This window comes from Leptosomus discolor, chromosome 12 (assembly GCF_034619465.1).
Source record: "Leptosomus discolor isolate bLepDis1 chromosome 12, bLepDis1.hap2, whole genome shotgun sequence".
Lineage (NCBI taxonomy): Eukaryota > Metazoa > Chordata > Aves > Leptosomiformes > Leptosomidae > Leptosomus > Leptosomus discolor.
In genome coordinates this window covers 10,158,459-10,446,816 of record NC_141402.1, presented here as the reverse complement: position 1 = coordinate 10,446,816, position 288,358 = coordinate 10,158,459, and the positions used below count along the sequence as shown (strand labels likewise).

At 44.2% G+C, this 288,358-nt stretch overlaps 2 protein-coding genes and 1 pseudogene across 5 annotated transcripts; all 3 read left to right on the top strand.

The window, feature by feature from the left end:
• The first annotated feature begins 30,299 nt into the window (after positions 1-30,299).
• C12H11orf24 (chromosome 12 C11orf24 homolog) lies at positions 30,300-38,090 on the top strand. 2 transcript variants are annotated; one of them, XM_086472234.1, is made up of 4 exons: positions 30,300-30,500; positions 34,960-35,076; positions 35,393-35,400; positions 36,270-38,090. In XM_086472234.1, exons 1-4 carry the CDS (start codon positions 30,344-30,346, stop codon positions 37,440-37,442), a joined length of 1,455 nt encoding a protein of 484 aa, XP_086328360.1. In that variant the 5' UTR covers positions 30,300-30,343; the 3' UTR covers positions 37,443-38,090. The 2 variants fall into 2 exon arrangements, with proteins under 2 accessions (XP_086328360.1, XP_009960530.2); XM_009962228.2 differs by lacking the exon at positions 35,393-35,400 and having other exon boundaries at positions 36,238-38,090.
• A 31,968-nt stretch (positions 38,091-70,058) lies between these two features.
• On the top strand, positions 70,059-71,268 carry LOC147414612 (uncharacterized; annotated as a pseudogene).
• Positions 71,269-87,966: 16,698 nt separating this feature from the next.
• LRP5 (LDL receptor related protein 5) lies at positions 87,967-262,195 on the top strand. Of its 3 annotated transcripts, XM_086472458.1 has the most exons (23): positions 87,967-88,057; positions 123,473-123,869; positions 140,562-140,759; positions 145,403-145,599; positions 147,571-147,702; positions 167,145-167,541; positions 168,013-168,184; positions 218,208-218,424; positions 219,932-220,221; positions 222,273-222,499; positions 222,813-222,997; positions 225,784-226,107; positions 228,223-228,425; positions 230,749-230,960; positions 232,647-232,837; positions 238,070-238,279; positions 239,958-240,083; positions 243,007-243,243; positions 252,786-252,896; positions 255,796-256,032; positions 258,344-258,483; positions 261,209-261,306; positions 261,934-262,195. In XM_086472458.1, exons 1-23 carry the CDS (start codon positions 87,967-87,969, stop codon positions 262,193-262,195), a joined length of 4,854 nt encoding a protein of 1,617 aa, XP_086328584.1. The 3 variants fall into 3 exon arrangements, with proteins under 3 accessions (XP_086328584.1, XP_086328586.1, XP_086328585.1); XM_086472460.1 differs by lacking the exons at positions 87,967-88,057; positions 123,473-123,869 and adding an exon at positions 255,644-255,657 and having other exon boundaries at positions 252,786-252,885; positions 255,811-256,032; XM_086472459.1 differs by lacking the exons at positions 87,967-88,057; positions 123,473-123,869 and having other exon boundaries at positions 255,796-256,041.
• The last annotated feature ends 26,163 nt before the right edge of the window (positions 262,196-288,358 follow it).

The following is a 288,358-nucleotide window of genomic DNA, read 5'->3' as shown; positions in this document are numbered from 1 at the left end:
AGGGTCTTGTGGGGTTTGTTGGTGATGGTGTGGGATGGTGGGCATGGAGTGGTGAGATGTTGGATATTGCACGGAAGGGCAGATCGTGGCCATGGTGTGTGGGGTGACATTGCGGACAGGGTGGCAGCCAGGGTGTTGTGGGATGGTCGACATGATGTGAGCTGCGGCTGAGGGGGACCATGGTTTCGGGTTATCACCCTAGAAGGAAGAGGTCCTCAGGGGGGCCTTTGGGAGGGGCCTCCAAGAGTGGTGCATTGGTGGGGTGCTTGTCTGGGGTCCCAGGTGGGTTTCCTGGACCATGCGGTCCTGAGTGGGGTGTGGGGTCCTGGGTAGGGGAGGTTTCCTAGGTTAGTTTTTTGGGGTCCTGAGTGGGGGCATCCTGAGTGGTGGGTCCCGCTTAAGTCCACAGGTGGGTAACCCTGGAGGTGAGCACCCCCCACGGAGGGGATGGGCACCCCCAAGGCCAGGCATCCTCTGGGAATGGGCCCCCCCCAGAGACACACAGCCCAGAGAGGGGCACCCTCTATGAACTGGCACCCTCTGGTCAGGGCACCTTTTAGGAATTGGTACCCCCGGGGATGCGCACCCCCAGGGACAGATGTCCCCAGACACGGGCACCTCTAGGCGTTGGCACCACCCAACCTGTGCCAAGTGTCCCCTGTTCCCGCAGAGGACCGGTGGCTGCTGCAGGCAGAGGTGGACACACTGGTAGCAGTGCAGGCAGCCACACTGGAGCGGCTGCAGCAGGATCTGGAGCTGTTGCAGGCAGTGGCGGTGAACAAGATTCCCCAGCTGCAGGAGGAGTTGGCCAGGCTGCGGGCAGAGCTGCGGCGCAGGGAGGAGCTCTGTGCCCGGTACCCGCTGGAGGCCACCGTGCTGCGGGACCAGGTCCATCAGAGGGAGGAGCAGTGCCAGGGTGCCAGCGCTGAGGTGGCACGGCTTGGAGGTACCGAGACATGGCAGGGGGGAGGCCATGGCATGGTGGGGTGGTGGCCATGGTGGGATGGTGGCCATGCTGTTGCTGGATAGCGGGCATAGCATTGTTGGACGGTGGCATGGTGGGCTGGTCTGCAGTGCATGGCAGGGTGGTGGCTGTGGTGGGATGGGGTAAGGTTGCGGCACAGGGTGTGGTTTGGTGGCAGGGGCCAGTGCTGTGGGGCACAGTGCTTTGGGGCACGGTGCCGTGGGGCTGAGGTGGGGGTGTTGTGCAGAGAAGCGGGCCAGGCGGCGGGCGCAGGAGGCGCTGAGCAAGGAGCGCTGGGCACTGCAGCACCGTTGGTACCACCACCTGTTCCGGCACCTCCGTTGGACCCGCTGCCACCGGTACCGCCCCATGGCACGTACAGGACCCACGCTCCCCTGCCTATAACACCCTTGGCACCCCGGGGACTCCCTGGGACCTCCATGTCCCTGCTCTTCTGCCCTCCTGGATGTGGCCTCATACGTGTCCCCGCTGCCCCCCAGCCATGGCCCCTGGCCCATGGCCCCTGGCCCGTGTCCCCTGTGTCCTCATGGCCCTCTTGTCCCTACAGTCATGTCCCCCATGTCACACAGATATGTCCCCTGTACCCTCTGGCCATGTCCCTCTTGGTCCCCAGCCATATCTTCCTGTCCCCATGTCCCTTGTGCCCTTGGCTGTGTCCCTGGTGCCCCCTGGCCAAGTCCGCTGTGCCCCCCTGACCCATATACCTGTTGTCACCATGGACTTGTCCCCTTGATCATGTCTTCTGGTGCCCCCTGTTCCCCTGGCCATAACCAGAGTGTCCCCCTGTCCCCTTGGCCATGTCCCCCAGCTGTGCCCCTGTCACTGTCACCTCCTGCAGGTGTCCTGAGGAGCCAGAGGACACAGAGAGTGCCCTCCCAGTGTCCTCCCACTCCAGGGACCATGAGGATGCCCAGTCCCAGTGCCCGGCGGGGGACACCCCGAGCCAGGTATGGTGAGGGCAGGTTGGGGGGGCGGGGGGACACAGTGCTCAGGGTGCCACTGTGGTGGGGGTGGCCCTGACTCCCGTCCCCTCCCCAGCAGACCACCGGCAGCCTCGTGCCTTTTGGCCTCTTTGTCATGGCCTCAACGATCCTCTTCAGTTACGCCTGCCTGAAGAAGAGCTGAGGCACCCAGCGGAGCACCCTCACCTCTCCTGGAGCACCCCAACACCCCCCCCAGCAATAAACTAAATGCCCCCTGCAGGGTTGCTGTTGCTTTGAGAGACCCTGGGGTGATGGTGCCACCCATGGGTGCACAGTGCTCTGGGTGTCACCCACGTGCCACATGAGTCCGTCACCCCCCTAAGTGGGCCGTGACACTCTATCCCCTCCCCCTCCTCAGGTATTTTGGGGTGCTGGGTGCTGGTGCAGGCACCTGGGCCACTCTGTGTCTACCCCCCGCCACCTGCTGTCCACCTGGGGTGCTCCCCACACCCCCCACTCACTGGACTGTACCTGAGTGGGTGGCCAGCGGTGACACAGTGACGGTGACTCCAGACACTGGAACTGGGGGAACCTGATACCCGCCCCCCCCTCCCCCAATACCCCTCTCAATGGACCTAGGTCTGGAGCACCAAGCGTCCACCCCCCTGCCCCCCCAGCCTTGGCCCAAGGGTGTTGAAGAGGACCCCTCCCAGCATGGCAGGCATGGGGGGGTCAGCAGTGATGGTAGGGGACAGCGGGGTCCAGGGGTCACCGAGGGGGCCACCCCTGAAAACGGATGAGCCCTGACCCCGCCTTCCATGTGCCACCCCAATGGGGAAACTGAGGCACGGCCTAGGGGCACTATGGCTTAGGGTGGTCACCCAGGAATGGTGGGGCCTGGGGAGGGGTCCCAAGGTGGAGGGGGTCTGATGGGGGGTTTTGGGTGAGGGGGGGCTCTGGGGGGAATTCCCACGGCAGGCGGTTGTCATGGGGTTGGTGCTTGTGTAGGGGCCTGTGAAGGGGTCCTGGGGGGTGGTCCTGGTGTTTTCCTGGACGATGGGGTCCTGAGGGGTGTTCACAGGGTCTTGGTTGTGGTCCTGAGGAAGGTGGGTTCTTAGGGGACTTTTTGGGGGGTTCTGAGTGGAAGGGTCCTGAGTGGGGGGGGTCCCGGCTAAGACCACAGATGGGTAACCCCAGAGATGAGCACCCCCCATGGAGGGGATGGGCACCCCCAGGGCCAGGCATCCTCTGGGGATGGGTACCCCCAGAGACACACAGCGCAGGCAGGGGCACCCTCTATGAACTGGCAGTCCCTGAGCTGGGCACCCTTTAGGAAATGTTAACCCCGGGGACGCGCACCCCCAGGGACAGGCACCATCAGAGAGTTCAGTGTGACGACTATTATTCATATTCGTTTCTTCCCTCTCTATCCTCTCCCTTCTTATGAAAAAAAAAAATAGATTTATTCTGAGTACCACAATGTACCCAGGAGACCTGGTGGGCTTTGGAGCAAGAAAATTTCTTAGGGACCCATTCAACAGCTCCTGCTTAAACTTTTCTTTCCCCTCTCCTCCCATAATGGAACATTCTTACTTCTCCCTTTGGTGGTTTCCCTCTCTCCTCTAGCAAATACCCTTTGAGCAATCCAGTTGGCATTGCTGAAGAGCCAGCCTGGATCAAAGGAGTTTCCACATTTCTGATTTAGGAAATAGAGACTGCAAAAAGCATCAGCCCAGAGCAACCCAAGGAGGGTTTAGCTGCTGGCTAGATCAGTGGTCTGCAAAGTGGAATGCATGCACCCCACGGGGTGTGCAACACAATCCACTGGGGCGCAGGAAGAAAATACTCCATAGTACATGTATAGACTGCACATCTACTGGGGATGTGTGCTCAACACTTTTTACTGATAGGGGTATGCAACTAAAACAAGTTTGGAGACCACTTATCTCTATTACCACAACACATCTCTTCTTCCAGGCTGGGCTACCTGGAGGGTCTCTGCTCTGCATTTGCAGTCCAAGGAGCCAAAAGGACCAGCCATTGCACGTGTACTTTCAACTTGGCTATGAACAGAAAGACCTCAGAGACAGGAGGGCCACATGAAAAAGAGGTGACCAGGGAGAGACTTCTGGTGATCTGTTTTTTGTATATATACAAGCTAGAGGCTATTATTTGCCCTGTGGACAAGCAGAACTCCAAGGGTCAGCATGGACCTTCTGTCTTGAAGGTGATCCTCTGAAGTCCTGAACATGGACGCCAACTGGAGGTGATCTCTGGTACACTGAATGTAAGACTGTTTTCCAGTATAAGAACATATATTTTAGTACCATCTAGAAAGCAAAACTTAGGCTGTATATGAAGGGCAACAGATATTTTGCCCCATGAATATGGACACTCACATACTCGCAGTTTGCTGTTGTGTTAGCAGTGCTTCTGCATACACATTCTGTCTGTCATCTTAATGAAGATAAAGCATGTGAAGCCAAAGAAAGCAAATATTTGTCCACCGATGATTTAGGGACATGGATGCATTTTTGTGTGTATGTTTTTTGGAGGCACTACTATTTTTTCTGCCATGATCTAGGTGTGTGGTTACAGGGTAAGAGAAGTGTCCTTTCAGGTTTGAGCAGCTGGGTGCCACCTCCAAAAAACTGGCATTTTAAAGTGATTATCATTAGGTTTCAGAGTTAAATGACCTAATTGTAAGGACAGAGGCAGTGCACACCTTCTGCCAGTCTGAAAGAAGCAGAAGAGACACTGCTATGATCAGAGATCGTAGTGCAGCTGTAAGATCAAGTACTTTGAAGAGCACTTTGAAGCTCATTGAAAAGCACTTCGCTAGTTCTGAAGGCCTCACCATGGAGCAAAGGGGCAGAAGGATGTACCAGAGCTGAAGGTAACGTAATGGATACAACCAGCAGCTGGCGACAGTCTGCTATTCTGCACTGTTTGTGTGGAGCAGTCTTCGGGGATGTAGATATCAAAGGAGGCCCATTTGCCATGACACCAGCAGGCTGGGGAAACTTGCAAACAGCCCAGGTTGCAGAATGAAACTCAGACCGCTTTGAAACCGTGTTGCAGACGGGGGGCAGGACATGTACAAAACATCCCAGCTTGCCTCAGAAATGTGCAACAGTTTGCTGGGCGAGGAACAAGGCTCCCCTGCCAGCATCCTCCCACGTTCGGCTGTCCCCTCGGACAGCCTCGTGTTTATTGGCAGCTGCTTTGCCGGGATGAGCAGGACACCTGGTGCAGCGGGAGGAGGTGGTGGTGGTGCCGTGGAGTCCCTCTCCACGCCCTGCGCTCCTCATTTCTGCCTGCATCCAGTGCACACCTTCCCGCCAGCGGGCACGTGCGTGAGCGTGTGCACGTGTTTGGGAGGCTCAGCCCCAGCGTGGAGCACAGGGAGTGCTGCAGCTCTACTGCCTAGCAATGGGGCACGTTCCCCATCAGCGGATGCTGGTGCAAAGGCAAACGCTCCTCAGCCAGCCCCTGAGCGTCCCTGTGGAGCACGGGGTGGCACGTGCATGACTGGAACGTGGTTGCTCTGCTTCTGGGATGGGGTCAAGTCCAGAAGAGAAGGTCAAAGAGAGCCTCAAGGGATCTGGCTGAGTGCTGGTCATGGGGCTTCATGCTCTCTTCCCAAAGTGGTGTGAGGGTGGGCTTACATCAAAGACATTAATTTCGGCTGACAGGTTGGCAATAGGTTAATCAAGCAGAAAAAGCACTAAGAAGAAGCTTTAACCCTTCTCTGCTTCCTCACAGACTCTGGAAAGGGGAGTCAGTCCCCAAGCCGCCCTTGGACATGTGCATGCACCTCCTTGTCTAGCCTGTTTTCCAGTCAGGTCAACTCCCCGCTGGTGTTCAGGCAATCTCCTTCCACCTCCCCACCCCTTCTTTGAGGCTTTTGGCAGTCCTGGGGTTTCCTGCGTGGAGGCTGGGAATCCCACAGTGTCCTGGGCAGGCTGGAGAGGAAACTCTCATATGGCACCTGGAGTGTCCCCCCCTGTAACTGCTGCCTCCTGCTGCCCCCTGCCAGCCTGGGGGAGTTTCTGAATCCCTTGGCTGGAATATGCCCCTGGCTCGGAAAGGGAAAAAATCCATTATCAGCTCAGTTAATGTTAAAATGGGTTGTTATCCAGGAAACTAAGCGCCAGAAAGTCTGTTACCAGTTAACTGCCCTCTCTTGCCCTGATCTCAGGAGGAGAATGGCACCACACATTGCTGTCCTCCAGCCTCTGTGGACACTGCAGGGACCTCTGTTTAAAAAGATGTCAGTGTTCAAGCGCATGCTGTACAATTAGAGCAGCGGCCCTGTTCTTCCATCAGTGCTTCCACTTTTCAGACTGCTGTGTGATCTGTTTGGGTTGATTTTTCTTTTTAAAAAAAAAAAAATTTGCAAGTGCAGAGAGTGATGGCTTGTTAATAACACAGTGCCTCTTTCTGCACAGGGATACCTCTGAACTTGTCCGAATCTGGTCAAAAGGCTTTATTTTTAAATAACTAGGGTTTTTTCTTGTAGCACAACAAACCAAAACCACATATGCTCCCTGCTGAATTAATTTGCGCAGGTTTCTGTGCACCTCACATTTTAATATCAACGCTATAAATCCTGGAGCGGAAAGGCGGTGGGCAGAATGGCGTCTTGCAGAAATGCCACCAGACATGAGGCTGACACCAACACTGCCAGGCACTGCTCTAACAATCTTTGTTTCTTTGAGTTATGCAAGAAGCTACAGCCCCTTCCTTCTGCGCCTGTCTAAGGCCAGAAGGCTGATGGTTCAATGGATGCTACTGTTAAGGCAGTGAGTAGAGAGAAAACAATGCAAAATTCATTGGCAAATCCATCGCTCGCACACACAGGGGCTGGAAAAAGCAAAGAATCAACAGCAACATTGGCAGAGCTTTCAGTCAGCTCCGGCTTCAGCTGCACGTCACCTTCAGGTGTTCTTGGCATAGGAGCAAGGTCCTGGTTTGTGGTGCAAGGAGGGAGGGAGAAGGAGGACTGAAGCAGGAAGCCCTGGATTTGACTTGAATACGTTGCACTCAAGACCAGGTGTGGTGCAAAGTCTGCCGCCTATTCGACTAGGAAAGCAGCATTTGAGCTTGATTCTGCACCGTATTGTGCCTGATCTCTTTGAGCCGGACAAACCCAGCTTTCAGCATAAAAGACACAGGCTCAAGTTCCAGGTTATTATTTTTAAGCACTCTTAATCCCTCCAGTCAAAAATCCTCCCAGCATAGCTCTAGGCAAAGATGGGATTTGGCGACTACTCTCATGACTTTTTTTTTCTTTTCTGAACGGCAGCTCCCTGTTCTCTGCCACCCCACTCAGCAACCCACTTTTCCCACTTTTTTTTTTGGATTCTTGCTTACATTGCTTTTCCAGCTTCACTTTCTGAAGGGAGTGTCTCTTGTTCCCAAATACATCAGCTTGGGCTGTCCTTCAAAAAGGGAAGCAGCCAGTGCAAAGCATTCCGGTGTGAGTCAGAAATCCTTATGGACGAGCTAAACAGAGCAGAGCAGAAACCAGGCCAACAGCAGCTCTCATGAGAATTCAGCTCTCTCCCTCACACTGCATTTCTGATCTGTCTCTCTCTCAGCCCTTCTACTTCCCTGGGTGGCCACACCTATGCCAGAGGGACAGGTGCGCTTAAAATCTTCATGTGGACAAGGCAGGCTGTATTGACCGGTCCAAGCACGTTTCGCTTTCCCTTAGGAAAAACCCATCAGTTAATGCACTGGAGACACATCCCTTCTCCTTTTCCATCCCCACCAGTTAAGACAAAGCCTGTCTGCTCTGCTCTTCTTCAGGATGGCGTTTTAGGAGTGAGGACCAGCTCTTGTGGTGTGTGTCTGCAGTCCCCATCAGACACGTTCTACGTCTGTTCAGCAAGAACGTTACAAACCAGAAGCAGAAAACACCACATGCTCCTCCCTTGTGGTGATGCTGAAGTCGATGCATCATGAGTAATCCAAATGCCAGAACAGCCGAGAAGCTCGAATTTGGACCCCTGGGAATTGGAATGAATGTACATTGTAAGCTTCAGTTCTGGTTTTATTACATATCGCCATGGCATATGATGGCACCGTTGCCTACCGCAGCGTACACCGGGCCACATCAGTGGAGCGTAGCTGCCAACCACAGCCTAGGGAAGAGCTACAACAGCACTCCCACCCAGTCTTCACACAGCCCAACGTCTGCCATGGATGAACCACACATTTGTACTCGCCTAAGAGGTTTTCCAGGTCGCAGAGCAGTGTAACATGGTGGGACTATGGCTAGAAACTTCTCGAGAGCTGCTTTCTCCCTGCGCCATGGCCCAAAGGCAATTTTAACAGTTTGCTGGCACCCTCCTTCTGCCCCACCTCTTGCACAGTCTGTGGCTCTCTTTGGTCCCAGGTTCCCTCCGCCGGTACCTTCTCTTCCATGCCATCAAGGACGATGAGCCTAGCAGGGAGCTGCACCAGGAGGCAAGGCTAGCCAGTAAGCAGACAGACAGTTAACTTCAGGACGTTGCAACACTTTGTGCCATGATGTCAGGTACAATCCATGTCTGATAATGCATGGCTAGAAATTATCTTTCATGCTGCTTCTTAGCTGTGAGGAGTTAATGTATGTTTTAATTTCAGACATTCCCACAGCTTCAGAGAGGCAGGATTTCTGGCAGAGTGTGATATCCATTTTTCATGATGAAGCTGCAGTAACATGATGCCAGGGGGACAGCTCTAGGAGTTTGAACATAACTGGAGCATCCGGATGGGTCCTGAGTAATATCATATCCGTGGCTGTAATGTTCTGCAAATGCACAGAGAAGAGAAGTTTTAGCTGTTTTCATGTATTTAATTCTTCATAATAATTCAAAAGGCAGTCAATTTGATGGTCCATCCCTGTGACCAGTTCTTTAATTTGGTGCACATTGCTACCACTCTATTACATGAGACTCCTGGCTTTAAAATGAGCTTATAGAGAGCATGCGGAATTTTAATTGTGAAATTTGACTTTTAAGTGACTGGGAACCCCTGTGCCCAAATCTGAGGAGTCCAGCTCACTGAAACCAAGACATGCTTATCCACGTTTCCACTTTCAGGGGCACTTGGTTCACATTTCCAGAACATTTTCTCACATACACCAAAGCCATTTCAAAATGACAGTCAAGATTCTCCTGCAGTACCTTGACTGAGGAAGCTAGAAAAGACTCAAAATTACAAGAGCTGGCCAGACTCATGATTTGGTGGGACTGAATTCAGGGCTGGGAGAGATTCAAGACCAGAAAGGAATTGTGGTCAAATCCCTTCAAGACCGTCATGCCTAAGCGAGCCATTGGACAGTTGGCTGCAGGTACCAGTCCTGCTGGAGCAGGAGGAGTCTCCTTCGCCAACTCAAAGCCAGCTGAGGGCTCCTTGCTAGGAAAACCAGCACTCCTGCAGCACATGCTGCCTCAGTTGCACAGCGCCCTAGCGCCTATTCCAGCATTGAAATTTTGGAGAGAATGTAATTCCCAAGGACTGTATTTCCATATCACACCGTTGTCTTTAATAAAATAGCTCTGAAGAATCAGCATGGACTACTTTTTTCACAATGTGATTTTTATTAGCAATTTAGTCTGCCTAGCAGATGCCAGCATGCAAACTATGCAAAGAGCAAACCTCTTCCTCCAAGGGTAAATATTTACAGATCATATTCAATGGTATTTAGTACTCTGCAAACATATTGTCAACAGTTCTATCCAGACTCTTCCCTAATCGCAGCCTGAGAGTTGGCACATCCTCTGGGAAAAGATGGTTACAGAAAAAAAGGAGAGCAGGATAAGTAGGTTCTTGGCTTAATTAGGCTGGAGTTACACCTAGAATCTCCCTTCCCGCACCTCCAGCCCAATCCCCTTTGACAGCATTTCATTACATCCCCTAATCTCTGCTCTCCTGATGATCTGAAATAAACACAAACCCACTGAAAGCTCAAGGCTGGCTTAGCCCTCATTTCTACTGTACGAAAATCTGCTATTGGAAGCACGTCTTGGCACCCCAGCTTTTCACATGAGGCATGTGAAGTTGCAAAGATCTCTAAATGCTTCTGAATTATGTCCTCTGGGATTCTGAAAGGAAGCAGCCTGACCGCCTGACAGTCCCCAGGCATCACAGGGAGAGAGGTGAGCGAGGGTGCCTTCATGACAGCCCGTTCTCTGTGTTTGCCTGATCACAGCTTTTTGTCAGCGCCTGGATTTTCCCATTCCACATCTGGGCTTGCCCACAGGCATTTTTTTTTCCTCCTGAGCGTTTTTCCCAGAAATGTGCTTGTTCCCCACTACACCAACCCTAAGGGCCATGTGCCGTCCTGCCATGCTCAACAGCTTCACGTTATTTCCTCCATCATTGTGCTTGGTCCTGTCAGATAATCTGTTCTGCAGCAGATAGTCCTCCTCCCCCTTCCAACTGTCTCTCCTTAAACTGCAGAGCTTCCTTTTCCCTTCCTCCTTCTCTGGAAAGGAGGGGAGGGAACATTTCAGTAGATGTCAGTACCCACACACCCGATGGAATGATGTACCTATATAATATATACAGCCAGACATGCTTTAAACTGAGTTCCTAACTTGGAGTGCTGGCCAGCTCTGCATTTTGTCTACTTTTAATCAACTGATGGACCAGGCTATCAGCTCCTACTCCTCCTGGCTCATTTCAAAACGCAAATAGGTCTGTTCTAAAATCACACTGGGATGTGTGAATTATTTCAGCATTGCTTTCATCTATGGCCAGACTAGCAGTAGCAGCTGAAATCCTTACACGAACCGAGGTGGCGAGGGCGCCTTCCTCACCCGTTTGACGCCACAACCACCATGTAAAAATTTGCACACCACGGGCTGCACCGGTGTGTGCACAAGGCTGTTTTCTGCACTTTTTTTTGGATGTCTCCTCTTCTTTATGTGATCTGGAAATGACCCAAAGGAGCTGAACTCGGGAGACAGCGTGCTTGCTTGAAAATGGCGTAAAGGAGGTCCTGCACCATCTGCCATTTCACGGAGCCAGCTCCAGGCTTCAGAACATATATTGTGTATATGTCTGTAGATACACGTATGCAACACAGTATAGAAAAGCTTCAAAGATCTGCTGCTGCAGGGTTTGCCCCAAGCAGCTGCGGGCTGCTGCTGTGCCAACTTTTGGCATAGGTGGCAGCACCAAAAATAGCAAAACAAGCAACAGGGAGCCCATTTCTGCTATTTGAGTCAATATTTAATTCAGCAGCATTCTCTGCTTAAACAATGCTGTCACCAGTGGACTATCACACCTAGTAAACCAGAGCCTTGCGTAGTTCAGGGATTAGGCAAGAAGTCATGCCTAGATTATGGTAGAAAAATTGTGTTTTTCATAGACCAGTGTAGGAAAAAGCTGTTTGCCTACGCATTTTTCTGATTTTTCCACATCCTGTGACGTTTGCTGCCAGAAAACACGGGCAAAACGCGCTGGTATTAAAATGAGCTTTCTTCAAAAAGACACTCCTGCTGCCGCGCCACAGCTCGCAGAAGATGGTGGATGCCAGAGCTCGTGTTGCAAAAATTCAGAAGGAAAATACCTCATCTGAAAATACCTCATCTGACTGCAGCTCCTCACCGGGTATCCTCGACCAAGCTCTAAAACATGCGGACCTCAAGCCGTGGGGCGCGTCTCGGGCAAATTACACTCAGCGACGGCATCCGGGGCCCCCCGCGGCTTGGGGTCACGGCAGACAAGCGGCGGCGCTGCCGCTCGGAGCCACGCGAGGGGCCGGCGTGTCCGCGGCGAGGGCGGCGACGGCAGCGACGCTCTCCCCGAGAAGGCGGGGTCGCTACGGGCCGCCCGGGCCGGGGCTGGGGCAGGCGGCGGCCCGCAAGCCGGCAGGCGCAGAGGCGGTGGGGCCGAGCTCGCATTCCCGCCAGGCGCGGCCCACGGCCCGGCTCCAGCCGCCACACGAGCTCTGCGTTCGCACCGCGGAGGCGCGGGGCGGGGCGGCGCGGGGCGGGGCGGGGCGGGGCGGCGCGGCGCGGCGCGGCACGGCACGGCACGGCACGGCACCCCACCCTACCCGCCCGCCGCTGGCACCGGCGCCGCCGTGCCGCTTCCAGCCCCTCTGCCCCAGCCCAAGCCCCGCCCCCGTGTCACGTCACTTCCGCGGCCAGATAGCCAGCGCCAGCGCCTCGGAGTTTCCGGGGTAAACAGCCCTGCCGGCGCACGGGGACGCCCCGCCCCCGGCACGGGCGGAGGGGGCGGGCGGGGCGGGGCGATAGGCGGGCGGGCCAATGAGCGGAGGAGGGGGGGTGTGTCTGGGGCGGGGCGGGGCGGGGCGCGGCTGCGGCATGTGGCGGGGCGCTGGGCGGCCTCGCTCCGCTGCTTCCCCGCGGGGCCGCGCCAGCACCGGGGCTGCGGCCGCCTCTGCCGGGGTAAGTACCGCTTCCGCTCCGCGGCCGGGCCCCGCCGCGCCGGGAGGGAGCGAGCGAGGGCGGTGGCTCGGCCTCGATCTGCGGGAGCGCGGACGGCGGGGACGGGACGCCTTGCCGGGGGAGCTGCGGGGGTGGGGGTCTCTGGGGGGCGGGGCAGGGGGGTTAGAACGGGACCACGGGTGGGCCGGGCCGGGACCGGGCCGAGCGGGGGGCGCAGGGGCTCGGCAGCCGTTGCCATGAACTGCCCCACAAGTCGCGGATAAATTCGCAGGCACGGGGAGCCCTGCGCCCGCCTGGCGCTCCCCCGCGGCTCTCGGCGGGAGCGGGGGGCATGGGGCTTCCTTGCGGGGAAGGGAGCCGATTGACCCGGCAAGTCGTTCGCTGCCCGAAGTGCCACGGGTTTAGGTCCTATGGGCCACCTCAGACATCGGGTGGCTGGAGCAGATCACCCTCACCGATAGATAAAAGTCTCTCGTGTCGGAATAAATAATGCCCAGGGTATACAGCGGGGATTAATTCTGTGAATAGAATCCCGTGGTGGCGGGCTGACATCTTTTTTTGCCTTATCGAACCTTAGGCAGAGGTTTAACGTGCCCTGGGCGGCGTTAGCGAGGTGTCAGTGGGAAGATTAAATGCTGTTCTTTGACCGAGCTCTCAAGTACGGTGCCCCGTTGGGGATACCCTGTCGGGGTGGATCTTGTTCTGGTGCGAATTCCTTAAGTTTTCCCTCTGCTGTCTCCCAAACGTTGTCTTCTAGGCTTGGTAAAGAAAAATCCCGTCTCAGGAGCCCCAGCAAGGAAGGTGCCTTGGTGTCCTACATGTTAGCTGACTGAATCCCTGCCAGGCTCGGTCATGCAACAGCACTCCTGTTTCCTGATCAGGTGAGGTAACTGCTTACAGGAGGAGCAAACCCATGGAAATACTAATCCTCCCCACCTTGAGCTCAGTTGCAGCTTTGCTGAGCAAGGTAAACTCACTAATAATGAGCATTTGGTGCCCTCAGAGGGTTTGTGGCTGACAGGGAGCTTTGAAAATGGGGCTATGAGCTGCATGGTGGTGTGGTGTCTCTCTCAAAAGTGTGTGTGTTTCTGTATTCACCTTGCTCTTCTATCCTGATCATCCATTGCTAGACACTCTAAAGCAGTCCATGACATGGTAATGGGTAGTTTAGAAGGAATCTATCCATTTTTAGTAGCTTTCGCGTCTGTGGTAGATTGACGCACTTGCTCTGCATGTTTGCTGCTTGGTTCTAGTTTTTATATATAATGTATTTATACACACAGGTATTGTTTTAGTACTTTTCTGGGGGAAATTCCAGACTACATGCCTTCCAACATATTGGTGCAGACATCTTTATTTTAATTGTGAATTCCCTGCTGGATTTATAAACCCATCTGCCCAAAAATAGACTTTGCTATTGAAATGCCAATTGGCACACAACCTGCAGCCTCTGCCTTCTGAGGGAAGTCTCCTGGCACAGATTTTCAAAGGCAACGGGAGTAATTTGCAAGCAAAATTTCAAGCTTCAGTGATGAAAAACATCCATGCTGAAGGCCTGATAATGTATTTAAAATGTCTGGCTGCACACGCTGGATTACAGGGTTAGGTAATGGTAGCTACTTTTAAATGTGGTAGCTAACTTTTTCAGTTATGTGTGACTGACTAAGTTTTCAAGGGAAAATGTCACAGGGACGTTGAGGAATGGAGATGTTTGTTTAAAGCTGTGTGTGCTGGAAATGCCCAAAACTTTGTCTGAAGGAACCGTGAAGAATCAATTTGCTTGGGTAGAGGTTCTTGCCCACTTTCTTTTTTTTTAAAGGCACAGATAAAACTCTTCTCCGTGAAGCTTTTGGTATACAGTTCTGCTGATGTCTCCCTGTGCTCTGACACACAGTGTTAACCGAGCGTGTGTTCTGTATGTCATCATCCAGGCTTGAACACAGCTTTCTAAACTGAAAGCGACGTAAAGCAGGTCCAGCATGTTTGCAGTGAAAAATGACAGGAGACCTGAATGCAGGAGGAAGGAACTTGTTGCTCCACTGCTTCCTTGCAAAGCAGGTGGAGCGCAGCGGCTGCTTCGTCCTGGCTGATGGGCGTGTTTGGAGTGATGCTGGGCTTATGTCTCAGAGCAGGCGTGCGGGTGGCTGGCTGGGCGTCACACATGTGCACTTCCTTGCGGCCCCCGTCTCCGTGCGGAGTCTTCTGCATTCCCTGCCTGTGTCTGCTGAACAGCCATGCTCGGGTCCATCCGCTCTGACCTGTTTCTGCTCTTGTTGCTGGATCCCACCTAGAAGCATGTTCAGGCGCTGTTAATGTCTGGTTTAGATTTATCCTTGCCCTTTGATTGTTGCTTTGTGTCTGAGACAAACTTCTATGCGCAAGAGCAGTTACGCACTGGGGAAGCCAGAGGAGAAAGCAGTCAATTCAGCGGCACTTGCGTGTAGATCCTCAGCTGCTGTGAGCAGTGACAATCCATACCAGCTGGCCGTTTGAAGTGTTTGAATGGGGAGTGGACGCCTTTCTGAAGAAGGTGCTCATCCCTACAAGCACAGCACTGGTACAAAGTTCATTCGTGCGGTAGATGAGATACCCTTCCCACCTCCCCCCAGCTCAGTAATTGCTGGATGACTCCATGGCTTATGCACCAGGAGCCAGACTAGATCTTTGTGGCTTTTTTTTTTCCTCCTGCCCTTAAAAGGACTGGGAGGGCCATATCCCTACTGCGAGCGCTGTTGCTGGGTGCCATCTGACGCTGTGCACTCTGGCTCAGCAAGGTTGCTTCCCTTCCTGGCTTCCAGCCTGTCCTGCAGGTGTAACCCTTCGTTAGACCCCACCTCTCAATGATACCCAGCCCGTTTCGGTCTGGGAAGGACTCCCAAAGGGCCGTTGACTTTGTTGACTGGGAAGCCAAGAAGACCTGTGAAGTAAACTGCAATTGAACCCTTCCTTTATGGATGGTAGTAAGCACTCATCACGTTCGTTCCTCCTATCAGTTCTGCTCCCTTGGACTGAAGTTGTGTTCCCTTTCTGCAACTTAAGACTTGGAGGAGTCAGTGGGGCTTGTGAGCTGGCAGCGGGGGTGTAAGGATCCTGCCAGTGCTGCAGGGACGGTAGTGATGCTGAAAGTGATTGCAGGCAGGAGCTGGTTGTGCGCTTTGGAAACGTTCTTTGCAGCTTCTCCAGCTGTTGACTGCTGGCAATCCAAGGAGGTCACCGTGCAGGTGAGGCACTCAGGGTGCCCGTGGTACAGCAATTCATCCAGAAAAGGACAACATATCTCTGGTGTGGTATGGGGAACCCCTTCTTGAACATATGCCCGTGAACAACATATCTTCAAATGCACTTTGTAGAGTGTGGGATCTCTGGAATGACAGTGTGTGAGCCTGGATTTTCCATCATGTCCTTTCCTCACATGATGGCTTGTCAACCATTTGGAAAGCACACTGGGCACTTGTTTGTTTGTTTTTTCTTGTAGGACAATGTGGTATGAAGAAAGGAACAGAGGGCAGAGAGCCAGGGATATGAGTACTTGTTTATTTACAGCCAGCTGGATTGTCCCCCAGTGCATGGGGCAGGACCCACAGTCCCTCTGTGCATCTTGCACCCGTGTGAGGAACCTGCTGGGTCCTCCCTTTGAGCAGCAAATTAGGTCTGCGCGGTCGGTACAGGCTGCAGGTGCACATCCCGATTATCTCTGTACAGCTCCACGGCTCCTGTCACCTTTTTTTGGTGGAGTCTCAGCTGAGCTGTGTCCCCTAAAGGACCACTAAATTGTGCTCTGCAGGCGTGGCTGTGGAGCATGCAGGGCCCCATAGCTACTGCCGTTATTCCATAAATACACAGAGAGGGAAGGGGAGACTGCCTGTCTACAAGGGCCGTTTTTTTTATGGAGACATTCAACAAGTCCTCTTCACAACCATCATTGCTTCTGCTAACCACGACCCTCTTGCCTCTAGCTGTCCAAGAGGGCATTGGGATTGCCTTCCCTGGGCTCCAGCCGACTTGGTGCCAGGCCTGGAGAGCTGCTTATGCCGTAGCTCGGCAAAGCACTTGAGTGCATACTTCAGATGGTGAAGGTGCACTGGTTTTAGATTTGTTTTGTAAAAAAAAAAAAAAGGAGGGGAGAAAAAAAGTGATTTGATGACATTTGCATTGAATTTTGCATGTATATTTGTGCTGGATTTGTATTTGTTTGGCTTGGGGAGACTTTGCAGCACTGCAACTAAATCTGGGTTTAAATCCACTTAAGTTAAACTCCCAGCACAACTTATGTGTGGAGACCGGGATGAAATTTCATTAATTTTAATAGGATTAAGCATGTTCTTTTGCTGAGTAGTCTTCTCTCTCTGTCTTTGTTTGGCTTCTCTGTGTTAAAAAGCAGGATAAACCTTCCCACTCTTCCAGCTCTTTGTGAAAATGCTTTGACAGTCTCAGAGAAGTGGCCCTCTGGTTGCATACAATATTTTACATGGTTTTGTTCCTTTTTTTTTTTCCTATGCTTTCAGCTGTGGTCCTACTGTATCCAGGCTTTTATTGGCTTTTGCTTCCCCTAAAGGCACAGTAACTCCTGACTACAAGAAAACAGTTACAAGTGTTTGCCTGGTAAGTTGATATGTTCAAAACTATTTTATTGTTTTTCTTTTGCTCCCTCTGGACAGATTTGAAACTGCTGTGAAATAAGTCCATTAGTAGAGGGAGATTTTGTAGAAGTGAGCAGGAACTGAGCATGTGTGGATGGGTAAGGGCAAAATTCATCCCTATTCATGAACCAAGAATAAATTGAAGAACAAGGAATAAAGGTGGAAGTGTTATGGCTGCAAACTGGTTGAAGGGAAATATTTGGGATCCATTTAAGATCAAGCATTGATTGGAGAGGAGGCTACTTCACGTGTTTGTGCTACCTCTTCACTCCCTCATTTCTCGATGTACGTCATCCCCTGAATCTTACTATCAATTATTTTTGGCTTGTATGTGATTTATGTTATAGGAACACTCCTCTTCCCCCTCTCCTTCATGAAACACAAACCCCACAGCAGGTATTTCTGGATGTTCCTGAGATGCTCTTAATGATGCTCTTACTAAATACCTGCTTTCCTAGGAGAAGTAGACTGTCTTGTAGCTCATGCACTGAGCTGGATTTAGAGAGACTCGATTTTCATTTCCAGCTCTGACCAGTCCCTCCTATAGCTACACACAAATGGCTTGGTGTTGCCATGCCTCTTTTTCCACCCTGTGCGATAAGGGAGAGGTGGTCTAGCTTACCTATGCTCTGTTTTTTTGAACTGATGCCCTGTTGTACTAGGGACTGACCCATGCTACAAAGATCAGGCTGGTGTATTTGTGTCTGCAAAGCTCCTTTCAATCATCATCCTTTTGATGAAACTTTACATCATCAGTGTATCTTTTTGCTGGCAGTAGCATCTGGACTCCAGTTCCCATCTGTACTTAGAAAAGGAGAGCATGGTGGAAAAGAAGCTCTCTGGTTTCTTTGCTGTAAGATAAACTTTTATACAAATCCACGTGTAATGAATAGCCTCGAAGATTTTTAGGTATGAGAGGTAGTTTCCTGCTCCAAAGGCTGTGTTGACTCTTCCTGAAGCCACGAAGCAAAGTGGTAATTGGCACGAATATCTTCCTCAATGACGGTGTTTTTCTTGTAGATCTGGCAGGATCCATTCTTGTAGATTTGCCTTGTAGATATGGCAGGATCCATGTGTTCTGGCTGCAGTGACTGTCTCTGAGATGGCTGAAGTAGGCACATGCTGTGGCTGAAGTGTGTCACTGACGACAGCTGGGGTATACCTGGCTCTAGTGGGCACATTTTGGGCAGTGAACCCAGCAGGGGAATGCAATGTCATGAGCCTGCCAATGGTTACATGACTTAATTTTATGCAGGTCACAGGTTCCACCAGTTCTGCTAGACTTCCTCTCAGGTATAGAGTTAAACACGTGGTTTGTGTGTTGGAAGAATTGCTGCCCAAGGCAGATATACTAACATGGCAACAGCTGAGAACGTTCTTCAGGGACACTTGCTGCTTGAGTCTGAGAAGCACGTGGCTTGGATGGAGCTGTAATGCAGATGGCTTTTGTTACCAGCGGACTTGAAAAGCAAAAGCACAGGAGTTGGGTTTGTTTTCTGCTTAGCAAACAGCTTTTGACTGGCTCCAGTGTATTGATAGATTCCCCTTTGTTGCTTTTCTGTCTGTTGCAGAGGGAGCAAGGATTTCTAGGTTTTGGATGCCTTGTAGTGTCTAGAAGCTGGGTACGTGTTGGTGCAATGAAATACATTCAGTGAATAAACAGCTGTAACAGAAGTGGATTTCCAGTGCTGATGACCCATCCTCATAAGGAATACCTGAATGAATGAGAGTTTTAGAATAAAATACAACCAGAAAATGCTGGTGAGGTGGAGGAGTTGTGAGTTTTGTTTGCTTCCCCCCCCACCCCTCTTGCAGGTTCTGAAAATATTAACAAGCAGTTCTTTCTGGGTGGTATTTCTCCACTTGGTCTGTGACCCCTCTGAAAGTGGAAACCGATGTAATGCAAATTGTGGAGTGGGCAAGCTGTCCCCTGGGAGTTGACCGAAAACTGCAAACCCTTCTGCTAAATGAGCTCTTAGGTTATTGCATGCCTTGGGACAAATTTCTGTGCAGAACCATTTTGAAATGGATAAGATTACACTTGCAAAGATTCCTTCTGGAGTTAAAATACATGCTCCAAAATTGTGATTCATTAGGTATGAAGGGGAAAACCTGGCATCAGTTGGATTCTTCCTTCATATTGCCTTGCCAGGGCACCTTGTGCCCAGTCATGCTTTAAGGCTAAGGGGACAAACTTTCTCTGCGTCTTTAATTTTTGGCCTTTTGGAAATGAGAGTAGGCATTAGATTTACCAGAAACAACTTGGGAAGTTGCTCTTCTAGCTTCTTACTGAGATGGCCACAGCCTTCCACAAAGGACCCTTCTCCTTCAAGTCCTGAGAAAATGCTGCTTCTCCACTGAACTGACCCAGAATAGAGGGGGAACTTGAAGAGAAGAGGAGACTGCTGGTCCTCCAAGCCATGCGATCACTTAAAAGATGGCTCTGGAATTTTCTCTAATCTCCTTTGGAAGCTTTCAGGTTTCTGGCTGATTTTAAGAAGCAAATGCACTTCCTAGTAGTTGACAGTTATGATGCCAGAGCATGCATTATGTCACTCTGAGGTTCCTGTCCTTCTGTACGGATGACTCTGCTGCTTATGAGGCAGTTCTTGGTTTACTACAAATTGCAGCTTTCAAGGAAAGCAGAATTGGTGCCAGTTCACCTTGGGTACCTGGTGCTAAACTGATGCAGTTTACTGGTGTGATTTACAGCTGCTTTGTGAGTAGTTGAACAGTCTGTAATGGGAGCAAGAGCAGCTGAGAGGGTGGGGGTGGGTTTATGGGTGGGAGGCCCCTTACAACCAGCCGATGGGACTCTCTGGCCTGTAGGTTGGACTTGTTTGACTGATGTCTAGTTCTGAGGAGCCTAAACTTGCTTTAAAGGATGAGGCTGAAGAAGAGTTGTACCTCGGTGCAGGCCACCTGGGTACTCGCTCTTGGTCATTTATAGCCTTTTCTCATCCCAGGCTTGCAGAGACTCTAGCAGCAAACTGAAGTGAAAGGTGGGGTTTGGTAGGCAGGATATTCATGTTAATTCAAGTGTGAATTATTTAATTCTTGGCATGTCTTTTGTTTTGTATCTGATTTCACTCAGTCACAGCCTGTTCCTGTAACGGTGTTCTGGTGTGATCTGATGGTATCAGACAGGTTCGTATTGGGTTACATTGGAGCTGAAGTCTTCAAAACACCATTCCGTATATTGAAGTGAGCTGCTTGGAGTGGGGCTTTCCCATGTCTGTCCTCATCCTTGTTTTTGTTGTCCGTGCTTGGACAACCCTCCCTCAGGCAGTCTCTTGACCTAGATAATTAGCGTATGCTGAGCTCATCTTTGGACCAGGGTGGGCAGGTATTTTGGCTTTTCTAGTTCACTGTTCCCCTTGTTACAGGATCAGAGCATCTTTGGCATAAAATCAGTAGCCAGCAGTTTCTAATGGGTTCAGTCTGTGCTGCTGCTTTTAGGAGGGGTAAGAATAACCTCTTACTTCTGTTTTGAGTTCAGGTGTCACAAGTTCAGAGAGAGAGGTTTCAACTTTTTGATTTTTTTAATATTCTGTTGCCGTACTGCTGAGCGAAAATTAAAGACTTAGGATGAGCACAGAGGCTTCCAAGACCGCTTCAGAAAATATCTGTATTCGGCCCTATCTGTCCAGTAAAATACAGAACACGAGAGAGATTGTGGGGAAACACGCAGTTTTTCACTTCCATGCCTTTAGTGTAAGTTCAACTGATGTTTGTGGTAGTTGTAATCTCTCTTGGTGACCTGCTGTGCTGTCTGTCTGTAGGTGCCCATGGTGTTCAGGTAACCCTATGGAATAGTTCTGGAGTCCTTGTTAGCAGTGTCAGCAGCAGTCAGTCAGATAGACAGACCTTCCATATTGAGCTCAGAAGGGCTCAGAAGGATTCAGAACGCACTACTGCCTGTGCAGCTCCTCTTCCATGAATAATGGGCTCTTTGTACAGAGCCATTTTTGCTGGAAAGGCTTTGAGGAGCTCAAACCAAGCTTATTTTACTTTAACCTATTAATCAGTTAGCATCAGGACTCCAAACTTAAATGAGTCCTCTGAAACTGAAAAGAGGGAACCTAGAACGAGGTAGGAGAGCACAGCTCCTGCCCTTTTGCCGCATAGGAGGCGAAAGACCCAAGAGCTGGACTGAAGCACATCTAGAGATGCTGCCTTGGCAGCCGTGGACATCCATGAGAGTAAGGAGAGAGAAGGATGTTTTTCCTCTACGTTCTCATGACCTGTGGGTTTAAATTCAGGTTAGTGCATGACTTGAAGACTTTCTGGTTATGAAGAACCTACCTCAGGGAAGGCCAGCAAGGATGAGGAGAGCTGCTGCTGCATTTGATTCTCTCTTTGTTGGAAAAAATAGACTTGGCTAAGCTTCTGCACCCACCTTGCCCTGTGATTTCCATGTCTTTCCAGCTGTCAAAATCACAAAGGAGGGAGACATGTGCCAGCAACCTTCACTGGGTATTGCTATAAATATCTCCCTGGCTTGGAGAGTTTGGGAAGAATATTTTGATTTGTGTTAACAAATATATTGTGTTAACAAATATATGGTGAAAAGTTCCCCAGTATCATACTCTGTTGTGATGAGCTGGAATGACTTTTTGCTGCATCTCACCTGAGAGACCTTCCATATAAAGCTACCTTTGTTTTTTAACCAAAGTTTTTAACTAATAAAGAGAAACCTTCTATAATGTGAGAGCCTTCAGGCTGTTTTGTTTGTGAGGATAACCAGAGGTGGAGGCATGTATCTTTTGATATTTTTTTTCTTTCCTTTTTTTTTTTTATTCTCTGTATTTCAGGATATGCACAAAGATCCTACTTCTTTGCAGAAGGGAAAAGGAGCCAAAAATGCTTTCCTTTCTTCGAGTTCTTTGAGTGCTGAGCAGAAGTTCCCCTTCAGTCATTGCACTAGGACCATGTTTTGGCTGTTTCCAGGGTGTCTGAACTTCCTTCTCCATTTCTGAGCTCTCCACAGGATTGCCTGATGCTTTTGTAACATAGGGTGCCATCGCTGCTGCGCGTAACCCTGCTGAAAACCATGCAAAGGCTTAAATTCCAGAGCAAACTGTCAGAACCTTGTGTTCTGGATAGAGACGTGTCCTCTGTTTCTACACACCTAAAATGAGTATTACAGCTATGTGACCCTATAGAGGAGCGTAATGATTTCTCAAAAATATCTGGAGTGAAAGACAGCATTGGAACTATCAACTTCAGTGAAATTTAACTTGATCGGTATTGCCAGGAAATTGCTGACTGCGGTAAAATTCTGCAAGGCAGGAGGTGGGTGGGTGACCAGACTTTAACACATTGGCAGTTTTATTTGCTCCAAAAGTAACGCTTGGTTAATTGTACCTTAAGGCTGAAGTCGCTGCTTGTTTAAGTCTCCCTTAGCTCCAGACTTGGTGGTTTTGAATTTAATAGCACCTCAGACTTGGCGGTTTTGAATTTAATAGCACCTCAGACACCATTTATTCCTGTGCAAGTACACTGTGCTAGTTCTAGCTTCTAATGCCACCTCTCAGCAAGCATGGATCAACCATGCTGCAGAGTACCTGCTTCTGCAAGTGCTCAGAGAAACCAAAATCATGAGCTTACCTTTTACCCTTCTTGATCCCCTTTGCTTGCTGGTAGCTCGATGGCTGCAGAGATCACATGGGAGCCGACTGGGATGGTTCCTTTGAGGGTCTTGTTGAAAGCAGTTTAATTTGAAACACGTGGTGTGAAATGCCCTGTATATGATCTCCTGTTCCCATAAGACAACAGTACGTCTGAAAATTTGCTAGCTGCTTCGGGTGCGGATCAGAACAGGGAGGGTTGCAGTTGAGCCATAGTGCACATTTTTATTGCTTGGAGGTATTTTTGTTGACAGATTTATTGTCCAGTCACAGCTTTACGCAGTTAGTCTTTGGCAGTTCATTTTTCTTTGTATTAAAACTGGATTGTTTCAGATATTCCAGAACAAGCCACATTTTCATAAGTGAAATAGCTGTCTGGTCATTTTTCACAGGAAAAGTGTCCTGCTGAGTAGTACTTCTCACCATCTGAACTGCAGAACATGGCACTAATATGGGTGAGAAAGGATGATGGATGGGTGATGCTCATTTTGGGGGTTTAGGCGTTAACATTTGTTTTATCAAAGTGTGATGGACATGAAGCCTCCATGGTGCCAGCGTGGGCTGCCCTCGTTAGGGGGGTAACACGCATAAGCTGTCTGCCTTGTGCCCCAAGAGAGGAATACAGGTGGGGAACTGGAGCATGGAAAGATGGGGGTGGGTAAAGCTGGTAACAGTCAAAGCAAAACTAACAAAAAAGAAAAACCCACCCACAAAAACTGCTGTGGCTAAATGTGCCAAAGATTGTGAATCCCTAGCCCTGCATCACTTCCAAAGGAAGCTGAAACAGGGGGGAAGGAGCCTGAGCGCAGGTTGTGTCACCATCAGACATGGGCTGTAGCCACTGAAACCTCCTCTGGGTTCCTGATAGGGAGAGGAAGATGGAGCAAGTTGCTGAAAATGTTGAACCTGAAGGATACAGTGCTTTAGTGTCTGCGTGAATGAGGTCTGCTGTTCAGAGCCTGCAGTTAGTCCACCTCTTGCATGGAAATGGCTTTCCATGCCTTTTGTGGGAGCGTGGTGGTGGTGGCCTTGCAGAGATGCTGTTCCTCCTGAGCTCTGCACGGCCTCGGCTCTGTGTAGTGTCACGTGCCTTTGTCAGCATGGAGCCTGAGGGCTTTAAACTTGGGAAAGTTTCGCATGTCAGCCAAGTCCAAGTGTGATCGCAGAGTTTCTCAGCAAAACTTGGCATTCCACCTCTTTGAAAGAGACTCTAAGGTATGTGTTCTATTCACACAGAGCATCTTGAAAGTCCTGATCTATTATGTTTGGCCATTCATGAGCAGAAGAATGGATTTTCTTGCAGAGAGTAATATGTGGCAGCTGGAGAAATACTTTAGCTGCTGCGGATTTTTTTAAAAAGCACCGTTTCCCACACCAGTCTTCCAAAGGATCCAGCAGCCTTCTCAGAGGCTGTCTGCTCAGTGACATTGGATTATTCTTTGCTCTCCAGCTTAACTCCCATCTAAGTTGGTCAAATGTGAATCTAGAGGGCGTGTTGGGTATGCTGAGCAAGGATGCTGTCTCTGTTCTGTTGGGTGCATCGTTTGCAGCTGTTGGCATCTTTTGGCTTATTCCCTGAAGCTTGCAGATGCCACTGCAGGCACTGTGGTCACCTTTCCTGTGGGATGTGTGTTGTGCAGATTGATGGGAGATTCAGCCATAGGTGGGGATGAACTGAAGGAGGTGGTTCATATTTAGGGGAGGAGAAGATGTATAATTTATAGCTGCCTAATTCAAATGTTCTTGCTTATTGGGCTGTTCTTAACAGATTCCAGTGCGATGCAGTCTGTGTGGGCTTTCTGGCTTTGCAGGATTTTTTTATATTTTTTTTTTGTCTATGTGTATCGGGAGAAACATCAGAAAAGACAGCAGCAGACCAAACCAATGTCCATCCAATACTGCCTGCTGCAGTGAGGAGTGTGCCTGCTGATGCGGAGGGGTGTGCCAGCTCCTCTGACTCCACAGCCAGCCAGGCAGTGTTATGCTCTGAAGAAGTTGTGTGGTAGGAGAAGGAATATAAGTGATGATCTTCCAGACCTGGACTGGCAGTGTTTCCTCTCTGAATCCAGAGAATGTGTAGTAACTTGCATCCTACTGTTGTGGCAGATCAGTCTTGAATGTTCTGCTGGCCTCCTGTCAGCCTCACGTGCGTATCAGATCCAGCTTGTTGGTCACCATCCTAGCCTGGCTGATGTATCACAATCAGTGATTTCTAGGCACATTTTCCTTCAAAACTCCCTCTGAAAGTATGGAACTGTGCATGTCCCACCTCAGTCATCCTCCCAGAGGAGCAAATACTGGGGGCACCGGAGAGCCTGTATTGGGGCAGCAAATAGAACTTTGACCTTTGTCTCCTCAGTTTTCTAAGGAAGTGTGGATGCTTCATGCTGTGCAGGCATCTTGGGAAGTCAAAGGAACTGTGTCCAGACCAGGGACCTAGCAATGTGTTTCCTCCCCTGTAATCTCTGATGCTTCTCTGCTTCACCATCTCTGTTCAGTTCATCCTTCATTGTTGATGGCTTGAGACATTTTGTAGAAACAGCTTTGTAACTTGTCATTAACTTGCTTTGGGAGCCAAAGGAGTGTAATGGCTCTAGAGCTGGTGTCCAGAGAATGATGTAACTTCTTCTGGTCGTGCTCAGCTGGTCAGCCTCGTGTGTCTTGGTGCTGCCTCTTCTGCCTCCAGACCTATCTATGTGTGCATCTTCAGCCTTGGAGATAAGCTTGGGGAGCCAAATGCTTCCCAAGACTGCAGCACAGATTCCCTGCCTCCTGCGCTCTAGCCTCAGTTCACAAAATGAGATGTGCTTGTCTTCCCTGAGCAGAATCTGCTCTCTTTCTGAAGAGTGAAATATAGCGCTTGTTTTGAGAGCTGACAACACATAATGTGTTTAGCAGCAATTGCAAGTTGAAACCAGGCCTTATGTCTTCTCAGTTTGATGGGAGAGAAGCATCATTGTCTGCAAATGTATTCCACCCTTGTTTTACCTGCTTCGTCGTTATACTGAAGGTAGAAGATTCCTTTGCAGCTCTTTGACCTTGTTTCGTGCCTAGTCAGTGCATGCTTAGCAGTATGAATTTTGAGGCAGAGTCTGCTGGCTCTTTGACAGCTCAAAAGAGTGTGCGTTGCCCTAAATGATTTGCTTTGCTCACTTTGTGCCTGTGATCTCTAGCACACACACTCCCTCTTTCTGTGCTTTTTTTGTCTAGTTCTAAATCTCTCCTTTGGCTTTGGTGCAGTTGCTTAACCAGGAGCAACTGAGGCTGGGTGGGAGGGCATGGAGACAAGGGGTTTATATTCCAAAGGCTTCACCCTGCTTTTGCAATATCATTCCAAACATCATCCCAATCAATGTTTGAAATAATACTTTGCTTTTTTTTTTTTCTTTCCACAAATTCCTTGGCTCGAACACAGGAAGATCAGCAAGAAGGGAGGAATGCTTCTGAAACCCAGCAGGCAATGCCCTCTGGATGTGTGTACATTGCAAAGTCATCAGTCATTCAGTTGTTGACTCAAAGTTATTCTGGTTTTCCAGTGTGCTTGTTCACTGCTGAGTTGTAGCCACAGATGGTGAAAGTAAACTTTGCACTTTTCAGAGTGTAGTCCTTTCCCAGATTTTATTTGTCTGCCTTTTGCGGTTTGGTTTGACTTTTAATTTCCTTGGGGATTCTCTACAGATGGAGAAGGTAATGCTCAAAGAGTGAATTTTGCCCTGATTTCCCAGAATTGCTTCTGGTGGGAACAGTAGCATTCATGTCTTCCTTTGTGTTGTCTCTGACAGCCAGAGGATGGTTTCTTCTGGGAAGCAACACGATCTGGAGAGAAGATTTAGCTGGTGCTTTTCTGGGATGTGGGGGTGTGGGGTGGATGCCCAGTGAGGTCTCTGAGTACAAATGGAGCCATGTGGTACTGGCTAGAAGTATAGTGGGAAAGCAGAAATAAAGCTTATTGCTTGTAATTATAAAAGGCAGTTGTTAAGTCAGGAAAAGTGATCTGCAATTAATTGCAACTCTTGTTCTGGATGTATGGGATTGTGCTAAGGTGGAAGAGGCCAAAAAAACCCCAATGCCTAGCTGGAGGTTCTGATGTTTAATACAGCATCCCAAGCATCATCTGGACTGAATTAAGGTATGACTCCATCTGGTTATCACTTGGCTTTACTGGGAAATGAGCTGTGTGTTTGTCTGCTGTACTTCAGGTCTGGGTGCTGTGTTTGTCTGCTTCACACGCTCACTCTGCAATTTGCAAAGGGTTTTTTGTAATTGGCTGAAGAACACTGAAAACTATTTTAAGCTTGTAAATTTGTATTGAGCACCTTGACAGAGGGATTATCAGTTGGTCCCTAAGGAGACCGTGTTTAGTGAGAGGGAAAGGGGAGACAAACCTCTTGTGTCTGAGCTCGGCGTGTCCTTAACCGGTGCTGGCCTCATCCAGAAAGGCTGACGGGTGCTTTGGAAGAGGTGAGAGGCATTTCCTGGGATCTTGTGTCCCTCTGGAGCCATTGCAGTCAAGTGGGACCAAAGTCAGCCATGATGGGAAGGACTTCTAGTGGGTTGATGTGGCTGGGGATACACAGCGTCTCTGCACATAGGGGACAGATGGCTGTGTCAGTGCAACAGCTTCTAGGCACTGAGTGTGATCAACATTTGGTCTTACAAATATATGTAGTTCTTGAGTCAGTTGAGATTAATTAAGATTATTTTATTTGTCCTAAAAGACTGAATTTTAACTGTAATAATAACTATTATAGTATTTATACATAGATACAATGCTGCTATATTTGCATTTCCAAAATGTGATGAAAGATGCTTATTGTTTGAGGGTCGGTTCATATAACTACAAAGGTATTAGTAAAGGTAGGGAAAAAAACCTTATAATAAGAGTGCTCTGTGTTTGTATTCATTGCTGTTATTCTTTACTATGTTCTTTAAAACAGTAAATGCAAACATTATTGCACAGCCAATTCATTCTCAGGGTCACTTCTTAGGCTATAAAATGTTGCTTCTTATAAGCCTTTTACCTTGAAAAGGGACAGCAAACATAAGCTGGACTCTTTAAAATGTAACATTTACCCTTAATAATGGTTTGGTGTTTTTCTTTTTTGTTCTGTGGTCAGATACTGCTTGCTGAATCTCTGCCTGTGACTTGTCAACTTTACAAGAAGTGCACTTATTTCTGCGTGACATGGTGGGAGGGCAGGCTGGCAAGCATCTCTGAGTGTCTTGGTGAGGTACCTATCGTGTCTGTGAGGGAACCCAAATCTCTTGCTTTAAGTTGAAGGGTTTGGGGGTTAAAGCAAACTTTTGCTGTCTGTCAGCAATAAAGATCTGTCTGCTCTAGGAAGATCTCCTGTGGGCAGAGCATTTCACATCTTCCCTTGCTTACAGTCTTGTCAGCTGGAGTTTTCAATGATTAAACTGCAGCACGTGCTAAGAGTGACAGCAAGAGTGTGCTAAGGCTGAGGCAACCTCGTGGCAATGCCTTGTCATTCAGAACAGCAGGAAAAGTGTGGAAGTTGTCTTGGCTGATAACACAAATTCATATTAACAATTCCTTGCTGAAATGATGGGGCTGCTTTCCTGAGCAGCCAACGCTCGTGCACCGTGTTGCGGGGGCGGCAGCTGTGTGTCGCACAGGTCATCCCCTCTCCTCATCCTTTCCACTCCCGCTACGGTGCACTTAGAAGAGCAATCCATGAGAAGGAAGGAGCGAAGCCGGTCTGCCCTGTGCATGTGTGGTGCGAGGCGAGAGCAAGACCCCGGGGAAGCTGGTGCTCGCTGAAGGCCAGGCGCAGCCTCTGTTAGGCAGGACTCGGTGGGGCTGGTGAGCTGCCTTTCCCCACCAAGACTTCTGTTGTCAGGTCAAGCTTAGAAATGTTTCCAGCTGCCAGGTGGGGTGACCCGGGTGTGAACTTCTGGCTGCAGGGAGAAACCTGCTCGCGCAAAAGGAGCGCGATGCTGCGCGCTCTTCCTCCAGGGAGAGCTGCAGAGGAGAGCACGAGCTAAGGTCAGTGGTGCGAGTATGTCATGGTCCGGTCCTTTGGGGCTCCCCTGCTGTCTGGGAGAGCAGAGGATGTAGAAATTGCTCCATGTGTTTTCAACAGGCAAAATAATTATTTTCCCTAGAATCCATGAAAGGACAGGAAGGAGGCTTTGGGTTGCTTAGCGAGCTTGTAGGGTGACTGGGGCTGCTGAGTTTGAGGCACTGCATTTTAGTATCAACTTTTGTCTCCATCTTTGGCTCTTTGATAGTCCAGTGTGGACCTGTATGTTGTGTGCCCTCTGCAAAGCTTGGGATAGCTGTTTATATTTCACCCTTTTTCAGGCAGGGTGGTTTTGAGGCTAAAGCGCTGTTATCCTGTTTGGGGCTTTAAGACACAGAGGCAGGAGGAAAGTTTGGAAACGAAAGTTTCATGGTATGAAGCATCAAAATGTTGCAATCTGGGAGTCAAAGCAGATAAACATTATCTTGGGCTTTCTTGGAGGAAAAAAAAAGGCTCTTACTCAGATTCTTAAATTCACAAGTGTGGCTAGGACTGGAGTTGAGAGCTCAGGGCAGAACTTTTTGCACAGATGGCTAAATCAGGGTCTTAAATGCGTTACTGTGACCATTGGATGTTTTTCACTCTATTTATACCATCCACACATGCTGCTGATTCTGTGTGGTGAACTGCCTTTGCGTCTTCAACTGCAGTAGTCACATACACCTCTGGGATGTCACACAAAGTTCAATCTTGGCACTCTTTGAAGGCCGTGACATGAAGACTAAAGTTTGCTTCAGTGGTGAGGAAGAGAGTTGCCCTTAAAAACTACTTAGGGAGGAGACTTACGATTGGTCTGGTTCAGGCTGGACTGTTTGGAAGCTCATATAAAGCTTTAATAAGTCTTGCAAACAACAGAGTAAATCCAGGTAGAAGCTGATGATCTGCTCTGAAGTCAACGGGAGCTGCTCCAGTGACTTCAAGGATGACAGCAGATCTATTGGGACAGTGTCTTGTGTGTGCATTGGTAATGAAGAAAAGACATTGCCTATTTATTTTTTTTAGGTGGGGAAATGAAGGCTTACAGTGGGTGTGAATCTTCTTCAGTAACAGCTGATGTGTCTGTGTAAGACCTTGGAAGACCTGAAATATTGGCTTTTACTTATTTTCAATCGAAGTTTCTTTTAGCTTTTTGCAGTGAGAAGGAAAATCAAAACAGGAATCAGCTAAGGCTGATGCTTGGTTTTGACTGACTTGATGTAAAGGCAGAGCCAGGACTATATCTCCCGGTATTGTCAGTGTGCTCAAGCTGGTGCAAACCCTTCTGCTGAGCCTGGAATCAACGTTAAGGGTCTCAGAGAGAGTCAAAAGGTGTCATGTCTGTGTTGCTGTACACCTGTGGGCTTTGAGTTGGGCTTTGTACACATGGCTTTTGACTTGAGCTGTTCTCTGTTGGGGCCTGAGTGAAGCAGAGTAAAGTACCTTTTCCAAAGAAAGAGCCTCTCCATGAATTTGGGAATGGTCTTTTCTTTTCCTGCCTCTGCATCGTTGCTTGTATGTTGTGTATAATGATACTTGCCTGCCTTTTGTACGTTTTATTTCCATTGCTGCTGATAGGAGGACTGTGTTTAGTAGAACACTCTCTTGATATAAATTGAGTGTTTTCTTTTTGTTGTTGTTGTTTAAATAGGTATATTGCAGTGGATCTGAAAGTGATATAAGAAAGAATTGCCCCTGGGAAGAGAAGCCTCGCTGCAAGGCCGACCTTGAAGATGTGGACTACCATTACATTCTTCCTGCTGATCTCCTTCTGTATATCTGAACACAGGTTGTCTGTCCTGAAAGGGAGAGGAGTCTGTGTAGTGGACATAAACAGGCTTACAACTGAGAAGCAGTGCAGGCAGGCCTGTCAAAGCCTGGGTGCTTCAGGTGAGCTTCTTGTCCCTTAGAAAACCCAGCTGGAATTCCAGCTGTTCCTAAAAGGTCTCCTCTGCTCCCCTGACAACTATCTTTCTTAATTCCAGTTGTTTACAGGCATTTACTGTTACGGCTTCTCTGTGCAGTCCTGTGGTGCTAAATAACTTCTGGCAGTTTTGGTTAAATTGAATCCAGAACAACCATTTCCCAGGGCCCTTCTGGCTTCCATAAGACACTGTGCATGTGCACTCGGTGTGCACTGGTAGCGTGCAAACAGCGTTAGGTCATTGACTTCAAGAATGATTATTCCATGTTGCCAGATCTTTGCAAGTGAACAGTGCTGATGTAGAGAGCTGCACTGGAATGAGTAGTCTTTGCTCCCTGGTATTTATGTGTAGTTTTTCTGCCTCAGAAGAAACCAGTTGTATCCTGCAACCAAGCACAGGGTTAAACAAGTCTGGGGAGATGAGAGCCTCCTGCTCTCTGTCTCTGAGGTGTCTTTATAAAGCATTAAAATTCCAAATGAATCTTTCACAGTTGTCCTTATGAAAGACCCCGTCTTGTCTGGCCATACATGAAAGCTTGTAGCACCTACAAGCATCTAGTGATGCTGTGGTGAGGATGAATGGCTGACAATCAGATGGATAGGAACATCACAAAGATGCCTTTTTTAATGCCCGATGGTTTCAAACCTTCATTTTAAACATGAGACATCCCTTCACAGTGGAGAGAAAACACCTTTATAAACTAAGCATTTTATTTAGGGGGTAAAATACAAATGAGTTTCTCCCAGGCATCAGAGCTGTGAAAACTTCAACTGCTGCTTTTGAAGGTGGTAAACCCTAGAGAGATGACACATTCATGCTGACTGTGCTGACACTTAGGGTCTGTAGCACTGCATGTTTGTCTGTTCCACCTAAGAATCTCTAAACACTGTGCACATGTCATCTTAACCTCCTGATATCTTGAGAAGGATAGAAAGGGTGCTATCAGCTGCCTCTTCCAGAGGAGGAATATAAGGAATTTAGTTCGTCTGTGGTCTGGGCTGGGAGATGATCTGAGTGCATGCTTCGCCCTGCTGCTGACTTCAACCACTTTTTTTTGTACCCTTCACGTTGTTCTCTCCTGACATGTTTGGTCCAGAGTAAGTCCAGTTGAGTGTTAGCTTTGTTGGGCAGAGGCGGTTGAGCCTCTAGAATTAGGTGATGCGCTCCATCTTCAGGAAACTACTCAAAACTAAACCCAGAAGCATAAACCTTTTCAGGTTTTAGGTTCTGTATTAAACCCACTGAAGCAATTTAATTCCTATTTGTTACTTGATGGCCGGTCTGTTGTACTACCTGGTGTCAAGATATCAGGAAAAGATACAAACTCTTGACATCAATGTATAGCCATGTGCAGAGAGATCATCTGGAGAGAAGGACCTGAAATGTCTTTTTTTTATGATTAGCTTTAGGGTTTAAGATCAGCTTTAGTGCTCTTGTTCTTCATTCCTACCTTCCCCAAGTGTATGTATTTTTGTGCTTTCTTTCACTACAGACATGAGGCCTGAGGCTTAGATGTCAGAATAGTTACACCTATGTGGCTGTCAGTAAAGGAGCAGTGGTTGTTATTTTTTAAGGTTTTATAGTGTTAAGTTACAGGTCAAGCTTGCATGGGGAGATGTCTTCATAGCTACATTGCTTGAAGAAGTGGAAAAATAACATGCTTACCTGGTTAGGCTCTCCTCTGCAGATGTAATCTCTGCCCTTGCTGACATAACATCACTAACTTAGGGAAGTAGTGCAACTGTCACAAAAAGAACCACTTTTGCCAGTACGTTCACATCTCTGATGTGCTCTGCAGCAAAGGCAATGGTTGCTGGTCTGGCTATTCCAGCATCGCCTTCGAATATCCACACCAGAGGCCAGGATATGTAGTTGGCAAACTAACATATCACAAAATGATTGTACCAATATCATGAGGCAGCTTGACACTTCAATTGCATGCTTGTAAAAGCAGCAAAACTCTCTAGGGCTGACAGCGTAGTAGTAACTTTAACCTCCATATGTTTTCTAATGCAATGGGTTCAAGTCTCCAGATGCCACTAGGGTAAGTGATATACCTGATGGAGAAAGTGCCCATCTTAGCAAAGATCTGGCAATCTAGGATTCCCAGATGCCTGGTGAGCATAGTGAACCTGTGTTGGGAGGTAGGATAAGCTTGTGCTCTTCCTTTTGCATCCCCAGCCATATTCAGAGCTCTCCCAAGTTTCTTGTCCAGAGCTGGAGGGGAACATCTTGGCCATCTGAGCAGTCTGGCTCTGAGAATGCAGCCACTTGGCCATACTTTGGGGCTATGTTGCATGCTCTGGGGAAAATAAAGGGGCAATATGACATGGCTGCAAGAGCAAATATTCCTGTTCCCTGCTTCCATGATACATCTGCTTACTTGGCTTCTGCTTGCCTTTGGGCATCTGCGCTTTCTTCCCAGTAACAGCAGGCTTAAAAATGAAATAAACCAGTTTGGTGAAATAAAGCAGACCTTGGTGTCTGCCTACGTGGTTTCCTTTCAAAATAGCTCTGACGAGCTTTTGAGGTCCTACTTTTTTTTTTTTCTTTTTTCCTACTGTCTCCTAATTGGAAGTGAGCAAAAAGGAGCCACTGGGCTGCATATATCTTGCAGTGGACACATCAGCTGGAGACTCAGTGTGGAGTTGCAGCACAGGGAGTACTAATCAGTCCAGCTCAAAGCTATCTGGTTGTCCTGGGGAAGTCATGAGCAGCTGGATACCATCCTGATGGCAGCAGAAACCAGGGTGCTTTAACCATGCTGACCCCATTAGTCTCTTGACCTTTCTGAACTGACTGACTCAGATATGCAGCCAATGCAAGATATGTGGCTGGCTTTTTGTTTTCCCCTTCTCAAGAAGTACAAAAGGGCATGGTTTACAGTAGTAGATGGTCTGTGTTTCTCCGCTAGCATGGCTTAGTGAGCAAGGGACAGGAAGGGGGACTGGGAATCAGGGCACATCCAAACATACTTTCATTTCTGAGGAGTGGATTTTAATTTCTTGAAAGGCTGCTGCTCTATCTCCTGCTCTGTGTGATTGTTGAAAGTTTTCGTTTTGTTGCTTTTTAAGTACCTTTTTTTAAAGGCTTTGAATGGTTTCAGTCACTTTCTTAATGTTTTATTGAAGCCAGTAAAGTTCCACCTTTGCTAGTTTTTCTAGGTCTGTCAAAACAGACAGAGATTTCTCCAAGTTCATAAATTTTCCACGAGCCCTTTTAATAACTGTGGTAAAGCAAATGTATTTTTTTATGAAAAGTTCAAGCTTCCCCTAGCTGTAGACCTGAGTGAGGGTAACTCTCTTTGTAGGTAAGAGCTTTAAATATAGCCATATATACCCCATAGGCATGTTCTTCGCTCTTTTTCACACTCCTAACAAAACACAGAAATTAATTTCTCCTACCATACACTTAAGTTCCCTTTCATCCACTGATGGGTGGTCAGTTGCACACACATCTGCTTCATCCCAGACTGAGCACTGTGTTATCTTCTGTGGGGCTTTTATTATTCTGTGTCCCAGAAATTAATTGCCTGCTACTGTGATACTACATAAAATCATAGCATAATTTAGGCAGGAAGGGACCTTTTGAAGGTGTCTCGTCTGAACCTGACTTAGATCTAGCTGTTCAAGACCATATGGAGTGTGTACCACCTCTCTGGCCCCCAGCCCAGTGTTTGAGTGCCCTCGTGGTGGAAACTAATTCTTTCCCTTGATGTTGAGTTGAGATTTTCTGTAAATCAATCTGCTTCAGCCTCTCAAACATTCTAGTAGTCTCGCTTAGACTCGCTCCAGTATGTCAATACTGCTCTTATATGCTGGGGACCCCAAAACTGGGCACAGTGTTTGAGATGTCTTCTTAGTGCTGGTTAGAGGAGGTTCATTCCTTCCCTCAAAGCTTGGATACGTGTATGTAGATGTGCCCAGAAAGAAATTGGTGAATTCGAAGGGATGCCAGGAGAGAGAGTTCCTGCTGTGACGAGTTTATTTAGCTTGTGTTGGGATTTGAATTACTAAAAGACCATTTCTGTGATGGCTCCCATGGCTAATGGTATCTTTGTTCAGCAAATGAAGAGTAACTTTCTATGTAACTCCAAGCACTGAGATGAGAGCTGTCTCCTGCAGTGATGAAATGGGTGGCTTCTCAGTTCTGGCTCGCTTTTTTTTTTTTTCCTCATTAAGACATCTAGATGAATGCTACCATTTAGGTCTGAACTGTAGCCTGCTCTGTTTGTCCCTGTCTGGGTGAGTGAATTACTGCTGTTAGGACATATTGGTACCAGAAGACAGCAGGTAGGTAGGCTGCAGCTGCTATATTGATTTCATTGGCTTTCCAGTTATTTTCGCTACGGCTGAGTCAGGATCCTTTAAGGCCAGACTGTCTAGTGTACTGTGTAGCAACCCATTTTTCTCTGCTGTTTTCAGGTAACCATCGCTGTAATTGGTCTGTGCCCTACCAGAGTCACTGCATCCTCTTGCTGTGTCACCAGCTGAGCGTGTGCCAGAATGCCAGAGAACAAGACATCAAAGATCTGCTTGGAGGTAACGCCATGCCTAAGGCTCCTGCTAAACCCAGGATCCTGGTCCTTTTGCTTTAAATGCCTGCATTTAGACCTTGACTGGCTTTCAGAGATGGGTTGTGAAATGCCTGCAGGACGATTCCATAGGTAAAGTTGGTTCACTGGAAAAACTGTTCCAGGAGCCTGGTAAGGGCTCTGGCACTTACATGTGCTTGATGTGGCTTTGAGTAACTTCTGTAACTGTTACCGGGTGACAGTTTGTCTCCACATTGATGACCTCATTCATTCAAGCCATTTGTACTCCACATGCTGTCCTTTGGATAATAAAGGCGTAACAGGTATATTTGTATTTTTTAAGAGAAAGGAAAATGTCTTGGCATTGTTTTTTCTGAGATGGCCAGGATTTTGTGCCAGAGGCAGCAGGCTCCTTCTATAATCAGAGCAGCCTTAGCAGCAATTGCTCATGGTGACTTTCCAGTGCCAGGGTCTTCAACTTTAATTGACCTAATAACAAAACAGAGCTTGTTGATAATTGGAGAATCAGTCTTCTAAAGTATGTTTCAAGAGTTGGCTATACCAGAGTTTAAAAAAAAAAAGTTTGTTCATGGTTCTTTTGGGTTGCCAGAGATTCCTTTGCAATGTAGCAACTGGAGCTTTGATAAGCAGATGGGATTTATGTCACTATAAATCTAGATCACTAGTTGTGAAGGAAATTCTCCCAAAGTATGAAGGCGTAAGTGGAAATTTCCACTCAGTTTTGTGAGGTAAAAGTCCTGAATCTAAGCAAGAAGGCTTTGTTGATGCTGTGTAACTTCAAAACCACGAGTTGTTTTCTCAGGAGCTGGCATTCGTAACACTACTTCTGTTGATAATGTGCTTCTGTGTTGTAGCTCTGCACTTCATTACCCCTCTCTTGTGGAATTAATTCCCTGGTTGGGCAAATGCCAGAGGTCTGTGGAAAAACAAACAACAAACAACAAAAAAAACCACCCTGAAGGGATTATGTGCAATAAAGGCAGGGGTCTGAGTTTTCATGTTCTTGCTGACTTGAGGACTGATATATTCCGCTTGTACTACATGTACTGCAGAATACGTGTTCTGGTTTGCATGTTGGTGGTATGAGGTCAGATTTGAGCTTGCGAGTTTTGTTCTTATGAAACTCATTGGTTTTGTCTTTTTGAAGAAATTATCAGTGGGAAAAGGGAAACAGCCCAGTTCCACCATCAAAGCTCTCCGCAGAGAAAGAAGAGGATGGTGAATGCACTGGTTGACCGACACAACATGGAAAACCTGTTTTCCTCAACTGCTCAGACTCGCAAGGTTCACTTGCGGTATTTGCCTGGGTTTGAGAGTGAAAACGTAACAACAAACACAAGCAAACCAATCGCAAACAATGCTGCCACCACCGCCGTGACCACCGCCACTGCCACAGCCCCAACAGCCAATGTTACAAATGCAACTGTCCTCACTACAGCTCATGAAACAATTGCCAGAGCCTCAAACGAAACAACTGCCAGTGCCTCAAACGCCCCTGGAGGTTCTAGTCTCCTTGCTGAAGCCATGCCATCCACTGCCTCTTCTCCCACGCCTGGTAACGTCCCTGCTTCTGCTGCCAGCCATGTCTCCAAGCTTGTGACCACGACCAAAAAATCGGGAAATAGTAGCTCTGTCTCAGTATTGTCCCCCACTTCTACTTCTGCGCCTCTCACTGTCACTTCTGAAGCAGATACTCAAATGCCTCAACCAGTGGAGTTTAACACAGCCACTCCTGCACCCAGCGCTCCCAGCTCTAGTAGCTCAACCACTGTTGGAGCTGGTCTGAAGAGACTGAGCGCAACGTTGACCACACTTATTGCGCAGGATGCAGGAAAATCTTCCACTGCTTCTACTCATGCCATGGCACTCACCACTTTGGAGAGTTCACACTCTACAAATTCACTGCCTGTTGTTACATTGCTACATCTAGAGCCAGAAGCAAGTACAGCCACAACGTTCTTGAGTAAATCCACTTCTTTTCTGGGCTCTACAAGAGGTGCCACGGCTTTAGCTACTGCCTCTATAGAGGAAACTATGACTGGGCATGGGATAAAGCCAACATCTCACATTTTTTCAACAACCACAGTTCTAGAAAATGCACCCAAAACAACAGCTTCAGGCCTTGCAGAAACTCAGGACACGGACAATGGTTATCTTCTCATTGCTGCCGAGCCCCTGACTCAGTACTTGGTGGATAAAAGTTCACTTCTCACAGTGCTTTTAGTTGGTACGTTTTTTTTCATAACTGTGATAGTTCTCTTCCTTATGCAGGCATATGAGAGCTACAAGAAGAAGGACTACACGCAAGTGGATTACCTGATCAATGGAATGTATGTGGACTCGGAGTTGTGAAAGGGTGGGGATAAAACAGTGGGCAGAGAGATGGAAAGGAGATTGAAAGCCTGCCTGACTTGTTTTTCTTTCCTATTTGCCTATAAAAAACTGAAAGTGCTTCCAAATTTACTTCTAGTGCAATTGAGGAGAAATGCCATGTACTGTATTAAGGAAAAAAAAAATTTATTCCACCGTGCAATAGGTTGCTGTAAAAAAAAAAAAGTAGTCATTTTTAAAACTTCCATGATGCACAACAGCTTTGGCCATTATTTTTCATTGCAAAAAAAAAAAAAAAACACCCCACAACACCCAACAAGGTGTAAGCCATTGTCCTCAGAAAATGCTGTGGCACTTTTTCAACTGTTTACAGTGCAAGTTCCTTGTGTTTCAGTTGTTTCACATGTGCTCCTCTGAAAATAGAGCAAAGGGTGCATTTGTACCTTTTGCGAAGTGCTCTGAAATGATGAGAAGTGTGGAGTATTGCTGCATCAAGGAACTTTTAATCCAATGTGTGTCATGTTTCAGTATGCTTCTTGCTTGCAAAGCGGTCTGTTTACCCAAGATATCTTTTCACCATGGGGCGGATTACTGTTCCTCTGCACTTAAATGATCTTATTTTTATATTCACTCAATAAACGGGGCCCTGGAAGGGCGTATCTTGTTGCATTTCTGTTTTCATTCCTGTCACTGCCAGCTCAGAAGCAAGCAAGTGGGCTTTTGGGGCTGAAGCAAATTAGCTCTACTTCGGTGTTCTGAGTATGGGGGCTTTGAAGACCTCACTGGAAGTATGGACATGTTGCAGAAGGTGCTGATCATCTTCCAGGGTACTGCTGCTGTAATTTGAGCAGTGTGCTGCCAGTCCCCCAGGTATGCTTTGCTGCTTATTATCTTTCATGCATAGAGCATCAGGCTCTGATTTGGTTTTTGATTTGCATTTAGGACCAGCTTGGAGTTACTAGTAGTCTGGAAACCTTATTGCACCTCTGCAGTTGCAGATCACCTCCTAAGACCTGCAGCTGAGAGAGTGACTAGGAAACACTTGATTTTCAGAAAGTATTCTTCAGTGATCAATGCGTCTTACTTGAATGACGTGTACATACCAATAGCAAAATGCTGGATTGAGGTGCATTGTGGGGTTGTTTTAACCAGATCGTTAGCTTGTCTCTCACTTCGAATTAGTTGGCTCTTCTTTAATGCTGCTTGCATGTAGTCTTGAGGGTGATAATAGGCAAACCTCAGAACTTGAGCTGTTTGGTTTGGGTTATTTTTCCAAATTCTTTGGCTGTTTAGATTTTGGAGAGAGTGTTTACCCTGGAAGAGGTTACTTTGCAGACTTCTTGTTCATCATGGAACTGAAAGCACTGTGAAAACAGTTGCAAATAGCAGGAGCAGCAGCAGAGGTAAGGGGTTGTTTGAAAGAAATGGGTGGCAGGTAATTTCTTGAATCTTACCCAATACAAATTTTGAGGACAAAATTTCAGCAAGTAGAGTATGTTGAGGGAAGGAAAGAGATTGCTTTGGCAGTGAGATGACTCGGTTGTCAGTGCTAGGATGCATTTTGCTGTGCTTTTGCATGGACCGCATCTGCATGCTGGTAGGTTAGAGCATTTCTCAAGGTAAAAGCATAGTGTGGTTGGGGTCTCCCTCCTTGGAAGGCTTGAAGTATAAGCCACGAAATTCACACAACGGTTCCTGTAGCGGGGGGGAAATTTGAGGGATTGAATTTGATTGTATTTTAAGGTTATTTTTAATTGGCAGCTTCTCAGCAGAGGGGAACTGAACCCTGATTTCTGCCATATTCCAGGAGCTGCCTGTGCGCAGTATCTGTGCAACGAGGTGCTGGGAACATCCCCCAGCATGGCAGGGAAATTTCACCCCATTGAGGTGCTTGGGACTGTTCACCTCTCAGCATGACTGTTCCGAGCTGTTGGCAGATGTCGGGCAGATGCTGCTCTACCACCAGAAGGCCAGGCACTTATCTCCACATGGGGATATTGGGTTTCACCTTAATTGCAGATGAGTCACTAACCACAGACCTAAGCATGTGATCTTCAAGCTCTGCTCTAGATACTGAGATAAGAGCTGTCTCCTGGACTCAGGGCCGTCTTCCAAGTAAGGAGATGGGTCTTACCTCAGATGCAGCTCACTTCTCTTTCTCCTCGCTTAGACATCTCAGGTACATGTTTGCACTTCGATAGGGTGAATCCAGGCAATAGTGCTCTTCCTTGTAGTTTATCCCTGCCTGTGTGAGCGAGTTCCTGCCTGGAGAAACTGCCTTCCTGTATAAAGTGTCAGTGTCGTTTGTAGCTGCTCTGCTAGTGCTCTGCAGTGGTTTTTTTAAATTTTTTTTTTTTTTAAGTTGCCTGAGCCATTTCCACAAAGGCAAACTATGATCCCCAGACTTGTAATTGCATATCCTGGAAATGGGGAAAATTTTGTATGGATTTTGCACTAACTGTGGCCTTGTTTCTTTCGGTCTCTGTGGATCTCTTCATAGACCCAAAGTTGGGTACCAGCTTCTGTGGAGTGGAAGCTTGTGAAGTTGCATTGTTTTTTGTTCTCTTCTTTGAAGAGATACTAGACTCCTGTACTGATTTCTTGGAGGGAGTAGGAAGGGAAGGGAGAGGAAGGGGGCATTACTTAAACAAAACTCTGAAAGAGTTTTCTTTTCTAAAAACAGATACTTTCTAAGATTGGTTTATTAAAAACAAATAAAACCCTTCGGGGATAATTCAAGTGGGTATGATATAAGAGTTGGAATTGGGTTACAACTCTATTTACAAGAATCTTAGGGAGTTTCTCATGGACACAGTGAGAATATTACAACTACATCACGGCTAAAAGAAACCACCACTATAAAAATCTTTGTGGCTTCTTAACAAGTTCTTACAGGAAGGTGAGTACTCATCAGAAGCTTGTTGCCGTTCCCACAACCCTGGTATGTTTACATCCAGGTCTCCTCTTCAGCCTGTCTTTTTTGTTCTTATTTGAGTTATTGCACTTTCAGCTGTGAATTACTTTCTCAGCAGAAACTGAGCTTTTTAGTGTAAGGCTGAGGACCAGAGCAAGTCTTGCTCAGTGCATTTCTGCACACACAGTAGAGATTCTCATGCTTACCATAGAAACATACAGTGGTTTGGGTCAGAAGGGACCTTTAAAGGCCGTCTAGTCCGACCCCCCCTGCAGTGAGCAGGGACATCTTCAACCAGATCAGGTTGCTCAGAGCCCCTGTTTCCAGGAGTGGGGCATGTACCACCTCTCTGGGCAGCCTGTGCCAGTGTTTCACCACCCTCATCGTAAAAAATTTCTTCTTTATATCTAGTCTGAAACTACCCTCTTTAAACTAAAACCATTACCCCTTGTCCTATCACAATGGTGTTCAAACTGCAGTGCCAGCCGGAGAAATGTCAGGTAGGTTTTTGCTTGCATCTCAATGGTTTTGTCTTGTACTAGCTCAGCTTAGGCATTAAAATACACAAATAGTGCACTGGAGCCTGGACTCTGAAGTCAAGGTGTATTTTCTGGCTTGTACATTGAAACCTGATTGTAAAGATTTGGCAACTTTGCTGGTTGTGTTTTGCATCTAGCCACTCGTGAGCATTGAAGGAAGAGAGCAGTGGGAACTGTGGAAGGTGGATAGCATGTGCAGCTCTCCAAAGGGCTCTTCTGCAGTGGTGGCTTGATATGCAAGTCTGAAGCAATTGGGATTTCTTCACTTCTGTCTCTTTTTCCGTTGGAGGTCACCATCAGCAAACATTCACTTGGGGTTTTTTTCTGCCTCCAATCCATTGTTTGTGTTTGGGCTAAAGCCAGCCTCCTAGAATGGCTGCACTTGTTTTGCTTTTGAAGCCGCAAATGGTGGCAAATCTGTTGCATTTTACGGTATAATGTTGCAATGGTTAATAGCGAGTATGTTAGACGAGGAAATGCAACACCTTTGGAAGTTTTCTTGCGGAACTCACAATATAACAACAGATGGGGTCCTACCAAGTTATCTAGAAGACTTCTGCCAAGGAACTGCCAAAAACAACATTCCACTGCTGTGAAGCATAGCATATCTGACGCACATTGGGTTTCAACCTGTTGCATAGCCGCTTTCTCAATAAAACACAGGAACATCCTGGAATTAAATTTAGATTAGATTAATTCTAAATGCCACCTCCCTCTTATTTAATTGCCTAATTGTATTAGAAGGATGTTGTGCTAGACAGCAGAGAAGAAAGGAAATAATGGAATATTAAAACACTTAAATGAATAATAGGAATGAAGAACTTTCCGACTGCAAAGTAAGTTTGCAATATGCCATGTGGTGTCCAGAGAATTGGGGAGCATATGCAGAACTCTGAAGCATGACCTTTAAAACAGCTAATGCATGTAGTCGGAAAACACCCAGGGAGCTCTGGAAATAGAGGTGTCATGGAATTGGTTTCTCTGGATTTGTCCAGTGGCTGCTCATTTCTGGCATCAAAACTAGAAGCCTGACCCCTGCCCTACTGAACCATTTCTGAGGGCTCTTTCCACTGTATGTTCTCTGGTATGCAGTGAGGGCAAGTTCCTATTGCAGCATCTCCCCTGACCAGGGCAACACTAGTTGTCTCCTTTTTATGGCCTCTAAGTCTCATGAAACTTAATTACCTTTGTTGCATTTGGCTGAAGTTGGCCCGTGCATTCAAAAGCAAATATTTTTATCTTGCACAGAGTAAAGGCTCATAAGTTTGTGCTTTTCTAGAAGAAACCAGGCCTAAACAACAGCAAAGCCTAGAGCTGTGATGAGTCCCGTCTGCTAGAAGGCCTGAGTAGTTCAGGGTTAGGACTCTGCTTTGGCTTTTTGAACTTGCTGGGTAACTAGTTATTGTAGGCAAAGCTGGTCTTTGCTCCACAGCATTTTGGGTCGACTTCCTTGTAGTTTCATGTCTTTGGACCTTGTCTTTCTGTGCTGCTGCTAGGCTGGATAATTATTTAGAGCAGTCCTGCCTTGGCTGAGAGATGCCAGCAGGTTGTGCTGCGGGGCAGCTCTTCTGAAGTCTGCGTGTTCAGCCTCCCTCTGTCAGGGAAACCCCAAAGGGTCTGGGGAAAAAAAAAAGTCTCTGCCTGATCTGGGACTTCCTGATTAGCCCTGGGTGATATTCAATTTGCGCCTTGGCTGGAGTTGTGTTTGAATGATGAAGTATGTTTGAAGGAGAGGTCCTTTGCTAGCACGCAGCCTGACATCCTGCTGGTCCCAATTAAGCCTAAAGCTGTTTGTATGGGATTGTACAAGCTGTTTGTATGGGATTGTACAATCTGTTTGAAAAAGCAAACAAATAACTCGTCTTTGTGAGAAGTGGCTAACTATTTTAACCTCTTCAAGCTGGGAGAGGTGAAACCAATTACACTGGTTTGAAGGTCATGGACTTATGCAAGTGGTTCCCATTCTTTACTGCCTGCGGATGAAATTGTAGAGCCCAAGCTTGTGAGAGTAAACACTGTTAAATCTTCCCACATAACTCTTATAATGCTAAGGAATGGAGAGGAAAGGAGAAGGGATTTATTTAGCTTGAAAATGCTCATGTTTAGAACTGAAGTAGATTATCTTGGAGCTAGATGATCTTTAAGGCCCTTTCTAACCCAAACCATTCTATGATTCTATGATGTCTATTCATGGCTAGTTAACAAAAAAAAAAGTCAAGATTTAACTAAATTCTAGAGTTAGATTAATTATAAACTCAGCTCTAAGGTCATGAGATTTCAGCCCCTGCTGCAGATTGGCAGGTGAGAATTTTCAAAAGTATCCAAACAGGGACATAAAATCCCAGAGTTATGTTGTGATTTCTCACGTGTGCCCCACCCCTGCTGTAGGCTTGTTTTTAAACAACTTTGCTTATCCTTGGTCAATGCAGCTAATCCGAAGTCGGTAGCTGAACAATGATTAACATAAGCCTTACGTTGGGAAACCAAGACACCTTTTACCGCAGTAGGGGAATGGGGAGGTGCACAGTGGCTGCCAGCTAGTCCTGCAGCTTTGTAGCACCAGGCAATAACAAGAATATCCTTGGTACGGCATGGTACCTTGTGTGATCCAGGTGCAAATGAGCCTGTGAAATGCCAGAAAAGAGAGTTTGCTCAGGGAGGAAGCTTTGCTGCTATCAGTGCAGAGAGCAGTACTGTTGGGGAGCAGCTGAAATCCTTGCTGGTGGCTTTAATCAGAACTAGGTAAAGTCTGTTATGTAGGTGTGTGCTAATATGGCTCTTCAGGGTGCACAGGGTAAGTGGAAAAGGTGTAATGGGATGAATGTAAAGGGATGAATATGCTGGGGGCTTCTGATCAGCTCAGTTACGGGGACCTGTTGCTGGTAGAAGATGTCTCTAAACTGATTCCTCCTGTGTGCACCCTGGTGAATATTCCCAACAGTGAGAATCAGCAGAAGCACTGTGTGCTGCTAGCCAACATCTGCAGGTTCCAGGCAGAAAGGCTGTCTGATCTGTAGGATAAAAGCCAGCTCTTCTGTCTCATTCTCCTGTTTGATGGGTCAAAGTGCTGAAGGCAATTTATTTTTTCTGTTTTATTGATTTTTACATATTCCTCTGTGTCTTCAGTATGTAGACTGTGCTTAGTATTGGGCTAAAGATCTTCAGAAAAAATGAGTTTCCCTGGACCCACTGGAGTGGGTCAGTTTTCACTGGAGCTTTCCCCAAGGCCCAGCCCCCAGCGTCTCCCAGAGGGTCAGGCAGGTTCCTGTGGTCCAGAACTACCTTGGGAATTTCTGTGGAAAACTTTGCACTTTCTTTTCTACTTCAGTCTGCAAGGAGAAGTAGAGAAGCTCTTCTGCAGGAGGGAGCAGTCTCATCCCACAGCAGTTTGTGACATGCAGTGAGCATCCCATTTTGAAGGAAATGGTGAGCCTGATTAACGTGGCCTCCATGCCTCTCCTGGATCACACGAAGCCCTGGGGTCTGTTTGTAGCCAAACATAAAGCATTTTCAAAAGATGTTCTCACCATGTGAAAACCACATGCATATGAACCAAAGCAGGAAGGGGAGCAGTGGCTGAAAGGGATGGAGGGCTCCACATGGGCAGCAGATGCACGTGGATTGCACTGGGACAACCCGTGTGTTTTTTCCAGCTGCGAGCCTTGGTTCTGCGATCAGCAAGCGTGGGGCTTGGTAGAGTGTCCTTTTCTTTGAATGTTTGCAGTTGTGTTAGCCAGCAGGGAATTCTGGAAAATGTTAGTGAGAGCTGTCAGACTGTGTAATGATCTCCCATGGGAAGGGTTAGCAGCCCTGCAGGACTTCAAAACCTTGCAGGCTAACGTAGCACAGGAAAAATCCTGGGGATGAATGGGAAGACTTGAGAACTCTTCTGTGAAGAGATAATGAATGATGGAAGAAATCAGATCAGCTGGAGAGAACTGTGTGCATGCTACAGCAAAAGAAAGACCAGGCATTCCTGTGGAGAATAGTCCTTTCTTAACTGGACTGGGCTGTTAGTCTTCATGCTTCTGAGTGGATATGATTGCTGGCCAGGTGAAAGTGAAATACACCTCTGCATGCAGTTGTACAGAACTGTCTGCAGAGGGAATTAAAAGCCAGAACAGAAGCATTCTTTGAGGTACCTGATGTTAGTGCTGAAGAGATGTTAACCCCTTCACTTGAGCTGCTAGCTGAAAACATGTGGCAGGGTCCTGAAGCCACAGTCTGACCACAGGGCTGTGTGAAGGTTTGCTTCCTTACCTTGTCCTTTTCCTAGCTCGGCTTTAAAATGCTTTCTGATTGCCTCTCACGAGGGAGAAAGCACTGCAGCAGCAAGGTGAGACTGCCTTCATCTCTCTAGCAGGGTGTGTGGATACCCACTGTGGCTGCTTTTTCCCACCCCACAACATGTGTGTGTTCGTGTGTGCATGTGCTGGTCTAGGAACTGTTGTCCCACAACAGCTTTGAAGTAGACAGACTTCACCCATTGCTGACACAGATGTCACTGCTCTTTTCAAAAGAAACTGCAAGACTTCTCCTGTAAAAAAAAAAAAAAAAAAAAGGCATGTATGAGAGGTCTCTTCCACATCTCTGAATCTGTTTGGTTTCAGCCCTGAAGCATGAGGTTTAATATTCCTTCATATCTTGCCATTTCCTGCCAAAAATGACCAGCAAGGTGCTGCAAGGAGGCTAATTCTTATTCTGAAATTTATTACACCACAAACACCCCTTCACCACTGCTAATTAAAAGTAAACTCCACTTATCGAATGACCATGAACATTTTGCAGGGCTGCCATCTGTTTGTTCTCTCTCTATGGGTTTCCTGGTCATTCCAGTGCATTCAGGAGGTTGTAATGTAGATGAGACTAATAATAAACCTGCACCAAAAGCAGCTGCATTGTGGAGGAACTTTAAACCCAAAAGAAAAAGCAGGCAGGGACAGTTTTAACCGCAATGTGCTCCTTAATTGAAACCTGGGCTGGAGACCTGCCTCCCTTGCGATACTGTGTGGGTTGGGTGGGGATGCAGTCTGCATTGTTAACCTACTGCTATAATATTTACACAGATGATTTTAGCCTCTGACAACAGGAAAATTATTTTCTGTGCAACCTTTTGGCTTGGGCCACCCACATGCCATGGGAGACAGGAGGTCACAGGAGCGCTGGCATCAGTCCTGCAAGGTTCTCTCACTCCCGGCAGGTAAACAGTCCCTGGGCAGGAGACAGGAGTACCTCCAGGGAAGGTGGTTTCTAAATCACCTACCCTTGTCTTTTGTTCATCCCCTAGCTATAACAGCCTTGTTGAAGGCTTTTTCCAGCACGGATCCCCTCTCATGTGCTTCACAAGAGGCCCTTGCCTCTAACAGCTGGCTTTGAATTACACTGGTGGAGCTGGGTAAGGGTGTGGGACAGATGAAGCAACCTGTGCTGCAAGTCGAGTTGGGGCTGAGGTGCCAAGGCAGGCCACTGGAAGGCTGAGACTGCCTTTTTTTTTTTTCTTCAAGTTTTCCAAAGTGCCTGGCCAATACCTTTTAGCTCCTGTTGTCATGTGTTGGGGATGAGCTGCAGCATTACCTATTTGAGCCAGCAGAACCTAGAGAAAAAGGAGTGCCTTAAGAGAAAGGCCATGCTAGTGAGGTCTCTGGGCTGATTTGCTGAGACAGCTTGGGCAAACAAAGACTTGGGGTGCTGATTTCATTGGGACCTCCTGAAGTGCCTCCTTGTTCACTGGGAACCTGGACCACAAGCTAAAGCAGGAGGTTTCCTGAGCACAGCTGCTGTTCAGCCCCGAGCAGGGGTGAGCCATGCTGCCCCAGTGAAGCAGCAGCTGGTTTGTGTTACTGGGGCCTGATAACAACTTCCTCTTCCCCGTGTGTGCACCAGTGGCTTGGCGCTTGTGGGGCCGTAGCTGCTGCCTGCCCTTGGCGCTGCTCTCTGGGTGATGTGTGTGTGCAGGCAGCAGCAGGGAAAGCGAAACGCTGATTTGTCTAGCTTTGGTGTCATGGCAGGGTTTCTCCTGTGCACTCACAACAGAAGGCGCTAGGAGAACTGAAAATGAGCCAAGGGGGCTGCTGCTGCTGCTTGCTTTTGGGCCATTTGTTCTTGCTCTGTGGCTCTCACATCTGTGTTCACCAGAGTCAGGGAAGGGCAGAAAATGGGAGTGTTCAGCAAGCTGCAGTAAAAGCAGAGAGTGGGAGGAAGGAGAGACCGGTCCTTGAAGTTTCTTATCAAGCACCCTGTCTGCTGAACTTTGGCTACCCGCTCAGGAGGAGTGGTCCTACCATGGGCAGGCTGCTGAAGAGCACCAGGTTCTCCTCTTGCTTTTAGGACTGGCTGGAGGCATGAGCCTGGTCAGCTGGCAAAGCAGCGGCTGTGAGATGGATGAGAGCATGGAGGGGAGAGTGGCTGCACCTTTTTCCTCCCAGAGACAGTGCAGTGTGATCAAACACTCTGGTGAACCTCGCTTCCTGATGGTGCGTTTGCCAGTTTGTGGTGCTTACAGCAGAGGAGATTTAGGTGTGCCTGGAATTTTCATGCGTGAGCTGTGCCATATGTCATGATACTGCTGTTGAGAATGCTGCTGATCACTTGAAGCCAGAGGAGATGACCCCATTGGCTTGGTGGGGTTGGAGCCAGGGCCAGAGAGCCGCGTAGGCTGTGTAGTCTTCTCACATGCTGTGTTAGTGGCATTGACAGTTTCCTGTAGTGCGAGTGCCTGGAAATGGGTGACAAGTGAATTCAAGTGACAAGAGCCTTGCTGCTCGTGCTCTGGAACACCTTACTGGTGGGGTCCATTCTCCATCGTTCTGTGGCTGTCACCCAAACGCCAGAGGTACTTTTAGATCTTGGCACAGAAGAGGAAGAGCTGCTTCCTTAATGTTGTGTTCTCCAGAGTAGCTGATACAGGAATGTGCTACAAAGAATATAGCCTTCAAGTGCATGAACGGAAGAGATGACCAGCCCCTCCTATGCAATATGGCTTTTATTAGTTGATATTTAATTACTTAAAATATTTTCGTCATGCTCTCTGTTGCATTAGGCTGGAAGCAGACCTATATTGAGATGCTGCCTGTGGCTTGAAGAGCTTGGAGCCTGTACAGACTAAGCATCTTTGGGGTAGAAAAGAGAATGAATTCAGAGAAGTGGCAACTAACTTCGGGTGGCAGAGGAGTGGTGAAGTCAAGAGAAGTGGCTGGGCCCCTGGTTTCCACTTTATTGCTTCCCGCCCCATCCCTGACAATACAGCTCCTGCTGTTTTTATACAAGAAGAAGGATCTGTTGCAAGGGGGGAAGGAAACAGAAGCTGTCCTGCTCTAGAGGTAGTGTCAATTCTCCTTTGAAGCTTTCCATGAGGCATCGGCTCACCATCAGAAATGTCAGCTCCAAATAAAACTATTCCAGGACATTTCCTCAGCATGCTGCGCTGCAGCAGCCCGCACTGGCTGTAACGCTGAGCAGACGCTCTGGGCGGTTTGGAAAAGCAACAAACTGCCTGCCAGGAAACACGCCTTCATTTTGTGGCAGGCCAGGAGAAAATGTGTGCAGGGCTGCAGTTGTTTTGCCTGTAAGAAACACTGGGTATCTCAAATTGCAGGAGAGGGAACAAGGTATCAAGGCTCTGTATGCCTTGAAAGGAGCAGAGATGGGCTGCTCAGTACAAGGTCCTAAAATACATGGATTTTCATAAAAATCTGTTCTAGCCTTGTCTGGGATGTGGATACCCATGGCAAAAAAAAATAGGGACTTTTAGTTTTCGAGTACCTGCTCTCCTTCTATCAGCTGGATAAGAGACTTGTGTTGAACCTGTGGCTTCATGCTGCTGTTCTGTCAGCTACAGACCCCATTTGAGGTGTCACTTTGTCAGGCATTTGTTCCCCAGGGGCTGCTACATCTTCTGTGATACTGACTCAGCTGTTTCTGCTGCTCTGCTCTGTACTGAATGAATAGCATGACTTGTTAGGGGTGGCAGGGTGTTGCTTGCTTTTTTGCTTTTTTTCCTTTTTCAACAAAAAAATAAGGAACAGGTTGTTCTCTGGCACCATCTTCCTCTCTTTGGATATTAGATGCAGCCTTTCATTTAAACCACCTTCCTTTGACCTGAAGAACAGGCTCTGCAAAATGTCTTTTCTAGCGTTCAAGGGCCATGACCTCTATCACCATTGCTGCTATGGAGTGGTTATTGCCCAAGAGACTCATCTCTGGATTTGTTCCTGGATTTTAAGTAGTGGATTCTGGGTAGGCTAGCTCAGTAGGCATTGATGTGATTCAGCTAATCTGAGATGTGTCTTCACTGGAAAACTAACAAATGCATGTCTGAGCCAACTCTAAAAGTTCACTTTTCTTGGTGAAGTGTGGGATTGCTTAAGATGAGGTGACAGAATATTTATTTTAACTTTTAAATCATGGCAACAGTTGTATTTTTCCCTGCCTACTCACTGCCTTAAAACTGAAAAACAGCTGAACCAAACTTTCCAAAAATGTTAGGCAGAAAACAGAAGGGAAAAATTCCACCTGAAAAGGTTACAATTTAATGAAGTTGCATACAACTCAAAAAAGCCATTTGAGAATAATGAATTGTCCATATGTGCTTCTCTTCTAATGTTAATAGTAATAAGAGTGCTAGATGGCCAAGGAGCTTTTCATAGGTATTTCAGGTACCTAAGAAGATGCCAGAAGTCTGCCATGTCGACAGGTCTTGCACAAGAACTCTTCAGAAGTGGAGAAAACTGGTTCCTGGTGAAAACTGAAGTAAGTAAAGGGAACTGTAATTAGTCCAGCTGGAGTATGGCCTGGCCAGTATGACTTCTAAAACTTTGCCTGCTGTGAGCTGTTTCAAAAGTGGTTGGTTCTCCTCCACTTTGCATCTCATGCAGAAAAGGAACCTCTGAGAGCAAAGATTAGCAAAGGCACAGAGCTCAACCTGGGAAGGGAATTATCTAGTAAAGTTCAAATGCCACCTCTGGCAGCACAAGGTATTTTATTGGCAGCTGTTTATTCAAGTGTTGACTCAGACTAGCTTTTGAGATCTGACGAGATCGAGAGCCCTAAAGGGCTATGGCCATGGGCATTAATAAAGCAATCTTGTTAAGAGATAATTAAGTCACATTTATTAAATTCCTAATTAAGCAGCCAACTGTAACTTTGTTAGGTAAGGAATGCTCGGTTGGGATTATTCACTTTCCACACCCTAGCAAAAGGTTAAAACGAGGGGGAAAAAACCCAAAAAATCCCCCACCTCCTGGAATATAATTTATTTTATAGGTGTGGTGCCTGTGGAGGAAGCAAAGACTAACACCTCTGCCCTGCTGACATGGAGGGAGAGGATTTCCAGAAAGTTAGCCTCCTTCTTCGGGGAGTAATTGCACAGTGGGAATGGATGGTACCGCAGCAGGAGCTCTGCATAGGTGCTGCTCCTTGGGAACAAGAGAAATGCAAATCTGAACATGGGAAGGGACCTCTGTTTGCCTCCCTTGGTGTCTTGAGTAGCTTGGGTTAAACTCAGCTCTGCTGTGAATCCATGGCCTCAAGTCTTAATGAAGACCACAGCCAGACCTGAACTGCAGGCTATATGATCTGGCCAGACAAGAGAGATGTGGAGAAATGAGATATTTTGCTGCCCCTGTTTAACAGATGGGGGAAAAATAGGACCTAAGAGGAGCTGATGACATACCTAAGATGACCTAGGGAGATCATAATTGAAAACTCAGTTGAAGGCTTCTGAGCAACCTCCCTGAAACAGCATATTCTCCCTCCATACTGTGAAGGCTAGCTTGCCCTCTGTATAGGGCACTGGGTTCCTCAAAACAGTTCTCTGCTCTTACTTTCTATTAGCTTCAGCTCTTCTTTGCAGAGTCCCAAACAGGTTAGTTTTTCTCTGCATAAAATGAACAGCAACAAAAAAACCACCCTACTGAATTGTTATTTACCAGCTTGGGAACATGGGAATCCAGAAGGAAAATGTGCCAGTATTATCTTGGGTTTTTTCATTTGATGATGCAGAGAGGAGGATGATGGGAAAGGGCTCCACTGCTGCCCATGAACCTTGCACAGAGCTGGCGAGGGAGCGGTGATACCAAGGGCGCGGCGATACCGACAGGTTTGGCCACACCTAGGGGAGTGGATGGTAGTTTGGCCTGGGGCTCTGGGGCAGACTTCTACGTGGAGCCTAATAACCTTCTGTTCCTGCTCCTCCTAGCTACTGACAGCAGTCCTGGAAGCTGTGCTGGGTTTGCCTCCCCAACTGTGCTCCTTTCCCGAAAACTTTTGGAGCCTATCGCTGAGATCAATGTCTTGCCACAGGATTTACCTTCCCTCTCTCCTTTGTATTGGAAGGGATGGACACACTCCTAGCTGCAGACAGCTTGTTTGGACTGGTCACAGGCATCTCTGATATTTAATTTCTATGGTTATCTGTCTGGTTCAAGCTCCTCTGTTTTCCAGAAGAAGATGACAAAAATGCTGATGGAGTTATTGGAATGGTTAATGGTCTGGGGCACTGGCTGATGTCCAGGTTTAGCAACTGCTGAACTGGCTCAGGGCAGTGAATTCTAGTCCAAGCTATTTAAACACCTGGCCTGGCTGGGAGCTGTTGTTTCTTTCCGCAGTCCCAGAGTGGCAGTTGGAGTCAGGAATATGAGATTTCCAGATCAAATAAGGGTTATTTTCCTTTCACCTTTAGACTGTGGCTGGAGGTCACATCCAGGGCTATCATGGATCGGAATTGTGACTGAGGGATAAAAGTGGTAGGCATGTATGTACACAGTGATAAGCAGTTTGTGAACAGTTTGCACTCCCGTTTTGTCCCTTCAGCCTTTCCTGGTGCCTCTGTCTTTGCCTCCTATTCCCCTATGGGTTCCTCAGTCCATAACTGGACCTATAGCATTAATGACATTTTCAGCCAGAGCTGAGTCTGCTCCTTGCTGTCCTGAGTCCAATAAACTACTGTTATCAAGTTTCAGGCTTTCTTTGGCTTGCATAATTTTGAGAGGCCCCTTGCTTCTTATGGGCTGACGTTTAAGGTGGGCAGTAAGCTCAAGGTGCTCCAAGGCTCTTAAACTCCTGACACAGCTCACAAAAGAGCTAGTAGTGTGGATGGGCTTGTATAAAGCAGGCTGAAGCTCAGAAACATAGGGCTTTAGATCAAGTTTCCAGCTAGTTTTGTCATTTTCCGTATTTTTTACCCTTCATCATTGTGTAGAGCATGCAGGTCAAAGGGGAATGGTCATGCTGCTTTGTTTTACCTTGCCCAGCTCAGGCAGTCTTAACGAAGATCTAGGTTATGAGATGAGCTGTGAAGATTAAATTCTGATGGTGGAGCAGAGGCACTGTGGCATGGGGCAGTTTATGCTGCTTCATCACTTGCATCTAGTCCAGCTCTGGATTCACCTTCAGACCTTTAAGGAAAGCAGGTCTGGTCAGATAAGCTGGGTGAGGGATAGGACCTGGAACTAGAAGGTAAGACTATGCATAACAGTTTCTGAAAGGCTTTTGTTGCATGGTGGCTGCAGCTGGAGCCACGTGGTGCCAGCTGGCACCCATTTAGGGTGACAGAGCTGGCATGTGACATGCAGAGCTGGACCATGCCTTAAAGCCGTTCACTTCAAATCACTTCAGGTGTTAGCATCATTACAAGGTGGATGAATGTAGACGAGGAGGATGTTTTCTTTTGACCTCTCCTTTTTTCCCATTCAAGCAGCAGGACCATCTCTTAGAGCAGTATTTTCTGGGGTATACTGTACCCAGATCACATTAGTACCCCTCGTCCCTATTTTCATTTCAGCCAAGCAGGAAAGCAGTTTTGCAAAGTGCCTGCAAAATGATCTATCAGGCTTGCCTTCCTGTTGATCTATGTCCATGGTTTGTTAGGAAGGGATGGTCTTGGGCAGCAGGCAGGGCCGTCTTTGGCACACCAAGAACACTAGCCAAAACTGAAGCCTCGCTTCGTATGGACTTGAATTTGCTGATCTGAATTTGCACTGGTAGAAGCTGAGGGATGCTTGTCACCTATGTGGATTTATATTCACAAACACATATTCACTTCTACATACTAATACTTTTTTTCCCCTTTCTTTTCTTTCTGTTAGGTTTGCTTTCTCTATGTGAATTCTGATTTACAGTGATGCTCTTTCTGGTTATTAAGACTCCTTTTCTCTACACCCTTCCTCTTGCCTCTTTCATAGCGTAAGCCAAAAATATTTGTCTACCACAAGCGATCAATGCCAGATTTGTTGTGTGGGCAGGACTAACAGTGAGTAAGAGATAACAAAGCAGAGAAAATTGATGCTTCACTAAAAATAGACCTGCTGCAGAAGGTAGAAACTGGTTCCTCATGTCGAAGCTAAAGGATAATTAATTGAGCAATTGGGATGAATTTGGAAAATGATTCTTGGTGAACCACATCCTTCCTGTGCTCAGTGAGGAGGCAGAGGATGATGCAGTATTGAAGCAAGCACAGCAGTGGTAAGAGGGGCTGTGTTAGCAGCTGTGGGTGACTAAAGCTGCCTATCGTGTGGCTTTGTTGTACGAGGTTAGAGCATTATTGCCAAGGGTACATGCTGGCAATTTTTGAGATCTTCCTTTCTGAATGAGCAGGAGTCCATGTGGAGCTCAGCCTCAACTGGAGTAGACAAACTTTGCAGAGTAGGGACACATGACAAGGTTTCTTTCTTGCTTGCTGGTCTGTTTTCCCCCCGTACTTTGCCTGTCATGCCCACAGTTTGGCCATGGCCTCAGGCAGTGGCCAAACATTGATTTTTAGTGAGGGCATCCATACTCTAAGGTAGCAAATACTACTGACCTGGTCCAGTGCTGCTGAAGGTAATTTAGACTTAGTTCAGTGTTTTGCTCTCTGGATCAAGCCCTGAAACATAACCCAGCTATGTTACTGCACCTGCTGAAGATCATGCCATAATTTAATCTGTTGTCCTGTAACCCACGGTCTCTGCACCATCTGACTCAAATGATGTTTTTGTCGTTTCACTACAACAGATTATAGCAGCTGACTCCCAAGGCAGCACCTGCTGTTTAATTACAGCTAATAGATCATTAGCTACAAGCACCATGGTTGCCCACATGGGGAAGAAACCTGTGCCAGAAACGAGCTGTCCCTGATGCTGGGGAACTGGAGGCTGCTGGAGGATAGGGAGGCTGCCCAGCTGGTGCACTCTTCTTTGAAGGTGATGCATGGTGACAGCAAGGGGAGAAGTGACCTCAAATGTCCTGGGATAGGGTTAGAAGCGTGTACTCCATTGCTAGTTAGGATTTCTCTGTGTGACCACTTGAGCTTATTCTATCTTTGTCAGTGGTAATGGAAGACCCTCTATTTTGAAATGTAGGTGCATCTAAACTCTTGTCAAATCATCCCTCAACCTTCCATTCAACAGGCTAGAGGAAAGACACGTTCACCCACTGATTTCAGCGGGACCAGTCACTACTCAAATCATTTACTTCCTATGACAACGCCTACGATGTTCACTGATGACAAACTAGGCAGAAGGCTCGCCATCATGATAGTAGTGAAGTGCCTATAAATTCAGTGAAACCCGTGGGTAAGCAGAAGAGAGGAGCACAGATTGGTGCCCTAACTGGGGAAGAGACCAGCAGAACTCAGCTGTGACACTGTTCCAGTATGTTTTGCCAAACCAGCATGATGTGGGCTGGCCAGCTCATACATGTGCTAGGCAGCTGGTCAGCCTATGCAGAGCTCTTGACTAGCAGCAAAGCATTGTTTTTCTGCCTGATGGACATGAAACAGGGGAGCTGCAGGGTTTTTAAACTGTGGAGGTCTCACACTGAACATGGGGGACACATCGCTGGAAAGAGTTGTATCAATTCTGCTTTTTCCAGAGCAACTTACTATACTCAAATGCAGCTTTTCCTCCTCTTTTGCTGCTGCTTTCTAAAGTGGGCTATAACAGTTGTTTTGCACATTCTCACAAGGCTTTAGAAATACCAACTTGGTCAAATTTATAATTTTCTAGGGGCAACTCTGACTCCCCTTGTCTATTGTGTGGTCTGCACTTTGTGTTCTTTAGTCTTCACTAATTTTGTTCTTGGCATCTTGAATCCATGGGAGTCCTAGCCATGCAGGCTGGAAAAGACTCGATAAAAATCATGCAATTCTTCCTGTGAACAGAGGTAGCATCAAGCATACCTAGGCCATACCAAGACATCTTGGCAATGATTTGTCTATAACTGTTCTCGAAGATCCTACATGAATTCTACAATCTCAGTTGTCTACTATAATGCTTAACTAACTTCATAATTATGAAGCTTTATTGCAATGATTAACTGAAATCTTACTTATTATAAATTTAGTCTTTTATACTTATTATAAATTTAGTCTTTTATATTCTTTTCCATGTGGAGAACAATTTGAACAATGTTCTTCAGTTTAAAAAGTTTATGTATTTAAGGTGTTTCGCCATATATTCCTCATTTTTTTCCTGCGAGGCAAAACAAGTGTGTTCTTTCTAACTTTTTTCTTGATTGTAATTCCTAAACTACCATTATTATTCATTTTCCTTTAACTAGATCACATTTTGGGTAAGAGAGAATTGGAAGAGTTTAAAACTCTGCTAAGGGAGAGATCTGTAGTTGTAGAAAAACACTTTACTACCAACTCATACAAAACAGTTCAGCCCCATGTCCGGTGTCTCATATGGCCAGTAATGAATAGGGAAATATAGAAATCAGGGTATGCTTACTGCATGAGGCGCTCCCAGCTTTCAGCAATCAGTGGTTTAAAAACTTCCTGAACTGGAGGTTACATCTATATCATCACATTTAATAGACCTGATGGACTAATTCAATTGGCTGAAATAGAGGTTAGACAAATTTTATGGTTAATCTTCAAAGCATCTGGTGACATTGAATACCTCAATTTATGAGCTATCCATACAAAAAACATATTTCCCACAGCTTGTCTCAGATGTGTTTGTCTGGCAATCTAACCATTGCTCCCACCCTGCGTTATCCCCCTTTAGCTCTTGCATTGTGAGAAATAGTGAGTGTTCTCCATGTCAGTCATGTCTGCATAGGCCAGTGGCAGCACGTTTGTGGTTTTTTTTTTTTCTAGTATTAAATATATAGCACTCCTAAAGTCCTAGAATAAGATTGACCTTCTCTACAGAAATTATGGCAATTGGTCTGCACTCCTGGCTCTAGTTTAGTTTGTGGTTTAGTCCAGGTCCCATGGCCCATCCCTGGAAGTGCCCAAGGCCAGGTTGGATGGTACTTTGGGCAACCTGGTTTAGTGGAAGGTGTCCCTGCCCATGGCAGGGGGGGGCGGAACTAGATGGTCTTTAAGGACCCATCCAGCCCAAACCATTCTGCAATTCTATAATGTCCTGACCCTTTTCTTCAGTGCCTTGCCTAGTCAGTTACCCCCCTTTTTGGTGTGTTTGATTTATTATTTTCCCCCTCCCTCTTTAGGGTAGCCCCTCACGCTTTTTTTCACTGAACTTTGCTTTTTGCAATGCAGGCACTTGTCTTGCAGGTGGAGACCCCTGGAAGCAGTACTATGCATCTTCAACGGCAGAGCCGTGTGCCTCAGCACCAGAACTCTGTCTCACACAAGATATGTGTACCAAACAGTTTGCTTTGGAGTCGTCTGCTTCTAAAACATGTTTGTGTGCAGGAACAGAAGGAGAAGTCTTCATGAAGAACATGAACTGAGTCATTTTGTCTGTGCCAGGGAATTAGAGCATGCTTACGGACAATTACTGCAGGTTAGGTGTCACATGGGCCATGAACTTTGCAAATTTAGGATTATTTGCTCTACTAGACTAGACGAAGAACCTCTTTCCTCCACTTTGATTGCTGGTTCCACAAGAGAAAGTAAATATTAAATGCCTGGTCCTGGCCCAATTAGTCTGCCAATTCCTGCATCATGTGTGGTATTTCACCTTAACAGTTCCATCCAGCTAAACAAATAAGATGATTGCTTAAGGATCAAAGCTTTCACCTGAAAGCTTAAGGATGAGTAGATGTGCTGGGAAATGTGACCCCTAATGACGATTTAAAAAAAAAAAAAAATCAATGGAAATGAATGATTTCTTGAAAGCTTAGGGAGGAGGTAATGCAGAAATTTGATTTGAGTAAATTGCATGTAAATCACTTAATTCCTTGTTTGCAAGGACTTGCGACCAGGAGCCAGTGACTGCCACTTCGACACCTGAGCTGTTGGGTTCCGGCAGTTGTCTGTGAGGTTTGGACAGTTTGATGGTAATCTGCTTCCTGGTACCAACCTCAGCCTTGGTGTCCCCATGCTACGCTGTACCACCAGAGAAAGATGGAGGGCAAACTTCTAGGTAGATGTGGTATGGGTTCTCCAGCTTCTCTGCAAGCTTTCCAGGGTGCTGCTGTCGCTGAGGCCTGCCCCCGTGTGCTGCCCCAAGGATGGACAGGTTCTGATGCAGGTGTTGCATGTGTGTGTGCGCACCTGTACATGTCAAGTTATAAAACTAGATGACCTATTACAGCTGCGAAAGATCCCCAACAGAGGTTAGCATGATCTCTTACCTCTCTTCCAACCATGACCTGATTTAATGGCACTGGTTGGGACCAAATAGCCTCTAGCACTTTGCAGAAGGAAGTTCTTGCAGCTGAACAAAGTGGCATAGGAGTCATTCAGAGAAAGGTAACAATTTCTTCTTTTTCCCCTTTCCTTCCTGGAAATGGTGGCCCTTTCCTATTCCTTCTGTGTGTTTTATCATTCACCCTTACTCGCGTGTATTTTAATATATCTATTTTTCAAAACCAGCAGAACTGCAGGATCTGACCCAAATGTTAGCAGGGATGGCTCTGCAGGGTTGGGGCTGGGCTGAAGTGACCTGCAGGTTTAGCGCTGCTCTGGAGGACTGAAGTGCTAGCATTCTGTGCCAGGACAAGCCCTGCTTCATAGACTGTTGGAAGAACAGGATAAATATTTTTTATGGGATTTTATGAAGCTTTAGGAAATAGGTTGTGCATTGGTTACTTTTGAAGGGTAATAAAATATGAAGCAGCCCGCTATGACGACAGTTTGAAGTCACCAAACTTTTATCATTTATATTTTGGTCTTGACTATTCCTTGACCCATTCTAAAACTTCTTTCCTGCAGAGAAGTGTCCTGCACCCTTTCCTCCCAAAATGGAGCAGCAGCTGCTCCTGCTTTTCTGCAACCCGACAAATCTCCTGCTGAAATAGGAGGTGAGATGCAGCAGTTTCCTGCACAAATTAATCACAGACGGTTCAGCTGCTGAAGGAATTGCCTGTGGGAAGGGACAGCATGTAATCTGAGCAAGGGTTTTGCCTCCCCTACTGTGTAGAGTAGAAACTTGCTTGGCCCATATGCCTGGTGCTGGGAACTCAGGAGGGCTGCACCCTGCACTCTGTAACCTCCACATGTTCACATCATCCTTACACAGATCTGCTTGCTCCTCACTTCATTCACCTCAGTCATGTTACTGAGGATGCTGCTGTCCTAGACCTTTATTCTGAGCTGTTTACAGTCCCTGATCTGTTTCACTAACGTTATGGGTCTGGGTCAGTAAAAAAGAATGGCTGTACAGATGTCTCTATAAATATCATGAAGAGGTTTTGCTCCTCTTACTACTTATTCTACGTATCTGATGTCAGGAAAGTTACCAGGAATCTTCCAGAGAGCATGGCTGGGCGATGGAGATGATATGTGCAGGGAGATGTAAAAAACCATACAGCGGCCCTGCCTTTTTATTAAAGGGTCATATAGTTGTGTGTAACGCAGGAAATCACAGGCCAAGTATTGACCACCGCATCCTATGTAGATTTTGCTGAGATTGGCTTTGCCAGCTGGTGGCCAGAAACTCTGACTCAATCATTCCCTGAGGCCACCCACCTGCTGGCTCAGAGGCACTGGAGTAGGCAGATTGCTTGTGGCCGCAGCGGTGCTCTAGTCAGCAGTCAAGTGAGCAGCTCCTGCCGATGCAGAATGGGCTGTCCTGATCCCTCCTTGTTGGTGTAGGTTCGTATTAGGTAAGAAATTAGGTAAGATCCGTGTGCTGTGGTACTAAAATGCCATATATCATAGAATCACAGACTGGTTTGGGTTGGAAGGGACCTTAAGGATCATCCAGTTCCAACCCCCTGCCATGGGCAGGGACACCTCCCACCAGACCAGGTTGCTCCCAGCTCCATCCAGCCTGGCCTTGAGCACTGCCAGGGAGCGGGCAGCCACAGCTTCTCTGGGCATCCTGTGCCAGGGCCTCACACCCCCTTCTACTGGAAGAGTGCAAGTATCAGGATTTGACAGTAGTTTGTGAAAATCTGTTTGGAGATCAAGTAGGAGGAAGTATTTCCAAACCAACCTTCTGGGGCCTTCTGTTAACAGACTCATCCGCTCACTGCAGCAAATTGGCCAAGAACCTCAGTGGGAGGTGAACTTTGAGATGCTTGTGGATGGGGCTGAGATTGCCTTACTTAAGAAAAATATAGCTGCATGTACAAGCTGTGGTGAGTCCCATGAAGACTGGTGTTTGCTACTTATGGCCTCTAGGCACCCTGATGAAACTGACCTTCCTGGGGTGTCTGAGTGATTTCCTGATGGTCTGGAGTAGGGAGGAAGTGTCAGGGCAACGATCGTTTCATGGCTCGTGACCTAATATGCTGCCTACGTAGCAAACCTACTGGGCTGAGAAGGAGAACTAGGTAGGATTTAAAAGGCAGGAAAGCTTGTTCTTTGGCTGTCAGGCTGACAGAAGCCTTGCCTTTCTAAGCCTCAAGAATTACGGAAATTAGTGCCTGAAGATAGCTCACAGGAAAGCAAACCTTGAGGTAGTCTTAATACATCCTGGCTATTCAAGAAATAGTGTCCTCAACAAAGGTCTTTTGGGAGAAGAGGCTGCTTTTTGACCTTCCTTTGCTTGGCTTTGCTTTCAGACTTTCTCTCACTTGTTTGTATAACATTGGAACAAACTTTGATAATTTAAATTGCTGGCGTGGAGCTCAGACGACTGGTGAAAAATGGTCAGGAAAGAAATTACAGTGCTACTGCTTTCCCCTGCCCGGTGACCACTCCTCCGCCCCATCACTGAGGCTGTGGGTAGCTCAGGTTGCCATTGTTCTTGTAACAAATATTGCTGGATAGGAGGAAAATTGAGCAGCAAAAAGGCAGACAAGACCTCAGCTTTGCAGGGGCACGTTTTAAGGCTCAGTCTAGACTAAGGGGTGAGCACAGCCTGCATAGGAAACCTTCTCTGCAAAAAGCTGCATGAACCTTGCCAAATATACAGCCCTATGCTCCCCTCACCATTTCCAGACTGCAGTCTGTGGCTGGTGGAGTTGAATCCTCCTCATGGGAGGCTTCTGCTGAGCTCCATCACCTACCTCATCCTTGACGGTGACTGAGAAGAGCCTTACACTTCTGCTGGTACCAGTTGCTGCTGAGGGTGAGGAAGAGGAGTGGCATAGTAGTGGTGGGTGCCAGTTATCAGCTATGAGAAGAGGTACAAATCACCCCGTTGGGTGCCCTAGAACCTATCTGAAGCCCCTGTGTGGTAGCTGGGGGCTGTGTGAGATTCAAGCTTGTTCATTCAGGGATCACTCTAGTACTTACAAGTCACCACATTGCAGCAGGACACACTGACATGTACTGCTGGGGCCTGAACTCATCCTGTATGTCTTGGCTGTGTCAATGGCTTGCAAATGTTTGGGTGTTTGGTTTTTTGTTTTTTTTTTTTCCTTTTGTGAACAGCAAAAATTACAGATGATAACTCTCTGGGTTCATGGAGTTGTTCAGATCAACGCATGTTGTCCCTGGGTTTCTCAGAGCACAGTCTACAAAAATCAATTTAATTGCTTTTGTGCCAGCACAGGCCCAGTTCAAGACTTGGCTTTCACAGCTGAACTGAAGGGGTAAAATGCTTATTGGTCTTCTGTTCACAGTAGGCACCTATCAGCCTGCTTTGTACTGAAACCTAAACTGAATCACCGAGGCATTTTCAGTTTGCAGAACTTGTCTTGGAATAGCCCAAGCCCAGGCTTTGCCTCTGAATTTTGCCATTGTAGTCTCTGAGCAAAACTGCCAGAAAATAGAATGCAAAGTGAAAGGCAAGTGAGAGAGGAGAAGTGTTCACCACCTGCCTGATTTTAAACAGGGGTCCACCTGTTGAGAAGATTTAGTACAGTTCAGACAGATTCTTGTTGCACCACAGTGATTTTCCTATCTCTACTTTTTTCCTACGTCTACTTCAAACCACCCTCTGTGGTCTTTTTCAGAGAAGGAAGAATGTGCTATTCTGCTCCACAGAAGCTACTTATAGCAGTGTTCATGGTGCTGGAGGGCTGTCAGCTTTGCTAAGTGGTGGGGCAGGGGAGAAGCAGGGACTTGAGATAAGAATAGTACGTGAAATCTTAAATTTGATGGGCCTGACAAGCAGGAAATTACAGCTTGGAGGAGGAAAAGCGGTTGTGTTTTGAATTTTCTGTAGTAAATATAAAGTCTGGGGGTTTTGGCGGTGAGGAGGCAGTTCCACCAGGAATGTGTAAGGCTTTGTTTGGGACATGCCTGCCACAGCTGGTTTTCATTATAAGAGAGCAAGAGGAGGACTTGGTGACAAGGAACTGTTGTATACTATGGTAGAGCTGGTGTAAAAGATGCAGGAAGGCAGGCAGGGATCAGTATAGAGGGAGAGGGAATAGAGCCTGGAGGACACTGGAAATCACTGAAACACCCCAGGTGGTACCTGAATGAATTTGGCATAGGGTTGCCTTTTCCTCCCCATCTCCACTGAAACACCAAATTGCTGACCTCACCTGGCAGTGACTGCAGCGTAGTTCCCGGCTCTGCCAGGGGCTGGGCGCTTGTCTCTTTATGGTCTGTGTTTAAGAGTATGTTGCTTGCTTTTTAAATTATATTTTAAATTCTGCTCTGAGGCCAGCTTGAACTTGTGCTGTGGAAGAAGCGCTAGTATTTATGGCTGCTCTGCTGAGTTGCTGCAAAGATTTCTGCCAGTGGGAGTGGAAGGTAGAAGAGGAGCTGAGGGACATGCAGAAGTGCTCTGCATGTCCAATCTAGAAACGTGCTGGCACGCACCATCACCTGCTGTTCACAGGAGGCAGAAAGGTGAAATAACACGTCCAGGGCCACGCAACAGGCTGCTGTCAAAGCACAAGCAGTGCTGCCATGTCTCAGCCCTTCCTGTTGGACTCTGCACTTCTCTGGCTAAGCAGTCCTAGCCACCCCTGGTCCTCTGTGTGACGCTTCAGCTGCTTCTTCTGCAGGATATGTCCAAGTAAGCTGAATGCAATCTGGAATGAAAATAGAAGAGATACACCTTCATCCTTTTCTTCCCAACCAGGCTACTGAGATGTCTGCTGCTGTACTGGTAATGCCAAACGCGAAGGGAGGATCTGGGGCACCAAGAGTGACAGGACTGCAGACCAAAGATGTTCTGGCCTCACCTTTGAGGCAGACTCTCAGTGCATCGTCCTAGTGTTAGAACAAAGTTGTCCAGCAGGGCTGACACGGAGACACTCCGTAACGGTGTGCTGTGCTGTACAGTCCCTGGATGGGACCCCTCTTTGCCACCTGCCAGTTGTCCACCTGCTTCACTGGAGTTCAGGCTGCGACCTGTCTGTGAGCCATCCTCACCTCAGCAGGCTTGGGCTGGCTTAGGCTGTTGGAAGGACCTTCCCCAAGGAAGGAGGGGATGTTTCCAAATAGTGCACTTGGTAGTGGAGTGGGGCCAGCCATCCTAATGCTGTGAACACCCAGCAGCTGGGCTTGTGTTTCTCCAGCGTGACCCCCAGGACCAGTCTATCCGGACTTAGTGCACTGAGATGTAAAGAAATCCAACACTTTACTTCAATGTTTATCTGACTGCCAGTCTAATTTAAATACCTGGTCTCAAGAAGTGAATGCTGAAGCACTTCCAAAAGCCGCTCTTTCAACAAGTCACTCAGATCGCTATTTTAGTATGGCTGTCAGACTGTGGTTTATAGGAGATCTAGCACATACTTGCCCGGACAGAGGTGAGAACGAAGCTGTCCTTCTGTGGATCTGTCTTTTACAAGTGGAATCTTCAGTGTCCCAAAACAGCGCTTCTGTTTTCTTAAAAATTACTTAGACATGGGACTCCCATCATGGGTCTTGTCCTGTACAGATTCTCTGGTGTCTAAGAAGAGTTCAGGTCCTGCCACTCCCTTCTTTTTTTATGGGAATATTAGTATAGTTTCTGTCTTCAACTAGCCATCTATTTCTATGACATTTGTGCAAACTCGGTATCTGAGCCCTCTTTTCTTCTGTCAAGACTGACAAACAGATTTAAAAGATTTCAGGAGGAAAGAGAAAATGATGACTAGCAGACAGGCACAGGTAAAGCACTGTCACATAAACTGAACATACAGTTCTGTTTCTGACCACTTACGGCCATTTAAGAGGGCCATAATTCTCCTCAGATTTTGTGTATAAGATATCAGGATGTCTCACTTTGCTCTTTCTAATCGACCTCCCATTTTAAGGGAGGGGGTGAATGATTTTTGCTTCTTCTGTGGTTAAGACTCTTAGTTATAATATCCCACCATACAGGAATACCAAGTTACTGATGAACTTGGTCTTTGGATTCAAGGCTCTTTGTTCCCACCTCTTCCAGAGTGGATTATGCCCACAATTTGTAAATTCTTTCAAAGTCCTTTTGGATGCTTTCTTACAGTTAGAGAGCAAAGAAAGGAGAGTTCCTAGAGCAGACAGCAGGGAAATAAGAAGGCTAGAGCCAAAAGCTGGCCTGCTCCCTCTGGACATGTTGGAGCGATAATGGGGAGCTGGGTAACTGATGACTAACCCAGGGCAGTGCCAGAAAGCCAGCTTGATGACCACTGCTCCTACCAGGGGTCTAGTGTTGGCTTCTTGTGGTGACATCATGGTGCCAAGAGCCTGGGCCAGGAGCAGTCATGGAGCCAAAGTAAATATTTAAGCAAAGGCTAATGAGCACAGACTGCCTCTCTAACACCATGGGTTTCTCAGAAATTTGAGTGCTAAGAACTTGAGTTTTTTAATTTCTGCCATAACAACAAAGTCAACTGCTCAGATGACCTGCTTCTTCCCTCCCTCTTTTCCCTCATCCCTCCTCTTCCAACTGTTTTTTCCCTAAGACCCAAATCACCATTGATCACTTATAAGGACTAAAAATAAAAGGGAGAAATGGGAACAAGTATTCTGCTTCTCACATACGGATAGTTTGAGCTGGAGCACAAGGTAAGCAGGGGACTTTTTGTCCTCACTCCTGGCAAAGACAGGGCAGAGAGGATGTGCTAGTCATGTTGCCAGAGAAGAGAGTGGTGATAAGGCATTGCTGAATTTCAGGGGGATAGCTTGAGACTCTGGTAGTTGTTTCCTTAGGTCTTTTTTCCTTTTGGCTCCCCAAACAGGTTGCAATACTTTAGAACATGAGTGGGTCTGGCTCCTGCTTTCCAATCAGCTGAAATGCCACAGGATGTGGCTTCTCTGTTTTTCCTCTCTAGTACTCTGGGGACAAAACCTTCATATTCCAAATACAGCCACTTTGGAGAGGAGGCACTGGCAGATTTCCCCACACTCGCCTCTCTGAGCTGAGTGACTTCCATCGTCTCCCTTCGACCAAGCAGGAGGACACTGAGTCCTTTCCACAGCTTCTTGCTAAAGTTAACGGCCATAGATTTAGCTATCACTCACCATCTTTTAATGTCAAATTATTCACAGACTAAGACATACCTTTTAGTTAAAAAATGAGGAGTCTTGATATTTTAAACTAAGTAGGCTTGTGGTCATATTTCAGCCTGCAGTTTTTAAAGGCTTGGAAATAAACTGTTTATTTCTCAAAGCCAAGCTGTTTAATAACCTGTTACAGCCTATGCCTACTAATGCTCTCAGACACAGAGCTATTGCCCCTTTATAGATTTTTTTTTTTTTTTTTTCCCCCCCGGCATGTCTTCTTGAGGTTGGTTTTTTTTTCAGTCTTGGCAGATAAAGTGCAAGCTCTTTGTTTGCGAGTAGCCACTTTAAACTTTCCACTTTGGCTTGTTATTGCCCAGTTGCTAAGAATCCTTCATTTCCGTTGTGTTTTCCCTTTATTTTCCATTTGGTTTTGGGTAGTTCCTGAATTATGGAGTCTTCTCACAATAATAATGTGAGACGTCAGCACAGCTTCTCTGGTGGTATAGACTGCATAAAGCAAACCAGTATTGCCCACTGTGCCCATTCATATGAGCTGGCAGTGTATCCCAAAAGTCCTTTAGTGCATAAAAGAAGGTAAACACAGATTGTGATTTTAATGTGAGTGAGCTTTTGCCTGCCTCGCTACTGAACAGATGGAACTAGTGTGTAGCTGTTATGTAGTGTGCTTTACCGGTGGACTTGAAAGCATTTCAGAGGAAAGCAAGATTAATTCTCACCCTTTTATAGGTGGGAAAAACAAAGCATGTGGAAAAGTTACTCAGCAGATCAGCTGCTGAGCTGAGACTACAACCAGGATACAAGTCTCCAACCTCTCAGACCATGCCCTACTCATCAGGTGATGCTGCCTCTGTTTTCGTTCCCTTTCTGTCCAAACTTGCCTGCTGATATCGGGTCTCCTGTTACGTGACCATTACGTGGGCTAGCAGGACCTCCCTGGCATTTCCCAGAACAGCCCTCCCGCAAGGCATACTGGGAGGTCTCACTGGTTTAGGCATTGGCCCAAACTTGCCTCCTGTCCAAGATGAGTACAAATCCACAATTAGACATGTGTGATTCCAGGGCAGCATTGGAGACTGTCCTGCTGAGGCTGTACTGCTGGTCGGATAGAGTTTGAAGAGCAGTGGTGGAGGAAGGGGGAGAAGACCTAGTGTACAGACAATGACCAGCTTTGGGGGATAGGAAGCCTGAAATCACAGGGTATTAGAGACATCGTCTCACCTCATGAACACACAGAGCCATGCCAGCCCTTTGGAGCACAGCAAAGCCCCTCCTAACCCTGTGGCTTCTCCCTCCCCTGTGTGGAGAGGGTTTATGGCATTAAAAATGCCAAAAAGCTGTGCCTTAGCTAGGTTATTGCCTTCATAGCAGCCAATGTTGACATCTGCTGATTTTTTCCAAGGCTTACACAGCAAATGGGGAGAAAAATCCAGAACTATAGAAACGATTGGAATGTGATTGCAAAGTTAGAGCAGTGATGATGGATCAGGGCAACTGTGTAATATAAGTAGAAATCTTTTTGAAGGGGAAAAGAGGCTTAAGAACTGCTCAGATGAGGGAGCATGATGAATCACTCAAGAGGTTGCATGGGATTACTTGCAGGGGGTAGAAGATCTGTCATAGAAAAAGAAGAAATGCTGGGCAGATTTGTGGAGCATGGGGAACCCTAGGTCAAGCACTGCAGATCTTGCTCTCTCTCAGAGTCCTGGACCCATCAGGTGAGAAAAGATGGAGGGGGAAAAAGCCAGCACCAGGTCACTTCTGGCAAGTCCTAGGTCACTCAGGAGAGGAGAAGGGAGGCTCTCTGGTCATGGCTTGGGTACTTGTGTGTCGCTATTCTGGGGCGCTTACAAGAAAGAAAGATGCGTTGGACTTCCAGATCATTCACAGAAATGGAGGAGAGAAATTATGGGAAGTTTGGGGAGTCTTGTTTTTTCTCACCCCTTCCCTTCCTCCCGTGAACTTCCACTGTCCTCTAAATGAAAGAGAGAGCTTCTGAAATCACTGAAAACTCCTCTTTTTCTTACAAGACTTTTAAAGAGATTGTATCAGTTGTTGATGTTGCCCTCTCTAAAAATGTTTGGGTTTTTCTTTTTAGTGATGTCTGATATTACAAAAATCAGGTGGTTCACAGCTTTACTTCCTTTATCTTATTTTTTTTCTTGGTGATTTTAATGTTTTCAACCTGCGCAGGAGAGAGAAGCTGGTCAATTTGTACTCCTGCTCATTAGCATAGATTTACCTCTCTACAATACTGGACATCCTAGAAAACTGATGTAATTCTTCTGTAAAGCAGTGTTAAGATGAAGGTAAACAAGAGAGATAAGGGACCTCGAGGTCAGCTGCCCCACGCCCCAGCCTCAGGACAGAACTGACTGCATATGATAAATCAGAGAGGTGTTTGTCTTCCTTGACCTCCTAAAATCTCTGGCAGGGCTGATTCCTCAGTCTCCATTACTATCTATTCCAGCTAGCCGTATCATTGGCATGTTTTTCCTCATATCTAACCTGGACCACCTCCCTCTTGCTGTGATTTGATCCCTGTACTTCTTGTGCTGTTTACCAAGGGCATGGATGGTTGGTTATTCCTTTTCTCTTTACAGAAGCTAACAGTGTTCTCACCTCGCCTCTCCTCTCAGTCCTCCTTCTTTTAGACTGCCAATCCTGATGAATATCGTGGCTACTGATGCAGTTTTACAATGAATATTGCAGTTACTCAGTGATATTTTCTTCCAGACCATGTTTTTCCTAGTTCGTTTTTGCCAAGGTCACATGAAACAGTGTTAAAGCTCCCAGCAGAGTCAGTGTAAGCAGTTCCTTGTGCTTGTCTTGTCTTTCCACAAGGTCTTTCTCACAAAACCAAATTTCAACATGCTTCATTGGATCTGTTTGTGATAGGTGTGGGTTGGATGTTACCTACCTCCAGATTACCTGGTAGGAGCTCTCAAATGGTTTGTTAGTTTTGTTTTTCCTTGGTATCGAAGTTAAATGAAGCAAATCAGAATTCTTACTCCTCCCTTTGTCCTTTTCAAAGACTGACACTGTCTTTACAACTCTTCTAGAACCATGTTAGTCCTGCACAAGCTGTCAAATACTACTGCTGATGGCTCTGAGTGTTCTTCTAAATTTCCCTGGATTAATTTAATCCAGCTAAAAACTATGTAGCTCATCTATTCTGTTCTCTCTGAATTCTAGCCCAAGGACAGTCCTAGTATTGCTGATGTTAATTCTGTTGACTGCCTGATCCGCAGTGACATTTTAATAGACACTGAAGCAAAAAATTCATTAAATACTGCCTGCTTGGTGATGTCTAATAAGAGCTTCTACTGTCTCTTAATAGATCAGTTTCTCACCTTTTACTAATATTGTACCAATGCAAGCTTTGTCACATTTTTACTCTGTGCTAGTTGTATTTTACTTTCTGCCATGTCCTCTCTGATTTTTATCTCTATACACCTGTACTATCATTCTTGTAATTTTTATCGCTTTTCCCACAATCTACACGCTTCCTCTCTATGGGTGAGGTTGCTGAAGAACCTCATGATTTAATGTCTTTCTCCCTGCCACTTCTACATTAGTGTAACGGGTCTGCGTGGCAAGGTTTTGGTAGCGGGGGGGTTACAGGGGTGGCTTCTGTATGAAGTTGCTCGAAGTTTCCCTATGTCAGATACAGCCATTGCCAGCTGGCTTTAAGACAGACCCACTGCTGGCCAAGGCCGAGCCCATCAGCTTCAGCATTTTTTGCCTCTGTGATAACGTATTTAAGAGAGTGAAAAAGTTGTTGCGCAGCAGGAATTGCAGCGAGTGAGAGGAGTGAGAATATGCGAGAGAAACATCCTGCAAACACCAAGGTCAGTGAAGAAGGGGGGGGAGGAGATGCTCCAGGCGCCAGAGCAGCGATTCCCCTGCGGCCTGCGGTGAAGACCACGGTGAGGCAGGTTGTCCCCCTGCAGCCCATGGGTGGTGGAGCAGATGACTGCCTACACCCCATGGAGGGCCTCCATGCCGGAGTAGGGGGATAGCTGAAGAAGGCTGTGACCCCGTGGGAAGCCTGCACTGGAGCAGGCTCCTGGCAGGACCTGTGGCCCGTGGAGAGAGAGAAGCCCACACTGGAGCAGGTTTGCTGGTGGTGACCCCGTGAGGGGGGCTCACGCTGGAGCAGTCGGTTCCTGAAGGACTGCACCCCATGGAGGAGACCCACACTGGAGCAGTTCATGAAGAACTGAACCCATGGGAAGACTCATGTTGGAGAAGTCACAGAGGACTTTCTCCCGTGAGGGGGACCCCACATTGGAGCAGGGGAAACATGTGAGGAGTCCTCCCTCTGAGGAGGAAGAAGCGGCAGAAAACAACAGTGTGATGAACTGACCCCAACCCCTATTCCCTGATTTCCCCCCTGTGCCACTGCGGGGGATGAGGGAGGAAAAAAATCAGGATCAAAGTTATGCCCGGGAAAGGAGGGAGGGGTGGGAGAAGGTGTTTTAAGATTTGGTTTTGTTTCTCATTACTCCTCTCTGAGTTAAGTGGTAATAAATTACATTTCCTTTCAGTCAAGTCTGTTTTGCCCGTGACGGTAAATGTTGAGTGATCTCCCTGTTCTTATCTCAACCCCACAAGCCTGTTGTTATTTTTTTTCCTCTCCTTTCTCCTGTCCAGTTACGGAGGGGGAATGATAGAGTGGCTTTGGTAGGCACCTGGCATTTTTCCCAGGGTCAACCCACCACAGTCTTTTCGGCACCCAACGTGGGGCACAATAACGACAGTTTTGCATTAAGTGTGCTGTAGCTGTAATAGCTATTAAGTGGCAAAACTCCTGTGCAGGTCACGGAGTTTGTTAGTTGCAGTGCTTATCTCTTTATTTTGCTCTGCTTGGGAACATGCTAGTACAAACAGTTGCTATGTACTTTGGTATCATATTGATAGCTTTAGTGTGCTGGGGAAGCTATTGTGTGTGGAGGATGAAGGAGCTTGGGAGCATGCTAGCTCAAATAATAGCTATGTGCTCTTGCCTGGTAGTGATGGCCTTGTTGTGCTTCAGGAGCTATGTTGTGGAGAAGATGAAAGAATCCATCTCCCTCTCCCTACCTGAAATTGATGTAGATGATTTTGTTATGCAGGCTCCCAAGGTTCTCATTCACCCTTATGTGAGTTGTGTAATATTACTCATTAATACTTTCGGCATGGTCTGGGTTCTGTGGAATCTGGCATCATCCTGGTATAAGAGAAGACAGCTTTTGGGTCAGGCAATACTGAAAAGTGCCCTGAGGCGGCCGGTCCCTGGGTGGCAGGGTGTGTGGAAGGATTTGGGCAGATTCTTAGGTCCCATAACCTGGGACTTCACACCTGAACAGGCAAGCGGTCCTGGCAAACTAATGCACCACCTGATAGAAGGGTGCCTTACCTACCCCAATGAAAACCAGCAGCTTCTAGCCCTGTACTGGGGCCTGGCCTGTGCCTATCGAGCCACAGTTCAATACTCTCAGGACTGTGGCTGAGGCAGGGACCCATCTGAGAACACCATGGCTGAGATAGGAACCCAAACAACAACGACTACAGTAATTGCCCCAGTAGTGAAGAAGAAACAGTGGATAAGAAAAGCAACAGTCCATATCCTCGATTAACAAGGGAGGAAGAAGTATCCGATCAAGAAGCCGGTCCTTCAACAAGGAAATCAGAGGAAGAAGTAAGACAAATCAAACAAGAAGCAGAAACTACTCGGCCCTTAACCTCATCAAAACTTCGAGACCTGCGGAAAGATTACAGCTGCCAGCTGGGTGAGCAGGTTGCTGCCTGGATGCTCTGATGCTGGGATAACGAGGCTGACAGTCAGCAGCTGGAAGGTAGGGAAGCCCAACAGCTGGGATCCCTTGCTAGAGACCGGAGAATAGAGAGAGGAATTGGAAAAGAGACAGCAATTTGCAGTCTCTGGAGACGGCTGCTCTCAAGTGTAAAGGCAAGATATCCATTCAAGGAAGATCTTGCAACCTCACCAGGAAAGTGGACTACTGCAGAGGAAGGCATCCAGTACCTGAGATAACTAGCGGTGCTGGAAATCATCTACAGCGATCTGGACAAAGATAGAGTCCCCAAAGATCCAGAGGATGTTCCGTGCACACGGGCCATGTGGAGGAAGGTGGTTCAAAGTGCCCCTGTGTCATATTCTAGCAGCCTGGCTTCAATGTATTACCCAGATATGGATACAGTGACTGTGGAAAGAGTATCTGCTTGGCTCTGAAACTTTGAAGAAAAGCTGTGTACCTCATTCTTACGGGACAGCACCTTAGCTGTCAGGGGTGCCCCAAGAAGACAGTCCTCCTGCACCGGTCAGAGGGAAAGGAAGCCCCAGACATATGCCATGCGGCGCACTCTGTTTTTTCCTGCGTGACTAGGGGGAGGACATGAGGAATTGGGATGGTGAACCCACCTCAAAGCTGGAAGCCCATGTACATGAACTGAGAGGGAAGACACCTGTTAAGAAGGGATCACCCAAGAAGGCTGTCAGCGTAGTTTCTGCAAAGACCCAAGAAGGCAATCAACGATTTCCCAGACATAAAAGAACTGAGATCATCTCCCTTGATCCTGGTGAGGGAACTTCTGGTCTGGCACTACAAAGGTCAGACAGCGAATATTCTGATGAGGAACAGGAATAGAGGGTCCCTGCCTTCACCCAGGAGAAGGAAAGGGATGACCGGGTATACTGGACTGTGTGGGTCCAATGGCCTGGCACATCAGACCCACAGGAGTACAAAGCTTTAGTAGATACGGGTGTGCAGTGTACATTGGTGCCATCAGGGTATAGGGGCACAGAACCCATCTGGATCTCAGGAGTGACAGGGGGATGCCAAGAATTATCTGTATTGGAGGCTGAGTTGAGCCTAACAGGGGACATTCATTTTGCATTTGTCGTCTGGAGCAACCATTACGTGTACCGGAGCCCTACTTCCCAGGAAGTGGCTGGACATCGCCTGCTGGTGGGAAGTAGAGAATAAGATCTTATGTTTTGCTTTTGCTTCCGCCTGTGGCTTTTTGCTTCATTAAACTGTCTTCTGACCCACGTGCCTGTTGTTATATTTTCTCTCCCCTGTCCAGCTGAGGGGGTGAGAGTGATAGAGTGGCTTTGGTGGGCACCTGGCATCTGGCCAGGACCAAACTACCACAATTAGGACAGTTTGTGTTTTAGGTATGCTTTGTTTAAGGAATGGAGACTCCTATGAACGTCTTTCCCATGGCATCTGAATTCTGTTCATTTAATTCCATGTTCTTTACAATAGCTTATTTTGCTGTTCTCTCTTTGCTTTCCTAAGACTCTGAGACTTTATCATTTGCTCCTTCTCAACTAGCTTCCTTTCCCACTTTGCTGTTTCAGTGCATTTTGATGCTGTCAGCATCAAATAGGGAGGACTTTGCTCCTCTGTGTGGTTTCTCAGAATTTTGCATCTGCAGCATTTCTCCTCACATACAGCTGAAAACCAGTTGAGCAGCCTGTGCTCCATGTCATTCCTGTCTCTGTAGTCCCTTACTTCCCCTGGCAAATACAGGTAACTGTTGTCACGTCTCAGTTTGGCTAAAATTTCATAATTTTGTTTCTAAACTGTTTTCTTATGGCCTGAATTTACCCCAACTATCTCTGCACTCTGTCAGATCTTACTCCAACTTACCAGCCACACTGAGGAGTTTAAATGCTTCTTTTACAAAATACCTCAGGGAAGATAGCAGCAAGGAAAACTCAGAAATCGCAGAATCACAGAATGGTAGGAGTTGAAAGGGACCTCTGGAGATCATCTAGTCCAACTCCCCTTCCAAAGAGTTTAGGCTAGAGCAGGTCACACAGGAAGGCATGCAGATGGGTTTTGAATATCTCCAGAGGAGACTCCACAACCTCCCTGGGCAGCCTGTTCCAGTGCTCTGTCACCCTTAGAGTAAAGAAGGTTTTCCTCACGTTCAGGTGGAACTTCCTGTGCTCCCGTTTGTGCCCGTTGCCCCCTGTCCTGTCACTGGGCACCACTGAAAAGAGCCTGGCTCCATCCTCTTGACTCCCACCCTTTACATCTTTATAAGCATTGATAAGGTCCCCTCTCAGTCTTCTCTCCTCCAGGCTAAAGAGCCCCAGGTCCCTCAGCCTTTCCTCATAAGAGAGATGCTCCAGTCCTCTCATCTTCATAGCCCTCTGCTGGACTTTCTCCAGCAGTTCCCTATCTCTCTTGAACTGGGGGGCCCAGATCTGGGCACAGCACTCCCGATGTGGTCTCACCAGGGCAGAGTAGAGGGGGAGAAGAACCTCCCCCGACCTGCTGGCCACACTCGCCTTCATGCACCTCAGGATGCAGTTGGCCTTCTTGGCCACAAAGGCACAATGCTGGCTCGTGGTCATCCCGTTATCCACCAAAACTCCCAGGTCCTTCTCAGCAGAGAGAGAGCAGGTCGGCCCCCAGCCTGGATTGGTGCATGGGGTTATTCCTCCCCAGTGCAGGACCCTACATTTGCCCTTGTTGAACCTCATCAGGTTCCTCTCCGCCCAGCTCTCCAGCCTGTCCAGCTCTCACTGAATGGCAGCACAGCCCTCTGGTGACTCAGTCACTCCTCCCAGTTTAGTGTCCTCAGCAAACTGGCAGAGGGTGCACTCTGTCCCCTCATCTAGGTCATTGATGAATATATTGAATAAGACAGGCCCTAATACTCACCCCTGTGGAACACCACTAGTCACAGGCCTCCAGCTGGGCTCTGCTCCACTGATCACAACTCTCTGAGCTCTGTCCTTCAGCCAGTTCTCAACACACCTCACTCTCTACTTATCTGTCCCACACTTTCTAAGCTTCCCTATGAGGGTGTGATGGGAGACAGTGTCAAAAGCTTTGCTAAAGTCAAGGTAGACCACATCCACTGCCCTCCCCTCATCCACTCAGCCAGTCATTTTATCATAGAAGGCTATCAGATTGATCAAGCACAATTTCCCATTAGTGAGTCCATGCTGACTACTCCTGATAATCTTCTTTTCCTCCATATGCTTGCAGATACAGCCAGAATGAGCTGTTCTATCCCCTTCCCAGGAATGGAGGTGAGGCTGACTGGCCAGTAGTTTCCCAGGTCCTCCTTCTTGCCTTTCTTGAAGATTTGGGTTACATTGGTTTTTCTCCAGTCTTCAGGCACCTCTCCTGTCCTCCACGACCTTTCAAAGATGATGGAGAGCGGCTTTGCAATGGCTCCTAGTTGCATCCCATCAGTGCCCGTGGATTTGTGGGTGTCTAGTTTACCTAAAAGATCCCTAACCCAATCCTCCTCGACCAAGGGGTAGTCTTCCTTTCTTCTTTTTCCCCTAGTGCCAGGGTCAGGGACTCCTGAGGGCCAGCTTTAGTAGTAAAGACTGAGGCAAAGGCACCACTCAACAACTCCGCCTTCTCCGTATCCTCCATCACCAGGGCACCCGCCTCATTCAGCAATGGGCCCACAGTTTCCCTCGTCTTTCTTTTACTACCAATGTATTTGAAAAAGCCCTTGTTGTTTTTGACATCTTTGGCTAGGTTTAATTTCAAGTGGGCCTTAGTTTCCCTCGTTGCATCCCTGAATTCTCTGGTAGTGTTTCTATATTACTCCCAAGTGACTAGCCCATTTTTCCACCTGCTGTAAATTTCCTTCTTCCCTTCAAGTTTTCAGAAGCTGATGTGTGCATTTTCCACAATGCTGGATGTGTGTATGGCAGAGGGTGGTGGAAATTGGTACACCAAAGCTAAATTCAAGGCTGTCCTGTTTCTGAAGTGAAGTTATTAAACTGAAGATAGAGCTGATAGAAGCCTCCTGTAAAGACTCAATTTTCCTCTGGAGTGAAGAGGACCAAGACCTTAACTCAGGCATGTCCTCCTCTTCGGCAGAGCGCTCTACTGCACTGGCTAAAACAATTGCTCTGATCTCACAGGAGTACAAGAAGTAATGAAACCTTAACACTTCTGCCCCCAAAGCAGAACATCATATGTTCTCTGTTTTCATTGGATTGATGCCATGCTGGTACCTCATTAATACAACTATTAACTTACATAAACTGTGTACATAAGTTCTGAACCCCTCAATGATGCTTCAGCACCATGTGCCTCTGTGTACCTGCTATATGATTCTGTCAAAATTCATGTCTATTATGTATTTGTATTGTGCAAATATCTTATGCACACGCTTAGTCTTGGAGGAAGATGTGTGAAGGGAAACTGCAGAGTACAGAATAAGCCAAGTATCTGATCATAGAATCATACAATAGTTGGGTGGAAAGGGACCTCTAAAGGCCATCTAGTCCAACCCTCCCTGCAATGAGCAGGGACATCTTCAACCAGAATAGGTTGCTCAGAGCCCTGTCTGACCTGACCTTGAATGTTTCCAGGGATGGGGCATCTATCACCTCTCTGGGCAACCTGTGCCAGTGTTTCACCACCATCATCATAAAAAATGTCATCTTTATATCTAGTCTGACTCTACCTTCTTTTAGTTTAAAACCATTAGCCCTTGTACTGTTGCAACAGGCCCTACTAATATGTCTGTCCCCATCTTCCCTGTAGGCCCACTTTAAGCACTGGAAGGCCACTATAAGGTCTCCCTGGAGCTTTGTCTTCTCCAGGCTGAACAACCCCAACTCTCTCAGCTTGTTCTCATAGTGGAGGTGCTCCAGACCCCTGTTCCTCTTCATGGCCTCCTCTGGACCTGCTCCAAGAGGTCCAAGTCTTTCTTGTGCTGAGGACTCCACAGCTGGACGCAGCACCGCAGGTGGAGTTTCACCAGAGCAGAGCAGAGGGGCAGAATCACCTCCCTCGACCTGCTGGCCACGCTGCTCTGGACGCAGCCCAGGATACAGTAGGCTTTCTGGGCGGTGAGTGCACGTTGCTGGCTCATGTCCAGCTTTTCATCAGCCAACACTCCCAAGTCCCTCTCGGCAGGGCTGCTCTCAATCTCTTCGTCCCCCAGCCTGCATTGATACCCAGGATTGCCCCAACCCAGGTGCAGGACCCTGCACTTGGCCTTGTTGAACCTCATGAGGTTCATGTGGGCCCACTTTTCAAACTTGTTCAGGTCCCTCTGGATGGCATCCTGTCCCTCAGATGTGTCAACAGCACCACTCAGCTTGATGTCAACTGCAGACTTGCTGAGAGTGTGCTTGATACCGCTGTCCATGTCATTGGTGAAGATATTAAATAGTAGTGGACCCCTGGGTGACACCACTCATTACCGATCTCCATTTGGACATTGAGCCATTGACCAATACCCTCTGGATGTGACCATCCAACCAATTCCTCACCCACCGAATAGTCTACTAACCAAATCCGTATCTCTCCAATTTAGAGAGAAGGATGTTGTGGGGATCTGTATCAAAGGCCTTACAGGAGTCCAGACAGATGACATGCACAGCTCTTTCGTTGTCCGCTGATGTAGTCACTGCATCAGAGAAGGCCACTAGGTTGGTCAGGCAGGACTTGGCCCTGGTGAAGCCATGCTGGCTGTCTCTAATCACCTCCCTGTCCTCCGTGCCATAACACAGATTCTAGGAGCATCTGTTCCACAATCTTCCCAGGTGCAGCGGTGAGGCTGAGGTCAGTAGTTCCCAGGGTCCAACGTCCAATGTTTCCCTCTTCCAGTCACTGAGGACTTCACCTCTCTGCCACAACTTTTCCAATATCATGGAGAGTGGTTTGGCAACTACATCAGCCAATTCCCTCAGGACTCTGGGATGCACCTCATTGGGTCCCATAGACTTATGTATGTTTAGGTTCCTCAGGTGATCACGAACCTGATCTTCTCTTACAGTGGGAGGGACTTTGCTCCCCCAGTCCCTGCCTTGAGTTTGATCCACTCAAGAGGTGTAGGAAGAGAGGTTGTCAGTGAAGACTGAGCAAAAAAATTGCTGAGTATCAGCATTCTCCTCATCGATTGTTACCGGTTTGCCAGTCATGTTCATCAGGGTGTTATGCTTTCTTTGACATTGCTTTTCTGGCTGACATACCCATAGCACCCTTCTTCTTATTCTTTGTGTCCTTTGCCAAGTTCAGCTCCAGCTGTGTCTTGGCCTTCCTGACTCCATCCCTACATAACGGAGCAGTGTCCCTATACCCTTCCCATGATAGCCATCCCTGCTTCCACTGCATGTGGATTTCTGTCTTGCCCTTTAGTTTGACCAGCAGGTCTTGACTCAGCTACACTGGTCTCTTGCCCACCTTTCCTAATTTCTCTTGCACGGGGGGTCAAGAGCTCTGATCGAGACTTTCAGCTTCTCTTCTGGACACTAGAGCTCTGTAAGATGCAAACTGTGTGAAGAACTGAACAGATTCTAGGAGCTGAGAATCCAGCTTAAAAACCAGTTTATAAGCATTAATGGTTAGAAGGCAGAGAAGCTCACAGAAATAGTGTTGTCATGTTTGCTTATCCTTGGGGATAGAGTCCAACCTGATCAGTTCCCACATGCTGTTTGCAACACAAATTCAACAGCCATCTGCTGGCACATGGGAGTTTGAAACTCAAATAGACTCTAAAGTAAGAACAGGTTTTGTAGTTCTGTATGACCAAAACTTTGTTCATTTTATAATTAATCTTGGACTCCCTGCAAAAGAAAATGTACACTTTTCAAATAGCGTTGACAGACCAAGAGGATCTCAGGTTTTGCCTTGACTAGACTCCTGATTTATTGTGAATTGTGACTCTTCCAGTAATAGCAGCAGCGATCCTTATTGTAGCTAGGTAGTGCCCATTGCGGTGAGTCCCTTATCACTGACCAGAGTTGCCACGAGCTGCTGATATAGTTCTGATTTTGTTGAGTGAGCTGTTGCTGCCAGGCCAATGTGCTTTGTCCAACAGGGATGAGAGAGAAAATACAAATTATTTAAAAAGCACATATAATGAAAAGTAAATTAACGGTGAAAAAAACCTGTTTTCCACAATGAAAGGTGCTACAAAGACTTCCTATATCATGGTAGGTGTAAGATGGGCTGCACGAAGCGGCGGTTTCAGCAGTGGTGCTCACCAATGCTGCCATCTGCGGGTGGTTACTCTCTGTTCCAGACCTTCAGGCACACTTCACACTCTTGCACCACCATAGAAATAATTTCATTGGTCTGTACAGGCAGTTTCAGTCACCTGATTTGCCACATTGCAAACTCAGTATAGGCGTATTTATATGTTCTTGTATATTATAAAGTGCTGACCAGATACTGTTCAAGAGAATGTTAAATGCAATAAATTTGTGTGGGTGTTGATGTCTAGTAGTACAGAAATGTTGTAGGAAACTTAATCAGGACTATTTCCGCCCCCCCCCCCCCCCCCCCTTACACCTGTCTGCGATTTTTCCCCACAGGTCACCTTCCTTTTTTTCCTCCCTTAACTTCCTTCCACTTTCTCTGGCAGCCAGCAGGAGCATGCAGTGTAATCGCAGCAGGAGACACTCCCAGTGCTGGCAGCAAGCAGATGGCAGGTAAAGTTCATGTAACAGACTGCAATCGGAATCGGTTTTGACATCCACTGTTTTAATATCTAAACAGTCATGGCACTGAGCTGTATCACGGGTCCTTTCCCACTGCATACAAGAAAGATTCCCATCTTGCTGGGACAGAGCAAGTCTTGTCTGGCATCTTAACCACCCACAAAAATTAGTCAGATTAACTAGTTAGAGATGGCTTCACCCCTGCTTACAACATTCTTTATCTTGAGTGGCTTTCAAGGGTAAAAGAAACATTTTTTTAATGCTGAAAATGTGAAACTACCTCAGTTTGTGACCTTGTCTATAATCTCATTAAGGGAGCACCTTACAGGAGTTTGTTCTGATACTATTTCTACAGTACTTGACTTGCTGATGCTTTTAATGGTGGAAGTGAGCTTTGCCATTGAAAGTATGAATGAATACAACCGGTATGTACTAGTGCTAACAGATCATGATGTTTTGCAATGTTTCTTCCATACACCCAAGTGCTCACAGAAAGGGAAATCACACTACAAAGGCTGCGCACTCTGTGGCCTGCCACCCAGGTTGTAACAGCCTATCCATTGCAGTTGGTTGGGGTGTAAAGTGAGGCAAGACTTGGCTGTTATATGAATAAATGTTGTGTTTATTCCTCCTTCGAAAGAACCTTTTTTTTTTGCTTTACTTGGTACCCAGACACCTGGGCAGTCCAGAGATGCTTGGAGTGGTGTAGGGGCACGTAAAGATGCTGCCTTAAAGCACGTAATTTCTCCATGACCCGTTCGGCACCTGTTCTTGTGTCCTCAGTATCTCAAGGCAGCTCTGTTTGATTAATATGCTCTGGTGGTTGACCCTGGCTGGACACCAGGTGCCCACCAAAGCCCCTCTATCACTGCCCTCCTCAGATGGGCAGGTGAAAGAAAATATAACAACAGGCTCGTGGGTCAAGATAAGGACAGGGATATCACTCAGCATTTGCCATCATGGGCAAAACAGACTCGACTGAGAAATTAACTTAATTTATTGTCAGTCAAATCAGAGAAGGGTAATGAGAAATAAAACCAAATTTTAAAAACAACTTCTCTCCACCCCTCCCTTCTTCCCAGGCTCAACTTCACTCCCAATTTTCTCTATCTTCTCCCACCGAGCAGCGCAGGGGGATGGGGAATGGGGGTTGTGGTCAGTTCATCACACGTTGTCTCTGCCGCCCCTTCCTCCTCAGGGGGAGGGCTCCTCACACTCATCCCCTGCTCCAGCGTGGGGTCCCTCCCACAGGGGACAGTCCTCCATGACTTCTCCAGCGGGAGTCCTTCCCACAGGCTGCAGCTCTTCACAAACTGCTCCGGCGTGGGTCCCTTCCACAGGGTGCAGTCCCTCAGGAACAGACTGCTGCCGCGTGGGTCCCCCACGGGGTCACAAGTCCTGCCAGCAAACCTGCTCCAGTGTGGGCTCCTCTTTCCACAGGGGCCACAGGTCCTGCCAGGAGCCTGCTCCAATGCGGGCTTCCCACGGGGTCACAGCCTCCTTTGGGCATCCACCTGCTCCGGCCTGGGGTCCTCTCCATGGGCTGCAGGTTGAGATCTGCTCCACCGTGGACCTCCACAGGGTGCAGGGGCACAGCCTGCCTCACCATGGTCTGCACCACGGGCTGCAGGAGAATCTCTGCTCCAGTGTGTGGAGCACCTCCTGCCCCTCCTCCTTCAATGACCTTGGTCTCTGCAGGGTTGTTTGTCTCACATGTTTTCACTCCTCTCTCTGGCTTCAATTGCTCTTGTGCAGTAACTTTTTTTCCTTTTCTTGAATGAGTTATCCCAGAGGTGCTACCACCGTTGCCGATGGGCTCAGCCTTGGCCAGAGGTGGGTCCATCTTGGAGCCAGCTGGCATTGGCTCTGTCAGACATGGGGGAAGCTTCTGGCAGCTTCTCACAGCAGCCACCCTTGCAGCCCCCCTCCACTGCCAAAACTTTGCCACACAAACCCAGTATAACTGCATTTGGAGAAAGCTTCTCCCATTATCCTTTTTTTCCTCTGTCATTTATGTCCCTGCAAGCTATGGAGAAAGGGGAGTGACTTGCTTTACAAACAAGCCTGCTTTATTGGTTACGCAGATGCAGCTTAGCCTAGAGAACAACCTTGCAGTCTGGGGAAAGGAGGAGGAGGATGCAGAACGTGTTTTCTTGTTGTGCTCAACTTTTTATTTTCTCTATAAGAAAAGTATTTCACAACATCCTTCATTATGAATTGGAGAGATATTTATTTGATGGGTGGACTGTTTGGTGGATAAGGAATTGACTGGTTGGTCGCATCCAGAAGGTAGTGGTCAATGGCTCAGTGTCCCGATAGAGGTGGGTGACAAGTGGTGTTGGGAGCAGTGCTGTTTAATATCTTCATCAATGACATGGACAGTGGAATCGACTGCATCCTCAGCAAGTTTGCCAGTGACACCAACCTGACAGGTTGACACACCTGAGAGATGGGATGTCATCCAGAGGGACCTGGACAAGCTCGGGAAGTGAGCCCACACGAACCTCATGAGGTTCAACAAGGCCAAGTGCAAGGTCCTGCACCTGGGTTGGAGCAATTCTAGGTAAAAATACAGGCTGGGGGACGAAGGGATTGAGAGCAGCCCTGCCAAGAGGGACTTGGGAGTGTTGGTGGACAAAAAGCTGGACATGACCCAGCAATGGGTGCTCACAGCCCAGAAAGCCAACTGTATCCTGGACTGCTTCAAGAGCAGCATGGCCAGCAGGTTGAGGGAGGTGATTCTGCCCCTCTACTCTAGTGAGACCCCACCTGCAGTGCTGTGTTCAGATCTGAGGCCCCCAGTGCAAGAAAGACTTGGACCTCTTGGAGAAGGTCCAGAGGAGGACCACAAAGATGATCAGGGGTCTGGAGAACCTCCACTATGAGAACAGGCTGAGAGAATTGGGGTTGTTCAGCCTGGGAAAGAGAAGGCTCCAGGGAGACCTTTACAGCAGTCTTCCAGTGCTTAAAGTGGGCCTACCAGAGAGGTGGGGAGGGACATTTTAGTAGGGCCTGTAGTGATAGGACAAGGGATAATGGTTTTAAACTAAAAGAGGGCAGATTTAGACTGGATATAAAGAAATCTTTTACAATGAGGTTGGTGAAACACTGGCACAGGCTGCCCAGAGAGGTGGTAGGAGCCCCATCCCTGGCAATACTCAAGGTCAGGTTGGACGGGGCTCTTAGCAACCTGATGTAGTGGAAGATATCCCTGCTCATTGCAGGGGGGGTTGTACTAGATGGCCTTTGAAGGTCCTTTCCAGACCAAACTATTCTATGATTGTATGACTCATTTAGGGTTTTTTTTTTAAGTGTTGCTTATCTCTGTGCTGACTTCCTTAAATTTTGCTATTGCTTTAGATTGCTGCAGAAATATTGGCTGTGGTTGTAATAAAAGATGGCCCTTCACAAGGAACATAGAGCAAAGGAGCTCTGAGGCAGGACTCCTACTCTGAGACACTGGAGATGGTAATCTTCTCCCTCTTCTGCAACTCAATTTTCATGCCCCTTCAGAAAATTTCCTCTTTTTGATACAGAACTTTGATGACTACTAAGTAGACGTAAGGTGCAGCTGCAGTTCCAAGAACAGTTAATTTTACTTTGCAAAAGTTGCTGTCATGAAGGTTTTAAAGAGAAGCTCTTTCTTGTGCAGTGCAGGGAAATGTGATGACTGCTGTTCTGGTAGCTGAAGGACGGAGTGTAGTTGTAACCAGAAAAGCATTCAGAGTCCAAGAATCACCATCAAAAAAACCTGCCGAACTATTTTTGTGTTTTCAGAACTTTTTATGGCAACATGTTTCTCAAGCAGCGTCAGCCCCTCTGTTCCCAGGGTTGCTAGCCAGCGGGCGGCTTTGGGAACAGGCTCTTTACCTTCGCTATCTCACTAACAGAAAACCCTTAAACGTTGTTTCAAATTATAGTGGCAGGACATTTCTCATTCTTTTTTTTAATATTGGCTTTCCTCTTGCAAATCGGTGTGAGCCATCTCCTTAAGATCACTTCTGCCAGGAAGTCTCTGTCCTGTAGCACTCTGATCCCTTGGTTTCCAGTGTCTCCAGGTTTGCCCGTATTTGAGTGACTGGCATGTGTGTCCTATTTGTCCCTGTTGGAGAAGAACCTCTTGGCAGATGGGCCCCGGGTATTGTGGAAAATCTCAAGCACTGGCAAATGCTGAAAGATGGCCATTCTGTATCTTTTCCCTTCTCTAGTCCCACCTAGATGACTTGCAGCACTTCTGTCCGTTAAAATACACCATAGCTATTTGACACAACTGGGTATTATCCTTGTACAATGCCAGGGAAAGTGCATGATATAAACAAAGGTATGATTTAATGTCACCTTCTCTATGAATAAGGAGGTGGTGATGGTAACACTTTCCCGCTTTTTCAGGCAGCTTAATGAGTGGCAGTGCACTGATTTAGTTTTAAACTTTATGTAAGAAGCCACCTTTTTCAAAGCAGCGCCTAAAAGCCCCACACGGCCTCAGAGCACTATTGGGCTAGCTTATGCTGAGAAGGCTGTTCTGCATGGGCAAGGCAGGTAAAGGAAGAACGAAAATACCACCTGAATGGGACAAATATGAGCATCTGATGTTGGAGGAGAAACCAAGTGGTGTCTATAGAGGAACTGACGGATGGACCTGGAGACTAAACCCCGGTTTTCTGAAGCTTGGCCTGGTGAGTCCTTGACCAAACCCATCCCTTGCTGAGATTACTTCAGATTTCTCCTCAGGACGTGTGATCTTAACTATGGCTGTTGTATGTATATGTTTTCCCTACTGTGTCTATTCTTTGGAGGAGATGAGGGAACCTGTGTCCAGGCGATGCTTTCTTCTATAATTTCTGACTCATTCTAGATTGCCTGTAAACATTTTCTCTTGTGATACAGGGTGAGAAAGAGTAGGAGTCCCTACAGATACTTAGTTTGAGACTGCTTCCTAGCTGAAATCTGGGAGAGCAAGTGTGAAGAAATGTATTTGAGACACAGGGAAAGGAAAATGATTTTGTCCTATGGCATATAGTGGAGAAGAAAAATTTTTGCTGCTGCCTTTGTTTCCTACTGTTGACTTTACCTTCCCTTTGGAAAATGCCAAAGAACATCCTTGGTCTATCCAGATCTAGTGGCTTCATCTCGACTAAACAGTGCTGCCCCAGAGGAATAAAGATGCATGTCTTGGTACTGGTATTCAGCATAAAATAAGCCTGGGTGTCATTTACAAGGCAGTAAATTCACTTTAGAAGCTTCTGCAGTTGTCATTAAATGTTAACTCTACAGGAGCTCAGACAGCTCTGGAAACTGGGAGACAAGGATGCTGTAAACTGGGGTAGGAGGAAGAAACCCAGGAGGAGTAAACATGCAGAAAACATTTGGAGCATTTCAGTGAAGCCAAGTTTCCCAGCTGTGGTGGGATGGCTAGGTTATCCTGGAGGACATCTCTAGGTGCTCAGACACAGCTGGGCTCTCTGTTTTCCCTCCTATGTCTCTGCATGTCCTTCCTTTCTCCATCAGTGATGGCAACGGCAGAATGCAAAAGCTGACCTGCTCACAGCTTGGTGGAGGAATGCTGGGCTCCTGCAGGAGCTGAGTGAGGACACTGACACGATCAATGTGATCTAACAAGTGAACCTTTATTTCCGTGTTTTCAGTGCAATTTATAACCCTCGACCACGCCCAATAAATACTGATTGGCTTCATCGCAAATAACAGCCCATAGTCCAACCTGATTGGCCACATTGCGAGTCATGTTCAAGTCACGTTCACAAATGTTCACACCCATCTTCTTCAAGAAATTAAAACTGCGTCATTAATGGCGGCTGTCTCTTCTCCTGCACGTGAAAGATGTTTATGCCCCCTGCACCAGAAGTTGTTTATGCTTTCCGCAGTTCCGGTACGTCCTAGCTCAGGTTCTCTGGAAAGGCTGGATTGTTCACATGTCCTTTATTTTGTAGATATCCTTCCACAGGCTCCCAATCTGGATTTCTCTGTTTCCTGCTTCCTACAGCCAGGCCCAAAACTTGCTGCAGCTTCCTTCACACTATATACAGAATTAGGAAAATTATTCCCTCTGCTCCTTTTATTGTAGGAGAAAGACTAGTGACTACAAAGACACAAAGCTAGACTATGACTTGCACAGGATTACACAAAGTATCTCATCTGAAATGGGGTATTGGTTCTGTTTTTGCAGTCCTACTTGGGCACTGTGAACATACAACAATATGGAAAGGGATCACTCTTTCTTCCATTAAGAAGGATAGGACCATGCTTTTGCTATCCTGATAAGTTTGTTGTTGCTGGTGGTGTTTTTAAAACATCTTACTTTCTTCAGAAATGGGTGTATCAGATATTTCAGGAATGTCACATACAATGTCTCCACTGGTTTTGCTGGAGGAATTCTTGCAGGGCTGGGAAACAGGTGGAAGGCAGCTTTTTCAGAGCATGGGTGAGACTTCTTTTCAGAGTTCCCCAACTTTAATTTCCTCCAAATTCCCCTACAACATACAAACTGAGTTTGAGATGGCATCTTCTGGGTTGGAGGAACACTACATTCCTGGCTGCTACTAGAGTTGCCATTGCTTTAGATCATGGTTAATGTCTTTTTAGTAGAGGTGTTACGGTCAAAGCCCCGAAGATGCATTCTGGTAAGACTTTCTTCCCTATATGCCTGCCTCCATGGCCTGGTCTCTCTCTTCATTTTGTTTTAGCTTTGAGACTATCACCCAATCTGCTAATTGCAGTAGACCTAGTCAAGAAGGAAAGGAGGTACCAGGCAAGAGTAGTCCACTCTGAAAATGAACTTTTATACCAGATCTGTGCTATGGCGAAGAATGCATTTCAGCGTGGTATGAAACTGCGGTTTACACCTGTGAAGAGTCATCTGCCACAGCAAGGTGGCTGTGTGGCTCTGATCAGTCACCAGTGGATCTGCTTGGTCTCAGTATCTCTTATGGCGGGTACCTTCCTTTGAAAAATGTTCTGTTTTGAAATATCTCAATCCAAATCCCTTTGTCAGTCAGTATCTTTATGTCTTTTAGCCTCTTGTACAAAATACTGCTTCTTTCTCCAATGTGTCCACTCACATGCTGCTATTTCTCCCTGTTGGCATAAAATGCTCCTAATCCTAAATTCATAGAATCACAGAATGGTTTGGGTTGGAAGGGACCTTAAGGACCATCCAGTTCCAACCCCCTGTCATGAGCAGGGACACCTCCCACCAGACCAGGTTGCTCCAAGCCCCATCCAGCCTGGCCTTGAGCACTGCCAGGGAGGGGGCAGCCACAGCTTCTCTGGGCATCCTGTGCCAGTGCCTCATCACCCTCACAGGGAAGAATTTCTTCTGCATATCTAATCTAAATCTCCCCTCTTTCAGTCTGAAACAGTTACCCCCCATCCTATCACAACACCCCCTGATCAAAAGTCCCTCCCCACCTTTCCTGTAGTCCCCTTTAAGTACTGGAAGGCTGCTCTAAGGTCTCCCTGGAGCCTCCTCCTCTCCAGGCTGAACAACCCCAACTCTCTCAGCCTGTCCTCACAGTGGAGGTGCTCCAGACCCCTGATCATCTTTGTGGCCCTCCTCTAGACCCGCTCAAGCAGGTCCACGTCTTATGCTGGGGGTCCCAGATCTGAAGACAGCCCTACAGCGGGGGTCTCACCAGAGCGGAGCAGAGGGGCAGAATCACCTCCCTCGACCCGCTGGCCACACTGCTTTTTTCAAAATCGCCCATGCAGTTTGAAAGGGTCAGATAAACAAGCAACACTTGGATGGAGCAGGGGTAGCAGCAGCCATATTACATCCTAGCATGGGATTGTGGGCCCCAAGATACCAAGAGCTGGGAGCAGCTGCCAGCGGAACAAGAAGTTTCTGCTCCCCTCCAGCAGCCTTATGGGCAGGCTTACCCACCCCATGTGGCTTGATGCTGGCTGTGGTGCTATGGGTAAGTCATCTCAGCAACTGGACCCTGGTCTTGTTAGGGCAAGAGGGAGGACAGTGCAGGGAACCCAATTGCCCTGGTACCAAGATGGACTCAGGTGGTGCCATCGATGCCCTCACAGGACAGCCTGGCTCTCTGTGGAGGCACACAAACCAGTTTCGCATATGGGTGCTGCTCTTCTCCCAAGCTGGCATGGGTGTGAGTTGTTGATCTCCATGCACCGCTGCTCCTCCGTGCCTGCTGCAAGTGCAACTGGTTCATGTGCCCTTTCCCTGTCTCTGACTTTAATTATCCCCAGTTACTGTGATGCCAGGACTACTGGGTAATTTCCACAATGCAGGAGGTCAGACCCATCAAAAGTAAAGTCCAATCACTGTCTTCCACAAAGAAATCTTTCTTCCAGTTGTTTGTCTGGTGTTGGGCAGTTTTTTTTTTTAAACAGATACAAAACAAAACCCTCATTCAGATGGTATTCACACAAGGTTTGCCATTAATTATTTACAGCAGCCCAGATTTGGGCTCCCGTTTATTACAGACCTTCTATCAAGAAAGACCAACTTCTGGTTTTCATGTCTTCAAGAAAGTTGAGATTTTTCCTGGTTTTAAATGCCACCTAAAATGAGCCCTCTTTAAAACACATGTTCTTTACACATGCAAGCAGCAGCAAGATAGAGAAGAAAGCTTTCTTTTTCTTTGCAGGTCAGCTTTAAGGTCAGCACCATGCCTTTTGTAACTCCTTGAAATTTTAAACTGCTTTCTTAGCTACACTGAATACCACTGACTGTAAAAACAAAACAAACCACTACACCTTTTCCCTTTCTGAGGAAAGGAAGTCTGAGGGGAAGTCTGCAATGGAGTAACCAACAGGACCTGAACCAATTCCTGAGTATTTGCTCCTGCGATTTGAGATGGGCAGGGAGCCATGGAGCACCAAGAAGAAATCTCAGCTGCTGCTCTAGCACCTACAGCAAGGCAAATAAATTAGTACATGGCAACTAGGAATCCTGGAACTCACTCACCTCTGAAATGAAATGAAACTATTAAACTTAATCTCCATTTGTTAAGTATTTGCTTGTGATTTACAGCTCCTGCTTTTGACACTTGCAAAAGTGGTTTAAGGGGATGCCAGGCCAACCCTTGGTGTTTCCATCTCTATGCAAGGCCATTTAGCAACTTTTTTTCCCTGTTGTAGAATTGGTGTCGGCACAAGCGAAAATGGAGCCTCAACTGGAAATTCTTGACTTAGGCTGTTTCTTTTTACCCCTGCTAAGGAGGTGGGGGACAGCAACTGCTGTGCGAAAGGTGTGGGAAGTTTCAGGGTGAGCTGGGTGCTGCTCAGCTCTGCAGCCTGTCCCCAGCACTGCAGAGGCCTCACGTCATGGGGCCATTTCTGCCCCTTTCCTGGTGGCAATATGTTCACACGAGCAGGTGGCACGTTTAACAGGGGGAAAAGGGCACCGAAAGGCTGTTGTTGAACGCGCCTTTCTTTGAAAAGTAATGTTTTGGAGAAGAGCGGCTTTATAAAAGGTTTGTTTTGGTTGGAGAAGGAAGCCAAAGCGAACCTCCACCTGGGAAGAGAACAACCCCCCTTCTACCTGCAGACAGAAAAAGGGAGCGGGCACCCCCACGCCTAACTTCCAAACCAAGGCTGCTTTTCAAGCACGCAGCGAGCCATCTTCTGCGACCTTCCAGCCCGCCTAGGGAGTAACTGCTCCGGAAGGAACGAGAAAACAAAAAATGAAGAACACCACCCCCCCACCCCCCGAAGCCCCACCTCCCCTCCCCGCTCCCTGGGCAGGTGTACCCACGCGTGGGGTCCGCGGCGGCGGGACGCGGCGCCCCCGGATCCGCCCAGGGCAGCGGGTGCGGGCGGTGGATCCCAGCCCCCTCCCCGGCGGCGGGAGGGGGAGGAGGAGGAGGGTCGGCCCCAGCACCTCCCCGCTTCCCCGCCTCCCTCCCTCCCTCCGTCCCTCCTCGCCGAGCGCAGCGCCCCGAGCATGGAGCCTGCCTGAGCCGCTCCGTGGGCTCCGGCGGCTGCGGCGGCGGCACAACATGGAGGCGGCGGCGCCGCCGCTCCCGCTGCTGCTGCTGCTGCGGCTCCTGGCCGCCTCGGTGCTGCGGTGCGAGCCGGGCTGGGCCGGGGGTAAGCTCGCCGGGGCGCCGCGGGGGCCCGGGTCGGCGGGGAGGCTAGCGCCGCTGTCCCCTTTTGTTGTCGGGACTTGGGGAAACTTTCCCCCGCGCTCCGCCGGGAGGGCTGCGGGGGGCGGCGGGCGGGAGCGGGACCCTGCGGGGGTGGCGGGCCAGAGTCCCGCGGCTGGGGGGAGGGCGGCGAAGAACGGGGGACGCGCACATGGACGGGACGGGGCGGGAGGCTGGATGCGGCGGCGGCGGCGTCGTCGTCCCCCCCCATTATTCGTCCTCGCGCCTCTTTTCTGCGAAAGGGGGTCTCGAGAAGAGAAGGCCTCCCCCTTCCCCCGCGACATGTCCCGCCGAGGGGGGAGTGAAGCGGTTTCCCCCCGGGGTGGCTGGTGTTAACGCGTACAGTTGCAAAAAGAGAGACAAAAGTCGCCCCTCCCGCCGCCCCCGTCCTTCCGCGGTCCCGGGCAGGGATTTCGCTGGGGTTTGGAGAGGCGGGTGTCGGGTGTCGCTCATCAAACTCTTGGCAGGGCTGGGGAGGGGGTGGGGGGAAGGCGAGTGTGTGTCCCCCCCCGCCCCCAGCTCCGCTTTAAGGCTGTAGGCGGGCGGCGGGAGCGGGGGGGGGGGGTGGCAGCGGCAGCACTGCGGCGGGAGGCACCGGCCGGCCCGGCGGGAGGGGGGCGGCCCGGGGCGGGTGGCCGGGCCGGGTCCGAGCCGCGGGCGCTGCCGGAGCTGGAGCCCGGCTGAGCCCCTCTCGGTCACCCGGGCTCGGAGCCTGCCCTTTGCGGTGCCTTTTTTAAGGGACGGTGCTAATCCTTTAAAAGCACGGATAGACGGGGGCTGTGCCCTGCCCGCAACGCCCGTGGGGGGCGGTTCGGGGGCCCGGGGCCGTGCCCCATCCTTCCCCCCCCTGCGCTCCGCTTCGGTCCCGGCTTTGTGTCACCGGGGCTGGGGAGCGGGGGCGGGCCGGGCCGGGCCGGGCTGGGCTGGGCTGCCCCGTTGGGTCACCGGCGCTTCGGCAAGCTGAAGCCTGGCGGTTGTGATTTCCTGGGGAGTTTGGAAAACTCGGCAGTTTGGCCGAGGCTGTCAGAGCATCACCTCAGGGCCTCTTTTATTAGGCCACCCACTTTTTCAAACAGTCTGTAGTTACTAGGCTGGTTTTTAGAGCAGGAAAACTGACCATTTTTGGCTGGCGGCCTCGTTCTAAGTTTTTAGTTGGAGCTCAACGCAAGCGTGTATTATGTATTGCTGATTCTGTTAGGATTATATGAAAAAGATGCCCTTCGCGTCTCAGGGTGCACCGTATGCATTGCCCCAGTCATTTAAAAATGTTTCAGAAAACCTGAAGTGTGTCTGGTTCCTTTCTGAACACTGTGTGTAAAGATGTTCACGTTCCTGCTTGACTGAATGAAGCTATGTAGCTTTCGGGGAAAAAATAATCAACTTACAGGAGTCTTAAATGAAGAGAGAACAGGCTGATAGTGTTCCTTGGGGGTTTCCATACAGTTACTTAACAGACTAATAGAAAGGAATATTTTTAAAAATGGCTAACTTTGTGTTTGGAACTCTTAGGAAGAGTTCACAATAAAACTAAGAAATAAGCTATGACTTGGAGTTTGGTTTTCATTCACCTCATTTTAGAGGCTTTGGTTCTTTTAATCTAGCATCAGTATCAGTAGTCACCTTCCTTAACATGCACAGAAAAACTCTTCTACAAATGTACCGTTTTCTAGTAATTAGCTAGAGTCTTGGTTATAGGTCTTAAGGACGTTGCTTTTTGTTCTGCCTCTTTAGTAGGTAGATATGTGATTTTTTTGTTAGGTTGATCTGGACGGTACTTTTAAGGACAGCTCATCGGTCCTTTTAGAAGGAGCATGGATGTACTATGAGAGGCTCTCCATGGTTTTAGTTCGATTCCTGAGAAACCCCCCCTCTGTAAGTAGACAACTAACTTTAAGGGAATTTTACCTTTTGAAAGTATTTTGATGTGCTTATCTTGCAAATATGTAAATACAACTCTGCAAGATTGGGGATGTGCTGGAACTTCTGCACTGCTAAAACTTCTGCGAAGTTTGACATGTTATAATGGATCCTGAATACTTTGGCCGTGAAATAATTTTGCTGTGGAGCTCAGTCCTTGCTCTATATGTGGTGGTGTCAGGAGTGGTTTTATTTATGTGGCTTGAAATAATGATAAACCTGTTTCAGATATGGGTTGTACTTGACTCTTCTTTCACCGAGATAAGACAAAATGATCGTTGCATTTGGTGCTTCCTTGAAGGGAGGAATCTCTTGCCTGTACAAAGTGTCCAGGAACAAGATGGTTATGACAACAGCATGTTTTTGTCTGAAAATATTGTAAGTTCTGAATGTTTAATACTGCACAGTGGGTGTTTTATGTGGGGCTCTTAAAACCTAGAAGTAGTTGAAATAACTCTTAAACAAGAACTTCAACAAGAATTATCTCAAGCAAGAATTATTTTGACTTAAACTCACAAAAGCTTGGTTAGCTGTTACTTGTCATGTACTAGAACAAAAAATGGTGAGACTGTATCTTCGTTTTCTTTGACAGAATGGCCGTTTGCCTGATATTGAGGAACCCAAGATAGAGAAAGGTGAACAGAGAAGTGTGGCAGGGTGGTTGTGAAAGTTGGAAACTTGTAGTGCAGTGTGAAATAAAAAAATGCATTTGAGCGCAACCCTAAAATGGCTTTTAATTCATACTGTTTTTCCTGAGATAACCTAAAGCTAATGAAGCCTATTGCTATGGTTAAATGTAGAACGTAGCAGGGAGGAATACTTGCTGATTTTATGACTGGGAAATGTGCTATGTAGGGGTCCTCAGCTACATTTCAGTGCCATTTCAGTCAGTCTGTCATTGATTTAGGGGGCTATTTTCCTAGTAACTACTAGTAGCATGATGTGAGGGTCTGTCACAAATTATGGTCGTAAATCCTCTTGAAATAGTGAGGAAATACTGAAACTCCAGACTGACTCTGAAGTTTAAGTTGATACTTTCAAAGCACTGAATCTTCTCTGTCCAGACAAAGGATAATGGCTTTAACTGTCTTTTAGGTATGATGTGTGAATTCGCTTGTTACTGTTTCATTTTAAATTAAATTAATTTCATTTTAAATTCATTTCAAAGCATCCAGGGATGCTTTAAAATTAATTGTACTCTGGATGTATTACGTAAATTGGCATGACACACGAAGTGAGTACTTTAGAAGAGTGTGAATGTGTTTCATCAATAGCCCGGTGTAAGTTCCACTGTTGCCTCTTGCTATTTTTGAAACTTTTTTTTTTTTTAATCTCAGCTGCTTTAACTTTTATCTTAACTTGTTTATAATGTAGTTGTTAGTAAAATGGGTTTTGTTCCAGCTGTAAATTTTCTCAGTCCTGCATGTTTCTTGAATAACACAAGCCGAGGTAACTTTTTAGCAAACACAGAGATTGTTTCTGGGAACTTGTTATCCTTTATTCTGGCAGCATAACAGCAAATAAAGGTTACAAAACCTCTCCTAGACACACGTGATGTATGAGGAGTGTCTATGTAACTTTACTTATAGTTAAAATTTAGCCAGCAATGTAGAGTTAGGATTAGTTGTGTCTCTTTTTGTCAAAGCAGAAATAAAGGACATTTTGCCATTTGCGGTACTCAGAAATAGCTTTGATGGCAAGGTTTAGTTTCATGTTAGATCAGTATTTTTTTTTGTGAACATACTGTATGGTACAAAAGCAACCTGCCATCTTGAGGTCAAGAACAATAACTAGGTTTAAATACCTTGTTAGAAAGAAGCTACTGTAGGTAGCTTTATTTCTCTTAATTCGAAGAAAACCTCTTAATTTTTCCTTACGTCTTTAACCCAAGAGCTATTAAGCGTTCAAGATGTTTGACTTCCCTAAGTTCAGAATTTCTCATGGGAGCTGATGTGGCTAAAAGAACCACAGCACTGAGAACACTTGAATAAAATAGTTGTTATTTTCTGCTTAAGACCTTTGTGAAGGACTCAAACAGGTATCAACCTGAGGCTTGAGGGAAGTACAACAGTAGACAAAGCATCCCACGAGTTTATGGCACAGGCCAGCAATGATTCAATTCTACTGTGCACAACGGGGTCAGCATTTTGTTTGAGGCTTGTGGATTATTTTCCTTTTTTGCTGTGTTGCTTTCCAGCAGGATGTGTCCAACAACACTGCAGGTTCACTTAGGGCAGGAGCAAACAATTAGGTTATTGGCTGGGGGCACTGGCTGGCCAAAGCCACGTGCTGTTGGGACGCTTGGGACTTTCTGAAGAAGTCAAAGATGTGCCATCTCCTGACAGCCCACAGCTGGGACTTCTTAACTGGAAAAAGTGCTTCAGGAGGGTCCTACCCCCATTAGGTTCAGTCGTGGAAAGTCTCATGATAGAGTCAGAGCATATTCTGAGCGGTTCTTGAGATTTTTGGTGGTTAAACAGCTGTGGTGAGAGAAGAGAAAATGGGAAGTATGTCCCACAAGGTGTTGTTCAGTACAGTTGTTTATTAGGAGTTTATGGGACAGCAATTTGTTCAGTTCTTTCTCTCTTGGAAAGATCAGAATGTAGACCTCACCAGCGTTTCGTCTTTCTCTGTTTACTAAAGACAGAAAATAGCTGTTAAGCCACAAAATTCTACTGAGAAGCTCCAAAGAGTGTAAAGAATGGGTGATAAGTTTGTAAGAGTGTTGAGGGTCCATGTGATAAGCAGGATTTTGAATTTATCTGTTGTTTCCTTTACTGTTGTTTGACTCACACTTTGCCTGCCCGCGTAGGCGAATGTAAGATGTCATTTTGTATGGGTGTTAAATCCATGGGCCACTTCTGCAAGGATGCCAGTAAATTGGCACATGCTTGATTTAAATTGATTCATAGGCTTTGGATGATAAAAGGGTTAAAGCAATTGAAACTGCCTTTAAACCAATAAATAATTTATGAGTGTGTTGTGCTAGATTAGCTTAATGGGGACAGTCTGCTGGGAGAAGGAATTTCTCGGCTATGCATCAGCTACAGAATTGTCTTAACTTCACAGTACAAAGGTGTATTGCTATTGCAATAAACAGCACTGACAGCAGATGCAGTAGTAAGTTTCTGGTGAGATTTTCAGTGGTCTGAGAATCTCAAATGTTGGCACAGGTATTTAAAAATGTTCCTGCTTAGTAATACAACTATTATACAAGTATTAGTATTCAACAGTTGTTAAATACTGTTTGGCACTTTGGCTCTCTGAAGTGCTGCATGAGTATTAGCTAATTCTGAATATTCTGCTAAAAAGCTTCTGTTATTTATCTGTTATACATAAGGAAATGGAGCTTCCCCAGTTTAAGTTGACTTCCTTTAAACAGTGATAAAAGTTGTCTTTGTGGCAGGCAGAATTAAGACTTTTGAACTCTGGTCTTCCTGTTGAGACTATAGAGGTGAAATAGGTAATTGTTCACTAAAACTATGAAGTATGCTGCTCCTGAGGTATGGTGAAAAATGATGCCACTGGAGAAGTGAAGTTGAAAGTGTGTTAGGTGATAACTCTCCCCTCTGCTATGAAAATCCAAAAGATGGAAACTGTATTTCTGCCTCTGTGGTTTCACATTGGGCTTGATTTTTCAGGTTTTTCTCATGGATTCTTGTTAAGGGGCATGTGGTGTCCTGTGAAAGTGCACTGCTCGTAATTTGGGGGCTCTGTCCTTCTTGCAGAACCCCTGTTAGCTCGAGTTTTGTCTGAGATGGAGGTGAATGATTGAGTTACTTGCCTTGACATCTCTTCATTTGGCTCAGGATTTGACAACATTTTGTGATGGTGGTTCCAGAGGTTCTCTGTTGCCCTTTCTTTAGGTTGCTTTGAGTGCATATTGACTGTAATTCTACCATCTTGTTGCATAAAATGTGATTCATTAAACATATATTAATACTTCTTTTTGGAAGTGGCTACACATGATATTAAAGGTGATAAATTAGCCCTGGGGGACTCTTGATCCTCAACCTGCAAGAATTAGATTGGAGGTAGGAGGTCGCAGTAAGGGATGGCAGAAGCTTGACCCCATCTTTCTGTGGTGTTTTAAGAGTCAAAAAAAGCCAGAGGGTGTAAGCAAGCATTGTCTGCTTCGTGTTTCTAAACCTCTTGGCGGAGGAGGCCTTTGACACAGTCCCCCACAATATCCTTCTCTCTAAAATGGAGAGATCAGGATTTGATGGGTAGACTGTTCAGTGGACGAGGAACTGGTTGGATGGTCACATCCCAAGGGGAGTGGTCAACAGCTCGGTGTCCAGATGGAGATCGGTGACAAGTGGCATCCCTCGGTGTTCCGTACTGGGACCAGTTTAATATATTCATCAGTGACATAGACAGAGGGACTATGTGCACCCTCAGCAAGTTTGCCAGTGACACCAAGCTGAGTGGTGCAGTTGACACACCTGAGGGATGGGATGCCATTCAGAGGGACCTGGACAAGCTCGAGAAGTGGGCCCACATGAATCTCATGAGGTACAACTTGGCCAAGTGCAAAGTCCTACACCTGGGTCAGGGCAATCCTGGGTATCAATACAGGCTGGGCGATGAAGGGATTGAGAGCAGCCCTGCTGAGAGGGACTTGGGGTGAACATGAGCCAACAATGTGTGCCCACAGCCCAGAAAGCCAACTGTATCCTGGGCTGCTTCAAGAGCAGCATGGCCAGCAGGTCAAGGGAGGTGATTCTGCCCCTCTACTCTGTTCTAGTGAGACCCCAGCTGCAGTGCTGTGTTCAGATCTGGGGCTCCCAGTGTAAGAAAGACTTGGACCTCTTGGAGCGGGTCCAGAGGAGGCCATGAAGAGGATCAGGAGTCTGGAGCACCTCTGCTATAAGGACAGGCTGAGAGAGTTGAGATTCAGCCTGGAGAAGAGAAGGCTCCGGGGAGACTTTATTGTGGCCTTCCAGTACCTAAAGGGGGCCTGCAGGAAAGGAGGGGAGGGACATTTTAGTAGAGCCTGTAATGATAGGACAAGGGATAATGGTTTTAGACTAAAAGAGGGCAGATTTAGATTGGATATAAGGAAGACATTTTTTAGAATGAGGGTGGTGAAACACTGGCACAGGCTGCCCAGAGAGGTGGTAGGAGCCCCGTCCCTGGCAATACTCAAGTTCAGGTTGGACGGGGCTCTTAGCAACCTGATGTAGTGGAAGATGTCCCTGCTCATTGCAGGGGGATTGGACTAGATGGCCTTTAAAGGTCCCTTCCAACGCAAACCATTCTACGATTCTATAGTATGAGGAAGAGTTGTGGATTGAGTGGACCTGCTTAGTGAATTTCTTGGTGTTTGGGTTTGGGAGTCAGATAGTATTACTATAATAGGATTTTGTAGATGTTCTTTTTCTTTTCTGCTGTTCAATGCTGGTTTTAACTAAATCATTCCATTTAACAAAAGGAAAAGGAATGGAGGATCTGAGCAAACATGATGGAAGTGTACAGTGCTGCAATAATCTATGGGTTATCAATATGTCATTGGAGAACTTCTATGGAATAGTGTATGTACTACTTAAGCCCTATACTCTAGGTTCTGAATTAGGCACAGATCATGCCTAACAGCAGTAATGCACTTAAATCCTTGTCAGTAACTTCAGCATACCTTCTGTGGAAATTTCAGTTGTACTTGGATTTCAGATTCATGGATGCTTTGTCCAGTACTTGTACTTTTTCATTCATTTTGCATAAATGCATTCTTGTCTGTTCTTCCAAATTAAAACTGTCCGAACTGGACTTCAGAAGGAAGAAAAAAAAGTGTTTAGAAGACCAGAAGTGTAATTAAATGGGGTTTTTTTTTGAATGCAAAACTTCACACTATAGAGTATGGCTGTCAAGAAGGTGAAGTTGCTTCCTTTTATGCCTTTGTAAATTGAGAGGGAGACATACCCCTGAGCCTGCGCTGTGTGCTTGTCTTTATATGAATTAAAAACTCAACAGCACAGAATGCAAAAGTGACAATATACCTTGTGATAGATAGATATAGAACAAAATGCTTTCATGACACTTACATTGCTTTGAACTACCCAGCTCATAGGATGCCCTGACCTACAGCTGCACTTTGTTATGCCACACTTCTGCCATTCTGTTTTCTCCAGATAATTAATTCTTAAGTAAAGATCTGGGTTTGGCCTTGCTGTGAGAGACGAAATGCTTTTTCAGTGGACTCACCGTGACAGTGGTGGTCAGAAGCACCCTGTTGTTGTTTTGGATGTGCTCCTGAAGTAAAGAGCTGGGCTGTGCATGGTGTAGGTACAGGTTTTGCAGGTTTCCCACCATGACACATCTCTGGGAGCTTTCTGGAGTTGCTGGCTTGTGCTACCTGAAGCTTGCTTGTCCTGTGGATTTTTTTTTTCTTGTTTTCTCAGACATCCTAAATAACATACTCTTTATGTCTGCCTCTTCAGGTAAGACTGAAGGGTATTTTTTGTGACATTGCATGTGCGGTCTGCCAGCTACTTCGTTGTTATGAGGTGTTGCTCTTTCTTGCACCATGTGGGGTGCTTGGGCAGTTTTTCATGTCCTTTTCCATCAGCCCATCATTTCTAGGATGCCACGTAAGCCATGGCATATTCCTATGTAACCAGACTTTAAAGAGGCTGTTGAAGGTTGAAATCTCAGTGTGTTGGATTTTAGAAAGTCTTCTAAGCTGATTCTCTAGCTTTAGTTTTCGAAGTGATGCATACTTGATATTTCAGGTGATGTGAAAGGCCTTATATCTTTATTATTATTGTTATTATTGTTCAAGGATTATTTTCAAATAATTGGTAAGGGACAGTTGCTGCAAGTTTTTGTGCAGATACAAAATAAGTTTTTGGGGGCAAAGAATGATTGCTTTAAATGGACAATCATGAAGCCATCATGGTATTTGGAGTAACCTAGGAAATGCTGCTCCTGTGTCTCTGTCTTCAAATACTGTTTTTAGTTCAATCACTTAAACCAGTGTCTTGGTCATGCCACGAAAATATATTCTGAAATAGAAGTATATTTGTATCTGTTTTACATTTCATTATGGAGGAAGAGGAAAAAGTAAGAGTTTGCATCTTGGATAACAAGCTGTCTCTGCTGATGACAGTGAATAATTCAAGCAGGGGAAGGAATGGAAGGTTGAGACTTACTCTCTGATGTGTAACTATAGGGGATGTCTGTATAACGTAGTGTTCCCTCTTAGCACTTGTAGCTTCATAGGAAAGCCAGAATGCTGTTTCTTGAACTTCTCAAAGCAGCAGAATTTAAAAACAAAAAACCTAACCCTTTATTTTATAGAAGGTGTCACCTTTGACCACTGAATCATAAATTACCCAGTGTTAGATGTATATTGATCTCTACTTATATTGTGCATATAGTTTAAAGGAGTTTTGAAGGCTTTAATTTGCATAACTAGTTGTTTCAAATTAAGTGTGGCTTACTTATGAATTCTATCCCATTTAAGCATGGTCACTTATGGCCACCAAATTTCCTATTTGTTACACTTTGTTTTCATTTCAGTCATCAAAAATCTTCTGGTTCTAGAGCAATTGACAAGCTCAGAATAGAGCTGCCTGCCCTATGGGAATGAATTTTGACATAAAATATTATATAAATAAAATAAATAGTTTTTCTGTTTCTTCGGATTTTTCTCTGATTGCTTCCCCTGCTTGAGAGTTGGCAGCTTGAAGTATGATGTGTTTATAAACATTTATTATTTTTTTTGAGGGGAAAATGTTTTGGCCTCAGAAATCTATTGGTGACTTACCTGGATGTCTTTTGCAAAAGGTATGGAAGCAAATTAAACTGCTGTGTTAGTATTCACGTTATCCAGTCAGAGCCAAGAGGGTGAAAATGCACATGGGTAGCATTTTCCACTTAGAAGGTCTGCCCAGCTGTGGATGATTTTATAAAAAAATTCTGTACATTATATGTGTCTTCAATAGCCGAGTAACAGAAATCTGTAGTTTTGGAGAATTTTTGTCTGTCTGGGTTTTAATGGCATGTTTTTCACTGTCTGGATAAAGTTGACTATTACTTACCCGTGTTCTAATACTCAAAGTTTGCAGGTGTTGAAGTGCTAGAAAGTATATACCCAGAAAGAGTTACACATCTGGAGTTGTTTAGGCAAGCTGCATAGTGAGAGTTAGGTAGGTGTGGCTACTGCAGGCAAATCTATAGTGAAGCCTCAATAAATTGGACTTTAATTGTTTGCAAGTCTTTCCCTTTTACCTGTCCCCAAAACCTGTATGAGCCTGGATTTTCATCTCATCTAATTCTTCAACACCCGCCCTACCCTGAGCCACAGCCCCCCCACACTCAATGTCAGCTGTCACTTTCAGATCTGCGTACAGGAGGAGAAGGTTTTCTAGGACGCTGTTAAAAAGGTGCATTTTTTTTCAATTGCAGGAGTCAGATATGGCGACTATTAGAAGGAACTGTGCACCCTGTAGAAAGTCGGGGAATATTCCCAGAGACTTTTTTTGAACAGAGTAAATCAACACTTAAGGGAGCTCGAAACTTAGTTTCTGTGACTATTGTAGCTAACAGTAAAATTGGGAGAAATACACATGCACCAGCAAAAATTTAAGTGAGTGCTGGATGGTATTTGTAGTAAATAAAATATTACCTGCAAGTATTCTGTAAGAGTTGCAGACGAATAACTGAAGCGAGCTCTGCAGCTTGCATGCAGAACTAATCCATACCATTTGAGCTTAGAATGGTGTGCTTGACACTTAGGGAGTATATTAACAGTCTGCTGCAAGATCTTATTTGCCTAACAAACTTTGACAAACAAGGTCTACAGATGGTTAATATTTTCAGAGGAATTGCTCTGTTTGCAGCCAGTTTGTGGCCGAAAATGTGATATAGGTTGTGATTAATTTTCTCTTTGAAATATTTACATGGCTGTGGTCATTCCACTCGTTACCATCACATCTGACCGCAACTGAGAAATACTCGGCTCTGAAGATTTTCTAATTTAAATTTAAAGGGCAGAGAGTTGGCCATGGAGTTATCCTGGCTAGTTTTCAACTTCCCTTCCTCTATCAAGGCAACAGAAGACAACATGTTTGTCAGGATTGGGGGGTGGTAATCTTCTACTTGAAGGAATCTTGGATGGTTGTGACAAACCCCCTGTGTTAGATGCCTGTGAATGCTGAGGCCATTCTGCTGTTTGCCAATTTTAGTGTGTTAAAGAGCCTCCAAGACATTTGTGGGAAGTGAAGCCATTTTGCATGAGCCAGAGAACTTGGAAAATGCTTGGGTTTTACTTAGTGACTGGTAGTTTCTCAGAGTTCAATGTCCTACCAGACCACTTGGTTCCCTGGAGCAGGGACAGGTTGGCTCGTAGTTCACAGAAGTGCTGACCTAGGCAGAAGTAATCTCTGACAGGGTCCTGGCTATTTTATGCTGAACTTTGTACATGTGGAAGGGTGTGAGATATTTGGGAGTGTGGAGGGGGTATTCCACATATGCATATGTGTGACTGTGTGTATAATACGTATGTATGTTCTTATGTGCTTAAACACTTGGTTAACCAGTTTCTCCTGCTCTGTTTTATTCCTTTCATTCTAATGGTTGTGTTATTGAATAAACTTCCATTTCTGAAAAACAAAACAAAACCCCTGCTGTTTATGTAGCCTTTTACTCCTGATGTTAGATCTCGATACATAATTTTCAGGAGGAAAGTTTCACAGTTCCTAGGTATGGGACTGGAATTCAGTGTATCTGGATTTTTTTAATTACTGAAGCATGCCCTTAAGTCTGTGAATTCAAACTTTTCGGCTGAGAAAAGGTGACAGGGATACAGAAAAGGTCTCTCTGAATGCATCTGGGGGTGTTTTACATAGGAAGCACCTCAGAGTAATCTTTTCCTATACATATGCTTTTAAAATCACCTTCTAGTAACAAAGCTGATTTGTTTGACTCCGTTGTGTTACTCTCTCAATGACTGGTGTTTCATTAGAGAGAAATGAAGCTGCAAACAACAGAATGTTAGGTAAAGTATCCCTGAAAAGGGTAGGGCGATGTGTATTTCATTAACCAAAATTGTATGCCTGATCAATTTTTTGCACCTAAATCTTTGATTTTGCATAACCACTTTCCATGCCTTTTTTAGTCTTCATTTTACAATTTTTGCATGTTGTATCCTTCTCCTGTGTTGGTAGTATTTCTTCTCAGCTTGAAAGCTTTTCTAGGCAGGGATCTTGTGTGGGTTTTTTTTTCCTGTTACCTGCTTGCTTTGTGTTGTGGTGGTGTTCCCCCCGCCCCCCACCCGCCAGCTGTCTGAAGAACCAAGAAGAACCAAGATTGCTAAAGGGTGGAATGTCTGTAGGTGGGTAATTAAAAACAGTGGTCAAGAGAGCTCTTGGAAACTTGTTGGATTACTTCTTTAAGTAGGATGATGAGACAGCATCATTGAATGGAAGGGAAAAAAAAAAACCACTAAAAAACCCCAGACCCCCAAAACACACTTCTGTTTCTGGCTTGAAGAGGCTGCCTGCTGTCCCCTTAGCATGTGGCTCCACTAACGTTGTCTGCCTATGGCAGAATTAGTAAAACTGGAGAAGCTGCAACTTAGCCTATGTTTGAGGATTGCTGCTTCAGTGCACAATGGAGAGAAGATGAGAATGCAGAAGTACTTTACACTTGTGCCCTCTGTTCCATATTATCTCTCAACTTGCGTGGTCCAAATTAAGGTCTTAATAGTTATCTGCAAAAGATTTAAGTGATCTAGGATTCATTTACCTTGAGGATTACCACCTTGACACATCCAGCCCTTCTCCATCCTCTTACAGTAATTACAGCTTATGGAAAATAACTCCGGTTGCTGATCACCAGGATGTGGAACTCCTGGCATCTGGAGATAGAGCACATCTGGCGCTGGTCCTCAGAGGGAGAAGGCAGCCAGCCCAAAGCTTATTGCGTGTGGGGAATGATGCAAGTGACTTATTTTCCCTGAACAATGGCTATGGGATCTTTGTAAGCATTGGCCTCTCGCCTGGTTATTCTGAGTTGGTTGTTTTTTTGTTGTGGTTGTTGTTGGTTGTTTTTTTTTTTTTTTTTTCCCTGAGGAAGTCTGTGTGCAATGAGGGAGGATGTGGAGTACTGTTAAGTTCTCAGTACAGCTGACTCAGTCCTCCAACCTGTACTGGCTCCTTGACACTGGCGCTCTTACATGTGCAAAATGTGTGTGTAAAGGCGCTGTGCCCATCCAGAAGACACTTGGTAGATACAGGTAAAGATTCTGGCATGCTTTTTTTGTGCTTCTGTGATTCCTAGGATTCTGTGGAGTCAATGCTGCAGGGACATAGAAGAAGGTTTTCTTTCTAAAGGAGATGTACTGCTGTGCGCAGCTTTGAGTAGTGTTCCTGGGACCTGTTGGTATCACCTTCCTTGTACAGTTTATAAGAGTTTTATAGGGTAACAAAACTTGCTTGCTTTGAGATAGAATTTGAATGCAAAACCTAACAGCTATTCCACAATTACTTCCCCAAGGGTGCTTGTGTTTTGGAATGGTTTCCCCACAAAGATGTGTTCTGGAATACTTTGTTATAGCCCTTTCTCAATCTTAGCCTTTGAGCTCATTTCATACTGCAGGGATTGTGACTTGTGTCACTGGATCTGAGCATCACATCTTGGTACAAACTGATTCATTGTCATGGTGGTCTATAACATGACACCTGTCTGTATGCTCCTGACAGCCTGTTGGGACTTTCTTGTCCACAAATGCTAGTTTCTGAGGGAGCATGCCTTCTTTTAGGTGTTCCTTCTCTTCACATACTGCCAAGAGTCTGAGAACATTTCGGGTCACGTGGCAAGAGTGTCTTCTGGACACAGCTTTGGCCCTCGACGTAGAGCCAGAGGTAGGACTTGTTCAAATGGGCAACAGGAGAAGTAACGATTTGTTTGGAGCCCGCACTGCAGAACAGGTACACTCAAACCAGTGTACTAGTGTGGGGTAGGAATTTGGTTTTTTACTTGTAAATTCTGCTCTTCTTTTTCAATTACTGCTAAGTTCTCCAGCTGTTTAGTTCCCTGGCCGTTAATTGGGAGGAAGCTTGCTTTACATAGTCTTTTCTATGCTCATTTTGAGGCTCTAACAGCAGTTCTTTTTTTAATTTCTTTTTGTAAGTAAAGTCTTTGTCTATATTGAAAACTAAAATGATTTCAGGTCTCTCTTCCCTGCTGCATGACTGTCATTGCTGTTGCAAACCACTGTGTTGACAGGAGCTCATCACTGGCTCAGTAAAGCCTCATAGCAGTTGAGAGACTCTGTCCCAGCACTAATGAAAAGCCTTTGCATGGTTTCTGGAGGCTTGAGCACCAACAGGCACATGGAGAGGTTGCAGGGATAAAACCACACCTTGTCAGCTGCTGTGCTCTGAATTATAGCTCCATGCAGTGCTTTCTGTGGTATAACTTGTCAGCCACTGTGTTGTGAGGCAGAAGCAATATACTGAATTCTACAAAAACCTCCTCATTCTCTCCAGGAACTACAGTTTTGGTAACTTTTTCTTTTTCTTTTTTTTTTTTTTTTTAAAGTGAAGTGTTTGTATGCAAGAATGGAGCAGTCAAGCACAGTGGGAGATGGGTAAGCAATGATGCACACACACTTATGACTGCAAAAAGAAACTTTAGCACCAGTTTGTTATTATAAAGTCTGAACTAATGGCTGCTTATAAAAAGGAATGGACTTTGCAGGGTTGTTTTCCTATTTCAACATCAGCAGGACACTGGGAACAGATTACTGTGATTATTTGATTAAGTTGTGTTTGCTTAGTGTGCTTGGCAACATTTCTTTCAATTAAGGTTTAACTTTCAAGCTATCCAAGTTCAATTTCAAAACTTTGGCCTTCATCAGGAAGGTAAGATGGCTGGGAAAAAAAGAGTGGGTTTTTTGCAGTTACTGATGTCTGTGATGTCAGTTGTCAGCTCGCTGTTGTATATGTGAGTGTATTTTATTACCTTTATTTAGAAAGACTTTGAAACATGAATGGTAATTTATTCAAAGTCCTGTCATAAACATTGCTTATTCTGAAGAGGCTAACTTTTGCTGGTGTGTTCCCAAAACATTAACAAACCGATCAGTCCACAGCAGATAGCATCCTGTGCCTGGCTTTCTCCCACGTTTGGCTGAGCACATGCCAAGTGTACGATCAGACTCTTTGCTGGGTACTACAGATCTTCCACCTTCAACTCCACCTGTTGCACTGGCTTCAGTGATGCATCAGCAAAGCAGTAACGATGTCTAAATGCTTCCCAGTGTCTGAAATGGCATGAAACTTTCTGGTTCTGACAGCTGTAAATGAATGTTAAAAAACAAGCATTCCTGAAACTTGCCTATTAGCAACCTCAAAGCACATCTTTCTATACAGTTGTAAAATTAGCACGCACAAAAAAGGCTTTATTTGAATAGTACACAGAAGTTTGTGTGCAAACCTCAGATAGCCCTGAATTTGGTTTATCTGCAGCTTACTGTTTAGATTTTAATTAATTATTTTTTCTCTTCCCTGGAGGCTGATTTGATACTTAAATTGAACTTTACAAGTGGTTCTCTTGTTGCTTCCTAAATCCTGGAGAAATTGATGGGGTTTTTAATATTATTTTATTTTATTTTTCTTTTTTTGGTTGTTTTTGATTTGGTTTGGCTTTTTTTAAACAATTTAAACAATATTTAGGCACAGGTGACTGCAAATGAGGTTACAACAGTGTCATGCCATTCAGTGGATTTACTAATTTTAAATCTTCTGGAGTCTACTGGGAACCTTTTTGTACCTAACGGTGTTGCTTTAAGCCTGAACAAAGAGGAATTTGTTTGCAACACCCGGCATAGATTAGAAAGAGATTGTGTTTCAGAGGGAGTGTTTTGTCCAGTGGTTGTGTTTTAAGCAGCATCCAGCTTCTGTACCATGCCCCATCCAGTGACAGCACGAAAGTGTGTGGCCATGTAGGAAACTAGACTAGAGGACAGGGCTGAAAGTAACCTCCTTATTTACTTTTGTTTTGTAGGATGTCTTTTCCCTGTTCAATTATTTTTTTAAACATTATTTCATTCTTTTCTCTCTCCTGCTGTCCCCTCTCCCCTGTCCTTTCTCATCAAATGTGTTACTAATAAATACCTGCATCAGTGAGGAGAAAGAAGGCGGCTGCTTGATGATATAGGCTAAAACGATTTAAAGCAATTTTTCTCCAGTCTAATAAAACTGTGATACTGCAAGATCAAGCATTTGATGGGTTTAACATATTCAGCTTTGAAGGAAGGATAATGCCACATGTTTCCATGCAAATTAGATGTTACACAGCCTATGATGTTTTGTTCTCTGTGTTGGTGGGTTTTTTTTTAAATAAATCTAAACTCATGTGTTATTTTCGCAAGTCTTTAATTGTTTGTGCTGCACCTCATTAGTGACAAGAATAGCATCTTGGAGGATCTTCTGAGCAACACAGAAATGGAGCATGTGTTCGCATTTGTAGTGTGATGTGATAGAGGGTTAATTGTGTAGATTAACTGTTCTGCAGGAGGAGATGTTTTCTCTTTTGATGTTGTGCTGTTCTGAGGTGTCGTTGGACAATTGCTGCATGAGATGAAGTTTTTAGTTTGAAAGCTTCAATTTAAGTAGCCTTTAGAAATGTTCGGTGTCATTTGACATCATGTTTTGTTACCTTATTAAGTGTGTGTATATATATATATGTGTGTGTATGTATAAACATGCTCTGCATTCTAGGATTTTATAAAGGAATTAACATAATGCTGTAATCAGTGGAGCACATTCTTGAGAGGTTTTAGATGCTCTGACTTCTTCCAAGTAAAACTTAACAAAGTTGCTGTTTTTCACATGTTAATAACATAGAGGAAATGAAGTGCATCTTCTTGCTTCAGAGCTTCACGGTGCAATTACTGAGAAGTAGTGGACGGATGATAATGTCTTCTAGTTATTGGCTCCTCAGTGACTTATAAAATGAGTTTGCAGTTTTGAATCTCATTCCTGCTGAGTCGATAACGTGTATCACACAGTGCTGCTCTACATTGCAAGTATTAGTCACAGCAAAGATGACAACATAACCCAAATTGTCCTCAAAAGTGAGTTATTCTCCCGCCCAAGCGAGGTCTGTTGATGGCAAGATTGATCCATATTGTGCGTGGTAAATAATAGAAGACTGACATGAGCAAGGAGTTCTGGGGTTTAGGCCCTCTTTTTAAAGGAGAAAGAAATCTTCATTTTTTATTTGCATCTTCTTCAGTTAATTTTTGCACTAGATGAGCTTGATAAAGGAGTTACTGGTTTCCACTTTGCACTACTTGTATTGTAATGTTACAATGCTTTTGTGGTCTAGTTTACGTCTATTTTTAGAGAAGGTAGGTTTTTCCTCTAGTTTAACAACGCTCTGGTTATTCAGCCTTCTGACCGTTCTTCAAAGGCTGGGTGGATGCAGGCACCATGTTCAATTTTCTTGCAGTTCACTAAGGAAATTTAAGGTGTTTTCTCTTTGGTTTTTTAAATTATTCACATAAGCCCCACCTTTGGGGTATAGTGGTTTTTTTTTTTTAAGCAAGACTTCCATCTTTAGGATGTAGGAAAGCAGTCCTTCTCCTTTGCGTGCAAATATGTGAGTTAAATTGGGTTCATAAGCCCCTGTTGTATTTTAAGAGGGGAGATGTCTGTTTCTGTATTTAGTTGTTATCGTTCATCCCTGGAGGGAGTTACTTAAATGCTCATGGTTGTTTCTTGCATATGTTTCATTAACAATCGACTGCAGGGTCTTGCTTATTAGAAGTTAAAATGCGGTTAATTGCTGATGGTGAGCTAGTGTCTGGCAGGTTGAATGTACCATGTTTGTCATGTTTCTGGATTGGAAATGTGATTTTAGGCTACGAATCATAGCTTTTTGTATTAACTTCTGTATTTTGCGGTGTTTTTAATAAGTGAAAAAAATATGCCTATGTATAATTGGGAGGGCAGAATCCAGGACATTTAAACTCCAAAATAGTCTGCAACAACTGGAAATAGAAGAAGTGTGAAAACTGATTGTAATAAGCTTTCTGTGCTTAAAAGGCATTCACCAGAGAGGGGACACATGGCACCCATACTTAGCTATGAGTGTGTGAAATGCTGGGCAGTGCATTGCAGTAGTGGATATATTCAGTGTGTTCTGCCTCAGTCAGACTCCCAGTCTGGCTCCTGAAGGACAGCAGTATTTATTTCTTTTTCTCAACTATAACATAAGGCTGGAATAGTTGTTTAGAATAAATTTCATCTGAAATGCCTTGGATGTTTTCCAGACACAAAGGGAGAAAGCTTCCTGCTCTGAAAGTCTTGGGTCATGTCTTCGTTGCTGAAACAGGTGTAATTATTACACTGATTTTGCAGTCTCGATGTAAAAATCCTCACAGTCAGTGCAACTCCATGCAGCTGATGAAATCTCAGGTGAGGACTGAAATAATGACACTGGTGTTTTACCTGATGGAAAAGTTTCCTTTTCTCTAATGGCATTTTTACATTGAAATAGCTATCTCAATGTAGTAATTACATCTTTGTCTTTAGCAATGAAGACACAGCGAAATAGTGCAGTGAAGGGTGGAGGAAAGGTTTGGTGCACCGTATACAGGATAATTGGATCAGTGACAGCAATGCATTGCTTGAATTAGTTTTGGTTTAGTATAGACAAATGTACTTTGCACTGCCCTCCATGATGTTGCTTCCTTGTGTAGTGCTAACAGGCTTGTACCCTTCCTTCTGCAGAAATAAAGGGTAGGTTTTGGATAAAATTAAATTAATAAAATTGGATGTGGATGCATTTTGTCACCTGTGTTCTAGAAGCAGTTTTTAGAATTTGTATAATTTATATGTGGGGAAAAATATCTGCATTCCTGTTTTTCTGTCTACCCTTCCAGCCATGTGCTGCTTATATTTGTGGCCCTCTGATTTTGGAGATGAACAATGTGGCTTTTGACTCCCCAAAATTGCAGCTAGGATTTTCTTTGAATTGTCACTGTGGCATTCGTGTCGTCTTTTCCTTTTCTTTTTGGTGTCTTTTTTATCTTCTGTATTTGAACCATTTGCACTGTAGCACAGCTCTGGAGTTATTTCTTTTGTCACCTAAATTAGCTGAAATTGGAGTGTACAGAAGATGGAAAAACATTTAGACATACTTCTTTAGATGCGTTGTCTATCAGGACTCCATGTCTTATTTGTACCTAGGCTGCCAAAGGGATGGGGGAGTTCGGGTCGCTGAGATCGTTCCTAAACCGTTTGCCATAGTAAAATGTATGTCTTTTTTACTCTATTAAAATTTGTTTGTAAGGTAGCTTGGTGTTATGAAAAGGTTGTAAGTTTACTCTGTCTGGAAAGAAAAACTGGTTATGGTTCTGCTTAGTACATCGGGTTCTCATCTTGGCTCTGCCATGGAGCCAGTGTCTTGCCCATGGGCCAGAACCTTAATCCTGGTCTTCTGTGGGCTTCTTTTCATTCTTTGCCTTGTGTGTCTAGACAGCAAGTTTTTCAGGTGGGACAGTCCTTTACAACGTGTCCGCGTTGTGTCTTTCAGGGTGCGAATCTCAATTCTGGCTTCTAGGTGTTACCATAATATGAATGATAACAGTTCATGTTAGTAAAGCTTGTGTTGGTGTGTGGATTTTTTTCCTTTCCCCATGTGGTTCCTTTGTAGGGAACAGAATTACTTCCTTCTGATTTTTGGACTCCTTTTGTGATGAACTCAAAGCTTTTTAGACATTCATTTGCTTTCTTGTTTGGGAAAGGCAGATATGTGTTGAGTCAAAACAATAATTAGGCTTGGCTGTTTATACAGGTGGGGAACCACGGGTAGAAGCAAACTGAAGAACTAAGTCTCAGAGTGAACTGGGAAGAAAAGAATAATACTTTTTTTTTGCTTCAACCTGCTGCTGAAGTTGAGGTGCACCATACTTTTCTAGTACCTCTCCTATTTTGTGTTTCTGCAATATAAGAGTATTTGGCAACTTTGGGGCAGCTTCTCTCGCGTATGCGTGGCAGGCAGTTCATTTCTCATGACAGTAGGGTGTTACCGAGACTCACGTGAAAATGTCAAAAGGTAAATAACCCTAACTTGAAAAAGAAAAGATGCCTAACAATTTAAAATAACTCTATGTGAAAATATTTTAAATCTCAAGTTTGTGAGTTTGTGGATGGCTAGGTCTGTACTTGAAGCATATGAGTAAAGAAAACCTGTGTGTGCCATCGTATAATTTTTTTTTAAGCACAAAACCACGTATAAAGTTCCTTCCCCTGAGTGTCATGTGTACAAGCATAGCAACACAGAGACAGTGCTCTTCAAGTCTGCAACCAGACAGTGTTCTGGCTGCAGTTGAGCTGGGCAAAGAAGTTGCCTTAGTACTTTTTTTTTTTTTTTTTTTTAATCTACTTGCCTTTTTAAATCAAGATCCTTTTGATGGGATCGGCTCAAGGAAAGCGACTACATGTGCAGTCATGCTGGTGGATTTCAGGGCACCAAAACATCTGTGAGGTGGTCAGAGATGGGATGGGGGATGGGGATTGACATGCAACTGGGGATGGGCAGGAACCAGGGTGGCGGGGGGGAATAATAAAAATTCAACCAGACTCAGCTTCAGGCAGAAGAAAACACATCTGACCCAGCCTGATGCAAAGGGCATATTTAAATCACGATCCCTCTTAACACAATGTAGCTGGAGCCTGATTTGCACAGAGTTCATGGTTTGGCCTGGAGAACTGGGTATGTAAGGGGGTACGTACCCCACCGTGCTGCCCTGGGGGTTTTGGGAACCTCTCCAGCTGCTCTGCCTTTTGCAGTTTCAAGACCTTCCCTTGATGTAGAGCATCAGCATTTCTTTAATATTGTTTTTAGGCTCCTTTTTGGAACCTTTATCCTTGATTACATATTATGCTGTCCCATAGGTACGTCACACAAGTCTGCAAACATCAGAATTCTGCAAGCAGTCAGGACAGTGACCAATTAATAACCATGAGATTGTACAGGGCAGTAATTAGCTGCAAAACCAACAGAACAAAAATGTTCACCAGCTCCTATGTAACTCATCTTTTAAGCCCCAAATTTCCATCCTTTCTGTTTTCTTCAGTTTTAAATTATTATCTAGACTCAAAACCTTTTCCAAGACAGCAAATAAGGCATTCTGGGGGTGAATTCCCAAAACACAATTCCCTTCTTGCACTCACAAACTACCAGCCTATAAAAACAGTACAATGAGACTGTATTAGGCTGCTCACTTTTGAATATTACCAACACAGATCCAAATGTGGAGAGCCTCTTTTATTCTGGAGGTTTGGAAGTGACAACTGCTTTTTCTGAAAATGTCCTTAAATTCCACATTTTGGGAGGACAAAGAGCATGGGATGATTATTTTATATTTCTTCAGCTAGGCTAGCGTTTATACTTTATTACTGTCTGTTCAGGAGCCTTTGCATAGTTAGATAAAGGAAGGAACAATTTTTGCCAGTTTATGATCTTCATTAATTTGCAATACATCAGAATTTTGAATGAGCAGACTCTTACAACTGCCAATTTAAAGGGAAAATAACTTCATGGGGCAAACATCAATCAAGCTCTTCTGTCCAACAATGACATATTGTAGTTCGGTACTAAGAGTCCTTGGGACTCGGTGTTGAAGTAAATATAGATACTGGTGGAGACGTTACTAAAAGTTTTTGGACACAGGGATAAAAATGTAGCACGGTTGCTGCCAGGTAAATGATAGTAAGATGTGGTCTACCCTTTAAAGAAAGAATATCATCAGTTAATGAGCAATATTCACTCATCTACCTTACTCAGATGAATTTGAGCTAACCATGCGCTTTGCAAGTAGGTGAACTGCAACACCATTGAAGATAATGCTGGTGTTAATTTGCATTAATGGCAGAGTGCAGGCATGCTTCAAAAAGCACAGGATCCTATTCCATTCTGTCCATAAAAATCATACACTGATCACCAGACACATGAAATCAGTTTATCAAAACAGATGTATTCAATGGTGTCATGACACCTCTTTAATTAACGCTTTTCTTCAGACCTTGGAAGAGTGGAATCTTCAACTCAGTTTGTAATATACTATGATTTTAACCCCAAAATAAAGCAAGTCATATTATTTTTTTTTCCTGACCCTTGGCTGACTTCTGACAAAAAAAATGGAAGAAAAGTTAGTGAAATCCTGAACATGCTTTCTCTTCCAGCAAATTCATTATTTTTGAACAGATGTTTGAGAAAAAGCTAAATTAGAAGCACCATGTCTTTGCCTCCACAATACTGAAAACCAGTTAGATTTATAGAATAATAATAATAAAGAAGAGAGCAGAAAATCTTTCTTTGTGTAGTTCCAGCAGGACAAATGCTCCAGATAACTTGCAGGGCTAACACTGACCTTAGAGAGACAAAAGGAGCCATAAGGAATTAATTTAGTTTAATCAATGTCCTTGGCTAAAGCAGAATTATCTCCAGCAAGGAGTGATTTACAAAGCTTGGAGCGGATTACTGTATGTATTCGCTACATTAGAGGAGGCAAATTGAGTATTACCAGCTATATAAATACAAGCACAGTATTACAGATTTCATTATCTTAAATAATCCTTTTTACTTCATCTTCTCTTCCTAACAAGCTCTTACAAAACCAAAATCTTGAATATTTGACTGGAAGACAGTCACGAGACTTGCAGAAAAAATCAGAAGTCCTGTCCACAACTTGGCACTAAAAACTTCTCTCAACTTCACACCCTCTAAAGCCCAGCATCGTATGGCAGGTTCCCTTTAACAAGATGGTTTTATTTGGGAAGATTCTTAACTGTTAGAAGAAAACCGTGTCAGATTGTGGAACCTATGTTTGAGTCTTCCCCATCTGACTTGACTAGAGTTGTGTTCCAGTGAATTACATTTGCCAGCAGCTGAATCCAGCACATGCTATTTCTGAGTTGTTTTCTGCATTTTACAAACATTACATTTTCAAGGGTACATTTTGTATGTTTGGTGGAGATTGAAGTAAAATGTCTTTTTCCAGCTTGCTTAAGATTTGTATCTTTTGGAGTTAACGTAACATCTGGAATTGGAACTAGAAATTGGAAACAATTCAGATCAGAAACAATCATACCTTTGTCAAGCCTGTACTTGTTTAAGTCCTGGAGAAAATTTGCAAGCCAAATTTTCCAAATGATGTAGAACCACTATTTTATCCATTAAAAGTTTGGAACCATCATCACTTCATAATCTACTATTATTGGCCAGACAGCTGTCTGCCAAACCAAGGAGGAATAAAATAAACTGCAGAAAAAATCTCAGAAAAGAACCTTGCTCCCATTTGCATCCAGAATCTAAAAAGGGGACACTGCTGGTTTTTTTTTTTTTCCATTCAGGGATTGACCTGAACTGTTATTCATAATGAAAGTCATGTTTAGATGTTTGAGGAAGTCAGCCCTTTGTCTGCGTTCTTCTAAACCAGTTTATGCAGAAGTAGGACTAATCTTCAGTTTCCTCTGCAGTTTTAAAACTCCGCTAAGCACAACATGGGGGTGGGGGGAAATCCATGCCTACTGCATTTAAAATAACAACAGCAAAATTATTGCCATGTACTCTGCATCACAAAATGTGAAATATCCAAGTATGTTTTTTTTCCTGCCACATCCCCCATCCCTATTTTTAAGTGCTGCCTTTGCACTTACCCGTTTTAGCAAAGCTCAACGGCAATACCACGTAAGAGACTACTTCAGTGACACTTCTGCTGATTCTAAAATCAGAAAATACCAGAAATCTCAATGGACAGGCTGTTTCCAATGTTTGTGGGTACCAGAAGAGTGCCATATTAATTCGCACAAAGAAAACTGTTGTGAGTCAGCTGACAGCTCCAGTGTGGTTTGAATATGGTGAACACTCTTACGGAATTGAAACTAGTGTCCTACCGTGTTAGACAAAATACAAGTTTGTACTTTAAAGAATCCTTAATCAAAATATAAAACCTTCTTGCTGACAAGCCAATTATAGAATCAATGCAAAGAGGAGCGATATTTGAACAGGATGGTCTGCTAGAATGGAAATCAAATCCTCATCTGCTAAGTTGCTTCCCAGTACTGCCACCCCATGAACCTCCATTCTGAACTCAGCTCTCTGGGTCCAACATAGAAACATGGGTCCAACATAGAAACACAGTTCCATCAGGAATTCATGCCCAATGCACCACCTTGCAAAGGGAGGGCAATGGGGTTGACTTTGCTAGCACTGTGCACACGAACACCACTACTCGTTGAGTTGAAGGCATTAATTTCTGAAGTTCCATATCAGAACAGGTCGATGTAAACATGCTGCCTGAGCAGGCGATAAACACATTTGTTTTAATTAACCAGCCAAGACGTGTTTAAGTATTTCTTCTTTGGTATCTGAACAGCTATGGGTAAAAATCAAAGTTTTTATTTAGCAAATGCTTTGACTAGCACTGCAGTAGCGATGCCAGTGTATTCCTATAGAAGGGCCACAGACCTGCCCTTGATGTGTATGTACCTGCCATAAGCAACTGCATTTTTATGATGGTATCTTCTCGGGGATTTGCTGAGTGACTTGCCTCAGAACATGGTCCTCAGAGACTTCTGAACGGAGCTTCTAGCTGAGGTAGGGTCACTGCAGGGTTTTGCATGAGAGGCACTATAAAGTAATACTCTTCCCTCTGTGCAAGTAACAAAATCACTGAAGATTAAATGTACTGTTAGTTTTTTGGACCCAGGTTACAAATTATAAGTGCTTATAGCATCTTTTGCTCTTACAGACGGCAGCATAAAGACCATAGTGTTGTATAGCTGGGGGATGTGAGCGTCCAGTGTGGTAGCCTGTGATGGATCTGGAGAAGTTTGCCCATTAGTCTGTCAGGTACTGCTGCCTGGCTTCTCAAAGAGTGGAAAGTTTCCACCTTCCTTCTGGGGTTTACTATCTGCATTTAGACTGGGATTTTCAGTGGACCTTGGGAGCTTTGGTCATCATCACTAAAGTTTGATGGAAGTTGTCAGTTAGACTTCCCTTGGAGTATCAGGTCCTACTCTCCAACTAGCACCGAACTCAAAAGTTGACTTTAAAGACTGGAGGATGCTCAGTTTAACGGCTGTTTTCAAAGTGCTAGTTTTCAAAGCTTGTTGTTGGTGTCTGTCTGGAGCCAAAATGCCCTAATCCCCAGTAGACGTTATGTTTGCATTTAAGCTGTTGTGTACGTTACGAGTCTTGAGTAGCAAATTGCAGCAGAATCCTCAGAAGAATAAGAAAATCGTTCTGAACAGTATACTTCTGCTTTTGGAAAATCCCCTGTATATTTTAACTTCTGTAAAATGCTCTGGTGAGAACCTGAGGTCGGGAAGGGTGGGGGTTCAGGCTGCAGAGTTATCTGTTTAGCATTAGCTGGTCAGGATTGCATGAGGCTGCAGTCCTCACAACTGTTTGGCTCCACAACAGTTGTGCGTTGCACAGGGAGGGATTGCCAAGAGCCAGTTTTGCAATAATGTTTAGAAATTTCCTCTAACAAAACAGACCAGATGAAAATTGCTATATGCTCTAGTGAATCTGTGTTTTCCTCTAAATAAGATGGTTAAAGTGCTTGTGAGTCTTATCTTATGAGTGTCTCAGCAACTTGATTTAGGTGTCCCCAAATCATGGCCGATACTCTGGTTTTTGTTTAGTTTTTCAGCAGATCTCTAAATATGTTCTGTTTGCTGCTTGGTGGTCTGTGTAGTGTTGGCTGCTCGCACGGACTTGGCTGTCCTCCTTTCCAGCTGCTAAATGGTGTTAAAAGAAGATGAAATATGCTGTTCCATGTAACCGATTTCAGTATTTGCTACAGGGGTATTAAGGATAGTCTGAGAGCCATTGCCTTGTGCACCAGGAGGGGAGTTCATGTGGAGTGCTTAATGGGTGGTCTGTGGGAAACGACAGAAAAGTTTGAGGAACCCTCTTAAAATAATCTGTCCGTAGAAAAGTGATCTTGAACACATGTAGCTTGCTTCCAGCCTCTGCAGACAGCTAAGCGCACTACATTATGCACACTGAATACAATCATCTGGTTTTTCTGGTATGCAAAGACTTTCACTTGAAGTAGGTAATATAACTAGAAACAGGAGAAAACAATAAGTTCAGAGTATGTTGTTGGAGAGTCTTAAAACATTTTATTGCCATCCCAGACAGTATGAACAAATCCTATGTTTTGTAATTTTTATGTATAAAGTGCCCTTGCTGGATTTCTTCAGAGCATGCTCTTCAGAGCAATCCTTTGGCAACTCTTGACCAAGGGAAATGAACTAATTCAGGCCAATGAGATGAAATGGTATATAATCAGTGCTATATTTTGTTGTTACTGCTAACATTATTATTTAAAAGCTGTAGGCTGCCAAACAAAACCAAGCGTCTGAAGTAAATCTCTTGTCTTCCTAAAACCCTGTCATTATTCAGGGGGAACTCTACACAATCCAGAAATATAACAAGATCTTCAAAACACTTACTGCTTGTTTATTTAAAAAATAAAATAAACAAGCAGCTTGTCTAACAATATTTTAATGTTAGTATTTGATAAAGGTACTAAATTAATCTGCTTCAGGAGGGCAACAGAAACAGTGATGTGAGTAATATATTACTGGGAGAGTTTTTAAAACTGTTTTGTGTAAAACCAAGCATAAACAGAAGCAATGCCACACCTTTGTAGTCAAGATTTTCAGTGAAATGGTATGGGAAGTTCAGTCCGCTGAGCTCTTTTTTTAGTGTGTGTTTTCGATTTCAAAACACATAGATTAAACTCCTTCACCGAGGCAGGAATTAATTGTACAAAAGCCATACCTGGGGAATGGCTGTCTAACTGCTATTAAAAATCACCTGTTGCAAACAATTTTGCAGCTTTTGTAGCATGCTCCAGTATCTTCAGAGCATGTTTCTCCGCATCATCTCTGCATTCCCTTCTGCATCAATGAAAAACCCAAAGCCTAACCTCATGTAATTTCTTCAGTGTGTCCTTTTTCCAGTGGCTAAGGGTAGATGATCTTCAGCCTCTCATAAAAGTGTTTACTGGGTAAACTGGACCTTTGCTTTACTCTACTTTATCTCACTGCCTTCCCAGCTCCTCTCCTAGACAAGAATGAACTTCATATGTTTTACAAACTCATATAAAACTTTTTTTTTAATACTTCTCTATGGACTTTTTCCAGCTTGCTGCTGCTAAACTACATGTCCTTTAAACTCACGTAATTTATTTACATACCCACCCCACCCCCCCCCATATTTGTGGCTAAAGCTGTGTCACTTGTAGGTATGTTAGTGGATGAACAGCCTCCCTTTTACTATAGCCTGATGGCAAACAGATCACTGAGATCTTGGCTGCCTTCTACTATTCGGCAGTGATACTCAAGATAATACTTAGCATATAAATAAAACTGGCACCAAATATATTTCATAATATGGGATACTAGTGTGGATTGGGTTACTTCACACTGGTTTATGCCTGGTGTGACCATGTAAACAATTGAAAATATAGGCTGGTAGAGAATAAAATTTACAAAAATTGCCTGACATCTGCTGCACACCATGTGTATAAATTTGGGATATTCTTAGTGGTTTAAAATAACACTCCTGTCTTGCTCTGAATTTCAGACCTTGATTCTACCTGAAATCAGATAAAATGGAAACGAATCCTCCTTGCTTGATAACCAGAACACTTTCTTTCACAGTTTGGAAAGGGAAATTACTATCAAATGGATTGATCTGGAGGGTGGCGTGGTTTGAGCCTCCCCAGCTGGCTCCAAAAGCCCCCCGCAGCCGCTCCCTCACCCCTACCCCGTCCCCTGAGGGGTGGGGAGGAGAAAATGTCACCAAGAGGCTTGAGGGCCGAGACAGAGGACAGGGAGGGCTCACTCACCAGTGATGGGCACGGGCAAGAGACAGACTCAGCTTGGGGATAACAACGCACATTTAATACCAACACCCACCACCATCAAGGGGAACGAGAGATACAGCCAGGCCTTAAATACCACACACCTTCCCACCCCACCCCCCTCCGGTCTCCCCGGGCTCAGCTCTGCTCCCTCTTCCCCCCCAGCAGCGCAGGGGCAGGGAACGGGGGTCACAGCCCGTCCGGCACAAGGGGTCTCCGCTGCTCCTTCCCCCGCAGGGAGAGGGGCCCTCGCAGCCCTGCCCTGCCCCACCGCGGGGTCCCTCTCCCGGCAGACATTCCCCCTCCAACTGCCCCAACGCGAGTCCCTCCCGCGGGGCCGCAGCTCCCCCACCCGCCCCAGCGCGGGGCCCTCCCGGGGCTGCCGCCCTCCCACCGACCGGCGGCTCCAGCGCGGGCGGAGTCGCGGCTGCTCCCGGCCCGGGGCCCCCCGCGGGCCGCAGGGAACCTCTGCTCCGGCACAGCTTCCCTCTCCTTCCCCACTGACCGAGGTGTCCGCAGGGCTGGCTCTGTGCCATCCCCCTTCGCTCGCCCGCTCCCGAGCACCGACAGACAAAACGAAGAGCGATCAACAGCTTCTTTCACTCTTAAATAGTTATTCCCAGAGGCGCCCTTGGCCTGGCCTTGGCCAGAGGCGGGTCCGAACTGGAGCTGGGGGAGCTTCTCGAAGCCCCTCACAGGAGCCACCTCTGCAGCCCCCTCACCGGCTACCAAAACCCCACCAAAACCCCTGCAGGCACCAAACCACCACAGAGGGTTAGAGGAGCGGGATGGAATTTGAGGAATTTTCCCCTTAAAGTAATACTGTAAACCAGCCATCACTGAATAGCCCTTCCTTCACAGCTCACTGACCCCCACCTCTCCCTGACTGACAGAGAAGTCTTAGCCGTGTCAGGAATGAAGAGCCGAGTACGTCATGGAGCCTTCTGCTGGAGGATCTTCAGGTGCCTTGCTCAAGGACAGGTAGGCTTCCTGGAAGCCCTTTGAGATCCTTAACAGCAGAAGGAAGGTCTGTAGCAGGTGGAAGGATTTTTGCAAATCATTGGGCTGAAGCATCTGCTCAAGTTCACTAAGGGGGTGTATGCGGGAGTGAAACGGAGGAGCCCTGTTTTTTTCAGTCCTGCACTCTACAAACTGCTACCATTTACCTCTGTGTTGCGGCAAGAATATTCTATGATTTGGCAATTACACTGGGAATTCACCTTATATACGATAATGTGTTGTGAGGATGAAAGCAGTAGCCTTCTATTCTTTGGAGGACCGTACCTGGCAAGTTTAAACTCAGGTTGAGTTAGTACAGGAAGATCAACATTTAACTTATCGTTTGAAGTTCATGATTTCAGATTCTCGGCAGCAGTAGCTGCCAGTGAAAAGGAACGGGGGTCCAGAATGCAGAGCTTAGAGTATTTAAGAAAGAAACTTTTTTTTCCTCTGCTAAATATCTAATAGTCATGTTAAAAGAGTAAAATAAACTTACGTGTATCTCTGGGATTTGTACATCCCACATTCCCTTCTTGCCTAGCAAGGTGTCAGACTGGATTTTGTAGTTCTGCTTGATTAGTTTGGCTAAACTCCTGAAACCTTTCTCTTCTGTGCCTGAATCTCTCTCCTTTTACCTTCTTTCTTGTGCCTTGACGGCTCCAGTAGTGTCTGTGTATCCTGGCATGTGAGCTTCCTGCTGCCACCAGCTCCTGTCTCTCTCCTTGAGCTAAGCCATGAAGAATGGGGATAATGCCCAGCATGTGGATGACAACCCAGCAATGGGTGACAGCATGTGGAATAATTTCCTTACCTAAATGTTGGAAAGGAGCCTTATGCTACACATCAAAGGTCTAAGGCTCCTTATGCCCCCAAAGGGTTAGAGCTGGACAAGAGGCATCACTTCATGCTGTAGAACTGGTTTCTCCTCTAGGACCCTACCTACATGGTCTTGTTTCTGCATGGCAGCTATTTTTAAGTATAGAAAGCTGAGGCATGCTTACTCCATATCCTATCTTAAGAGTTTCCATAAGACTGTACACCCTTGGGTGCAAAAGTTTTGACATGCTTGTTTTTTTACCATCTTGTGTGCCTGCGGCAAGGGGGGGAGGGGTGTGTGTGTGTTTTTGTTCCTTGGTAATGAATGTTTTTGTGGTTTGGGACGTTGGCTGCTGCAAGAGTTATATGCCATTCTCTGTCCAGCAGTACAGACGGCCTAACCACAGAGGTCCCTATGCATTTGTCCTGTTAAGAATTGAAATAATATTTAAAATGTAAGTTGTTGCACATACTGTAATTTTGGATGGCTATTTTAGCTTGTATGCTTATTAAAATGAGATCTTCATTTTATGTTGTGTACCAGGCTCCCAAGATCCTCAGTCACTTTTCTTAAAAGTGCAGTTAAACCTTTCCATGACCTTTAGCCTAGTTAACTGGTTTAAGATTTGTTAAGTAAGGCTTTTCTCCTGGGCTATACATAGGATTTGTGCATGTTCTGCACTTCTGGTGCTTTCAAGAGCAGGAATCATGGATGTGCCCGAGTATTCTCATGTCTTTCTATTTTGGCTTTAATGGGAAGGAGACAAAATGTAGGAATGTCAACAAGCATGAAGCAGTAGTATAAATACAACTTCTTAAAACTCTCTTGCTTGTCTTAGAACTGTTGCAGCTTTGCAGCTAACCAGCAACTGATGACAAATGCTCTGTTGATTGTAATTCATGATCATCTTAATATGTAAATAAGTTGAGCCTCATCAAACTGATTTTCAGAACTATTACTGAAACTAATAGCAAAGATCATATAGTGCAGTTTTTGGTTGTTGGTCCCACGTCACTTTGCTGGGGCTAACAGGTACCCCTGAAGCACTTCATAAAGCTTAAGTGCTTTAGATGGGATTGATACAATTAAAACAAAAAATGAAAGTTAATGGCTGAATGCGTAGAATGGTTTGAGCTCAAAGGGACCTTTAAAGGCCATCTAGTCCAGCCCCCTGCAGTGAGCAGGGACATCTTCAACGAGATCAGGTTGCTCAGAGCCCCTGTTTCCAGGAGTGGGGCATGTATCACCTCTCTGGGCAGCCTGTGCCAGTGTTTCACCAGAACAATTCAGAATTCACTGATACAATTCAGAAGCAACACACTGGCCTATTCTGTTGGAAGGTAGATACAGCAGTGGACTTGCCACACTTCTTTTATGTTTTTAACAGAGATGGATGGAAGGCAGAGAAAAAGAAAGGTTATTACTGCCTTTTTATGTGTGATGAAGTGCAGAGGAGTCTAAGGCTCAGGGCGTTGAAAAAAAATGCTTTTTGTATGGCTTATGAATGCGATAGAGATGGTGGTAAGGGAACTATGATAGACTTGCTAAAGCTGATACCGTTTATAATAGTCAACCAAATGAATTATACATAAAGTGTACAAATCTTCCAGTCTTACTTTATGTCTGCACAGGACAGCTTTCCTGATGCAGGTAAAACAATTAAAATTCAGTAGTTAAACAAAGATAAGAATTAGAAGATTTGCCCAAAGGCATTCAGGAGATCAAAAGCAAAGCTGGAATTTGAACCCATGCTTAATTCCTGGCCAACTTGATCGGGAGTGTTTCCTTTTCTCCAGTTAATAGACTGATGAGAAGCTTTGTTTTCGCAATAAGCCTCTGGGTAGGTAGCTCCATTATCCAGTCAAGGGTGTGTTTTCCAGTTAGCAGAAAACCACTGGAAAATTGGTAGGTTTTTGAATAGAAATAATATGTCTTTCTAGAATGAAGCGTTGTTGATCAGGTACTGCATGATCCAAATGAGATTGTAAATTGCTGCAAGAAGTCTGTAACTTTCTACGGTTTAGGCTGTTATCTGTTTAGAGTTCATTTGATAATTTGTGGGATTTCAGGTTCTTTTTTTTGCTTTGTCAAAGGATTGTGGACTCCAGCTATGTACAGAGGTTTTAAATATTGCCTATTATGCAAAAATATGAACTGTTCTAATTTTACCGGAATAAGGATACAGCTTTCTGAAAAAGAATACAGCATTATTTTTTTTTTCTGTAGTTACATTAAAAAGTTGGGTGGTAATAGACTGCATATAAACAGTTTGTCCTCCAGATTCATCATTCATCCTGTTACTGTTTATTCTTTTCTCTTTTCAAAATAGAAGTTGGTGTTTCCCTTTTCAAGCAATTTGCAGTTGTTGGGAGCATTGCTGATCAAAATAGAGCAAAACACAAAGTGTTCCTTTGAGAGTCTCCTAACTTTCTAACCATGGAATAACTTCTTAAGCAAGGGGTATGGCGTCTTGTTGTGTAGCAGACAAGCTCATTTGAAGGTCAATGGTAATCAAAATTGTTACTGTTTTTTTTGGATCTTCCCCATCCCTCCATCCCTGTCCTCAGAAACTGCTGTTATGCTGTTAACTGGCATTCCAGTTTGCCTTGTCAAGAGTTGTGCAGTAAAGAATTAAATGCAGCAAGGATAAGAGTGTTCTGGATGTTCAAGCCCAGTTCAGGATTGAGAAGACAGCACAATTTGAAAGGAGATTGGTCTGCACATTCTCGGAAATGAACCTTTGGTTCTACATACATGTGGGATTCAAAATGAAGAAACTCGCACCATGTGTTGGTGGGATGATGTTGGATCTCTAGGAAGGTTTGTTGATGATACAGCAAATCAAGTTTTTGGTCAATGCCATTTGTTTTGCTGCTTTTTGAGCTTGCTTTGTTTCTCCTTCCAATGCCGTAAAAAAACCCGGTCGTTTTAATCACATAGAGTATGAAAATGTCTTCTGAATTGCTGAACAGTTGAGTTCTGTAATTCTATGAAACTAAATGCTATGCAGCCATCCTTCCAGAAAGGCATGTGCTTTCTTGGTTGCCTCTTTCAGATTTACTGCTTACTAACTGGGATAGTCGGAAATTTGGAAAGTTCCATGATGGAATTTTGGAAAGGTCCACTTTACTTGGGACATCTTGGAAGTTGTAGTTAGTCGAAGCTGCAGAGTTATGAGAGGTAGCTTTGCCTGCCAGTGAGCAATCACATTCTGACCTGGTGTGATAAATGCAAGGCCACAGAAAAGGGCATTTAATCACTTTTCTGACTTCTGTATTATTTTTAAAGTTAGGAGAGCCTGTGTTTCTTCAGCAGCATTCCAGACAAGAATCACTTGAGAACCAGTTACTTGTTTTGGTCACTCGGTTTTGGTGGGTTTGGTTTTTTCCATACCAGCTCTAAAAGGGGTCTGCAACCATTTTTTAATAAAATTTGGTCTGAATAAAATAGGCTGGTGGGGAGGAGCAGAGAAGTGAATATGGTTTCCAAAATCAGAGTTCTGCCTTACCTCTTTTTTTTTTCTTTCCAAAGGAAATTGAATACTCATTTGTTGTTAAAAAGGATAAACTCTGGCCATTTTCAATAATCAGTCAGTTTACATCAGTGGATAAATGCAATGAAATTTGAACACAGTTGCAAGCAGGGCAGCGTGATTTCCCTGCTGGGTGTTCATAGCCAAGACAATGCGACTGCACTTCCATCAGGACGACTCTGAAGCACAGAAGTGACAGACAACACAGTGGTTAATGTGTTAGCTGTATGCTGCTGCCCTACTGTGTGCATCAGTGGGGAAGAAATCTCTTGAAAGGGATGGGGAGCTGGGATAATATTGATACTGATTGGATTAGACATTGTTCATGTCTGGTCTCTAGTTAAGAAGCTGTTGAGGTCCTCTGCTGCTGACTTGATATTTCAGGTTCCTTTTTCCTTGTAGCATTAGTGATGGCTTCAGCATGGAAATGTCTAGGTGAAAATCCATCTGTTCATATGCCTCAAAACACTTTTGGGACAGTATTTTTTAAAAATTTGTGCATAGACTTTTTACAGCTTTGATCTTTGGCTGGATATGGGGCTGGTTTTCTGAGGCAATTGCATAACTGGAGAAGTTGTCTGCCCCAAAGAGCTTGTGACTTAAATAGAGCCCGCTACCATCAAACTTTCTGAGTGTTCAGGTGGTTTGGTGCAGTGCCACTGAAAATAGACATGGTTATGGGGAACCAATGACGTGCAGAGAAGAAAGCAAGCACTTTGCATTCTAGACATTTTTTCTTCTTTTTTTGGTAACTAACCTGTCAGGCTTTCACGATTCTATTCCTAGTGTTTTTAAAGATGACAGAGAGGAGGATTTGGCAAGTTAGGAAATGAGATAGGAGTGATACTGAGACTTTCATTTCTTAATAAATAATTCTCCTCAAGCTGTATAAACTTTCTTGAGTTAAATATTGTAGAAAACAAAGATACTACATTTTCAGTGAAATATTCATGATAACAGTTGTCTGTATCTTTGCTGTCCAAGATCCTCACTTAAAACCACCAGCTGATTTAAATTTTCCTTACTACCTTCATCAGCATAGGCTTCCTCCAAAAAGAAAAGTAAAGCCATCTCTTTCCTGACTTGGAGAAGAAAAAAAAAGGACATGCAGAATAATAATAAAAAGGCTGAATTTTTCTGCCTGTTTTTAATTCATCTGAAGCTGAGTTGTAGATTCTAATGGAGGTCCTTGGTCTGCATATAAATAGATGAGCTGTTGTCAGAGATGCATTTCCATTTGGCCCATGCAGTGGCACACACTCTCCAGTAAGTGTGTAGAGTTCACGAAAAAGGCAATCGAATGTGGCAGGGCTGCAGATACAATAGCACAGCAGACCTGCAGCTCAGAACTCGCACAAACTGTGGTCTTTTCAAAGTGCAGGAGGAATCGAATCTGAAAGACAATATCAAGAGATAACTCTCAAATATTATGTCCAGTAACATGAATTCAAAACTAGTGGTATTTATATCATAGGCTTGAAGCCATAGAAAATGAAATAACATACACTGCTCTGTTCTGTGTGTGGTTCTGTGAGTTGAGGGGCAAGTGTTTGGACCTCTGCTGGATGCGCACTGGAAGCAGCAACATCAAGTGAAATGATAGTGTATGAACGTAGGAGCCAGCAGTCTTCCTTCAAACTGTTCCTTGAATTTCTCTTCATTGTGGTGCAGGGGAGAAGACAGGAGTTCTGAACCTCTGTCACAGTCTTTGCCATCTCGGAGGGCACTTGGTAGGAGCATTTCAGAGTGTTGTGTCTAGTACTGTTAGCTAACTACTAAAAGGCATCAAAACTTGCCTTCTGTGTGTTGTTACTACTTCAAGTGGGTGAACCAAGCTTTTAAACCGTGAATTTGTTCTAAACCTAGGTTTATGGATTGACAGAAGGTATTGTTGAACGGCCTCAGTTTGAACTCTTAACAGTGTTGAAGACACTATCTACATCGTATAGGTACAGAATTGGACCTCCTCTTCCCACTGTCTTTACTCCTTTGTCTGATACGTGGAAAGAAAAGGTTTTTGGGTAGTGTGCGTTTTTCTGTCATGTGAAACTTCGGCGCCCCTTCTACTGTACTGCCAGCACCCTGATCTGGGAAAAGAAGTCCTCCTCTGCCATATTCATACTAAGGGCTTTAACATCTGTAGATGCCAATAATACTAACATGTTTTGGTTTTGGTTTTTTTCTTCTGTAGCATCTCCCTTTCTGCTTTTTGCCAACCGGCGGGATGTTCGACTTGTGGATGCTGGAGGCACGAAGCTGGAGTCCACTGTGGTAGTCAGTGGTTTAGAGGATGCTGCTGCGGTTGACTTCCAGTATTCGCAAGGCATCGTTTTCTGGACAGATGTGAGTGAAGAAGCCATCAAGCAAACTTACATTAACCAAACTGGGAATGTGGTGCAGAATGTCATCATTTCTGGTCTGGTTTCCCCGGATGGCCTGGCATGTGATTGGATTGGGAAGAAACTTTACTGGACGGATTCAGAAACCAATAGGATAGAAGTAGCTAATCTCAATGGAACATCTAGAAAAGTCCTCTTCTGGCAAGACCTTGATCAACCCAGGGCAATAGCTTTGGATCCTGCTCATGGGTAAATATTAATTAATCTGACTTAAATGCTTAAATGGATAGTGGTGATTTGTGTTCATTTTTTGGTTCTGAAAAAGAAACATAACCTTTTGTTTCAGTTTACATTTTCCTAAGATATTTTTCTCAAAATCTGTAGCTGAACATATGTTTGAGCTTAAATACTTTGTGTCAAGAAATGACAGCCCCAACATAGAGTCAAAAAGAAAATCTGTTCTTAGGTGCCAAGCCAAATATTCAACTTGTATGATTGCCTAACTTATTCCGTTGCACTTCTGAAAAGTAATTAATTTTCCCATTCTTTTTTATTGTTATTTTTTCAGTTATCTTGTCTGGTAAGTTAACTTCTATCTGCTATGTACTGTCTCTTTGATGTATCTAGACAGCAAGGTGTGTAAATCCGCATGAGTCAAAACAGGAATTCTCACTTGCTATGCTAGGGTAAACAAAATGGGGTTGTGGTGCTGTTGAATAACCACGTCTGTGCTGGCAAGTAAAAGAATTGAGGTGAAACTGGGGACACTCAGTGCTGTAAGGTGACCAGGTTAGGAAGTAACAAGGGAGCAGGCTGGGTGTGTCACTTAGAGTGCTCTTGAAAATACTTGTATTTCTGTATGGCTCTTCCCTCCCTCTTCAATGCTCCCCCACATTTCACGTGTGCTGTTTATATAACAAACTGTCTCCAGTTTGGGCCCCGCATTTGTGGCAGTGATGCTTGAAGATCTCCTGTGCTAGGTGGAGTCCTGGGATAAGGGGAAAAGAGAAGTGAGGTGGTTTGCCATTAACCTGCTGCTGTTTGCACAATTCTTTCTCAGAGATCACTTTATCTTCCTCTGCTGCACAGTACATGTAGGTAGGTTTCTCCTCTGTAAGACAATCTGGCGTCAACTGGTATTTCACCGAGTCCGGTCTCTTTGCAAGGAGATGCTGAGTTAATACAAGGGCTTAGGATAAACCACAAATGTAAAGTGGTTTGTGGTTTGTATCCTGCACGTGGAGACAGACAGTCTCTTGAGAAACCACCTTCTTCAGGTGTATAAGAAGTGAAAATTGGAACTAAGCAACAGAGGGCAACTTAAGATTGCCATGTCAGCAGCTGCCACGCTACACACTGGAACTTCGTTAGGTTGTTGCAGTGGTTCCTGCATAAGGCTTCCCAGATGGATGTAAGGAGTTCTGGGTACATTTATGATTAATGAGTAAAAGAGGTACAAGTACTAAATGAAACTGTGTACCCAAAGAGACAAAACCGCTAATTTTGTTGACACATCGAATGCTGGAGCTGCCTGTATCCTTCAGATAACTGGTAGAAAGGTACAGCCATAATCAGTAAAAGGGAAAGTGGAGTGACTTTGTTGGACCAAAGGACTTTTCCACAGGGGACCTTGTCCTCTTAATCCTGACTTCACTACGGATGGCTGTAGGTCAAAGGAATTCTTCCCATACAAGTTGGTGCATGAAAGTATATTACATAAATTAGCAGGAATCCTGTGTGTATCCTGACAGCAGGTTATCTACACATCATTAATTAATGCTGAAGACTAACTTTAGATCTAGAGTTCAGTAGTATAATTTAGAGAGGGAATATGATGTTAAATGGAGTATTTTATAAGGAGGTAGATCAGAGAGAGTGGAATGGCACTTTCCATGAAATATCAGTGCCAGGTTGACACCTCGTAACTGAATGCAGTTCCTTGCCTTTTGGCTATTTTCTTCAAGGTAGCTTAAATACTGGTTGTGGCAATATATTTCATGCCGTATTACGTGCTTTTTGACTTGCCTGCTTTGAAAAACAGAAGGGACTAACTGTGGATTTCTGGTGGTATACTGCTCCTATACTATAGGAAATGCAAGATTTATTTTTTTTTTAATGAAAACTGGATTAGAACAACTGGGAGAGAAAGTATTGTTGGTACGGGTCGAAAGGAAAGATTTTTTAAAATCATCAGTGTTGATGGTGAAGTTGCAGCACTTCTGCAGGTCTGATCCTTGTTGGGAAGGAGGGTTGCAGGCATGGTTAGTTTTGCATGACTTTGAAAGGCAGTTTTTGCAGCAATGCTTGTGCAGAACAGATGTGTGGCATTTCTTAAACATACACCAAATCCAGTAAGTGTAACAACAGAAGACACCGTTTTGGTGTACATTGGGTACCTTACCTTGTTTTTGCCTTTCCATAGGTCTGTGGTAGCCTATTCTTTCCTTCCTGGAGGACTTCTCTACTTCTCTACTTGCATTTACTCTTCCGGGGAAGGTGTGCAAGTATGAACAGTTACTGTGGAATGGGCTAATACAAGGAACAAGATTAATTTGCCAAAAGTATAAATGTCTAAATGTGAGCTGGTCAGACTTTCTGGTATTAATCAACAGAATTGCTTGAGGTGAGGAGAGAATGACAGTTCTCCTGACTTCTGCTCGGATCAGTTCTTGGGTTGCCAGTGCTGCTGTCCTGAGCATTAGTTCAGGCTCCAGGTTGGTTTTTTTTTTTCCGTTGGGAGCAGCAGCTTTATATGAAGCACCTCTATTGGTTTTAACTTGTGGCTGATATTTCTGATTGTTAGCCTGTTTGGTTGGTCTGTTAATCCAGTGCAACAAAGCGACACAAATAAATGGTCTGTGAAAGTGTATTATGAAGATACATGTCTCCTTTATAATGAACCGATTCATCCCCTCTGCGGTGTATTAAAATCAGCCTCCATAGAGTTGCTGTTCTGGGTAGAAGTGACAAAATCCAGTATTGCACAAGGATCCTATTGAATTAAAGGCAGATTTGCCCAAATAACTATCTAATACAGTAAACTTCATAAACAAAAAAAAAATCATATATCGTATATATATGTGGAATAAAACATTCAAATTTAGTTTACTTTTACAACCACTTCATTTGACATGGTAGGTCTGAAATATTTCATAGATGCATCTGTGAAGTAGAGAGCATTACATTTGATTTAGGCAGAGCAGGCTCTGGGTTTCAGTTCCGCTAGAATCAGTTGTTCCCTGGTGTTTTCTGGGGAAGGAAAGTACATGACAGTAAGAAAAAAAGAACAATTTAGTTCCTTTTCATTTGTGTTTTTGTTAATAAGTTTTTGTGATCAGGTGGCTAATGCAGTTACTACGATTGACAGAAGAGTAAGAATTTGTGCTAAAATTAATCAGAGCACTTGAGTAAGTTTGTAGGTTTTTTCCTGGATCTTGAAACCTGATGAAACTTAGACTATTCTTAAAACTGGCTGTTGGAGTCTTAAAGTGGATAGACATTTGCTTTCAGTCTGGAAGAATTCCCATAGATGTGATTTTGGCCATTCAGCAGTTTCTTCTAGAGAAGTTGGAGGGGAGCTTAGAAAATGAGGAAGAAAACTTCATTAGGTACAGGCCAGTCAGCTTCAGTTTCCAGAAGAAAAATGGGACAAATAAGCAGTTTGTAAATGCTTAGCCAGTACTGTTGATACCCAGACATGGATTTGTCACGAATGCTGTGTGTCAAGCAAATCCAATTTCCTTCTGTTGACAAAATAATATGCCTTCGTGCAGATTGGTGACACCTTCTCTTCTCCTTTAGGTTTAGTGAGGCTGTTCTGCAGAGATGGGTGGAGGACTCCATTTCATGTTGTGGTGTTCACAGTGGGATGTTATGCCCAGTGTGGTGTTTGCCTAATAAATAGGTTTTATTCCATTTTAAGTGTGATTATTCAAGACATAGACTAGTTTGAGAGAATAGAGGAAAGCATATTGAATATGCAGTGATCATCTCTCAGGAATGTTAAAGGTCTAATGACTAAACCTTAGGGTGTGAGAGATGGACTAGTTGACTTCTGGAGACGCCTTTTGAAGCCTGTTTTTCTGTGATTTCCAGCTGACATTCAAAAGTAAGATTTTTTGGATGCTTTGGCAGGCTTGCTGTATAGTAAGTTGAATGGTTTTGGTGTAATGACATTTTTAAAGAGAGCTTCATTGTTTCCACACTTAACCTACCTTCCTTCTTTAAAGGCAATGTTTATCTGAAGGTTATAACTCGAAAAAGAGAGATGCCCTCGTTATCTTCCTCAGCAATCATTCGGAGCATTTCTAAAATTTCTTTCTTTTGAGGCATGCTGTGAGAGACTATTGCAGATCATCTGCGGGTCTCTTCTCTTCCCAGAGCTTGTGAAAATTGTTAATTGTACAGGATTTTCTGATGCTCTGAGACAGTTTCATAATTAACAGGCAGCTGCTTAATATGTAACACAACATTCTTTCCCATACACCTTAAAGCTTTCTTGCTGGATCCACTATGTATTCTAGGAATCAAAGGAGGCAGAACATGTGATAAACCAATTATTCTGCTTTCCTGAAATTAAGGATAAACTAGGCAGACAGAGGAGAGTACAAAACATTTTACTGCAAATTGACATTTTGTTCTGAACATCCAGATCCCATAACCCAGATGTAGGTTGTGTGAAGGTGAGTTTATTTAATGGAAGATATTAGGCTAAAATTTTTGACACTGTTTTGGAGAACATTGGCATTTATATACATTCTTGCTAGGTGGACTGCTGATGGAAGATTCAGTAGTGTTGGTGTTTTGTTAAGTTTGAATTTGCAATTTTGCATAATTATTTCTGTGTTTCAGGACAGCAACTTCTAACAAAACTTGTTTGTGCACATAAAGATTTTATTCAAGCCCAACTGAAGAGATAGGTTCAATTCTGTGCAACGCAGTGAAAAGAATCAAGATATCATGAACATTGTGTGAGGAAGCAGAGGAGACTGAGGAGTGACCTCATCAGTGTTTATAAATACGTAAAGGGCAAGTGTCAGGAGGATGGAGCCGGGCTCTTCTCGGTGATGGCCAATGACAGGACAAGGGGCAACGGGTGCAAGCTGGAGCACAGGAGGTTCCACATTAACATGAGGAAAAACTTTTTCACTGTGGGGGTGACAGAGCACCGGAATAAGCTGCCCAGAGAGTTTGTGGAGTGTCCTTCTCTGGAGACATTCAAAACCCGCCTGGACGTGTTCCTGTGTGGCCTACTCTAGGTAGTCCTGCCCTGGCAGGGGGGTTGGACTAGATGATCTCCATAGGTCCCTTCCAACCCCTGACGTTCTATGATTCTGTGTGATTCTGTGAAGCAGGAACGCATTTCAGAAGCAAGTCCTTATTGTGTGTTGAGGCAAGCAAACTTCAGTTTCCTGAAAACAAATTTTCAAAAGAATGTGTGAACGCATAGCCAAAACAAATGAGTCTTGTAGGGAAGGTCTTAGATCTGAACAGCCTAAAATATGTGTGACGAGGGTCATTAAATCTAGAACCTCTAAATCTAAATTTCAAGGCTTACTACTTTCAACCTATAACACAGGGCTCTGATTCTGAGAAGCATATCTGTAATCCTCATACCTGATTTTCACTGCTAAGTGCTTAATGAAGTAGTTAGTTCACATTATTAGAACCTACAATGTGTTCGAAACATCTGCTTTGGTTAGTATAAATCTTAAGTGGTGGTTGCTGCGGTATCTTCTGGAGCAAGCTTACTGTTCAAGTTTGGGCTGCATTTTCTATGGTGTGGCTTATTCAGCAGACAGTACTGCTTGAGAAGTTTCTGCCCTCTCTGTTTCTGAAGCACAAAGAGCTGAATCAGCCATCTGTGAAATGGTTATTTTAAAGAAAAATAAAAATTGATTGCCTCCAAAAAACCCATACTGTCTTGTGGGGGTTTTTTGTGTGTGTTAACAGCAGTCTTCACTTGGTGTCATCACTGGGGTTGTTGAGTTGGCCATACCTGAGCTGGCATGATCACTCTGGTGGGTTTGCAGAAATGATGTTTGTGGAGGAGGAAAGCAAGGATCTTTGAAGTGGTTTGACTGGCTGAAGGAAAGCTGCAACCTCTTTCTACATTTCCTCCCTCATTTTTGTTCTTAAAATGTTTTTCATGGCGTGGTGTGGGTCTGTTGGGCAGTGGCAGTGCCAGCAGACTAGCACAGAAGCTGGCTTCATTTATGGAGCAGTCTTCCCCTTTTGGAATAGCAGAGGCTTTCGGGGAAGGAAATAAGATGCAAAGTAGACAACAGCAATAAAATAATTATTGAGTACAAAGGATAAAGCTGTTAATCATCAGTTTTGGCATTCTGCAGAATGGTCATTAGTTTAGAGGTTAAAACAAGTCTAAGCAGGTTCTGAACAGTGTTAGGGAAATGTGTGCCATAGCTCAGCCTAACCATTGCTTCAGGTTGCTTATGGCAAATTAGCCAAAATCTGCAAGCAATGACTGTCATTGACCTAAGGTGTATTTGACACTGAAGGAAGGAAAGGATTGGATGACTGTATATGACAAGTAGGATATTCAGAAATGGATTTAGAAGGGATGGCTATCAAGATTAGAAAGCTCTCAGTTCAAAGTCTAAAATCAAAAGCCTCAGACGTGCCTAGTCATTAATCCACTGTTTGCTCAGTGTCACAGCAAACCCATGAACCAGACCTGTAGCTGTTCTTGCATAACTCACAACTGTGTTTATAGCAGCACTTAAGCAAAACTGCAGTGGTGTTTACTGCTGATTCACCAGGACCTTGGTCCCACACAAGAGTATGTTGTGTACTTCAGGTTAAGCGTGTTGGCTTTCTGTGTTGAAATCATTGGGATCTGTCTGCTGGAGCCTGATCGGTATGAGCTGCAGTAGACTGAAGCTTTGAACATTTTGACTTAAGTGACTCTGCATGCTGGAATGTTTTTATGATTGAAATGATCAGTGTATCATCTGATCTTACCTCCTTTGGAATAGTTGAGAGGAGCGGGAATACTGAATAAAAACTTGTGACTGTTGCAAATACTGGAGAAGAAAAAAATCAAACATGGTATGAGTAAAGATTATGCTTTTAGCAGCTCCTACCTTCGCTCATGGCTACTCAGTTAAGATGCAGAAGATGTCCCGTTTTTGAGTGAGATGATTATTGCTGTCTTGAAAGCTGGAGATTAGTTTCTATCTCTCTATCCTGTGTGTCTCTATTTAGTAATTAATTTCAAGTATAAAATTATTTTCAAGCTTTTGGTTAATTATTTGAAACACTATAATGATGATGAATATATGAATAGCACAGTTGTTTTCTTAGAATGTAAGAAAAGTTCTCAACCATGAAATTGGTTACGAGTCATATCCAGTGTCTTGGTATGGCTGTAATTTCTGGGAGTTGGGAAGCTTTTGATTTGTTGTGTGACCAAATAGCTGCGAATAGTCTCCTGCATGAGCAACTTGAAGTTCTTGTGGGAAGTGTTATTTACTCTAATTTTCAGATGGATGACCTTGATGGTGACAGCCCTTCCATAAATGTTTCATCAGTTTCTTTTGCTTATTTCTCCCTTTTCCTGCTCATAGATATGACTGAAAGGCATAAGTTGTTCAAAGACCATTTGCTTCATTTGAGAGCAGAGACGCCTGTTCAGAGATACCAGAAAAAGAGTGATTTATTCCTTGCCTACCCCCGCAGCTGGAATTGCATGGGGAAGGGATGGAAACGTGTAGACTTCCTTAATAACGCCATTGAACTCACTCCCCTGTTAGCGCTCTTCTTTTTTTTTGCTACAAGTTCTGTGATTCCTCATATCCTGAGCCCTGGAGACTGAGGCTTCCTTGCCCTGCACACATTTAGTCTTCTTAAGTAGTTTGGAATCATGATATTCTTATCTTTTTAATTTCAACATGATTTTTTAAGGGAACAGGCTTTGGTTGTCTCCGTGCCAGTGTATGTTGCATTGGTTTCTCAGGTGAAGTCAGGAATGCAGCTTTGGTCTTGTAGCTCTGGCGCTGGGACCAAAGAGACGGTGGAAGCTGGGGTTCTCTTTGAAGGACTTGATGGGTGTAGTTCATAGCTGCGTAGAGCCAGCGTGGAAATCATGGCATATGCGACATATTGGTCTGGCTGGACTGGCATTATTCTGTTTGTCATGAATGGGTCACTTTGGTTTAACTCAAAACATGTTTCTGATTTTTTCATGTAGAAATAAGCAATAGTATAGGCTGAAGTAAGAATTTTTCCACATACCCTGTTGAACGTGTACTTAAACAGGATTTTGTTGGTTAAATTGCATTTAAAATTGTAAGCGCGCAGATGAACATGCTTAGATTGCATGGCTTGACAAATTATTGGCTGTCGTTTGAGTGTACTGTTTCCCAAACATCAAGTTAAACTGCATCAGCATGCTGAAATAGATAAAGTGCATTGGCTTGAGTTAAATGTTTAAGGGCAGTTGTGAGATCTGTGGGTAAGAGAGCAACCAACACCTTAGTTGCACAACCGAATTATTGTTGCTCAACATGTTTGCTGGACCTCTGTCCTCCAGTGCAATGTGTAGACATAATTTCTTGGATTGTCCTGACATGCTTTAATCCAATGTTCCTTATGGAGAGAGGAAGACATCTAGGCTTAACTTTAGGTAGAGGTAGTTAAATCAGAGATTAAGTCATGATTGGGTCTACCTGTAAATAGCAGAGGGTGGGAGGTATCTCACAAGCTGATGGAGAGAGAGTTCAACAGTTCATTCTGCACCTTTTGATAGGAGGATCCCCTGACTTTCGAGTTACTGCGGTGTGTCTTGAAATGGGTTGGATGTAGTGAGATTTGGACTATTTTTCCTTTCCCTAAAATGAATCGTGTTTTGTGAAAGAAGAGGACCTGGGGTCAGTGGACTGGCTATGAGCCAGCAATATGCCCTTGCTGCAAAGAAAGCCAACAGCATCCTGGGCTTTGTTAGAAGGAGTGTTGCCAGCAGATCGAGGGAGATGAGCCGTTCCCTTGAGTAGAGGGAACTCTACTCCCACTCCCTTGAGTGAGGCCACCCCTGGAATACTGTGTCCAGTTCTGAGTTCTTCAGTACGAGAGAAATGTGGACATGCTGGTGTGAGCCTAACAAAGAGCCTCAAAGATGATTAAGGGATTGGAGCATCCACCATAGAAGGTGGGGCTGCTTGGGTTGGGATTGTTTACCTTGGAGAAGAGAAGGCTCAGGGCATCTTATCGATGTGTATAACTATGTGGTGTGAAGGAGTAAAGACAATGGAGCCAGACTCTTCTCAGTGATATCCAGTGGAAGGACTAGAGGCAATAGGCACAAACTGAAGTAGAGGAAGTTCCACTTAAATGAAAAAAAATAATTCTCTACTGAGAGGGTGGTGATGAATCACTGGAACAGGTTGTCCAGAGAGGTTGTGGAGTCTCCAACCTTAAAGGTACTCAGAACCTGACTGGACAAGGTCCTGGGTAACCTGCTCTGGTTGACCCTGCCTTGAGTGGTGGGGTTGCAGTAGACAATCTCCAGAGGTCCCTTCCAACCTCAGGAATTCAATGATTCTATGAAAAAGCAGCCTTTTTGGTGCAGGGCTTCTTACCTCATGAGGTCTTTTCCCTACCTTGTTTTCTGCAACTTTCCTGACAACCCTAGAGTGGTGGTATAATGCTAAGTTGCTTTCAGCCTGAAATAATTTCTTTATATATAATATGTATAATACTTCTTCATCTCAGAAATGTCTGGGAAGAAAGTTATATTGTGTTGTCTCTTGTACCTTGCCTAGTAACCATGAGGAGCACTTAGAGGGCTCATTTTATCTTCTTACAGTTGTTTTTCTGTTTTCTGTAGAGTTTTGCATACGACTATGCTGGACATTCTTTTAGAGGGAAAGTGCATAACATGCAAGGCATGCGCAAGTCCTTTTTTTCCCCTGAAATCCTACCGGTGCAGTTTCGTTTTCTCAGCGTATGAGAGGTATTCACAGTAACATTGCATTCCAAGTTGAAAATTCTCTTCCTAACCCCCTTGAGTAGTGTTGCAAGTATCTCCTTCCTGCAAGTATGTCCTTCTGTAGCTTAATGTGTTTGGAAGTCTTCTTGAGTCCCTCTGTCTGAGGATTCTTCAGCTTCATGGTGTCATGTAACCCGACTTTTTAACAGGCTGTTGCAGCTGTATTGAATGTGTGCTTGTTTGCCTTTGAGAATTCATGAGGGTGTCTTGCTCCTGTCCGTATGGGTGAGCAGGGAAAGATGTGTTCTTCCTTGCAAGCACTTCATTACAATAAGAATTGAGCATCCATCAGTTGTTGGGCAATTATGTTTTTCTTCTTTGTTCTTGGTTGCCAAATAGTATATTATATGTATGTGTAACCTATCTATTGTAATGTGATAAACCTGTCAGAATAAAAGATATTGTAGGAAAACTGTAGTGGAGAAGGTTGGTTCTTGGGGGTTTTGTTTGCTTTCCTTTAAATATGTGTATTTGAGTACAGTGTGACTAGTTGTGATGGTTACCTGCTGTGGCATATTTTGTGCTTTGATGTAATGTTTTTTGTCAAGAACATCCAGATCTCGAAATTCAGTGCTTGGCGGGGGGGAGCTACTTTTATTAAGTAATTTGCAGCTTAATGCTATGTGAGATAGCCATTCTTTTCCCTTCTGTAAACAATTGGTGTTATTTAATTCTGCAGTTGAGTTTTTGTAATTCTAAAGGTGGGATGGGGAAGTAAGTTTTAAATGTGCAGGAATCTAGACTTCATAGTAATTTCCTGTAAACTCCTGTTTTGTCCCCTGGGCTTGTGTGAGTTCGAGAACATTGTTGAAGTTGGAGAAGTTTGTGCCGATTTATATCATCTGCACAACTGGCCCCTTTTGTGTCAGGTTATGTAAGGTTTGGCAACCAGACAGCATTTTGGGAGGTGGAAAAAACATTTGGGTAGTGTTGGCCGCTTTTTATTATGTCCGTGATACCTTCCAGCTCAGATGGCTGATCAGCTGCTCTTTGAGGGCATGGCTGCCATTTCTAATCTTTGCAAAAATGATAGTGAGAGAGGTGAAGCACCAGGAAGTAAGAAATGACCTGCAGCTTTAAAACTGAGGGGAAATCTGGTCTTCATCCTGTTTTTGCTCCTGCACCTGGAATTTCAAAATGAGTTAAGCAGGCAGGGAAAAAAAAAAAAAAGACTGCTGTGGTGCAGTTTACCAACTTTAAAATCTGTTTATTTTTGCAAGGTGGCTTTCAGTCCCATTCTTCTGATAGTACTGAAGCGCCATTTAAGCCCTGATTCAATGTGGTAATTAAGTATGTGCCAAAACCCAGTGACTTTCTGCCTGCAGTTGAACTGGGTTTGTTTAATTGCCTTCTGTCTAGAAAGCTTGGTAGCCAAGCTTGCAGCTCCTGTGCTTACAGGAGAGCAGTAACTGAATTTTACAAGTGCTGTTGAGTCTGGTGCTTCTGGCTGCTGGGTGATGGACTGGATGGACTGTGTGTTCAGAGGGACATATACATTTACATCTTCTCCCTGATGAAGTTTTGGCTTTTGCTCTGCTTTGTTCATACTGCTTTCTTTGGTGCAGCAAAGTGCAATTCAGTTTAGGGACAGAATTGGTGCAAGTATTTCAAAATTATTATTAGATGTTAATCTCTTCTCCCCCCTGCCCCCTCCTTCGTTTTTGCCTTGAAAGTCTGGAGTTAAAACCCAGTAAGGGAGAAGACACTTAAATGTCTCTGAAGAACGGAACGAAGTAACCCAAGAGCTTGTCCCAGGGCTGCTTTTTGTTCTAGTGCTGTTTAGTTGGATTTTTTTAAGATCATTGATTTGTGATAGCTGCAACGTGATCAGTCTAATATGTACTAAGATACCAAATACTGGTTTTGATATTTTTAGCTCTGTACAGTTGTTGTGGTATGCCCTGGTCCAGGGATATTTAAAACTGTGTAATTTACATTTAAAAACACCACCACCAGAATCAACCAAATAAAAACTACCCAAATATGTGCATTAGGCTCTTCATTATCATTCAGTGTATATCTTTTCAATAGGCTTCCAAAACATGGAATGTTTAATGGCTCAGGTATTACTGGACTGAGATTCTTTGCATAGTCTACTGAATTCTCCTGAAACCTTATTTGGGCTAAATATTCAAATTTTTAATAGTGAAATTAAAACGATAGGGATTGTTAAGGTGCTGGACACCAGCAAAAAAAGGTTATATTTGAAAAACAAAAAAATCAGTCCTGAACCATCATCTGTCCCAGAAACATTGGTGATGTCGAGACAGTTTTGAAGTGCTTGGTTTTTGTTGGGGTCAATAAGAAATGTGGACTATTGCGCATGTTTTAAATAAGAAAAGGCCTTTTTTTTTTTCCCCCACCTGCAGAAATAATGTGCCATTACCACTCCAGGCTCCTGAAGTATGTAATCTTAACAGGTTTAAACTCTAGTAGTTAAGATTCAAATCACCTTGATTTAAATCACTTCGTCACACACAAACTGTTACGGTGTGCAGACTGATTTTTTTCTCTGAGAAGCCACTTCGATTTTTTTTCCATGTTCTCCCCCTCCCCGCCATAAAGCCCCAACCAAAAATATTTGCTGTTTGTGTAAGAATTGATCCTGTGCAGTGGAGGCATTGGACAATACAAAGTGTAAGATGTAATGGCTACTACTGGACATTACTAAAATACTTAATTTCTCCACTGTTTTTCCTGTGTGGCTCTTTCTCTGGTGAACCTGGCTAATGCAAGCAGATTTCAGAAGACTCATTTTCTTAAACAGATACATGAGTTATTTCAAGGGTGGATATGAAGCCTTTGGCTTTCTCTTGATAATGAGTCACAACAACAAAGCTCCACTCTGCCCCCAAATTTTTATCTTGTAGTGTAACTGTTCCAGTTAAGTTTGCAGTGCTGCTTTAGCTGAGCTTGTGTCATTCTTTCCATAATGACCATGGCTTTTTTTTTTCTCTAGGATTTATAACTTGCCCCAAAATTTTCTGTCTTTGGCCAAATCTCAATGTAGGGTGTCTCAGCCAGGACACTGTGCTTAATTCAGTTTGAACTAGCTTTGTCACTCAAAGTGGGGTGGATAAAAAAAGGGGAAGCCTGACACTTTGTGCATTCTTGACCATCCCACACAGGCCTGCATTTAAACCATGGCATTTTGTGGCCTAGCGGAGTGATGTCCAGTGCTGTGTTGTGTCTTGTGTTGACCAAAAAATGTCAAAACAGCCTAGGCGTTGCAGTGGGAAAAGAGGGATGAAGAAGAATGCCCTAACTAGTGGTAGAGTCCAAGGCCCTAATTTGTGAGTGACTTACCTGGGGGCAGTTGGAGCGTAATGCTTCTTTCCCTGGGGAGGTTTCGTAGGAGTTGCTGCCGTGGGGCTGCTGCCTTTATTTGTTCCTTCTGTTTAAGCACTACTGCTGTGGGGCCGTTGGTCAGACTGATCATTTGCTAAGGTAACTGAAAGTGGGTTTGTTTGTTGTTTGGGTTTTTTTTTTTTCTTTTCTTATAGGGTGCTAATGTCAGCAGCAGGGGTAGGAAACAGGGAAGGAGGAACCACTCCGTTTGGCAGCAGCACGGTTTTAATTAGGTGTACGTAGACCAGAGCCTCACGCTCCTGCTGCAGGAACAATTGATCTCTTCTCCCAGTGATATCCAAACTCCCAGTTTAGGGTCTTAAAGTGTTAAGAGATCCCCAGACCAGAGCTGGTTTCCTATAATTTCATATAACAGCTGCTGCCTGCCAAAATGGTGGAAACCTGTTGGCCAAGGGAGAAGGTTAAATGGAGGCAAGAATTGCTTTTGCCATTCCATTGCTTGGCATGGTTTCCTGTGATGGACCACGGGGATGCTTTGTAGCACGTGGCCGGAACGAAACCATTACTTCAGGAAGTGCTTGATTACTGCAGGGACTCAATATGTTCTGAAAAGTTCACCAGGAAGATCAGCTTTATGATACTTCAGGGATTGCAGAGACACCCTACAATCAGGATGAGGTGGTGACAGGGTAATAATAAACTTTTACGTGTTGCGTTAAAAAAGTCCAACTGGGAGAGAAGTGCCTTTGAAAGAATGCTGCCTGCATTCAGATTGTTCTATGTGGTGTCTAAATGCATCTTCATCCTGCTAGCCTTCCCTTGCGGTGTGGTTATTTGGCTAATACTGTGTAGTTTTAGACCTTTCTTTGAGTGACGCAGGCATTGATGAGGATTGAGCTTGGTACCTATTAACAAGCTAAAAATGTAGGGCTGTCATTTTCCTGTGGCATATGAATGTGTGAAGTTGAAAGTACTCCTTTTGTCCAGCAGTCTCTGTGTGGCCAAGGATAAACACCTGTCACCTATGAAAATAGACAACAGGGATTTTGCAGGGAGAGGCTCTTGAGCTTGAGTTCCTTTAATATCATAGAAAAGCCATGAGGGCCCTTCGGCTTCCAGACTTTTTTTCCCTTTATCTGAATGTATTGAGCTTCAGGGCAGGCTGCAATTTTAATAGGAGGCTTGAGGAGAGAAATTTTGCTCAAGGGTAATTTTTGGGGATTTTTTTGTCCTTTTTTTTTAACCTGCTTTTAAGGTTTAATTGGACTTAGCTAGTTTTGTCTCCTTTGATTTTGCTTTTAAATAACTGTAATGAGATTTTCGATTTTGGACTAAGCTCCTTTTTAGTCTGCATTTATACTTTTCAATATGCGAGTAAGTGTGGGACGGTCATAGCCATGTGATATAGCCCAAAGTCACCTTTAATAGCCAGGTATTTCTTAATTCAGTCCATCTTTTATCTATCTTCATTCCTGTAGAAGTGGCTCAAGGTGTCCTTTGAATACTTCAAGCTAGTGCAGGTGAGCTGGATTAGAGAACTGATTTGACCTGACTGAAAACAAGTATTTTGCCGGATCAGCTTCACAGTCTGATTCACCAGCTGATTGCACAGACAGTTTCTTTGATGTCTGCTTTTCTCTGACTTCCGTTGTTTGTCAATAGCTGCTTCCCCGCGCAGTCTGAGCTGCCACAAATTACAGCCTGACTTGTTAAGGAAAACCAAAATGAGTGGCAATTTACATTCGTAGGCTGTCGTGTGAACTAGGGCAGCTCAGCTACTGCTGCTGCTTCTTCAGGAGCAGTCAGTCCATCCTGGCTGCTGGAGCAGAGATGTTTTCAAGATGGCATCTGGGGACATGAGTCCGCTGCAGCCATTCTAAGATGAGCTGTCTCAGAAGCCTGAGGCCTCATCTGTGTGGAAGCTTTACCATCTCAACTGGAAAACTCCTGGTTCCTCACTCAAGTTATGAATACTATGATACAAGGGAGTAATTTCTGTCTGTCTGTCTGTCTGTCTATGTTTTATCTATATTCCTCTCTTCAGTGGGATAAACATGCTACTGATTATATATGCTGCTATGGTCAGAATGGTCTAAATAGGTGCTGTGACTGAGCTGGAATTGGAGGTACGGCTGAACTGGAGTGCAGTGTGTACATGGATATCAGAGCATTTTAAACCTAAGTGAGTTGTGAGGGACGTGCTGGGGATGACTGTAGAGCTGCCTGTTCCTTCTTGGCTGACATGATGGCCCCAGCTGCATGTGAAGCAGCTACAGAACTACTGCAGTTTACAGGAGCATCTTTTGTTGAGAAGGGGAGAACATCCTGCTGAGGAACGTGACATGAATTACAAATGTCGTCCCCTCTTTGTTCCCAAAGTGGATGGCAATCTCTTTCATAAGAGAAACCATGAAGCGTTTTTCGTCCATGTGTGTTCACCATGCACGTTCTTTTACTTCCTTTGTGGTTCCTAGTGTGGTTGCATAGCCAGTGCTGTCTTCTTCAGGGGATTTGAGGGTCTGGGGTAATCCAGGTTATTATGTCTGGCTAAGCATGGGCTCTACAGGACTGAATAGATGCCTCTTTACCCTGCTTTGCTGGAGCTCTGGTGGTAGCAGGCTTTAGATGTAGCTCAGTGCACTTACCCAGCTGGTGCCCACCCAGCACTGCTGTTGATCTAACATAGCGTGATGAACCTGGGGTGGTGGAGAGTCCAGTGCCCGGACCCCTAGTTTTATGCCTCACTCAGGTCAAAGACTTCCTGACACAAACCATGCCAGAAATGGCTGTATTGGCGTTGGGAAAGCAAAATCGTTTCTCTGCCTGGCCTGAGGCAGCCATGCGAGAGGTCGGCTCTGTTGTGTTTGCACCCATGCCATGCCGAATTTACAACCTGGATATATTACGCTGGGTGGTGTTTACCACTTGAGAACTGACTGTCCTCTTCTAATCAGGCAATTTCTCCCCTGACTGTACGGTCTCCACTCTTCATGCAGACGTTGTGCAATTTGCCACACTTTGAAGTGGTCCTTTCTGATTGAGAAGTGCTGTGAATGTCTCTATTCAGGCTACTTAAATTGCCTGTGGGTGGAGTGACAGGGAAACTGGGACATGGATGGGACGGGGAAAAAGCACCCAAAAATTTAATCTAGTGTCAGTCTAAGTCTGCACAGATTCATGATTAGTTTATAGACAGAAACAAGTTTCAGGGCACTTGATTTTGTTCTTTTCTGTGTACACACTTGCAAAAGGAAGTTCAGCTGTGGTTGTTGCCTGCTTGGATAGGTAATTATTTGCTTCAGAATGTGATTTAGGTTATACACTTGTAGTAACTGGCCATGCAAGGATGATAGTCAGTTATGACAGACAGGTGCTTCCAACATTGAAAGATATGCAGAGGCAATGCTGCCGAGAGATGCTCTCATGAAGGACTTTTTTTTTGCACCTTCTGGAACTGTGGTTTGATTTACATTAATGTTAAAGTCTTGGGGATATACATTTGTGTACATACACCACTCCGTATGTACACTTAGGGGCCTTGGAAAGAGCTGCTACCCCTTCTGTTCCTAAAGCTACCTAGTGTGCGTTGTGATTTCATTTGTGTGCATCTCTACTTGCTTTTTCAGGTACATGTATTGGACCGACTGGGGGGAAACACCCAGAATAGAACGGGCAGGAATGGACAGCAGCACGCGAAAAATAATTGTCGATTCAGATATTTATTGGCCAAATGGACTCACGATAGATCTCGATGAGCAGAAACTTTACTGGGCTGATGCAAAACTGAGTTTCATTCATAGGGCAAATCTGGATGGTTCCTTTAGGTAAGTTTCCCTTAGTCAATAATACAGTGTAAGTTATTTCTTACCTCCTGCATTCATTTTGAACTAAGGCATTTTTTCCCAGTAATCTAGAATAATGTCAATACCTTATTGTTCATTTTAAATGCAATTGTTAATAGCCTTGTGAAAGGTAAAATAGCCTTACATTCTATAAAACTGGTTTTAAAAGTAACACAATGTGTATTAGTATAGCCTTCTTGTACAGCAAGATTTTTCGTTTTTAGGCTCATATTTGTCTTGCAAATAGTTGGACACACTTATGCTTGGCCCGAGGCAATTCAACATTTAACTAGTGACTGGGATTTTACAGTACTGTTACTGTATTTTTTTTTTCAACAGGAAATATATTGAGACACACTTGTACTTGACGCCATCCAAAGATATCCTTTGTTGCATGCCTATCAATTAACCAAATTCAGCTTATTTCAGACTGCGAGCGAGCAGGAAGCAGATTTTCCTGAAGCCCGATAGAAAGCACAGTATGGAAGCTTTGGTTGGTGGCTCCTGTCCAAGTGTGCTGTTGAGTTTTGGCTTTTGTAGACACAGAGAGGTGACCTTTCAGACAGGCCAGACCTACGTGTTTGAGGTTGCACCTCCCATTCTATGCAGTGTTCAGTGGGTGGGTTGTGTTGGTCTGGAAGGGTGAGTGTCATCTGCCGGCGAAATGTCCCGCTGAGGAGGCAAGTCTCTGCATTCTGGTCTGGCTTTGGTCTTCAGATAGCTTAAAATGACATTTTCATTTTCATGATTTCATAACATTTTAAATGTCTCTTTTATGAAATCATTTTACTTTGGTAAAAAGTTGGAGTCGTTTTATTTTACGCGTATCTGTGTAATAGAATGATATGCCTCCCCCCAAAAACCACTGCATTTTCCGTGGTGCTTTTCAGTTCTTTTACTGAGGTGCATTCTGTGCCTGATTTTCACGCTCATTAAAGAGGAATAACAATATTGACACCCTTTATAAAACACTCTTAAGTTCCTTTGAGAGCACTGTGTAAAAGCTAGATAATGGTGGCTTTGTAGTAAGTGACAAGTGCTGACTCACAGTCAGAAGTACAGACAAGGGAAAAGGTCTTTATGGAAGGGAGTGGTAGCTCAAAGGCTACGTGCAGGTTCCTAGACAGAAAGAAAATGTCTCAAAATTCAAAATCTGGGAGATTTTCATACAATACAGTATTAATATATTTCTGTCATTTGGGGGCACGGGGCAGAGGGTGAGTTCAAGGCTGATTCTGAAGTTATCATGCATGTACAAATTGTATAAACTTCACTTGCATGTGTGTAAAAACTGAAAGACGTAATTGGTAAGTAAAATTTATTTTGCTGATTTTAAGGTAGAGAAGGGCCACCTGAAAGGAAGTAAGCCTTTGAATACACTAATTCCAGTAATCTGTCCAAATTACTTTGTGACAGATAAGTGCCTGTCCACCACCTCCCAAGCAGTTTCCTATTGATCCATAAATGAAACAGTATTTTAGGAAAAAAAAGAATGTATTTTGCATTAAAAAAAAAAATTAGCTTACTGGTGTACACTCTTACTCAACTGCTGGAGAGTGTAAATTCGCACTTGATATCAGGATATTCCTATGCAGGATACATTCTGGCGATTCCTTGTGTCTGGCTGCTTATGGACTTTTGGGCATTGTCCAATATAGTAGCTTGATGTCCTTCAGCTGTGTATATTTTAGATTGTTACCATGTGATAAAACTGCCTTCTTAAAGTGTAATGCATATTAATAAAATACCATGAACATTGATCTGAATTTTAACTCTTTTAAACTGAAATTTTGATTTATTCTTTTTTCCTTTCCACTGGTCAATGTTGAACCAGAAGTCTATGAAGGTGGGACTCAGGGTCTGGTATCAAGGTGGACTTCAGTAATAGTTCAAACTAGATGATAACTTTGGAGGTTACTCCTGTTCCTTAACCATAGAGCAAAATGTTTCACCCAGACTTGTCAATAAAGAAATCTTAAGGTGTATCAAATGCTTCTACCTGTCCTGTCCCAGAATCACTTCAGAATTCAGATAAAGAGGAAGTTTGCATTCTGCATGGTGGATTAATGTTACTGGAGCAGTCTGCCTGTTACATCTTAGCAGATTTCAGTTTACAAGTGCATCGGCTGGAACTGTTGCAAGGGATGTAATTACAGGAGAAGGGGAGACTTGATATCTAAGAATGATGGAAACAGGGGCAATATGTAGTGGAAGACAGCTGCTACACTGCTAGAATCCTGCCACTGCTGTTACTAGTAAAGAAGCAACAGCAAAGGTGAGGTTGGAAAGAGAAAATGAAATCAATATTTCTATTTATTCGATTGTGTTTTATGGTGAGAGAAGTAGTGACAATTTGAAGGACAGAAATTTTAGAGCAGTTTCAATTTTATCTCTAGAAGAATAATTTTGTTTTCTTTTTTTCCATATCACTTCCTTGGTACATATATATCCAAAACCCCATTTGCATGTGTCAGTCTGTTTTAAACTTATCCATGTCTGAATATGGATGAAGAATTTTGGGGTACTTTTTGTATCCCCCCCCCCCCCCCCCTTGGAAAATGCAAACGGTATCTATGCTGCTCAAAATGAAACAGAGTCCTTTCTCTGCCAAGTGTTGGCCGTTTTTTGGGGTTTTTTCCTTTAATATCTTAAATGGAAACAATTTAAATGCAGATTTTAATATAGATATAAGAAAAATACATTCCTCACTTTCCTTCAGGATGAGGCTGAGACTTCAGCTTTCTCAAAAATTGTCTGATGGAAAATTTTAAATACTAGTTTGCTGTGTCGGAACACTGGTTTGGAAGGTGTGTCTGTGTCTTTGTACATATATAAAATGTCTGAATTTTGTGAAAACTGACTTCATATTGTTTTGACTGAGGAATTGTCAAGTATGTTTTCACTGACTTAGTAAATGTCTCTAAAACTATTGAATCTAAATTGCACATATTTATTGCAATATGTATAAATTTGGGGATCCTGTGAGTTTAGAAAACATGTTGGACCTGTCATGTGTTTTGAGTGCACCCTCAGTAAATCTGCCAACGACACCAAGCTGTGGGTGCAGCCGACACGCTGGAGGGAAGGGATGGCATCCAGAGGGAGCTGGACAGGCTGGAGAGGTGGGCCCGTGCAAACCTCGTGAAGTTCAACAAGGCCAAGTGCAAGGTCCTGCACCTGGGTCAGGGCAATCCCAAGCACAGATACAGGCTGGGCGATGACGAGATTGAGAGCAGCCCTGCTGAGAAGGACTCGGGGTGCTGGTGGATGAAAAGCTGGACATGAGCCAGCAATGTGCGCTCGCAGCCCGGAAAGCCAACTGCATCCTGGGCTGCATCCAGAGCAGCGTGGCCAGCAGGTCGAGGGAGATGATTCTGCCCCTCTGCTCCGCATCTGGTGATACCCCACCTGCAGTGCTGCACCCAGCTCTGGGGCCCCCAGCGTAAGAAAGACCCATGTCTCGGGCAAATCCAGAGGAGGGCCAAAAAGATGATCAGGGGTCTGGAGCACCTCTGCTATGAGGACAGGTTGAGAGCGCTGGGGTTGTTCAGCCTGGAGAAGAGAAGGCTCCGGGAAGACCTTAGAGCAGCCTTCCTTTTGCTGCGTAAAGAGGACCTACAGGAAAGGTGGGGAGGGACTCTTGATCAGGGAGTGTGGTGACAGGACTAGGGATAACAGTTTCAAACTGAAAGAGGGGAGATTTAGATTAGATATTAGGAAGAAATTCTTGCCTGTGAGGGTGGTGAGGCACTGGCACAGGTTGCCCAGAGAAGCTGTGGCTGCCCCCTCCCTGGCAGTGCTCAAGGCCAGGCTGGATGGGGCTTGGAGCAACCTGGTCTGGTGGGAGGTGTCCCTGCCCATGGCAGGGGGGTTGGAACTGGATGGTCCTTAAGGTCCCTTCCAAGCCAAACCAGTCTGTGATTCTATGTTTTGTGCCTTTCATTTCAGCTAATGACTGATGTGAAAATATATGCATCCCGAGAAGAGAAGCGTGGCTGAATGAGTCCGTTGAAAAACACCTGAAATGTTTCTAATTTATAGTAATTATAAATATTTGCTCTTAGAAAAAATATAACTGACCCTTGCTCTACATTTAAAATTATAGACTGAAATATATTTGTTTCTGCTGCTGACCAGGTTAAGAGGGGTAATTTAGTCTTTTGGGCCACTTCTTCCTTTTCCTGCCACGAGAAAGGACTGAGTGCAACTGAATTCCTAGGCAAAGATATCATATGTTGCATGGGGGGGCAAAAAAAGTAATGCTTTAATTGGAGGAGCACTCTTCAGACCTGTGTTTCCTCCAAAATGGGATTGTGTTTGGGTATTTTCACAGCCCTGTGAAGAAACTTCAGTGTGGCCTTTCAGAGGTCAGTGTGGAGCTGAACTGGATACCGTGTCACTATGAAACGCAGTGTATTTGTGTCCTTATTGCTAGGAGAGGGGCAAAGTCTTGTTTTACTTTTTTCAGTCTGATTATCACTTTCATCACCAGGCAAATCTCTTGGTCCAGTGAATTTGTTAAAAGAAGGCGATTCCTATGTGAGTTTTAGCAAAGCCGGATGTTTTTCTGTGTGGGAATAAGTGGAAGTGATGCATTTTTAATCCTTGCTCTTTTTTCCATCTAGGCAAAAAGTTGTTGAAGGTAGTCTTACTCATCCGTTTGCACTGACATTGTCTGGGGACACTCTGTATTGGACAGACTGGCAAACGCGCTCCATTCATGCCTGTAACAAAAGGACGGGAGAGAAAAGGAGAGAAATATTGTCTGCCCTGTATTCGCCAATGGACATCCAGGTCTTAAGTCCAGACCGGCAGCCATACTGTATGTTTTACTTTTCCCTGTAACTTCCTGCATGACTGTTAGCTACCTGTCAGGAAAAACGTTAATCATAAAAATGATCAGTGTGAAGTTGTAAGGTTTTGAACATTTGTCAGGGGATTGGTTGCTAAAGGTGTAAGTACCCAAATCCTGTACCTTTTGTGAAAATTCCAGCCTGAATTGGTATGAGCTCACTCATCATCCCAGTTGGTAACAAAGTCCAAAATCCAGTGCAGTGCTTCAGTGACATCTTTTAATTTGGAATATCTGAATGAGAATGATAAAGACTCACCTGGCATCTTTTAAACACAGTTATTTTAAAGATAAGTGAAAAAAAATTCTTGTCATTACTTCTTTTTGTTTTTAATAAGTAGAATTACCACAAAATATGTATTGTTCATGTTGTACTTAAAAGTGCTGTTTTTGCAGTCCAGACTTGATCATGTTTATCTTCGATATGTAACAAATAGTTTATGAGTGTTTCAGTATGGAGGGGATTTAGTTCTGAGCTTTTATATGAAACATATACATGCCTCTGTTTTTTCTTTATGTATGATGCTACTTCTAAGGAAGACAGGTGTAGACAATTGAGAATTGAATGAGGCTGTATGTATTTTGTACATGCATGTGACTCCATGTGGCAGTTGGTCTAGGTTTTTTTGGGATTGTGAGAATGAGGGTCTAAAAAGCAGTGGTGTGGAAATGTATGTAATTGCGTAGCTATGGCAAGAATCATCTCTTGCATAGGGGAGATACTCCTGCCATTTGGATTGGCTTCTTTATTTATGCCGACTGTGAAGTCTGCTTCCCTAGAGATAACGTTTGTTATTCCATTAAAATTTGACTGGAAAGCAAGCAGGAGTTTGGAGATCATCTTGGTGATGGAGCATGTGCAAGTCTTCGTGGAGGCTGTCAGGTGTGCACAGCACAGCACCCTGGTTTGTCTCACAGCTCCAAATAAGAGTGTGACTGTGCTGAATGCTTGTCGTTGCTTTTAGCTCAGGGAATGTCCCAGCCTCGGCTCATAGTATTGCTGGGCCAGTCACAAAGGAAACAAGGCGCATAGGGAAATAGCATATGCTGAAAATAGCTTAGATGCCATTGACTTCATTAAGATCAGGCTTGGATTCCTTCCTCTCCCTTTTTCTTTTTTACTCTTTGTGACTGTCCGTGGAAGTACCACAAGCCAAATTAGCCTGAAATTTGGCTTTTTATATTAAAGCAGTTCAGATGCTTATTCAAACTATGGCTGATTTTGGAGCAATCTTGCACAACTTGCAATATATATGTATTTTTTTTAATAGCTGGAAATAGTCTCCATAATTATTTATGGTTACAGTTTCATCTCTTGCCTACATTTTTTCTCCCCGTGTAAATGAGTGCAGTTGTCGTGTGTCGCCCCCCCCCCTTTTTATTTTTTTCTTACATTTTCAAAACTGCTGACTTTACATGTTGCTCCTCTGGATTTCCTCGTGATGCAGGGATATGACTTGCTATGAAAGCTTTGCAGTACGAAAAGATATTTCTAACATGCAACTCTACTGTAATGTAGGAATTGTGCAAATTGTTATGTTTGCCTTTCTTTCATAGAACTGGTCACCCCCCCAACATCAACATCCTCCAAGCCCTGTTTTCCATTTTCATGGTGCTTAGCAGACCTGGCATCCACAAAGTAACTGATGTCCAAAGCTCTTAGCTGTGTTCAGCTTCAGAAATGCTGAAAGAACTGTGTAGTTAGAATGTGCTGAGCTGTCAGCTCTTTCAAAGTCAGCTTGTGCGTGCATCTCAATTTAGGTGTCCCTAGAAGATAGATGCTGGGGAGGGGGGAGTCAAACGCTTTTAATTTGTGTTTCCTCTGTCTTTAGCACTAAAGTTTGTGCTAGTCATTTGGGATCTCTAATTTCTTCCTCATGGAGAAAAGAAGGCTTTAGAGGTTCTAGAAAAGTGAAAATAAATCTCTTTGGTTTCTTGAAGTTCACACTCCATGTGAAGAAAACAACGGTGGTTGCTCCCATCTGTGCCTGCTGTCTCCAAGAGACCCCTTCTACAGCTGTGCCTGTCCCACTGGTGTGCAGCTAGAAGACGATGGCAGGACATGCAAATCAGGTAGGAGCTTGGCTTTTCACAATGACAGTGTTGATTTGGTTTGGGTTTGCCACTTAAAAGTTGAGCCTTGGAGAAGTGAGTTGGGAGGAACTGCCTAACAAACTGAAATGTTTCTCTTGTCCTGATGAAGGTGACAGAAATTTTGCACCCAAATCTCTGAGCTACCAAAGACAGTAATTTTTATGAACTAAAGTAATCCCTTGCATCAGAAATCAGAGAATTTTGTCTGTATTTTGCATCTTTTGACCGTATTTTGTGTTGCCAGTTCTCTGTAGGAATGAATTAGTAAGTGGAGCCAATTGGAGAATAATCTTTTTTAGAAGTAAGTTATTGTAGGATATCTTCCCGTTTGGACAATGGACCATGGCCAGGCTTCTGTTCCCTCCCATTCATTGTCCAGAAGTGGTCAAGATACAGTAGTGCTGGCCGAGTTGTTGCCTTCCAGTTGCATCTCAAAGTTAGCAATATGCTTGAGATATGTTCTGCACACAGGTGTGCCAAAAATTTGTTCAAGGCCATGTCTGTGTGCCCATGTACTATTTTAGGATAACCCTGTGAGTTACCCCTGCTTCAGTTAGTTTTACAGTGAAATAATCTGTTCAGAATAATTCAAAATCAAGATTTAAACTAAAAATACTGGTTTTCTGGTTCTGAAACGATGATTATTCCCTCAGTTTCCCTTTGGGCTGCTCTGTGGGAAGGATTTATGAGAAAATTGCACTGGGAATTTTTTCTTCCTGGATCTGGTTTGTGTTTATTGGACATTATATTTAATTTTAAAAAGTGAGGCAAGGGTTTGTTTGAAGAGTCTTTGTCATGGGTTAGTGACAAACCAGGACAGGCTTAAAAAGTTTGCTGCTTGAGATAACTGAGCTAGAGAAAGTAATGTTCTGGTGGCTGCTCCATGTCACTGAGAAGTAGAAGGAGAGGCTTGTGTATTGTCAGTAGAAAGCTGTTTAGAGAGTAATAGCTAGAGTATATGCTTGAATTGAAAAGTCTTAACTAGATGCATATTTTGTATCCATAAGTTGAACGCGTCTAGTGGTATACTTTGGAAGCTTGGTTTTATCAGTGATCAGGAAGGCTCTTTTAAAAATGCATCTTACAAAAGCAGGCGGTTAACACTGATACAGCAGTAGGACACTTAGGAGGCAAGGTTTTGGAGAATGTTCTACCAACAGACCAAAAGACACTCTGCTGCCTGTCTCCCATGCTTTTTCAACGAGTCTAGTCAAAGAGTATAGTCATTTTCTGATGTGGCTTGATTCCTCTGAGTACTAAAGGAAGCATAATAGATTCCTTTCATTTGTGAACTTGAAGCAGAATTTGAACACTGAATCTCCAGGGTTTAGGGGCCAGCTTTATTAGCTCATCCTGCTGCAGTTGAAAGGCTTATAATGTAATTCTTGCAGCTGCTGAAAGACCTTTCTCTTTCCTCCTTCCAGCTTTGGAATGTTTCCCTTTCACAGCTTTTAAAACAACATTGCTGAGTGCTCAGGACAACCTTTTTAGACGTTCGTATTGACCTCATGCTTCTGGCGGTGGGGATGAAGGTCAGCCTGCTTTTGGCGTTTGGGCAGATAGCAGAAGCAGGAGTGACTGCTTATGCTGTGCTTTCACCTTTCCATTGTCAGGCCAGACAATCTGTCAAGGTTGTTCTGTCAAAGGAGGGCAAAAAAGTGGGACGGGAACAGGAAACTGGTTTTGCATAAGAATGTGGCCTTTTGGTTCAGGTTTGTGGCTTATTTCTTTCCCAAGCTCCACATCTTTTGTTGTCTTGCCTGCCTTATGCCGACATCCATGTGCTTCTTTTTCCCCTCTTATTAATTAACTCCTTGGTTGCAAGGAGCTGACTTTTTGTTCTCCGCACAAGTCCTTTGTAGTGAAGTTGTGTCAGGAATACACATGCAATGGTGTCGACCACCTCTCCATTTTGTTCCCTGTTGGCTTGGGTGAAAGTGCAAAAGTACAAAGGCACTTGGGCATATCAGCTTCTTTGACATTAGGCTTTTGAGTTAATTACACAAATGCTCCTGGGCATTCGTCTGCAAGAGGAAAAGAATTCTGTTCTCTGTGTCCACCCGGGGAGTTTACTGGTGCAAATATAACTATATAACGTTACCATTTATCTCTGTCGGGAAGTATTCTTGTGCAGAAAAGCCCTGAGGCTCTTATGCGACTTCAGCTTTCTTGGATGTTGAGGAATACATATATTTGTAATGTTGAATAAGAGGGCCCTGTAGCTCTTTACAGAGAGTGCCGAATGGTAATGGGCCTAGGTAACAAAAAACACACGAATTCAAGGACAGGCTGTGCCATTATTTGCTTTGCTGTGGGTTATGTCTGTATGCACTGAAACTCCAAAACTCTGGATTTTTATACATTTTCTAAACATAGAAAACAACTGTTGATATGCTGAAGCCATGAGTATTGTGTCTGTGTTAAAAGAATAGTTCGTTATTGGTGTTGATTCGTTCTTGCTTTCTCTGGTTCAAAACAGTTGCTCTGAATAAATAAAAAAAATTTCACTGTACAGTAGATTATCCATCACTAATCACGGATATTAAATATATGCATAGATTATTGCAACTGCCCTCAAATATGACTTCCTCTCTGGAAATGTGTACTTGTTTTGTGCAGGTAGATGTTTTCTGATGTTTCCCTCCAGACACATGATATTAAGTCTGTTTTCCTCTGTGGCTCTGAATATGCTCTGGACTTGCTTGAAGTTCCCGTATCAACAAGCAGATCAAGGCTGCAAGTTTGCAAAGTAAATCAGCTGCACCTGGCCATATACTCTTAGCAAAGTGAGCATTCAAGCTCTGATCTTTGGAATTACTGAAGAGGTTGTGTTGGACCACTACTGTCTTGGTGGATGTGTCCACATACGTGATTTTACATAGATATCTGAACTCTGTCTTGCCTGTGCAGAAGCTAATGAAGTCGCAGTTTGTAATGCCCGTCACTGTAATGCCCACCACTGGGCCGATACGCCTGCAGAGGGTAGTCTAGTCAGTACTAACTCTTCCTGCCTCGTAACACCCAGGAGTGACTGGCCTCTGAAATTTCGTGTTTCAAAATGGAGCTTCAGTTCTTAGACCAAGTGACTTTCTTGATTTGTGGAGGGTTTGGGTGGGTTTTTTTTAATTAGCTTTTTTTGCTTGTTTGTTTAAGTCTTCTCTAAGCCTGCTTAAGCAATGGCATGAATGTTTGAGAAAGGACCAAAATTTTGGTTGCAGTCATTTAAAAAGGATGTGAAATTCTACCTAATTAGCTCTTTATTCATGCAGTCATAAAATTGTAAGCCTGCTTTAGTTAATCTTCAATTTCTTGCTTTACATGCTTTCTGATGCAAATAATCAAAATCTTAAGACCAAAGTAAAAATTCTGTGTGTTCTGTGCTTATTTTCAGGGAAGCAATGGTTTGATTAGCAGTGGACAGGCAAATAGGCCAGTTTAGAAAGCGGAGCAGAAGCGCGGAGATTTTAAAAGCTTTGGGACTTTCTTTCAGTCGTTTTGCTGTCTTAGGGCTGTCCTGAGGTTTTTCTTTCTTTCTTTGTTTAAGGATCACATGTATCTTCTTTATGAACAGAATTATTTTGATTCATGAGTCTTTTGTTTGTCTGTGAGGGCTTCTTTCAGGAAGCTGTTCCTTCTTCTTCTGTTCTGAGGTTCTTTTCCTAGGGTTTAGTGAGATCTGTTGTTGGGCTAATAGTATTTTGAAGTGGTGTGAGAAAGACAAATGTATTCATTAGCTAGTGTCATGTCTCTAGCAGTAAACCGTTTGGACCGTTCTTACCTTGCAGGGCAGTCTTCAGGTGACAGCTGCATGTCATGTCCTTCGAGCAGCTTCACCTTCCTCACGCTTATCGTTCTTGCTTTCCTTGGTGCGTAGCGAATGACATGAATGTCTCTGTTGCTGACTAGAGTTCTGGTGCACCTTTGGTATAACTTGCACCACTTCCTGTAAATATTTCCAACCAAAATAGAGCCAGGATCTTCCCATGCTCTGCTTTTGTGGAGCAGGTTTGCTTTGCTCTGCTAGGAGGAGGTGTGGTCTCAAAATGTTGGATGACTCCCCCGGCTTTTTCCTTCCCTCTTTGACTTGACCATGTGGTTCACTTCAGTCACATTCAAGCAAGTCCAGAGGTTTGTTGTATGTCTTGTCAGCTAATAGTGATTAAACCCTGATCCCAGTCTGTCATACAACAGCTATCTGTATGTATTCTTCCAAGATGGAACCGGTTTCTGTAAACAGTGTTCAGCAGCCTTGTTCCTCTTATGTTTCTGGAAAATAGGTAATTTCTTTCTGCTGTATTCATTGTTGCTGACATACAGCTATTGCTGCAGGCCTTCTAAAAGAGTGTCATAAGCCTCGTCTTTTTTCTTAGAAGTGAATGTTTCCCTGTAAGTGGTCACTCTGACTTCTTAAATTCTCTCTGCCTGTTAGTGTTGCATTCCCAAAGGGTCTTATTGTCATTGCACATCATTTTCTGATGTACCAAGTAAGTCAATTGTAGATGAAATAAAAAAAAAAGTCAGAGTTCTAGACCCCATCATCCATGGCTGATACCACAAAACATTTTGAGTGAAAGCTCAAATACTCCCCACCTTGCCCTCCCAAGTTTTTACTAGCTTGGCTCTATGGCCATGGAGCTGTAATAAGTAGGATAAAGTAGGACTTCAGCTGATGTTCTTTTTTATTGTATATTTTTTAGCTTCAGCAAGGGCACTCAGAGCTACACAATGTCAGAATTAGTCCAGATACATGCAGCTTCTGGAAGCTCTATACTCCAGGGTTTAAAAAACTATTTTCCAGTTTTATTTTTGTTTCTCATTAAATGTGTAATGTTTGCTGCAGTATATGGATAAACTATTTCAGTAAAAGCTGCAGAATTTTGATCTACTTGCTATGCAATTTCATTGCAGCAATTTAACTTGGCCTGGGCATCATTAGGTTTTGATCCATTTTACTAAAATTGCTGTACTAGTTTTGTCTGGGATGGAATTAATTTTCTCTATAGCAGCTTGTATGGTGCCACATTTTGGATTTGTGACCAAAACAGCGTTGATAACTCAGGGATGTTTTCCTTATCGCTGGGCAGAGCTTGCACAGAGCCAAGGCCTTTCCTGCGCCTCACCTCACCCCACCAGCGAGCAGGCTAGGGGGGCACAAGGAGTCGTGAGGGGACACGGCCGGGACAGCTGACCCCAACTGCCCCAAGGGATATCCTAGACCGTGTGGCGTCGTGCTCGGCATAGAAAGCCCGGGGAAGAAGAAGGAAAGGGGGGACGTTTGGAGTGATGGGGTTTGTCTTCCCAAGTCACCGTTGTACGTGATGGAGCCCTGCTCTCCTGGGGATGGCTGAGCACCCGCCGGCGATGGGAAGTGGGGAATGAATTCCTTGTTCTGCTTCGCTTGTGCACGTGGCTTTTGCTTTACCTGTTACACTGTCCTTATCTCACCGTGTGAGTTTTCTCACATTTACTTTCCTATTCTCTCTCCCGTCCCGCTGCAAGAAGCAAGTGGGCAGCCCGCTGGGGTTAATCCACAACAATTGTGCAAACAGTAGCTCTGTTTTCTTAATCTTCTCTGGGGTTTGCAGGGGAAGCTATTAATTTCTGTAAAGTCTTCCTTTTAATTTTGCATGATGTATTTTACTCTCTAATATGAGGGAAGTTCCCTGACGATTTTTCATCTGCTCATTCTGTGCTGGGTGATTTCTCTGTTTCCTGTGTAACCTGTGGCAGATGTACTTTTAATAAATCTGACATTCCTAAGCATCGTACACATTTGTTATATCTAAATTCCTCTCTGACCAAATTTAAGCCTCCGTTAAGAGGAATCTTCTTGCACTTGCTTCCACAAAAACCCCCTGGACCTTTCTGTGCATTGTTTACACTGAAATCTCTTGGAGATTTAATTTTACACTGGTTTATTTTCTTTCCGTTTGTTTTGGGAAAGACGATGAGTCTGTTCCTTTTCTTGTACTTGAAAGCAAGCTGAAGAACCTCTTGGTAAGAAAGCACATAGGTGGTTAAGTATAGGTGTATTTGCATGCTATGCAAACATGAGATGACAACTGCGATGTCAAGTGCAACTTAAGTATTTGACAGGGAGAATTTGCCATTTAGTGGCAAACTGCATGAGCAGTATTCCATCATAGCTAGGCTATTCCTGTCTTCTAGTGCTAAATCCAGGCTTTTATCTTTTACACCAGTAACAGCTTCAGGTCCATCTAGATGAGATATCGCTTCTCTGTCCGTGACCTCCAAGTTTGCCATACTCAGAGAAATGCTCTTGGTATTTGGAAGCTTGCACAAAGGAGCGATGCCTGGAAATGAGGGCAGCACCAACCAAAGTATGTTCCTTTATGTTGAGCATTGCTCAGTATAGATCTAAGTCAAGGAGCATCTGGACAACGCTCTTAGTCGTATGGTTTAGTTTTAGCTAGTCCTGTGAGGAGCAGGGAGTTGGACTCGATGATCCTTATGGGTCCTTTCCAACTTGAGATACTCTATGATCCTAAGTAGACTGAGCACAAGTCCAGCAAGGGCTATAAAAATGTAAATGATTTTCTACAATAATCAAAGACAAGGAATTTGGCTGCAAAAGCAACAAAATAGTAATGGTACTTTTGCCTCTGCTTACCTTGGTATTACTACTGAACTAGGAAAAAGTAAATGCACATATACTGTGGACAGCTTTGTGAGCTTGAAGCTGTACTTGCAATGCTTGGTAATAGATTACTTCTATCAGCGGTCTCTTCCTAAAAGCTCTTAACTCAGCTGGTTAATACGTTAAGGATAAATGTCCAAGATTCCACTCACTCCTGCTAGTGACTTGCTTTAAAGTTCAACAGAGGGAAAAGTATAGAGCAGAAATAAAGGAAATTTGGGTAAAGAGCAGGACCTATTAGATACTGCAGCTGAATACAGATGTAGAACATCCTCTGGTACGATGACAAGTGCCTGCTTGGTCCCCTGCATGGATAAATAATTTTGGTTATTAACACATCTTTTTTCTTCTGCGACTTTTTGTTCTTTCTGGTTTCCTCTTCTCAGGTGTTTTTATATATATTTATACATAAACATGTGAGATTTTTAAAAGACCCTTTCAAGTTTAATCAAGCCAGAGGTAATCACAAGATGAGTTGATAGATTGAGTAAAGTACTCTGAAATGTGGTTTGTCCACTTCATGATGGTAGTGAAAACCTGGCCCTACTGACACCACAAAAGTTATTCATTTTCAGAACCTTCTTTTAGTTGATCAATGGTAGGAGGTTGGTTGTTTTAAAGCAGTAACAAGGAGAATTTCTTCCCTCTTCTGCTCCCCCTGCTCAAATGAGTGTTGGGCACTTTCTAGAAATCTGGTTCCTTTAAGATATCTCAGTCTAGATGTTTAACTAGACAGCTGCTTTTGCAGTAATCTTGTCCCTGGTATGTCAGAATGTAAGTGGTCTTTTGAGACATACGGCATGTTGACCTCAACTCACTAGAGACACATTTCGAGGCAACTGTTACTTGCTTGACAGTGGGAGAGCTTTGGCTGTTGAGCCAGTGTCATACGGTGGTAGTAATGTAGGATTTCTGCCAGCAAGGTCTGACAGGTATAGTTTCTCAAATGAAGTAGGAAATAATGTTTTCTGAAATAAAAACCAGAAAAAAACCCCCACATTTTCATAATTGGAAAAGAAGGCACTAGCTTCAGGCGTTTGAAGAGTCAGCTTCCCTTATTTATCCTTGATCCTGTTGTTGAGGCAGTTGATCAGGATTGGGTAATATTCCCAGTGTCTTACTTCTTGCCATTCTTCACAATGCAAACCAGAAAACAGTGGTTTTGCAACCTGCTGGCTAATACTGCAGGCTCATACTGTTCTTTATGCAGGAGATACAAGAGTACTGAAGGAAGAAATGTTCTCATCTCCCGTGTGTTTTTTGGTGCACATCTACGCTTTGACAGTTTTGTGTCTCCCAATCCTTGGCTGAGCAATCATCAGCTTGTTTGAGCAACTAAGCCTCCAAGCAAGATAAGCAGGCAGACAAATACTTTACAATGGAGGTATTTCTTCTCATGGGATTTAACCACCAAAGAAGAAAGTCCCTTTGCTAACACATCTTCCTGATTAATAAAGAGAACTAGTATGGTGTAATCCAGACTTTCTGATTAAGTAGATCAGCTGCTAATTAGAGATGAACAACATCATTGCCAAAGGGAAGGGTTAGGGAGGCATTTGTTATTTGGGGTAATTGCTGTAAACCAGCTCTTTCAGGTACCTGAGAAAGCCTCTCCTAGCGTTGTGTGAATAACCTAAAATAACTGTCAGGAGTCTTCTAGTGCTTAGAAGGTGCTGGAAGAGAAATCTTGCACATCACTAGAGAAGCTCTGCTTATAATTAGCATTGATTTGGGGCTGTATGGGGAAGGAGCACTCATGTGCTGGTCTGTTTGTCATGAGGGAAGTAAACAAAAGGAAAACTCTATTTTCCCTTATTTCCTAGAACCTTGACAGCAGTCTGCATGCCTGTCTCTCCCCCTTGCCCCCTCTGTGATTGAAATGCAACTGTGGAAACCCATTATCTTTTTGTTGCAAGATGCTTTGACTTCATAGGTGTCTTCTGTCCTCTGCCTGGTGACTGAGTATCATAAGGAGATGTTATCCAGAACTTCTGGAGGAGTTTTTTGTCATTTCCCCTCTCCCTGCTGCACTCCCAAAGATGTATCATGCTTCCTTTGCTTATCAAGGAATTGTTGAGCTCATGTTTTTCCTTTGTTAGGCTGAGATGGGGCTTCTTAAAGATTGCTGTGATCCTTCTCTGAAGGAGGGATTTGTGTAATTGGCATCTCCCTCAATGCCTGCAGCTGCATTAGTTCCCTAGTCATCAAAATGTGTTCCCTCCAGCTAGCAGATGATCTACTGAAAGGACCTGTGGGTGTTTTGCAACGAGATGAGAAGGAAAGTTTGGGTAATAGATCAGATGTACAAATAGACTACAGTGGTTCCTGCAAGGTGGAGAATTATCCAGATTCCAGGCTATGAAAATGAGATGCAGTGGGTTGCATGAGGAAATAGCATTTGACTCACTGCTTCTGGACCTGTGTTATACTGCTTACTCCAAACACATCCTGTTGATTCTTTAGCACTGAAACAATGGGCTAGGGTGTTACCTAGTCAGTAAGAAATAGTGTTATGTGGAACTGTATTTCACTGAGATACCTTTGCAATTAACCAGAAAGGGTTATAAAAACATTCCAGCCATGGGTACCTGACAGTTTAGGAAATCTAGAGGCTACCTCTTCTATTTCTACTCCATTTCCTAAATTTCATGAGTGTTTTTTTTTTCTTTCATTTGGATGTAGATAATTTATTTTTAGTCTATTTTCCCCTTGCTTTTGTTAGTATGTTATGTTTATGGTTTTATTTGATCTGTATGAAAAGATTACATTACTTTCTATTCATAGCAACCTTTATCCTCCTAAATGGGGAGTACTTTGTGTAGCGACGAAATGAAATAGCCTCATATGGAAATGGCCTTGTTTATAATTTCATTGGATGAAAGCCATTAGAAACAGGCTGTAAGGAAGAAACCTGGAGGGAGTGAGGAGCATTCTGGAAGGCCTGCCATATCATCTTCTAGCTCTGTTGTCAGTGGTTTTGCTGGGCTAGTGAACAAAACTCTCTTTTTGAGCTTTGGTGCGTTTTTCAGACTGATGATGACTACTTTCCAGGACTCTGAAACGCTGTCTAGTTAGACATGGTAACGAGCTCATTTCGTGTGTAGTTAAGGGGTTTTGTGTACGTGTGTGTGTATAAAGGAAAAAGCTACACTCTGCTTTTTCAGCTCTACTGAGTCTCTGGATTGATTCCGGTTTTGTGCTGCAGGAGAACCACACCCTGGGTCTGCCCTGAGAAGGTTTATGTGTTAACTTCGTTATCTTGCAATCACCACAGACTAGGTATGTACCTATGGAAAGTTGCCAAGACTCAGTGGTAACTTGTTAAGTTGCTGTAGCTTGACTGCCTCTTCAAACACTGGGTGGCCAAGCTCTGTTTTGCTGCATCAGTGTAGCCACACGGAGATGGAGATGCTCCCTAGATTCGCAAACCCTAATTTACAGGTTTTTATAACTTTTTTCCATAATGTTTGCCCTTTGACAGATGATTGTGTTAGCTCAGAATTGAATTTTCTGTGGCTCTGTTGTACTTGGAAGATAATAAATAACACTTCAACTTCAAAGCATTATACAGCTATCAGCCTCAGAGAGGGCCTGTGGGATGTAAGGTACTTATTTCTGTTGGTGTAAAGGAGGACAGCAGTGCAGAGAAACGAATACGTTCAGGCTCTCTTGGTGAGTGGGAAACATCGGCAATTAGAAGTCAACGGAAGTGGGATTGTAGAAAAACTATTGTAAGTTCTGTTCAGCATTTTTTTTAATGTTAATTATGTTATCTTGTTGGATTACAATGAATTTTTTATCATTGTCTGCGTGTATTTGAAGGTGTCACTGCCAAAACTCTGTTTAACAGGAACTAGGTAGTAGAATGGCTGTCACTGCTAAAGTCAGTGATTCCTTACTCTGAGCCGGTGGGGTTGAATATCTCCAGCAGAGAATAGGTGCATTTGAACTTTAAAACCGTGCTTTTCAAGGAAATACCAGAATCCAAAACTGTACCCTTTTTCTAGTGGTGAGGATTTCTGACAGGCTTTTTCTTGTCCCATCCATTTTCCTACGGCTTGTGATGAACTGTTATTAAGAATTCTGTGCAAAGGGATGTTCTTTTTTTTTTTTTTTGTTAATAAAAGGTAGAAGCTGGGACTGTGATACCTGTAAGCTAACATTCAGATTTGCCACTTAACATTTCCAGCTTTCTCTTCTCTTTTTTTAAAACACATGAAGTATAGACAGACCTCCGGGTGGAGACGTAAGGCTTAGTTGTTTTGAGTGCTTTGAGGTCTTTGGGTGAAGCCTCTGTATAAGGGCAGATTCTTTGCTTGGTGCAGCGATAGCCAGACAATTGTGCTGATCTTTGATTCAGCTTACTACCGATGCAGTTATGACTGGTATGCTGCTGCTGGTTTGAGTAAGTCTTCATAAGAGTTGTCTACTGCTCTCAGTAGTAACTTTACAAAGCTTTGCGCTCCAAGTGTAGTAGCAGATATGTACAAACGTGAGGTGTCTCGCAGGAGCTCAGTCCTAAATTTGAGTAGGGTAGCTATGGCTTCTGTGTTGCAACAGCTTTCTCTGGAAGAAACATTACTTGTCTTGGCTGTTTTGTGCTCATGATCTTATTAGCTGTACAGTTAAATTAATATTCTGTTTGCAGGATTTTTAGTGGCTGTATGAATGTGTCAAAACTCTGAATTGTAGGGGTTTTTTTCTGTTTTGGGCAAAGTAACTGTTATAAGTTTGCTACTGAGATTATGGAAGAAACAGTAGACAATAGCTTTTCACTGTAACGTGCAGACAGACAGATGTGATGTAATTTATGAGTTACGTGAGTGCTCTGGTATTTCCTTTCTTTGTCACAAGTGTTAGTTTTCCTTATGCCTACTTACCTTTCAATGAAATCAGGTCCTGTCTGAATGTGGGCACTCAAAACATTCTTTCAAAGAAACCTTTCCTGTTTCTGTTTTGCTGGTTGTGTACTCCCACTGCATGCAACTCTCAAATTTAAACTAGTAAACCTGATGTGCTTTACAGGCTCTCCCCACTCCGCAGTGTCAGGTAGGAGAGCACATCACCAGCTTTTCCCAGCCCACTGCCGTCACACAGTATGAAGCAGTGCTCTCTCCCTCTCAGGCTGGAAGATAAAGACAGACCTGAGCTGGCATACGTGGTGCTCTTCATGTTGCAACTGGCTCTGTTAAGGTACCCAAGGAGAATATATAAAAGGAATTTCCATGTAGTTCCAGATATTACCAAAGTTTGTTTCAACTCCTTAAGTATTTTTATTTTCTGTGGAAGCTGAATAGCAGGAACAGGTTTTTACGGAGTGTTGTTGATTTAAACCTGTCATAGTGAGTTTCATTACGTCATTTTCCTGTGGTGCGAAGAGCGGCTAATGCTAAACCCTTATGCAAGATGGTGTAATTGTTTTGAATATTGGCAAGCTCATTAAACAGCATGACGGTGGTACCTGTTTTCATACGCTCTGTTGTGGTTTAACCCCAGCCGGCAATTAAGACGCACGCAGCCGCTCGCTCATCCCCCCACTGCAGTGGGATGGGGAGAGAACTGGGAAAAGAAGTAGAACTCATGGGTTGAGATAAAGACAGTTTAATAGGACAGAAAAGGAGGGGAAAATACTACTACTACTAGTAGAAGAATATACAAAACAGTTGATGCACAATGCAATTGCTCACCATGCACTGACCAACGCCCAGCCAGTCCCCGAGCTGTGGTGCCCCCCCATCCAACTCCCCCCAGTTTACCTACTGGCTGGCCATGATGTCATATGGTATGGAATATTCCTTTGGCTTGTTTGGGTCAGCTGTCCTGGCTGTGTCCCCTCCCAGCTCCTTGTACCCCCCTAGCCTCCACTAGCAGCTTGAGAAGCTGAAAAGTCCTTGACTGGTTGTGAGCACTGCTCAGCAGCAACCGAAACATCAGCGTGTTGTCCACACGGTTCCCATCCTAAATCCAAAAACCAGCGCTGTACCAGCTACTTGGGTAAAAATTAACTTTATTCCAGCCGAAACCAGGACAACTCCATACGGAATAATGACATTTTCTCCCACCCCCATATTCCATGCCTGTCCTGTCCCTGTCCCCCCCTCTCTTTTCCCTTTTTGCTGTACACTGAGGCTTTGCCAGGTAATTCACTGTATTACAGCAACTATCAAAATCTCTCGCTTTTCTGACAAATCTTTTAGTTCATCAAGAGTACAGCTGAGATAGCTGTACTCAAACAGCTTGTACAAGAGTTGCCTGCAGTCAAAGTACTTCTAATGCACTCTTCTCACAAAGTGCTTACTATCTGGTTCTTTGGCGAAGAGCTAAAAGCTTTCCCAGTTTTACAGTTTATCTGATTTTTTTCCCCTGTAAATAGATGGAGACTATACGTGCAGATGCATGCACATGCACATACATAAAACTAGGGGAAGAGTCCCACAGTGGAGCATTGTTCTAGCCTAATTAGCAGACAGACAAATGGGAAAGGAATAGCGTGGCGTTTTCTGGCATAGATTATCAGAGGCAGCCACTGCAGTCTACATTTGCTTAGGTTGGGCGAATAAATCGAAGCATTTGTTACTGTATTATAGATGTCTTGTCACTTGTCAAATGTGAAGTGGGCCGAGGGAAGAATAAGAAAGGCTGTTGTCACGCTGGTGAGATGGCCTGCTTCACTGCTGTCAGCTCTCATTGCAGTTAAATGTTGCAAACAGAATACAGTTGCCATTTCCAGCACTGAAGCATGAATTTTTAATAATGAGAACACAAACCAACCAAAGTGAAGCAAACACTATACCTAGCACGGATATTAAAAATAATTGATTACTGGCTATGGGAGGAAAGCATCACATGTACTAGCCAAAAAAAAAAAAAATCTCTTAACCTGTTTCTATAGGATTTCTTGATTGCAAAGGGAGAATATAGTCTTCAGGGAGTAAGAATAACTGACTTGAATGCTATTATTTTGTTTTCTGTTCTGTTTGTTTTTTTTTAAATTCGGATATTGTTCTGCATGTTAACCAGAACAGTTCATTGGCTTTTATGGGTAGTAGATGTACTGAAAAGTTCTGTGGAAGGTTTCCGGAAAGCTTTTGCTGAATAAAAAAAGACTAGAGAAAAATAAACAGTTCAAAGTTTAAACCAGTTGGAAAAATAAAACAACAGTTTGAACTTGTGTCTTTTAAAATGCTTTCTAAATGGAAACTTTAGAGGGACCCAATTTCTTCTGCTTTTCTTTTCTGTGGTTTGCATAGAGGACTTTGCATAAGGTTCCGCTGAAGCGTTCGTTTGCTGCGCTTGTGATGATGCAATACCTGGCATTCCCCACTCCCCTCAAAAAGGCTTTTGTTCATGGTGTGGTGTTATATATGACCGTGTTGTAAGAGTTAGCAATTCTGCTGGGAATCTCTTAATCATGTGGTTACAAGAGTGACTGCGGCGAGAGAGATTTTTGAAGATGAATTTAATTAAATAAATGCCGTAGCACTTTAGCACTAAGTAAATAGCTGGCTGTACCGTATGAGGCAGGTTCTAGGGTATCTAGGATAACAGTAGGCAAGTCACAGCATAACACTTCTGTAGCCTTGAAAACATTACTACCAACATTAATGATCAAAATACCTCCATGATACAGATAAAACTAATGAGCCAGACAAGCGTGTTAGTCCAGGTTTTTAGAGAGAACCAATGTCAAGTTCTCATCTCTTACTGATGTGCTCAGAGCCTGCTGCCAACTCTTTTTTCTCTAGCAGAAATTTGTTAATAAAGTCAAATGTGGTTATATCTAACACGGTGATTTTAAACTGCGTTGTAATAAAAGCCAGGATTTTTGCACCTATCAAAAATTACCCACAATAACAATCTTTTACCAGCTTTCAAGGGAGGTGGTGAAACATAGTGAGATATGCTGTGATAACATTTGCTCTGTTCACATGGTTTTTGATGTCCAAGGATGTAGATGTATGTCTGTCAAGAGTCTTGTTGTGTAATAATTTGACCTAATTTTAAGTAGAAATTGCCAAGCAGCCAGAACTTTAAATTGGCCAAGTAGCTCATTCCCCTGATTATTTCTTTTTTTTCTTCTTAGAGGTATTTTAGAAATTAGAAGAATTTCCCAAGAAGCATCCGGTTCAACTACCAGTAAACTGTCTGGTTGTCAATTGAAGTGAAGATTTTTTTTCTGGTCTGCTAGGTCAGCAGAGAAAAGTTTTCTTCTCCCTCTTTGTTTTTAGCCGTGTATGTCTGTGGCACAGAACTGAGGCCGGGAACATTTCTGCAGTAGTGTTTGCCTGCAGAAAAAGCCACAGCAGCTGAATATGTCAGAAACAGGATTGTTTTCTTCCCTTTGCAGGAAGGTTGTAGTCATTACCTAATTGCTGATTCAAGGGGGCCTGGCTGTCCTGTCCTGGACAAAACGCTGTTCTCTATGGAAGTGAATGGGTGATCGTCTGCACAAGTGAACATAGGACAGAGCTGGGTGAGATACAGTTGACTCCGATTATTGCTGCTGTGAGGAGCTGAGGACTGTTTTGGTATTGCGTGTGAATTTTAGGGGGATATTAACAGCGCCTTTCAGCCTGGGGTCTAGCCAGCATCTCTAGGCTTAATTTGGGCCGTAGGCTTCCAGTTGCTTCCTCTGGTACGTTCAACTCTGACCTTGTTCACAGCGAACCAAGGTGAAACTGCAATCAGTTGTGTGAAGAGGCAAAACATACACGTTTGATTCTTATCTGTCTGTTCCCCGGCAATGACGCTTGTAATGTTGGTCGTCTTAGAAACACATGTAATACTGGTAATTGCTGTGTTATCAGTTGCTAGGCATGTGTTTGGTGCTTCTCTGCTTCACAGTACTCGTACTTTGATAGTAAGATTATGATTACAGACACATTAATATAGTAGAAAATCAGACTTTAAGATGGGTATGAAACTCAGAGTGCTGTGGGTGGATGAACAACTGCAGTGCTGCTCCCTTTTTGAGACAGTTGAGCTAAAATAATGTAAATTAATTTATAATTTAAAACTCTTCTGTGTTTGTAGAGCACTTGGATGACCAGATACACCCCCCTTTTCCATGTTCAGTTTTGCGGCTTGAATTTTTACTTACTTTGCACTAAGAAGGAGGCTTTATTTTGACACCCACAAGTGAAATATTTCAGAACCACAGAAGCAAGACATGCAACTTTGTTACATGAGATGTTTGTTTCTGCTGGAGTTGCTATGCTGTAGTAGCTGACTCTGAGCTCTGCAGTCGCAGAGCAGTGTACTGGTTTGCAGGTGCTCTCTCTAACAGTGGGGTTTTCTCACCTTTGACTATTAAGGTGTAATTTTAGTTTGCGTTAGAAAATCAAATGTTTTCTGTGTGTTTAAATGTATTAAGAAATAGAACCTTTTGGAATTTTTTCCTGTAAAGACACTGTTTGGTGGTGCACAATCTGTACTGTTAGACGTAATATGGAGGTGGTACTAATCCATATATAGTGTGATCTGGGTTCCTTTTCATTTCTGCTGTTATCAAGCTAACATGCTGTAGACAAACCAGTGTCTGGTGACACTGTAAGTTCTTTGGAGACATCAATGACAGAAAAAAACAAGTATGCTTAATGCTTAGCACCATGAGGCTTGATACCAGTTAAGTAGTTCTAACAAAACGTCAACACAAATAAGTTAATGAAACAAATGAAATCTAAAAGCCTTTCTCTTTGAACAGGGTCCATAAATATACTATTTTTAACACTGCGTAGATGCGGGAGCTGCATGAGGACACTGACACGATCAATGTGATCTAACAAGTGAACCTTTATTTCCGTGTTTCCAGTGCAATTTATAACCCTCGACCACGCCCAATAAATACTGATTGGCTTCATCGCAAATAACAGCCCATAGTCCAACCTGATTGGCCACATTGCGAGTCATGTTCAAGTCACGTTCACAAATGTTCACACCCATCTTCTTCAAGAAATTAAAACTGCGTCATTAATGGCGGCTGTCTCTTCTCCTGCACCTGTAAGATGTTCATGCCCCCTGCACCAGAAGTTGTTTATGCTTTCAGCAGTTCCGGCACGTCCCAGCTCAGATTCTCTGGAAAGGCTGGATTGTTCACATGTCCCTTATTTTGTAAATATCCTTCCACAGTGTAGATCAATTTTGAATACAACCCTTTTACTATTTTGAAGATCCTCCCTTTCTGCTTAAAGTTTATTCTCTCCCTCTTGTATTGATTTTGACCTGGTTTCTAATCCAGAGATGTCAGCATAGCCCCGAGACTGCTGTTCCTGGGGTAATCCTTGGTGCAGATAGCAAGAACAGCATCACACAGACTATGTACTGCTTTTGTTCCCAGATGGCTTTTTAAAATAGCTCTCTGGAAACTGTAGGGCATTTGATGTGCTCTGAAGTAGTTACAGTGAAGTAGTTGACAGTGTCACCTTTCCTTTATGCTGTTTGCCATTATACGTAGTTAGTCTTTCAAAGACAGTTTGTCGGAATGTACATCTAGCAAAGAAGCATAGTAGAAGAGGAGGTATAAACTATATATTGGACTTCTGTCTACCCTGATCTTTTTTAAGAAAACAGTTGTTTGATTTTTCACTGTTCAGGAGGTAAACCAACATTTTTAAGTGTAACGTAAAATATCAAATACTGGCTTAGGTATCCCATTATTTTTATTTCGTAAAGGTGCTAAGATCCAGGAGGTTCATAAAGCTTTTGAAAACGAATACTTTCGCTAGCAGTGCCTTCTGAGGATTACTGATGCATGTTGTTCCCTTAGAGAAAGGAACCTTGAAAAAATGACAAACAGTTGCTGTGCTTACCTAAGGGGGAAATGGAGGAAGCAAGCTTTGTAAGTTGTCTAGTCACCTGAGGCTCTCCCCTTCTCAACTTGGGCAGCAGGTTACTGGTTTTGCTATGCCCAGAGAAGCAAGCAGAAGTTTCAAGCATAAGAAACCTGGTTTTATTTTGCAACCTTTGAAGTTAGAAAATCTGTATTAAGGAAATTTGATGGTGGACATTCCTCTTGCTTTGCTGTCCTCTTCCCTTTTCTCCACGTGGTTTTTGAGCTCTGAGTTATTGGTGCTTTCCTGCTACCCAAGCCTTCCCTCTAAGTTTGTTGGTGCAAGTGATGCTGTAGTCATCAAACCTTGGCAGCTAATGCTGACTGGAAGAAGCATTCTAGCTGGAGTCCCTCCCAATGCCAGCAGAAATGTTTGTGGAGCTCTGCAGTGAACCGGTCTGGTTGTTAACTTCGGCTGATGACTTTGTTTCTGTGCAAGTTAGTTTTTGTTTGGATCCGCTCTTCAGTGTGATTTGCAACAGCCAGCCATGCTGTGCTTGTGCGTGAGAAGGGGTGGTGCAGCAGTGAGAGCAGGCAGTCCGTGGCAAGGAGAAGGGCAGCACCGCTTCGGTCAGGAGCTGCGGTGACTTGAGGTAGCTCAAAGTGCACATCAAACCATGTCTTCTGTGCTGTGCAGCAAACTTGTTTGGGTGATGTTACAACGCTGCTTTTCTTGATCCTTTCCTTTTGTTATACGCTTGCAGCCTGAGCACTGTTTGTTTGCAGAACTTCTGAGATACTATTTGGAGACTAAGCTGTGATCTCCAAACCGAAAAGCAAATAGCAGCACAGTCCAGCCCCCAAAAGTGAATGTGAATTTGGTTTTGATGTGCAATAGATTCAACTTCTGAGTTTCCAGAACTCCATATGCATGCCTAGGTGTGAATTATTTCTAGAAGAATATTCTCATTAGGATTTGAATTTTCTGGGTTTAGTGGGCTCCAAAGATGTGTCCCATGTTGGCCATTTTAATTCAGTCTGGGCTGTTGGTGGAACTGGAAGTTACTGCCTCCTGATGGTGTTTACTGGTCTGGATGAAATGTGACAAGTGACTTTTGTTCTGGTTTCCAGTTTTGGAGTGTTGCTAAATGATAAAAGCCCCTTGTCAGTTTTCAAACTACACAGCATCGATTTAGTGACAAAGTAGGAAAAAGCCACATACTCACATTGCTCTTTTTGTGCTGAAGCATGCGTGGGTGAATGTGGGGAAAATGTGTTAAGCAACAGGATATTTTACTGAGTGTCCTGGTTTTGTACTGATAAAAGAAGTTGCCAGAAAGATGACACTGAAGATGCCATTTGTCTTTGAAACGTGTTCCAAGCTGTGAAACCTTGCAGTGGGGAGGAAGAATAGAGGAGAGAAAAGAACATTTCTAATGCCTTAGAATTCATTTTGCATCAACTTTGGCTAGATGCTGTAGCTGTGACTTGCTTTCTTGTTGAGCTGCCTGGAGCAAATCATTCATGTAATTTGTTTGCAAAATACTCAAGTCTTCAGTTAGCCCTTGTCGTTTATTACATAGTGCTTGTGTGTGAAAACCACGTCTAGTGCAATGATACAGCTAGTGGGAAGTTTGGTTGAGCTGAGGAATTCTATATAATGTTGTGAAATATTTGGACCTGCCCCCACCAAATTATTTATTTAATTTTTTAGATTCTAGATAGAGATTGCTGTGTTCCATATTACTTTAGGAGGTCAGGAGAAAGATACTGTCATCGTGAAATAAGAGTGCCAGCACAAGTAGCTAGTTGAGAAGAGCTGGTTAGGAATAACTCCCTGCTCAGACAAGTCTACATTTCAGTGAAAGTTTGATGCCCTTATTTTAAGGAAGTCTCCTATTAAAGTGATAGTGGCAGTTTACAGCTCACTGTGCTGTATTGAAGTGTTCACATCAATAGCAAAGGAAATGATACCGTGCGTGATGTTCTCCACAGGTGCCGAAGAAGTCTTGCTGCTTGCTAGAAGGACTGACTTGAGGAGGATTTCCCTGGACATGCCGGATTTCACTGACATTATTCTGCAGATAGACAATATCAGACACGCAATTGCTATAGACTACGATCCTGTGGAAGGCTACATCTACTGGACTGATGATGATGTCCGGGCAATTCGTCGGGCCTACCTTGATGGCTCTGGTGCACAGACTCTGGTAACCACAGAAATCAACCATCCGGATGGTATTGCTGTGGATTGGGTGGCGAGGAACCTGTACTGGACTGATACTGGGACAGACCGCATTGAAGTGACCCGGTTGAATGGGACATCAAGAAAGATCCTTATCTCAGAAAACCTAGATGAACCTCGAGCAATAGTGCTCAATCCTGTAATGGGGTAAGTTTTGTGTTTATTAATAGCCTTGTGATAGGTCTTTGGATCCAGTTTATGGTCTCCTGAAACTGAAAATCTGCAAATTGCAACATGTTGTGTGTATTATTTGTCCGATGTTCTGGAAATAACTGGCTTTCCCTTGCTTGATCCCTTTAATACTGTGTATATAAAAGGTGACTTCTAAATACACTGTTCTTCAGTGGACCTATGCATTGTGTGTTTGGTTGAATTTTATTTTCTCTTCATCTACAGTGTTATGATAACTGAGAGAACTGGGCCACTGCACATTTTCAGTAGTTTAATTTGTTTAATGCTCAAACTCTACATTGCCTTTGTGGATTACAATTCAAGTTGGCTTGTTTGCTGCAGTTGCGGAAGCAGAAAGTTAATAAGTTCTCAAACGCAGGACAGATCTTGACACTTGCTTGTCTTGCATGTTACATGCATTGACTGTTTCCTCTCTTTTTTGTACAGCTATATGTATTGGACGGACTGGGGTGAAAGTCCGAAGATAGAATGTGCTTATTTGGATGGCTCAGAAAGGCGAGTTCTGGTGAATACGTCCCTAGGTTGGCCTAATGGCTTGGCACTGGATCTTGAGAAAGACAAGCTTTACTGGGGAGATGCAAAAACAGATAAAATTGAGGTGAGTAATAGAGCCATACTGGGGTGCTTTCCTTGAAAACAAATGCTGTTCTCATGTGGTGCGTTATGTCTTGGATACATTTGTCCATTTTTTGAGGAGTATGTTGTTTTATTAATATTAACATGATATTTAGCATAGCAAGACTTATTTGAGAAGAAAAGAAAGACATTCATGTGGTTCAGAAAACTTTTGCAAGAAATGTTTGTTACGTCTACATTGCTACAAGTGCAATTTAGTTACTTGAAATCTCAAGTTTTACCTGAGGCTTTTGCAGCAAATTGGGACACTCAAGTACAACATCTTTAACAGATGTTTTGACTTATCTATGATGCTTGAAACTAGTACCTAAAGTTGCTGCATGCGAAAGACTTGATGCAAAGTTCGTGTACAGGAGAAGGTGGATGTGTAGGCCCTAGAGAGGTGTATTTCAGGACCGTAATGATTATGTCGTGTCCAGATGCATGGACAAGAAGGAAATTTTAATGTATCACCTGCTTTGAAAACAATGTAGACATTCTACATCTGAATTTGAGGAGGGGAAATCCTTTTCACAATGTTGTATAAATATTTATGACAATAGTTAGTATTTCTTAATTGTCGAAAGAACGTCTGATAGAAGACGATGTGATTCCTTTGTGTCCCCCTTTCTTTGGGAAGAATTTTCTTAAAAATGCAAAGAATTCGTCCTCTCCTAGCTATTGCTCAAACACTAGACAAAGGTGGACAAATTACCTGCTCCTTTGTTATGTGCTCTCAGAAGTTAGGTAGTGAAGTGTCGTTGGAAATTCACTGCTTTGAATTTAAAAGATGGTCAAAGCAGGCATCTGTACTGGTCTAGTCATGGACATCGGCAGTTGCACCGGGGAGGCTCAAGGTCTTTCAAGAGCCATTCTTCTAAAGGACATGCGTTTTTTCCCACTGTTTTTGCATAAGTATCCCATGATTAAAGCTTAATCTAACAGAATGATTGTACTGCCACAGAAGTGAAACGAGACTTGGATATTGCTGCAGAGAACTGAATCTCAAAGTAGTTTCACTCAGAGCAGAAGGTGATAAATTAAATAACTGAAAGAGTTAGAAGGAGGGTTTAGGGAAAGGTTTTTTGGGGCTTCTGAGCATGTGTTCGTGAGATTCTGAGGTTTCAGTGAATTATTAGCAACCGTATTCAACTGAGAGGAAATTCAGTAAATTGATAGAACTTGTGATGTAGAAGGGCACATGGCTTTTACGTCATCTAGGAATCCTGATCAACAGCCACTTTATACATTTGTTGTAAATGTGTTCATGGAGTTACTGAAGACCTGTATGTAGTAGCAGGGTAATTTGCACAAATGTGTCCATTTAGTTTGAGACAGCTGAGGATATGGCTAGAGAGTATGGACACAGCCAGGTGTTGCAAGGAAGTCTCAAACCATTGCTTAAGATCCTGTTGTGTTCCCCACCACCCGCAATGCTTAGGTTCTAAATAAAGCAGTTGTTCAAGAAGTGCATCTGTTTACTGGCCACTTGTGCCTGTTTCTCTAAGAATGAAAAATTGGGTTTTGAACCTCAATCTAAAGTTATTATAGTAGGTTATGATTGACCCAAGGGTTTGGATGACAGCGTGAGACATGATCTGGGAAATTTAAAATTTCCTACTCTGTTATCATCAGATTTGTCAGGCAGACAAATGTTCCTTTTTGGTGTCTTTAAGTTCTAGGTGACCAGTGGCCGTAGGTCCCTTGACCTGGTTGTGGTATGTTCTTAGTATGAAATAGTTGTTTATCTTCCACAAAGTTGTCAGAAGAACTGTTTGAAAATTAAAGGTGTTAAATAATTAGCTCTGAGTATTTTAATTTGAAAATGGAATTCTCCAGCGAATTGGAATTAGCTTCAAAGTAAGATGAGGGGAATAACTAGGTAATTTAAGTCAGTTCATAAAAACACGTATCAAGCCAGAATGTGAGAGTAAAGACCCAAAAAATAGTTTTTTCTCTTTAAAGCAATAATTAAAAATTTTCTTCCTATGATATAAACTAGCTTGCTGAAGTTGTGTTTTCACTGTACTGTTACAACAATCTAGTTCTGTACCAGTTCCTAAGAAAAGCAATGTAGAAACTTTTCGCTTGGTCATGGCCTCTGAAGTCACTCAGTTTTCATGTTGTTTGGGGGAGTAGCATATGCAGCATTTTTGGATAAATAAATTTTGAGGAATGACTGTGCTCTCTAATGGTTTTGCCTTCAGGAGGGGGGGAAGCAAGACTGCTAGTTCCAGAAATGTAACTTCAGGGTTTGGTGAGAGCTAAGTACGGAGCTTGATGACCATCAGAGAGGTCCTGTGCCCCCTCACCTTTCAGCCTGCAGGACAGGGAATGTTCCAGATGCCACCTTTTGTATCTGGGACCGCAGTTGTGCAATGCGTTCCATGGGTTTAAGACGTCTGTTCAGTCTGTCTCACTTCGTTGTCAGGCAGCGAAGCCAGCAATACTGTTTGATTTGGCATTAAAGTTTAGGAAAATTAGAGAAGCCAAAGTAAGGGCTTTTTATTCCCTCAGTTTTGCTTACGATACTTATTTTTTGTGGTTCTCTTGTATTTACAAAAATAGATGGTTCACTTGGTCTTGCAATCAGAAGGTATTCTTTACGTGTAGTGGATTGTGACGTCTGTAGATACGTTGTTTTCTATAAATTGTGCAACCTCGTTTTAGCTGTTAGTACAAAGAGTGAAATCTCCATGCTCCTAGTAATGGATTCCACATTTTCTTGGATTAAAACAGGTATAAATATTCTCATTTTAAGTCTTCCCCCCTCCTCTCCTTTTTTTCTTTTTGCACTTTCTCTGTTTATGCTTTGATAGTTTACTTTGTTAGCTATCATCAACAGACTCCTCCTGAGGCTGTGTTTACAAATACCTGAATAGGCCCATTTAGGATAGGATGGGGAAAAAATCATGTATGTTGGCCCACAGTTCTGAACTGTGCTGTGAAGGGGTCTGTCGTGGTCGGTTCTGGACTGGCATGAGTTGAAACGGCACTGGCATGATATCAGTAGAAATGGATGTTAGATGTCTGTTGCAGAACTTCCATTAGAAAACAAGTTTCCAACTTCCATTTTGGAAGCCCTGCCAGACACGTCTGTATATTCTGCTCGCTTGGGAAAGAGCAGTGACTTAACCAGTCACTGACACAGTTCAGGTACTAGCCAGTTTGAGACTGGTCTCTAATAGAGCTTTTTTTCCTTAATACTCCTCTACAAGATGAAAAAAGGGCACTAAGAAAATATTTTAGAGTAGAAGCAAATTGATCTGGTGCATTGCATTTCACATTTACTGCTCATCTTGCCATACTTATAACCTGACAGTCCTTTCCTGCAAGACGTCTGTGTTTGAGACCTTCTGTCAATACCCTAGATTTTCCCTGTAAGTCATAGTTTGTGCTATTCTGCTGGCCCCAGTGCACATGAAACCTCACTGTGGGGTGTAGGAGGTGGGGCATTTCCACTTTTACTTGCTGTTGGAGTTATTCAGCATAAACTCATTCTCTCATGCACATGTTCCGTTGCCAAGAGCATGCCATTTAAGCGGCTTGCCAATGCAGCTGGTGTCTCGGTGATTTGTTCTCGGTGTGTGTGTCTGTCTGTCGGATCCACAGCTTGTCAAGAACAAAACCCAGCTGACTGCAAGTCGAGGATACATGTTTGTATGTTATGCTGTATTTGACCTAGCTGAGTATTAGGATTTTTCTTTTTCCCAGTAAGCACCTAAAATTACCTTGAAGCATGTTACAGGGTAAATTTAGTTTATATTGACACCTAGAACCTTCATAGATGGGGTACTAGATAGTAAGCTGTAACTCTATTTTCTAACTCATTAGGTAGCAGAAAAAAAAAAAAGAAAATTTGATTAAGTTTTGGGTGGTTTACCCTTGCTACACTTCAAGGAGAGAGTTCTTGCTTCATCTGAAACGACATTCAGATTTACGTTGAGTGCTCCTGAAGGAGGAAGACTTTGGCCAACTGGAGGCCCCTGCCTCCAGTTCAGAAAGCAGCACTCTGCAGCTGCATTCCACTGCAGAAGGCCAAGGTGGTGTGTGGCACATGGATCGCTGTGTGCTGCCTTGCACGGGCTGAAGATGGGAGGCCAAAGAGCTGTTAGGTGGTAACGGAGAGGGGCAGTGTCTGGGCCCGTACATTGCTCTGCATTGGAGCAGTTGACTGTTGAGGTGCATTCTCTACTCCCATCACTGCCTTTTCTCAGCAATTAGTTTCTCTTGGGCTTTTGCAGTGCTCTTACTTGAAAGTTTTCTCATCTAAAAACCGCAGTCCCAGATTTCTTGAAGCAACTAGAAATTTTCTAGAGACCAAAGATCTGCGAAAGGCATAAGGTAAAGGAGAAAGTTCCCATCTCCATTGTTTTCTTCTAGTTGTCTGCTTTCATCTGACTCAAAACGTCCCAGCTCTCTGTGTAGAAATTGCAAACCAGAATAAACAGAAACGATTGTCTGCTACTGTGCAAAGCGTGATTGGAGTTCAAGCCTGTAAGCGAAGAAGTAGTATTAAGACTGATGCCTGATAAAAGTGCACTCTGTGGGCTTTTCTGCAGCTTTCCAACAAGGTGGTTGTAGGTGAGAATTGCTTTCATCACATAGCTTGCTTTCAGCTGCTTTCCATATAGAAAAAAACCCAAGAGTGTATATAGCTTGTGCATATTTGTGAGTATCTGTGCTTGGTATTCTGCTCTGGTTGCTGGTATTTTACTCCCTGGTTGCAGGGAGTCATCTTAATGTCCCTGGGAGAGGCCTGTTCATATACAAAGTTCTTAAACAGTGACTGACCTTTGTGCAGCTTGGAAATTTGATAAGCTGAAGACATTTGCCCGTTTTTTTGCTGGACCTGGGTTTTGACCTGCGCTGTAAATGTCTCTGGTTTGGGTTTTTTTGTTTGGTTGGTTTGGGGGTGGTTTCGCTTGGTTTTGGTAACACATTTTGACATGACTTTTAGGTGTGCTTTTCCACAGTTAGAAAAGAAATGCTGCAGAGCTGTTGAGGGTACCAGGCAGCGTTCTATGAGGAGAGTATGTTCTTATTTGTGCATATAAAACTTCATGGGGTGAAAACAGCAGTTACCCTTGTCTGGCAAACCCCCGTTCCTACCCTTCCCCTCTGCAGCACTCAGCTACAACACAAAGGGCCCAGTCACGTCGCAAGCCGTTTGCGTCCTGAAGAAACCATTTGGCGAGGCTTGTCAAAATTTTGCATGACAGGAGCCAATGGGGCTTTCGCTGCAAATTTGGCACTCTGTGGTAACATTGTTCCCAGCTTTTGATTTTTTTTTTTAATTATTAGTTTGGCAAAGTGTACGGCAAGGAAAAGTATATAGCAAATTTTGAGTCGTGTCTATCGAAATCATGTGTTTGTCCGCACGGCTTTGGCTGAGAGTAAGGGGCATGGCTTAATCCAACTGAACTCTGGATTTTACTGACAGAGAAAGGGTACTTTCCAGGAACAAACAGCAGATTAATAAGGATTACAGGGTTCCAGCCGAGAGAGAAGCAAAGACCAAATGGCATCCACGTGTAGAGTTTCCTAATTCTCCTTAAAAACTATTTTGTGGTTAGCCAGGTTTTCCCATGTATTATTTCTTCAGCATTTGCTTAAAGTGCCTAAGGTTTAATTGCATAATGAGCAATTACTGAATTCTCAGGTGCCTGTTATTATGTATTCATTTTACTTAAGTTTGTGCAATATTCTTGGAATAAATGTTATACAGACTATCCCTTCTGGCAGTTTCCCCTTGTCCCCCCCCTTCCGCTCTGTTGACAAATGTCCTTCACTTGTCTTTGCAGAAGAGTCATAGTAATGTACAGTAATTCTTTCCAAGTTTGTAGCGTGTTCAAGTCTAAAATGTAATTCAGCACCAGGTGACAATTCTGGAGTTCACTGAAAAAATTTTCCAAGATGCAAGTTATGTGGACTGTCCTTGAAATTTAAAGAAACAATCTTTATAATTATTTAGTTGTTTATTACACTCTGCATAAATAGTGTAAAATGACATTTGGAGCAATTTGCTACTTAAATGGAAGTAGGCTTTGCAGAAGTCAGTTGTACTGGGGAGAAAAATTAACAACTAAACTAATTTAAGGCTGCTTTTCCTAAACAAGTCTGAGTATACTTCACATATTACACTTTGTTTTCCAGTTATTTGACCTAAAAAATGCAGTATTTAGTTTACACATGAGATGTTTTCTCATAACTGGTACATTTGTGTGTGTGTATTTCTTCACGTTTGCATTTTTCACTGAAGGATTAAAGAGACTATGAAGTGTAATAAACTACTTGGGAGGTATTCTGAATTGATTTATTGAAACGGGCAAACCTCAGAGAGAGAACAACTAATTGAAACTTATCGCCACGTGCTAATTACATACAAAAAACTCAAAGCATTATTTTTCTATAAATGAAAGTGCATTTCAGAAGACCTAGTTTATATTGATAGTAATGTAAATAATCCCCACAATACATATTTGTATTAATACCTGAGAAGATAAAAGTGAAATGGATATAGAAATAAGAAATAGAGGATCTCCATGGTCTAAAGAACAGATACCAGCCTAAGTAGGCAGCTGTAGTAATAAAATCACTTAAATTGATGATAGTGAGGGAACCTTAATTTCAGTGGGTTTTTCGGAACTTCAGTGACGTTTTATTTGGTTTAGAACTGTGCCAGAGAAATGTCAGCTGATGTAATTGTTAGAAATAAGTTACTAATTGAAACTTACACTGTGGTTCCTAGATGAAGCGTATATACACTATATCCTATACTTTTTGCTTCTGATACATTTGTAAATTATATCCTTTCTAGATGCAAATGCTACATATCTAAAATGATACGTATCATACTATCTTGAAATATAATGTGTTGATGTTGAACAGCACATGTCAGAATTGGGCTAACAGACTGTGTATACGTCCCTGCTGTTGGCGTAGCTCTGTTTAGCAGCGTGTTCCTGTAGCCTGGGCTGCTCCTGTGAATGCTGCTGTTAGTGCCACTTCTAGTTGTCTTTTTGCAGCCTACTGCTCTCCTGCCTGGGATGAAGCCATGTTGTGGGAGTGACCTGTGCACGGGTTTGTGGCCATTGGGTATATCTTTTTCTTGGAGGTTGTGTATGTGTTTTGTGATCATTACATACCACTATGTTTTTATTAGTTTTGAACAGCTGTTAGGCCACTGTATTGCCATGTGTCCTGCTTGAAGAGCCAGCCAGCCCAAATGCTGCTGTGGGTTGATGGGGTTTTTTGTTTTACTTGAAGGGAGCTGCTCAGCAAACATCACCATGAGAGCTATATTTATAGCAGTGTCCAAAGACCTGGCATGTAACTGACTATCTTTTAAGGTTCTGAAGGGGAATAATTTATACTAGTGATCTTGGGACCAAATTTTCCCAGTGTCCAGATTTGTAGAATGGATAGGAGGAGTTATTTGGAGGAAGGACTATTTTAAAATCTTGTTACTGGGTTCTGGCAGTTCTTGGACTTCATTAAGAATGATGACAGAAAGCAGATGGTTTTCCCAGAGGGACATTGCTGGGATGGAACACAGGCTTGCTAGGAGGGGAGAGCTCTGTATCTTCGGCTTCAGCGCTTTAACAAGGACAATTATAATTATCTGTAGAGAGTTGCGTAAAGAATAAAACATATTCTCACTAATTCTACAAAATTACATAAGGCCCGACAGGGCTCCTTCAGTGAAAAGGGGGTGTGCACCTTTAGGAAGAAGAAGGAAACCTGGCAGCTAAGGGAAGAGGGTCCTTTATTCTCTTCTCTTCAGGAATCCCACTCCTTGTCTGCCTGTTGGCTGTGTTCAGCTTGCACCAGCAGACTCCTCACCAGATTTGGAGTCAAGAATAAGCAGCTCAGTTCAGACTGGGAGGGATGTTAGTGGAGTCTCAACTTTCTCTGCTGAAAGAATTTAGAGGTTTCTGCTCAGGCATATTTGAAATGATTTTTCTTAACTAGTTAGCTACCATAGAAATGATGTTGCAATTGGTTCAGCCTGAAGTGGGGAATGGGGACTGCTGAGATGACATACATCCATAATGTTCAGCAGGTCAGACCACTGAGTGATTTCAGATCCTGATGGTTTCTTACAAGTTTAAACTCTTCTGGTGCGTTACATGTTTCTAAATCCTAAACTCTGGTTCAGGATTTCCTGGTGTGAGACTACCTCTTTCTGGAACAGAAATATAGCCAGCCTCTACCTGCGAGTACATGATGTCCATATCCTGCTTAGGAGCATGGAGCCTACAAGATCAAATTGTCTGTATTTTGCTTTCTGCTTAATTAGGAATTTCAATATGTTATTTTATACCTTGCGCCACATGAGCGTTGTTTACTTTTAAGAGGACTTTTTTATCAAATGTGGGAGCTGCTGAAGAAAGTCAGATCCAGGTTCACAAAATGAGATGCTTTAGCTGATCAGAACATGAGTGTCACACCTTTGTGCTCTAAGCTATGTAGTGAGGAAGCGTTCGCAGAACAGAGAGAGACTCATAGACTGAATGGAAGAAGATAAACTTATCAAGGTGAATTCCCTCCTATCCTGTTTCAGTATTCTGAGTTAGCTACCAGGGGAACTTGTGTCTGAGTTCTGAGCAAGAGAAAGGTATGACAGTGTTGAAGGGGGAAGTGTTTGGTATAAGGGACACATCCGAAATTTTGGTCAGTTCCATCCTGTGTTCAGGAGTGCTCTTGGAGAGACATAATTTTCTACTCTTCAGCAATTTTGAGTAAAACTTTTCCTGCTATTCCAGATGGGATGGGATGGGATGGGATGGGATGGGATGGGATGGGATGGGATGGGATGGGATGGGATGGGATGGGATGGAGGGTGCCTCCACAGGTCTATGATGACCTAGCCTCATTTAGTCTTGTCTTTATCGCCTTTTGGCTGAAATGCAGCAGCCCAGTAGACAAGGGTGTGGAGGCATCAGTCCTCAAGGCAAACGTCCTGGATGTTGTATCATGTCTCCTCAGCAGTGTGTGGTGCCATGAGCACGTTCTTGAGGCTGAGCTTTTCCATATAACTTCAAATCAAATTCAAGACTCTAGTTCTTTCCCTCATGGTCTAGGCGATACATATGGAAAAGGCAGCTACACATCTGAAGTGAAGACTGCTCTCTGGGGTACTGTAGAGCATAAATGGATTTTCCACAGTTAAGTAAATTTCTGTGTTAAAGAGAATTTTTTCTTAAAGGTTGTGTTGAGATACTGGATTAACCTCCCCTCCTCCCCGCTTTTCGCAATTTCCAGGAATTAAAAAAATATCAAAAAGTTCAGTACTCTCTGTTCCAAGTGCGTGGTTCGTATTAGTTGACCTTGCCTTCACCATCATAAATAGTCAGAAATGTTCATCTTTAAAGAAGCAGAGCAAAACCAGCCTTGCAGCAAAACTGTATTGTGTGGAAGCAGCTGCAGCATGGACGTCTTGTCCCGAGTAGTGGGTACAGGAGATGATGCGACCTGTGTTAGTCGTGCCACTTGATGCACTATGGGAAACTCTCAAATAATGATTTGATTGAATGACCCTCCGTAGGATGCTTTTAATCAGAGATTCTCCCAAAATTTTATATGCCCAGCTTGATACTGTACCTATTTAGCTTCAAAGCGAAAAATCCACACATACTGGCAGCTGCCAGTTGAAGGCTCCTTTGAGTCTTTCTGTGGTGGAATCTGTATCACTATGAAATTACTTTCATCTACAACCACCATGATTTCTTAGGGTGGCTGTATAATCATAAGGACCTCTAAATCTTGTCGATTTTCCAGAGACTATATTGTTTTGTACTACTTTTTTTAAAGGGATGACATAAAAAACAAGCAACTGACAGACAGCTTCTAAATTTGATCTTTGTGGAGTGCTCAGGAATTACTTCTATGTGTGCAGCTTTTGCTGTATTTATCAAGAGGAAATCCTGAGGATATATTAAACTACAAAGTTGAAGAATTATTTGAGTTCTACATGCTTGAGGCTCTCTTTTCTCCCTGAAGAAGTATTTTAGGCTATCTGATACCAAATCACCCTTTTCCGCTTGCCGGGGAGATAATTCTGCTTTACTTCCCTTGCTGGGATCAACTTCCTGTATTTAAAAGAGGGATTTTGTATTTAGTAGTGTGAAGGCTTCTGCACCTATGGAGTGTGGAAATGGGCCCCCCTTTATGGGAACCTGATGTCTTTTCTGCATTTTCCAGTTGCTGAGGAAAAGGTGGCTTCTGTGGAAGTTGGAGTAACTTGGAGTTTCTTTGTCAGACTAGCCGGTAGGATAGTTACGGGAGTTTTTGACTTGGTAGCCTTCTCGAAGTTACTTGCTATATTGTTTGCCAACAGCTACGAGGAATTTTCTTTAAATACTATTCCCCTTTTTTGCTTTGGCTTTCCTACTTTCTCCTCCTGTTCTCTTCCAAGAACGATACTGAGCTTTGCCATACAGCTTACCTCTGACCTCTATAGCAGGAAGGTGATTTGTGCTGCCCAGGAGTTGTGATCTCATTAATATTACCTTATAGCAGCGTTGAGAGGGACTTGTTTTGCTGCTGCTTTGTGGATAGATGTGTCAATACGCGCAGTGTACCCTATCAGGTAGGTTTGTTTGTCACCATAGTTTGGGAACTCACTTTTCACTGGGAAAAGTTAGTTTCATTTCCTCTGCTCTTATTTTCCTATTGTTGTTTTGGAAGGAAAGTATTGGAGATATTTGACCTTCCAGTGTCTGGAAGTGTCCTTTTCATATGTAATTCTTTGAACCCCCTGGGGAAGACACCACACCCTTCTTGGTGTTTAGTAACCTCAGGTCTGAGCTTTTCAAATGAAGAATACAGAGTTTTGTGCCACAAACACAAATTCTAGCCGCCTTCTATTTCAGCATTGTTGGGGTTTTTAAGCATTCTGTATTGGTGATGGTATTTCACAGCACCGCAGAAGGTAATGTTGGAAAGCACCAGCTGGATTATCTTGAGCAACACTGGGAGGGCAGGTGGTGGTGCCTGTTGGCAGCGATTTCTGCAACCTTTGGTTGTGACACGTGTGAACCTGGATGCTATTCAAAACAGGAGATCTGACATGGTGGGCTGGCCTGGTGGAGTTTCCGTCTTTCTGAAGAACACACTCTAAAAATAGAGGTGTAGAACTTGCTTTTTGTGCCATGTCTTATTAGTGAGATTTTGAAAGCTGTCAGTACTGTTTTTAGACTCGTATGACCCAGCCCTAACGAGAAAGAAATCTAAGAGATACATGATAGCCACCACTAGCCTACCCTAGTTCTCCCAAGATTTCCTGCAACGGTGGGAAAGTTTTCTGATAAATGTCGGTAGTGTAGATGAGACCAAAGGTTTTTGTGTCTATTTAGCCTTTCTAAAAATTCTTAAGTGTGCTGATGGGATAGCAGTCACTCAAAGGAAGACTTCCTTTGCTTGGCTTGATTGACCAGAGTCATTCTGTGGGAAAAGATGCTAACTTATTCTAAACTGAAGGTGACCCTGACCTTTTTGTGAGCAATAAAGACATAACAGAGGCCCAGTTAGGGTTCAGCGGAACCCCCACAGCCATCTGCACACTTCATTGGCAGAAGTGGTTTTCACTTGAACTTGCATTTGACAAGTGTTTTCTGTCTCTTTGGCATTCAGAAGGGTCCTTCAAAGCCAAGTAATTGAAATGCTCTCACCCCTCGCTCCTTTTCCTCCTTCCCCCAGACTTGCTTAAATTGCAGGGCAACCAGTATTCAGTGTTAATGAGTAAAAATGCATGCACTTCCAAAGCTCACACTGTTTTCCTTCCCTTAGGGAAGTTTCTAAAAAACTCCCCTCTTTTCCACACTCTTCAGCACCAGCTTCATAAAGGAAAAGCTGGGAGGGGGAAGTATTTCTGTTGCGTGTTGCGTTGCCGTTTCTCTCTCTCCCTCCCCCTCTTTTTTTTTTTTTTTTTTTTTTTTTCCATCGGGCTGGACTTTTTGAAATGAAACACAAATCAGGTCTCTGGAATAAAAGGTTGTGAGTATGCCTTGTGGCATTTGGAATGAGACTATTCACTGCCTGAATGACTATAAATAGAAAGCAAGGAGCTGTGTGTTTCTCAGTTCAGACTCCCTGCAAAGAAGCGCCCTTCCCAGTTAAAGGGTGACTTTTTGAAAGAAACCTTGTTCCTTCTGCTGAATTGAATTGCTCCAGGAATTCTTCTCCTTGCAGCTTGCATAAAAAGGCATTAATCTCTAATTTACTGCTCCTTTTAAAGGGCAATATCCTCCATCATAAATGTATATGCTTAGCCATGTCGCCAGATCTGCCTGTCTTGTCTGTACACAGTTGCATGTAAGAAAATTTCTGAGCGCAGAACAAACATTGTTCTCAGCAATTTTTGTGCCTGAAAGCTTTCTTTTTGGCTCTGGGCCAGCTGTCGGCTCCCTTTTTATCTGGTATTCATTCTTCACTGAGAAGGCTAAATCAGCAGCACTCAGGTTTTGGGTTTGTTTTTTTTTTTAGGGATTGAGGAACAGAATGGGAATTGTGATTGATTTTTATAATAAAAGATTTGATTCTCCCAACACACTTGTGATGTTGCCGACAGTAAGAACCCCAATAGCTTACTGTTGCAGTTCTGCAGACAATTTGTTTGGCTGATTTGGCTGTTAAAAAGCGCTCATAAATCTCCCGTGTTGTGCAGTTATGCAAGTTTAGTGCAATCATTTTTCTTCTGCCTCCCCTTTTCAGAAGGACTGTGGTATTAAAGAAAGAAGCATAATAGATGAGAGGAAAATGTTTGATGGGTTTGTGAGTTGGCAGTGTTAAAGATCCTAGCACTTGAGCTGCTGGATTGGCTTTTTTATCTTTTTTCCTTTTTTTTTTTTTTCTTTTATTTTCCCCTTTTTTTCCTTTTTCCCCTCTCCCTTTTTCTTCCCCCCTTCCCCTCCTAACACAGTGGTGGTTTGTGTGGTGTTATTTTGAAAGCTGCTTCTAATTTTCTCCTCAAACCTTTTGTTTCACATTTTTTTCTTCCTTCAAAAAACTACCAAGGGCAGCTTTCTTCATAGTCTTCTTTTCCTGGTTCATAGTTTTTCAAGAATGGGTCTATAGATTCCTTGCATTGCTCTTTCTGTTACTGGTGGATTCCTGGTTGTGTGAGTTGTGAGTTTTTTTGTTTGTTTGTTTAGCAGAGGAATTAAAAGGTTGACATATAACCCCCTTAATTTTTTAAAGCTTAGCCTGTGCATGGTTTGCAGGTTTTTTTGCGTTAGCGCTAATGTAGAAATGAGTGCGAGAGTGAATGGACAGGAAATAATATGAGGTTGCTGTTCGTATTTCTAATAAAATGGAAAAAAAGCAGAAAAAGAAATGTGCTTTTTGGCAAGCCCAGGAAATCAGGTTTTAAGAGTTCTCCAAGCAGGCTAAAGAGAGAAGAGATTCTGTAATATTTAATTTGTTACTAGTTTTCTAAATTGCAATTTTCTTAGCTTTAAACTGATTATCAGTGTCACTCTTGATAGGTTCTTTCATAACTGGACACCTGAATAACAAACTTTATAGAGAAATGTATTCAAGTTGGTCATTTCCTTCTCTTGATCCGGACTGTTGGGACATCTTGATTATCCTTCTCATTTTACATTTTGTCTGCGTGCTGGTTTCTGTCTGGGGGGCTGTATTTTTCCCTTGTCATGTTTCTGGTGGGTCTGACTTCACCTACGATGGCCCCTGCTGCCCTTCCGCGTTCACAGCTAGCGTAGGTATTCTGGTCGCTTTTTCCCTTTCCCTCAGGAGCTTCTTGTGAGCCATCGTACGAACATGTTGGGCTCTTTTTCGTCTTGCTTTGCCTCCAGTGACTTTCATCCAACGTTTAAAGCTGCTTTGTAGATGTCACCTGCTGTCCACTCATAGTTGTAAAATTTGCCTGCTACTGTTCCCATCTTAGCTCATATTTTCATGGTACTTTTTTACCTGCCTCCTAAATTGAAGTGAAATTTGAAGTGACTTTCCTTCATGGGATGTTTTACCTTTATAAATGTCCTTGAGCAGAGCTCTTAGTTTAGAAAGACAAGTGATTGCTCGGATTTTATTTTGCCAGTTATTCATCTGAGCTGCCTTTGAGTTCTTCACTTGACTTAAAGTTACTTTCTAGGTAAAAAGACCACATGCAGTTTTTCTTAGACCAAATATTGCATTGGCATATTTTTAATTATGTTGCCCATTAGTTCATGATTATATGAAATTTTGGATCATGTGCTTTTTTAACTTATCACTGAGATTTTTTTATATATAGTGTTTATATAATATGTATATTTAATAATTATGTATATATATCTCCTGTGGAAAAGTAAAACATTATGATTTGTAAAATGGGTGGCAAGCACAGAGTGCACCTTTCTTCTAGGTATGGGTCTGCTTTTATTCCTTGTTAAAATATCAAACATTGTTGACAAATTTAAGGCAAGAAGAAACTTTCCAGGAAGGGCATCATTGGAACCTAGGTAGTTGCTTCTAATATAAAACTCACCTCCTTTCTGTCATATGTATTATTAACACTTTAGTCTTATTTTGAATACTTAAAAACCCCATTGCTCTCACCTAGCAGTTGAGATGCCCTCTGCTTTAGAAACCTCTGGTCATGAAAGCTGTGTCCCTGGAGAGAAGACAGATGAGATCTGTCTCTAGGACAGCAGAACTGGTTTTGTTTCCCTCCCCTGCGGTTTCTCCTTCTCAAGCTAGTTAAAGCAGCAAGGCTGTAGACTCAGCTACCCTCTTGTCATCTTCCATTCGTATCATGAGGCCTTCTGATTTAGCCCCAAGCAGTTAGCTTAGATCTACGTGAGGAAAGTCCCCACTCAAACCACTTGTCTCCTGAAAACATCTCACAATAGATCTTCAATTTATCAGATAATCTGTAAGAATTAACAAACTGAATGCACCAGTTTCACCAATGTCCATGGTGAAAGATCTGGCTTGTTTTGAGGCTTTCCTCCCCTTACTCAGAGAGCAATAAGGAGGGTTTTACAAATTGTGCTCCAAGAGTATGGATAGTCAGTCTCCTAGTTTGCCTCCTCACTTCCTCTCTGCTCTTGTCACATGAAGTTTTCCTAACCCAGAAGCCATGGATGTTAAGTCTCATCCAAATTCTGTGCCATCTGTGAACAATAATAGCAAGTAATTGCCTTTTCCAGTGATGTAAGGTATAGATAAAAACATTGCTTTTACTTTAATACTACATTTACTGGATTCTTCTGTATGTTCCTTTGTTTTTTCTTTGCTTCACTTTTCTTCAGTCTTGTTTTTTCTTTGCTTTACTTCTCTTCAGTCTAACCTCTTGAGGTAGCATTATTGTTACCTCTCCTGCTCAGGGCTCCAGCTGCCTGCCTATAGGAGTCAGAAGATTTCTGTGTCTCGTGTGTAGCTGAGATGTATTCACCTTGGTCTCATCTGGAGACATGACGCTAACTCAGAGTCTGAGATGATGCAGAAAATCCATTCTTAATAGCTGCTCAGCATGCCTTGTGTGTCTATGCAGAGTTATGAGGATCTGGTGTTAGGAAGGAAGGTTCTCTAGAATATGCACTAGAACTTGCTGCCCAGCCTGATAGATGATCCTCTTACCGCTGTATTGAAGCGGAGCCATGTATCTTTGTGGCAATATTGGTGTCATCCACTTTGCCCATGGCGTGCTAATTAGTCATCTTCAATGTGACTAGAGGGAGCTCAGTATGGAGAAATGTGTGTGAATGTAGGTGGGCCCTGGTTTCTTTTGAGGTTGAAGTCTATGAACCATTTAATGAGTTGGTGATTTTAGGGGAGGGGGCGTGTGGTGGTGTCTTTTTCTTTGAAAGGCAGAGCCATTATGTTTCTTTTTGGAAAAAATGGTTCTCTGCTTTCCACTGGTAAATGGTGTCATCATATAGCAGCACAGGATAATCTACATATTCCCTGTTCTCACTGTACAACTGTTTCTGAACACTGGATTTGCTGGTACAGATTCCTGATCACTGGAAATCATACAACTACTCAAGCCTGTTGTCAGAACAGAATATTAATGGGCGACGTATTATTAAATCAAATTAATAAAAATGCTTAAAAGAGAAACTGCAACCAGCAGCTGAGTGTAGAGCCAGTACTCCCTACAAGTAGCAACATGAAGCAAGACCTGGACTGAAAGCACAGAAGTGTGTGTCATTGTTAAAGTGTGAGTGAACTATTTGTCATAAACATTAAAAAGAGAATTGCTTGGGTTTGTTTGCACAGCTCCCACAAAAATAATGTCAACTGAAGCAAATTTTTGACACTCAACTTGTCACTGCCTGTGACAGCTTGTGTAGAAATCACTGCAGCTGGGAAATCTCCTGCCTGTGAATTTACGCTTAGATTGGAAGTTACTCCTGCAGACTGCACTGTGCTTCGGAGATACCATTTTTGCTCGTCCAAACTGATCCAAGAGATGTACTTTGCCCCGCTGAACTCCTACTCTAAAATGGCAAGGCCCAGCCTAAGGTGTGATACTGCCTTAGTGATTCAGACATGTTGGGCACAAGAAGAATGAGCAATTAATGCCGGGTTCCATGGGGCATCTGGGAGGGGACACAAGTCAGCACGAGGACATGCTGAAGATTCTTCCAGAGTAGCAATTACAAAACTCCTGAGTTTGTGTTGTTGATTTTTTTTTCCTTAAAGGCTGGTTGCATTCTGATGGCTCTGCAGAGGTTTAGTAAGGCCCAGCCTTGGGTTTGCTCCCTGCAGGAGATACTGTATTTTGCAGCGACTTTTCAAGAGCATCCTGTGAGACAGTGAAACATAAGTACTTTCCTTTTAGAGAAGGATTAAACTTCGCACCACCCACTTTGAGAAAGTTGAAGAGCTCGTGCAGGTAGGGAGCATCCTTGCCCTTCACATTACAGATGATTAAAATAAGATACGTTTCGGTTAAGTGAACTGCCTGGGGGTGGTTAGATTTGGGACTTAGGCCAGGTCTGGGAGTTGGGAGGGTTAGGAGTGTAGCAGAAGTCATGCCTTTCAGCCTATGCTAGAGCTGGGAAGGTCATTTGCTCAGAGTGCTTATGTCATCCAGAGAGCACCAGCACTCCTTCCTTCAGTATGAGATGTTCCTCTGCTAGTGGGCGTTTCTGGCAGGGTTGTGCTGGGGAAATCTTCCAGCATACAAGTAGATCCCCAGGGGACAGAAGTAGGTGGTACTTGTACTGACTTGCTGCAAGACCTTGGGTTGGGTGTTTCAGTATCACATGCCCCTGCAGTGGAAGAAGCTTAGTGTTTTCCAGCTTGTTGAAGCCTTACTGATTTAAGGTGTGTGAAATACCGCATGAATGCAAACTTACTGATGCCAGGAAAGGGGGAGATTAAAGGCACCTTTGTGGAGTGACACTGCCTCTCCTTTGGCCTCTGCTCTTTCCTCCCTATGGTTTGTCTTATGGTTTTAATGTTCTGATCTTGTGAATCTGCCTGTGAGGATTCAGCAGCAGACCAGGTGTCAAAATTGTCCTTGGTACAAGCATTTGCCTTTTGTCTTGTTTTATCAGCAGGCTTCTGGCACGGTCATACTGGCAGTGAAAGGAATGTTGTCTTCGACACTTTGCATTCATGGCATTATGGAATGTGGGCCTGGAGACTCTGTATGGTGCTTATGCATTAACAGGATCTGCTTTTGGTGTGAGCTTCATACTCTCATGTCAGTTCTACCTTGTCTGTCACCTGGTTGTTCCTGCCGTGGAGATAGTTTACAGGGAGGAGGGATCCCATTTGTTCCACAGAACCAGTGCATTTTATGTCACCCTTTTGTAATCAATAGCTTCTCGTCCTTGTTTTTAGTTGTCTTCTGCTTCTGCGATGGGAAGGATCTACAAGATAACTGGCCTTTTTTTCATTCATTTTTGTAGTTATCGGTAACCGTTTGATTTCCCACAATGTATGGAAATCAATGCTAGCTGTTCCTTACCATTTTTAAGAATAAAGTAAAGGTTGCATCAGTTCGTGCCTTCATTATCTATTTCCTGGCTTTTAAGAGTTTGAACTTGTGATGGTCATAGGGCACCCGGTAGCCCAGGACAGCTTTGTCAAGGCAAAGTTAAAGTTGTTTTAGTTGGTGAATATCCCAGCTTGCTCAGATCTTGTAAAAGAAGTTGAAAACACACAGCAAATGGTTCTCAAAAGAGAAAAGACTGCCAGTGGGGTTTGGGAGGGGGAAGACACACTGAGATAAAAGGTAATTTGCTGCTACAGACTGGTAATAAAACACAAATCATTTGGTTTTGGAGCAACAGAGTAAGTTCTTAAACATGTCTGATCAGTCCAGTCTCCAAAGTGGAGTGGGATACCTTATTCTTTGAATGAATGCTGGAACAGTGTGAGATAATTTCTTTTTCTTCAAATTAAAAAAATGTACTTTGTTTCTCAGTTTTTCCATGCTGAAACAAGCATTTGAAGGAAAGGTACAGAAAGAGCGAAGAGGTCTTATGCATCTATATACTGTATTAATCTGGCAAGTTTATGTCAGCAGATGAGGCTCGAACAGTTTATTCTGACCGAGGTCTTTGCCCTTCTTTGAGTTCTTGAGCAACAAAACCATTGGTGAACCAACTTGAGAACCTCTGTCTTTTTCAGCCTTGGTGCTTTAAAGTAAATGGATTCGAGATTCTCTGTTGGAGACTGCAGCAAATTCTTTTCAGTAAGTTCTCAGTTTTCTTCTGTTTTGGAGAGGTGAGCACTAGACAAGCCAAAGGCATCGCTTGTCAACTTCTCACCCTGGTATCTTTCCAAATAAGTGGGTGAAAGTTTTCACCCTGGCTTTTTGCAAGTATTTTTCTCATGTTGCAGCTGCTTTTGACAGTTCCTTAGGGAACCAGCTGAGTGGGCAGTGCCCGCTGTTCGTGGTCAAGGGGTGGGTAAAAGTCTGTTTTGTCGAATGTACAGTTGGAACTCAACACATCAGCATTAAGAGACAGGCAGTGGAAGGTCCTGGGAAGTCTCTCACTTCTGATCAAACCAGCTTCAGCTTCCTTTTTGAGTGGAACTTCCTTTGAGTGTCCAACAGTGTACTATGTACCAGCTGCATAGTCCAGGCATTCCCAAAAATTGAAATATTTTTGTGTGGAAATGACCAACTCTTTTAAAAAGGAGTTGACATTGGATGTACTGAACAAATTCACCAAAGGCAGTGTTTGAGTAAATTAGTTGATTTTTTTTTTTTTTTTTTACTCTCAATCGGCATAAAATTCAGAAATATAACCACTATGATCCCAATCAGGAAACTGCCTTATCCCTAATACAAACAAACAAAGAAACCTTCCCTCTGTCTAGAGAAACCTCTCAGATGATAAGCCATCAAGTCTAAATATGGTCCCGAATTTAAACAGGAAACTGGTATTTTTGTAGTTGCAGTAGCTGCCTCCTCCCATGTCCTCGGGCTCAAAAAAAGCATACGTTTCCAATGGGCGTCCGGAACGGTTGTTGTAAAGGCTGTTCTTTTATGTCAGCCCCGTGACTTGAAGTAGAAACTGAATGATTTTGGTCTGTTTAGATTACTCTCTCTGGTTTTCAGCCTTGTTTAACAAAACAAGGGACAGAGGTCCTCCGTGAGTCTGTACCTCTGCTGACACACAGGGTTCTCTGCAGCGTCCTTGTGACCTGGCTTGTCGTCCTTGCTGGCAGTGAGCTGGGAACTAAGGCTCAGGCATGGCCTTGAGCCATTCTCTGTAGCAGGTCAGAGCCTATGCGCTCAACTGGGGTTATCGCAGTGCTAGGCGCACCAGGCTGGGTGGGTGTCCATCTCTCCTTACCCCCTGCTTCAGTGAGGCACAGTGCCACCTCATCTTGGTCAGCTAGGTCACAGGAGAATGATACTGTTTAGTCCTGTCCAGCAGCAGTACTGGGAGATTTTATTCAGATGGAGTTTTTGTTCCTTAAATAAATGAGTGATTGCAGCAGCGTGCTTAGTGCCTAAAGAGTGCTTGGAATGTGTGGCACTCACCGAGTCAGAGAAAAACTACGGTTTTCTCACACCCCTGTGAGTGAAGAGTGGTTCTGGTGCCCAGGAGCATCCAGGTTCTCCATGTATTTACTGTGAGCCCTCTTCCTTCTGTAGTTCTGCAGTGAATCTGACAGTTTTCAGAAGATGCTGAAAGGTCTGTAAAAGTGCCTTTTCTACCAGATCTGAAGTGTTGCAAGACTGTCACTCTCCTTCCTCTCTACTTTCACCCTCATAATTTTTTACCACCAGGATAACATAATGATCATAAAGAACTAAATTTGGCAAAACAAAACATTGAATAAATATGAAGAGACAAAGATATACCCCAAGCAGAAATTCTGTTCTGAAAGGGAAGCTCTGGAGAGTCAACAAAGTACTCTGAAAAGTTATTCTCCCATTGCAAGTGGTCGGACATTGTAATTTTAAAAGATCCTTATGTTAAAATTAAATGTTTAAATGAGGCTAAGAGGAATTTGTGAAACTGAAATGATAAAAGCCCCTGCAGCACTCTGAAAGTGACAACTGGGAGGCAAAACTCACTTTACAAGACAGTTATTTTCCATTTTATTTATTTTCCATTTATTTTTACTTTCATACAGTAATACCTGGTACACAGTTAGGGTTTAATTTACATTGCGGTGAGCTGCGCCACAAACTTCGTTTAATGACGGGGTGGGTTTTTTCCCCAAAACAGTCATCTCCATCTTAGGTACTAAATACTTGACCTTAGAAATCAGGAATGAGATATCATTTTTCTGTATCGTAGAGGTGCAGTTTCATTCTTGCCTCTGGCATAAATGTTTAATTTCAAGACTGTTGTGGTTTAACCCTAGCCAGCAACTCAGCCCTACGCAACTGCTCGCTCACTCCGCCCTGGTGGGGTGGCAGAGAGAATGGGAAGGGTAAATGTGAGAAAACTCACAGGGTGGGATAAGGACAGTGTAACAGGTAAAGCAAAAGCCACGTGCACAAGCGAAGCAGAACAAGGAATTCATTCCCCACTTCCCATCGCCAGCGGGTGCTCAGCCATCCCCAGGAGAGCAGGGCTCCATCACGTACAACAGTGACTTGGGAAGACAAACCCCATCACTCCAAATGTCCCCCCTTCCTTCTTCTTCCCCAGCTTTCTATGCCGAGCACGACGCCACACGGTCTGGGATATCCCCTGGGGCAGTTGGGGTCAGCTGTCCTGGCCGTGTCCCCTCCCGACTCCTTCTGCCCCCCCAGCCTGCTCACTGGTGGGATGGGGTGAGGCACAGGAAAGGCCTTGGCTCTGTGCAAGCTCTGCCCAGCGATGAGGAAAACATCCCTGAGTTATCTTTCCGGCACAAATCCAAAACACAGCCCCATACGAGCTACTATGGAGAAAATTAACCCTATCCCAGCCAAAACCAGCACAAAGAACCTGTCATAATTTGTACATGGACTTTGAGCTTCTGAAGGGAGAAAAAAGTAGTGCTGTAGTTTGTGGTCTCAGCATTTGGAAGTAGGAGGAGTAGCAGTAGCCATACATATTGCCCTGGTTACATTTTTTGTATTCCTTTTAAAAATGACTTAGGACAAACTGTCCCCTCAACTTTGCTCTTTCTGCCCTCTTAAGCACTGCTTGTCAGGGATGTGAAAATTATGGATCCTTATTTCTGGTAGTTCCTGTGTATTTTTTCAAAATGTGTGGGTGGTAGCATCAGTCTGGAAGCAGCAGTGGGTCCTGTGCGCCACTAATGCTGCATGAGCATTAATGCACAGAGCAGTGTGGGGCAGTGTCCTGCCTCAGTTTACTTGCATGCGAGCTGGGGATAACGGAGAGCTTTCTGTACAAAGTGCTTGGATTGGTGGATGGAAAGAACTGTGAAAGAAGCTAAGCACTGCAGTTTGTGAGTGAAAGATTGACCTCTAGTTAGCCTCCCCCTTCTTCTATGTATACACTGCATTTGTTTGATAGTGGAAATATAATCCTTCAGGAAGCCCAAATTCCTATAACAGCTCTGATATGTATAAATAAAAACATATTCCGCATTGCAAACAACATCAAAGCAGTTGCGATATAAATTGAAATACACAAGCCCCCCTCCTCCATACTAATATGCAGCAACGCGAGTTCAAATGAAGCCATTAGCAGTTATCTCCAAATATTTGGCAAAAGCAACCACACTTGTGTAGCTACAGGCAGTGAAAGTCCCTACTACAAAAAGGGAGGGACAGGGGGAGCAGCCTGCATTGATCTAATTAGTCAATGAGGCACAAAGTATGTAAAATCTCATTATGTATCGCCAGGAAAATTTGGCTTGAGAAGTAAAGAATATGTAACTGATTTGTCCATAGGTGGGTTATTCGTGTCTTTGAATCTTTCAACAGCAAACAGGATTTCTCAAAACATATTAGAAACACACACATACGCACTTACTTGCACACACATGCAAAAATATATGTATAGATACATATGTATGTATATGTCTGTGTTTATACGTGTGCACATGCATTCTGTAGCCAGATCACAAAACTCTTTTTCAGCCCTTACTGAAAGCACACTTTCATGAGAAAGTTCCTGATGGGATCAAAGTGAAGATTATTTCTTGATTCCTAATGAAGACTGTGAATCTTGCTAATGCCAGTCAGAGCCTGGAAACACAGCGTGTGGCTGTTCCAGTATTACTGAACACAGACGATGCGTTTGTCCCATTGCCCCAGACAATGCAGCTCATCTGTGAAACAGCTCTTCTCCCTAAAGAAGATCTGCTTAAAAATGGGATCTTAAAATTACTTTTTATAACTTGCCTTTTGCCCTTTTCTTTTAAGTCTTTCAGGGATTCATGTTACATTTTTTAAATTTCTCTGAAACCCAGAACACTTGAAACATTTATATTAGAATTTAAGCCAAGATTCCCACCCATTCAGTGATTCTCAAGAGCTGAAAATTTAAGTGAAGTGCCAAATATAAGTTGCAAAAAAACCCCGAACAAACAAACAAAAAACCCACAACACCCAAGCAGCCACCCACCAAGCCCCAGAGCTAAATAGACAAAACAAAACGGGAGAGGGAGACACAGAGGCACTGAAATGAAGAGACTAGTTCAGTCTTGCAGGTGGCCGATAGCAGGAAAAAAGGAGGAAGTCTTCCCGTTCCAGCGTCCCATTTCTTCCACACGTGGAGTAAAACAGAAGGTTTGTGAGTCTGCAGAAGTTTGTAGAAACAGGAAGAGGGATGGGATTTGGAGAAAGTGATGAGTGTTATCAGTGCATGTGCAATTAGTGATTTAGCTCTTGTTTGCAGGGTTCTTTAATAAATATTTAATGCTGGCTATGTTCCAACCTTGTTCTGTTCTGCCCTTTCCTTCACATTTCTGTGCTGACAAGATCATTTGTTTAATCCTGTTCTTGAAGAAGTTGTTCCCATTCTTTAATTTGGATGGTAAAACCTGTGTTGACTTAGTCAAGTTCTTCTTTATCAAAACAAAGCATTCTTCTTCCATGCTTGCTTTCTCAGTTTTCCAGTGCATCTGTTAAATATGGGGAATTTGGATGCATCTTACACGCTTCCCCTTTTGTTCTTTATTTCTACCTACCCCACTTCAATCAAAACCCCATCATTCTAGAACTGGGAAATTGAGATTTTTGTTCCCTCTTTGATAAGTGAAGACCAAGGCCAGAAACTTCCTCCAGTTGCCACTTAATAGGTGGGTACAATGATGATAATTTCTGTAACCTGCTACAAGATCTGAGGGCACGATAATGGTCTTCCAGCTGCGTATGCAGACATCCTGTGAAGCACAAGAGAGAGTTAAGCATGTTTAAAATGTGTCATCCCAATTTATGGAAGAACATTTAGAGGAATTATGAACATTGTCATTTCCCTGCTCCAGCTACCTGAAGCTTACCTCCCTACCTACTCTGAGTGAACAAGAGCCTTCCAACATTACAGAGTACCTACAGCCTCTGTATTTTATTGATCCTCATCCTTTCAGTTAAAGATGGCCTTACCTTTCCCATCAGGTCAAAGACATATTTTCACAGAAGCAGCCCTTCTTTGTCCTGTTACACGGCCCGTTCTTCAGGTGGCACCTTCTGACAAGGCAGGTCCAGGAGGTCTGCCGGTCCCCATACTAGATAGAACTGCAGCTGCTCAGCATATGGCAGTCTGTCTCTGTGTCTTTATCTTCTCTGCCCCAGCCAGCCTTAGGTAGGCTCATTTTTGTTGGCCAACTTTGCATCTGTCACTCTGGTTCTGCTTTATTTCCCTCCCTTGAGCTCTGCTGGGACACAGGTTCTCCACCCAACTCCTCCTTTTACTTTGGTTGAGGAGGTCATATTAGAAGTGACTTAGTGAAGAGGAGAAAGATCTTGTGGCTCTCAGAAGTCAAAGTGAGCACAATCAGATCCCACAGTTCTGACTGGGAGTTGCTTGCAGTAAACTGGCAAAAAACCCCTTGTCTCTGTCCCGTTTCTCTCGTCTCTCATGTTCTCCGCAAAACAAGAAGCATGTATCTTCTGGTCCCTCTCAGGGACGGCAAACTAACCAGCTCCCATCCTGAGCTCTTCCTGAGCAGTGACCACAACTTGCCATGTTACAATAGACTCTAGAAAACAACAAAACTGTGTTGCTGGTGTTTAAATTTGAGCCTGGAAAGGAAAGGGGAAAAAAAAATGCGTCTGTGCCACTGACAATGGCAACAAGCTACCCAGGGGTTATTAATGCTTCACGGCTACTTTGGGTGTTCTCTGCTCTGTGGGGAAGGTCACACCAGAACACAGAGGAGCTGCAGTGCAAAATATTTCCTATTTTCTGGGACTAAATCTCTGGTCCTCAGTTGCCCTGTCTCATACCTGTGCCTATCTACAGCTTGTTTTCATGTGACATGGGGCAGCCATATTTCAAATGTGTTTATCGGCCGAAAGCATCCAAGTGTCTGCTCACACACCCAAGTGTGGCCCTAATTATTTGCTTCTGAACATACAGGTCAGCTTTGTCTCTGCAAAACTCAGATGACTGAAGTTAAATATCATGGTGGAAATCAGTTACGCTGTTTTTTCAGTCTGTGTCAGTAGAAGTCTGTTAGGTGGTCTTTGGCTTGCAACTCTGTATTGATGTTGTTCTGTCAGTGATGGTGAAGGCACTAGGAGTGCCTTGGTGGAAAATACTGCATCAGGTAAACTTAATTGCTGGAAGGGTACACGATACAAGGACTTTCTCCTTTTTTAAGAAGGAATTCTGATGGTGAGGTGTGTCACTGTTGAACCTCACATCGTGGATTAGTTACTGATACCTGTTTTCTCCCTATAAATGCTGCTAAGCAGAACTATATCAAGATGCAGCTAGCTGGAGGTTTTGTCTTCTCATAGGGTAATGGAGGCCTTAAAAATTGTGTTTTATCCGTAGCTATTTAGAGAAGTCGTCTCTTTTTTTTTTTTTTTTTTTGGTTGCCAGACAGCCTTCTGAATGGTTTGTCTGATTGGACAACACATTCATGGCCACTTTATTGCAATTAGACTGTGTGTTTCTTGATTTTGTACCTATTTCAGTGTTTTACAATGGAGTTGCAAACCACTACTGGCGAAATAGTATATAGAAATTAATCCCGTTCAGCCAATTATAGATAAATAATAATAAATAAATTAACCCACAAAAAAGTGTGTGCAGGTGGACACCTGAGGATGTAGCTTTTTGATGAGGCCAGTCTCATCCTTGAAATTCTTACATCCTTTCATTCTGTGCTTTCCACTGAATGGTGGAGCAACGTTAAAGCCAGAAGTACTGTGCAAGGTATGAAATGAAAAGGGTAGCCAGAGCTAAAACAGGAATGCTGGGCCCTTTTCAGAATGAGGGTAGAAAGTTTCACAAGTGTTGGGGCCCTGCACTTTGAGCCAAAATTTAAATCTAACTTTAGAAAAGAAGTTGAATATTTGTGTCCATGAAAACTGAAACTGGGTCTTTTTGCAGGCCTGCAAACTTGGTGGAGATTATCATGAGAACAAAAAACATTGGCAATTGTCAAGGTTGCTAAATGAGCAATTCCTACCATATGGGGTTGGCAGAGATCTCTGGTAAAGGGTACAGGGGGTCTCTCCGCAGCCCGTTAATGTATTTCAGCTGGTATGGGGAGCCTTATCCTTAGAGCCTCGCAGGTGGTATGTTTCCTGAGAGGTGGACCTCGGCCAGCATTCTCTGGAACTGGACTTGACCCCTGAGTGAGAGGCTGGAGGGAATGATTTATATGTGTGAAGTATGAACACAGCACAGCGTCTCATTCTGGATAGCTGGTGTGCTTTTGCAGCAGACTTCTTAAATGAAAAGGCAGAAGGTAGCTAAGACAGGCTGTCTAGGCTTTTTATGAGCTGCTTTGTTTTAAAGTTGGCGGGAGGAATGAGTGGATTGTTAGCTGTGATATATTGAGGAAGACTGCATCTTGACTAAACAACCAAAAAAAGATCTTGGATACTCACTGAGTACAGTTTAGGAAGAGAACGTGGCAAGCACAACACCAAAATCAGATGTTAAACTTTTTTTTTAAATTATGTTTGTTCCCTTATAAAAATACACCTCTTAGAGGATAAACACTTTTACATTGTCCACAAGTGTCTGCATAAAGGAGGCATATAACCCTGCAGAGACTGGGGGAAATAAATCCTGCAGTGCAGTGAACAGGGTGCTGGGAGCCAGTGAAACCATGGTCTTGTGTTAGGAAACTTCCCGCTCTGACCCCAGTCGTGTTCAGATCACAAGGCAGCTGAGTCACTTGCTTTCATTAGCCACAAGCTCTAGGAAGGGCAAACTTAGGGTATGCAACTGCTTTCCTGAAATTAATGTAAAATAAATGCTAAGAGGGATAGTAAAATATAGCTGAAAAATACTTGTTAACCAGTAGTCTGTTCTTTGATCTTCCAAAAGCTGGGTCTGGTACCCATGTCTCAAATTAAGATCACAAGAGTGTCCTAAGCCCACGCAGTACTGAGTGAGAGAAATACGTTTGCTTTTCTCTTTGGTAGCAGCCTGTTGTTGTCAAGAGGTTTCTTCATTACGATGGCAAAATGACTTTTAGATCCAGGCCACCGTTGGTACGAAGTATCCTGCTAGTCTGACATACGGCATTCAGGTTTAGCAATTTCTCAAATTTTTCTAATGTGATAACACTAGTGAGTTTTTGAAATCTAATGGAACCACATAGATCTGACAAAAAGGAAGTCTTGATTAAATCCGTCATAATACTGCAGAGGTTCTTCCTCTTCCACTACTAAATGTTTCCTCGAGTGTATGAAAAGATGGGGGACTGTGAAGGGAAACAAGACTTCAAGAGTGTATCATCTGTTATGGGACTATTACTTCAAAATATGCTTACAAACACTCTCTAGCAGCTTCTGGCTATATATGGGGGACTTTACACCTACAGGATGGTAATAACCTATAGATAGCAAAACCAAACAAATGATATATTGTTAACAATATATATGTTTTAAACAATGCCTGGGAATATATCTGAAATCTAAGTTTACCTTATAAAAACTAGATTTTAATAGATTTTTCTTTAAATCTAGAAGAAAAAGTAGAAGTTCTGTAACTTAACTTACCAAGGTGCAGCTTTTCCTTTTTTTTCCTTAATCTAATTAGATCAATCTAAAGAAAAAGAAAGTACAGAGAATTTGTTGTTGTTGTTGTTATGGTTATGTTTGAGGCTTATTAACATAATTGCACCAAAACTGGGATTGAAGTTTCTTGTTTTATAACAGTGTTGCGGTTCTCAGTCGCCACCACAGCTGGTGGATTGTCTGTTCACAATGCATTCCATATGTGCTGGAGACCACAACGTGGAGGGATTTATAAGATGAGTGCGAATAATGGAGGTGGAAGCTCTCATCTCTGCTAATTTTTTAGAATAAAAAGACTTCACAAAACAGCAGTCACACAGAACCACAGAATGGGTGAGGCGGGAAGGGACCTCTGGAGGTCATCATGTCCAACCACTGTGATCAAGCCAGGCCACCTAGAGCTGGTTGCTCAGGACCATGACTTTTTGGTTGCCCAGGACTAGATGACTTTTGAATATTTCCAAGGATGGAGGCTCCACAGCCTCCCTGGGCAACCTGTGCCAGTGCTTGGTCACCCTCACTGTGAAAATGTGTTTCATGACATTCAGAGGGAACCTCCAGTGTTTCAGTCTGTGCCCATTGCCTCTGGTCCTGTCACTGGGTACCACTGGAAAGAGCCTGGCTCTGTCTTTTTTACACCCTTCCTGCGGGTGTTTATGTACATTCGTGAGATTTCCCCTGAGCCTTCTCTTCTCCAGGCTAAACAGTCCCAGCTCTCTCAGCCTTTTCTCAGAAGAGAGATGCTCCAGTCCCTTAATTATCTTTGTAGCCCTTTTCTAGAGTCACACCAACATGTCCACATCTCTTTTGTGCTGCGGAGCCAAGAACTGGACACAGTACTCCAGGGGTAGCCTCACCAGTGCTGAGTAGAGGAGAAGGATCACTTCCCTCAACCTGCTCGCAACACTCCTAATGCAGCCCAGAATACCATTAGCCGCCTTTGCAGCAAGGGCACATTGCTGGCTCATGTTCAAGTTGGTATCCCCCCAGACCCCCAGGTCCTTTTCTGCCAAGCTGCTTTCCAGCTGGGTGGCCCCCCAGCATATATAGGTGCTACAGGGTTGTTCCTCCTCCCGGTGCAGCACTTTGCATTCTCCTTGTTGAAGTTTCTGAGGTTCCTGTCAGCCTGGATCTTGGCCGTCATGTACAACCTTTGAATGAACATCCAAAGGCATTTTGATTTCAGCAAAGGGATCACAAGATTGGCAGAAGCGGTGGAAGAAACTGTAGGCATATGTTGGTACGTACTATATAGAATTGTGTTTAATGTAACATGGGGGTGACCATGTCATTGACCTTACCACTAAAAAGGCTAAATGAAAAAGTAGTGTTATGTGTGCTTCAAGTTCTACATAACTGTTTTGTCCAAGAGTAATTAAGAAAAATATACTTCTGTGATTTAGAGTGCATTACAGCCACAAAAATAAACTAGTGGTCAATATGTACAGTTCTTTACTGTATTTCTATGATTTTAAGCAGTTGACTACATCCACTTGTTTTGAAAGGCTGAAACTGGGGTGCAGGAGAAGAGTGTGCTGTTGTGTCTCGGAGTGGCTCATTCTTAGGTTTCCATGCTACCTATGGCTTTGAAGTCTCTTCCGTTGGACTCTAATCTCACAAGCTGCAGCTCACCTGGTAGCATACCTCCTGGTCTGGCAGGAGTGCCGTGTTCCTGGTGCGTTACCCAGAGGACACACCACTGGTGTAAATTAAGGCAGCCATGGGGAGACAGCATGTGATGTGCTATAAAGTTCCCTGATACAAACCTAGCCGTTCCGTGCTTTCTGAGTGAAATGAGTAGAAAAAAATTCAGAAGAGCACTTTGCTTCGGGTGACCGTGGCGTTTCTGATTTGGAGGTGGAAGCCTTCAAACCAGATTTACACCGAAGTGTTGAGATTGGCTTAAGCCAGCAGTGTAGCTGGGAGGGGACAGGAAGAGGAGTTAGTTTTGTCCTGAATCGTATGCTCGGTCTAGCTGGCTGTACAGCCACAGAAATGCATATGCTGACGTAGAGGGAAATGAGAATGAGCTGCAAAAGCTGATGTGTAGGAGAGGTTCTTGGACCGTCTCTTCCCATAGCTAAAATGATCATGAAGTTGCGAGGCTATTGTGTAATAAAATTATAGCCTCAGTTTACGCTGAGAGAAGTAAATGAGCACCTTAAACCTTTACCTTTGGCTTCGATTTCTCGAGTATGTGGAGCCAAGCATTCACCTGGGGACAAAAATACTTAACCCTTCCCATGGATAGCTGTCGAATGGCACTGGCTTTTGTAGCTCTTAATCCCAAGCAAGAAGAGAATCAGATTGAAGAACTTTTTCCTAGGAAGCACATCAAATACTTTTGCACTGGTAGCAATGAGAGCCAGGAGAACCAGTTTCTTGCCTTCACATACCTCTGAAAGAAGCAAGCAAAGGGAATTGGAAACCTTAGTACACATTTCTAGGGGTACCAACTTCAGAAGAAATAACAGTTAGAAAGTAACTTGATTTTTTTTGGCTGGAAAATTGTAAGGTTTTTTTTTCTTTTTACACAAAAATATTTTCAGCAAACATTGTTCTTTGATTATGTAACTGTTTTCACAGAAGCAGCTTTAGGAATGGGCTTCTCTCTAATTCCTTGTTTAAAAAAATGGAAAAAAGTTTGTATTGCCTTCGTTCTGTGTACGGAGATAAGCTGAAGTGCTGCTTTCTTTTTCGAAGCCTTAGTCCGGGCAAGGTTGGAACTGAACACAGGGGGGTGAATACTTCTGTGGTACTCAAGCAAGGTGAGGAGCGATACAGCCCTCCTCGAAAATAACTTAAATTATGGTGACCATCTCTCAGGGCCACATTAATGTTTTAGAATTCAAGGAACCAGCCTGGCAGTTAAATTAGTTTGGGATTTCTATGAAATGTTGGTAAAGGCTGGCATTTCCAATTAGAGTTAAATCCCTAATAGCATTTGTGCTAATGGATGAGTCCAGCAAAAGAGGCTGAGTTTAAAATGGCCTCGTGCTTTTTTGCCTTGTTACAGTTTATAATTTTGAGTACGTGAAATTTGGCTATTTTAACAAGATTAAAATAATTATCCTTAATGCATGTTGAATAAAGTGCCTTTAGGATTAAATTAAATGAGCATATTTTGTTTGCAAATCTAAGTATTTGTGGCTCAAATCCTTGTTCAGAAGTAACCTTTTTATAGTGATCATTCACTTTTTTTTGTTTCAAAATAAATGCTTATTTCAGGAATTTCGTGCAGAATTTTAGATTTTATATATGTTTTCATAGGCAGCTCACCAATGATTCTTTTAAGCTTTTTTTATTGTCAGAAGTTCCAGCAGGTTTAAATAAACCTTAAGCATGTGTTTCTGATTAATTTGTAGGCTTTCTGTAGGAATACTGGAAAGTAGATAGATAATATGACTGCAAATATTTTTTGTTTAATTTAGAATGCATGCTTTTAATCCGCTTTCAAAAAAAAACAACAGTGTGATGCCATATATTTTTAAAGATAGTCACACAAACAAGTGTTGTAGTAAGATTATGCCTTTATGTTACAGTAGCAGATGAAAGTTGCATCCAAGATGAATGCTGTTGTGCTCGCTGCCGTGTATGCATATGGTGTTTGGCAGAGTTCCTCCAAAGCTTTTAATATTGTACGGTATTTTCATTTGTCTCCAATTCTCCCTTCCTTTCCACCTCTTATTTCTCCATCTATTGAAAGTATAACGAACCAGAAATGTCGTGTTCAGTCTAGATTCAAACTCTGCCTACTGCTGATGAGAGACACAGCTTTGGGTCTGCATTAATCAGTTCCAACTATCTCTCTCCTTGTAGTTGAGAGTTGTGTTGTTTGAAGAGGCATTAATAAGATCTTGGCAAGGAGACATGGGTGCAGCTGATTGTCTCCTGTGATCCCTCTCTTTTGTTTAAGAGCGTGAGTACTGCTAAAATAGTACTTGAGCTCAAGGGCAGAGAGGATTCTATTTGGAGATTGTTCCCCTCGTTATTAGGATCAGAAGCATTGTGGTTTAAACCCAGCTGGCAGCTCAGCCCCATGCAGCTGCTTGCTCACTCCCTCCCGGTGGAGTGGGGGAGAGAATAGGAAAGTAAGAGAGAAAACTCACAGGGTGGGATAAGGACAGTGTAACAGGTAAAGCAAAAGCCACGTGCACAAGCGAAGCAGAACAAGGAATTCATTCCCCACTTCCCATCGCCAGCGGGTGCTCAGCCATCCCCAGGAGAGCAGGGCTCCATCACGTACAACGGTGACTTGGGAAGACAAACCCCATCACTCCAAACGTCCCCCCTTCCTTCTTCTTCCCCAGCTTTCTATGCCGAGCACGACGCCACACGGTCTGGGATATCCCCTGGGGCAGTTGGGGTCAGCTGTCCCGGCCGTGTCCCCTCCCAACTCCTTGTGCCCCGCCAGCCTGCTCGCTGGTGGGGTGGGGTGAGGCGCAGGAAAGGCCTTGGCTCTGTGCAAACTCTGCCCAGCGATAAGGAAAACATCCCTGAGTTATCAACGCTGTTTTGGTCACAAATCCAAAACACAGCCCCATACGAGCTGCTATGGAGAAAATTAATTCTACCTGAGTGAAAACCTGCACAAGAAGGTAGGAGACGCTTTGCCAGGATGGTCATTTCCTTCTTTCTAAGTCAATTTTTACTTCTTGCTCCTTTCAGGACTTCCTGTTACGTTATTGAGTTAGAACTTAGAAAAGGGCATTTGGGGTCAGATGCTCCTAGTATCTCACTCCAACAGTGAGCCAGAACTGCTATTGAGAGAAGAGAAAAGCTGGGTATGCATATGCTATTTGCCTGAAGTAGTCTCATCTTTGAAATATTTTTAAGCTCAGGGGTTTTCCCTTGACTTGGCAGGGCAACAATTGATCCATATAGTTTGGGTGCCTGGGAACTAAGAGTTCAGTGATCAGTATTTCTGTCTTTGCCCTTTACTGATATTAAACTGTACTGTTAGAGGAGTGTATTTGTGGCTTACGTGAAATGCTTTATTTTTTAATCTGCTATTCCATCACTCTTGTTCTAGCCTGGGCTGCCATGGTTGCAGTTGCTTCTATGCTACAGAAACAACTATTTTAGAAATAACCATCCTTCTAAAAACAAGCCCTCCAATCCAAAACCATAAAAATATAGTTACTAGTGTTTCATTGTCCTTTTCTTGGAAGTCTCATCTCCTGCAATACCAAGTTTTCAGTTGTGACGGCCTTCAGGGAGGGAAATGCTGTCATTAATTAATTCTTTAAAAAAAATGTATAGATTTCCCTCTGTACCCCTTTAAAACTGAATCCTGGTTTTCTGCTGAACCTTTCTAGGCTTAGAAGCATCATATTGCAATCTATTTGGAAAGATGAGGTTTTGCCCCAATCTAGTACTTGCAAGGTCAAGGGAATACAGAAAGAGAAATCCTGGAGTGCAAGCAGGTGGAATCCTTGCCCTCTTCTCAAGTTCAGGGTGAAAAAAACTGTGCTCTTTCCCCCTGTCATCAGGCTCCTCACCTCATCTTTCACACACAATAATTTGAAAGTGAGCCTGGAGTTTTGGATTTTAGTTATTGCAGGCGAGAGTCATTAGCGGGCAGATGACAGGTGAGAGGTGCTGTTGGGTCAGTTTTTATTGCTTGGTTTTGCAGACGTGCCCTGTGGGTGACTGAATTGCATGCACAGGTTGTATTTTGCCCCTTTAACCTGGGATGGAGTGTCTTCAAATCGTGCTGGTTTCATGTTAAATATGAGCTTTTGGGGCATTTGCATAGGAACAGGAGAGCACAAGCTTTATGACTTGTTTCTAATTAACTGTCAGCCCTCTAAGGTACAATTACCAACTATATGAAATGTAAGTCTTCAATTATTTAATGTATTTATTATTTTAGAATGTGTCCCCCAATTAATTTTAAGTGTAAAATCACTCCTACTGTTTCAAAAGAAAAGAACTCCTCTTGTTACCCAGTGAGGCATGCCATAAAGACACTTCTCCTGTGGGTCTGTCACTGAAGATGGTGTTAGGCAAGTTCTTTGCAGCAGTGCCCGCAGGCAGCCCCTGCCCTCCCTCTCTCATGGTGTGTTCCTGCTTTGCTCTGGCTGGCGTAGCAGTCTGTGCAGCCACATGGGAGAGCAGAGCAGGGAACTGATCCAGATGAAAAAAAAAACAGCCAAAAACGTTGGTATTTTGCAGTCTGACACATTTGCTGCCCCGCAAGTAGTTGTGCTGACATGGCAAGAAGGTGTCAGTATGACTAGGCAAGGTGGCATCTGCTCAAACTGGCCTGAGCAGCACTGCCCACCAAATTTTAATCTGTGGTCTAAAAGATATGTTAGCTTGGCTCCTTTCTTTGGTATTGAGAAGCAGTTTGAACAGACAAGGCAGAGTTCGGAAAAGAGGCAGAAATTTTGTCAGTTATGCACATGAAGAAGTGAACTTCAGAGAGATTCGGTAACTGACTTGAGATTACACACTGGGATCCCATCTTTGTCTAATATTTGAGCCGCAAAACCAAGCCATCCACCCAATACCTGAGTTAACTGCTCACCTTTCTGTGTTATGTTTACCCCACAAGAGAGTTTGAGTTTTGGCTGCAGAAGTAGTGGCATCTCCCTGTGCAACCCCACAAAACACATTCTGTGCCACAATCATCGGAGACAGTGCCTTGAGCTGTGCAGGACTTGGTATCCTGTGGTGAACCTAATGGGCTGAGCTTCAGAACATCCTGTGAAGGGTCTGTCTGTCCTGCCAGGTTTTGGCCTGAGAAAGAAAGTCAGCTTTATTGGAAAACAGATCAAGATCATGCTGGCTAAAATTTATGTTTTGCCTTTTTAACTATTTGCAGGGACTGGAGACCATCTGGTAACTACATGTTGTCTGTTACGTCTCTGAGCGCTGCCTTACTTAACTTACTAGTATTAATAATGTCTCAAATAAATATGATTGATGATATTGCTTCTCCCAAGTGACAGTGGAGTGCAGGCATCTTACCAAAACAGAAGGACTCTTGCCATGATCTGTTCTTTCAGCAGATACATTTCGGTTGTGAGAGGGCTTGCATGTGTCAGAGCCTGTTGTGCTGAGTTGTAGCTCAGTGTAGTTGTGTTAGCACAGTGTCTTAGGCTGGGCTTCGTTCAGCTTTGACACTCCAGCTAACTGTGGACAATGTAGTTTAGGTTTCCGTGCATGGCTTTTACTTGTGCTTTGTTGACATACACCCTACATGGTGGTATGTAAGACTGGATTTATCGGATTAGTCTAATGCAGTGTTTCTATAAACAGTACAAATAGGAGGGAATCATAATCAGAATTTGCTGTTTACTTGGGCCAGGAGGCTTCTTGAGATGAGGAACTGATTGAATATTTGTATATGCATGGAGGAGTCCTTGAACTTGCATTGCCTCCCTCCAAGGAGGCATTGTATGCCTGCTGCCTTTGATTGTATTTGTATTAGATTAGTATTTAATCTGTCTCCCTCTGATAGATACATTTGTTTAATGAAGGAAATTTGATTCAAATTCTGAGGAATAACCAAGGGAGTTACGTGAGACTTGGCTAATCCATTGTTAAATGAGGATAAAAGCATCCATTCTTCAAGCTGTAGTGCCATGAATAGATGGAAACATATCACAGAATCACAGAATGGTAGGAGTTGGAAGCGACCTCTGGAGGTCATCTGGTCCAACTCCCCCACCAAAGCAGGTCAGCCTAGAGCAGGTCACACAGGAACATGTCCAGATGGATTTTGAAAATCTCCAGAGGAGGAGACTCCACAGCCTCCCTGGGCAGCCTGTTTCAGGGCTCTGCCACCCTCAGAGTAAAGAAGTTCCTCCTTGTGTTCATGCGGAACTTCCTGTTCCCCCTTATCCTGTCACTGGGCACCACTGACAAGAGCCTGGCCCCATCCTCTTGACACCCGCCCTTTAGATATTTATAAGCATTGATGAGGTCCCCTCTCAGTCTTCTCCAGGCTAAAGAGCCCCAGGTCTCTCAGCCTCTCCTTGTAGGAGAGATGCTTCAACCCCCTAATCATCTTTGTAGCCCTCCCCTGGACTCTCCAGTAGCTCCCTGTCCTTCTTGAACTGGGGGGATCCAGAGATGGACACAGTACTCCAGGTTTGGCCTTACCAGGGCAGAGTAGAGTGGGAGGATGAGCTCCCTCAACCAGCTGGCCACACTCTTCTTCATACAACCCAGGATGCCGTTGGCCTTCTTGGCCACAGGGGCACAATGCTGCCTCATGGTCATCCGGTTATCACCAAAACTCCCAGGTCTCTCTCTGCAGAGCCAAACATCAACTAATCTAAGTTATATTCTTTTAACCTTTGGCTTCCAATGGAATTTCCATATGTGACAATTCTGGTGACTTAGCGCATAAAGGATTCATATTTGTCTTTCTGAAGCACTGTACATGTCTTCGCTGTATGAAGATGATGTGAAGAGCTACAAGTGGCTTCTGATAATTGTACTGTGGTGAGGTTAAGAAAATGAAAATGTTACGATTCTCCAAGGCAAGAGTAAAAAGCTGAGTTCTGAGCAAGAGGTCCCACTATGCTGGACAAAACACTTTTAGGTTAACCTTATTTACCATTGCCAAAGGTTGACTGCATGAGACCTGGCACTGTATAGAAAACAGAGGTGAAAAGACCACAAAAGGGGATCATGAGTAGGACAGTATTAATCAGTTGTTCATGAAACTCTAATAGAATCGCAGAATGATTTGGGTTGGAAAGGACCTTAAAGATCACTTAGTTCCAACCCCCCTGCCATGGGCAGGGACACCTCCCACCAGACCAAGTTGCTCCAAGCCCCATCCAGCCTGGCCTTGAGCACTGCCAGGGAGGGGGCAGCCACAGCTGCTCTGGGCAACCTGTGCCAGTGTCTCAACACCCTCAGGGTGAAGAACATCTTCCTAATATCCAATCTAATTCTCCCCTCCTTCAGTTTGAAACCATTACTCCTCGTCATATCACCACACTGAGTGATAAAAGAGTCCCTCCCCACCTTTCCTGTAGGCCCACTTTAAGTACTGGAAGGCTGCTATAAGGTCTCCACAGAGTCTTCTTCTCCAGGCAGAACAACCCCAACTCTCTCAGCCTTTCCTCATAGGAAGGGTGCTCCAACCCTCTGATCATCTTCGTGGCCTCCTCTGGACCTGCTTGAGCAGGTCTATGTCTTTCTCATGCTGCAGGCTCCAAGGCTGGAGGCAGCACTCCAAGTGGGGTCTCACGAGGGCAGCGTAGAGGAGCAGGATCAGCTCCCTAGACCTGCTGGCCACACTTCTCTTGATGCAGCCCAGGATACAGTTGGCTTTCTGGGCTGCCAGCACACACTGTTGGCTCATGTTCGTCTTTTCATCCGCCAGCACCCCCAAGTCCTTCTTCCCAGGACTGCTCTCCATCCATTCATTGCCCAGCCAGTATCTGTGCTTGGGATTGTCTTAACCCAGGTGCAGGACCTGGCATTTGGCCTTGTTGAACTGCATGAGGTTGGCCCAGGCCCACCTCTCCAGCCTGTCCAGCTCCCTCTGGATGGCTTCCCCTCCCTCCAGCATGTCGACCTCACCACACAACTTGGTGTCGTTGGCAAACTTGCTGAGAGTGCACTCGATGCTACTGTTCATGTTGCCAACAAAGATGTTAAATAGCACCAATCCCGGTACCGATCCCTGAGGAACACCACTTGTCACTGGTCTCCACTCAGACATTGAGCCACTGATCGCAATTCTTTGAGTGTGAGCTTCCAGCCAATTCCTTATCCACCGAGTGGTCCATCTGTCATATCCATGTCTTTCCAATTTGGAGACCAGGATGTCGTGCAGGACAGTGTCAAATGCTGTGCGCAAATCCAGCTAGTTGATGTCAGTTGCTCTTCGTTTATCCACCAATGCTGTAACTCTGTTGTAGAAGGCCACCAAATTTGTCAGGATTTTCCCTTGGTGAAACTATGTTGGCTGTCACCAACCACCTGCTTATTTTCCATGTGCCCTAGCATAGTTCCCAGGAGGATCTGCTCCATGATCTCACTGGGAATGGAGGCGAGACTGACTGGCCTGTAGTTCCCCAGGTCTTCCTTTTTTCCCTTTTTAAAAATGGGCGATATGCTCCACCTTTTCCAGTCAGGAGAAACTTCACCGGACTGCCACAATTTCTCAAATATGATGGATGGTGGCTTAGCCACTTCATCCACCAGTTCCCTCAGGACCCGCACATGCATCTCATCAGGTCCCATGGACTTGTACACCTTCAGGTTCCTTAGATGATCTCAAACCTGATCTTCTCCTACAGTGGGTGGATCTTCATTCTGCCAGTCCCTGCCTTTGCCTTCTGCAACTTGGGCGGTGTGCCTGGAGCACTTGACTGTGAAGACTGAGGCAAAAAAGTCATTGAGTACCTCAGCCTTCTCCATATCCTGGATAGCCAGGTTTCTGTTTCCTTCTAGAGAGGGCCCACATTATCCCTAGTCCTCCTTTTACCACTGACGTACGTATAGAAGCTTTTGTTGTTGCCCATGATGTTCCTGGCAAGATATCATGTCTTTGGCTTTCCTAACCTGATTCCTGGCTGCTTGGACAATTTCTCTGTGTTCTTTCCAGGCTACCTGTCCTTGCTTCCAACCTCTGTAGGCTTTCTTTTCGTGTTTGAGTTTCTCCAGGAGCTCCTTGTTATCCACGCTGGCCTCCTGGCATTTTTGCCTGACTCCCACTTCATTGGGATGCATCGCTCCTGAGCTTGGAGGAGGTGATCTTGGAATAACTGACCAGCTTTCTTGGGCCCCTTTTCCCTCCAGGGCTGTATCCCATGGTACTCCACTAAGCAGATCCCTGAAGAGGCCAAAGTCTGCTCTCCTGGAGTCCAGGGTAGCTCGTTGTCTGTAGGATAAAAGATGATTTTAAAAAAAAAAAATAAAATCCACATATATATGGGTAAGCAAACAAAAAGGAGAGAGTAGTTCTAAATACTACATTTAGCTTAATTTTTATTTAACTGCAAGTTAATGTTAGCATGGTTACATTGGACAGGAGGCATGTCTTTTCTTTGGAAAGGCTGACCAGCACTGGTGCCACTTTCTACTTCAAGATCAAGTGTAGCTGTTATTCTTGACATCCTTTTGACTTTTTAAGGAATTCTGGTTGGATACTGAAGTTGCTGATTTGGTTTTCAGACTCAAAAGTTTACCACATTTTTTTTTCTCATCTCAAGCTCATTATTTTATTTTTTTTATTTCCTTCATGTTGTACATACAGGTTATAAATGTGTTTGCAGTCCCAATTTCAGCAGCAGAAGTACAACATGCATAGTAAATATGTTGTACTCCTACATATGTACTCTCCTCTTTATATGTAAATATGATGTGCTATTTCCACAAACTTTTAGCTGTCTATAGAGTTGGGGAGATGTTTGGGTTTGGAAAGGAAAGGGTAAAGATTTTACAGGACTATTCAAATCCTTTTGAAGAAAAGGGAAATCAGGAGAAAAGTAAGAAAAAATGTGTGTTTTAAAAATACTATTGCAAAACGTTTGAATTCTTCTAACCTTTTGCAGAATAGTTAACTAGAATTTGGAAGGGCATATTGTTTTCATAATGGATGTTAGCTAGATTTCAGAGTTGTCACATGCCCCTTTAAACTTAACTCATGGTGGTCAACATTTCAGGATGAAAAAGTATTTACAGCAGGTAAATTTTCTCTGAAGTGTATTAAATAAGCAACTTCTACCTGAAAATAAAACTGAAATACTCTGTGCTTTAGGATCTAGCCACCAGTTGCCATAAATTATTTTGAGAATGGTTGTGTTTAACTTCTTCCCCTTTTAAGGAGTTTCGAAGCATGCCATAATGTTCCTGCTTCTGAGAGATAAGTTGTTGCAGAATTGACGAGCTGCACCCTTAATCCTTTGATATCCTGTAAGCCGAACAAACTTCTGGAAATGTCAGGCTGACATAACTCATGTGGAGAACATTAGCTGCTCCTAGATGAGATTTATAAAATATAAGCATGTTCAGAATCCCAACCATGTTAACACAACCTTTACAACAAGAAGAAATTTCTCCATCGATCAGTGTCTGTTAGAGCTTATTACATGTGCTCATGTTTTGAAAAGCCTGTCTGAAAATGCAGTGCTCTCTGGAACGAATAAGATCTTGTGAAGTCCTAGGAGAAAATCAGATGTGGTGGTGCGTTGATATGGAAAAATATGAACAGTTCAACACTGCAAATAAATAACCACTTCACATAGTGGTAATGTGAGTACCAGCATAAGAATATATTTTGTTTATATTGTTCCCAGAGAAAATGGGAGATCACTGTAAACTACTGTAAACTACTCTTTTGCATAACACAAATTTATACTCTGTTGCATTTGGCATCTTTGTCAGTGGTTGGGTTGTGGGGTTTTTTAATTGTCTTGCGTTCATTTGTATGTGTGGATTTTGATTTGTATGAAGCAGATCAAATTGATAAAGAAAATGTGCTGGAGTCATTGCATTTGGAACAAACAGTTGTGGAATATCCCATCAAGAAGCCCACGCTGCTAGATTGTTGAGAATTTGTTGTCTGTGTGTAAGACTGTCAGAAAAAGTTTGACTGCAGGCTTTTTTGCAATGGCTTTACTTTGGTATTACACACCAACTGCTTTGGTTTGCCCATCTCTAGGACAGGCATGGCTGCCCTACCAGCCATTGCATGCCACCACAGCTGCAAGGTAGAGCCTGGCAGCAGGGATGGGTTGCCATTACTGCAGTGCTTTAGCTTTAGGAGGCTGTAAAGGTACTTGTGAGGGAAGGCTGCCAAAGAAGAGCATTGACATTCAGTACTCCTCCTTGGAGTTCTCTTTACTGAGCATCTCCGAGTGGCTTTTGTTTTCTGAGTGAAAATATGACGCATACGTGTAGCCATAGTGAAGTATCTTGCTGTGCTGTATCCTCATCAAGCTAAAATGACATGTTCTGCAGTGAGAAATGAGGAGAAGTCTCTTAGAGAAAGGAAAAGAATATATAACAAAAGGGTGGTGGTGTGTCACTAGACGTATTTGCAGATGGTAAATTGTTATCTGCAGTTCAGTAGGGCTGTTTCACTCATGATGTTGTACAGATTCATTTTCCGTGCTCTCTTGGTTCATAGCTTATTCTTAATGTAGGTGGATGCTGATAGTTTGCAATTGGCAACCAACACAAACACCTAAGCAATGTGAGAGTTTGGAAATAATAATAAAAAACTACATCAACATCAAAACTTAGCTGAAATGAGAATGATCTGAAAGAAGAGCCACAGTAGTACCTGTAGGATTAATCCATGAAATGTAATGACAGCAGAAGCCTGATGAATTTTATTTATGAGGCAGTTTTTACCAGGTAGCCTGAATATTGTCAAGGTGAACAGAAATTATGGACAACAATGAGGAACTGCTTTCGAAATTCTCGAGTCTTACTCAAGTGTTTGAGGCAACAGATTGCTAAGAGACTCAAGTAGGGTCTTTTTGTGAAAATGGCCAGATACATCTGTTGTCCGTCCATCCAAACCCTTTTTTGATATATGGGTTCTGGTACTGTTTGTTTTTTGATGTTACTCTCTTTTCTGGTTGCCAGTGTCTGCCGATACATGCCTGGCCTTAAGCCCTTCCGACCAGAGGAGAAAAAGGAGTTTACTTTTATCCCGAAGCATTGATGAAAGGTGGTTATGTTTCAGCTGTTGGAAATGTTAACGAATGGCTTATACTCAGCTGAATATAGACTGTGGTAGAGACTGCTCGCAGCTGCTTCTCTCTTCACTTTTTGGAGCAGGCTTCTTTACCCCCTGGAATTTTCCACTTCTCTCCATGTTTCTTTGGCTTGTTAACTGCCAGCCACATGATTTGTCTCATAAGTACTTTCTCCAGACGAAGAAGACTGGGCATTGTTCACTTGAGATGCCTTTTTTAGAGTCCTCTGCTCAGAATCCTTAGAAGCCATTCACAGAATCACAGACCAGTTGAGGTGGGAAGGGACCTCTGGAGGTCATCTGGTACAAGTCCCCTGCTCAAGCAGGGCCACCTGGAGCCAGTTGCCCAGGATCATGTCCAGACAGCTTTTAGAGATCTCCAAGGATGGAGACTCCACAACCTCCATGGGCAACCTGTGCCAGTGCTCAGCCACCCTCACGGCAAAAGAAAGTGTAGCTCTCCTCTTCCACTGGAGAAGAGGAATAGATCTACAAGAGAAGAGTCATAGACCCGCAAGCTCACCACATGGGTCTCATAGTAATATGGCAGTCATGTTGTCTTATTGTTACCAACCTGCTATGTCTGCTTAGGGCTCACAGAGTGATTTAGCTCAGCCCAAGAATTGGTTTTCATTTGACTACAGCTTTGTCTGTAGCAATTGAATAGATTTTATCTTAATGAATTAAAAATAAGAGCAAGGTGTCTGAGTTCTCTTTGTTGTTTTGTCAAAAGATGTCCTAGATGTATGCTGAATAGTTGGGGTTTTTTCACAGATGCACCTGAAATATAACTTGACTACATGAATCACGCTGATGTGTAGAATTTAATTGCATTGTTTTACTTTAATCTTCTTCAAAGAGCCAAGAGCTTTTGCGTGTTATATTTGGAAATATTTGTTAAATCATTTTGCATACACTGCAGCAGCATCAAAAAAAAAATAAAAATCACACCTTATCACCTTCCTCGGGGTTTTTTTTGTGATTGAGTTCATTAAGGCGTTTGATGTTGATTTCATTTTGCCCACAACAGATTTTAGCTGAGCTTGGCAATGCCTCATTAGGACATTTGTCATTGAAGTCTTAAGACTAATCAGGGGCTTTTAGTGTGTGCCGCAGTTCAAGGGGGGGCTTGCAGTGTTTTGTATGGAAAGCGCAGTAGATTCAGCATTGCGTTTATCCTTTGACTCGAGTCAAGATCCATTTATCAGTTAGAGAAAGAGTATGAAAACCCTGAGCTGAAAAGAGCCTATTCTAGTCTCTTTGTGCTAAACAACAAGGAGTGCACCTTAACAGCTTCCCTTTGGCTGCAGTCAGCAGGCTACACACCATTTCAGATATTAATTGATAACTTAATATGGTATTTTATTAGCTGTGCCATTTTGGTGAAAGGAGTTGTGCTTCTGGCCATATTGTGAGGCCTGTTTGTAGATTTTTCACTTTGCAGCCTCATGGTTTCAATTAATATGCTAGAATAGAAGTGAATCTCTGGGAAGATGGAAGGCAGCAAAACTTGAAGACTATCTGTATGTACCTGTGTCGAACAGCCTGCGACAGCTCAGCGTTCAAGCTTTGCCCTGGCTGCTGCTGGAGGGTACTCTCATGGTTCGTTAGCATTTCCTGACTGTTGCCACAAATTAGCTGCCACTGAAAGAGCTCTATTGCCCACAGCACAGAAAAATCCTCCAAGTCAGGGCTGCCCTTCTGCTTCCAAGGGAAGCCTGCTTGGATGGCTCAGTGTTCCGCTCACAGGACAGGGGGAGGGATGTTTGGGAGAGAGCGTAGGTTTATTCCATCAGCTTCTTAGCCAAACTATAAGCCATTAAGCATTTTATTACTGTCTGATTCCACGTTTTGGATCTCCACTCCCACTATGCTTGAACAGCCATATAGTTTACTGTGTGCAGTTTTGGGCCACTCACTACAAGAAGGACGTTGAGGTGCTGGAGTGTGTCCAGAGAAGCTGGTGAAGGGCCTGGAGAATGTCTTATGAGGAGCAGCTGAGGGAACTGGGGTTGTTCAGCCTGGAGAAGAGGAGGCTGAGGGCAGACCTTATTTCTTTCTACAACTACCTGAAAGGAGACTGTAATGAGGTGGGGGTCGGTCTGCTCTCCCAAGTAGCAAGTGACAGGATGAGAGGAAACAGCCTCAAGTTCTGCCAGGGGAGATTTAGATGGGACATCAGGAAAAATTTCTTCACCAAAAGGGTTGTCAAGCCCTGGAACAGGCTGCCTAGAGAGGTGGTGGAGTCACCATCCCTGGAGATGTTTATAAGACGTGTAGATGTGGTGCTTAGGGACATGGTTTAGTGGTGAGCTTGGCAGTGCTGGGTTAGCGGTTGGACTGTATGAGCTTAAAGGTCTTTTCCAACCTAAATGATTCTATGATCCCATGCAGGAATGCCGCAATAAGGTCTCACCAGAGCCTTTTCTTCTCCAGACTGAACAACCCCAGCTCTCAGCCTTTCTTCCTGGGAGAGGTGTTCCAGCCTTCTGATAATTTTCATGGACTTCCTCTGGACCTGTTCTAATGGGTCCATGTCTGTCTTGTAGTGAGGACTCCAGAGCTGAACACGGTACTCCAGGTGGGGTCTCACGAGAGCAGCATGGAGGGGGAGAATCGCTTCCTTCAGCTGCTGGCCACTCTGCTTCTTATGCAGCCCAGGACATGATTAGCTTTCTGGGCTGCGAGCACGCGTTGCCAGCTCATGTCCAGTTTTTCATCTATCAGTAACCCAAAGTCCTTCTCAGCAGGATGGCTCAATCTGCTCATCCCACAGTCTGTATTGATACCAGGGATTGCCCTGACCAGAGTGCAGGACCTTGTACTTGGCCTTGTTGTCAGCTTAGTGTTATCTGCAATATCCACAGATGCACATGGATTTAAATAGTGTGTGTTTGTACATCCTTGGATCCCGTCTTCACCTGGTATATTTTAGTCAGCAGCTCTAGTACTGGAATTATACTTTTACTGTCCATATCTGTAAAAGTAGTTGGAAATGTGGTAGTTTGATCATCATCCTGCTGATGCATTGTTGTGAAGGAAATGGTGTCTTGTTTACTTAGTGTGGCATCAGTTTGGCTACAGCACCTGAGTATGCATGATGAACTTTTGAACCTGCAGTATTGCCTGTGGGATTGATACTATTTTAAATAAGTGAGCATTTGGGGTTTGCCTGGACATGATGTAATGAGATAATTGCAGAACCATTTGGCTTTTAACTGCAGATACAGCCTTTTTTAAAAAACTGTACTCTGTTTAGCTTAACAAAATAAAAAAGACATTAATCTTCAGTCTGCTATGACATCAAGTAGTGGAAGAATCATGGGTTGATGGGCTGATGCAAAACTCCACTGAAACTTAGTTTTCAGGAATGCCAGTGTTGTTTTTAAGTGTCTCCAGCAGGAGGCGTTTTGTCTGTGAGGAATCCAGAGGTTTACAGTGTAGCACGTGTTCAAATTCACGTAAGCTGCTTGATAGTTGTTAAGTTCTTGTGAAGTTGTTTTCCTCTGCAGTTGAAGATATCTGCACTCTAGCATTGCAAGACAGACTGTGTTAGTTACACTGATGGTTTTTGTGTGTGGCACAGGTAAATACAGGATGCAGTAGCTGATTGCTCACCTCTGCTGTTTGGCTGGTGGTGGCTGGAAGATCTGCTGTGTGTCCCGTGTGTGTGGTGGGTTGAGCCTGGCTGGGTGCCAGGGTCCCACCAAAGCTGCTCTGGCACTCCCCTCCTCAGCTGGATGGGGGAGAGAAAATATAACAGGCTTGTGAGTCAAGATAAAGACAGGGAGATCACTCACCAATTACCATCCCAGGCAAAACAGACTCGACTCAGAGAAATTAATTTTATTTATTTCCAGTCAAATCAGAATTGGTTAATGAGAAATAAAACCAAATCTTAAAAACACCTTCCCCCCACCCCTCTCTTCTTCACAGGCTTAACTTTATTCCCGATTTCTCTTCCTCCCTGAGCAGTGCAGGGGGATGGGGAATGGGGGTTGTGGTCAGTTCATCACACGTTGTCTCTGCCGCCCCTTCCTCCTCAGGGGGAGGGCTCCTCACACTCATCCCCTGCTCCAGCGTGGGGTCCCTCCCACAGGGGACAGTCCTCCATGACTTCTCCAGCGGGAGTCCTTCCCACAGGCTGCAGCTCTTCACAAACTGCTCCGGCGTGGGTCCCTTCCACAGGGTGCAGTCCCTCAGGAACAGACTGCTGCCGCGTGGGTCCCCCGCAGGGTCACAAGTCCTGCCAGCGAACCTGCTTCAGCATGGGCTCCTCTCTCCACGGGGCCACAGGTCCTGCCAGGAGCCTGCTCCAGTGCGGGCTTCCCACGGGGTCACAGCCTCCTTTAGGCATCCACCTGCTCCGGCCTGGGGTCCTCTCCATGGGCTGCAGGTGGAGATCTGCTCCACCGTGGACCTCCACGGGGTGCAGGGGCACAGCCTGCCTCACCATGGTCTGCACCACGGGCTGCAGGAGAATCTCTGCTCCAGTGTGTGGAGCACCTCCTGCCCCTCCTTCTTCACTGACCTTGGACTCTGCAGGGTTGTTTGTCTCACATATCCTCACTCCTCTGTCCAGCTGCTGCTGCCCAGCAAGGATTTTTTCCCCGTTCTTAAATACATTATCCCAGAGGCGCTACCACTGTCGTTGATGGGCTCGGCCTTGGCCAGCGGTGAGTCCGTCTTGGAGCCGGTGGCATTGGCTCTGACATGGGGAAAGCTTCTGGCAGCTTCTCACAGCAGCCACTCCTGAAGCCCACCCCGCTGCCAAAACCTTGCCACACAAACCCAATGCAGAGTGCTGGCATTTAACAGGTTTTTTCAGATAAAATTCATGTAGTGAAACTGGTGACCACATCTTACTTGTGTCTCTATAAAGAGGAAACATGGTGCCCAAATTCACTGTGTCACGGAAGAAATGCATGTTGTTTTCACAAATTTGTAACGTATTATAAGGTTTCAAAGTGGAGATTTCCTTTTTTAATTTGTTTGGCTACCTACCATGGGTGTGCATGAACATACTGAAATTCACATGCTAATTGAGTAAGATGTGGTGATAGTCATTGGTCATGTTAAAAAAAGAAATTGTGGGTGCTTCTGCTGCTTACCATGTACACACAGGGTCTTACAACTTAAAGTTTTATTATATCTGCATTAAATTGTGGTAAAATGATTGTTGATTTTGACAGGCCACAGTATTGTTAGCCATTTAATGTTTTAATATTACATTGCATTTAAGTTTCAGACATATTTAAATAATAAATAAATACTGCTTAAACACTTAGCAATTTAGAAGTCGAGGGAATACAGTGTTAAAGTAATCATAGCTGTCTTTAAATCGCAAGAAAATAGAAGCATTGCATGGTGAAGGCAACTTAATCTCCTAGTGGTCATTATAAAGGGGCACGGTTTACTGAGGAAGGGGAGCCCCTGTGGGGATCCTCCTGCTTCTCCTCTGGCTCCTCCCTGCTCCTGAGCACTGCTCTCTGGTTGACTGTGATGACTGGATCCTCATTTGGCCGAGTCAAACTCTGTATTTCTCTGTTGGTACTGGTGGTGTTTCGTTACATCTGGTTTCACTACAACCCAGGGGTCTGCTCTCCTTCTCCCAATTCCCCTCCCTGGCTGGTGAGTGGGTCAGCAAGTGACAGCAACTGTTACAGTTTACCCCCGGATACAGGCTAAATGTAGACAGAGCATAGAATGGTTTGGGTTGGAAGGGACCTCAAAGACCATCTAGTTCCAAGCCCCTGCCATGGCAGGGACACCTCCCACCAGACCAGGTTGCTCAAGGCTCCATCCAACCCGGCCTTGAACACTGCCAGGGATGGAGTATGCACAGCTTCCTTAGGCAACCTGTTCCAGTGTCTCACCACCCTCAGGATGGAGAACTTTTTCTTTGTATCTAGTCTGAACCTACCCTCTTCCAGCTTCCCACCATTAGCCCTTGTCCTGTCACTGCAGGCGCTTGTAAAATGTCCCTCCCCAGCCAGCTTCTAGGCCCCCTTCAGGTGCTGGAAGGCCGCTACAAGGTCTCCCCGGAGCCTTCTCTTTCCCAGGCTGAACAACCCCAGCTCTCTCAGCCTGCCCGCGCAGGAAAGGTGTTCCAACCCTCTGCCCATCTTGGTAGCCCTGCTCTGGACTCGCTCCAGCAGCTCCAAGTCCGTGTTGTGTTGGGGGCTCCAAAGCTGGAGGCAGCACTCCAAGTGGGGTCTCACGAGGGCAGCGTAGAGGAGCAGGATCAGCTCCCTAGACCTGCTGGCCACACTTCTCTTGATGCAGCCCAGGATACAGTTGGCTTTCTGGGCTGCCAGCACACACTGTTGGCTCATGTTCGTTTTTTCATCCACCAGCACCTCCAAGTCCTTTTTCCCAGGACTGCTCTCCATCCACTCATCGCCCAGCCAGTATCTGTGCTTGGGGTTGTCTTAACCCAGGTGCAGGACCTGGCATTTGGCCTTGTTGAACTGCATGAGGTTGGCCCGGGCCCACCTCTCCAGCCTGTCCAGCTCCCTCTGGATGGCTTCCCCTCCCTCCAGCATGTCGACCTCACCACACAACTTGGTGTCATTGGCAAACTTGCTGAGAGTGCACTCGATGCCACTGTTCGTGTTGCCAACAAAGATGTTAAATAGCACCAATCCCGGTACCGATCCCTGAGGAACACCACTTGTCTCTGGTCTCCACTCAGACATTGAGCCACTGATCGCAACTCTTTGAGTGTGAGCTTCCAGCCAATTCCTTATCCACCGAGTGGTCCATCTGTCATATCCATGTCTTTCCAATTTGGAGACCAGGATGTCGTGCAGGACAGTGTCGAAGGCTTTGCACAAGTCCAGGTAGACGACGTCAGTTGCTCTTCCTTTGTCAGTTGATGCTGTAACTCCATCACAAAAGGCCAGCAGATTTATCAGGCAAGATTTTCCCTTGGTGAAGCCATGTTGGTTGCCACCAATCACCTCCACTTTTTCCACGTGCCATAGCAGAGCCTTCAGGAGGATCTGCTCCATGATCTTGGCAGGCACAGAGGGGAGACTGACCAGCCTGTAGTTGCCCGGGTCTTCCTTTTTTCCCTGTTTGAAAATGGGGCTGATGTTCCCCCTTCCCCAGTCAGTGGGCACTTCACCAGACTGCCATGACTTCTCAAATATGATGGGAAGTGGCCTAGCAACTTGGTCTGCTAGTTCTCTCAGCACCCGTGGCTGGATCTCATCAGGTCCCTTGGACTTGTACACCTTCACGTTCTTTAGATAGTCACGAACCTGCTCCTCACCTACAGTGGGTGGATCTTCCTTCTCCCAGTCCCCACCTTCGGCTTCTGCAGCTTGGACAGTGCGGCTGGAGCCTTTGCTGGTGAAGACTGAGGCAAAGAAGTCATTGAGAACCTCGGTCTTCTCCATATCCCTCATGACCAGTTCTCCTGTTTCCTTCTGGAAAGGGCCCACAGCTTCCCTAGTCTTCCTTTTGTCACCGACGTACCTGTAAAAGTTTTCCTTGTTACCCCTGATGTCCCTGGCCATACTTCATTCTATCTGGGTTTGGCTTTCCTTACCTGATCCCTGGCTGCTCAGGCAACTTCTCTGCATTCTTCCCGGTCTACCTGTCTGTCCTTCCACTTTCTGTAACTTCTCCTTTTCTCTTTAAGTGTGTCCAGGAGTTCCCTGTTCACCCACGCAGGCCTCCCGGCATTCTTGCCTGCCTTCCTCTTGTTTGGAACGCATTGCTCCTGGACTCAGAGGAGGTGGTCCTTGAATGTGGACCAGCTTTCTTGGGCCTCTCTCCTCTTCAGGGCTTCATCCCACGGTACTCCACTAAGCAGATCCCTGAAGAGGTCAAAGTCTGCTCTCTTGAAGTCCAGGGTAGTAAGGTTGCTGCACACTCTCCTTGTTGCCCTGAGGATCTTGAATCCTAATATTTCATGGTCACATGATCCAGATGTCTGGATAATTTAAAAGATGATTGTAGTTCGTGTATTAGATGGAGGTGACTTTAGGATGAGGCATGGGGAATTTTATGCGCTCGTTTTTTGTTTCCTGTCTTGCCCAATATTTATTGAGCAGGGTCAGACTATATGAATCTCTTTCCTTATGCCATGCAAGGTTAGCTAGCACAAGATCATTGTAGTAATTGGTTATGAAATAATTAACCAATAGCGCATATATATATATCTGTGGGGTTTATCCCACCTCCAGTACTATTTTGCTTTCTCTGCAGTTTTAGGAATACAAATTTATATGAGTCAATACTTATTCCACATCTTAATGGTCTTGCTTATCACAAGAGTGAGCAAAATTTAAGTCTTCTATAGTAAAGAAAACCCCAAAATTTCAGAAAGTGTAGATTCTACATGGCCTTGTTGTGCCCTGAAAGCACCGTGATGGCCTCTGTGCCCTGTGATTGAATGCCGAAGGTCTCTCCAGCAATCCCTTGTTTCTGGGGAGAGACATCAAGACATGAATGTGTCCTGAACCTCAGTCCCGTCCCAAAAAACACTCCCTTTGTGATGGTCTTTGCAGGTTTGAACTGATGCAAGTTAAATTCACGTTGCTTAGGTTTTTCAATGGAGAACAGGTGAGATAAGCCAGTTTCAGTCCTTGTGTTCCAATGTATTTATCTTTCAACAAACCTAGAGGTACGCTGTTTTGAAAGAAGCACGCTATGAATTTCAGGGGGTTCCTGTGTAAAAATAGAGGAGTTGTCAAAATATGGTTGATATTGCCATTTTAATTGTATTCGCATTAGAGAAGATTATTTTTTCATTTTTTCTCATGCATGCCACAGGTCATAAATGTTGATGGAACCATGAGGAAAACCCTCCTAGAAGATAAACTTCCACATATATTTGGGTTCACGCTGCTAGGAGATTACATCTACTGGACTGACTGGCAGAGACGAAGCATTGAAAGAGTTCACAAGATAAAGGCTAGCAGAGACATCATTATTGATCAGCTGCCAGATTTAATGGGCCTTAAAGCAACAAGAGTCACCAAAGTGTTTGGTAAGCATGAGCAGATAGGATGGATCTCTAGTAGTTTCTAGGTGGGTTTACTTTCATTAAGCAACTGCTGATCATTTGTAATAAGAATAACTGTGGTCTCATATGTTTGAATCGTTTTAGAGCAAAACTGCACCTGTTGTTTGTAAAGTTGGGAAAATACAGTGTTGTGAAAGAAGTCTGGGCTTCCAGGTTTTAGTGGCATTTGGCATAAGTCTTCCGCAGCTTCTACTACACTCTTTGAATTTTTGTGAGGAGCATTTTGTTCATGCCTCCAGTCGATGTGAATCATTACTTCTGGTGCCCGCAGAACTATTCCATTTTCTGTTGCCCTTTTCTTCCAATAGAAAGTCCCAGTTAGCAGAGTCCTTTTTACTATGTCGGGTGGTACAGGCAGAGTTAGTGGCCGTTACGATGTTACCTCAAGCACATGGCACTTAAATGTTGACTTTAACACCTAAATCATAATTAAATCTTAATTAAATCTTGCCCTTTGCATGGGATCAGCAGCTGGAGCTCTGTGTTCTTTCACAGTATCTGCTGAAAGATGCAGCTAGTGGTTTAGGTCCTCTGCTGGCATTCTGCACTGTATGTCACAGGACCCCCTGGCTTTGGTAGTAACTCGAGAGGTGCGTGTTCACCACAGGTCTGTCTGCCACGTATTAACAGCGGACTCTGAGCATAGCAGTATATGGATTTGTTGGTCACCTGTTAAAATTACTGAGAATAGTTGCCACAGAATCACATAAAGTAGGTACTCAAACTACGCCCTGCCAGTACATGGATTTCAAGCTGCAAGTTACAGCATCAGTCTGAAATATGTATGCCTTAAAAAGGGAAAACTTAAAGAAACGTAGTTGAGACTGATCTTGGAGATTTTTTTTTTATGGTAACAGTCTTTAAATACCGAAATCCTTGGTTCCAGCAGATAGGGAAAGGCACTTACTTATCTTTTGGTCCTTACTTTCCCCTCCATGTTCCCTACCCATCTCATCATGGTTGTTCACAGGAAAAAATAAGTGTGTGATTGTGGTGATCTTGTTGGAACTGCTTCTCCTAATGAGTCTTCTCAGATTTAAATTAAACAGCTGGGAAAGAACTGCAGTTGTCCAGCTATATTCTCACTGTTTTGTATCATTGAATGTTTGTAAAACTGGTGGTTTCAAAGAGATACAAAGATGGGGTACTTGGCTAAAAATAACCAGGCTGAACGTGTTGCCCTCAGTGAGGGAATTTAATCTTTGAGGAATCTAAAAGGTTATGTTTGTAGCTGTTATTTGTACTGTAGGAGGGATCAGACCAGCTTCCTAATCCTTGGGTAGAAAGAAGCAGGTTTTAATGTGGGGGTTTTTTTTTAGAATTCCCTGTTGACAACCCATAGTGTTAATTTACTTTGAAAAATTATAGTTACGTTGTGTTTCTGCTCAGCCTCCCCTCCTCCCCTTTCCCACCTACCACCACAGTGCACCAATATCTGTTTTGTTTTGTCTTTTTCTTTTTTTTTTTTAAGGAACTAATTCATGTGCAGAGAACAATGGAGGCTGCAGCCATCTGTGTTTCTTTACACCCCAGGAGACCAGGTGTGCCTGTCCCATTGGCCTTGAGCTGCTGAGTGACATGAAGACTTGCATCATTCCTGAAGCCTTCTTAGTTTTCACAAGCAGGGCAGCAATTCATAGGATTTCCCTTGAAACCAATAATAATGATGTTGCTATTCCTCTTACTGGAGTCAAGGAAGCATCTGCTCTGGATTTTGATGTCTCTGATAACAGAATCTATTGGACTGATGTTAGTTTGAAGGTATTACTGATGTTTGAATTCCCTGACTGTAAAGCCACTGAGCAGTTACTTTGATCTAACAAAGGTCTCTGTTACATGATCTGTCCTGCAGTTGCTAATGTTGTCATTGAACTGCATCCAAGGAGACTCTTGGAGATGAAGACAGTTGCATTGTTGAATGCACAGTTGGGTGACAGGCATCTTCCTGCTTCAAATAAAAGTCCAAAGTGGTGCCTGCTCATACCGAATTCCTGAGTCTTGGATGCTGCCTCTGTTGCATCCATATATGTATCTGTCATGGAAAAGCTGTTTTCATGTCACATACTAGAGTAATTTAACCATTAAGCTTGGCAACCCCCCGAGCTTTCTGTCCTCTTCCAGTTTTGAATTGGAAGGCGATCTTACTCAATGTTAAGATTTCGCAAGTGAACTTGGGATTGGTTACTGTTAATCTGTGGCTCCAGCTTGGCACAGAAAAGGCCAGGGGACTCGTCCAGTCCCCTTCACATTGTGTTAAGCCCCCTCCTGCCCCCAGTTCTGTCTCACTGTGTTCCCCAGGAGTTTGATATCTCCTGTGTCATGTTTGGTTCCCATCCAGGTGCATGCTAGAGTGAGTGTTGTGCTGTTCATCAGTGTTACTCTGCTTTATGAAGTGAATTAAATAATGGTAGAAAATGACAGATTCACTTCACTGGAACTGAATTCCTCTGTTTAGCCTCCTAATAGTTTTTCCAAGAGCAATCAATATGTCTTTGCCAATGTGCCTGAGCTATAATAGGGAAAAGCTCCCTTTTAGTGACTGCAGGGCACATGCAGTTTCCAGAGCCTCTCTGTGAAAACTAATGAGGGTTGTGCTTCAGCGTTCACAGTGCTTCTTGTGGTGGGGATACCTTTCCTCCAGGAACAGTGCCAATGTAATAAATTAGCATACTGCAGACACAGTTACTAAATAAATGTCACGCAAGCACGTGGAGAGCTAGACCTGTAGTCATCTTAACCATTTGTAGAGGAAAATACATTGCTTTAGCTGTGTCAGCTCATAGATCCCAGTCTCCCTCTATGCAGAACGGGAAGACGCTTTACTTGTTTGGGGCCTCCTGAATTACCCAGTCTACTGCATTTTCACATAACTATCAGCATGTGTTTCAGTACATCTGGGTTTTCATTCCCCCAGTCCTCTCACCTCCTGCAGCTTAGCAGCAGGTAGTGTACCTCAGAGCCCATAGTCATCTCCCTTTCATTTGGTGACCGCCACTTTCCTGAGCTCCTCCTGCCTCTGGTTATCTAAGGACTTGTTTTCAAAAACGGATTATCCTTTTTCTGATATGTGAGTTTTACCTGTAAAACGTGATTTCTGATTGTGACATTTACCTTTAAAAATATCAAATGTCTCTTCCACTGATATGTTAATTTATCGAACTATTAACAAACAAATCGCTGACGTACTAGCAGGCGCATAGAATGATTGCTTAGTGGTGGTAACAAGGGTGGGTAATTGTACATTGGTCCTGGGAGTTACCAGTGATATACCTGAGGGTTGTTTCAGTGCTCCGTGTTAGGAGTGGCTTATTTCTATGTACACAGTCCTTGCTCTATGACTTGTTTTGTTGAGTGTGCGTAACTCAAAGGCAGATGGGATCAGCAAACTTGATCTGGGTGACTGATCATGAGAAACAATTTAATTCAGATTTCTCTGAATTGAGATGTGTTTCTGAGATTTAAAACATTACAATGAATTAAGTAACTTAAAAAAAAATTACATGCAAATAGAAGAGAGGGGGAAGGGGCAAGGAAGAATCTGCGGATACATAGTACATTTTGAAAATCATATCCTTTTGAGGTGTTTTGGACTGGTCATCAGAAACCACTAGCTTTCTGAAAATTCAGGTCTTTTTGTCCAATTAATTGTGATGTGGTTTTCAACATCAGAAATTTATTTTTAAAAATGTAACAGTGGCTGGTTTTTTTTTTACTGATGTCTTTTTCTACACTAAACTTAATGATAATTATTCCTTTTTATTGTAGTGGAGTATCTGTAAACACTGTAATATTTTTACACAATTGTTTTCCAGACCATAAGCCGAGCTTTCATGAATGGGAGCTCTGTTGAACATGTGATTGAGTTTGGGCTAGATTATCCTGAGGGAATGGCTGTAGACTGGATGGGAAAGAACCTGTACTGGGCAGATACTGGAACCAATCGCATTGAAGTAGCCCGCCTGGATGGACAGTATAGGCAGGTCCTTGTGTGGAAGGACTTGGACAACCCAAGGTCTCTGGCTCTTGATCCTACCAAAGGGTAAGGGACAGTGTCATTTTTCAAAGCTTTGTGTGTGTATTCTTGTATGTGACAAGTTAATTAGCAGTTTATACAGCTCATTTTCTTCTTGGAAAAGACAATGAACGCTCCACAACCCTATCGTTTACAGTGAAAAATTAAGAATTGTCAACAAATTTTTCTGCCTTTGTCTAAAAAAGGAGTACTGTAATACTGCACATAACCACATGAGTTATTCCTTTTTCTTTTTTAAGGAACTGAAAATAAATTTAGAAAAATCCAAGCACAGTCTTACCCAGCTGATATACTCTTTTTGTTCCACTTCTCATTGCAGATACATGTACTGGACTGAATGGGGAGGTAAACCTAGGATTGTTCGTGCATATATGGATGGAACAAACAGCATCACTTTGGTGGATAAAGTGGGTCGTGCCAATGACCTCACTATTGATTATGCAGACCAAAGGCTATATTGGACTGACTTAGACACAAGCATGATTGAGTCATCAAATATGCTAGGTGATCTAGTGTTATATTACACCAGCCAGTACCGAAAACTGCAGTGACCATAGTAAAGCAATTGAGTAATGTGAAATTGGAATAATATAACTGATATTAAATCTGCATCTATATTTTTCTTACGAGATGAAATGGAGAGTTAAATGTTTAAGGAGATTGGAAAAGCTTCCTAAATTAATAACCTTATGTTGGTTTATAATGATGGTGAGATGTGATGTCATTTCTCTGTGTTGATATGAAACTGCCTGTTTTACTGAAAATTATGACCTCTGTGTTTCTTGAAGTGAGGGCAACTCACGGGTTCTCTGCAAACCACCTCTGAGTTTTCAGTCCGGACACTAGTTTTCTGTTAACTAATATCTGTTGCCGGCTTCAAACTAGTTGAATTAGTTCAAAACCAAGATACTACTTGCATCTCCTGCAGTCTGAGAGGTTGTGCAGCTACTTCTGCAGTGTATCTTAACATGTTTTGTACACAACTTTACACATTCTCATATCTTCCATTGGAATTTCATTTATACATCCAAGGAGTGCGCTAAGACTTACTAAACTTTCACATTGACATGATAACTAACTGGGTAAAAGAAGGGAGTTTTGTTTTCTGCAGCTGACCTAGAGCTTTTGTGTCATCCAGATGTTTTGTAAATATTAAATGATCTTCAGGATTTTAGTTGAGGCAGATATTAATTCCTTTTTGAGAAAACAGAGTTGATATAAGTTTCCAAATGCCACACAGTGAATCAATGATAGGATCAGAAATGCAATCCAGAAGTTCCTGACCTGCCATCCTATCCCTGTTCCATTTCCAAGGAGAGGCCTTTGTGAGATAGGAATTAATGCCTCTGGGATCCCAATGTGAAAATCAAAGTTTTATGTGGCAGAGCATACGGTATTTAAACAAACCCATACAGGATTGTTACAGCAATTCTCTGATTGGTGATATATATAATTTCCCTGCAACTCCTTTTTCTTTTTTAATCTATGAGAACCTACCATTAAAGTGAGATTTTTTTTTTTTTAAGGGTTACTGTGTGTGCGTATCTTCAGAGTATAGAGAATCTGCTAAGCTCAGGAAAACAGAATGAGTGATGCAGTTTTGGATTCTAAGGCTATGGCTGATTTTGCATTTCTTCTCCTTGTTGCTGTGTGATGACAACTACTGAATGGATGTTACTGTTTAGAAATTGAAGGAAGATTGTTTCTTTATCTGGAGTTGTTTGTTGTCTATGCAGCATGCATGATCTATCAAAGCTCTCACTAAGCCTCTGGTTTGTACTTAGAGAAACAAAACAGCCAGAGGCAAGCTTGAACTAGAAACTGTGACATTGAGAAGAAACACAATATTGAAATAATCTGTGGTAAATGAAACAGGTTCTAAAGCTGAACCTCCTCTTAACATTTACTTGTGGTGAGAAAGTAGAACGATGAACGTTGAAGCTTACAGTGCTGTATGATGCAGATTTATTCATAGTTTGCAGGTTATAAAGACTCAGGTAGACTTCTAGCAAGTGGGCTCATCGGTTAAGGAAATGTTAGACTTGGCCTGCTTTGTGCAGTGCTGGTCTCAGTGTCAGGAGAGACCCGAATGTGTGTGGCTGGTAGAAACGTCTACCCACCAGCAATGAATAAAGCACTTTCAAGTGTCTCAGCTTAATCCTGGGCATTATAAACATCACCCAGCAGGAAAAAGTCACTCTTTTGGGAGATTTTCCTTCATCTACTGACTATCAAAATTCAGTTAGACAGCTTATCTGCTTCTCTCAAAGTAGCTGATCCCCTGAATTCATCACTGTGGACCAGAATTGTTCTGAGAGGTACCCAAGTGTGCAGGATGTCTGTGCCCCTAACTTGGGCACTTTACATGCCTAAAAGTAGTTGGGAAGGTTGCCTCTGTGTTTAGTTCTGGTGGTTTATAGGGAAAAGGCTTCATGTTCTAGTTTTTGGATTTTTCGTTCCTTCTCCAGTCTTGGCCAAATGGGAGAGGGCATGGTAGAAAGTAGGGCAGGGGGAAGAGAAATTCAATGTTCTATAGAACCTGGCATGGGACGTTTGTTTGAGGCAGGAGGAGATTATGCTAATGAAGGCTACATCTTCATTTGATGTGAAGTGGCAGAGATTCATGGAGGTTCATGCTTGAAAATGCTTAGGAAGGTGATTTATAGTAAGACTTTGTAATAACGCATCTCTGTCAGAGGCCATCTAATGCTCTAGAATGTGTTAAAGCTGTTGTGAATGTTGCTGAACCCCTGAGTGTGGGAGTACTGGGATTTCTGCCAAACAATTGGTTTCCTAATCCCTTGGGGTAGCTGTATGTTAAAGTGCACTGCAAAAGATTTGTGTTCCTTGAGTGAAACACCGTAATTTCTCAAAGCTGCTTCTCTGTGAATCTCAAGTTTGTTGTATGTTGTTGTATTTGGACATATCAATTGGGTTTTTTATTGGCCTAAGTGATTCCTGGAAGTGATATTATTCTTGAACATGTTTTCCAGTATCTATTTAGGATGATAAGCATGAGACATACAGAGTAGTAGTTATTTAAATGATAATACACTGGCACAGTTTGAAGTTGCTCTATAGGCAAGGAGATGTCAGTATAAGGTTTTTGAATGCAAGTGTTTCAGTTATCTCTTGAGTAGATAGTGCTTAATGATGAATCTCATGATGCTGACTTGAGAAAAGAGGTTTTATTTTAAAAAGGGAAGAAAAAAATTTTCCTTGATGCCAGTCACACTCTTCATTTCATGACTTGGGAATTTTCCTTTAGTTGATTATCCTTATTTTTGCAGGACAAGAACGAGAAATCATAGCAGATGATCTACCTCATCCATTTGGATTAACTCAATACAGTGACTACATCTACTGGACAGACTGGAATCTTCATAGCATAGAAAGAGCAGACAAGACCAGTGGGAAGAACAGGACTCTTATTCAGGGCCATCTGGATTTTGTGATGGATATATTGGTCTTCCATTCTTCCCGTCAGGATGGCTTAAATGATTGTGTGCAAAATAATGGCCATTGTGGTCACCTGTGCCTTGCAATACCCAATGGATTTAGGTGTGGCTGTGCTGCTCATTATACCTTGGATCCCAACAGCAGGAACTGTAGTTGTAAGCCTTTTTGTTTGGTACTATATTCTTCAGTGCTTGTGGCTCCCAGGTGCTTGTGATCCTTTTCAGTATAAGAAGGGAAGGGATATCACAAGTCCTTTTCAAAGGTTCTGGCTTTAAAGTGATCTTTAAATATGAGGACAGAGTATGGAGTTTTATATCCATTTTTGTGACATGAGTTGGGGCTCAAGATTTGTATTTCAAATCTTAAAAATAACAGCGCTGTCAAGACTGGTCTTTCTTGTTTTACTAGAAGTGCTTTCTAAGTGATTCAGTTGTGTGACTGAAGCTTTCCCAGTCCTTACCTGAGTGTGTAGGTGGGTGGAAGAGACATTCTAAACAAAAAATGTCATTTTTTCTTAAGGGTTTAATAAAGTCAGCAAAAATAAAATCCAATAAAACAGCCTCCTAAGTAGTCTGCACAACATGCCCATGCACTTGAAATTCCTATGTTTGTTTTCCCCCTGTGTGTGGTATTATGAGCCTGCCAGTTCACTAGTTGTCCAATAAGAGTTTAAGTCTCTAGTAAAAATTGCAGATGAATAGAAAATGGACTGTTGACTTAAAAAAAATAAACCAGCAGAGCTTCAGGCATCCTGGCACAGTAGGAAATTTTGACTGGATGAAAGGAAGGGTTTATGAAAGGCAGGTCCTGCTTGACTAACCGATCTTCTTCTATGACAAGGTGGTGTGCTTAATGGGTGAGGGAAAGGCTGTGGGTGTTGTTTACCTGGACTTTAGTAAACCCTTTAGCACCATTTCCCACAGCATTCTGCTGGAGAAACTGGCTGCTCACAGCTTAGACTGGCTGGTCGGGCCCAAACAGGGGTTGGGAATGGAGTTCAATCCAGTTGGCGGCCGGTCACAAGTGGTGTTCCCCAGGGCTCAGTGCCGGGGCCAGTTCTGTTTAATATCTTTATCGATGATCTGGACAAGGGGAGGGGATCAAGTGCACCCTCAGTGAGTTTGCAGACACCACCAAGCTGGGTGGGAGTGTTGATCTGCTCGAGGGCAGGAAGGCTCTGCAGAGGGATCAGGACGGGCTGGACCGATGGGCTGAGGCCAATTGCCAGGTCCTGCCCTTGGGTCACAACAACCCCAGCAGCGCTACAGGCTGGGGGAGGAGTGGCTGGAGAGCTGCCGGGAAGAGAGCGACCTGGGGGTGCTGGTTGACAGCTGGCTGAACATGAGCTGTCAGTGTGCCAGGTGGGCAAGAAGGCCAACAGCATCCTGGCCCGTATCAGCAATGGTGTGGCCAGCGGGAGCCAGGGAGGTGATCGTGCCCCCGTACCGGGCACTGATGAGGTCACACCTCGAATGCTGGGTCCCGTTTTGGGCCCTTCACTGCAAGACAGACATCGAAGTGCTGGAGCATGTTCAGAGAAGGGCAGCGAAGCTGGTGAAGGGTCTGGAGCACAAGTCCTGTGAGAAGCGGCTGAGGTTGTTCAGCCTGGAGAAGAGAAGGCTGAGGGGAGACATTATTGCTCTCTACAGCTGCCTGAAAGGGGGATGTAGCGAGGTGGGGGTCAGTCTCTGCTCCCTAGTAACGTATGACAGGACAAGAGGAAATGGCCTCAAATTGCAGCAGGGGAGGTTTGGATTGGCCATAAGGAAAAATTTTTCATTGAAAGAAGAGGCTTGGAACAGGCTGCCCAGGGAAGTGGTGGAGTCACCACCCGTGGAGGTATTTAAAAGAAGTGTAGGGACATGGTTCAGTGGTAGACTTGGCAGTGCTGGGTTAATGGTTGGACTCATCAGTCTTAAAGGTCTTTTCCAACCTAAACAATTCTATGATTCTGTGATAATATAGGAAAACCTGTGATTGCAAATTGCTCACTGTCACTGATGTTACTTAAATTCCACATGGGAAACATTATTATTTTGTAATATGAAAAGGAAATACCTTCTGGGTGAGGGTTAGCAGATTTACCCTCCAGAAGTACATAAAGAAAGATTTTCAACTCAGTAGCAAAAATCTCCAATTATGAATTACCTTAGTTTTCATTGAGAATATAATTGTCTGTCTGAGATTTTGTCCTAAGTATTCTTTGTCTTCTGTGTGGGTGTATTTTTGACTGTGCATTTTCTTGTACATTCTGTTTTGGTTTGTTTCAGCCCCTGCCAGCTTCCTGTTGTTTAGCCAGAAATCTGCAATTAGCCGGATGATACCAGATGACCAGCAAAGTCCAGATATCATCCTGCCTATGCATGGTCTGAGGAACGTCAAGGCTATTGATTATGACCCCTTAGATAAATTGATCTACTGGGTGGATGGACGTCAGAATATTATAAAAAGAGCCAAAGATGATGGCACTCAGGCAAGTTTACATGAAGTGTATAGTTTTGTGTCGGTCTTTTCGTATGCTTTATGCTTGACTTCCCCCATCCATCACCTGCACCAGGGAATCGTCAATTTAAACTTTACTCTTGCCAGCACTTATTCATGTATTTTCTATTTATATGTGAAAATTACTGAAGGCTTTTAAGATTGTGATTTTCATTTATACACAAAGAAGCATGACAGAGTATAGTACATCATATGTCTCTGAAACTATAAGCCTTGAATCGCAGTCTTTAGTTAAGGATGGGTGCTGAAGTAAGACAGACTCACTATTTATACTCTAAAATCAATATTGTGCACGCCAATTGTGTGATAATATTGTCATCATTGTAAAGCTCTCTCAAAATGAAAGCTCTCAGCTATCCAAGCTGTAGTTAAACCCTGAGTGAATGTAGAGTTGATTGCTGTGCCAGATAGGAATAGGCTCATCCACATACTTAGCTGTTTTACTGAGTTGGGGACATTACTCTTTCGTGCTAGTTATTCACACAACAGTGGAAAGAAGTGTATTGTTCTCCCAGGCAGTGTTACATGTTAAAACATAGCTTAATTCCCAGATCAAGATAACAGATTCTTTTAAAGCTGTGGTTTGAATAGGAATATAAAACAAAATGGAGAATGGGCAAGTCATGTTTTCCTAGTTCTTGGGCAGTCACATGTAAACCATATGACATGGTAAAAGTGGAAATGGACTGGTCTCCTCATGCATCTAGGGACTTAAGGTTTTATGGTTTCCTTTAAAGGAAGAGGTGACAATTTTAATCTTTTGGCTTTTTTTTTTAAGACTGGGAGGAGGTATGTTGGGGTGAGCAGCTAGCTGGGTTGTGGATTAGTTTTGAAGAAGTTGCTTTTTGGGATTATGCTAGGTGCTAATTGTTGTAGTCTAGCTTCTCTTTGGTACTTGCTAGGTGCAAATTGCAATGGAGATTCATTTGCTCTGCGTTTTCCTCTACCTTGGTCACACAGCTTTGAAGACGCAGATCCCCTGCAAATTTTGACTTTCCAATTTTCACGAACTATATTCACTTTAATTTTGCTAAGTCGTGCTGTTTTCAGATAATGCATATGAATTTCATACCCGGGTAATGTTACCTTTGATTTCAGGAAAAGAATGATTTTTTTTATTATTATTTCTAGGCACACTGTCAAGACAAAATAGAGATAAAGCTTTATATTAAAAAAAGCCTGTATATCACTATGCAGAACTTGGAGGCTTAAAACCAAATTGTGGAAATAGAACTTTCACAAATAGTGCTGTGTTGGGTTAATTCATTTGACTTAAGCTAAGCACGGAATGGTGTCTTTGGCTTTCTTGATCCATATGAACTTTTCCTGGTCCTGTTCTTGTGTTTGGATTGGGAGCGCTGCATTAGGACACTGAGGGAAGCTACCACCTTCCCCTCACCATTACTGTGTCACCAGAAGCAGTCACCTTTGAAGGTTACTTTGATGTTGGGAGTCCTGCCAGCAGTATTACTATCCCAATGGCACTGGGATTCGCTGTACCCTAGTTAAGCCTCCGGAATGTTAAACAAACAAAGAAATTGCTTCCCTTTAGGGATTTTTTCATATACTCTACTGCTCTTCACACAAATAAAGTGTTGAAGTCTATGTTAGTATTCAACACAGAGTTAAAAGTGTGGTAAATAGTATGTCAGTTAGATTGGGAGGAGTTGAGGGTAATGATTGCAGGAACTTGGCAATAATGTCAAGTTTTGTAAGGTCCGTCATAAAGACATGAGGATGAAAGCAAGGTAGCATTGTTAGTATGGGTGTGAGGCAGAGCTGTAGCCTTTTGACATGTGAGCAAACAGAACCAAGTTTCATTAAAAGATTTTAGTTTTTAAGAGAAGGCAGGACTTAAAGAAAATCAGTATCTACTACACTATAAATAATAAAGGCGACTTTGGCAAGAGATAGAGATTTGTTCAGCTGACTGGCCAGAAGGCTGCTTTGTTTCTTGCATAGCTTCGTTCAAGATTGTTCCATGCATAAACATTCACTATTGTTTTCTTACATCTCCTGCTAATTAAGTCTACTTACAGGAGGCCCCACAACTGTTTTCTGGGGAGTTTTGCATAATCTTACAGGTTTTGTCCAGATGTTTTTTCTCCAATCCACAGTTTGATTCAAATCGGGTTTTGTTAAGCTTTATTGCATTTCCTGTATTTGTTGTTTCCTTGTGGGAGGTTTTAGGTGTTGCTGGACCATCAGGTGGGTAAACCGTGCTTTCTGTGCAATCCGTGTTGTTCAATCAATAATCAGAATAATTACTGGAATTCCCCTATGTTCTCCTGCAGCCTTTCACTGTGATGAGTACTCCAAACCAAAGCCAGAACCCAGAGAAGCAGCCACATGACCTCAGCATCGATATATACAGCCATACCTTGTACTGGACCTGTGAGGCCACAAATTCAGTCAATGTCCACAGGCTGAATGGCGAGTCCATTGGGATGGTGCTGCGGGCGGATCACGACAAGCCCAGAGCCATTGTAGTGAACGCAGAGCGAGGGTGAGATTCCTTTCTGCATCTTGTCCAGGGTGCTCTTGGATGTATCTCAGCTGTGTGCGTGAATCTCGTGTTGCATCTGCATGTTTTAAAAAGGAGAACTTTGCGTATTTAATTGTTCAGCATGTAGCTGACTGCTTGCCCAGTTCTGGCTTCCAGCTTTCTTTTCCTGTTCTCTCCTTGCTGCCTCCTCTGGTGTGCCGACTTAGGCCTTCACACAGCCTTGTGGTTGGTTATAGTGAGGAACTAACCCAAGTGGGGAAAGCAAAGCAAAACCACCTTATTCGGTTCCCTGCCACCTAATAGGAAAAACAGGAGAGTTAACACTGTGTTTATATCAGCTGGGGATCTGGGTCAGAAACATTTGGTCATCATAAAACAAAGGTTTCCAGGGAAAAAAAAAGGTACATGTACCTCTCATTATGATATAACTGTTTGTGCTAATGTAATAGTATGAAGTTAAGCAAACAAACCAACCACTGCTGTTCTATACATTTTTAAGTTAGTTTTGCCTTGATATGTATCTCAAAAACTTCTGAAATTAGTTAAAACTGGTAGGATGCACTAAAGTGATTTTCCCGTAGAAAGAAAATATGTTGTTTTGTAGCAGAGCAGTTTTGGTTAGATTCAGCAGACCCCATCCCCACTTCAGGTGGTTAGTAGCTTCATTCTTAGAGGTCAAAGATGGTCCTTTACTGTCCTCTTTTATAAGTTAGATGCTTAAATCTCAGTTTACTACTAAATGGCTTACCTTGTGCTTGACAGATGTTGAAGGACTATTTCGTATCTGTATGGATGCAGTAGTACCCAAAGACTCTATCTGTAGCATTTACAGGATTGGTATTTTATACAATACCCAGTGTACTCTGCACGGTTCAAAAGCTGGTGTGGGGAAAGGGAGATTAGAGGAAAGATTCTAATCTTATTGGGACTAAGTCACTTGGACATAGATTGTATTTATAAAAGCTTATCTGCTTTCTCCATTAAAATGGGAGTTTGGTTTTGTTGATCTCTAAAACTCAACTTTCCTAGTCAGGTTTTCAAATGATGTAAAGATAAGTCTGTTTATAGATTAAAGGAGGAAAGAATGGGGTAGAGGCTATGCTTCACACTGTGACTACCTGGGAGAGCCAGATGAGTGATCTGTGTACTGAACTCCTGCCTTAGTTCCAGAGGTCCTTCCCTCCACCTCTCCCTTGGCTGCACATTGTGACTGCTGTCTCCCCTCCTTGTGCCATCCCAAAAGGCTATGCAGCAATGCAGCCCACTGCACTGGGGACTTGGCCCATGTTATCCACCGCTGAAAAAATATTGGGCCTTTCCCTGAGGGAGCTCTCCGTTCATCATGTGGGTGCACAAGCCTTTTTTTCCCTTTGCAGGGGGAAGGCAGAGACTGCTTCTGTTTGCAGCTGAACTGGCTTAGGCAGATGGAAAGCATTCATGGAACTAAGACATCAGGAACATGCCATCCTCGGGTGTTCTGCCTCCTGTGATCTTTATCTCTGTGCCAGTTAGCAAATGCTTGGGATTTTGCAGCTGAAAGATCCGGGATCTTTGCAGCTGGGAACAACAGTCACAGCAGTCATCCCTGTGTAAACCATGCCCACTTACAACGTAGAACCCGCGTCCGAAAGTGAGTTGCTTCCCTTCTGGACCTCTCAGTTAAGCGGCTGGTGTCTTTGTTCTCAGGTACATGTACTTCACCAACATGCAAGAGCGAGCTCCCAAGATTGAGCGTGCAGCCCTGGATGGCACAGAGAGAGAAGTGCTTTTTACAACGGGGTTGATCCGACCAGTAGCACTGGTGATTGACAACAAACTTGGAAAGCTTTTCTGGGTGGATGCAGATCTGAAGCGCATTGAAAGCTGTGACTTGTCAGGTATGTGGTATGCAGTTAAACACTTGGAGCAGACTGTGGGTATGTGCAGGACATCATTCTGTCTTTGATGCTGACCCCAGTAACTTCTGTCTCCACAGTTGCCAGTTCTGTGTAGGCAGTCACAGATAACAATTGCTGGTGGGCTCCCATCTTTGATGTGACTGGAATAAATAGGTCTGTAATGATTGCCACCCTCCAAGACAGCCATTTGACTTTCGATATGTTCTGGAAGCAACTCTTGCAAGATCAGATTTAAATAGGTGTCACCAGTCATGGAATCCCTAAGTCACCTCCCCCGTGCCTTTTGTTTTTTCCTTATGGCTTGAAAAGTTTGCATAACTCTTCAATTTTTCTTTCTCTGGAGTTTACAGCTTAGTAAATCAAGGTAGCTTGAAAAACAAACAGAAGGAAGGGGCATGGCTTTCTTCTAAGATGGATGATAAGGCAGCTCGTCTGGAACACCAGTGTTGCAAAACAGTGGAGAGATGTCAACTCATTGCAGTTTTCCTGTATTAGTAAAGTAAAGCATTACTCCACGTCCATAGCAGTAGCACTGCGTGGACCTTAGAGATCGCTGTTCATCATTGACTTGTAAAAGCACCTGATAGTGCTGAAGAAGTGGAGAAATTGGCCCACTTGTCTGGGGAGCAGTCTAGCACAGAGTATCCAATGGCTCTGCTTTCTGACTTGTGATTAATTCTGTCATCATCATCCATGTGTCAAGAAATAAAACTCAAAGGAAGTGCAGAGGGAAGTGAACTAGTGTGAGGGAGTAGAAGCTGGGCTGTTCTGGTGATTGTCATCTGCCAGAAAAGGATGATTCTCCAAATTTTGGTGGCTCTTCTCTTCTTGCCATGTAGTCACATTGTTCCATTGTGCTGTAGTGAAGCTGAACTAAAACAGGAGAAAATTGTTCACTTTTTTGCAAGGACTTTTGAGCACCGAAAACTGACTCAGGGTCAGACTCTGGTCTTGTCTGCCAGAAAGGGGATAAAAACATGGAGCTGGAAAGGTAAAGCAGCCCATGTCTTTCATCAGTTATCAAGGTGGATAAAGAGAAGAAGATAGGAGGGAGACAAGACTTGACCTATGAAACAACCCGTGTTTGAGAAGAAAAAGTTGGCAGAGTGGGACATGTAACACAAAACACATCAGAGATACTGAGAGCATTTTTCCCAGTGATGAAAGGAGAAGTGCTGTAGGAGGAAATCCAAAGGTAAAATGACAAGGTGGAAAAGCTTCCTATCAGGCAGATATTGTGGCTGAAGTCATATCCACCAATGCAAGAGAGAGAGAAGAGGCATCAAAGAAGATATGTGGAAATCACATGGTTTGGGAGAGGAGGAATCTACCGGGAAGAAGTTAATGAATGGAGAAGGGAGGACGGGATCAAGAACTAGTGCTGCTACTGATAAAAAGGTGGCACCCGTGTAATAGCAAACGGTATTACTTAATGAAGCTGTAGGATACGGTGGACCTCACGATGCCTAGGTCTTCTTGTATGTACAGAAGCGTCCCTTTTTCCCTCTTGATTTAGCATGAATGCAAGATTGAGTCACAGCTAGCAGATGGGGGTGGGCAGGGGGCAGGGGCTTTTTGCCTGTCATGTTACAGGTTGGAAGATGGACTGTGTCCTTGCATAATACAGCATAAAATGCGGAGGATTCTGTTTATTATTGTTTTAGATATAAGTCTAGAATGCATAAGACCTGACAACAGGACTTAGGTAAACAGATACATGAATAAATCAGGAGCTGGGCCATCACATGCCGGTAGTTGTGTCCTGTGATTCCAGCTTCCTTTGTATGCATTCGTCTTTTTGTGACATTAAAACTGCATGTAAGCATGTGTTTACATACTGTATCTATACTTTAATCCAATTCTTTGGATCTTTTTACAGGGAAAACAAAACTTTTTCTGGTTAATATTGAACCAAAGCTTTTAATGCATGTTTATTTGATAGGGTCACAGCTGAAAAATGAAACCCTATAGGTAAGAAAAACGCAGGGGAAAGCTGCAGGATTAAAAGAAAACAATGTTTATGAGCTAGAGGATATGTATCCTGTAGCCAGAAAACTATGGTTGTATTTGATCCAGCTGAGCTGACTATAATTTGATTCACTGAGCTGTTGATTTTTTAAATGAGTTAACAGCATATTTTTATTTTAAAGTATTTTGCAGTCTTGCATCACAACTTCAGAAGAAATTTGATGGCCAAAGTTATGTTGGCTTTAATTAGTTCCTCTAGAAAGCATTTACTGGGTAAAACACTTTAAGATGACCATATATTAGCAAAAGGATTTTAGCGTAAACAGAGGCTGCTGAATGAATTGGACTTGTGTATAGCATCCTTCGTGCCGGTTAGACTGGTCTGGACAGCCTTATTCCCTTGTAGACTTGGGGAGGTTATGTGGTTGTGGAGGTTTCTGAAGCTTGCTCTACAGCCTGGTTAACAGCATCCTGCTAAATCATGGAATAACCTTAGATGTCCAGTGCTTAACTTTCAAAGAGGGATGAAAGAACTATAAACCTGTCTAACAGTTCCTTTACAAAGTTCTTGAATTTTTCAGTTGGAATTGTTGATGCTTTTTAGACATTCATAAACCATTTGCAAATAACATGTCTGCCACACCAGTCAATTAAAAAGTAGTGGTTTCTATTATTGTTGAAGGGACTGGAAAAGCTATAAAATTGCTGTGGTGAAAACATGCTGTTTTCAATTAAGACTTTAAATAGAGGAATTGTGTGTCCTTCCAGCTTGATGGTCTTTACATTTAACTATTGATTTACATCTTGAAAAGACTACATATTTGTTTCATTCTGGGAATCAAAGTATTTAATTAGTGTGGAAATTCAACTTTTCTTTAATTGTAACATGTTTTCTTTTTTCTAACTATATCTGTTGAAAACATGATTTTATTTATTCAGATCAAAATTTTCATTTTGATCCTTCTTTTAAACAGCAATTTAATGGTGTCATCCAGTGCTATAGGTGCCTTTTGCCTCTCCTTTTGAAATTATTCATTAAGAATTTGGACTGTCATTTACTCAAGACCAAATTCAATGTAATTATAGTATAGATTAATCACCTTATCCAGTGATATCTCCAGCAGCTTCCCAAATCGCCAACGTTCAGTTTTTTGCAGATGAGGGAGAAAAAAGATGGTGCTTGATGTACACCCCCAAACCCCATTCAGTGTAGCCTGGTTTAGGCCTGGGTTTGGGAGGCTGTTGAAACAGACTAGGATTCTAGCAGGACTGCTAGCTTGCAGGTGTCACCTGGCACCTCAGGTACTCGTGATTTCAGGATGCCTTCAGGATGCCCTTCAGGAAACCAGCTTGTCGTTTGTTTCTAAATGGATGAGCAGTTTAGTACTTAACAAATCATGAAGGCAGAAGGATTTTTCTTTGTATTGAATTGAAATGAGGCTGTGAGCCTTTCCTATTCTTGTGAGATCTTGAGTGCAGCTGAAAATCGTGCTTTTGGGTCAAAATGTGAGGCTTAGTCTTTCAAAAGGACAATCACCTTAAAAAATCCAATGACACTGAAGTTCATAGGAGCTAAGGGTGCTCAGCAGGTTGCAGGGCTTTGCTCGCTGAGAACCTTCTGTCAAAATGTTTCCCAGTGTTTCTAAATTCTACAACCTGTATAGGAGAAGTAACTCAGGAACTGCACTGCTAGAGAGCAGTACTAAGGGTCGGGTTTAGTGCCCATTTAGTGAGATTGGTGCAGGTGCATTTATTCTGTTCTTTTACTCTTACAAGAGTAAAATCTGGTGGTACCTTGGAAGTGTGTACAATAATAGACACATCAGATTACAGCCAGGACTGCACTGTCACATACAGTTCATGCTTGTTTCTCCTGAAAATGGAACGAAACAAAGATGTCTTCCTGATTGGTTTGGAAACAAAAGAAATTCTGGGCTGAAGAACTAAAACCCCAATTGCAAGTCCAAGAATTTCTGACCTCTCTACAACCAAATTTGATTTGAATGCACGCTGTTTGTCATGACAGTCAAGCAAGAGTCATTGCAGGCGGTAATTTTATGTGCAAAACTAATAGAATCTGTAATTGAAATAAATGTTACATTTGCATGCATAGCTGAGCTGTACATAATTTACGCAGCAAATTAGTTGAACACAGTGCTCATAGCATTTTATTATGTATCCACATACTATAGTCTCACTTTGTGTAGATATTCAAAACTTATTTTTTAAATGCAAGCAACCATAAGATCTTTATTCCAAAATCAAATATGAGTGCAGAAGAAGCACCAAGTTATGATTTTGGTTTGCTTCCTCATTTTCAAAATCGAATATATCCAGTATGCATAGGAAGACACAGCCTTGAAGTGGTTTCTGTGAATTAGAATAGTTTGGAATCTCTTCACCCTAGACAAGCATAACAGCAACAATTAAGTGCCGCTAAGTGTAGGGCAGCACACAGTAGAAGACTGCAAGCAATTAAAGTTAAAAGCAGTTATAAATGCATTTTTATTTAACCTGATTTTTACACATTGGCTGAGAGCCTTGAGAGACTTTTACACATTTCTGTAGAGCAGAAAGCCTGAGCATTTGATAGTGGTCCTGTTTGGGAGCATACTGAGTTACTTGAAGTTTGGGGTTTCTGGTTGGTTACTGAATTAAAAACAGAAGGTGAAGAAAGAAGTGTGGCTGTTAGAATATGAGCTTTTCTTTTGTGATCGTATCTCTGTGGCTGTGATATAGCATCTGACAGGTTTGTGTCCTTGCTTTTGCTTTGCACGGTGAATGTGTTTTATTCAAGTGATGGCAGTGAAGGTGATTGGTTATATTTCACTCTTGCTTGTAGATTCCAACAAAGTGTGCTGCTCAGTGTATGAATGTATTGTGAAAATTTTGGCCCAAGAGCTGAGTCTGTATTGGTGACACAGGCTTTTAGGGCTTGCACACACTTACACCTAACAGAGCACGTCAACATGAAGCTGATCATGGCTGGCTGACCATCCAGTGTATGCAAGGATGGGATGTGCTTCATGTTCTATCTGTTTGTCCTCATGACATGGCAACTGGTTGCATTAAGCTGAGATGAAGTCGAACAAGCAGAGCCTTGGTCTGCATAGTCAAATGAAGCCAATGACCTTATAGCTAACTAGTTTCAGGGGTTGGGTTGGATTTGTTGTTGGTTTTTTTTTAAGAAATGAGTTGAAAGTCAACTGGTATAAAATTAGTTTTTGTTTTTGTTGATCTCAGGTGCTAACCGTGTGACCCTGGAGGACTCCAACATCCTTCAGCCGATGGGACTCACTGTGCTGGGGAATCACTTGTATTGGATTGATCGTCAGCAGCAGATGATTGAGAGAGTGGAGAAAATTAATGGATACAAAAGGACTAGAATTCAAGGCCGAATTGCTCACCTAACAGGCATTCATGCTGTGGAAGAGCTTGACATGGAGGAATTCTGTGAGTTTATTTCAGTATCTGATGTCTCTTACTCTTGGTCACTGTCACTCACAGGCCCTCATACAGCAGAGCATTGTAATAAGGTTGCCCAGTGGGCTTCAAGTAAGCCATGGAGAGCTTTCAACTTGGCCAGTCGGGATCCTAGAAGAGGAGGAGAAACAAGTTGCTCATTCTTGTCCAGAGGAGCATTTCTGCACAGCTGGAATATGTGATTTCATGGCACTTCGTTACGTATTTCATACAAGCTCACATGATACTGAATTAACTCTAAAAGATACTTATCATTACGGTTGCTAACTTTTTAAGTACAACCAAGTAATAAGACTTGGAAAAACCTTTAAAAAGAAAGAAAAGGATTGTACTTGCCTTTTCTCCAGGGGTTTCAGGACTCTTGTGTAAAGCATGACCGGTTTGAATCAGCACGGTCATAGAATCATAGAGTGGTTTGGGTTGGAAGGGATCTTGAAGATCATCTAGTCCAACCCCCTGCCATTGGCAGGGACACCTCCCACCAGACCAGGTTGCTCACAGCCCCATCCAACCTGGCCTTGAGCACTGCCAGGGAGGGGGCAGCCACAGCTTCTCTGGGCAACCTGTGCCAGCGCCTCACCACCCTCACAGGGAAGAATTTGTTACTAATATCTAATTTAAATCTCCCCTCTTTCAGTTTGAAACCATTACCCCTCATCCTATTATCACACTCCCTGATCAAGAGTCCTTCCCCACCTTTCCTGTAGCCCCATTTAAGCACTGGAAGGCCACTCTAAGGTCTCCCCGGAGCCTTCTCCTCTCCAGGCTGAACAACCCCAACTCTCTCAGCCTGTCCTCATAGGAAAAGTGTTCCAGCCCTCTGCCCATCTTGGTAGCCCTCCTCTGGACTCGCTCCAACAGCTCAATGTCTGTGTTGTGTTGGGGGCCCCAACGCTGGATGCAGCCCTGCAGGGGGGTCTCACCAGATGCAGAGCAGAGGGGCAGAATCCCCTCCCTCGACCTGCTGGCCACGCTGCTCTGGATGCAGCCCAGGATGAGATTGGCTTTCTGGGCTGCCAGCACACGCTGCTGGGTCATAATCAGTTTTTCATCCACCAGCGCCCCCAAGTCCTTCTTCCCAGGACTGCTCTCCATCCACTCATTGCCCAGCCAGTATCTGTGCTTGGGATTACCTCGACCCAGGTGCAGGACCTTGCACTTGGCCTTGTTGAACTTCATGAGGTTTGCACAGGCCCACCTCTCCAGCCTGTCCAGGTTGATGATGTAAAAGCCTCCAGTGAGGGAGGGAGAATGGGCAGGAAGCTCCTACAAGGAATTGTTCTGGATATGGAAATTCTCTCCCATCAGAGGTGGAGCCACCTCAGGTGCTTCCTTCTGCAAGGGGTCACGTGTGCCGGACCTTGTTTTTCTGGACTGGTGGACCAAATTTCTGTGGTCTGAGGGAGAGTGCAGAAACCTCTTAAAGTCGTCACTCCTCAAAGTGTCAACCTACAGCTCCTCATGAAGTAGTAAATCAGCTTTTGAGCACTGAACTGTAGAAATCCTGCATTTATCTTCCTATTAATTTGTAGCAAAATCTTGGTTACTCAAGCAGAAGTGGTTTGTGAGTGGTTTTGTGAGTTGGCCCTAGCTAGCAGTAATGATTTCTTTTATGCTGTCTAATATTCTTTTCCGTGTGTTACTCCAGCTGTGCATCCATGCTCCCGTGACAATGGTGGATGTTCGCACATCTGCATCGCCAAAGGGGATGGGACTCCAAGATGTTCATGCCCTGAGCACCTTGTACTTCTACAGAATCTCTTAACATGTGGAGGTGAGTTCAGTTTAACAGTACTGCTAAGCAGTTTACATCAGAAAAGACGGGGGTTGAGGCTGCATTCCCATCCGAAATGTGGATTTACACACAGTGTTTTCCTACGCATGGTGTGTTGCATCATGTGTTAAATTGACCTTTGATTCTTCTACCAGCTGTTTTCTGCTTCAGTTTTTGGACATATGTGACTTTTCATTGTGAGCAGAATATTCTCCTTTGACCTTAAAGTACTTGCATCTTCTACTGGGATTTTTAGAATTGTATAATGTGACAGATTTGTGCTTTAGACAAATGCTTATAAGATGATGTTGCATCAACAGTCGTGATGACCTAGCAGCAGAAATTGTGCATGTGACCCCCATAGTGTGATACTCCAGTCTTTCAAATTAATTTGGACTCGTAACATGAAACACTGTACTGTCTAGTTATGAAGTGTAGGCCAAAAGCTCCATTGCAATCCTTTTCAGTTAAGGTAGCTCTCCTCTTCCCACATGGTAGAGTTTTGCTTTAGACTTCCTTCTCACAATCCCAGGATTTTTGAAAATTGTTAAATTACACTTGCAGAGGGGATTAAAAACAAAACAAAACCCCCATTTTTTGCGGGGGGAGGTATCGTATCTTAAACCATTTGGCTCTGTTGGTCCTCTTGACTTCTTTTTGTGTATTCATTTTGCTGTGGATTTCATTTTCTGGCTGAACTCTGACCTCCCACGGGACAGTCATTTCCATTATAAACTGTTTTCTTTCCCATGACCACAACACACTATGTGGTTTTAGAGTAGTGGTGGTTACATCTGCGGGGGGGGGAGGGAATCAATCTACTTACATTTCTTGCTGTACTGCAGTTGCACAACATGGCCAATGAGATATTCTTGCATCCCACTCCTTCGTTATCTTCAGCTATAAATCTAAAAATTAAGGAGCCTCCATTTCAGTGTCTGTTTTTTTAATTCTAACCCTTCACTAAGCCTGCAACAACTTTTCAGCCTATCCTGTCTGCTGTAGTAGCAGCCAACAGCCAGCATTTCAAAATAGATTAATAGCTATTTTGGCTGGAGAACATTTGTCCATGTACCCGTACAAATGCTCTTGACAAGTTTTTAAATGCAAGCTTGTGCCTGCCAAGTGCAACCATAATGCAACATTAAATGTGGCTCTAGCTGCAGAAGTAGTAATCTGTCTGTTGAATTATCTAAGCAGCACACTCATATCAAAATTTAATTTAAGAATTATCTTAGTGTGTGTATCTGGCATCTTTATCTTACCTACAGCTGTCAGATCACTGACTACATTTGTCATTCTCATATTGCTACACCAAACATTAAAGAAACTTAAAAATCATGAAATTTTCAAAAATCAAATGCATTTGGATTTTTATTTGCCTTTTGATTTTCAAGCTCTTGATTATACTTGAGTCTCATTCTTGAACATTTCTCCCTAATGAAGTAAGGACAGCACTTTAAAACACTTTAAAAATGATTTGCGTGTAATTGCTGAGCTCTAGGATCTGTAACACCACCCTCAGGAGAAAAATACTCATCCAAAAGTCTTGTCATTGGGTACAGCTGAGAACCTTTCCTTATGCTGGGTTCTTTGTGAAGTCCATTCCTGAGCCTGCATGTTAATAAAAGCTGATTGGGTTTCCAGAGGGGCACTACTATCCGGCATCAGACCACACCTCCAGCTTGCTCAGTGCTGTGTTCACAGACAGGGTATGGTGTGGTACTCCATGAATCCAAATCCACCGAGACTGGACCCAGCAACTTTTGAAATCAGTGGAAACGTTATCTGTTTGCTGCAGCGGTGTTTTGAGATGGCCCCTTATTTTGAGCAGAACTAACCCTTACTGATAACAACTGAAGGGACTTACACGTTGGCTGTTTCTTTCACTGATACTAATGGTGAAAAAGCATGTGCTAGTTTGCTGTGTGTACAAGCTAGGAGCATTTTTTGTGATAGACTCTTGATCTGGATTGTCTTTGTCTTTTCTGAAGAAAGCAACTATGAATGCCTTATTACAGTGTCATTATTGCATGTGTACGTGAGGTTTTGGCTGCTGCTTAGTGCTATCAGTGTGTGATTGCAGCTTGAGCAATGGTATGGGTGTGGGATGGATTGATGCCAGGACCTTGGGGTCCATGAAAAGTCAAATTTGAAGTAAGCCCCAGCTTTCTTCGGTCCAACAAACATAAAAAAAGACTGTGCACAAGGCCCAGTGTTCTGTCTCTGACCACAGTGAAAGAGTGTAAGATCAGGGCAGGCCTACAGTGCTCCTCAGACTAATCTCTGAACCTCCACTGGCCTGCAGCCCAGGCACTTTCCAGCAAGAGGACTTAGCTTAATGTTTAACAGGCCTTTACAGGTATTTTTTTCTCCATTCATGTTTTTCAGTTCATATCTGACTCTCGAATTTGTTTGTGGAGAAACCATGAGGAAAATAGAGAAACAGATATTGTAGAAGCAGATGTTGTAAGTTTTCAGTGTATTCATTGCCAATTAACCCAATCTGCCAGGTTTTATTTATGAAGAATTGTTACAGGTTAATATAATTACAGGGATTAGAATTGGGTAGAATGCAGTTTGCAATCAGAAATTGAGTACTCATTTGAATGTATGTGCATGACTGTCTTCCAAAAGGTGGTTGTTAGAGCCAAAGTAAGTATTTGCAGTTCCTGTCCTTAGTTCAGTGCTCGCCTGCTAGAGCACACTTCTTCGATCAGTGTGCATCCAGATTTTGTTATGAAGTTGGCAAAATTTCATTCCCTATGCAAAATCATGTTTTCCTCTTTGCTGGAATCTTAACAGTGTCACAGAAGAACTTCAGTCCAAGCATAAGTGTGTTTTTCTTGAAAATATCCATCACATTTTTACTCTGTTGCAAGGGCTAAAATTGAATATATAAATGTGATTTGTTTTTCTCCAGAACCTCCAACTTGTTCCCCAGACCAGTTTACCTGTGCAACTGGAGAGATTGACTGTATCCCAATGGCATGGCGGTGTGACGGGTTTCCAGAGTGTGATGACCAGAGCGATGAAGATAGCTGCCCCATATGCTCCGCGTCCCAGTTCCAGTGTGAGAAAGGACAGTGTATCGATGCACACTTGCGGTGTAATGGAGAAATTGACTGCCAAGATAAATCTGATGAAGTGGATTGTGATAGTAAGATTAATTTTCCTGAACTCATGGCTCTAACATTGGGATTCTAACTGTTCTTCATATATATATATTATATCTATGATTTTTAGTTTCAAATAGGGAAAAACAGCCTTAACCATAAGCTTAACAAAGCTATCCACTGATTCTGTTTTTCTTATCCTCTTTCTTATTCTGTTGCACCAATTAAAGTTCTCTGTGGCTACATAAATTGCTGATGATGTAACTATAGATATGGGAGAGGTTAGGGAGAGTATCTACCCTGGATTTCAAGAGAGCAGACTTTGACCTCTTCAGGGATCTGCTTAGTGGAGTACCGTGGGATGAAGCCCTGAAGAGGAGAGGGGCCCAAGAAAGCTGGTCCACATTCAAGGACCACCTCCTCCGAGTCCAGGAGCAATGCGTTCCAAACAAGAGGAAGGCAGGCAAGAATGCCGGGAGGCCTGCGTGGGTGAACAGGGAACTCCTGGACACACTTAAAGAGAAAAGGAGAAGTTACAGAAAGTGGAAGGACAGACAGGTAGACCGGGAAGAATGCAGAGAAGTTGCCTGAGCAGCCAGGGATCAGGTAAGGAAAGCCAAACCCAGATAGAATGAAGTATGGCCAGGGACATCAGGGGTAACAAGGAAAACTTTTACAGGTATGTCGGTGACAAAAGGAAGACTAGGGAAGCTGTGGGCCCTTTCCAGAAGGAAACAGGAGAACTGGTCATGAGGGATATGGAGAAGACCGAGGTTCTCAATGACTTCTTTGCCTCAGTCTTCACCAGCAAAGGCTCCAGCCGCACTGTCCAAGCTGCAGAAGCCGAAGGTGGGGACTGGGAGAAGGAAGATCCACCCACTGTAGGTGAGGAGCAGGTTCGTGACTATCTAAAGAACGTGAAGGTGTACAAGTCCAAGGGACCTGATGAGATCCAGCCACGGGTGCTGAGAGAACTAGCAGACCAAGTTGCTAGGCCACTTCCCATCATATTTGAGAAGTCATGGCAGTCTGGTGAAGTGCCCACTGACTGGGGAAGGGGGAACATCAGCCCCATTTTCAAACAGGGAAAAAAGGAAGACCCGGGCAACTACAGGCTGGTCAGTCTCCCCTCTGTGCCTGCCAAGATCATGGAGCAGATCCTCCTGAAGGCTCTGCTATGGCACGTGGAAAAAGTGGAGGTGATTGGTGGCAACCAACATGGCTTCACCAAGGGAAAATCTTGCCTGATAAATCTGCTGGCCTTTTGTGATGGAGTTACAGCATCAACTGACAAAGGAAGAGCAACTGACGTCGTCTACCTGGACTTGTGCAAAGCCTTCGACACTGTCCTGCACGACATCCTGGTCTCCAAATTGGAAAGACATGGATATGACAGATGGACCACTCGGTGGATAAGGAATTGGCTGGAAGCTCACACTCAAAGAGTTGCGATCAGTGGCTCAATGTCTGAGTGGAGACCAGAGACAAGTGGTGTTCCTCAGGGATCGGTACCGGGATTGGTGCTATTTAACATCTTTGTTGGCAACACGAACAGTGGCATCGAGTGCACTCTCAGCAAGTTTGCCAATGACACCAAGTTGTGTGGTGAGGTCGACATGCTGGAGGGAGGGGAAGCCATCCAGAGGGAGCTGGACAGGCTGGAGAGGTGGGCCCGGGCCAACCTCATGCAGTTCAACAAGGCCAAATGCCAGGTCCTGCACCTGGGTTAAGACAACCCCAAGCACAGATACTGGCTGGGCGATGAGTGGATGGAGAGCAGTCCTGGGAAAAAGGACTTGGAGGTGCTGGTGGATGAAAAAACGAACATGAGCCAACAGTGTGTGCTGGCAGCCCAGAAAGCCAACTGTATCCTGGGCTGCATCAAGAGAAGTGTGGCCAGCAGGTCTAGGGAGCTGATCCTGCTCCTCTACGCTGCCCTCGTGAGACCCCACTTGGAGTGCTGCCTCCAGCTTTGGAGCCCCCAACACAACACGGACTTGGAGCTGCTGGAGTGAGTCCAGAGGAGGGCTACCAAGATGGGCAGAGGGTTGGAACACCTTTCCTGCGCGGGCAGGCTGAGAGAGCTGGGGTTGTTCAGCCTGGGAAAGAGAAGGCTCCGGGGAGACCTTGTAGCGGCCTTCCAGCACCTGAAGGGGGCCTAGAAGCTGGCTGGGGAGGGACATTTTACAAGCGCCTGCAGTGACAGGACAAGGGCTAATGGTGGGAAGCTGGAAGAGGGTAGGTTCAGACTAGATACAAAGAAAAAGTTCTCCATCCTGAGGGTGGTGAGACACTGGAACAGGTTGCCTAAGGAAGCTGTGCATACTCCATCCCTGGCAGTGTTCAAGGCCGGGTTGGATGGAGCCTTGAGCAACCTGGTCTGGTGGGAGGTGTCCCTGCCATGGCAGGGGCTTGGAACTAGATGGTCTTTGAGGTCCCTTCCAACCCAAACCATTCTATGCTCTGTCTACATTTAGCCTGTATCCGGGGGTAAACTGTAACAGTTGCTGTCACTTGCTGACCCACTCACCAGCCAGGGAGGGGAATTGGGAGAAGGAGAGCAGACCCCTGGGTTGTAGTGAAACCAGATGTAACGAAACACCACCAGTACCAACAGAGAAATACAGAGTTTGACTCGGCCAAATGAGGATCCAGTCATCACAGTCAACCAGAGAGCAGTGCTCAGGAGCAGGGAGGAGCCAGAGGAGGAGCAGGAGGATCCCCACAGGGGCTCCCCTTCCTCAGCAAACCTTGCCACTTTATAATGTGACCATTAGGGGATGGGCTACCCCTGTAGCTAACTCAGGGCATCTGCCCAGGCTGACTTGAGCCTGCCTGGCATGGCTGGCCCATGATTCTATCCCAGCCAAACCAGGACGGTATTCTACCCCTTGGCCCATACCATTTGCATCATGCCCACAACACTAATATTCTTTCCCATTTTCCCAGTGCATATATACAGCCAGTTACCAGTATCCTGTTCATGGTAATTTCTCTAAAAGGTTCATTGAATTTATCCAGTCCAGAACCATGGATTCCATCTATCATAGCAGTCTCTCACAGCAGGAAAGGTGGTATGAATTTCGTCATGGTTCATACACATAGGTCACAAGTCCATCTCAAGGAAGATGTTGGACATCGTTTGATGATTCTAGCTCCAGTCGTCACGACCATGTCAGCCTGAAAAACACTTACTGAACACTGTCGGTGTTACATAACAATTAACATCAGACAGCTCAGAACAGGGTGTTCTCACCTACAGTTAAATTCCTTTGAGGTGCACATTGGATTTCACCATCTTTCATCACGATCCACCAAGTATACCCAGGTCCCCAAGCGAAAGCAACCCCACAAATGGGTTTGCCTTTGCCCAAAGCAGGAAATACTCAGCTTTCCCCAACAAATTCCTTTCACAGAGCATGGGGACTTTATCCACTTCTACTGCATGTACAATTTCTTGTTTGATTTGTTCAAAGGGCTGCTCAGGGCCCTAGTTAAAATTGTTTTTCTTTTGGGTCACTTCATACAGAGTTTTCACCATCTGACTGTAACCAGGAATATACATTCACCAGAAACCCACAACTCCCAAGAAAGCTATGTTTCCACCAAAGAATGAGACACAAGTTGTTATTTTGTTAGTCGTGTCCATTGCGATCTGGCAACGCCCATCTTGCCATTTTATTCCCAGAAATTGGGTCTCTCACGAAGGTCCCTTGACCTTGCCTTTTTTGATGGCGTATATTCCAGAAGAATATGAACTATTTTCTCCCCTTTCTCAAAAACTTCTTCTGCTGGGTTACCCCATACAACGATCTCATCAATGTGTTGCAGATGCTCAGGAGCTCCACCCTTTTCAGTGCAGACTGTATCCATCCCTGACAAATTGTGGGACTGTGTTTCCACCCCTGGGGCAATCAATTCCAGGGGTACTGGACACCCCTCCGGGTGAAAGCAAACTGCAGCCAGCACTCCACAGCCACAGGAGCAGAGCAAAATGTGTTAGCAGTGTCAATAGCGGCGTACCACTTGGCTGTCTTCCACTCCAGTTCGTACTGAAGATCTAACATGTCCAGCACAGCAGCACTCAGTGGTGGTGTAACTTCATTCAGGCCATGATAGTCCACTGTCAGCCTCCATTCGCCATTGGACTTCCACACTGGCCGTATGGGACCGTTACAGGGCGAGCGTCACTTGCTGATCACACCTTGGTTCTCCAATTGATGGATCAGCTCATGGATGGGGATCAGGGAGTCTCTATTCATACAATGCTGTCGCTGGCACACTGTTTCAGTGGCGACAGGCACCTTTTGTTGCTCAACCCTCAGCAGCCCCACAACAGAAGGGTCCTCTGATAAACCGGGCAAGGTAGGCAGCAGTGTATTTTCCTCTGTCTCCACTGCTGCTACTCCAAACGCCCATCACTACCCTTTCTGGTCCTTGAAGTGCCCTCTCTTGAGATAATCCAGTCCCAGAATACACGGGGCATCTGGGCCGGTCACAATAGGCTGCCTCTCCCAGTCACGCCCAGTCAGACTAACATCTGCTTCCGCTATTGTCAGTTCCTGCGATCCTCCCGTCACTCCAGAAATACAGATGGAGTCCATTCCTTTGTAATTTGATGGCATTAAGGTGCATTGTACACCAGTGTCAACTAAAGCCTTATATTTCTGTGGTTCTGATGTGCCAGGCCATCGAATCCACACAGTCAAATACACCTGGTTGTCCCTGTCCTCCCCCTGGCTGGAGGCAGGGCCCCTCTGCTTCTGAGCAGAGCATCAGTTGTTAACATTTGCACTTGAGCAGCTCATCACAATTAGTCACATGTCTTAAATTAGGATCTGAAGCCCATCTATGCTGTCTGCAGGGCTGCCTCTGGAAACGGGAGCAGCACTTCTCCTGACAGGGCCCCTTTTTGTGGTCTTGCCTGTAAGACCAAGTTAGGTTTTCCATCCCATCTTCTCATGTCTTCCCCATGGTTCTGCAGGAAAAACCACAGGGTGCCATTTCTCTTGAGCAGGCTTACAGGAAGACTCCTTCTCCTGGTGGCAGAGACACACATCAGTTCAGATAGAGAACAGAACCTGTCCTCTAACTGGGACAATCTTTCCAACACTTTACTAGGCAATTCCATGGATTTATCAGAGGTCTGTTCTATGGTAGAGATACCAGCCCGCAGAGAGGCAATGATATTACTAGCATACTGTTGCAGCCAGTCATCCATTTCACCCACAGTTGGTGCCTCATTGTCCTTCCAACTAAGTAATGCCAATGGGTTGGCATAGGAGGGTGGCGCACTCAGGACCCACTTGCACCACATGGGTCCAGTGAACCTGTTCATACAGATCTACCGGTGTCTGCCGGTTGTCCAGTTCAAAGAACATCAGTTCTTGCAGAGCTGTTTCTCTCAGGTAGCTCATACGTTTCTCAATTGTCATCCACTTGCTTGGGCGGTATACCATGTCATCGCTAAAGGAATACCTGTTTCTTACACTCAACAGGAGTCACCTCCAGAGAGTGAGAGGATGTGCTTCTCTTCCAAGACATCAGTCGGTATCAGTTTCTCTTGCCATTGATACCAGCTGTTTAGCTTCTCTACCACTGAAGTCCACACCATTGGCTCTGTTATCCCAGCATTGGAGCAGCCAGATAACAAGTGGCTCTTTGGCCATAATCCTTACAGATATCTCACAGTTCACCCAAGGATAGAGAGAGAGTTGTCACCTCTGTCTGCCTGACATGTCCCTGCAGGACCTGCTGTTTTTTCTTGTGTTTTGCCTTCTCTACAGGGGCAACTGGCACTGATTGAATCCCTAGGTGAGCTAAGTAATTGCAACACTTCTCACAGGGGCTGAAGTGGCCTCGGTGTTTCCCACAAGGGTTGAGGTAGCTGCACCACACCCTCCTCTATACAACCAGAAACTGAAATATATTCAAAAGTACTGATAATATGAACATGGTGGTGGAAACATCCCATGGGCATTGCCATTTGTCTTTGCACATTGCCATTCCAAAGAAATCAGAAATTGATGTAACTTCAGAGGAATTTATAATACCATAACCAAACACTAAAGTACCCAGCAAAGCAGCACCTCTACCCCTTTGCCCAAAAGGGATCAGCTGCAGATAACCAATAACAAGCAGCAGTAAAGCTGCCTATAGCTCCAAAAGCAAATCTAAGACCAAATACCCAAGAATTCTACCAAGTGCAAACACCAGCATAGTGAATGCTTGTAGTGACTCAGCCAAAATCTGTTGAAACTTCAGCCCTTGGAGGTTTACAACTTTCCTGAGTGAGCTATTCAAGTTAAGTCCCAAATAAACGTTAGGCACCAAATGGATCTTCTACATTTAGCCTGTACACAGGGTTAACAGTTGCTCTATCACCCAACAACCCTTCACCAGCCAGGAAGGGGAATCAGGGAGAAGGAGAGCAGACCCCTGGGTTGTAGTGAAACCAGATGTAACGAAACACCACCAGTACCAACAGAGAAATACAGAGTTTGACTCGGCCAAATGAGTATCCAGTCATCACAGTCAACCAGAGAGCAGTGCTCAGGAGCAGGGAGGAGCCAGAGGAGGAGCAGGAGGATCCCTACAGGGGCTCCCCTTCCTCAGTAAACCTTCCCCCTTTAATAATGATCCTGACATTATGGGATGGGCTACCCCTGTAGCTAACTCAGGGCATCTGCCCAGGCTGACTTGAGCCTGCCTGGCATGGCTGGCCCGCGATTCTATCCCAGCCAAACCAGGACAGTATCTTTAATCCATATTCAGAATGAAAACAGGAAAGAAACTGGCAGAACTTACCACATGCTTTTTTCTCCTGCGTGATTATGTTTTTGGCTTGCACTGTTTCCACAGTGTCCACTTCACGTTTGGACAGTGGTCACTGCAAGATGCCACAGCAAGGCAGAGATGGACTTAGTCCTGTGGCTAAACTGGCTGTTCTGAGAGTTTGCTCTTAGCAAGCTTATAATCCTGGATGTACCTTTCTGTGAGAAACCTGTGGAATGACATCCAAGGAACTCTTGCTGCTTCAGCTGCTTTGTATGCGGTCAGCCGTAGGATCTGGGTCCAAGAGAGAAGCATGGATGGGTGCTTTTGCATCATCCTTTGGCTGATGGGAAAACTTGTGTCTTCTGTGTCTGGTATCAAGGCATAGCTGAAACAGGCACTTGACAATGACTGGCACCGTGGCTTCTTATTGCTGTACAAAATTTTAGGAGCCTGTTCAGTAGCATGGCTTTTGCCCTGTAAAGCCTCAGGACCTTTGACTCTACCTGCTCAGCAACTAACCATTGCCACTGGGCCAGCAGGGTAGGTTTTTGTCGATTTGCAATGTCTTCTGTAACTCTGAGCTTGGACACCAGAACACCAGTACCTTCTTTGTAAACAAGAAGAGGATCAGCCATGTCCAAGTTCCTGTCTCTCTTATGGGAGATGGTACTTACTACCTGTACTGCTTCATCAAGAGGCTCTGCTTTGCCCACCATGGTGCCCATATGCAATGTAACAGTGCCATGTCCCACACAGAGTCAAAGTATCATGTACATATGGTCATCTCCCCGTGAAACAGTGGGCACTGCTAAGCAAACCTAATGCCAACGTACCTGGCATCATATGAACTGTAGGTGCCTGCCTTGTCCTGCACAGCCTCTTTGAGGGCACAGATGAGCCTTACCGTCTGGTCTAGAATAGTTGAAGATCGGTTTCTTCAGCGGTGGAATGCTCAGTGGTTGTATGCCTAGTCCTCTGGACGCACTTGGGCCACCAAAGACTAGACTTGTGTCCAGGATGCTGTCTGACACTTCCCTAGAAGGTTTATGAACATACTCAGTGTCCAGGGTCAGACTGAGGGAGTGTGGTAAATGTGGCCTCTGTAGTCCTCAAGAATCTTTACAGGCCAAGGCCTGAGTGGATTCGTGAGAAAAATAAAACCAGTAGGCCCTTCTCATCCCTTAGCCTGTGTCAGCCTGTAACCCACTGTGTTTGGGGAAGGGAAGGTAGCACATAGTACATTCTTGTTCTTCATATGAGGTTTATTAAGGTGGTGAGGCTAACTGGGCGTAACAGAACCCTTCTGTTATACCTCGTGCATCAGAGGAATTGCCTTCTGGTCAGAGCAGTGATCAGCCTGAGTTCAATGCCTTGATTCTATCAGAAGCTGCTTATCCTGTCCCCTGGTTTCCCAAGGCGTGCTTTTGGAGAGTTGGATCTGAAGCATTGGTGCAGGGTTTGCAGGCTAAGACTGGTAATGGCCAAAGAAATGTCCCTGGATGTGTTTGTGGTTCTTGTCCCACATCGTCAAGACTGTGGCTTTCATCTTCTTGCACTTCTTGTAGCACTGCTAGCTGGTCCTCTCATACCCAGTAGAAGTCACAAGGTTAACAGTCTCTTGATATTGCAGCTGGATTACCATGCCACTGAAGAAGCTTCATCTCCTGTACAACACATGTTCAGTGCTCCAAGTTGTCCATTGCTGGATCTAGAAGAAACAAGGAGCCCAGCAAAGCAGGACAGCAACAGAAGATAACGGCATGTAAGAAGGGAAAGGATATTAAGACAGAAGTCTTGATGGCAGACAAAGGAGCAGCAGACGGTTGCACGAATAAGTGAAGTGCTGGTAGTCATTGGCAAATAAGAAGGTACACACAGAACTTGACCCTTAGTGCAAGAAAGTAAGTGGAGCTCCATATGCTTTTAGAGCCTTCTATCAACACGTCTGTTTTGTACACGCTGTAGGACCTTGTGGAGCTGCATCCAACTTCCTGGGAGCATAACAGTCCAAATCAGGAGCTGATGCATTTGGTGCTTCTAGCGAAGTTTTTTTCTCCCTAGATAATTTAGTTCTCTTACGTGAGAACTGCTTTGCAAACTGGACCATGTCAAAGTAAGTATGGCTATTCAGGAGGTCTGCTTCGCACCACCGCCGGTGCTGTGATCCCAAATATGAATGTGGGTCTTCTCCTCCAGAAGAAAAGAACCTTTCTTCTTTTTGCGTTGAATAACCTGTAGTGCGAACCTTCCAGGATTGCTGGTTGCTAGCCCTCATAAGACAGTCTCTTTACTGATCATTTGATACACTTTGACTTGACGGAGATTCCAAAGTTAATTAACAAGACCTCTTTGCTGAAACACAGGCTTCTGGATATAGAAGAGAAATTTAGCAGTTATTTAGCAAAGTTATGTTATGCAAGGCTACATAAGATAGTATAGTTTATATAAGTTTTTATAATTCGCCAAATTGCTACATTTTCTTAACATGTCAGGGGATCAGCTACACTTTGTTACTTATTATAGGAGATTCTTGCTGGTTTGATCCCAGTTTTGCCCCCAACAGGACTGATTTGACAAAGAATGGGGAGTGATGGGGATCAGAATTTTTTTTAGCCCCACGGAGTAGGATGTGTAACCATAAGAAGGAAGACTCAGAGAAATGCAGACTTGCATTTACCCACAGCAGCACAGCAGGTGTGCTGGTACCAACCTGATCATCATAGGAAATGCACTGTGGCTTCATGTATCACTTCTTTTGGTTTTTGCTCCCGTGCAAGTAGTACTTAACCTTTTCTTTCTTTCTGTGCAGCAATTTGTCTACCCAATCAGTTCCAATGTGCAAGCGGCCAGTGCATCCTCCTGAAGCAACAGTGTGACTCCTTTCCAGACTGCATCGACGGTTCTGATGAGCTTATGTGCGGTGAGATGTCTTTCCTGGAGATTCAAGTGCTGTGCTCAGGCATAATGTCCTACATCCCTATACAGAGCCCCAGTCTTTGCACAGTCATACTCTCCCAGGGAAGCCCAGGGAATCTTGGCCAAATACTCTCAACAGTTGGCTGCTCAATATAGTCGTGCTCTTCCACTGCTCTGTGCAGCAAAAGAGGGTGAGCTTGCAGCGTGGGGTAGCAAGTCTGGAGTGCCGTTATTCCAGGTCATGCGGGAACAGCAGTAGTGAAGAGGAACTGGAATCCCAGTGTTACTTCAAGCTGGTGCTGAAGTGCTGTATGGGTTAACCACTGCCTGGTTTAGATGGGCCTTCAGCTCTGTACCCAGGGGGACCTGATTCTGTTGTGCTTAGTACCCTGGAACTTGGCAGAGCTGCTGCTGAGCTTGGGGCGGCGTTTAACAATGCGAGCCCTATCCCCTGCAATTACAGGGTCAAGCGGATAACTAGCATGCAATGAGCAAGTGTCCACAAGAGACAGCAAGCTGGTCTCTTAAAGTGCGGGTAGGAAAAGAATAGAAGGAGAGACCTTGATTTTTCTGGGCAAAATGTTACTTTGAATTCTGATGGCAGTGAGTATATGCAAGTTACAGGCAGGCTGATGGCAGGTACCATGCTAGTCCTTAGCAAGGTCTGTTATTTTGCAGTCTGTAGTGGTCAGTAAAATTCACTTACTTGTGCTCTGCTTGCAGTTTGCCTCTTTTTGCACCATCAGGGTGACCAGTGCATGAAGTTTTCAGGCAATGGGGCAGATAAAGGGAGCATTTACTAGCTCACGAGTAGTTTAGCAAAATAGTTGGAACATGGCATTTTAGAACAAAAGCAAATAGATGTGCTGATCTTTCAGTAGCTCATTCTGAACAAATACCTCGTGTGGGGTTTGTGTAGAGAAATGATGCACTTGGCTTAATAGTGTTGCCTATAGGACAACTGGCTAATTGCAAGGTTTTAGTATCTTGGAGTCTTGTGAGGTTTTGAAGCACCAGTTGTCAGCAGCTGTGCCACTGCTGGGATGAGAGGAGGGGTCACAAGGCCTGGCCAGGGTAATTTGCTTCTTCCTTCCATCCTGGCAGTGGGTACAGCAAGGGAAGGTGTATGTCATGAGCAAGAGTGGTGAAAGGAGCCCAAATGGTGAAGAGAAGACTGAAAGAATGGCGACAAAAACGGTTTAGCTTCCCTGTTGGAAATTTCAGACTGAACATGCTTCTCGTGCTCCTCCCACATCTTCCGTTTATCTCTCAGCTCTCACCCAGTTCCCCCAATTCCCTGGATAATGTAAAGCCACTTCTTCCTTTTTTTAAATTTATTTTCTTTGTGCACTTGGCAGACTTCTTTGCTGCCAAGTTAACGGAGCTGTTTCCTGTTTGGACTTTGGGTCTAGTCCTGCGATTAGGTCGTAACTGATTTAAATGTGTCTTTATGCAGACATAGGACTGTCTCCTGGAGCCCCTTTGTGGAACAGAGCGTTCTGTGGTTTCTTGCTTGACTGAGGGAAAGACCTCAAGTAGGGAAAAATGATTGCTTCTTTCTAAATACGGATCTGGCGTTCAGAAGAAGCTAGGTTCAACCAAATGAGACTTGTGTGGTTTAAATCAGCTAATTTGGGAACGTGTTTTAGTTTTGGCTTTGCTTTTTTCTGGTGTCATATCTGAACTGATCTGACTGTTTGAAAGCGAGGGTCTTAGCTGACATAAAAGCTATCATGCACTAGTAAGTGTGAAAAGTAGATTAGGTGTATAAAGACTTCAAGAGAGAAATGAATTCTTCTTGCTAAGCTGCTAAGAGTTTATTGGTACCTCTTTGTATTTCCTTTATCTTCTCAAATTTCAGTTGTTTTTCATTCCCTTCCACTGAAGGGAGTGAAACCAGAACCACTGGTAAAAAATTTTCTGAAGTGAAAGCTTGAGTCTTGCATGAACCATTTCACTTCTTAAAACTTCATTAAGGGGGGAAGGGGTCTATAGTTTGGTCTGAAGATGTAAAATTGGTAGTCTTTGGCCAAGTGTATGTTGATTTTTTCACTTTATGAATATATATATATTTGTGTATGTAAAAAGATAAAATTATAAGTGTTGTATGAATAACATGGAAGAAATCATTTCAACTGAAGGTTGTCACATAGCTGAAAAACACAGGGGTGTCAGGTTTATTTGGCAAGAATTTTGAACATGTTACCCCTAATTGGGGAAAGATGTGATATGTAGCTCATCTCCAATACTGCAGCACTTTTTATTATTTAACATTGGGCTATATAGGGAAAACAGAAGTAAAAAGTGGAAAGTGTGTGAGATATTTTGGACTGTGTTTTCTTTCCAGTTTGTCAGGATTCTTTTAGAAAGCAAGTCGTATGTCAGGAAGGAAATGCATTCTATTTTAAGTCCTGTATTAACTGCTCCACTGCTTAATAGATGTGGTAGCTTCCCTACTGGAAAATCTTTTAATTTTTTAGTGTTATTTCTAGCCCAAATGGCTTTTGAGAGAGCAGATTCCTCTCTCATTAAGGACTTAATGTGTAAAAGTGTCCTATATCCTTAACCCGTAGACTTTGTGGGGGGAAGGAAAGGAAACTTCCTAGGCTGTTGTTATATCAAGAGGACAAGTAATGCTGTGACGAGATGAATTGCCAGACAGAAAGGAGAGTAGCTGGCTAGTACTGCTTTACGTGCATGGAGGGGAAGAGGAGGCATGAGGTCTTGTGCACTGAATCATAGCATATGGAGTTACGGATGCTTGAGTTTGATGCAGATGCTTTCCAAGATGCTGCTTGAATCACTGTGAGCTGACTGATTTGCTGCATGAGCTGTGGGACAGCAACGTACATATTGCCCCATGTTTAACGACCTCCTGTATTTTTTTTCTCCTCTCTTTCCAGAAAAAACAAAGCCAGCCTCAGATGAGTCCCAGCCGCACAGTAGCGCCATTGGTCCTGTCATTGGCATAATATTGTCACTTTTTGTCATGGGAGGAATGTACTTCGTTTGCCAACGAGTGGTGTGTCAGCGCTACACCGGGCCCAACAGTCCTTTTCCACATGAGTATGTCAGCGGCACCCCTCACGTCCCTCTTAATTTTATTGCTCCAGGAAGTTCTCAGCATGGCACTTTTACTGGTAAGGGTGGTAAGGACCTTGCATCTAATCAGTGCCGTCACATTGCCGGGATTTGGAGTTTTGCAAGTTATTGAGAGGGCTGGATGCAGAGTTTTTGAAGAGCAGAAATTAGATTATGTTGATCTGCTCAGTGGTTTTGGTATAAATCCGTCGTTTGGATCAGATATGCAAAAACCATTAGATGCATTTCATTAGGCATCTTGCCAGATTTTCAAATGCAATTTTCTTGCTAGGCTGCATCTGCACAGGTATCTATGTTTTTGATAGAAAATCCACAGTATTTTGCCAGTAAAAACATCCTCTTTAAATAGTTCATTCTGGTGTATGTAGTACAGCCTGGGGTTTGCATAGCACTGCTTACCTAAGGCCTTCAGAACACTATGAAGAGTAGTGGACCACGTGCAGTATTGGAAATTAAGAACGCATGTGCCAGTCAGCATTCTAGTGAGAGCTCCGTGGGGTTGTTCTTTGTGTCTTGTTCTCGGATGTCCTTGTGTCTGTCCTCTCCATCAAAGGTCTTTACACAATTTTGTCCTGGCTGAGTAAGTTACTCCACAGTGGAAAGAATAAGAGGAAAGAAGTGAAGCAGCTTATTTTACTGTAATACAAAAAAGCAGGGGATAATCCGCCCTCCCCAAAGTTAGAGCAGCCAGTGTGGAAGACCACAAGCAGTCTGGGTGTGGCTGCTTATTGCCTGGAGTGTAATGAAAAAAACCGCTTTGGTTCAGCCCATCTCTGGGACAGCTTTCCTGTTTGCTTTTGGACCAAGTATTTATTCTCTTTGTGTCTCAGCCCTCCATCTATAAAACTTCTGCCTTGCAAGGACTCAGAGCAACCATTCGGAGAAGGGCATGCAGCTGCAATGCTGAGACTGAAGGAGAGCTTGAAGTATATGCACATAAAAGTTCAGGATATTCAGCTAATAAATAAGAAATCAGAAACCTCATATGGACATCAAAGTAAACACTTAAATGATGTGCCTCAAACTATTTTACTATGTAAAATACACTTTTCATAGAGGAAATAGCAAATTCTTAACTACAAAGCCCTGAGAAGAAAGAATATCTCTTCATGTTGTCCAGGAAGCCGGAAAGTAAATGTTCACCTGTAAACCTGCCAGACAGGGTCAGAATACAAGAAATCCACTCTTCGGGGAGCTTGGAGTCTGCTTTTCTTGTCAGCTGAAGATCAGATAGATGATAAAGACAAACAAAAAGAAGTGGCACTTCTTCATATTAAACAAGTTTTTGAGATGTGTTGTTTTCTTCTAGCCGTGGCTTCGAAGATAGCCAGCTACAACTTAGGTTTAGCCTTTCTTGCACTTTAATGACTGTGGTCAGCTGTTCCTGCTTAAATTATGTATTTATGGTTATCAAGAGTTTTTTGTGGCAGGAAATAAAATTTGAGCCATGGAAGGTGAAATCTTTGCAGTACTGTTTTTAATTAGACTTCACACTAAAGCTTTTTTAATTAAAGCAAGTATCAGTGATTTTCATCTGTACCTCTGTAGGTGCTAAACTAAGCTGTCATTGTGCAGATATTACCGTTGATGTTAATTCTAAGGAAAAGACACAGGTTCCTAATACCGCGGCATTCCCAAATGGTCGTGAGTGTTCATCACAAATGGAGTTGCTCTACCTGTAATAACTATTTTCTGCACCTGAAAACTTCCCAAACTAAACACTTCCGTTGGCATTGAATAGTATGAGAGGAAGAAGCTGAAAAAGTCTTGTCTGATTTAAGTGTATATTGAAGTAAACCAGATTGGGGGATGTTGTCTTCCCTTTCCTGTCATTCAGGTTTCTTTCCTTTCACCTCTGCTGATTCTCAGTTTAAGTAGTGATTTTTTTCAATAAAAACAATTGGTTTTTGCTGTTGTTCATGTACTTGCAATTGCATTTCCATGGATGGAAATGAAAACTTCAGAGGCCTCTAGCTTGTTTTGCTTGGGCAATGCATAATATTTTTTTGCACATGCCCGAGTTTGTTTAATTGGAAAATTTCTTAGTTAACAATTTGGGTGAGAAGTTTGGATCAGCTGTTCTGGAGATTCCTTTCCCAGCAGAGTGTGAGAGCAGGTTATGAGGAGTTCAGTGCCGCAGTGAGACAATAAGTGGTCTGGGGGTGAGACGTTTTCTTTACAAAATATGTTATTCCTTGTAATGCTGAAGTTTTTACATAAAAGACTGTTCCCAAAGTGGTAGCCAGTAGCATTGCACGGGTTTGCCAAGCTGTGGATTTGTTTTCTGTTTTGCACTGGTAGATAAAATCGTGATTTACCAAACCTTGTTTTCTTCTCTGCTCACTGCAGGCATCTCTTGTGGAAAGTCCATGATCAGCTCCATGAGTCTCATGGGAGGAAGCAGTGGTGCCCCCTTATATGACAGAAATCATGTTACTGGAGCCTCTTCAAGTAGCTCATCCAGCACTAAAGCCACTTTCTACCCACAGGTATGTCTTGAAAATATACCTGTGAGTTAGGTAGCTCCCACTTCTGAAGAAAAGGAAGATGAAAATTCGTGCTACTCAACAGAACGTTAATAATCATTGTTCTTGGTTGTTACTGTGTGTGATATGCAGGTACAGTCCAGCACCCACTTCCCAAAAGGGCTGTGTTATAATTCATCAGGATTACACGGTGCTATGTGGTGTCTAAAATGCTTTGTTACTAGTGACACTCAGCTGGGTTGTTCCTGGGCACTTCTGTTCTTCCTCCTTGACTTCTCTGTGCTTTGTAAACTGATGTCAGTGGCCCAGTGACATTTTGCACTGCAGACTGCTGCAGGCACACATGGAATAAAAGACAAACAAGATGCAACAGGACTGGAATGCAAACGCATAAGGAATAAGCTTGGCTTGCTGTTCAGATAGTGTTGATTGTTGATTCCAAAAACACAAGTGTGTGCACTGAGAGCAAACACTGGTACCAGCAGAGGTTCCTTTGCTTGGGTTTTTTCAGCTGTAATTTAGCTCCATTTCTGGCTTTTAGCTGTTGGAAGTGACAGAATTTTAGTCCCCATATCAGAGTTTCATGAATTTAAAGATGCATAGATGGCAATGATTCTCTAAGAAAACATAGGGGAGACATACAAAGGTTACTGTTTGCCAGCGTTCTGTCATAGGACAGGTTTTTTCCTTAGTGCTTCTGAGCAATGCACACTCTCACTCTTCTGCTCACACGAAGTTGCAGAGTCAATTTTCAGTAGTACTTAGTCAGGAGCCCCCCTACTGTGTGGGTCTGTGTGCCCCTGTGTTTCCATACACACTGTTAGGCTGTGTATGGGCGTTTTGATCGATAGTGGTTTGACCCGTGGCAAATGTGCTCCCTCTCCCCTTCAAGAAGGACACGGATGGAAAAGAGGGGCTTGTGAGCTTATCTAGTGGTAAGGTAAAACTGGTTACTTATTTCATGTATTACCTTCTCAACGAAGCCATCAGGAAGCTAGTCACAGCTAGCAGATCTGTGGAACTCAGTACCCCCCTAATTGAGTTTGTCTCATGCTTCACCAGCGCCTCTGTAACATGCTGAATTACAGCATTTCATGCTACCACCTCACAGATATGTCAGTGCCACACTAAAAAGGATGAACAGAAAAAACTTAGCTGAGTTTATATTAAAAAACCGTTTACTTAGATAAATCTTGAAAGAGGAAAGAAGCCCAAGAGCTGATCTGCCTGTGCCATTCTATAGGATCTGTGTTGGCCGAAAGATCAACTCTTCTGTTGGACTGCTATTACTGGGAATTCTCCTTCTCTACTTTCCACTCGGGGCTGTGTCAGCCAGGGCCTGCAGGCATGACACCAGCCTTTCCTTCAGGAAAGGCATGCTGGATACTAAGAACAAAGCTGTTGCAAGGGCTTTGTTACATTAAAGTTACTGCTTAATCCAAATATTTTGGTCCGTTCTACCCAGTAGCTAATTAACCAGCTTTAGAGGGACACTAAAATGGAGAGAGCTGAGCATCTGATTGTCTTGCTTTTTTTGTTTGTTTTGTTTAACACATCTTCGTGGTGCTGAGAACGGGAAGTGGTGTTGATGCAGCTCACAGTGCTGGTAGGAGAGAATCCAGAAGTAGTATGCAGTGCTCTCCAAGGTAGAGGCTGTCTGGAAGGAGCTCTTGGGGCAGTTACTCATCGTTCCCCACAGCTGGCAATGGGTGGAATCCAAGCTTGTCTCCCCTCAGTGAATCTGGGTGCAGGGCATCTCAGTGTTAGTAACGGGCTCAGCTCAACAGCCAGGAATCAGTTTGCCAGACACTGCGCAGTGAAGACCAAACCAATGCTCTCCAGTCACTCCAGTGGATGTACAGTATTATTGTGAGAGCAGAGCAGAGGCAGAGGAAGGATGCCATCATGGTCGGTGTGGCAGGCCGTGGCCTGACAGAATGGCCCGGACGGGCTGTGTCCAAGACGCTCACAGCAGTGGCAAGGCCCCACCTACCATCCGTGGCCATGCTGTAATTTTCCACATTGGAAGGGATGAAGCACTCTCCTTGGTTTTAGGCCAGTGTCCTGCTGGCCGTGTCAGAGGTTCTGCTTCCTGCTGGGGGAAGAATCCTAAAGGGTTCTGAAGCACACAAACTGCTCTCCTGGTGTGAGGGTTACCAGCAGCCATGTAGATGCATGCACAGGCTAGGGCAGGCTGTAACTGCTTCTTAGCTCTTGGGCCCTTTACACTGTGAGCTGTGCCAAAATGATATGTTTACAGAACGGCAGTAAAAAGGAGGGACGGAGTTGTATTAGCCATAGTGAAGGAACTTGGCCTCCTGACCCTACTGTTGACTGGGGGTACGTTTAGAGCTGGGAGTGGAACAGACCTTATGTCCCATTAGCATCTGCTGAGGATGATAGCAGTCCTTATGCCCAAGGAGGTGCACTGAGATTCAGCAAAACTGGGTCCGATTGCCAGCTTTACCCCAGCCTTCCAGCATAATGGCTGTGGCAAGGAAGAAAATTCCCTGTTCCGTGAGAACTTCGAAGGCCCGCAGTGTACCTAAGCCCAAAGTCTTGTAATGAACTTCTGTGATCTTTAAAAATGCACTATCCCACCCAAGCAGCAAGGAGAGGAAGCTAAAATGAGGATGAGTGACAGGGCGGAGGCATAAATACTACTTTCAGAATAAGTAGAGTTGTATAATTAACACCAAATTTTTGCACTTTTTCCTATTCTTCCTAGATCTTGAACCCACCTCCTTCCCCAGCTACCGATCGCTCCCTGTATAATGCAGAGATGTTTTATTCCTCAAACATTCCTTCAACCACAAGATCTTACAGGTACAGCTCAGATAAAACGGTTTGATTAGTCTTCTATTGATCTGTCCTGTAATTTTGGATGTTAAGCAAAATGTTCTTGTTCAGACTTAACCTTGTTTAAAAAAGCTTTTCCCTCTCTTAATGAATGACCGTTCAAATGGAGGTTCTGCCAGTTTTGATGTTAAACGTTGGCTTTGTGTTCTTATTTTGACACGACAGGGTTTGACGCTGTTCAATACAGTGTTGCTGAGCAGTAGTGCAATGTATGTAGGTTATATTGCTATGTACAGTCACTCCTGCATAGAGAGGGCTGGTGTTTTTTCTGTTCCTCGAGCTTCTCTCAGAACTCTTTGATGAGTCAACCTATTTGTTAGTGACTGGGCTCGATGGTCACGGTGGTCTCTTCTGGCTGGTCAGGGGCTGGAAGGCTGCACTGCTGGCTGTGGGGAGTTGTGCCCTTTATTCTAACACCGTTCAGGTACTTCGTGTCAGGTTGCTGTGAAAACTGAATTGAGGCTCACCTAGCAGTAAGGAGCAGGCTCTTGGCTGAGGACACGGAGCTGTTCATTTTCAATCTCTTCCTTTCTTTTTCTCTGTTTTTTCCCTAGATCGCAACTAACATGTGGGCTTTTCTTGTTTGTTTTGCAGGCCATACCTGATACGAGGGATAGCTCCACCCACAACCCCGTGCAGCACAGACGTGTGTGACAGTGACTACACCACTAGTCGATGGAAGGCCAACAAATACTACATAGATTTAAATTCAGACTCAGACCCTTATCCCCCTCCACCCACACCACGCAGTCAGTACATGTCGGCAGAAGAAAGTTGCCCTCCGTCTCCTGCCACGGAACGAAGCTATTTTCACCTCTGTCCCCCTCCACCCTCTCCTTGTACAGACTCCTCATGACCTCAACAGAAGGAACTTTTCCTGTAAATATTTTAAAATATGAACAGATTTAAAATATATATTTTATGATTTAAAAATAAATCGGGGTGGGAATTAAAAAAAATAAATGTAAATAAAAACGGGTGGGAGGGATGGGGCTGTGAGAAATTGTACAGAGGAAGAATATTTATAAAAATTGATTTTTTTAACTTAATTTCCATTCTTTTGTGCCATATTTGCCTTTTTGAAGTCATGAAAATGACTCAATCTCCAAAGGATTTGGGGAGGGAATGTTGAGCCTTTTTGCATTTTTAAGTCACCTTTTTACATGCAAATTGCATGTAATTCTTTTTATTAATGTGAGAAAAGAAAGCGAAGCGGCTTGTGGGAAGAGGAGTCTAAAGAAAGATGTAAATTTATTTGTAGAGAAGAAAAATTCCTTTAAATAAACCTGTCAGTATCTTATCCCTTCACTACCACTGGGAGAAAACATGCAAAGATCTTCAGGTGATCTGTTCGCAGGGGAGCTAAATGCTTCCCAGCAGAACTCATGTGCTGAGACCTGGGTATCAAACCTCCCTCTCCATTGCTCAGCCTTGAACTGGAAGAACACTTCTTTTGGCCAAACCTTCCAGCTTGACTAGGCTCACAGGCGTCATGACATACCTCATGTCAGGGCCACTCTGCACCTGGTGAACTCTGGAACTGGTTCAAGCTAAGAAAGATAACCAGCCAACAAAGACTTGGTTCATCTCCAGTCAGTTCCCCACTTGACTGGGTGAATGGACACAGAAGCAGTTGTATTGATCCAAGGGGGAGAGCAAGGGGCAAGTCTGAAGTGGTTTTTAAGCCCAGAGAAGTGCCTGACAAACTGCAGATCTGGTCAGACTCACCCTTTAATTGCGATGAAACCAAACTCCTTCATTCAGTGGAAGGTGTCCCTGCCCATGGCAGGGGGGTTGGAACTAGATGATCTCCCTTCCACCCCAAACCATTCTGTGATTCTGTCCTTCCTTGTGAGGCTCTGGTGACTGTCTGGGAAGAGGCTGTAATAGTCAGCTGCTTTGCAAAATGCAGCGCTAGTTCTCTTTTTCCCAAAAGTCCAGTAATTCACTCTGGTCTCTGAGATGTTCACCGGTGTCAACTTGATCAGTGAATTGCTTCATTTGCCTAAGTGGAACAATACGGTCACTTGTATTCATTTAGATGAAGGAAGTTGTTTGGTATTTATTCAGCATTTGTAGAAGATGGTATCTGCATAGCTCAAAACAAAACCATCTGCCATTCAAACAGTTTAGTCATATCTCATAAATATTTGCCGCAAAAGTAGTTCAGGTTTAGAAACAGACAGAAAAAGCACAGGGGAGGAAGGAGAGGAGACAAATACTTCTAATTGTTTTGAAATAACAAGGTTAAACTCTCATACAAAGTGCTGTAACCTAAGGACATTGTGATCACCAAAGTGCTCGTGTTCCCAACTCCTACCAAAACACCCCCGTTGGGAATGGGGTGCTGGGATCAGTCGCTTTTGAAACACAGAAATTTTTGCTTTGATTGCTCCCTTGCTGTAACAAAAGGGACTGGGTGTTGTGTGGGACTGTATAAATGCAGCTCTGGTGATGACCGTTGTGAGCGCGTGCTCAGGCCTCTGAGGGAGGCTCCGAATATGCAGCCTCACACCTGTTTCTGCAGCTGCTGAATAACAGACGTGTTGGGCCTTTGACAGCCTTGATATTGTTGGCAACAATGAAAACTTCTCTTGTTTGAACTTAAATTGTACCTGGGTTTGGGTCTTTTTAGCAAGTTATTTGATAGCACATCAGAGGAACCCTGCAGCTCTGGGACAGAGGTCTTTGTTGTGGTAATGGAGGGGCTGGGACCACAGCGTTCTGATCCAGTTTGTGTTTTCAGATGTATTGGTCCAGAGCTATTCTTCCTATCTAAATTGTTCAAGGATAGGATTCGTGCTGTCACTGGTGTGTTACTAAAACTCTTGAAGTAGCTTTTACCACCTTCATGTCTCAATTTTCACTTGAGAAGTTGAGCATGAAGAAGATGCCCACCATTTTCTGTGAAGAAAAACACAGCATTGTACAGATCTGGAGAACACAGCACTGGTGTTTAAGAACGGGTTCTTTACCTGTCCCCGATCAATATTGTAATTCTCAGTGTGCCAAGAGGGACAAGGTCATAGTTTGTTAACTCTTAGAGTGAGTTGGCAGATCTCTGAACAAGTGTTAATGATTTGGTGAAACAAAGCAATTCTCATGTGATCATGTTTCAGTGAACTAAGTTGGGAGTATAGGTCCACAGGATATTGTGTGTACCCCATCAATCATATAAAGGCATACTTGTTCTGCATTGACAACAGTTGGTAGTCCAATTTCATGTCGTGTGTGATTTTGTGCATGAGAACTATTCACCATTTATAATGAATTAATTGGTTTAGTTGTTTTGTGTTACAGTTCTAGCTTAGAGACATACTGCATTCATTTTCCTGTATTCATGTGATGACATTGGATGCAAAATTACATGGATTTTTTTTTTTCATTAAACCACTGATCTTTTTGAAGAGCCACAACTATAACAATCCTAACCACTTCATCTGAAGACTTGTATCCTATTACAAAGTTTGGAGTTGAGTCCAAGAAAATTAGCATTCTTGCTGAGAGCTAAACTGTCTTAAGAGTCAAATTCTTGTAGAGCTTAGGTATTCAGAAGGAAGGAAGCGCTTGCTGAATGGGGTGGATTAAGCGTGTATGTTTTGATTTCAGTTGGACGTTCATAGCCTCTCTCTGCTAATGTTTGCTGAGAAATTGTCTCCTCTGAGGCACTTGAAGTTGGATGATCAGAATCTAAGCCCCACACTGCTCTGTAATACTGACTTTAAAAGCCTCTTCTAAAAAGAATTTGTATACAAATTTAGCATCTTAACATTTAAATACTAAATACTATTTGTGTTGACTATACAGTTTAAAAGCATTACTGCGCTCCTGGTGCTAGAAAAGACCAGACAGAAAATTTAAATGACAGGAGCTACTTCTCTCCAGAAATACCCTCAGTGTGCTCTTGGTGACTTGCATCCTATGAACTTCCAGGCTGAAACGTAGAAAATAGGTGCTATCTTCTTCTAGATTGGGATGAAAGAGAGAGTTAGAGGGAATTAGTGAATGCATATGACAAGTTGTGGCCATTCAGGGCTGAAGAGGAAATAAGTGGGGGAAAATTGTATTTTGGTGAGGTTTAGGCATAGTTTTAACAGTGCAAAAGTTTTTCATGAGGAAGGTGACTGAAGTCATACAGGAGTTCTCCCCTGAGAACCTGCAGGGGGGTGCTTGTGACCGGACTACCTGTGGGAGCTTGTGAGTACTTGAATCAGTGTTTTCAACCGCTATTTTCCAAGCCCACCATGACTGCATATCAGCACTTGAAACAGCTCAGGGTGTAACATAGAACTGTGTCTGAAAAGCAGCTAGTGACGGGGAAATTATATGGTCAGTTCTGTGTTACCCTGAAAGGACAGATGTCCTAGCAGAAAGCAGCTTCCCTGCCTTCCAGCGTGGTCATGAAAGCAGCTACTCGGGTCATCTTCTCTTCTGTAGCGTTTGTCTTCTCTGCGGGACAGACATAGCAGCAGTGGGAAGCTGTAAGGTAACCGGACAAGTTGTAATCTTCAACAGTGAAGTATTCTTTAATTTCCAGCAGAAGTTTTGTGTAAATTATAGCTTGACTTTACTACAGCTAGACTGGTCAACAGCCACTGTGCCCTGAAATTTGCAATGTAGGTAATTAATTTATTACTGGATGGTTTTGAGAAAACTTTGTTAGCACTATCCCCGCTGTCTTACTAGTTCAGTTTTTTTCTGTCTGGACAGATTGATAAAGAGCACTTAGGCTAAGATTAAGCTCAATCTGTTTGTATGATGAATAATGTTTTCTTTAGGCTAGTGTCATAGTACAAAATGCCCCATGTCTAAAAATGAGACTGTGCCATTATCAGCATGTTCTAAAGAGGAAGGCGGAAATGAGTGGAAACAAATTTCTTCTCTTGAAATAGCAGGTTTGATTTTCAGTAATGAACCTAAATCTCTCTGGTTTGCAAAGGGTGCAAGCACTTCCCTGAAAGTTCTGATTCTTTTCAAAGTAAAAACAAGATGGGTCTCTTCCCTCAGCACCTCTCCTGCACATCCAGGATGGGCCTTCTGGTATCTAGAAGGTCATGTGCTCGATCTGGGACTTGCCATGTTCTCCCTGTTTTCATGCCAACTGGTGCCTCTTGGATTTGGGGGCTTTTGACATTCTGAAGCTCTGTGCACAGCAGTGAGAAAGGGTTTGGAAGCAGGAGCACTCAGTAAGGGCGGGTCACACCACACTGGTGTGCCGGTCACAAGGACATTCCTCCGTTGCCTGCAGGGTCAGATCCCTGTGCTAGGGAGAGCTCCTGTGCTACCCTTCGTCAGAGCCTCGGGAGCACACTGTACTGCTTTACGAGTGTGGACAGTCAGACTGCACCAAGTTGTGTGTCCTGTTTGCTTCAAGCATTTTTGGAAGCAAATCTTTCCTGATGCCAGTCATTTCGTCAGGATATATGTTGAGTCCATCCAAAAGAGTAGCTGTGCTTATAATTGTACTGCAAGTGATACCCATTAACGTCAGGAAATGAAAGCAGAATGCAAGCGCATGCCCAACAATTAATAACATGCAAGCGTGCCTGGCATGGAGCTCTGAATCAGAAGGAACATATTTACTGTTACAGTGCTGAAGGACGTTTTATAAGCGTCCGTGTTTGGCCAGAGCCGTAGACAAGCCACAGTCAAAGATGATAGTTGTTCCCAGATCAATTATCCAGTTGCTTCTCTGTCTTTATTATGACTCTATTATGAACTATGAGTGCAGTCCTCACCATGCATTTGGCTTGTCTGTAGAAGATTCAGGGAAGGCTGAATCCTAAATTCTGAGAGGTGTCTGCTGGTTCTGCTGCTGTTCCCTTCAGTATCACAGCGCTTTCTGTTCATCAGTAAATGTAAAAACCCCTTTCTTCAGCTATTGTAAGTTTAGCTAAACAGCTTAAGGTATTTACCACCTGTTAAAAGAAATATTAATATGCATCGATATTGTCACTTCTGTCAGGTCTTCTAGCTCTCCTTCCTGAGAACACTTACTCTAGTTTTTGTAAAGGGCATTTTTCTTTCATTTGTTTATTTTGAGGTTGGTCAACTGTGATGTGGTCCTTTCCACATAAGATCATACTCCCTGGAAGGAAAAAAGGAAAAATTGATTTTAAATCAATGTTCAACCTGCTGATAGGAATGATGAAAACCAGTCTGATAGAAGTGGCTTATGCATTCCACAGCAAAATCCTTCAAAATGCCATGTCCTGACATAGTGACAGTGCTCCCAGCCACCCGTGAGAGCAGGCTATTCCCAGTGTGAACCACAGCCCTCCTTGCAGCCCACCTCTGGAGTCAGGGGCTGGGCTCTCCAGCCACCACAGAACCCTGGTGGATGGAAGACAACGATGGCAATGCCTAACCAGGCCATTTCATACTGATGCCAGTGCGTGCAGAGGCTGGGCTTAAAAGGACTCAGCAGAGGAGAAAGGCAAGTTGGGTAGCTGCAGGGAGCGGCAGGCTGGCTCACGGGCATGCATGGCTGTGCAGAGCAGGTGCTCCCGCTGAGACACCCTTCTCTCAAGAAGGACACTGCTGGTCGGGTGGCAGCATTCCCAGGGCAGCCGTGGTTGACAAAGGGAGCGATATTCCAGTTCGATTGGCACAGAGATCCTGCAGTGTGCACATACGTACAAACATATTTTGGTTGCAACTGCAAACACAAAATTTGTGGATTCCCACAATATCTGTAAATGGAACTTGTCAGCCTACCAAGATAAAACAAAAGCTGTTGGAAATGGGAGGACTGCTTTGCTGTTGGACGTGAAATTTGGAGGGCATCATAAACAGAACTCTAACCCAAACCACTTTCTTACCTAATTGTATCCCAGTTGCTGCTATTGTAAATGTACGTGAATATACAAAGAGTACCAAGGATTTTTATGATAAAACTCCGACACAATCTTTTTTATATTTTTATTAAAATATATATTCTGCAAACAGCCTAATAATTACAGCTTTATACGTGTATAATTTTGTAGCGTTTGATACTACAGAAGACAACCAAACCCAATACTTCAGTGCCTTGTGTGTTTTAAACAGTTCCACTTATTAACTGGGGAAAAAAAGTCAAGCCTTAAATCACAAGTGCCCCCTGGAATATGTAGATTGTGCCCCAGTGGTTTTAATGAAGCTTTGTATCATTGTCCAGGTTCTCTTCAGTTAAAATACAGTCATCCACAAGTGTGGAACTAACTGAAAGCTGACAACTTCTGACTTTTTAGAGCATGCATGGCTTGAGTTTGTAATATATTGGAAATTCTCTCAAATGCATTATTTCACATGAACTTCGATTTATATATTCATATCTATTTCAACAGAAATCTCGATACCTGTCAAAAATACATAACATTTAAAAATAAAAATTAAAAAAAACCAGGCAGCAGTAACTGACACTTATGTATTTGGGGATTAAATTGACACTGTTCTCAGACTGTCACTATAGTACATGAGCCATAAAATCTTTGTTGTGTTACAGAAAGTCTGTCTTTACCAATTGTTTTTCCAAGCATGGCCTTTTAGCATACAAATGGACTCGGTAATAACTGCCTTAAGAAGAACTTCTTTGAGGCTTTCATGATTTCAGACCATTATGGTCTGAAAGACCAATTAACAATTTTCTGGTCATGAAACTGCAATGTTTCTTTCTGTTAACAAAACCAAAGTCTTGTTTGAAGTAACTGGTATTTTGTATAAATATCTGTACAGATAACAGACTCTGCATTTGTACTATAGATTATGTGGATTTTGTTTTCTAATAAATACTTTTAAAATATTTGATTAGAAGCCCTTTTTATGAGTGAAACTGTTTCATCACCTACAGTAGAGACAACCAAAGAGTATCACAACTGGTTTAGGTACTATTTAAGATAACAATAGTGTTGCTGTCACCTTGTTCTTGATTTTAAAATGTACGATAACAGCAAGAGCAAGGAGGTGAAGAGGATGATTGGAAAACTAATCACCTTCAGAATAACAACTGCTGGCTAGCTGTAGAACTTACCATAACTTTGTCAGCATCATGACCACATCAAATCTATTACACTCCCTAGGACTGATGTGGTGGGTTGAGCCTGGCTGGTTGAGCCAAAGCTGCTCTGTCACTCCCCTCCTCAGCTGGACAGGGGAGAGAAAAAATAACGACAGGCTCGTGGGTTGAGATAAGGACAGGGAGAGATTGCTCACCGATTACCATCATGGGCAAAAGACACTTGACTTGGGGAAATTAATTTAATTTATTTCCAGTCAAATCAGAATTGGTTAATGAGAAATAAAACCAAATCTTAAAAACACCTTCCCCCCACCCCTCTCTTCTTCACAGGATTAACTTTATTCCTGATTTCTCTTCCTCCCTGAGCAGTGCAGGGGGATGGGGAATGGGGGTTGTGGTCGTTGTCTCTGCCGCCCCTTCCTCCTCAGGGGGAGGGCTCCTCACACTCATCCCCTGTTCCAGCGTGGGGTCCCTCCCACAGGGGACAGTCCTCCATGACTTCTCCAGCGGGAGTCCTTCCCACAGGCTGCAGCTCTTCACAAACTGCTCCGGCGTGGGTCCCTTCCACAGGGTGCAGTCCCTCAGGAACAGACTGCTGCCGCATGGGTCCTCCGTGGGGTCACAAGTCCTGCTAGCAAACCTGCTCCAGCGTGGGCTCCTCTCTCCACGGGGCCACAGGTCCTACCAGGAGCCTGCTCCAGTGTGGGCTTCCCACGGGGTCACAGCCTCCTTTGGGCATCCACCTGCTCCGGCCTGGGGTCCTCTCCATGGGCTGCAGGTTGAGATCTGCTCCACCGTGGACCTCCACAGGGTGCAGGGGCACAGCCTGCCTCACCATGGTCTGCACCACGGGCTGCAGGAGAATCTCTGCTCCAGTGTGTGGAGCACCTCCTGCCCCTCCTTCTTCACTGACCTTGGACTCTGCAGGGTTGTTTGTCTCACTTGTTCTGTCTCTGGCTGCAAGTGCTCTTATGCAGTAACTTTTCTCCCTTTCTTAAATACATTATCCCAGAGGTGCTACCACTGTTGCTGATGGGTTCAGCCTTGGCCAGCAGCAGGTCCATCTTGGAGCCAGTGGCATTGGCTCTGACATGGGGAAAGCTTCTGGCAGCTTCTCACAGCAGCCATCCTCTGCGCCGCGCCCCCCCCCCCAAAAAAAAAAACTTTGCCACACAAACCTAATGCAGATGATCTCTGTTTTGACTAGGCCAGACCAGATCTGTATTTCTTTCTTTATATATTTGTATGGTATCTTTCAAATTCTTTCAAATTGATGCCGTAGGATGTCAAAGTAGATCTTTTAACCAATGACTTCTCTTTATGGTGAACATACTTGAAAACTAGTTCCACTGAGTCTAGTTAACTTGGTTTCTAGAATCAATATTGGTGGGCTCAGATTTGTGAAATTTACCATCTTAACTTGAAAGTCAAAATACTCTTTAATTGAGATATTCTTTCTCCTGGACGCTGGTTAGCTGAGCCTCAGAATGAAGGCAGTCTTTCTGAGCAGTCATCAGCAGTCCTGGTGATGACAAATTCCATCTCTTTGGATTTTTCCAGGGTAGAAAAAAAAGACAGCATACAGGCTCAGAGACATGTTTCTGTTTCCTACAGTGTTCTTTCAGGCTTTGCATTGTACTGAACCAGAAAGTGTCAAAATTTTTTCCCTCTTAGCCCCATGACCCTGGTGAATGATGCTTGTGCCATGGTTTAAGCCCAGCTGGCAACTAAGCACCACACACCCACCAGGTTGGGATGGGGAGGAGAATCAGAAGAAAAAGGTAAAACCTTGTGAGTTAAGACCCATTTAATAGGACAACACAAGGAGAGAAGAAATAATAACAATGAAAACTAATAAAAGAAAGTATAAAGCAAGTGATGGCCAGTGCAGTTGCTCAGCACCCAGACTCTGATGCTCAGCCATGCCCCAAGCCGCGATCCCTCCTGCCCCTGGCCAGCTTCCCCGGTTATACACTGAGCATGAGGTGTACTGTACCAAACGTCCCCTTGGCTAGGGAGGGTCAGCTGCCCTGGCTGTGCTACCTCCCAGCTTCTTGTGAAAATTAACTCTGTGCCAGCTGAACCCAGCATGGCTCAACATAAATGGACCCTGGACAAGCCATGTGATGATGGCCTAATCCTGGTGATCTATTCCGTTGCTGAGATTAAGATACATTTGTAGTTTGAGGAAAAAAATGAAGGATCTGGGCTTCTGGTGCTGTGCACAGCCTTGAACAGGCCATCCATAGTGCTGTTGTGTTAGAAAAGTTGGACCAAATTGCCCAGAAGAAGAGAAACCTTTTTAAGATTTCATATGGTGTGAAGCAGAGCGGCCCCACTCTTCTCTCCAGAACTCTTGGCTGTAGCTAGGCTTTCTCACCTGAGAAGATGCACAAGGTCTTCAGCTCTTGGTGTGGAGCCTGATCAACACAGCGGCTGGTTGCAGGGAGGTGTTTGGTACATGTAGCCCACACAAGGAATACAGATGTCTGTATGGCATGCCTATCATTCCTGCTCCTCCTGTGCCTTAATCCCAGCTGTTTCAGGGTCTCCCTTGAAACTGGAGGAGCCAGTGTTTTCTTTTTTCTCCAGAAAAGCTTGCTCGGCTGTCTGACGGGGTCTTTGTAGTTTTACATTCCCACATCTTACAGATTCCTTAATGCGTTAACTGCAAAACAGCTCTGTTACATAATTCATCCTAATGGAACCAGCACCAAACCTGTGCTCACAGGGAAGGACACCTAATTCTAAATCCACTGGGCCTGATCTTTTACAAAATTGCCCCAGCTGGTTTTGTCCACTCCAGGGCAGATTAAGGTGTTTGACTGATTCAGCACAGCATCACTGTGGGTTCGAGTGGATAGCATCCACTCTGGATACATTGGGAAGCAGCTAAAGCAGTCAAAAAGCATTCTGTCAGAGCGTGGGTGACCCATAGCTGTGCCAAGTAAAGGCCTGATCCCAACCTATGCAGCGATCTGGAGCTACTTCCGTGCTTTATGCCAGCCCCAAAACAACGAGGAGTGAAATGCTGCTAAACAGAGCAGTGCTGAAGCGGTCTGTGTTATAAACCCTAAAAAAGGGAATTAAGCGCAAGTGTGGTGGGTTGATCTTGGCTGCCCCATGCCCACCAAGCCGCTCTGTCAGCAAACAAAAGATTTATTCTGTACTTCCCATCAGCAGGTGAAGTCCAGCCACTTCCCCATGTCCCATCCCACTCGGTGGGTTCCGGGATGCGTGAATCTTTTGTATCCTCCCTTTGAAAGAGGTTTTCCTCTGCAGAGCAGAGACCCTTTGCTTGGCAAAGGTAGCAAGTTAATAACCCTGTTTGGTCAGTAGAAGGAATGGCCCTCCTCAAGTCCACAAACACCCCTCTTCTGCAGTGTGTGTCCATTTGGGTGGGGGTGATTGGGGAGCTGCTCCAGCTGAAGCCCCCCTTTATCAGTCGCCCCAACTAAAGTTTCTGAAGGGAGAACACTGCTCCACCCTCCTGTCTCCAAGGAGGAAGCACCACTCCACCCTCTTATCTCCAAAAAGAGAGCACTGCTCCATCTTCGTGGGGCTTGTCTAGCTGGAGCAGGCTGTACTGCAAAGCCGGCTGTTTTTAGGGCTAATACATCGCATTTGCCCTGTAAAACAGGTTTGTTCAAGACACATACGTAAAATCTGCAAAACAGGTAGTTTAAGGCAAAAATTCAGACTGTCCTTCACGCTGGGAAACAGGACTTCAGTACATGTAGTGGTTGCTCCAGATGACAAACATAAATAACAAACACCCAAACTCCTCCTCCTTTCTCTTAGCTTTTATTGCTGAGCAGATGTCATATGGTCTGGAATATGGGCAGTTTGGGTCAGCTGTCCTGGCTATGTCCGCTCCCAAGATCTTGCCCACTCCCTGCCGACAGGCGAGGGGGGATGCTGGGGAGACTGCCTTGGTGCTGTGTGAGCCCTGCTCAGCAGCAGCCAAAACACTGAGGTGTTATCAACACCTTGCTAGCTGCCGATACAAAGCACAGCTCAATGAGGGCTGCTGGGGGAAAATTAACTCCATCTCAGCCAGACCCAATACCGTGAGGTCACTATGGCCACATCTGCCAAAAACACCACACAGAGTTATGGAGAAAAGAAAGTTTGTAATGCGAAACTACTTTTTTAGAGCAGGTATGTCTGCCGTTCCCCTACCTGTGCTCTGAGGGGGTTTACCCAGGTTTTCCTGCAAGTGAGAGCCCAGGGAGCAGCAGCGCAGCCTTTCAGGCAGCACATGCTGCTGTGGAGAGCAGGGCGGAGGGAAGGCGGGCGAGCGTGGGTGCTCTGTGGCTTCCACGAGAGCGGCTGACTGCAGCAGGCTGCCCACAGCCCTGCGAGGAGCACAGAGCCCCACGTACCACAACCTTTCTGCAAAGAGTCCAGGTGGTTGGTTGCTGGAATCTGCTCAGACAGCACAGATAGGAAGAGGGTTGGTGTGCACAGGAGCCAGCGCTGTTGTGGCTTTAGGCAGTACGAAAGGGCCCCTGCCTATGATTCAGATTAGAGATAAAGCTAGCATTTGGGAAATGAAGGCTTGATGAGCCAGGCTAATTGCTGGACTCTGAATATATTGCAGAAATGAGAGTAACTGGAAGGGCTATTGTCAGACCAGCAGGCTAAGATCCTTGCTACGGTGAAGATCAGAACAAGCAATTTACGTGGGTATGCCCAGTTTGGGTTTTTGATGGAACACAAGAATTGGAACAGGGATGGCAGGGGCAGGATAAGGTCTTGAGTTTCCTCTTACAATTAGTGATGGGTCTCCTTTCTGTAATTAACATGAATAGTAGGCTTGAGGCTAGAGCTGGCTTTTGGGATAGGAGGCTACCAACAGCTTACATGTATTCTGGACAGCGTGCAAAGACAAGATCTGGGCTTGGCCTAATGGAGGCTAATGCCCTCTGTTACAATTTCCTAACGGGAAGGCTACTTTGGCAATAAATCTGATTTAAGGGATAGTGACAGCTTGTTACTAAACTTTGCATAGCCCAGAAGGGTATGTATGAGAAGGACTCATGAGAACAGGGCCAAAGCTTTGTCTTGTATTTAAATGTAGCTCATTAGGCTGTTGTAACACATTTGTTTAGGGCTTAATTCTTGGAAGAGATCTGTCTCTCTCACACAGAGATCTGAAATCCTCCTAGGTTGCAGGGAAACAGATTTAGTGCCTACATTCATTTTACTGTAGGCATTGTACTCTACATAGGCAGTCACTAAAACTGAGAAGCATTCAAAATAGAATTTGGAAATCTCAGGCTCCAAAAGTAACAGCCAGTTCCCACATTATACATCATCTGCAGCATTAGGAAGGGTTGGTATCCTCAGCTTCTCTTTTCTATTGTAAGTTATAGCACAAAAAGCCCATGTATTGGGAACAATAGAGTGACAAGAGTTCAGTTGCTAGAGTCACTGGAGCTTGAGTTGGGAGAAATGCTTATGTAGGTGAGACTGTGCCCTCAGCTTCTCTTGCACAGCAGGTGTCGATGTCTTTTGCCTGTAATTACAGGGCAGTGATCAGGTTTAGGGATTAAAATAATAAACTTATTGTTTGATTCAGCAGCATGCTGGAGTCAGGAAGGGTGATGAGTGATAAAGGCAAGCAACTGGTTTCTCAAAGCTTTAAGTTCCCTAGCCCTACACTAACCTAAGTGTTGAGAACTGATCATAACCAAAAAAAAGAAGAAAATAGCTCCCAGTCAGTTCAATCCTTCTTTTTACCTCCCGATATGCTACAGGAGCCAGCGGCAAACTGAAGCCCAGGTGTTTTACATTTCTCAGCCTGAACACCAACCCTGTCCCTTTGAGGAAGGCTGACAAGGATCCTGGCAGAGAGGTGAGCATCTCATGGGCTGTAGCCCTCATCCTTACCCCTTTTCTCTGCAGTTCTGGCAAGTGTATCCAGGAAATACTGAAGTATAAAGTTAGGGCAGAGGTATGGAAGCGTTTGGAGGACCTGTTTGTCCCACAGTTCTACCCAGTTCCTTGAGAGCAATGTTTCCTGTGTTTGTTCACATACAACATTCATCCCCAAGACAGAATTAACAGAGTTAGGGAAAGTTCGAAGTTTGGGAATCCAAAATGTAGAGACCATACTGCTGTGTCTGTACAGGATCAGGTGTCCACTTAAAATGAAAGCTAGACTGCAGGAGAACCAACTTCTCTTGACTAGTAGACCTGCTTGGAGAAGCAGACCTGAAAAATCAAGAATTGGTGATGAAAGGGATGAGGAATATGTGCGTTCTGGAGCCCATTGTCCTAACTTGGGTCTTGTGAGAGACAGTGTTCACTGGGACAAGATTTTGTCTCTTTTTATAGGTTGATATCTTTTTCCATCTGAACTGAGCACTTGAAGAGTCCTGTTTATTTCCAGATCCTGTTCGATTTCTAGAGGTGTAGCCAACAAGGAAATGCTTAGAAACCCTGGGACCACTGTCTTCACTCTTGCTCCAGAAGTGCTTCTCAGAGGTCAGGCATTGTAAAGACAGCAACAGATGTAGGGACAAAAGCTTCTCAGTCTTACAACAGAAGATTGAATTTCATTGCTGTAACTTCAGTAACACTTAAGATTGCAGTTAAGGTTGGGAAAGGAAGGCTTGAAGAGACGTAGGATGGCTTTCTAGCTTGCTCACAAAACAAAGGCGAAGGCAGCTGTCAAAGGGACAGCATCTTTTCTTCCAGTGTTGCTAAAAGGTTCTTTTTCCTCTGGCTAAAGAAAAATAAGTGACAGTCATTTTAAAAGGAATTTTCACTTCCTTCATATGTTCTATGTCATTCAAAGTTGTTTCAAACACACTGAATTACTTCTTTTGAAGATGGATTAGTGATTTTTTAATTTTTTTTTAATTGGAGTGGCATGTTCTTCTCTCACAGTCTTGTGTCAACCACTTTTGGTTTTAGGAACCTGTCAAATTCTACTTCTTAAGATTTACAACCAGATAGGATTATTCTGTGGTATTTTCTCTGCAGAGGTGATATTCTGTAGCCTGTAATGTAAGAGGTCAGCCAATTCATGCTTCCCTACCACATGCGTGAACAGAAACACAGAAACATCCATCTTCCAAAAATCAATCTTGGATATCTAGAAAGACTGAAAGCCTCAGTATTACCAACAATGTCTTTCATCTAAGTGAAGCCATTTACTTACAATCAGCTTAAATCAACTGGCCTCTTGCCTTAATGCTCCCCTTTTTGTCTTTATTACAAAGACAGTGTCTATCTGCGATGTTTACATAAATGTAAGTGAAGTGGCATCAAAACTCAGTGCGCCTGGTAAGCTGTGACAGGGTAACACTGAGCTCTCAGTATTAAACATCACTTGATTTCCAAAGCTCTCAGTGAGTCTCTGCTTTAATAGAATTGCAGATTGATGAGAATAATTAGTTCTGTTAGTTTGTAACTGTGGAATAAGGGAGAACTGACTGTAGAACAAAGCCTGGGGAGAAGACATAAGTCAAAAAGGACAAGGGAAGACCCTGGGCATCCGTAAGATAGATTCCTCAAAGAACAGTCAGGTAAGTCAGCAGGCTTGAGAGAGCAGACAACCCCCCTGAGATATGTAAATAACATCCATCTGAGATCAAAGCCTGCAGTTATGGCAGAATTGTTCTGCTAAAACAGACGTAACTTCTCCCATTTCGAAGACTAGGCTCACACAGCCAAAACACTTTAAACCTGCCTACAAGCATTTAACATTTTAGATAATAACGTCAGCAAGTTGTATGTATTTAGATAGTGAGCTTCTTAGTAAAGTGATTTCTTCATCTTTGAAAGAACACTCACAAATTAACATTATTCTGTAGTAAAAATAGCTCATATCCTCTCACAAGTTAATAGTTCTAACACCAAATTACATATTTGTAAAGTCTCTGGATGTCAGTGATGTTTGGAGTTACAGAGATGAGAATCTGGATTTGGATTTCAAAAATCTCTAGCATCACAGTATATGAAACCCATGCTTGCAGATAGAAAAGTTACTTAAAAGGCTGGGGAGAGGAATGAAACATGTGGGTAGGAAAAATAACAAAAATCAAGTTACAGGGATCAAAAGGGCAAAAGCTATTTAGGCCAGAAATCTACCTGCCCATGGATCGAACGTGGTAGTTCAGCGGGTGTAGGGCTGGACTGGGCCATGTGCGGGTATACAGAGGTTCAATGATTTGCCCAAGAGGAAGACCAGGAACAGAATCCAATCTCCATGGCCCTGTTGCAGGAACAAAACAATTTCTCCTTTTGCTTAAAGGCTGTGTCAGCCTTGTAAGAAGGACCATTTCATACTGGCACAAGCAGCAGGTGTAAACTTGTCATCACCACAGAGGGTGTCCACTGGTGGGATTTAAACCCCACAAGTGGTTCCAAGCAATCTTTGATAAAACTTCCAGTGTGGCTTTCAGTCTGGAGAAGGACAATGAGAAGAAACTAGTTGTGTGAAGTTCCTAGGAGATGTCAACAAGTGTCAGTGGGAGTCTTGCTTGAAAGTGGAAATACTATCAGTAAATTCTGTAAATCTTCAAACATAACAAGACATGGGAGGTTTGAAATGCATCACCCTTTAAAGTCTCAGCTGCAGTGGCACAGATACATTCAAAGGTCAGTGCACAGCTTCTCTCCTGACTGGCTGTGACACCTGGTGGCATCTGTGGATGGGCTGTGGGGTTTTTTTTCCTAAAGTTAGCTAATTAGAATGAAGAATTTCCTCCTCCTCTTAGGGTAGTGTAGGAGTAATTTGTTGTTGTTGTTTTCATTTCAGCTTTTCTTTTTTGCTGCTCTCACTATCTGCAATCAAAGTTGCCAAGGGCAGCCGAGCTCGGTATCTGGCTGCTTAGTTACCCAAACAAAAACAAACGGAGTTAATGACAGTTTAATTCCTCCTGCCAGTCTTATGTGGGTCAACAGGACTTAGGACAAGCCAGTGGCACATTGCACAGAGCAGAGACCAGCCTTTGAGTGTTTGGTACCAGTTGGTAGCACTGCAAGCCAAGAGACCTTGGGGCTTTTCTTCATGTTGTGATTGATCTGGATCTGTGACCTTACTTCACTGTGTTTCTGCTGGTCTCTGCTCGCTTCACCTGATGTGGAGGTAGGGCAGACTGCCTCTATCCATGCACAGAGCCCAGTCCCAGAGACCCTCCACTTTAAGATCAAGGCCTCTGAAACAGATGCTGGCCTTTTCCTTATGGAGGTCTCCATCTGCACCTTCCTCAGATGCAGTAGGATCCAGCTGGTACAGGCAGGCTGGGCATCAAGGGTGTACCTGCTTAAGCAAAAGCCACATAGAGACGATTCGTGATGGTGCCTCTGCTGTCAAGGTGCTAGAGTTTCAGGTGACTTCTACTAAAAAACAACTGCAGTGACCAAAGATTATCTGACCTTGAAGATTCCAAGTTAAGAAGTACCAAGAATAAACTGCCCTGCCTCCAGTGTAGCAGACAACTACTCAAGTGTTTGCCCCTCCCTTTAGGCTGGTAGGTTGAGTGGGGCATATGAGCAGACTAATATGGGATGGTAGGAGCAACAAATGTAAAGTTATTAGAGCTGAGTGTTGGCTCCTGCGGCATTTCTCGCAGTACTACTGGGCATTTTTTCTTGCTGTTTCACTAGATCTGGCATTTACAGGGAGACGTCCATGTCAAAAAATATAACTAAATACTTGAGAGCTTAGCACTAACCAAAGCCACACAGTAGCACAGCCATCTGCTGTGAAGCCTTGCTCACCAAACTTCACTTCCCAAAGGAAACACAGCTCCAGAGCTGCCCTTTTCCACATGGAATACCCCTGTCTCTCTCCTCCCCTTCCATTAGGTTTCACAGAGTAAACACTGAGGGTGGGTGTTGCTTTTCTCAAGAGATTTTTGTCATAGAATAAAGCCCTACCATGGAAATAATTACATGGCAATAAACATTTTGCTGCTATTGCTAATTTTCCGCAGCCCTAGAAAATATATAACAGTAACACCACCACCCCCCTTTTTTGCTGGTGGAAGCAGCAGCTCTGCTAGGCAGCTTTATCTGTGTATTTGTTTGGTGCCTGCCCTTGGCTTTAATATCCTGAGACCAATACAGGTTTCTAGAACTAAGTTCATCAATCTATCCCCTGCATTTTCTTCTTTGGAGGGAAACATGGAAGGTGCAGAAATCCAGAGATGAGACTCAGTGAAAGGCAAACGTCCAGAAGGATCAAGTGATCTTTTGGAAAAAAAGAGGCTGTCCTTATAACCCTTGTTTGCAGAGACACCTGCATGGGGAGGATTTGGCAAAACCAGAAAGAAGCAACCCAGTAAAGGGAATCACCAGCCTCTGTCTTTCCCTCTATTCTTCTCACCAACCACAGGGTAAGTGCAGACATGCAGAGCTACTTTTGTTTGCGGGCTGTGCTGTTTGAGAGCAGGTGGAAATGACTTCTCTCCTGTAGACGATTTGTTTTGCTGGTCTCTAACAGGAAATATATCAGTGCCTGACCTGCCCATAGGCAGCCTGGCCCTTTGGCCTGGAGCAACCCATGTTTTGCTGTTCACTTCTAACAGAAAAACACCCATCAGTGATGTGTCTCTTGACTAGTGCTTGGTGTTTAAACAGTTCTGACAATTGATCCTTTGGTGGTGTTGAGAAGAGATTTCTGTCTATGCATCTATATACACACACATTTGCTTCCCTGTCCCTCGCTTCTGTACTATCACTTTTTTGAGGTTATATATATAACATCTCTACATATATTGTATCTCTGTAGATATATATTTACAATTTCTACATATGTTTAGACATGAGTGCTTGGGAATCCTTGTGAACTAACTGTCCTTGACTTTGGCCAACTGAAATCAACTCCTACATATACCCCAAGCCAAGCCAAATTCTCGAGAAGAAAACATACATTTATTCCCCTGTCCATCACTTCTCTGCTGTCCCTTTTTTGAGCTTTGTTCCATGCCACAGCCTTAAATGACTATGCTGAACCTCCTATCCTTTTCAAAGGCTTCATGCATGGGGCAGGTCAGGCCTGAGGGACACAAGTATGGTCCTGTGGGGACCCAAGGCTGCTGCAGGAGCTGGCAGGGCTGGAGAGAGGCCAGACTCAGGGGCTGGGTGCTTGCAAATACCCTGTCCAAGCAAAGCCTGCTCTAGACTGTGCTGTTTATCATGCAGTTGCATAAGCCCAGAGTTTATTTCAACAAGAATGAGATCAAATTTCTGGAGCTGCTTTGCTTGTCCTGTCCAGAGGGCAGGGATCTGCTTTGAATGGCCTTTCTTTTTCTAATTAAAGAAACAACTGGAGACTTCCTCCTCCTTGCAGGGGAAATCAAAAGCTTGAAACGTCTGTGAACTCACACCCTGTACATGAGGCATATGGGGATGCAGCATCCAACTCATTACTTAAAAGAGAGCACATAAATAATTAGAGCCCAGTGTCCGTTCCCAGCCCCTATTGCTATTTCCTTCTGTACATTGTGTGGGCTTTCATCATCAAACCTCACCAAAGGTCAGAAAAGCAACAGCAGTGTGTTAGCATGGGCAAATTCCAATGGCAACATGGGTATATGCTCTCTGTCCCACAAGCTGAGGTGCCTGAGCACCTTCATCTGGGCTACTGCAAGGGGAAACACTACCCTTCCCCTCCTGTTGGACCATCACTAGCAAGAGGAGGCAGGACGGCCCAGCCACAATCATCCTTTTCAGTGGGAGCCTGAAGTTATGACGAAAAATTAGTGGAAAAGCATCTCTGCCACACTGTTTCTTTCCCAGTCCCTATGCATTTTCCCGTGGCCCTGAGTTTGACACAGCACTTCCATTTTTGATCCAAACATGCCACCTGCTGTTTGTCAGAAGGGAGGCATTGTATAGTCATAAAGCCAGTGCATAAATTAACCAAACTAGAAGCATATTTGCATTGCAAAACCAGCCCAAGGTTAGAGTCTGCTCTGCACCACTACACGAGAATCATCCTGCCACACTACACTCTTGACCTGCAAATCTGCAAACGCCGTGGCAGCAAGGCCAGAGCCTGGACAACCTTACAGACTACCACCACACCATCCAGGGCCAAGGTATGTCATTGGCACTGCCTGAAAAAGCCGCACCGCAAGCAAACACCACTGCTGCCTCCCACTGAGGTTTTCTAACACAGGGCAGGGAAGGGGCTAGCAGGGAGAGGACAAACCAGTGCTGAAACAGATTGCAAGGCAACGCTCAGGGACTGCATTTAAGAATGGCAATAGCAGAGGAGGCCTCTGGGAAGAAGCAGTGCCTCTGTAAAAGGGAAAGTTCTGAACAGAGACTTCATACCATTTGGTTACTTGGTCAGCCCTGAAGCGGTCAGGTAGTTGGCCTAGATGATTGTTGTAGGTTCTGCCCAGCTGAACTCTTCCATTCTATTCATGAGAAGCAGGATGAATATTTGATTTTTACCCCACAGGTGCTGCTGACCAGCCTGCTGCTGAGCAAACCCAGCACGGCTGTTCAGCACAGGGAGAGGGCACCTGAGAAGTTCATGAGGAAGCAAAAGTCTCTCTCAAAGCTGGGCCCAGGAACCTCTGCTCAGACGGAGACCATCTCAGGGCCTGGGGGCTTATCTGAAGCAGGCCAAGAGAGCCCTTCCCTTGTCCCCAGGCTGCAGCCAGCCCTGCGGCCCTCTCCTCTCCCCCACGACCTCTCCCAGCAGGCACTGGCCTTGGGGCAGGGGCCCAGGTGGCGAGGGCGGAGGGATCGAGCAGCAAGGGCCTCCATGGCGTGGTCTCCCCACATGGTGGGAAGCCAGCTGTGTCACCCCAGCCCACCACTGTCCATGCTGAGCCGGGCCCAGGAGGGACGATGGCTGCTGGTGGGCTGGATCCAGATCCCCCAGGAGACTTGCACATGGAGGCTGCGCGGCCAACAGCAGGAGGCCCGACTGAGTCACCAGCATGTGAAGGGCAGGCAAGGTGCTCCGGGACTTTACAGCTGGTACCTGGGCCCAGGCACCTTTGGGGATGCTCCTGGGGTCACCTTGCAAGCTGCAACCCTCTTTGATGCCTTGTGTGTGTGTGTGTGTCCCCGTTAGGACTGCCTGTCACTGTGAAGGGTTCCCCCTGTCCTGGAGTAGTCTGCAGGGCAGCCTCAGCCCGCTGCAAGGGCTTGGAGACGGCAGATGCTCTGCAGAGAGGCAGGGAGGGAGAGAGGGAAGAAGGGGTTAAAGGAGAGAGGGAGGGAAGGGCTACAGTTAGCAGATGTCCATGGCTGAAAAGTAGGTCACCTACTTCTGCCTAGGGGGGGTTGAAAATCGGCACTACATCAATGCACAAACAAAGCCAAGTAATACAGCAAGGAATAAAACTGAGCCTTGGAAGCCTGGCAGAAATCCTCCAAGTACACAAGGCTCCTCTAAGACATCACACACAGCTATTAATTAAGATAGTCTAATTAAAAAAAAAATATTTTTACCTGCAATTACATATATACTCACATCAGAGGTGAGGCTAATGAAAAAAAACAGTGGAATTAAAAAAACCTTCAAAACCTACAAAACCAAGAAAAGCAGAAATTCTCTTACTACCTGTGTACAAGGCTTGGACAGATGTGAACTTAATTCCAGGTTCTTCTCAGCAGCCTTAAGCACATTATTTAGGCCTAGATTCTCAAGGCTAAATATTAATTCCTGTTGATGTCTTTGTGAGTTCTCAGAACACAGACACTTGCAAACACTTCCGATGTTGCAGTCCTTGGTGTGACTGTATCTCTCTTAATATAAAAAGTAAGTGTCACCCAAGCAGGCCATGAGGTATCTGCAAGGCATTTCCCATCTCAGATTTTGGAACTATATGACAGTTAATTGCAATCACGCACACTTTTTAGGAACCTAACCTCTTCAGCTGGCACTCCTCACGTTTGCATACATATACCACGCTATGGGGGCAGCAGGTCAGAAGAGATGGGAAGACAGGGAGATGAGAAACAGAAAGTTAGGTGTGTTTCTCTGGCCAGGTCAGTGTGGAGTCATTCAGTAAGTATTTATAGTCTCTAACTTATTTTAAAAAAAAAAAAAATCGAGGACAAATTCCAATTGACATAAAAGCAGCCTCCAGCACATACTAATCACTCCTGACACCACATTACCACCAAAGGATAAGAGGTATTTGACTCACTGCAACGAAGAAGAAAAAAATGGACTCATTACTTTGTACAATTCAGAAAACAGAATGTTTCTTAACTTCCACAGATTTTTAAAATCAGCCTGGGCATCAATGAGAAATTTCTGAAATATTTTAAATGCTGCAGAAGACATGGGGGTGGATTTTTTTATTTGTTTGGGGGTATCACAGAATGGTTATCTGGCACTCTTTAGAGTTCTCTGGTGTGCAGGATGTTCCAAGCCCAGTTTCAAAACTGTTATCCATTGATGTCCTCCCATTTCTTTCACACCAACAGCCAAATTGTTGGTGTGAAGGAAGCTGTCAGATGAAATCCTCAAGAACAAAGGATTAAATCAGCTACCTAAAGCCCAGGCTTGGGGGGGCAGGAGGAGTGTTTCACATTTGCTACAAGTCAAGTCCTTAGTGAGCAGAGTTGGATTTGGAGATACTTTCTCATTAAAATCTCAGGCAGTGGCTGGAAAATGACCCCTTGCATTCTGGTAGCTGTCTTAATCCAGCCAAGGTTAGCTGAAGCTCTCTTCAGCCTGGATATGGCATCCTTTGCCTGCCTGCACCTCTTTGCTGTAAAAAGAGTTAAATAACATTGCCCAACAGGGTCATGAGGTCTCTGCAAGGCATTTCCTATCTCAGAGGTGAGAACTACCTGTACAGTTAATTGCAATCACTTAAACTCTTCAGGAGCCTAATCTCTTTGACTGGCACTTCTCACCTCCTGCAAGATGGGGACTAGGGGAGCAAAGTCCCTCCCACTGTAAGAGAAAATCAGGTTTGAGACGACCTAAGGAACCTGAACATACATAGGTCCATGGGACCTGATGAGATGCATCCTAGAGTCCTGAGGGAATTGGTTGATGTAATTGCCAGGCCACTCTCTGTGATATTTGAAAAGTCATGGCAGTCAGGTGAAGTCCTCAGTGACTGGGAAAAGGGAAACATTGCACCCATTTTTAAAAAGGGTAGAAAGGAGGAGCCTGGGAGCTACCGACCTGTCAGCCTCACCTCTATGCCTGGGAAGATCATGGAACAGATCCTCCTAGAAGCTGTGCTAAGGCCCATGAAGGACAAGGAAGTGATATGAGACAGCCAGCATGGCTTCAGCAAGGGCAAGTCTTGCCTGACCAACCTAGTGGCCTTCTATGATAGAGTGACTGCATCAGTGGACGAGGGGAGAGCCACAGATGTCATGTTTGGACTTCTGTAAGGCCTTTGACACATTCCCCTGTAACATCCTTCTCTCTAAACTGGAGAGATACGGACATGATGAGTGGGCTGTTTGGTGGGTGAGGAAATGTTTGGATGGTTGCATCCAGAGGATAGTGGTCAACAGCTCGATGTTCAGATGGAGATTGGTGACAAGTGGTGTCCCTCAGGGGTCCACACTGGGACCACTGCTGTTTAACATCTTCATCAATGACATAGACATTGGGATCGAGCACATCCTCAGCAAATTTGCCAATGACACCAAGGTGACTGATGTGGTTGACAGTCTTGAGGGATGGGGTGCCATACAGAGGGACCTGGACAAGCTCGAGAAGTGGGCCCATGTGAACCTCATGAGGTTCAATAAGATCAAGCACAAGGTCCTGCACCTGGGTCAAGGCAATCCCAGGTATCAATACAGGCTGGGGGACGAAGAGATTGAGAGCAGCCCTGCCGAGAGGGACTTGGGGGTGTCGGTGGACGAAAAGCTGGACATGAGCCAGCAATGTGCACTCACTGCCTAGAAAGCCAACTGCATCCTGGGCTGCATCAGGAGTAGTGTGGCCAGCAGGTCAAGGGATATGATTCTGCCCCTCTGCTCTGCTCTGGTGAGACCCCACCTGCAGTGCTGCATCCAGCTGTGGAGTCCTCAGCACAAGAAAGACTTGGACCTCTTGGAGCAAGTCCACAGGAGGCCACAAAGATGATCAGGGGTCTGGACCACCTCTGCTATGAGGACAGGCTGAGAGCGCTGGGGTTGTTCAGCCTGGAGAAAAGAAGGGTCTGGGGAGATCTTATAGTGGCCTTCCAGTGCTGAAAGGGGGCTATAGGAAAGGTGGGGACAATCTTTTTAGCAGGGCCTGTTGCGATAGGACAAGGAGTCATGGTTTTAAACTAAAAGAGGGCAGATGTAGACTAGATATAAGGAAGAAGTTTTTTTACAGTGAAGTTACAGAAACACTGGCACATGCTGCCCAGAGAGGTGGTAAATGCCCCACCCCTGGAAACATTCAAGGTCAGGCTGGATGGGGCTCTGAGCAACCTGTTCTGGTTGAAGATGTCCCTGCTCATTGCAAGGGCATTGGACTAGGTGAGCTTTAAAGGTCCTTTCCAACCTAAACTATTCTATGATTCTCTGTTTGCATACATGTACCATACTATGAGGGCAGCAGGTTAGATGAGATAGGAAGAGGACTGAGATAAAGAAAGTATCTTCATTTTCCTAGAAGTACCATGAAGGTAATTTCTCCACCTTGTTTCTCCTGCGCTCATTTACTCATCTCAGCTACCAAAAGATGGGCTAGCTGATCATAGTTGTCCTTTCTGGCCTTCAAATAGGCAAACACCTTCTCTTTCCTCTCTTCCTTCCTACCCAGTGGAACAAGGGTGTAAAATCAGAGTTTGGCTCTGTATTTCAAGGTTGCAGTATTTAAACCCTGTAAAATTTTGCATCTTGACCAACCTGGGGGATGACATACCCTTTTCTGTTGTGGGATTGAAGGGGAAGAAAGAGAAGCGAGAGGAAAGCAAAAATGAATTGCAACTGCTGCTTATGACATGCACTGATTAGATGACTGTTCCCTGTATCCACAAGCTTGCCTGGGTGATCCAGCCTGCTTCTATCATCTCTTTCAGCCTGGTGCTACAGTTTCACAAAAATGTGAACTCAGTAATTACCAGGCAGCTATATCTTGGCTGGTTGGGAAATGGCACATGATATATGCACTTTGCACGCTTGGAAAGAACCTTAATTTTCCTAGGAGAAGTACCATGAAGGTAATTTCTCTAACTTGTTTTCCCTCTGTGCTAGTTTAATCAGCTTAGCTATTAAAAGATAACATGGGTTGAGGACTATCATTAGCCCAGAGTGGTCATGTGGCTATGCTGGTAAGTAGCCCTGCTGCTGAACTCAGTGTTACATTTTTTTTAATAGGTAACCACATAACAAAAACAGTACCCACCACATATCTAAAGAAAAATTAACACTCTCTCTCCCTGAATCTGTATTCAGTTACTTGGTTAGCAGCTTTCTTCACGTTTTTTCTCCTCTGTGCTATTAGTGTCTATATCCAAAGCATTTAACTGCTCGAAATGGGATTAAGACACTCCAGTCTAAAATTGCTCAGCTGCTCTGAAAGCTTTAAAGTATCAAAAATCCCTGGGAGGGCTCTGAGAGGGTCAAGCAGCTCACATCCAAATCACGATGCAGAAAACCTGTATTGCTTGGCCTGGGTCCCCAGGAGTTCTGTTTGGTCAGCATCCCAAGGGCTAGGCATGCTTCCAGGATACTGGACTATCCACAACTCACAGTCCTTGGCTACGTTTTCTTTTGAAGCACAGCCAGAAGGAAAAGAACTGGAGATGGGTGCTCCTCATACACAACAGTCTAGAGCTTAGCCAACTTCATGAGGCTGCAGGATATCAAGCTCCCATTCCCTTCCTTGCCCATGGGAATTTCAACCTGCACCTCTCTCGTGTGTCTGTAACCACCAGTTTACAAGCTCTCCAGGGGTGGGAATGTGCTGCCAAGGTCCTGTCAGGCCAGTAGGACCAAAGAAAGATGAGTGCTGCTGTAGTCCAGTCATCCATGGCAACTTCTCTGTGTCTGCTCTGGGTGCTGCAAGTGTAATTTGCCTGGTGAGTGTTTAATGGATATTTAGTTAAATTCTGCTCACCTTTATTCCTAGACTTCAGTCCTAGCCTCAAATGTTTGTTGGAAAGTGTACTTCATTATTTCTTCCACTTACAATACAACCTGTTTTATTATTAGAGCATAATTTGGTTCTGATGTTAATAATTGATGTAAGAAGATCTTCCCCTGTTCCCCATGATTTCTAATTAACAGTATAATGTTGCGATGGGAGATAAGCTGTAAACATCCAACCCTTTTATCTGGACAAAAAACCCACAGGTCATTGGTCAAGGGAAACCACCCTGATATATATGTGGGGTCAGTGGTAGCACCAGGGAGCAATGTTCAGGGTCATCAGCCTTCCATTTCTGCACTCATTTTACCATGTAATAAGGTACAAGGAGTCTCTAACAAACTATGTCAAGCTGCCTTGTGCTGCACAAACATCTTTTGATGATGCTCTGCCCAGTACATCACTGTTGCCTCTGCTCTTTCAGAAAATGGATAGGAAGAAATCATAAGAGGTACTCATCTAAAGAACCCTGTTTCCTAGTTGTACAATATATGCAAGAAAGACGCATATGTGCACAGAACAGCATGGAAACACAAAGATACCTCAGAGCTCCAACCATTTAAAAGGACTGTAAGCTACACATGTGGCAATAGGACAGAGTCAAACCTGATAGAATATTCCTCACAGCAGCTTACTACAGTCAAATTCACTGTTCCTAGCACATTGTGCAGCCCTTAAATTTACCAGATAAAAGATATTGTGGTCTCTGGTCCTCTGAGGATTTTCTACAGGTGGGTAAGACGTACCGATACTTGCAGGTGTTTACCAATAACAGTGTAATTGCTGTCCATCCAAGTGCACTTGGAGAAGTGGGGGAAATACAAGTTCAAACAGCCCTTCAGCTCCTGGCGCAGGGGATTCTTGCCTCTGTGGAGATGACAGTCCTGATGCAGAGCTCAGTAGTTTTTCCTGTATTCCTCACAATTAACAAACTTTTCATTTGCTCCCTTGCAAGGCAGACTTTCCTATCCTAC

Excerpts from the sequence above, each read along its gene's own strand:
- C12H11orf24 (XM_009962228.2), top strand. The coding sequence starts at position 30,344 with ATGTGGACTACCATTACATTCTTCCTGCTGATCTCCTTCTGTATATCT. Across the intron at positions 30,501-34,959 it reads TCAAAGCCTGGGTGCTTCAG|GTAACCATCGCTGTAATTGG; the intron begins GTGAGCTTCTTG and ends TGCTGTTTTCAG. Across the intron at positions 35,077-36,237 it reads CATCAAAGATCTGCTTGGAG|AAATTATCAGTGGGAAAAGG; the intron begins GTAACGCCATGC and ends GTCTTTTTGAAG.
- LRP5 (XM_086472458.1), top strand. The coding sequence starts at position 87,967 with ATGGAGGCGGCGGCGCCGCCGCTCCCGCTGCTGCTGCTGCTGCGGCTC. Across the intron at positions 88,058-123,472 it reads CGAGCCGGGCTGGGCCGGGG|CATCTCCCTTTCTGCTTTTT; the intron begins GTAAGCTCGCCG and ends TTTCTTCTGTAG. Across the intron at positions 243,244-252,785 it reads TGATGAAGTGGATTGTGATA|CAATTTGTCTACCCAATCAG; the intron begins GTAAGATTAATT and ends CTTTCTGTGCAG.